Source organism: Sander lucioperca, chromosome 3, assembly GCF_008315115.2.
Source record: "Sander lucioperca isolate FBNREF2018 chromosome 3, SLUC_FBN_1.2, whole genome shotgun sequence".
NCBI classification, from domain to species: domain Eukaryota; kingdom Metazoa; phylum Chordata; class Actinopteri; order Perciformes; family Percidae; genus Sander; species Sander lucioperca.
The window spans coordinates 22,182,243-22,470,600 of record NC_050175.1 but is presented as its reverse complement, the minus strand read 5'-3'; the positions used below and the strand labels follow the sequence as shown (position 1 = coordinate 22,470,600).

At 40.4% G+C, this 288,358-nt stretch overlaps 12 protein-coding genes, 1 long non-coding RNA gene and 1 other non-coding gene across 29 annotated transcripts in view; 7 read left to right on the top strand and 7 right to left on the bottom strand.

Annotated features, from left to right (window-relative positions):
- Positions 1-31,610, bottom strand: part of acsf3 (acyl-CoA synthetase family member 3) — a 38,959-nt gene extending 7,349 nt beyond the window's left edge. The window contains exons 1-8 of one of the 2 annotated variants that reach the window (XM_035999498.1): positions 31,486-31,610; positions 29,534-30,309; positions 26,002-26,157; positions 21,699-21,853; positions 20,758-20,903; positions 12,705-12,802; positions 12,191-12,317; positions 5,026-5,151 (exon numbers count right to left, since the gene is read on the bottom strand). In XM_035999498.1, coding sequence (XP_035855391.1) covers positions 5,108-5,151; positions 12,191-12,317; positions 12,705-12,802; positions 20,758-20,903; positions 21,699-21,853; positions 26,002-26,157; positions 29,534-30,292 — 1,485 coding nt within the window. In that variant the 5' untranslated portion in view covers positions 30,293-30,309; positions 31,486-31,610 and the 3' untranslated portion in view covers positions 5,026-5,107. Of the gene's footprint in view, positions 1-5,025; positions 5,152-12,190; positions 12,318-12,704; positions 12,803-20,757; positions 20,904-21,698; positions 21,854-26,001; positions 26,158-29,533; positions 30,310-31,485 lie in introns of those variants that run through there. The other variant, XM_031324334.2, reaches the window with a different exon arrangement.
- Positions 31,611-83,644: 52,034 nt separating this feature from the next.
- cbfa2t3 (CBFA2/RUNX1 partner transcriptional co-repressor 3) lies at positions 83,645-147,698 on the top strand. Of its 6 annotated transcripts, none has more exons than XM_031324165.2 (13): positions 83,645-83,658; positions 103,389-103,748; positions 126,517-126,672; positions 129,178-129,419; positions 129,859-129,948; positions 131,652-131,833; positions 134,902-135,185; positions 135,842-135,924; positions 137,005-137,299; positions 137,771-137,839; positions 138,577-138,630; positions 140,989-141,179; positions 141,791-147,698. In XM_031324165.2, the coding sequence occupies exons 2-13, from the start codon at positions 103,544-103,546 to the stop codon at positions 142,178-142,180; spliced, it is 2,241 nt and encodes a 746-aa protein (XP_031180025.1). In that variant the 5' UTR covers positions 83,645-83,658; positions 103,389-103,543; the 3' UTR covers positions 142,181-147,698. The 6 variants fall into 6 exon arrangements, with proteins under 6 accessions (XP_031180025.1, XP_031180028.1, XP_031180027.1 ...); XM_031324168.2 differs by having other exon boundaries at positions 135,839-135,924; positions 137,005-137,140; XM_031324167.2 differs by having other exon boundaries at positions 135,839-135,924; positions 141,800-147,698.
- A 1,413-nt stretch (positions 147,699-149,111) lies between these two features.
- On the bottom strand, positions 149,112-149,183 carry trnag-ucc. Its single transcript has one exon. It is a non-coding gene; the product is annotated as a tRNA-Gly (tRNA).
- Positions 149,184-149,578: 395 nt separating this feature from the next.
- pabpn1l (PABPN1 like, cytoplasmic) lies at positions 149,579-153,285 on the top strand. The gene is made up of 6 exons (XM_031276620.2): positions 149,579-149,856; positions 150,820-150,946; positions 151,474-151,541; positions 151,625-151,731; positions 151,868-151,955; positions 152,601-153,285. Exons 1-6 carry the CDS (start codon positions 149,785-149,787, stop codon positions 152,928-152,930), a joined length of 792 nt encoding a protein of 263 aa, XP_031132480.1. The 5' UTR covers positions 149,579-149,784; the 3' UTR covers positions 152,931-153,285.
- Positions 153,286-153,318: 33 nt separating this feature from the next.
- Positions 153,319-156,434, bottom strand: trappc2l (trafficking protein particle complex 2-like). The gene is made up of 5 exons (XM_031276625.2): positions 156,321-156,434; positions 155,849-156,021; positions 154,977-155,064; positions 153,588-153,667; positions 153,319-153,495 (listed from the first exon to the last, which is right to left on the bottom strand). Exons 1-5 carry the CDS (start codon positions 156,351-156,353, stop codon positions 153,450-153,452), a joined length of 420 nt encoding a protein of 139 aa, XP_031132485.1. The 5' UTR covers positions 156,354-156,434; the 3' UTR covers positions 153,319-153,449.
- A 379-nt stretch (positions 156,435-156,813) lies between these two features.
- galns (galactosamine (N-acetyl)-6-sulfatase) lies at positions 156,814-178,556 on the top strand. Of its 4 annotated transcripts, XM_031276617.2 has the most exons (15): positions 156,814-156,998; positions 157,264-157,387; positions 157,670-157,744; positions 157,887-157,989; positions 159,183-159,326; positions 160,092-160,158; positions 160,817-160,944; positions 161,039-161,178; positions 161,374-161,477; positions 164,981-165,123; positions 165,632-165,734; positions 171,725-171,846; positions 173,333-173,401; positions 176,174-176,291; positions 178,042-178,556. In XM_031276617.2, exons 1-15 carry the CDS (start codon positions 156,882-156,884, stop codon positions 178,126-178,128), a joined length of 1,644 nt encoding a protein of 547 aa, XP_031132477.1. In that variant the 5' UTR covers positions 156,814-156,881; the 3' UTR covers positions 178,129-178,556. The 4 variants fall into 4 exon arrangements, with proteins under 4 accessions (XP_031132477.1, XP_031132478.1, XP_031132479.1 ...); XM_031276618.2 differs by lacking the exon at positions 173,333-173,401; XM_031276619.2 differs by lacking the exon at positions 178,042-178,556 and having other exon boundaries at positions 173,333-173,406; positions 176,174-176,254.
- An 89-nt stretch (positions 178,557-178,645) lies between these two features.
- On the top strand, positions 178,646-180,580 carry LOC116034036 (proteolipid protein 2). Its single transcript, XM_031276623.1, has 4 exons — positions 178,646-178,909; positions 179,380-179,535; positions 179,632-179,727; positions 180,190-180,580. Exons 1-4 carry the CDS (start codon positions 178,820-178,822, stop codon positions 180,298-180,300), a joined length of 453 nt encoding a protein of 150 aa, XP_031132483.1. The 5' UTR covers positions 178,646-178,819; the 3' UTR covers positions 180,301-180,580.
- Positions 180,581-180,625: 45 nt separating this feature from the next.
- Positions 180,626-188,117, top strand: cmtm3 (CKLF-like MARVEL transmembrane domain containing 3). The gene is made up of 5 exons (XM_031276622.2): positions 180,626-180,967; positions 183,949-184,104; positions 184,220-184,315; positions 184,479-184,599; positions 186,252-188,117. Exons 1-5 carry the CDS (start codon positions 180,851-180,853, stop codon positions 186,278-186,280), a joined length of 519 nt encoding a protein of 172 aa, XP_031132482.1. The 5' UTR covers positions 180,626-180,850; the 3' UTR covers positions 186,281-188,117.
- Positions 188,118-189,366: 1,249 nt separating this feature from the next.
- Positions 189,367-209,964, bottom strand: cmtm4 (CKLF-like MARVEL transmembrane domain containing 4). Its single transcript, XM_031276621.2, has 4 exons — positions 208,991-209,964; positions 201,539-201,715; positions 191,295-191,393; positions 189,367-190,624 (listed from the first exon to the last, which is right to left on the bottom strand). Exons 1-4 carry the CDS (start codon positions 209,174-209,176, stop codon positions 190,460-190,462), a joined length of 627 nt encoding a protein of 208 aa, XP_031132481.1. The 5' UTR covers positions 209,177-209,964; the 3' UTR covers positions 189,367-190,459.
- A 1,103-nt stretch (positions 209,965-211,067) lies between these two features.
- Positions 211,068-227,014, bottom strand: dync1li2 (dynein, cytoplasmic 1, light intermediate chain 2). 3 transcript variants are annotated; one of them, XR_004109289.2, is made up of 14 exons: positions 226,765-226,850; positions 225,664-225,737; positions 224,982-225,098; positions 224,655-224,885; positions 219,671-219,834; positions 218,580-218,673; positions 218,260-218,395; positions 217,927-218,038; positions 217,761-217,820; positions 216,497-216,541; positions 216,228-216,345; positions 215,298-215,435; positions 212,693-214,522; positions 211,068-212,657 (listed from the first exon to the last, which is right to left on the bottom strand). XR_004109289.2 is itself a non-coding variant. In XM_031324155.2 (13 exons), the coding sequence occupies exons 1-13, from the start codon at positions 226,848-226,850 to the stop codon at positions 214,410-214,412; spliced, it is 1,488 nt and encodes a 495-aa protein (XP_031180015.1). In that variant the 5' UTR covers positions 226,851-227,014; the 3' UTR covers positions 211,068-214,409. The 3 variants fall into 3 exon arrangements, 2 of the variants coding, with proteins under 2 accessions (XP_031180015.1, XP_031180016.1); XM_031324155.2 differs by having other exon boundaries at positions 211,068-214,522; positions 226,765-227,014; XM_031324156.2 differs by having other exon boundaries at positions 211,068-214,517.
- Positions 227,015-231,473: 4,459 nt separating this feature from the next.
- Positions 231,474-236,628, top strand: si:dkey-56m19.5 (fibrous sheath CABYR-binding protein). 5 transcript variants are annotated; one of them, XM_031276554.2, is made up of 3 exons: positions 231,474-231,721; positions 233,866-234,167; positions 234,249-236,628. In XM_031276554.2, exons 2-3 carry the CDS (start codon positions 233,874-233,876, stop codon positions 235,995-235,997), a joined length of 2,043 nt encoding a protein of 680 aa, XP_031132414.1. In that variant the 5' UTR covers positions 231,474-231,721; positions 233,866-233,873; the 3' UTR covers positions 235,998-236,628. The 5 variants fall into 5 exon arrangements, with proteins under 5 accessions (XP_031132414.1, XP_035855388.1, XP_031132415.1 ...); XM_035999495.1 differs by having other exon boundaries at positions 233,866-234,410; positions 234,537-236,628; XM_031276555.2 differs by having other exon boundaries at positions 233,866-234,410; positions 234,516-236,628.
- Positions 236,629-246,974: 10,346 nt separating this feature from the next.
- On the bottom strand, positions 246,975-259,658 carry LOC116034008. Its single transcript, XR_004100952.1, has 3 exons — positions 259,648-259,658; positions 257,747-257,756; positions 246,975-247,054 (listed from the first exon to the last, which is right to left on the bottom strand). It is a non-coding gene; the product is annotated as an uncharacterized LOC116034008 (long non-coding RNA).
- An 862-nt stretch (positions 259,659-260,520) lies between these two features.
- On the bottom strand, positions 260,521-267,812 carry nae1 (nedd8 activating enzyme E1 subunit 1). Its single transcript, XM_031276572.2, has 20 exons — positions 267,692-267,812; positions 267,153-267,256; positions 267,007-267,067; positions 266,875-266,905; positions 266,576-266,647; positions 266,324-266,403; positions 265,969-266,078; positions 265,535-265,644; positions 265,364-265,426; positions 265,185-265,248; positions 265,005-265,096; positions 263,839-263,895; positions 263,573-263,706; positions 263,313-263,388; positions 262,740-262,779; positions 262,046-262,132; positions 261,817-261,909; positions 261,487-261,601; positions 261,324-261,373; positions 260,521-261,210 (listed from the first exon to the last, which is right to left on the bottom strand). The coding sequence occupies exons 1-20, from the start codon at positions 267,739-267,741 to the stop codon at positions 261,101-261,103; spliced, it is 1,599 nt and encodes a 532-aa protein (XP_031132432.1). The 5' UTR covers positions 267,742-267,812; the 3' UTR covers positions 260,521-261,100.
- A 1,545-nt stretch (positions 267,813-269,357) lies between these two features.
- ca7 (carbonic anhydrase VII) lies at positions 269,358-278,807 on the top strand. The gene is made up of 7 exons (XM_031276584.2): positions 269,358-269,611; positions 270,236-270,433; positions 272,236-272,354; positions 272,600-272,695; positions 274,412-274,474; positions 274,577-274,732; positions 276,692-278,807. The coding sequence occupies exons 1-7, from the start codon at positions 269,575-269,577 to the stop codon at positions 276,809-276,811; spliced, it is 789 nt and encodes a 262-aa protein (XP_031132444.1). The 5' UTR covers positions 269,358-269,574; the 3' UTR covers positions 276,812-278,807.
- Positions 278,808-288,358: the final 9,551 nt, after the last annotated feature.

The following is a 288,358-nucleotide window of genomic DNA, read 5'->3' as shown; positions in this document are numbered from 1 at the left end:
TTACACACAAGCTTGTACACATATACGCACTGTATGCACACAAATACACACACACACACACACACACACACACACACACACACACACACACACACACACACACACACATCATGCATCAGAGACTCTCTGCCATTATGTGTTATGGCGTCGGAGGCAGATATGGCCGAATGGCTTTCTTAATTAAAACGATAAGAAGCCTAATTGCACTGGGCTTTCATCTCATTCTGAGGCATTAAAGAAAGTGAAGGCAGACAGTGTGAAAAAAAGAAACAGAAACAGATCAAGACTTTAACTGGAGGATGGAGGGCAGAGAAAACTTCCATCATGTTTTTTAGAAAACAAGAAATTGACATGGCTCGGCAGAAAACTTCATTCCGTTACAGAGTAATTTAAATTTCTTAACATTAAATTATTTTTAGGCTATTAATTGTGCAGAGAAGTGTGTTATCAACAGTTTTTTTTCCAGCTACAGCAATCTTTCAGAGTAACATAAAATTGCCTTAAAAGGAATTTCTGCTGCAGTGTGACCATTTAACATTTTAGCAGAACTCTGGTAATTGACCTTCATGCCTGCTGACATCTTTTCGGTTACTCAAAGAAGTCGACATTGGTGTCATTCTTGACATTGATAATGGTAAACCAAGCATATTACATTAACAAACAAACTAGAGGAAAAAAGGAGGAGAATGGTCTGCACTGAGAGGGGACCAGTCACGGTTTAAAGATTTCAAAAGGAGGACCCAAAAGCAGGAGGCCAGTCAGGCCGGTTGGCAGAACAAAAAGTGAGCTTTAATAAACATAAGGCTAAATCCAAAAAAACAAGAACACTAGAAACACTAGAAGATACACTGAGAGCCAGGAACAAACACAGACAATCAGACAGTAGTCATGTTTCAATTGTCAAGCGAATTTAAAGCGAACTTTTAAAATGTCGCAAAAAAAAAGAAAAGAAAATGCGAATTAGAAGCTTTCCATCAACTGCTTTAGAGCGAATAAACTAGACTACACAGCTCATACCTTAGGAATGGTATGACAGAAAATGTTAGTGGTTTTGAAACCTTGACTTTTTCAAACCGCGGTATACCTTGAAACCAGTAACCGGCCCATGCCTAGTGCAGGGCAATACGATTCAAGCTGTTGAAACAATTCGTCAATTTACCCGACATGGCTGAGTCACAGGCTATAGCGCATCGCAACTCCACTACGCACCTTGTGCCACAAGTGTACGGCGCACTGGATGGGACCCATATCCCGATCCTTCCCCCATCCGATGGATACCGGGACTATAGTCATGTGACATGTTCGCTACGTCACAACTTATTCAGCAAAGCTGTTTCCATCTCCTAGCCTAGAAATCTAGACGCACCCTAGCGGCAGCAAATGTAATTTGCAGCCAGGGTCAGTCTAGCAACTTTCCGTTGGCTTGCGAGCTGGAAAAACCAAACTCTAGTCAGGCCAATCACACCGTGTATAGAGTCGGTGGGCGGGCTTAACACGACGGCAGAGTTGCGACGGTTACGTGTGAATTCCCTGCTACTTGAAAACAAAGACGATGGCTGCTGCTGGCGAACAGCGGTCTTTTGAATCGGCTTTGGCCGCGACTCTGGAAGACTTGTAGTTAAGCTTTTCTTTGAGAAAAGAACAAAGAACGGCACTGAAGTCATTCTTAAAAAAGGAAGATGTGTTCGGAGTTTTGCCGACCGGATACGGCAAAAGTTTAATCTATCAACTAGCGTTGCTCTGGTTGGTTGTAGCGCTATCCTATTGCGTACAGAGGGAATTTGAAAGACATCCGTTTATCCCGCCCCTCGGATTGAGCCCTGCCAATGGTGAGTTCCCAGACCCAATATCTTGATGTGGGTCTGGCTTGTCAGGCTAACTCTTTTTCAAAAAAGGCAAAAACCACCTCAAGCGAGCGTAAAAACTTTTTTTGCGAATTTGAGGACGTTTGCAATACGTTTGCGATACTTCAGATTGCGCATAAAAATACGTTGATGGAAACATGACTAGTGAAACAATAGAACACTAATATACTCAAGAAAAGGAGAGTGGCAACGAGGGACAGGTGACATGAGGGCTGAAGAGGAACAGGTGGAACACATCAGGGCGGGGCAGATAATCACAAAGGCGGGAAACATACAAGGCAGGAAGTTAAACAAGACATGACATTAAACAAAACCCAGGATCATGACAGAAAAGGTAACGTGGAAAATGTAAAGGCAAGATGAATTATAAAACATGTTGCCTCTATACTGCATAAAACAGCCGTATAATCTTTTACTATAACGAAAAAGTTATATATAACCACATTTCTAAACACAAAAAAAACAACAATGCCAATATATTAAATACAATTTTCACCGTGTAAAGTCTATTTGATATTTTGTTACATTACATGTGATGCAGGTAAGATCCCTATGGCTGCACCAGGCTGTTGGCCTACCTCTCTCCCTGAGTACCCACTCATCAAACCCTCAGAGCAGGCAGGGAAGCAGCATGGAGGCTCCACAGTGATGGTAACATTTCAGTTGTGAAAATGTGAAATATGATTTGACAAGATTCAAAAGTATCTGTGGTATATTTTCAACGCTTTCCCCAAATCATTCATCGTTGTCACTGATTTATTTATGATTGGGTGCATACATGTGCCTTGGCAAAAAATCAATTGTCGAGGCCTTGGTCCACACAACTATTCCAAACTACACAGGCACAGACACACACTTCACACAGATCTGTTTTTTTTTTTTTGTTTGGCTGTTGACATTATTTGTTGTTGACTACCAGTGTGAACTGGTCACGCTCCTGAACTGACCCATATGCGCAAAAGAACAATAAAATAGACGTCACAACCAGCATGTTGTCGTACAGAAGTAAATATGGAGACCACTGATGCCAGCGTTTATGGTTTCATTTATAAGTTGATGTGCAGTGGAAGCCAGCTAATTTGTGAGCAGATGATAATGAGGACGAGGAGAAAGCTACTTCTGTATGGAGGTGTGTGTGGATGTGGAGTCGGAGCCAGGAATGGTGACGTGAGGGACCCTCGCCAGCACAGAACTATGACAAATGTCGATCCGGAGTGACGTAAAAGTCACATGAATTCTGATATGACTGTTCAGATAGAGGTCGCACTGCAAAAAATCTGACATGTATCAGATTTAAGACCACATATGAAACTGGCCCAAATCAGAATTGAAAAGATCAGATCCATGTTATTTGTGCTTTTCACACTGCTATGAAAAAAACTGATCTGAGTCACATATGACACACATGCCACCTTTGCCTGCAGTCTGAACATAGCCATAGTCTGGACATGTTGCTATGCTTAGACAAAAAGCGTGTGAAAGAAAAGGGCAGAGTGTGACATATGACAAAGGCCAACATCACAAAAACACTCCAGCCTGTCTGCCACTAGCGTCGCTGGAAGTAGAGAGAATCAACTAAAAATGCACAAATATAGTATAGTAGAAATGTAGCGGAGACAGTCCCATAACAGATTTCTGCTGCTAATGAAATAGATAGAAAAAACTGTTATACGAGTGTTTGTAATTGAATGTGATTTGAGTCCGACCTTGATGAAAGTACTGTGTACTTGTATTTTGTGTGCACACCCCCCTCAATCTTTGAGATGTGGCTGGCATGTAGCCTCCTGTAAAGTCCACACTTTGAGTGATAAAATGAAAACATGTCCACATTCACATTATCACCTCATTCTGGCTTTGACTTACTGCACATTTAAACTAAGACTGCAACAGCTTGAAAAAAGGAGGACACAATTATCCATGGGTAGGGTGTGGCTCAGAAATCCAATTCCAGGCACTCAAGTGGGTGGTTAAAAAATTAACAGTATACAGGCTACAAGACTAGAAAAACAAACTGGCACACTTGCTAACTGTTCAGTCATAAATTACACAACATTTTAAATTTAACCAATTTGAATCTCTTCATAACTAAACAAAGCAGATGTGTCCTTTCCTAATACTGAGCATCTTCACAAATTTTCTTTTTGGGATGAATTAAGCTCTAACTTACATTACATGATTACATGTCATTTAGCTGACGCTTTTATCCAAAGCGACTTACAATTGCTACATACGTCAGAGGCAACTATAGGTTAAGTGTCTTGCTCAGGGACACATTGGTTGATGGGAATTGAACCCAGATCTCCCACACCAAAGGCACGTGTCATATCCACTGCACCATCAACACCCACTTGCTACTGTTGTCATGTGAAATCCTAATTAACTCCAGTTTTCCTTTCACAGCATTTGATGGATTACAACATTCTTTGACTGAAAAGCATATTTGTTTAAGCCTGAAGTACACTTCTGTGTTAAGGTGTTGCCATAGCTACAGTAGACACTGTAGAGGTCAAGTTGAGATTTGTTCCATAATGTAATATCACATCCAACATTTTAAGGGTTTTACAGGCCCAAGTTAACAACAATTCCAAACCCAGCCGAATCTCTAAAAACAAACACATCTGATTGAGAAATTAATATCAGCATAGTGAGTGATTTATACTTCTTTAGGCTCTGTCTATCAACTTGTTGTATAACTGCTGTAAAACCAGGTTCAACTGTAATGTTTAAGGTGATCCCAAACCATAAATTCAGAGTCCCCTGGCTGTCCTCATAGTGTGTAGTCAACATGTTGTACATCTTTAGCTAGCCTCTCTTTGATACGCTACTGTATAAACTGTCTTCTGTCACTATCAACAATCACTACTCAATCCAGAAAGGCAAAAAAGTGCTTCGAGCTGACCGGTTACAATCCTTGTGGATGTTGCATGAGCTGTGTAGGCGATAACTGTATTTTAATTGAGTTAATAGGTGCACTGAAGCTACAGTGTAGTCATCTGTATACCATCTCTGCAGACACCTAGGCCTGCGGATACAACCTTTTTAAAACCCATTAAATAGTTTCAAAAATGACCTATCATCTGCCAAAACTCAAAAGTGTTTTTCCTTTGTAGAGATATTTGACAGCCGTGTTGTGTTTATTCATGTCTCTGCACTAGCATCACTGAAGTGTTTAAAGATGATCAGGAGATGCTTCTCCTCTGCAAGAAGGAACAAGTGGAGTCACAGTCTTACACCATGTTCTGCTAAAGCTGAGTGTCCTCCATCACTGTGGAGAGGAGAGCCTTATCTGCACAAAGATGAAAGAGGTCTAGATGTGAGTCATGCCTCTTCTCAGAGTGACTGTAAACACTTAGCATATATGAATATTAATGTTCCACATTAAACCCCCGATGCCTAGATGGAAGAGTTAATGAGGATAAATAACAGACAGCCAAGCAGTGAAATCCCAGCTCTGACATTATTTATCATCCTTAACTTTTGTCACAGCTCTTTTTTTTTAGTAATTAATATCGTACAAGAAAGCACTTTGCACTTGGATGAGTGATCTAATTTGTTTAATATAATGCAATTAAAGGAGCTTGAATTGCTTTATATTCGTGCTGCTGATTATATTCTTTGCTGGGTTGCCTCTCCACCAACAGATAGCAAGCTGAACTTGAGGATTGATGTCTGTTTCAGATCTGCCATGTTCATCAAGCAAACTACTTAACTGCCGTTTACATGCTCCTTCTCTGCACTGAATCACACAAATCTGATAGTCTACCACGACACATCGACTCCAGAAAACAGCTGCCAATTCTAAAGCCTGAACAATGAGCAAACCAGATTCCTAAACTGACATTAGTTTTGCTTTTGAAAGGCTAAATATGTTTTCCCCCCACAAAATTGTCTTTTTTAATGTTTTCTGGAGGAAAATATACAGGAAACAAAGTGGCAGCTGCCTCACCAGTTTGCCAACACTCCAGTGGGTTTAGTGGCTTACATGAAGCAGTGTTTAACTACATGTACCTGCAACTGGTGTTAATAAAACCCAGATCACCGTGTGTTGACACCTTGGCTGTAAATGTTCCTGGGCCGACTGGTTTGAACGAAGTACTTTGGAGCGTAGGGTGTCGGTGAATCCCACAGGGAGCTTTGACATTGGAGTTAGGAGGACATATAGTTACTTGGGGGTAAAATATGACATTGGGAACACAAGAGAGGGATAAAGGCAGGGAAGAGGAGAGCACAGCTGGGAGCAAAATAGCGATGCACAAATGACTAGTGATGGCTCTGCAGGATATGTTTTTTTCTGTCCGTTTGTGGAGAATTTACCCTGCAGACCTGAAGCTCACCTTTACAGCTGCGGTTACATCTCTCTCAGTCGCACACAAGCAGCCAAACAAACAAACAAACACACATGCTTTTACAAGAAGACGCACACACAAATTCTCAATCGAATGCCGTTAAACACTTGTGCTTTGTCTAATTAACCGTCTGTTTGAGACTGAAATCCAGCAACATACAGTATGTTCATAATATAAGCCTGGCAGGTGCATCCTAAAATACTTGTGGAAATGGTTTTAGTTGCAACAACTAAATCAACATGAAACCAAATAATATTTTGCCACTTGTATTGCTAGTTCTGGCTTTTCCAGGATTCAGTTGGTTCACACAAGTAGGGAATAAGCAATTAAGAGAGTGAAACTGAGGAAAAACGACCCCCTTGTTAACTTTGCTGCCTCTGAGCCCGAGTCTCTCTAGTTCATCAAATAAATAATTAAACATCAGATAAGGCAGGGTTAATAGTTAGCCCCCAAACACAGCATGTGCTAAATCACTAATGCCTAGCTTCCCTCTCTTCCCACAAGTCCTTATTAATTTATGTATTCATACATTTAGTTATGGTTTATTTCAGAACATCATAACTCATTCCGGGTGTCGTATCAGGCTCTCTTTGTTGGAAGGCACAGACTGAACCCAAATCTACTGCACTAATTTTAGTCTATCTCTTGCTCTCCTTTCACCTTTGTGGCCTCCGACTTGCTGTATTTACATGTGTACATCAAATCCAACAACAAAAGCTCTTGCAGCTCTTGCAGTGTAGCTCTGGACAGCAGGCACTATACTGTACAACAAGCACAAAAAGAGGGTTAAAAAAGGCGTGATGGGATCAATGTGGACCAAGATGTTTGCGAAGATGAGTGGAAGGAGAGGGCACTCGGGAGAAGGTGACAGCTTCCATATAGAGCTGCCAGTCATGCTACAAATCACCCGCTCGCACTAAAGAAGACACCTCTGGCCAGCTGAGAACCTATTGATCTAAAACTCTCATGCTCCTTCTCCACTTCTTACACTCCCCTTTCCTTCTCTCTCCCTTTGTCTCCTCTTCCTATTGGCCTGTCAGTCTCCCCACTAAGCTTTACTTTCTTCTCTTCATCTTCCACTCTGTCAGCCACACAGCACAAACAGAATGTGTTTTAAGACTGCAATGGATTTTAAACCTTTTTTTTTCAGTTCAATGCAGTTTTAGGTCATGAATTAAGTAGCCTGAATTGCTTGACTTAATCTATTTTTGGATAACAGGGAGGAACATGATTTTCTGCAAAAGTAAGTGCATTTCCATCAACCTGTTCAACACCAACACTGGAAAGATATTACAAAAAAAAAAACTTTGTATACTTGGCTGAAGTGGAAATGTTGATTGCATTTGATAAAAAGAAAATGTGACAAAGTACAAAAGGAAAACAGACTTAGGGAATAAATAAAGATGTACAAGCATGTGACTTACATTTATAATATAAATTACAGATGTAGCTCTTTTTAGGTCCAAACTCAAAACATATCTGTTTAGTCTGGCTTTTAATACGTAGCAGTGGTGTGACCATTTCATTCTTCTGTTTCTTTGTAAGCTTTTCTGATTTTACTGTTTTCTATGTTCATTCTTTCTATTGTATGATATGTGTTTTTACTCTTGGTTTCTGATGTTAAGCACTTTGGATACCTGCTGGTTCTGTAAAGTGCTATATAAATACATTTTGATTGATTGATTGATTGATTAAATGTCCACTAAAGCTTCAGTTCCACAGCGGAGATAGCAAAGCTGGCAGACCAAAACATCAGATCTGTGAGGAGCGATGAGGAGACTGTAACCTTCCGCAAAATGACCCTCCTCCCACTCATTTAATAACGGCATCTTGATATGCCTTCTTCTGTAATGGTTCAATGGTACCGACTGGAAAATTAGTACTACTAGCTCTTTACCTTGATGCGCCTAATTCCTAATATTCGTCAGTGATGGATCGAAACGTACATTCATTTGCATTTTTATGTTGTTGATTTCCCAGATATTTGGTTAAAATGTGCATTACATTTGAACAGAAACTTGACTATTATCTCATCAAAGATTAAAGATTCATTAAAGAAAATTGAAAATTGTATGTTGAAGCTCAATAAGAATATGCTGCAGAAAGCTGGGTTTTAAAAAGTGAAGTTATCAGTAAGGTTGTGACAAATAAATGATTAGAGTTCAAACGATTCTTCGAGTAGCTCAAGTAACTCGATTAGTAAAAATCATTGATGCACAATTGAGGGCAGGGATGTTAAAGGGACTTCCCTTAAACACTTCACTGTGATCAAGTTAGCGAATGCATGAGATGTTGTTTGTATCTTTCTGCATTATCATCTTATTAAATGAAACATTTGCAATTCACTGAAAAAGTTAACATTGATTTTGACAGCCTAAGTTTAAAGAAAGTGCGTCTCAGTCAGATGCCTGAAAAGCAGTCTAGTGCTGAACACCTTTCAATTTCCCTCAATGACCTGAAGGTCAAATCTGGAGGATGTAGAAAAAGTGAAATACAGAAAGCTCCGTGGGAAGTTGACACGAGATCAGCAAGAGTTAGCACGTCAGAGATGGAGTGTGATGATGAGACTGAGAGTAGAGAGAAAGGTGGAGTGTGATACATGGAGCAGGTGTGAGGGTAAAAAGGGTAAGGCTGTGAGAAGGAAGGTAGGAAGCTAGGGAGAGGTTTACGTGCAAGGAGTTTCTATCACCCCCCCCCCCCACCACCTACAACAAAGAAACACAGGGACATTCAACAGTGCTAATAGGTTTACATTATGGTCATCCTCCCCAGTCAGTCTAAATTGTCAGTTTACATTATAACAACTTTATTTCTGAGAAATTATGCTTTTGGTATACGTCTATATATGTCACTTTGGTATAATAGACTGCTCTTAATACTACAAACTCCAATTCCAATGAAGTTGGGACATTGTGTAAAACGTAAATAAAAACAGAATACAATGATTTGCAAATCCTTTTCAACCTATATTCAATTGAATACACGACAAAGACAAGACATCTAATGCTCAAACTGATAAACTTTATTGATTTTTGCAAATATTCACTCATTTTGAATTGGATGCCTGCAACACGATACAAACAAAGCAGGGACAGCGGCAACAAAAGACTGGGAAAGTTGAGGAATGCTCAAAAAACACCTGTTTGTAACATACCACAGGTGAACAGGTTAATTGGAAACCGGTGAGTATCATGATTGGGTATAAAAGGAGCATCCCCAAAAGGCTCAGTAGATCACAAGCAAGGATGGGGCGAGTTTCACCACTTTGTGAACAACTGTGTGAGCAAACAGTTTAAGAACGTTTCTCAACGTACAATTGAAAGGAATTTAGGGATTTCATCATCTACAGTCCATAATATAATCAAAAGATCCAGAGAATCTGGAGAAATCTCTGCACGTAAAGGCCGAAAACCAACATTGAATGCCCGTGACCTTCGATCTCTCAGGCGGCACTGGATTAAAAACTGACATCATTATGTAAAGGATATTAACATGTGAGCTCAGGAACACTTCGGAAAACCATAGTCAGTTAACACAGTTTGTCGCTACATCTACAAGTGCAAGTTAAAACTCTACCATGCAAAGCGAAAGCCATATATCAACAACATCCAGAAACGAACAACACACAGAAACGCTGCCGGCTTCTCTGGGCCCGAGCTCATCTGAGATGATGCAAAGTGGAAAAGTGTGCTGACAAGTCCACATTTCAAATTGTTTTTGGAAATCATGGACGTCAAGTCCTCCGGGCCAAAGAGAAAAAGGAGCATCCAGATTGTTATCAGCGCGAATGTCAAAAGCCAGCTTCTGTGATGGTATGGGGGTATGTTAGTGTGTAACTTGCACATGTGTGAAGGCACCATTAATGCTGAAAGGTACATACAGGTTTTGGAGCAACATATGCTGCCATCCAGGTTTTGGAGCAACATATGCTGCCATCCAGGTTTTGGAGCAACATATGCTGCCATCCAAGCAACGTCATTTTCAGGGACGTCCCTGCTTATTTCAGCAAGACAATGCCAAGCCACATTCTGCACGTGTTACAACAGCGTGGCATCGTAGTAAAAGGTGCAGGTACTAGACTGGCCTGCCTGTAGACCAGACCTGTCTCCCATTGAAAATGTGTGGGCAGTATGAAGCGCTTAATACAACAACAGAGACTGTTGAGCAACTGAAGTCGTACATCAAGCAAGAATGGGAAAGAATTCCACCTACAAAAGCTTCAACAATTAGTGTCCTCAGTGTTGTTAAAAGAAAAGGTGATGTAACACAGTGGTAAACATGCCCCTGTCGCAGCTTTTTTGGAACGTGTTGCAGGCATTAAATTCAAAATGAGTGAATAATTGCAAAAAACTATTTATCAGTTTAAACATTAAATATCTTATCTTTATAGTGTATTCAATTGAATATATGTTGAAAAGAATTTGCAAATCATTGTATTCTGTTTTTATTTACGTTTTACACAACGTCCCAACTTCATTGGAATTAGGGTTTGTACAATACCCATAAGCCTTGGCTCAAGTGCTTTAACTGCCACCTAACACAAGCAAAAATAATCTAAACTTTCACTCCTAGTACCCTGGATGCCCAAAAAAACTCTTCTCACTTCACACCTTTATATACATGTATATATATATATATATATATATATATATATATATATGTGTGTGTGTGTGTGTGTGTGTGTGTGTGTGTGTGTGTGTGTGTTTAAGTTTGCATCAGGGAACACAGTCAGGTGGGTGGGCAAGGAATGTGTGATAGCTTCGTATTGAGTAGTCCATGGTGTGTGTGTGTTTGTGTGTGTGTGTGTGTGTGTGTGTGTGTGTGTGTGTGTGTGTGTGTGTGTGTGTGTGTGTGTGTGTGTGCGTGCCTGCCTGCGTGCATGCGTGCTTGAGGCACTGGTCTGTGGGGAGCTGATTGCGCAGGCTCTCATTATGTGGCCAGTGGCTGTAATGGAGTGTGACAGCAGCGTGCTGTGCTCTGGATCTCTGTCCTTCCAGCCTGCAAAGCCAATTAAACACACTCTGCCCTGCTCTCCCACTGCCTCGCCAGCATCGCTCTCCATCACTCGCTTCGTTCTTGCTTTTTTTTTTTACCCCCCGACCCCTCCTCCACCACCACCACCAGCTCTCCATCCCCACCTTATCCGTCCCCACTCTCTGGGGGCATCCTTTGTAGCAGACTCTCTCTAACCCTACCAACACCACATACTTCTAGCTCTTTCCTTACTCTTTTGCTTCTGGCTCTTATTTCCTGTTGTCTACATAACAATCAAAAGTGCCAATTGCTTCTGCCGTCCCTCCTGCATCCCCCAGCTTCGCCTCTCCTCACTGCCCCCAAGCCAACCTAACGCCTGTCTCCTGGTGGCTTTGCAGTAAAGCAGAGCTCCTTTGGGGGTGCAGCAAAATAATTTCTGGGCCGCAAGGAGAGAGAGCCTCTGATGACAGCTTCCCTGTCTGCTGCCACACACACACTGAAGAGGGAGAGAGAGGGAGAGAGGGATAGAGAGAGCAATACTTGGTTTCTCAAGACCCAGAGCAGTCACAACCACTTAGGAGGAAAAATGCCCTGCAGCACCAAAAACACACATAGTCCATTTATCACTCCCTCATAGTCCCCCAAAATGTGCACACGCACACGCACACGCACACACGCACACACGCGCACACACGCACACACGCACACACGCACACACACACACACACACACACACACACACACACACACACACACACACACACACAGTGTGTGAACACCTGGACTGGGCTCCTGGTTTTTTAAGTGTTTAAAATCGAGCCCTGAAAGTGCAGTCTGCGGCAGAGACGAAAAAATCTTTTGACATCCTCCTCGATTGAATGCCTCTAACAGTACAACTCATGTAGAGGCAATTAGTGGCAGACTTCAGTCGCTCCAAGGGAATGTGAGTGTGTGTGCTGAAGTGTGAGTTAAGAGAACAGGGGAAAGGACAGGATGGTTTGGTACCTGTTTTGAACCAGCCGTCATCAGAGAAAGACTCTCTGGTCTCTTGAGGTTTGTTCCAGTACTCCTGAAAGACGGACGGACCTCGAACCAGGAGCTCCCCTTCTTTCCCCTCCAGACCTTGACGTACCTGCGATACATTTACAGAGAGAAAGGAAGAGACCAAGATAGATAAAATAGACCGTTTAAAAGAGTTTAATGCACTATCCACTTGATGCTGAGTGATATACAAGCCAACAACAGCAAAACAACACATGCTAAACTGAATCTAACCTGCATTCAGAGTTATGAAGGCAAAATACTGTATTTCCATTGGTAATAAATACAGAAAAAAATAGAATAGCCCACATGTTATATTTATTTCTAGAACATATGAAGTTACTATCTGTATCCTGGCTTGTACAGTAGAGTTTAGGGTTTGAAACTCAAAATCAATTACACTACTTTATGACATACTTTTCTTTTTCTGTAGATAGGTAGATAAATCGGCCTCATAACTTGTTCATTCATTGATTACCTGAGTTTCGCGGTGATTGCCCTCCACAATAGTGGTGTTGGTTGTGTTACTCATGACAATCTGGACTTCGACACCGGGAAGAGGCAACCCTACAGCCCCTGTCAACAAATTAAGCAGAAACACACACAAAAAACGCATGAGTACAAAGGGAAGGTAGACTATTAAAAGCAAGATGGGATGATTTGTGTCCTTTTTACAGGAGTTGAACAATAACCAGTGGAGTGATCGTCATCAACCTTCAGTGCAGGATTTCTACCACAGTGGGAAGGCTCTCTTCCAATACGGCATTAACCTCGATGACAGCAGGGCATAACTGGTCACTAAATGGTTTGCTGAGCTTGTAAAACATTAAACTGAAAGCCATTCGTCTCAGTCACCACAAGTCAGCTTACTTGGACAGTAATGGGGATTTCTGTGGCAATGGCTGATGCAGCTGTTTTTTCCAACATTAAGTAAACTCAAAAATAAACTCCTTAAAGAACTCCTAAAATGAGATACCAGGCACAGAATATACTCCAGGACATTGCGATCTATCAAAAGTATTGGCAGTCTTTTTTAAATGACAGCAGCATCCTTGGCATTGGCAAGTCAACCCAAAATTTACAATATCAGTCTCCTCTGACACACACAATGTCAATAATACTCCATACACCTCTATAATCCGCAGTCTCTACTATTTAGTTTTACGGTGTTGCTGACTCAACAGTGGAAGTCAGCCCTTCAGTCCAGACTACTGCTGAGTGAATAAGAAAGGGGGTGGAGTCGCCAGTTTGTTTAATGACTCATAACAATGTACGCAAATATCTTATGGAAATTTAGCTTCTTTTGAATATGTGGCTCTTCAGCTGAGGTTCTCCCCTCGAGCTATATTTCTAAATATCTACAAGCCACCTAAATACTGTGCAACCTTCTTCGATGACTTTACTGAACTGCTGTCAATAATCTGTATTAACTTTGACTGTGGAATCATTGCTGCTATTGTGATTTTAACATGCATGTTGACAACCCCTAAGACAGAGGGACCAAAGAACTGTGTTGTGTTTTTGATAACCATGGACTGAGTCAGCATGTGACGGAGCCTACGCACAATAAGGGGCACACTCTGGACTTGTTCATCTCCAAGGGTCTGAACATTTCCAAGGTTATGGTGACTGATGTTGCTCTCTCTGATCATTCCTGTGTTTACTTTAACGGCACTATCTCTGTGCACACAAGTGTTCGAACAGAGGTAATAATAAAACGGTTTATCACTGGAAAGACCAGTGAAACATTCATTCAGCTTTTCTCCTCCTGGGTCTCAGTCAATGAGCTTGTAGGTAATTTCAATTGTAAAATTACAAATGTTATTGATGTCGTTGCTCCCACTAAGGTCAAAGCTGTCTCTGTTAAGAAAAGATCTCCATGGAGAAATGCCACACTGGTAAGAACAGAAAAAAGAGTGTCGAAAAGCTGAACGCAGGTGGTGAAAAACAAATCTCCAGGTCCATTATGACACCTATAAAGAGAGACTTCGCATTTATAATTTGGAACTGAGGAATGCAATGTGGCCCTTCTCTGACATTATCGCCAGAAACAATAATAATTCACGTGCTTTGTTTGCTATTGTCGATAGGTTAACAAACCCTTCAGTACCAGTAGCATTGGCACTTTTATCCACCAAGGCCTGCAATGAATTTGCCTCCTTCTTCAGTGACAAAATTCTGAAAAATAGTCAAGCAGTCAGTGCCTCCATATCAAGTACATGATATGTGCTGTCACAGTATCCAGGAAAAAGACAATTCAAATATGACGCAATTTTATATGATCAACCACAAAGACCTGGAGGACATTATACAACATCTGAAAACCTCCTACTGTTGCCTTGATATTGCCAAGGGGCTTTTTCAAAAATGTTTCAAATTCTTTGGTTTCAGATCTTCTATAGATTGTAAACATGTCTCTTCTTTCAGGCATTTTCCCACAGGCCCTGAAAACTGCAGTCATCAAGCCACTCTTAAAAAAGAACAATCTAGACACGTCACTAATGAGCAATTATAGGTCGATATCAAACCTTCCATTTTTAAGTAAAATCACTGAAAAAGCGTTTTTTCAACAACTCAATCTTTTCTTGTCACTAAACAACAGTTTTGATGCCTTCCAGTCTGGTTTTCGACCACACCACAGCACTGAGACGGCTAAAGTGAGTGTTCAGCTTCAAATCGACAATGTTAAAAACAATGGACAAAGCCAGAAATCTTAGTGTGGTCATGGACTCAGACCTGAATTTCAGGGTCCCAAAATGTTAACCGAAGCATTGAGAACTTTGTAAGTGTACAGACAGTTTATTGAACGAAGAGCTGCGGGAGCTCCGTGAAAGGGCTACGAGAGAGAGAGAGCTACCGGTAGTCAATGCCGCAACACAGCCTCGTACTTCGGGAAACTGGTGGTGTACCTGCGGACATTGTGAAGCTATGGCCACCGAACAGGAGTGTCTGTGTTGCAAGGAGTGGGACCTGTTGCGTCGCGATGCCCAAGAGACGCAGTGTTTTGTACAGTCTGAAGATTTCCCCTTTCTGATAAACAGGGCTGTACTTGAAACTTTTTCGGCGACCCAGACCGGAGGGACCAGATGGACAGTTATCCACTGAGTAAGTACACTAGACAAATTATGCAGAGTGCGATATTTCAGATATATTGAGCAAATTGCTTTTGATTTTAGTTAGCATCGCCAGCTGTAAGTCATGACTGGTTTCCAAGACGGCGGCGGCATGTAAACATGAACGCAAGTGTCTTTATAATCTATCTTTTCAATAAACTCTCTGTACACTTACAAAGTTCTCAGTGCTTCGGTTAACATTTAGGGACCCTCATTATGCTACCGTTGAAGTTTGGTGATATTTTGAGCCTTTTTAGTGGTATAAATAGCGATTTGTTTTTACGTTCCCTGTGCCCCGAATACTAGCGTTGTAAGCTAATCAGCGGTCCGCGCTAGCATCTTTCAAGCTCCAAACTCATTCGATTAGCATGAAAACATGTCCCAGAGAGCGACAGAGTGGGTACACATCTGTTAATAACCCCTAGGTTCGTTTTGCGCCGGAATTGTCCTTTAAATAATTGTTCATTTCTTATACTGCACTGTAACTTTTATTCTCATATTTTTTATCTGTTTTTATATTTTTAATTGTTTTTAACTGCTCTTAATTGTTTTATGTAAAGCACTTTGAATTGCCCTGTTGCTGAAATGTGCTATACAAATAAAGCTGCCTTGCCTTGAGTGCTTGACAAGGCTTTTTATTGCAGCACAGTTGCATAAGATATAAGTGAGCTGACAAATTATGAAATAACTCAAAACTGTTCCTAACTGTGAGCTGCAGTAATGTTTAAGTGAAACTATTAATAAGAAATGTGAGAAAAAAAAAGTGTTACAAATTGAAAATACACACACATGTATGTACTGACGTCACCTGCAGCCTCCATCTTTGTGTGTGTGCAAGTGTGACCTCCTGAGTTAAGTAATTATAGCAAAGAGTGCACAGGGGATACAGGGAAGGTCTCAGTGGTCTTATCTATGTGTGTGTGTGTGTGTGTGTGTGTGTGTGTGTGTGTGTGTGGGGGCTATTATGCCATTTCACAGACCATTGCTCTCCCAATAAAAAGCAGGTCAGATCCTGATTCAAGAGTGATTCCCTCACTTCATATTGATCTGATCCACTCCAGTCCTCAATGGCAATGTCTATCACACACCATCACTTGCACTCAGTCCAGCAGGCTATCAGCTGACCGCAGAACCAACTGACCGCAGAACTGTTTCTCAGCGGAGAAGCAGGATAACGAACAAGCTTGATGCAGAAGGTTAGACAAGCTGAATCTAGCTAATTTATAATGATAAGTGCATCCTGAACTGCTGTGGACAGTGCGAACAAGGTTAATTTAGATCTAAAGCACACAGTGGCTCTGGTATCTTATTTTCATTAGACTGACAGTATGGAGGATAGAATGGATCAGGATCAGCTACAGCTGGAGGACATTCATTGCTTTGCTCAGACATTTGAGCAGGGTGAAGCTGCCAGTGGTCTTAATCAGAACCTGCTTGTCGGGCAGTCGTATGCCTTTGGAAACCTCCCCCCACCTTTTCGACTGGGATTGGTGGGCTGTGTGACAATCCAACATTCACACCCACTTAACCCTGTGATCGCCCAGCTGTGCAGAAGTGAGAAAGAAAGGCAGGGTTTGAACTATTCTCTCTCTTTTTTCATTCGTTACACAACTATTTTTGTCACTTTTCAACAGCTGAGTGCAACACAACAAATGTCTTCCAGGAGAGATTGTCTAAAAAATGTGCACTGTTTGTTCTAATTTAAACCATATTGTGTCTCCCCTCTCTATGATCGCCGGCTTTTCACTTCAAGTGTGGCTGTTTAGAACAACTATAAACATAATGTGATTTGATTTCCGACGTGGTGGAGCAAGGCGTCGTACAAACTAGCTCTTTTTTTTCCCCCCTCCGCCACGAGCCTTATCAACAAGGCCCGGAAACCACCCTGACTCTCTCCACACTACACCTCTGGCTCTACATTCCACTGTTACTCTGCTGTAGCGTTCCTTTTTACTTTTTACTACTGTTTAACTTATTTTATTATTTACTTTATTAATAGATACTGTGTGTATATGTTTATGCTTATACTGTTTATATTCTTTTTATCCTTCTTATATTTAGAGAATGTGTGACATGCACCAACTACACCATGACAAATTCCTTGTATGTGTAAAAAACGTGCTTGGCAATAAAGCCTTCTGATTCTGATTCTGATTTTCTAGCATAAACCAACCATCAATGCCTCCAATTATGGGCCCACCCCCTTTATATCAAGGCTATCAGGGTCATTCTAATTAATGTGAACGATTAGTAAAGGTGTACGTTACTTAAAAGGTATATTTATTTATTGGATAATGCTGGTTTAACTTGTGTCTTATTTTTTTGTTATTACTCATCAGATGATTGATCTGGGAATGTGGTTATATTGCAACATCCGATGGAGAATGAAACGATCACGCAGGTTGTTTGCAACAGTTTTGCCAGATTATCTAAACCACTCTTTTGGGAGGTAGAACTGAAACACATGAAATAAACAGCAGGTTTGGGAAATAATTCTATCGTTCGCCTTTGTTTTCAATCCAAATAAGTTTGGATGATGTGTTTTGTTTCAAATCCAGTCTCTTCATCGGACAGCTTGTGTTTCTGCACCCTCAGACTTCTCAGTGATTAGCGATGTTAATGTTATTAGCGATCGGAATGATGGGCGAAACTATGAAAAAAATACTGAAAGTCTAAAAGAACTGAATTATCCTTTGAAACAAACTTGGTACAAAAGAGATTACAAAACCCAAACAAAAAAGGTCATTTTCTCAGCCACTCGTCCTCTATTCCTCTGATCGGGGTGATGAGGTGTAGACCGAGTATTCTTTCTTGAGTTTTTGCCATCTATAAAATGACAAAAACAGACTTGTCTCGCTCAATGACAACGTCTTCAAAATCCATTTACGCCTCAACTCAGGGAATCTCTCTCCCCGTCTACGCCCTCCTCTATCATCATTTTTTTTCCCACGTCAGGAGCTGCAGAAATCTTGGAGACTTGTAGCATTCCGGTCTCTATGATTCAACAAGATTGAGTGCCAATTTGAAGAGTACAGGCAAGTTATAAATGCTACATACTGGGTGGGAAAAGGTCTGTGTGGAGTGGAAAATAAATTACAAAGCTCCAGATAGCATTGTTCTACAGTTATTCTTCCAAGACATTAATGAAAGACATAGTGCTTTGGCTGGATGACATCAGGAGGAAGGCAAGACTCAAGGCTCTCTATGTCAGTAAAAAGACAAAAAAGGCTGAAAAGTATCAAGACAAATAATCAATGATGAGATGGGGGAAAAAACTAGGATGAACTAATCTCAAATATTTACATCTCAACAAGGGCAATATGACCTAGAAAGCCACACTGTTGTTAATCTGGAATGCTCCAAAACTGTAAGCTACACAACAAAATCAGGCCAATTAGATGATTTAAATACAGTAGAAAATTATTTATACAATTGCGGTCAATAAGTGTATTAAGAGCTGAGTTGTCTGCTACTAAGTTGGCGGGGGGGCAGAAAAAAAGAAAGTGAGTGAGTGTGTGTGTGTGTGTGTGTGTGTGTGTGTGTGTGTGTGTGTGTGTGTGTAAGAGAGGGGGGAGAGGGTGACTCCACTCTACTACTCTTCTGAGAGTGTTTCCTGTGGTTGCTATTGATCCATTTTAACCTACTTAAAGACAAGAACACAGACTGACTCAAACAGGCTCACACACACACACACACACACACACACACACACACACACACACACACACACACACACACACACACACACCTTCCACTAAAGTCTATGTGCTGCAGTGGAAACATCAATAGAACCAAAGCCATTCGTAATAATCACCAGAGAGGAATCTAACACAGCCTGCTCAGTTTATGCCAAACATTACCTGACAAACAAACAAAACAATACCCCAACAAAACAGCAGAGAGAGGATTACCCAATCCACTTGCAAGCTAATTAGCTTTACCTGTAAGAGGAAGAGTTGGCTGGGGAACAGCAATGGAAAGAGAAGGTGGGGAGAGAGAGGAAGGGGGGACAGGAGAAGACGGGAGAAGAAAGCAACCACCTCGAGTCTGACCTCATTTCCAGACCTTGCCTTTGTTTCTGCATGTGTGAGGAGGTGTCGTTGGGATCATGGGGTTTTACCTGACATCACACCAGAGAAAACTGCCTACGATCAAAACACAACTCATGATACCGAAGTACTAAATCAAACTGGTGAGGGTGGGGAACAATATCAAGAGGAACGTTGCTAAGTGTGTGGTCACACCAACAGTTTGGTGTCTTTGGTCGAAAGTGCAGAATAATCCGGGAAAGGTGGCAGAATTAAACAAGGTGTCATTACTGCAGTGGCATCTCATTTGTAAACCCAGGCAATAATGCTGTAGTGTAAAAGATTGCACATTACTGTTTATGTAAAGAGAAATATGTCCATGGCATCTAAGAATCTGCTACATATTGAAATATATAAAACTTGGTTGAAATAATGATTATACCTAAGATCTAAATGTTTTAATAGACGCTCAGCAGATTTCACCAACAAATCAGCAAAATCACACTTCATGGGATCTACTATTATCAGTTACTCCACAATAACTTTCGACGTTGGGAGAAGAACGGAAGGCAGAACCCCCAATTCTCTGCTCTGTGAAGTCACTTTTGTTTTAAATAGTCTCCATGAAAGCCTCAAGCTCTGTCCAAAACCTTACTCACCGCCCATGTTTCCTGGACACAGATTTAAAAAAAGAAAATATGTTTAATGTGATTATAGTAGAAGAAATCACTAATTGCAAGTGTGTTGATTGATAATCATAAGCTCGTCAAATCTTAAAAGGTAATGCCAGCTACATTAGGACTTAATTACTACACAGCAATAACAGACAAAGGAGGTAAAGTTAATGTAGTTTATTTCACAAATAACAAATTTCAGACTAGCATTTTAAAAGTGAATAACATTTACAGTTGGTTTTGTACTGTAATTTACCTTCATTGGTGTTCATACCAGTTAAGAGCACATAAGGAAATGTTGCCCTTGGTTTGTTTTATCATAATAGGGTTTCTAAGCTGGAGTAACTGCTGATTATCAGATGTCAAACATGTCTTGTCTTGGCTTCACTTCCTGCCGTTGATCCAGCAGTTGGCTTGTAACCTCACCACAGTTTGCCTGGAAGAGGACCAAGACCTGCATCTTCAGCTGTCTTAGTGCTGTTAGTGTGTCGACACCAGCAGTGAAGGAGTTACAATAAACAACTCTGAAACATGTCTAGTTTAGTTTAGTTAAAGTTAGTTTACTTTTATCTTACTTTTTCTGGCTTCCCCCTATATGGGGTTTTACCATAATGAGTACAAGTATAAGTGTGTGTGTGTGTGTGTGTGTGTGTGTGTGTGTGTGTGTGTGTGTGTGGGTTATGTATAAGTGTATCCAGTCAGTCAAACTTGTGTACCTGGGATGCGTGGGCCCTTGAGAGGGTTGGACAGTGCCATGCCGATCTCTGTCATGCCGTAGCGTTCCAGCAGTGTGTGTCCTGTAATCTCCTCCCAGCGCTGCAGAGTGGGAAGAGGGAGAGCAGCCGAGCCTGAAACCATCAGCCTGGAGAGAGGAAGTGAGGGCCAGTCATGAGGGACACACAACATGCTTCTAATAACACATTCCTAGGTTAAGCTATGCTATACGAACGTTGTGAAACATGTCAATTTAAAGTCTATCAGGAATGAAAATTAACAGGGGAGCAGGTTAATAATGGCCTTGGAGGTTTATGAAATGCCTGTGAAATTTGAAAAAGGGGTAAAACATGTTTCAGATAATTAGAAAGACTATTTTTGTACATCCACGGTTCATATTATCTGCTGCGTTGTCAGACATTTGCATGTGATGTGAGTCAATGAGTAGAGGATTTTTTTCCACGGTGTTCGGGGGAGAACATTTTTGCATATTTTGATAAAAAAACATTAAGTTGTGGAAAGAAACATCGGCACAACACAGCCAACAAATTAAAAAAATGCGGACATCACAAATACCAGTGATGACACATAACATCTAACAATGTAAAAATGAGTAAAATATGCAATGTGTTATTACATTATTGCTGTGCATTATCAAAACATAGAGCTCTGCCTATATACACTTTGGACCAAAATCTCCTATAGGTGCTCAATTGTCATCAATAATTCATTAATTTATACGCAGAATTTTCATACTCGTGAAAACCATTCAATGACACTTTCGGCTGTGTAAGGAAGTAACTTGGTTATGTTTCCCCATGTATCTACATTATAAGGGCGTTTCCTTTCATTTGTCACCAGTCTGTATATACACACACATACATTTATCCACAAATACATCAACCCATGAGTAAACACCTGTCATTGATCCCACAGCCAGTACCTGATCCTCTCTTTGCAGACTGCTTTGACAAAGTCCTTGACGTGAGGCTGTGTGAAGTGCTGATCATAGTACTGGATCAGCTTGGAGTAGATAGTTGGCACGGCCATGAACACATTAACCAGGGGAGCCTTCGAGCTCAACAGCATCTCCCACACCTGGGACACAAAGAGAGAGAGAGAGAGACACACAGAGAGATAAGCACATTATATAACTGAACAGGGAGGAAGGAAGAGGAAGATAAGGAAAGGCGAAAAGGAAAGAAGTATATTTGATGGATGGGGCCATGCAAACTAAATTATTACATCCAAATTTATTCTGTGAAATTGCAATTTTTTTCTTTTATTTGATGTAATGCCCAGACAGTAGCCTCATACTAAACCTGTCAACACAACGGCAAAAAAGACAAGAAAAAAAGTCAAGATTTGTAAAGGTCAGAAGGAGGAAAACAGCAGACTGCTGTAGGGCAGACCTGGCATGTTGGGCAGTTAAAAGGCCTTCTGTACAGCTACTTTTGACAAATGTGCTTTTTGACTGTTACAGAAAGAGCTATATCGTCCACTGCATCAAGCATGCTGGTTTAAAGGCGTTGATATACATGAGCATACATTGTGAACTACATGCAAATATAAAAAATAGTGTTTAAATATCACATAAACTCACTTGTTCAAGGACAAAGCTATTTTACACAACCCACCCCACTCACTCCATCACATCACACATGCACGCACACACGCACACACACACAGTCTGGGAACAACGCAGTAGACGATGGGAGGATGGGAAGACAGCATGAATTAAGTCAAGGTGAACGACAGCTTCTCTAAGTCCCGTCTCCCCCCACGCCGGGAGACAAATGCTCCTCCCCAGCTGTCTTCCATTCCCCTCCCCTCTCAGTCTACTTATCCTCAAGTCTTCTTTCATTCTACCTCTGTTCCCCGAGTGCTTCTTTTTCATTCTCTACTTTCATCTCTGACCCCACATCTTCCCTTTATCTTTCTTTCTCCCTTCTCCCCTTCGCTCCCTATCTCACATTCACTTACCTTCTCTCTCCATTTCGTAATTTCCTGCTTCACTGCCTCTGCAGTCTCTCGCTCGCACGCACACGCACACGCACACGCACACGCACACGCACACAAGCCCTCTCATCTAAAGTAGCACCACATCCTTCTTAATGTGCCAGCAATTTCTAGACTCTTCCTTCCACTTCTCCTTTGAGTCATCTTGTCGAAGACTCACCTAATCTATTATCTATTTAACTTCTCTCACCTCCTCTGCCTCTGATAAACTAGCATTACTGAAATATAGACAAATAGAGCTGAGATGATCAAGGTTTGTCAACAGTCTAATCAGATCGGTATCCCATTTCTCACAATATCATTACAACTTGATCAAAACATTGTGGGGCATTCACAGTTCACCTGTACACATACAGAATAAAACTTTGTGCAGCGAGACGGATTATTAACTGAGTGTGTCCTGACAACTCTGGGAGGTGTCTATCAAGTGCAGTGGAGCGCTTCCATCAAGTCCAGTCTGGAGGGGAGAGGAAGGCAATTTATGTCCGTCAAAGAGCTGAACTCCACCTAGGGGACAGGATGTGATGAGAGCCGGGGGCCATGGCCTGCATCCTAAACAACTCTATGATCAGCTCAGGCCTCAACACTCAACTCAATTAGAGATGTTCCGATACCAGTATCGGTATCGGCTCCGATACTGCCTAAAACGCTGGTATCGGTATCGGGAAGTACTGAAGTTTATGCACCGATCCGATACCACGTAATAAAGCCCTAAAGAAAATCTACGTTAAAGTAGTTTATTTATGTTCTTTTTCCGTTATAACTGACTGTCAAACTGCAGAATAAAAGAAAGTTCTGTGGCATTCACTGTTCATGTTTCACAAAGAGTTTAACCTGAGCCAGACTGACAACAAAGATATAATATCACATCCATACAGGGATAGTAGTATACAGTTGTTAAAACATAATAAAATATATGACACACTGGTATCGGATCGGTACTCGGTATCAGCCGATACGCAAGTTCAGGTATCAGAATCGGTATCGGGAAGCAAAAAATGTTATCGGGCCATCTCTAAACTCAATACATTTGCTAATTCTTCCTGAGAAGGGCTGGATGTTGAATGTGAATGTGTCTGTAGCACTGAGTATCAAAAACTGTCAGGGTATCAAAAGTTAGCATTGCAATAAGAGTCTACAGCCATGCTAGTGGCTCTGTGAGGCTGTACTTTGACCCAGTGGTTGAACGCCACCATGCTAACAAGCTCACAATGACAACATGCTGATGTTTAGCAGGTATAATAGTTACATTGATCCCCATCTTAGTTAGCATACTAACATTTGGTAATAAGTGGCTAAATAAGGGTGTCACGATTTCGATTTTAATTCGAAATCGACCGAAATTAAGTCACAATCTCGAACTTCGAATTAAAAAATGGAATCGTCGATGCTGCCACGCCCCCATGTCACGTCCGGTCGGCTTGTCAAGCGGGAAAAAACACACACGTGTTGAAGTGCTGCGAGTCAAACTCCTCTAACAGCTACAGCCAGTCAAAAGATAGCATGGCAACTGCAGATGCAGGAGACCCATTGACAGAACTTGAACCCCCTCCTCTTTCACTGAAGTCGCCAGTGTGGAAGTATTTTGGATTTCAAGTGAGTGACAACGATAGCAGTGACAGCACCGTTTGGCTTAGTTATCAATGCCGTTAGCATCGTGGCTAACACTTTTGTTACTTTATTTTTTTACAAATCGTTTCGGCTCTGCTTTCTAACATGATGTCATTGTGCTAACCGAGCACCGTTAGCCTTTACAACAGAGCTGCTTCACTACACTTGTTAGATAATGTTTCATTACAGAGTTCTCTGTTGATTTGTGTCGCTGTGTGCTCGTGGTGGGAAATGAATGTAAACAGAGAGCGGCGTGTCGGAAATGCAATGCTCTGTGACGTAGGTCCCCTTCAAGGCCAAGCTAATGTTGGAAGTCCCTCTAGTGGACAGAATATGTAACAACAACCACATGCTTACATGTGTAGTGTAGTAGTGTAGTACATATCAATAACAGGCTGCATTTAAGAATTAAATCTTCAAACTGTGACCTTAGAATCGAAAATGTAATCAAATCGAGGATTTGGAGAATCGTGACACCCCTATGGCTAAATGAATGCTTAATGTGTTAATCAAAATATTAGTTGCTGTGATGAACAAAACAATCTGACCAGTGCTGTGAACCCCAGGCAGAGTATCGGCCCCTGTCAGTTTGCAGCAGCACTTGACTTTTGTGTGATTTACTGGATCACAATTGCACTGAAAATTTTTGTCACTATCTACAGGCAAAATCAGAATAAATCAATGCCGGCCTCTGCTGCCCAGGCTACCCTTCAGAGATCTTAGGAGATAGAAGAGACAGACTATCGATTACTTTATCATCAATGCACTGTTACTTCAGCAGGAGGAGAATAAAAGGCTTTTTTTCTGAGGTTGAGAAGAGGGGTTTTGCGGTTTGGTGCACAAGGTCAGGGATAACAGCTGAATACTGATATTACAGTGTAGCAATACCAATGTTGACAGATACATATGTCCTTTAAAGACCTTTCCTTTCCATCTACCTTCACTGCCATTAAGCTGTAGAGGTCCCGACATACAAAAACACACATATATTGGAAAACACACACACACACACACACACACACACACACACACACACACACACACACACACACACACACACACACACACACACACACACACACACACACACACACACACACACACACACACACACCTCCCTTCTAAGGGCCAAACAAGCACTATCATCCTTCAATGTCAGCTCATCGATTGATCCGCTGCTTAAGCCCCTGCCGTGAGTCGGCATTGGTCAGATACAAAGCCACACAAGGCAATTCATCACTGAGCCCCAAACACTTAGTTTGACAGTCAGAGAGGGAGGATGAGGAGAGACTGATAGAAGGAGAGAGGGAGCGGAGATGAAGCGAGGAGAAAGGAGGGAGAATAGAAGAAGGGGAAAGGGAAACCCTGATAAAGAAATAGGGATTGATGTAGAAAAAGCTGACAGTCTTTTTCAACCCAGCAGAACCTTATCCACACAATACCTCTGAAACTGAAATACTTCTTAGCCTTACTCTCAATGATAGCTTGGCTCTCATTGTCACCTCCCGAGCCTTACAGCCGTGCAACAGCCTCTTTTGTTCGGATGTTTTAATGAAAAGGTGTTCTGTACCAAGAGAAAGAGTTAGAACAAGAAAGACACAGAGTGCAGTCGAGACCTTCTGAGGCTGGAATTCAGGCAGCATGACGCAGGTGGCGCCCACCCAGAGTGGGCACAGCAGCTTGTTAACGATGCCATGCACGTGGTGGAGGGGCAAGGTGTGGAGGATGACGTCATCTCTGGACCACGCCCACTCTGAAACCAGACACTGGACCTGAGGGTGAGGGGGGAGACAGGGGAGGGAAGAGAGAAGGGGATCAGCAGCAACCTCAATCAGCTTCCACTGTTGCGTACATTTGTTCTGATAATTTGTGGAGTTGTGCTGCAAATTAGGCCTAGTTGTTTTACTTTTTGTACCTAATTCCCTCCTAAACTGCTGTATTCACACCTCAATTAGTAATTTCCAGCTGCTGCAAGAATGACTTCTGACAACCCTTGCGGACAATGAATTTAGTTGCAGTTGGAGAGCATAATAATAACAACTCAAGATTATTAGAATATAACTGCATTATGGTCTACTGAGACTCTGTTGGTGGAGAAAACTGTATCATTTCTTCAACAATTAATGTATCCCTGCATGATGTGCAAACTGTAAGTATAGAAAGAACACCAAAAATCTAGTGTTTATCATTTATGTTTTGAAATACCATCATTATAGCTGCTTTGAAATTAAATATCCCAGCATGATGTCATGTCATTGTAGTTTTTTGGCAGTTAGCAGGAATATAAGACAAATCACCAACAAAATAGCCTCAGTTCAGTAAAGCCAAATGTTTTGTTGAAGTGTTTAATTTATCACATTTAAGAAGCCAGTTGTTGTTATTACACAATACTACATTTTAAGTGTCATAAAAGGCTGGAATTGTAAATAGTGGATTGCTGGACTATTTCTCACAGAAATTACTTCAGGAATTAAGGATAAGAACATTGAAGTTCTTCTAGTAAAGTCAATTTTATTTATATAGCTAAAAAATCACAAATTTGTACAACCCCCTCTATCCTTAGATCCTTGATTCACATATGGAAAAACTCCACTTGCTCGCCATTAAGGTTCATTTAGTTGCCAAAATTAGATTTGATTATGGAGGGCACGGAGACTGATTGAACTTTATCCTTGTGCTCCTGAAACTACTGCCCGTGTATAATTGTGTCTGTAGAGTTTGTGACTGTGAATATCAAGTCATGGAGGAACATTTGAAATTAAATGTGTTACAATAGGCTTAATCTAAACACTACCTTTGCAAAACTTAATCTGTTCAAATTCTGTTGAGGCTGTGTGAGATTTAGTTCATGCAACTAAAATGGATTATTTGTACCTTAGAGATTGAATTGCATTATATTGCATTATATTGCATATGTGTTTGGTTATTGTGTCCTGTTCACTGTATGTTTGTGTAAGCAGATAATAACGTATCATGTTGCCTTGTTTATAAACAGTGAAACTTCCACCCCATGCTTCTGAATGTAAATGCAAAATAATTGATTTTTTATTTTGCCATTCACTGGGAGAAAGTTGCAGAATAGCTGTCTGTGTAGGCACTATCAGGCATTTCAATACCTAAAATGATGCAAAGAACATTTGGTGTAGGCCTATATATAAACATTGTCAAAGACATCAAAAATGGTGTAAGATTGGGATCAGATCTTACATTTGGAAGTTATATACAGTGGTGCTCATAAGTGTATGAACCCATGCTAAAGTTGACTAAAAAGAGGAATAAAAAAAATTATCTCTTGGAAATTGATCTTAATTCCCTAATTAAAAACGATAGGAAAAATCCAACCTTTAAGGACACCAATTTTCTAAGTGAATGAATAATGTATCGTAAATAAATAAATGTTCTTCCTTAAAATACAGGGGCATAAGTAAGTACACCCCTATGTTAAATTCCCATAGAGGCAGGCAGATTTTTATTTTTAAAGGCCAGTTATTTCATGGATCCAGGATACTATGCATCCTGATAAAGTTCCCTTGGCCTTTGGAATTAAAATAGCCCCACATCATCACATACCCTTCACCATACCTAGAGATTGGCATGGGGTACTTTCCATAAAATCATCTCTCAATGCAAATCAAACCAGCTATTAGTCTAACTGAAATAAAACCATGCCAATCTCTAGGTATGGTGAAGGGTATGTGATGATGTGGGGCAATTTTAATTCCAAAGGCCAAGGGAACTTTATCAGGATGCATAGTATCCTGGATCCATGAAATAACTGGCCTTTAAAAATAAAAATCTGCCTGCCTCTATGGGAATTTTAACGGATGTACTTACTTATGCCCCCTGTATTTTAAGGAAGAACATTTATTTATTCACGATACATTATTCATTCACAAAGAAAATTGGTGTTCTTAAAGGTTGGATTTTTCCTATTTTATTTTAATTAAGGCATTAAGATCAATTTCCAAAAGATAATTTTTGTATTCCCCTTTTTAGTCAACTTTAGCATGGGTTCATAAACTTATGAGCAACACTGTATATAATTTATTTTCCTTCCAAGTTTGCCTCAAGTCTTCATGCACATTAACCTGACAGAAGAGCTTTCCAGTGACTCTGACAACCTGATGTTGTTGCCTTCCAAGACAGACTCACTTAATCATTCACTCACTCACTCACTCACTCACTCACTTCCCGGGGCCAACCAGAGACAAATGAAGCTCTGCCTTCTTTAAGGAGGAATTTAATTTTCCACACTATTGGACATGTAGGTCAATTTCATTTAAAAATATACAGGAAAATCTTCAGGAGATCTCTAATGGCATAAATTAGTGATTATTCAGAAAGCTCGACTGAAACAAAAGAGGAATGATGCTAATCAGGGAGTCAAATGTGGGTGTAGGGATGTCGAAACACTTCTTGCACTCAAAAACATGCATACATTTAATGGGTCTCTATTTGTTGAAGCTCTGGATAGTCCCTTTATAATATCTGCCTGCATTGCATGACATATCAAATACCATGGTTTAAATAATGCAAATTTAGAAGACAAACATGGACAGCATGACAAAGAAAATGTAAATTTCTTGTGTCAGAAAAGTAGATTTCTGACTCTGAGTCACTAATTTCTGAGCTTCCTACAAGCGCCTCAACGCACCAACAACTACAGGTATAGTATGTTACCTAGTTACATAGTATATTTGTAATATTAAATCAGAAAAAAAGGTAAGTTTAATAAAGTCCCCTTGTATAAATTGAATATTAACTAACACAGAAACATTACAAATATTTTAAATATTACAGGGCTGTTAATTAGGTAAATTAATTAAAACAGGATTACATAAAGACTATGGCGAACAAAAAAACAACATCTTTTTGTGTACGTTTTAATTCATGTAAAACAGTGTTATGTTTAGCTGCCATGAAGGTTTTGGATAACCAGACATCCCACACTGCTCGTTATTTTAATTAGCCGTCGCATTTTAGTCCATTAGCAAAAGCTGTACCATCTTTTGCTATATCAAAGCTGTTTACCAACCTATTTGACTGCTGATTAACATGTCCTGAAGCCTATGAATCTATGACAAAAAGAAGTTGAAATGTAATTTGCTTGGTCTCCAATGTAATTATGGTTTAAAAGACAACATTTACCATGGCTTGGATGCTGCTGTGTGTATGTAGAACTCCCTTGGGTCTCCCTGTGGTACCACTGGTGTAGATAATCATAGCTGGTCGATCCGCCCAGTCTGTGATGTCTCCAGGCTCCTTCTCTTGGGTGTCTGCCCCATCTAAAGTGCCCAGGTTAGAAGTAGGGGGCAGTGTCAGGCAGGGCAGCCCCAATCTCTGTGCCAGTGGCTCAAGGGTTTCAGCATAGAGATGGCCGGCCACCAGCAGTGAACTCTGGGAATCAGAGATGATGTATTCCATCTCAGATTCAGGGTGTTTTCGGTAGAGGGGCACTGCCATCGCACCACTCATCCAAGCCGCCCATTGTGCCACTGTATAAGAAGCATCATTAGCACACAGGAAGGAGATTCGTTTTCCTTCTAGACGCCCAAAGTCAGAGTTGAGAGCGGTGCTGATTCTACCTGCAAGTCCTAAGCTGCTGCAATACAGCTGCTTGTAGCTGTAGCTGCCACTGTTGTCTATGATAGCAAGCTTATCTCCAAATGCTGGAGCCCTGGTAAACACTGGCCTGTGGTTTATCCTTGATGATGGTGCTTTAGACCATCTATGAGCCCCTCTTTGAACCACAGTTCCAAGTAGCCATAGCCCTGGCTTTGATGGGCTATACATTCTGTGAAGAGTGGCTTTCCAGTGAGGCCACTTCAGAGAGAGGCAGGCAGCAGAAACAAGTCCTGACAGCATGTTTGAGGTGTTCAGACCTTCCAGAGTCAGAACCTCTTGCATCCGCTAGTATCAGACATCTGTGAGTTGACAGGAAAAAAAAAAAGCTTAGTTTTATCAAGTAGCACACAAAGTTTGGCATCTTCTCCTAAAGGCAAATACCATATGATTCTAAGTATCCTCCTGATCTCCTTTTGTAAAATGTAATCGACCAAATTGGCAATCACTTTTCCCTCAATTTCCATTATCTCTATCACACTCACTGCACATGGCTTAAATGTGTTTCTTCTTCTATCATTTTTAAACATGGTGAGCAGAAAAAGGGGTAGATTGAAAAAAAAATATTAGTTGATTAATTGAAAAATGAAAGGAGCACTCCATCAAATTAGTATTGCACTTTTCTTTTAAAGATGGAGGAATTACAAAAGAATAGATCGTACAAATCGAAGCAGCAGAAGCTGAGAAATTCTGACTATTAGTCTCAAATATGGGTCAATCCCTGGACTATACTGGATCCTACATTTTCCATAATCCATTGCACGCACCCCACAACTCCAGTTTGTAACGCAGGCTTCCTGACATATGTAAATTATATTATATAAAATAGGATAATTATTTTTTTTTTTTTATAATTGACTATAGGACCTACACATGTTCTCACAGGCACAGTATCTCTCGGTGATAATTAAAGTGATTAACAATGTTGATGTTTTGTGTATATCTGTGTGATTGTCACCACTGTTGTATGACTCTTATATTCTAAAATCAATGTTTTTACCTGTTTAATAACGTCTAAAAACATGCGATAATTGGGATAACGTTAGTTTCATTAAAAAGGTCGATTATGTTTAACGATAGACTTTTCACAATTATAACGTTATTCAGCGTAACTCGACTAAAATCAAGTTAAAACAATGTCCAGCTACAACCGGGACTGTTCTTTTTGTAATTGCCACTAGCGTTAACGTTGTCGAACAAGTAACTTAACGTTAACTTAACGTTAACGTTAATGTTAAAGCTAATGCTGACCCGATGATGCTGATCCCGTGACATTTGACATTATTTAACGTTAGCTAGGTAATGGTAACGTTAGGTAAATGAAAGTGACAGATGAAAGACGACCCCCGATACTGACCGGACCTCAGCCCCAAATACGGAAAATAAAAAGCCCTATTCTACAGCGAATAATATACCAATATTCCTACAGTAATAACCGTGCTCCGCTGTTCACATAATGTACTTTAATTCATATTCACCTTGCCCAAAACATAACCAGTACGTCTTGTACATACAGTCTATGGTCTTGTAGTGAAGGACGGCGCAACGGCATTACTCTTCCGGCATGAAACAAATTAAATGGTTCCTGCCCCAGAACTATACACTGCAATATACATCCATGCTGCAAACTCAGCTCTTGTGTGAAGACTGAGACTTAAAAATAAATTTTTTAATCGCCCAACATTGTGTTTTGTTACTTTGATGTCGTTTTACTTAATCTTACTTCACTACACGAATTGATCAAATGCACAATAACACAGAAAATAATGAAATTGTATTGTTTTTAGGATTTATTATTTTTTTTTTTTTTTTTTTTTTTTTAGCTCATTCAGCCTTTTTGATGTTTTTAAATGTTACACATGATCTGATGCAGTACTTTGCACAAGGGGCAACACAGTAATTTCAAACCTCCTTACAAGTTTCATGCCCACAGACAGCTAGTTTCAGATTGATTACAGAGCTACTAGCATGACTTGTTGTCTGTCATCCTGTGGTTCTTAACTTTCTTAAGCTTATTGGTTGGCAAGACCCAACCCCCTTTTTGAGGACCCGCAGATCCAGTGGAGAGGCTGGGGAAGGGAGAGTGCAGCATATACAACTACCCACACAGAGCTGTGTTTGGCTTTAGATCACATGCCAGTCCTACCACTCAGTGTGCCAACTAGCTTGTCTGGCTTCATCATCACGGTGCAAGTGGGCACATTCAGCCGCCAGCTGGCAGTCGCGTGCCTCAGATAAGAGAATGGCACAGACATGGCACACGTTCAAAAAGTTTTCACTTCCCTCCCCAAACCCCCTACACTGCAAACGAGGATGGCATGTTCCTAACGAAATTGGAGCCTTTGTTTCAGAAAACTCCCCTCCACTCTCAGGAATAGTATCGTCAAAGACCACTCGTTCCCATTCGTGGGGAAAACGCTATTCAAGGGGATGCTATGCTACCCCAGCAGCTATGTAATTTCCAGAGACTCCTTTTTTTGTAAGGCATTTGTACAGTCTTTAGTCTTGTTTGATGCAGATTGCGCTGCCACATTTTTTTGAGGATTTAACCTAAAAATGGCCGAATGTCGTCTCCGATGAAACGAAGTAATGCACAGCTGACCCATGTTTGTGGATTTGTTTCCTGGAAGTTGGCCATATTTTTTGACATGCGTTATACAGGGACTGGAATCTGAGCCATTGAGGGTGTTATCTACAGCTAGTGGAGACGTGCCAGGATGGACGAAGAGTGGAGGATGATAAAGGGCATCACGTATGTTTGTCAGGGATGAGGGGACAAGAAATGGCTACTATAAGGAGTAATGGTTACGGTTATGGCGAAAACATGATTAGACAGAGTATCTAGCAGAAGCCAGAATTCTGTTGCAATGGCCTGATGCCAACACACCATTCAGCAACGACCACCTGAAAGGATCTTGCCACTGATGGGCAGAATGGCCACGAGCAGGCGCCAACTCGCATCTTGGCAAAGGATTGCATTTGAGGGAAAGAGAAAGAGAGAAAGAGGGCACCCCCCACAGATCTGTGAGAGAGCTGAGATGGTAACACAAACCGTGGGGAGTACCCAAGCATGTGTCAGGTTGGCATCAATGTGGGAATCTCTTGGCAAGCGTTTCGTTCTCTCCCCTCCCACCCCAGCTCACACACAAACACACTGTTGCCCTGCTTGGAACACATGGTACATCAGCAGCGGCATCTGGCCGCGCTGACTCCTGGCAGCTGCGCTTCGTCTTCGCCAGTTGGGAGTCTTGGCACTGCCACTTCATCAACTACCTGTGGCTCCTCCTGGGTAAAAAGGCAAGGGATGAATTATTCCAAGGCTGCAGCTGCAAACTTGACTTTCATCCAAGAGATTCACTGTAAACATATGACTGCCTCACAGAGCACATGCCACCCACATACCAATGCATGGTTGACAACATGGCTTGTATTCTGCGCAGACTCTTGTGTGTCCTTGTATGATGGCATGGTTTATTTGAGGTGAAAGACGAAGGATGCTCTGTGATGATTCTCTACGTGTATCTATGTCAAACACAAGTGCTTTTAAAGAGGCTTGGGGAGAAACAACCCACGGACAACTGGAATATTTTGGTTGACAAAAAGTGATTTAAAAAAAGCATCACATCAATAGAAGCACATTTAGCAAAAGACAAACATAAGTAGTGGCAGTAACATAACATTCAGAAAGGCAATGTGCTTTGGGTTCAGTGCTCTTCACCAGACGGCATTGGCCCGTCTCTTTGTGTTGGGAAATGGTGTTGAAAGATCAAATCAATAGGCAGCCAAGGATTACACTGAAAGGAATTTCCCTCCGATTTTCATAATGAACAAATGTAGGAGTGACCTTTTATCTCTGCAATTGTTGCCTCACATTCCATTTCTAATGGAGGTTTTGACAACCAAGGGCATTTGCCTGAAGTGCTCTGAATGCATTTTAGCTGTGACTACAGTAGTAGGACAGCTTTGCCTGAAGATTACCTCATTATTTCAGTGAGATTATATATATTTTTTAACTTTTGTCTCGGAATATACCTTCTACTGGTCTGGATGATTCCATTTCATCACTGATGTGCATTAAACTCCAATTCCATGTGTTTGGGTTCTCTTGAACTCTTAATTGATTTTTTGTATGTAGAGAAGAACCCGCGTTCCCAAGGCCAAACACCAAAGCTTTCAATTCATCCCAAATGTCAGCTCTCATGGTATCCAAGTTTGGTAGCAGCACTATGTAAAATAAAATGTACAGTGTGTTTATTGTGATTACAGTTGCAGTAGTAAATAGCAACATGAGCAGTGACTCAAGTTATTGATCATATAGTTTTGGCTTGCATGAAGTAAAGTCAAGGGAAGCAGGGAACAGAAGTTACAAAAGCAGAAATTTAATGTCAGGAATTTTTGACATCCACTAGATTTCTTTAGAGTTCGTTGTTTGCTGTCGGCTACTCAAACACAGCATGACCCAATTGGAATTCAAAACTTGTTGTGTTTGTATTTATTTCTAGCCTTGTTTCAAGAAAAATGTTGGCAAGCTGTTCAAATCTGTCAACATTTGACTACATCTCTCCCTTACACACATACACACACAAATATTCTCTCACATTTTTCTGTGGGTGTTAGTCATCTGACAGTGACCCAGTGGGAGTTTTTTCACCATCTGTGTCGGTCTGACCCATTTTAGCCCTCGGCCACGTCCAACTGTTCCATTTCCCAAACATATGTGCGGTGGCAAGGGGATAAGCAAACGCCGCGCGGGACCTGCAGACACACACTGCTGATATGACACTGGACCCTGCTTTCCTGTCTGTCTGCTTCCCACAGTATATGTCATCATCAATACTGGCCCCAAGGATTCACACCTTGGTGATTTGAAAACACACTACTACTTACTGCTTCTCCTTCTCCTGCTCGGTGTCTGTTATACATTTGATTATCAGATAAAGTGAATTTGTAAAGATTTTTGAATTATTTAGATTATGTGTTTTATTTTTGTTTTTCTTTCTTTTTGTTAAAGCACTGTACCTCCACTGGTTTTCAGATGGAATCATGACTCTGCATCTCAGTCATTGCTTAATTTCATTCACCTGTATTTCTTATGTTTCTACTGGCCAGCCCTTGATTGGGCACTTGACTTGGTGGACAGACTGGCTGCACTATCTATGCAGATCATAACACGAGCCAATGAGGGCAGAATAGGCCAACCAGAAGAGGGATTGTTTTTTTTCCAAGTGGTCCATGTTGGCAGATGAGATGGTATCACTGCACAGAGCCAGGACCCACTGGAGACTGTGGGGTGTGAGGCACATATGGGCAAACAGGCTGCTGTTGAGCTGCTAACATGAGCCTCTCATCAAGGCCTCATGTCAACACTGGAGGATTTGAAGTGGCTTTGTGCTGTGGGTCTGCATTGTTTGGGATAGCACAGGACCTTGGATTCAAGATACTTAATGTGGAGGGTAGACATGTTTGTTTGCAGAGATGGTCTCCTTTTATATATATTTTTTATAAAATGTCCTTCAAATTCATTGGGGACAAACACAAAGCTTTTATGAAAATGCCTGCAACTTGTTATTGTAATTTACACGTTCTCTGAATAACTGAGGCAGACGGCGTGGTCAAATGGATGGAATAAAGTTGATTTAACTGTAGTCTTAAGGTAACTCACCCTAAATAAATGATATCCAACTTCCTGACCTACTGGCTGTAATAAGCTTCAGATGGCTGCAGAATTGTTTGATGGCTTTCTACTAATGCCTTATTGATTCTCCTCTTTCCCTTTTAACTCACACACATGAAAATGGAAACTATTCTGCTAGACGATCAGGACTTCCGCCCCCCCCCCCGTCTAATTCAGCTCACTAATTCTGTCCTGTATCCTGAACAATATGCTGCCTCTGAACATTAAAAGGGTTATAGCATCTCATCCCAACAAGCATGCCAAAGGTGCATATGGTTGCTCCATATGTGAAATATTTAGTTGTCCGTCTTCTATCATAATTTTAAAGCATGTTCATGATACAGCTTCAATTAAAAAAAGAGTTCACATCAGGAAATAGTTGTTTCTAATCTCTCTGAAAGCCTTTTAAATGTTTGATATGATTAATGTCTGTTTTTTCTCCATACATCATCAATTTATTTTCTTCTGTCATGCAAAGAAACTTGGCAAGGATCTTTCTTATTCTATCCTCTGCACACATGCACATACAGTACTACAGGCAGGCACACGCACCATCACTTGCCCCTACGCACATATACACACACACACACACACACACACACACACACACACACACACACACACACACACAAACACACTGAGGCTGCCAGGCTGCTTGGGTGGTGTGTTGTTCTCTGGGAGACAATGCCATATGTTGTCTAGCCTCCCTAGAGCCTACCGCTGCACTGTTGTCCTGACACTAAGGGAAACCCACTGCAGTACAACACCGCACCTACTGGTAGTCCTAAAACTCAACTTATTTCTGTACATTTTATGTAATTTTCTTTTTCAACTTGCTAAGCTTTGAGACAGTCCTTGCATAGATGCACTCAGTGTGATATTGAATAAATGTTTAACTAAAACAGAAATTCTGATACTTTACAGATAATAAACTATCCAGATTTTATTCAAAACTGAACATGTATTTTCATTCATGTATTCATTTAACCTTTATTTACACTTGGGAAGACGCATTGAGGAACACAAGCTCTCTTTTATAAGTGTGATAACACTTTCTGTGTTTTTTATTTTCTTGTAATTTTGTCAAAGAAAGAAGGAACACATACAAATATACTGTAAATGTATGTGTGGCGGGTGCATCCATTTCTTGTTAGAGGATAGGAAGTGTACAAGCAGTACAGCATGAAAACTTCTGGCGAACTGTAAACAAGTAAAGAGCTGTTGAGATGGATTCTAGACAAAGGCCTTCTTTGCAGTAAGAGGACTTGTCAATGCCTCTGCAGATGAGAAGTCTTGAAAAATTCATTATAGCCAGGCAAAGTGAAAAAAAAAGCTTTTGTTCAGTGCCATCTTAGGTCTTTTAGAATGTGTTTGGATATCTTTGGTCAGTGTTTGTTGAGAAGGAGATGAAGGAAAGAGTGGGTGTAAAGAGTATGTTTTTTGCATTGACTCGAGGTGTAGGGGATGCATGTTCAGAATTGATCTTATCTGTGTGTTCATTACTACTTTGCATTTCAGGCAGAGAGCTTGGGTGCTCCACTAAATCGTAGGAAGGATTGTTAGACACGCGTGTTATTAATTTTTTCAGGGTCCCTGTGGCGTCTGTATGAATCTTAATGCTGCTGACTGGGCTGCAGCTCTATCGACTTTCTTTAAAATATGAAGAAGCTTTGCTGGAAGCGCCTGGGGTCATTAGCTGAAGAGTAGGCGCAAATCCCTCACCAAGGCTGCTCTGGCTTCGCCATGTTAAATGTGCTCTTAAAATATTCATAATCATACTCTTGCCTACACACACACACACACACACACACACACACACACACACACACACACACACACACACACACACACACACACACAGACAATGCACCAGGGACATAAGTGGATCAATATTAAAATGTATTCCTGTTTTGGTGTGCGGTTAATTAGCTGCGGTTTTTTTAAACCATGAAGTTTGAGAACAGATTAACCATATCTTTTTGTACACAAGCTAATATTTACTTCTGCACCATCCGAGCGGACATAGATGAAATGCACATCAGTGGATGTTGACATATGGAAACCACAGAAAACAATTTAATTTTGCACTGTTGCTTCTTTAATATTTTACAAAAGCATGTCAGTTTCTTATTATGATTGGTGAAATATGCATTGGCTTCTGTTTCACAGACACACTGTGTCTTCTTCTACACTGCTATAATTTGTATATTTTCACATTTTTATAATTCAGTGTGGATTTGCATTAAATTTGCATGAAATGTTTACAAAGTGGGATTTTATCCACTGTAATGAAATGGTGAAATCATGTCAGTTTACTATATTGTCTACTTCTTTAACAAATCTGTTGTTTTTATTATCTATACAAGTTTTTTTTATTATCTTTATAAATAAAGGTTTGAAATAAAAAACACTGAGCAATATATAAAAATTCAAATAAAGTCATGATGTGGACAACTGTATTTTTATGACGGGGTGGTCGTTTATAGTGTAGCTGGTGTGATTTGAGCCAAAATAATGGGCCTTTTTGAAGCCTTTTTGGAGCACTGTGACCCTTTGGAATGAGTAACAACTCTGCAGGTCAGAGACTGGTGTAGATACTAGCTTGTATCAGCTGTTGTGTATTTCTGATTGTTACAAATGTATATGAGTTGTACACGTGTTGTGAGTGAACCGTCTGGTTCCTCACTCGCTCCTTACAGCACTCGGCTCTGGCTTTCATTATCCAATCACTCACTCCACTTCCTGCAGTCTTTCTTGGGAGAAAACAAACTAGACTGTATAAAAAATGGACGTAGTCTTCGGGATGTCCCTATAGGTTGCTGATGCTCAAAGTGGGCAGCTCCCAGTGGCTCTGGCCATCGTCATTTGGCAATGGGCTAAAAATGGGTAAAGAGGTGGAGTGTGGATGGAGCTGAGGCAGGCTGATTGAAGCCTTCAGGCTCTGCTCGCCTCCTGTGACGCCTGAATATAATTTAAACATCTTTTTGTACCAGGCTGTAAACATATTGGGCATTTTAAAATGGGGGTCTATGAGGATTGACCATAGACTGTATAAAACTAGCGATTGACTTCCTTTTGGAACCAGCCTCAAGTGGCCACATAATGAACTGCAGTTTCTGGCACTTCCTCATTGGCTTCATTTTTCAGCTACAGAGGTTGCTGCTTTAGGTAAAGTAATTATGTTACATTATGGTACTATTCAGGCCTTTTATTTTACAGATAGTACAATAAAAAAGAAAGCATCTGCAACGTTTGTATCAAGACATTTTCAGGGTTTAGAGACAATACATTTATGTCAGAGATCCATATGCAGGACGGCATCTTTAACTGTGGTAGTTTTATCAGCAAAGATATGTAGTTTGACTGATTTTTGTTATTGGAGGCCGGTGCTGACATTTCTGCCAATACTCAGTTTCTCATATAGATTTAAACTTTGCCATGTCAACGAAAGCAAAACAAGATTTTAGCAGTTAGCAATACTGTTTATATTCTTGGCAGTGTAGAAAATCCCATGAAACAGTATTTAGACTGTGGAGAATTATAGTGAATCCCATTATAACGATGTGCTTTTAGGAAGTGGTTGAGGCAGTTCTACAATATCTACTGGAGTATAGGTATTTCAACTTAACTGACTTTTTACTCAATTACAAGTGAATCTAATGAGCAAAACTAAACTGCAAACTAAAATTTGTTAAAGTCTATAGAGAGATGAGGTGCCCCGGTAGGGGTTGAAGACACTGACCATGGATTGCAAGTCCTAGGTTGGGAAGGATAGAGTCTGGCTGGGAACTTTTATTGCATGTCATTCCCTATATCCCCTCTCATTTACCATATATCTGTCTACTTGACTCTAACAAAGGCATAGAAAGCCCATCAAAAACGTACTGAGAAGTAACTATAATTTGAAGAAAGGAGAACAAATTTCAAAATGGTTCATAGAGGGGAGGGACATCCAGCGTGTGAGAGACGCGCCCAGAGATGTCAGGCTTTATCACAGCAATGTACATCCGTGATGCCAGAATAATATAACTTAAAAAAACAAACATTAAATAAAGAAGTGAATAGATGATGTGTGACAATGGAATACAATTTTAGCATTAACAGATTAATTTTTGAAGCTATATGTCTGATATTTATCTAATATATTAGTAAATAGTGACCCTATGATTACTATCATGATTGAGCACTCTGTCATCAACTAATCTCCTCAATTTCAATTTAACTGAGCTCTGCCAGTACTGACCTTACTAATCTAAAAGCCCTTAAGAACAACAGTATCAGTCGAGTGTGATCACTGAAATATAGAAACATTTTAACAATATGCCTTTTATATGTGTTAATACCCATGATGCCCCTTAACTGGGCTTAAATGAAAAATAGCATACACGCTGTCCTATGGTTGGTTGTAATAATTTGTAAAGTAAAGAAATTTTAACTGAACTAATCATTATCTGACCGTGCTATTTTTACCCCTGGGTAATTTGAACAGGGATTAAGTTACGGCCCATCAAAGGACTCCAACATGTGTGAGACAGGTGCTGCGATGGAGACCAGGCCAAAACAATCACATCGCTACAGAAAGGGACGGCCTGTCTAATTGATGCCTGTTTGTGTGGCACGCTGCTGGACAATGGAGCAGGGCTGGCAGATGTATCGGGGGGGCTGAATGATACGCACAAATCCACTGAGAACAATACCACAAGAACAATGGGAGCAGGCGAGCGCACGTGTCGGTTTGTGTGTGTGTGTGTGTGTGTGTGTCCCCGTCCAAAAAGAGGCAATAAAAACGGGGCGGGTGCAGAGGAGAAAGTGAGGGGGATTCATGAGTCTATACGTTACTCACACTTAATATTCTTTACTGTAAATAAGAATTTCCGCATTAGCATAGAAGTACATATATTAAAACTGAGCATTTTCTTTTTGTGAGACTCTCATGCCACTATGTTCAGAAAGAAATAGGATACTTTATTTTTTCTAATCATTAATTTACATTATTAATCATGCCATGACTGGGTTCTTAAATTCATCATGTTTTAACAGTTTTAGGTAAAGTAGTGCAAACTCTAAATCATAAAGTGAAAGCAACAATAATAGAGTAGAACAAGCAAAAAGTCAGAAGAAAAAATAAGAAATAGTGTAATTTGTACTGCAGCATATAAAGGCTGTAGTTACCTGCTACCTTCAATAGTTTCAAACAACACGACAACCTAGCAGTATATGAGTGCAGTGCAACAATAAGATCTAGCAGCACATGGACCAGCTACACCATTACAATGCTTCTAACAAATTAAGACATTAATATTTAACAACTTGGAATGAACCAGTCTTTTGAATGAGTCATATTTTTTTAATTGATAGAATAGTTTGAAGACAGCAAAGGGGAGAGCGAGGGGGGGGACAACATGCTGCAAAGGGCCGCAGGTCGGATTTGAATCCGGGCCGCTGCCAAGGACTCAGCCTACATGGGGCCCACACTCTGGGTGAGCTAGAGGTCGCCCCATGAGTTATTTTGATACATTCAATTACAGTTGAATTTACAGCTGATACTTATTTACTTTTTAAATCAAATTTGAATGAATTTGAATGGACTGTTTGTACATTTTGGTGCTTCTTTTTTTCTTGAAGGATATGAATATTAATATTTTGGCTATATGAAGTTGCTGTGATTCAAAGTCTACTCCTGACTAGTCAATATCCTTCGCGTTCCAGTGCTGCAGGAAATTCCGTCAGATGCATGTATTTTCTGTTTCCTTCCGCTTTCTTTGTGTTGGAATTTTAAATTCTGTGGATTTATGAGGACTATTGTTGACTGCTCCTCAGATCTCTGCATGGTAAATTGAGACAGCTAGCTAGACTATCTGTCCAATCTGAGTTTTCTCTCGCACGACTATTTTGCAGCTGCTCTGTGCGGAGTTTAGCACCACCCATGACGATTCTGATTGGTTTAAAGAAATGCCATTAAACCAGAGCACGTTTTCCTCCCATCCCCGAATGCTATGTGGAGTTGCCAGACTCTCCTTCAGCACGCCTTGGAGGAGGGTCTGGCAAAGTGAGACATATTACTCCTGACTTCTCGTCAAGGGTTGCATACAGTGGGCTATGTTTATAATTTGTGAGAAGTTTAATCAAAGTGATTCTCAACGTTATCTTCTCGGATTGTTTAATCACAATAGTTTTTAGAGACCTGAAGAGATAAAACTATCAGTATTTTACATTTTTTCGTTTACATTACATACACATATTACATTTTACAATTACAGACAGAAAATAAACACAATTTGTGTATCAGTATTTTTATTTGTAATAAATAATTATGAATTATCTTCTGACCCATTCAAATTAATGGTGAGACCCATTGGGGGATCATGACCCCAGGGTTAGAAACCACTGCTGTAGTTAACCTCAGATTCAAATAAGTGTAATGTTTGTAGAACATGTTAATGTTTTATATCTTTTAACATTTAACTTTCACTAAGGAAAAGGCTTCATCATGATATTACTCAAGATATTTTCCACCAACCCCCTTTCCAGTGGTATGTATTGATCTGTGTCGCTTAATGTTGGTCTTTATGGCTACACTGCGGTTAGACAAGCCAATAGGAAAACTACTTACTCCAGCCCACCGTTATAACTGAATCAATCCATTAGGTGAGTATTGAAACTGTGGTTACTCTCCGCAATATGCAGTGATTATATATGGCTGCAAATTGAATTATTCAATATGCAATTCAGTTATGAGCAGCATGTAAAAACCCAGATAGAGATGGATGTTTTCCTTGGGCCACAATGCATTACATCTATACATTAAATTGAAAATGGGATCCATGACATTAGGGCTATGGGATGTGATTACAGGTCGTTCAAAAACAGTAGGGGCATGAAAATAACAGTGTGTGTGTGTGTGTGTGTGTGTGTGTGTGTGTGTGTGTGTGTGTGTGAAAAACAGAGAGCGAGGGAGAGAGAGGGAGAGAGAAGCAGTGTCTGTGTGTCCCTGGGAAAGTGACTGCTGTTTGGCTTGGCCCCCTGTCCCCTCTTCCAAAAGACTGTGAAATCCGAAATTAAACGCTTCACCATCGTGAAAAAATATAAAATTTAAACTTAAAAATTCAATTTTTGATTCAGTTTGATTATTGAGTTCAAAGTTTTTTATCCTGATTATTGTTAACTCCAGAAAAATATAATTTGATTATTTCTTTAAGCATGAAGAATGCACTCAACTGGCATAATTTGCAATTGATGCATCAATGTAAGGAATGAAACATTAAACCCCTAATAAAATGACAGATAGATATAGATAGACAGACATGAGCTTAGTGACAGCTGCAGAGTCTGAGAGCAGGTGGGATGGATAGAGAAGACTAATTTAGCCATACACTTGTGGTGCTAACAAGATCTCTACAAACACACACACACACACACACACACACACACACACACACACACACACACACACAAAACATAGTACCAATCACCTGTTCTCACTCCCTAACACCTCCCACCCTTCCCGGTTGTGTGTGTGTTGTGTGTGTGTGTGTGTGTGTGTGTGTGTGTGTGTGTGTGTGTGTGTGTGTGTGTGTGTATCCAGGCCCACGTGCCATATGGACTCACCTAGACACCTACAGTATCATATAAAGGAAGAGAAAATGGCATGGCATGGTGTGCAGTGTGATGAATAATTCAACTTCAGCACCAACTTCTCGTGAACCTTCACAGAGAGCTCACTTCTGTCACTTCTTTCTTGGACAACACAACACATTTGTCTGACTATTGACAATAACTTTCTGCAGACCTGGTGACCAACATTGATTTTTCTTTTCAAGCGATATACAAAGGGTTAATTTGCAAAATGAGATATATCCATTCGTATTTAAAAAAAAAAATTTTTTTTGTGTATGCAATACAGGGAATGTGAAATTGGCGTTGGGTTGTTTTGATAAAAATAACAATTACTTTTGTTACATTTTCATAAATCATGTTTTTTTGTGCACTCAAGGGACTGTCAATAAAACTGTTGTTAATTTATTTATTTTAAGAATGGCTTTATCTATTTTTGCAAATGAACTCATGTATAAAACATTACATTTGAAAGTCACTTCAATGTTGACCAAGAAATATTATGTGCCTCTCACTAAAACAAAGAATGAATTCAGTAAAAGGGAATCAACATTAATTAATTGTCTAATAACGAATGGATCAACATGTTTATTCAAGTAACAATTTATTCACAAACATTTTGATGCAACTAAAAGTAATTATTCAAATAGTCTTATACAGCACAGCCTACAAAGTTTTCAGTATGATTCATTTTATTCAACTTCCCCCGGATGTCTGGCAAAGCGAGACTAGGTTAAACTTGATCAACAAAAAGAAGGTGGGTGAAGAAGTAGTTCCCACTGTTGGCCAAGATGCCTACTGTATTAATGTCTTCCTGTTTCTTTTTTGTTTGCTTACCACATTTAACAATGTTAGGCTGTAGGTGATTCTGCCAACATCTGATTTAATTAATTTTTAAAGTTGGAAATCTGATACATTTCATTTTGATGTGAAATATCCATAATAGTTATTTTAGCATATACGTTAGCATTACAGTACAGTGGTAAATCACTCTCTGTAAGACAGATGGTCATCAATATCATTTATGCAATAATGCACTAGCATACAAACAATTATCAAGCATATTTGCAAAACACAAAGCTACTCTACCAGACTGTTGTCAATATGCCAGGAATAATTAACATTCTCTTTGCTTTGTTTTCTCTCCTTCAGCCAAATCTGTCCCCTAATGACAGGCGAGAGAGTTGGAACAAAATGTGCATTGACAAACTGAGTATCTTACTTTACATACTGCTTTTAGTTATCCTGGGAGAAAGCAATGTCTCTTGATGTCCCATAGTGTTTAGGTTAGTCACGCCTCCTGTGTAGCATCACTCTTATATATGCAATTAAATAAAAATCAGTAGCACTAACAAGTGCAAGGCTGCACACACAATATAGCTTTGTGGTAGAGCGCAAACAGCTACAACAAACTCATAATGAGTAAATGAAAATAAAATAAAACCAAAGGCCCGCAAAAGGAATCTGTTTTTATTTTCTGCCAGTACTCGACAATCCAGGGCCATACAATACGTGCTAATGAGTTGTCATTGTTTGAAGCCTGAGCCATGGAAATGAGCACACACTGAGCGGCGATGTGTGAGATGAGTGTGAACTCTGATAGAGGAAACAGACAGACAGTAGGAGACTGAGCCCCAGGGCACCGAGATCTCACCACAGCAGAGATGTAGAACAGGGAGGAAAAGGTGTTGCTGCAAACTCTTCTGTGCTACTGTGTGCACAATGTGTGTGTATGTGTGTGTGTGTGTGTGAGGGGTTAGCTGTGGATAGCAGATGTCAGACTTCTCAGTCTCACCCCCACTATGGGACCACCTGTTGGACCGGGGCCATCTGGAGGGTGGGCCATCTCTCCGGACTGATACTGCGAGGATCTGACCCAGCAGGCTGACCAATGATACATGATCAGATCATGACACGAAACGGCCCGCTTGTGTAGTGCTCGTTCTTCTGTCTGTCTGTTTTATTTTCTGTATTTAGTATGTCTTTATTTTTTATCTATTTTAGTGTCTTTCCCTCTGGCTGTTTGGTATAAAATGCACTAAAGCCAAAAAAAAATAAAAAATGAAAAAAAATACCCCCAGAAAGTATACTGTAAAAATAGATAGATGGATAAATATATAGATAGATAGATAGATAGATAGATAGATAGATAGATAGATAGATAGATAGATAGATAGATAGATAGATAATTTATTCATCACAAGGGAAATTTAGAGCTGTCACTATAATAAGCATGTACTAATGGAGGTAGTGCAAATGTAAGGTGATTAAAAAGTAATTAAAAAGTAAAAACAGTGCAAGAATAGTGATTACTAATAATATAAAGTACACATTGAAGATTACAGTAATATGAATATGTTAACAATGTGTTAGAAAATAAAATAAAAATTACCAGTAATCTAAGTGGTGGATGTGCATCATATCAAAAGCTTGTGTTTTTTTTTAATGCACCTGCACCACTCCTCATTGGCGGACAAATGGCTTTTCTCTTTATTACAATTAACACTTTGAAAGTTCTCTTACTTTGAAATGATTTAACTACCTAAACAATTAAAATATTAAATAACACCCAGATGTAATGCCCCACATTAATGTAGAAAAAGAGCAGACATCCAATTGTTGTTTTAGTCAGTTCAATTACTGTAATTCTCTGCTAATCTGACTTTTTTCTCAATAGGCTGCTTTCGGCAAAGACATTTTGTTATGTCACAGTAGGAAAGGCACAGGTGTAAATCATCCAATTAATTGTAGCCTATTATTCATGCTGGCACACTGCCACATTGCCATTGTTTACTGGACACATGGATAGAACTTAAGCCTTGTAATATAATTATTAGTAGCACATTTGCTTTTTCAGCCATTACAAGTCAAAATGTTGCTTGGAAAAAGACCTATGTGGTATGCAATAAGTGCCTCCACCTTACTACTGTATTATGTTTTACACAATGTTTAACATGTCCAATTTGTAAGTTAGTCCCTTGCTTTTGTCCTAAAAATAAATATTTTTCCTTAAATGACAATCAAGCTCACCATCAGCCATAGCCCCTTTATATTAATATCCTAACGTTAATGAAAGTTTGTGTTTCAAAGTTTACTGTTTCTTTCGCCTTGCCATTTAAAGGGAAGACTCAAGCCAATAAGTTGAAGCACATTAATAATTATCTTTACACCGTGTTTTTTTCCACTTTTGTAGGATGGTTTTCTGGCACTAAACCTTCACACTCCCAATCGCAGAGAGGGAATACTGACAGGTTGTGAAGATGACAGAGACATCACCCAGACAGAAGGATCTACTGTGATTCTGCAACAGCTTGCCTTAATGCGTGAAAGAGAAGTGTTAAAAATGGAGGTGTGCATATTCCAAACAACTGTGCTATATACCATATTGGTAACTCAGGTGGAAAGGTGATGTGTGTGTAGGTGATTGCGTTGACTTTGAGAACTCCACCTGTTCAACATCAAACCTCTGTGCCCCACTGCACGCTTTTGCAGTAACTGAGAAAGTCATTGTAGGAAACATTGGATTTGGATACTTTGTTGAAGAAACAGATGTAATTACTATTGAGCATAATTTTCTAACCTTTGTGGCTGAACAGAATTTTTATTTAAGTGTTGTGAGAGCAACAATTTAACATTAACATTATACATACATTAAATATATACTATATTATATTATATATACTTGCTGACTGTGCTGCTATCACACTTCTGTCACTTTACCTTTACTAAGTTTTCTCTCCATATGTTCTTGTATATTTTTTTCTATTTTTTATTTGTCTTGTGGTGCTGTACACAAGTGTTTTTTTATTTTTTTTTTATCTTATCTTACCTTACCATCATGCACATTTTCTTTTGACACTTACCTGTAAAGTAAAGAATTGTTCTAAGTTTAAAGTCTGGAACCTTAAAGTAATAGTTCAACATTTTGGGAAATTAATAGCTTTTGTGTCAAGAGTTAGATGAGAAAATCGATACCAATCTCTTATCTTTGAATAAGAAGCTATCACCAGCAAATGGTAAGCTTAAGACAGAAAAGAGGGGGAAACAGCTAGCCTGGCTATTTCTGATGGCAAAATCCACCTACCAGCACCGTTCTAAAGCTCACTGACTTAGTCGTTATATGTCTCTTTTCTAATTCGTACAAAAACTGATGTATAAAAAATCTACAATGTGATTTTTACTTTGCTGGCTGTAGCTCCATATTTAGCATACAAATATAATCTATCTTTCTGTAAGAAAACGAGAAAGCTTATTTTCCAAAATGTTAAACCATTTCATTAAAGAAGCACAAATAAATAAAATAACAAAATCCTTTTCTTTCCTCAGATACCCATTCTTCTCACTGTTACATACTGCCTGCAATAAAAAAAAATTTTTTTTATAGTGCAACAGTATGTTGCATGAGAAACATACAGTACATGAGTTACTCAAACTCACATTTAATGTATGTACTATCAGACGTTTTCCAACCCTTTTCCAACCAGTTAATACGTGTATTTTTGAGAAGAAAAAAAAACCATACAGAACAAGTATATGTACTAAATGTGTCGTTTGTTCTTCAATTCTATTTTAATGATTATAGTCTTCCCTCCTGGAGTTCTTCTTCCTCATGGAGATCACTGAAATTTTAACAGCTTTTACAGCTACTAACATTGCCGGACTGTTGGGGACTCCGTTGAGTCAAAATTCCCTTTTGGTCAAGAGCGCTTTTAATTTGGCATCCCTGCCGAGTAAGTTTGAATACCATTCACATTGCTGTCAAAAATAAAACCAGATGTTAGACTACATGAATACCTTGTGAACAATGGCAAGCGATTTAAATGAATGTGCCAGAAAATTGCCACAGCTCTATTTTCTTTTTTTAAATAGCCAATGTTTTATAAAACAGGTTTCAAGTTAAGTGGTGCGAAAGGATTTACGTGTAAATAGTGCTTTATTATGTGATAGGCTTGCAATTATGTGGAATACATATTTTGATTTATTACAGGAGAGGTGACAAACACAATGTTATTATCTTGTATGCTTTCATTCTGCCCTATTTACCCGCACAATAAATTGTGCCCCCATCAGATGCAAAATAATAGGACTATAATGAGCAATAATACAGCTGAAGATCCTGATCTGGGAGAAAAGGCCTGATATTACACAATTGAAAATGCTGCAAATTATTTTTGGTTACACAATACTATCATGCTCTAGATCTCCCTTGGACACTGAGGCTGAGGAGAAACAATAATTAGGATTTCTATAATAGTACTGCTGAGTTTTTCCATGACTTTGAGGCTTATTTCTGTACCCACTGATTGCTTATGAAGATGCCAGTGTGTCATAATATCCACACACACATACGCTTAAGTGTTAAGAGTGTAAGCAAGCATATGTCTGTGTCTGTGTACCATGCCTGCAAGTGTACTGTACATATTTTTGTGTGTGTGTGTCCAACTCTGCCTGTGTGTGTCTTATCGCTTGTCTATTTCGGGGTCATATTTGATAAGCCCTAGAGTGATGTGGCAAGATGAAGTGACAGTTTGTCAGAAAGCGGGTCATGGGGCAGTCACTGTGTAGGAGGCCCTCTGCGCCCATGTACCGGGTATAATTACGCATTCATTACCATATCAGTCAATTACCAACAAGCACTCTGGGTGCTTTCTCTCAGGAATCTGCCCTTCTGGACACCAGTTCCAAAGGACAGAATTTCCCTGGCTGCAGAAGTAATTATTTTTCCTGTCTCTCTCCCTCTTTCGCCTTACTATGATTGCTGCTGGTAAAACAATGGCTAAGGTTTTGTTGTGTTGAGTTGCTGCGGGCACCATCTGTGGTGGTGAGGGGGAGGCACAACAATACCCGTCCATATGGTCAGGGCATCAGCAGCGGGCTATATCAGCTCATCAAGTCCTGTCATTGTCATCAGCCACTCTGCTCATACACTAGTCCATGTTCATCTGTCACACTTGCGCGCGCACGCACGCGCACACACACACACACACACACACACACACACACACACACACACACACACACACACACAGGACTGACACAGCAAGATATGCTCGTATACTTATTTATGAGTGGAAGATGAGGTTGGATGAGCAGCTGTCTTGTTGAAGCATACATAAATGTTCTCCTCAAACACTTAATTTTAAGAAACATTGCACAGAATTTCTCATTAGAGTCAAATCTTTTGACTGATTATGAGCCATTTTGCTTTTCACTGTAAATCACATATAAATGTTATGAGAGGATGAATGAGTCTTGTTATAATTTCTGTTAATATTTTTTTTCACTTGTCTGAAACTGACACTAATGTGGCATGATTTGGATATCTAATAATCAGTTTTCATCTGCACCAATGAAATAATTTGCCACCTCAACATCAATCCCACCCCGCATAATCGTTGATTGGTGTTGGGAGCTTGGGGCTTTTTTAGACATACCCATCTGCTGTCTCGCACCTCATAATCTGCAACACACACACACACACACACACACACACACACACACACACACACACACACACACACACACACACACACACACACACACACACACACACACACACACACACACACACACACACACACACACACACACACACACACACACACACACACACACACACACACACACACACACACACACACACACACACACACACACACACAAAGCCATTACTGGTGCCACCGTTCTGTCCCACATATAAATATTACTCCAGCAATATGCTTTTTTACCTTTAACTTGCATTTGTATATTTATCCATCAAGGATCAGTAGACAACAAATATGAATATAAATTGCATTAGATCTGTCTTCATTTTTCATTCATTTGCATGGATGACCTGCCTTACTGTAATGGACCAAATCTGTGTAATTCTTCCAGGTGAGAGGCAGGGCGCTGGCTGTGCTCATCAAGATAACGAGAAGAAGAAGAAGAAGAATAAGAAGAAGAAGAAGAAGAAGAAGAAGAAGACGAGGGCAGGGAAAGAAAAGAAAAGCTACATTATGCATACGCTGTATAGAAAGGAGGTGTGAGGAGGTGGTGATATATGGGTATTAGATGCAACATACCAAAATAAGCATGTTATATTGAAAGAGGACATGAGGACATGTGCTTGAGGAAAAACAGATTACTTGTGAGAGATCTAAAAGCAATAGAAAGGCAGAGATAGAGAGAGCAGGAAAGAGAGGGTAAGGGAAGGACAAAGCTGAAGGCATGTGAAAGCTGAGATAACCGGTTATCCCTGCGTCATCACGGTCTACGTTTATCTTCGTCTGCCTTGCACCCTATCTTTCCCCATCTTCTAGTCTCACCAAATAATAGAAACCTTGAAACAAAGCCCAGTGTGACTGTGGTTTTTAATTGGTCTTCAGAATCCATAATTAACACAGCGCCTTAACGTGCAGACAGCACACTGGCTGCCATTACTTGTAGCTCGCTCTAACATTTTTTCCTTCTAACACTCTGCATTGAGGAAAATGTTGCATTTATTCCACTCCCCAACTGGATTTTTAAGCATGATTCATTTGGTGCGTTGTCTAATTAGTGGACTGGCTTAGAATCCATTTTCTACAAAGAAAATAAATAAATCAAAGTAAAGTAAGTATAAAAAATGAATGCAGTAGTGTCAGGAAATGAAGGGAAGCCTAATAGATGGTGGAAAAACAAAAGGCCCAGAAGCTGAATATCAATGGGTTTTATAAATCTGGCCTGTTTACTTTGGCTGGTTTGTCTTGCTGTTAAGCAGGGAGGCCCGTATGGACAGGCTAATACTCAGCAGATCTCAGGGATTGGGATATTGTTTAAAGGATCAGCAGAACAATAGGAAGGGGAGCACTGTATCTCTGTTTTGCCTGAGGTGGTGTAGAAGACTGCCCTACCACTTCTCTCCCTCTATTCCTTTAAAAACCAACACTTCTCATCATCTTGACCTCTCCCTTCCTGCCTTTCACCCACTGTTCCTGTCCTCTTGCGTCCCCTCCAACGTCCCTTCTCCTTTGCATTTCGGGGGCTTCTTGTCCTGATTGTGGTTGTAGACCAATCATCCTCCAGTGCTGTTTGCCCTCTGGTCACCTGGCCCCACACCACAGCAGACGGGATTTCAGGCTGACAGTTGCCCCTGGCGAAGCAAATACAGGCTGAGGGACAAAGTGGGTGATGGGACGGGGGGGGGGGGGGGGGGGGGGGCTCAGCCAGTTGCAGCCCTGGGAGACAGCTGTACTCCCTCTAACCTCCCGGCTTGTGGGGGTCAGCAGCCATGAGGACAAAATCCTTGGCCTGGAACATGACCAACGTCTATGGGATTTGGCCAGGAGAAAGGCCTACTACCAAAGCCCAAATAATGTAGATCAGAAAACAGCCTGGGACTACAACTCTATAGGTCACTATTTTATCTACACAGAGTAGCATATTGTTGTTTGAAATGGCGAGAAATGGCAGAAAAGTGAAGAGTGAAGAAAGAAGAAAAAGAACTCTTAAGGAACACAAACCACATCATCAATAACCCATAAAACTTCCCTTTCTTATAGTACCTAACTTTCTAAGAAAGTAGCACAAGCTTGGCGTCTGTGTTTTGCATTTCTGATTGTCTTACACATATTTCCTTTTTATCAAATTTTATGAAAGGTGTAATTATGTCGGCCCCCTTGAAATATCCCTGGCGTGTTCGTGTGGTGCTCAGCACATATAATTTAATTTGAATTCATTACTCCCCCTCCTGTCAGTTAATATATTCATGACTTCCAATTCCCTCATAGCTGTCCCACCACCTGGAGTGTCCTCCCTCATCTGTGTCACTCCTCCCCCCACCTCCTCCCCCATCCTTCCTACGCCTCACCCCTCCTGGCCCTGCCGGATCCCTGGGGGCCCATGAAGGGGTGTTAGGGCCAGGGTCACAGAGGCTGGGGGGCCCGCTGTCATTAGGGTGCAGTGGAATGTGTTAGCAGGGACCAGCTGGGACCAGCCAGCTCTGTCCTGGCCCTTTCTCTGCTGGTGCTGCTGGTGTTGGTGTGTGCATGTGTGTCTACTTTATGTGTGTGGTGTTAGGGAGTTGGTGACGCCTGCAAATGACAGTGATGCGATGGCAGAGGTGGGTATTTACACTGTTGAACTCAACATTCTTCTGCAACAACTTCTGTATTTGTTCAGTCTTTGAAAAGGTTCAACTGAGAATTGCAGAGTAGTGATTCGCGAGTTTGTGGATGGATATAAACTTAGTTTTTTTTCTGAGTCACAACTTTGACAGATGCAGGGTTGGAGTCTCCAGATTAAGATTCATATCTAATATTTACATCCATATTTGATGCTTGAATTTAACAACAAACGAAGCACTATTGGTAATCTGTGTGTTGTTTCACTAAGTAAATATTGTAGTTTTGAATAGCGTGAAATATATTTGAATAGAAAACAGGCAAAATCCCACAGTCTTTATGGGTCTTATTTGGATGACAGTGAGAACGCTTTTATGTTTGACTTCTACTTCCTCTTTGGGAATAGGATGCATTATTTATCCTCTACAAAAATATTACATCATTCAATAAAATGCCAACTGAGTAGTCATGTTTCTTTGCAGTTTCATGGTAGAAATTACTGAGTGTCAGCTTCAAAATGCTCCTTTCCTCCTTTCGTATTCTCTCTGTCTTTCATGTTGCACCTTTGTACCAGCTTCTCGACCGACACTGACTGAATATGTCCCTACTGTGTGGTAAATATTTCATGGCGGGGAGCAGCTCGAAGTTTGATCGTTGCAGGGTGTCGGTGTAGGAGTTCAAAGGAGATGGTGGGTCCTCTGACAGACAGCCAGAACAGAGTGGAGGAGGAGTAGAGACTGGGGGTAAGACAGGAGGTGGGGGTAGAGAAGAGAAGGCAAGTGGGGAGGGGGAGCAAGGGAGGGAGGCCTCTGCTGTGTGCTCAGTTTAAATTCAGCACCACCAATTTCCTGGACAGCTCCCTTGGTCTTCAACACAGGGGAAAACATGAAGTTGTGCAGTTTTATGTTGGAATATTTGAAACCAACTTCTATATTGGGACAGACATTTTTTTTTGTTTATCCATATGTACAAATAATTATCTAATTGAGGGAGCGAAAGCAACAGACTTCATCATTGCTAGTCATTAGCATTAAATGAGCACGTGTATGCGTGCGTGTGATACATGTTCATACTCATCTTGCTGTGTGTGTGTGTGTGTGTGTGTGTGTGTGTGTGTGTGTGTCTATGTGCAGATCTGTGTGTGTGTATTAGAGGGAGGAGGGTGGGGTGAGGGGCTTCATTATTAATCAGGGCTCTTCCCTTAGTGTGAGAGCTGCTCACACTCCATGGCTTAATGACTGAAAATGAGCCGTAATTATGGGCTGTCAGTCCAGCCCCTGGAACCCCCTCTGCTCCTCCATCTCATGGGTCCATTTTCTCCCCTTTGCTGCACCACACCCAGACTGCCATCACGTACCACCATCACTTATCACATACAATATATCTGAGTTACCTACCCCTACACAAACCCTATTCCACTACTAGACCAATCTAAAGTATTTGTCACAGAGTCACAGAAACAACGTTTTAGGCAAGATTAAGAAAAAATGCAGATGTCTGATACAATTCCTTTATTCAAATTGTGCTGCCTATAAGGCCCTATCACTTCATACACGCCTTACATTATAAGACATAAGTATATTGCTAATTAGAATTCCTCTTTCCATCATTCAAAGCTGAACACATGATCTGGAAACCACTTTATTCAGAAACCAACACACTTGAACCCAAAATCCGACAATAATACCAACAAATTAAAGATGGATGCATGATGGTTACCACTGCTTAGTATATATATATATATATATATATATATATATATACTTCCTGTTTTCCTGCTATCTGCCCCTTGTCTCTTTCTCGCTCTAACTCTCCTTTCCTCTTGCTCTGTGCACTTAAGCTCATCGTTATGCGGCGTGTGGTTTGCCAGAGCTGATGATGAATTTGTTTATGAGTGGAGAGAGCTGATTTCCCCTGAGTGGTCTTTCTCCCGGCCTTTCTCTCTCTCTCTCTCTCTCTCTCTCTCTCTCTCTCTCTCTCTTAATCTTACTCTTTCTCTCCTTCTCTTTGCATCAGTCCATCCAATCAAAAGCAAACTCTCTCCCCTCACTTCCCGCTGGCCTTTCCACCCCTGCAGTGTGCTTTACCAGTCTGAAATCAGGAGGGGTTACTGACCATTGAAATATATACAGAGACACGCGGATACAATTGAGGTCCTGGTTTTCTTTTAACAATGTTTAGAGTGTGGGTAATTGTTTGCACAACCCTGCCAGTTGAAACCCTTTAATATTGCTCAGTAGTTGTGTGAATTTAATCTTTTCCCTCCTGCAGCAGCAACTGTGACAGAAAGCACCAGGCTGTACAATTAATGGATTATAAGCAACACACAAATGCAAACGAGGACAGCCATAGTCAAAGAAACCCACATTTTAACAATATAATCCAACAGCCCTGGAAGCTCTCATGCATGAGTAATGTGTTGCTTGTTTAAGTCTTCAGCATATCTTACAATATGGCAAGTTTAAAAATGTAGGCATGTTGATGCTACAGACAATACAAACCATTTTGTCTGACAGGTCCCCCTCCTGGGCCTTTCAATATAAGCATGCTGTTTGAAATCTGCCTGCATACACACATGTACTGCATGCATGTACACAGGCGCCTTAACACACACACACACACACACACACACACACACACACACACACACACACACACACACACACACACACACACTTATATCCCTGTTGGAGGTGGTGGAAGTGCCAGCTATTATCAATTAATCTTTGCTGTGTTTTTTCTCTTGCAGAGAGTGGTACCATATGGTTCTCTGTCAGCCACTGCTTTTAATTTACTCCTTGCGTCTGCTGTGAAAACAGACCAACATCCTATGTAAATTGTTAATTTGATAGAGGGACTATAGGGAGACATGAAGGAGAGCACTGTATGTACACACAATACATATTGTGGATGCAGTAAGTTGCATGAGTTTCTAAATCCTGTAGTACCTCTCCTACACGGCATAGTGATGTGCTGATGCCTTATATTGTACACACAAAATTAGAGGAAAGACATTGGGAAATGAAACAAATATTAGGAAAAGATTAGTTTGGTAAATTTGGATTTTTATGTATGTCTCAGCCATCCATTTTTTAAGGTGTTAAGGTGTTTTGAAGGCTGCTATGTTGTGATAACAAAAAACAACAACATTACAGTAAAATTACACAATACATGATTTTTAAAAATGTATTATATTATGTCCCACAAAGCATTGCACAAAGGTAAATGGAGAAACATTTCGCAGGTGTAAAACATTTTTGCAGATTGTGGACAGTGATAAATATGGAAACCCAGACTGGCCTTTCTTGCATTTATTTTTTTAATGCTGTTATCTCGTGATAAGGAGTTAATCTTGAGAAACGTTATCTTGAGAAAACAAGCTTTGTTTTTTTCCTGAGGTCAAATGTTTAATATATGCTTCCCTGTGTGTCAATATGTTAAAATCACCCAAAGCTCACTGTATAATCTACTGATGCAGGCTGTTCTCATGAACCATTCGTACATATAGCTACGAAAAGTAATGCACTGTAACTGTAATATATTCCACGTATTTATTGCGGTATGCACCACATTGACTGCTGCTGTATAAGACTGCTCTGGTCCACGTAGGGAGGAGATTGGGGTGGATGGGTCATAAAGCATAGGGCTGTCAAGCGGGGGAGCAGAGTTTGTGTACCGGAAGAAGTTAAGGGAAAAACACAAGACTTTCAATAGGAAACGCGTGTTTGTGTCCCGGGAGGACTACTTAAGGGGACCGGTGTTTTAATCTAAACCACGATCTTTTTTCTAATCTTAACTACTCATTTTGGTGCCTAAATTTAACTGTAGTCGGCGCATGACAGTCACCTTTTGTCGGCTAAACTCAACTGCAACGGCCCCTGAAAGGACTGCTCACAGTCACGTTTTGCATGTCAGCTAACTGCAACAGCCTCTGAAATGACCGGCACCTCATGGTGACCAGTCCCGGCACCTCATGGTTACCCAGCTCACAGCCAAATTTAACAGGACACAGCTAAACGTAACTGTGACTGGTCGTCAAGTGACCAGCCGGTACCATATCATACAAACCCGTCCATAACAATGCGTTGACTGATGTTATACTTCTCAATACGCCCTCAAATTTTTACCGTTCAAACTGCATTTGAAAAATGCAATCCCTTCGTTCTTTTGCAATGTGAACTGCAAAGATAGCCCTTACCAGTCACGTTCAATGTTAGTTTATGTCAAAAGACACATGCCCTGGAAAACATAGAACCCCTGGAACATAGGGATGATCGCCCTGGTAAGTCTTCATGTGTGAATATTTCTACCTAGCACAGCCCAGCAGCTAATGCTAGCTGTAACAAAACAACACTGCAAGCTGCATGTGTCACAGTTCATAGTGCTGGATGAACTGAAAACAAAATGGAGATAGCTACAGTATAAGCTATCAAGACTCATTTTATCTTCTCAGATTCCAGCAAACATGAACCATTTTCTTTGTGTCTTAAATCAGCTGGTCTCTCACAACAAGACTTACTGGACCTCATTCACCAAATGTTCTTAAGAACAAATGTGTTCTTAAACCCCACTTACGCAGTTTTCACAAAGATTCTGGCATTCACCAATGTTTTCTTATTTGGAATTTGTTCTTAGGTAAGAACAGAATTTATGCACACTCAAGAGCACTCTTACGCACAATTTAGAGTTGACATGTTTGCACAAAACAAATAGCTATACCGTTTTCGTCCGTTCTAATTTAAAATTTAAAATTTCTCTCCATTTTGTAACTAATTATTTTCGTTATTTTACACATAATTACACGTTTGTTTGTTTTAATAAATACACACTACTTCTCATTTGTAAAGCACTTTGAATTGCCATTGTGTATTCTTTGTTCTAGGCCTATATAAATAAACTTGCCTTGCTTTGCCTTCAATTCACATCAATTATGTTAACGGAGAACCCTGCCATCCAATATAAGTGATTGATCATGCTATTCATACGCCAAGAGTATCTTCTATGTTTTGAAGTAATTTTTTTTGCTTCAGATTTCAGATCAAACCATTTCTTTTCTGCTTCATCGGTTCTGCGCCCTTCTACGGATACAGCATTCTTAATGAATACTGCTTATTCATACACACCTACTTTATTGTAAGCAGAACATGAGTGGATCAACCAATGCTGATATGTTTAGATGAGTTTAGCTTCTATAAACTGTAACATTCAACTTTAACATCCACAATAAAAGCAGCGCAGAATGTCTTACAAATTTCCAGACCCAATTCAATTTAACTTTGTGGCCTTTCTGTTCTAATTCACAGTTTTCCTCACTATCACAGCTTGTAATAACTGGTACAGCTAGATGTGAACAGCTCAAGGTTACATACTTTCAACTGCACTGTAGTGCCATACACTGCTTAGATATTTTTTTAAGCACTGGCAAAGCCATGGGAGGCTGGAAGCAGGGCTATTCTCCCTGCCCTGCTGTGTGTAGGTGTAAAAAGGGCAGAGGTGAAGATGGAGAGGTCTCTGTTGTGGAGGAGGGGTTAAGGACAGATGTGTGTGTTTTTTTTTCTGGATGTGAAGGTCTCAGGTGTAAAAGGAAATATGTGGGTTGGAGTGATGGTAAGATGAATTTGAGTATGTGTGTGTATATGTGTGTGTATATGTGTGTGTGTGTGTGTGTGTGTGCGTGTGTGTGTGTGTGTGTGTGCGTGTGTGTGTGTGTGTGTGTGTGTGTGTGTGTGTGTGTGTGTGTGTGCGTGTGTGTGTGTGTGTGTGTGTGTGTGTGTGTGTGTGTGTGTGTGTGTGCGCGTGTGTGTGTGTGTGTGTGTGTGTGTGTGTGTGTGTGTGTGTGTGTGTGTGTGTGTGTGTGTGCCTCTGTGTGTGTGCCTCTGTGTGATGGATGAGGTGTGCTAATGTGGTCTCTCACCACAGATATTATGGTCAAACAGACAATCCATCAGAGCATATTGGACCAGAGGATTCCTCTACTCCCATCAGTCCTTCGCACAGCAGAGCAGACGTGAAGTGTGCTCCCTATACTGTACAACCTCTAAGAATGTGTGAAATGTCTTTAGTGTTTCTACAAGACACAGAACATACAAGCATGCAACCATTCATTTGAAATGCCCCTAGACATTTAGCTAATGTTCTTACAGTAAAGGTGCAATAAATTACAAATAAGACCATCAACATTGTCATCAAACAATGATGGGCATTACCATGCTGAAAGCCGTAAAACCTCAACAAAAGATGCAACAAAATATTATTGTGTCTCCTGAATAATCGTGTGTCAGGGAGAGATGAAAAAGAAGACGTACCTTAAGCCATAATTATCAAGACATTTTAAAGGTAAAAAGATTTAGGGCAATTCTTCAGCATTATTTAATACTTTCAAAGTACTTTTTTCTTTTTTAAACCAATTTAAACAATTGACGTAGAGACACAATATTCAATTTTTTTTTTCATATCTCAGTTTCTACATTAACACATACAGTATAAGAATAATGTATTTTGATGGAAGCTACTTGATATTACAACCATGTGCACACAGTCAACACTGAGGGACACAATGGCGGACCGTGGCTAACCTTGCAGGCTGTGGATCGTCACACTTCACTACCTCAGTAAGATTATTAGGCTACAAAATATGGACTCACAAAATGTTTTTTGTGAAATAGGTTGACTTTGCTTCCATTTTTAACATTTTGGTCGGTCACAAATACACTCATTGTGAATACAGCAACAGTACTTCTATCTCCTGTCAATTCACCAACATGGACTGATTCCCTCATTAATCAATCACTGTGAGCATAGTAGGTAAGCTCATTCGTGAGTCACAACATGTCCAAAGCCTCTAGGGTCGTTCCATTCCTTAGTAAAAGTTGCTCTCAGCAGCTTTCTGAAACTAAACTGACACTTCAGTGTCTTTTACATTAACCTGGAGATCCTGGGAGGTTTACATGAATGAGCTAAGCTACAATTTGACAGCAAGATGAAAAACAAAATATGCATATGAAAGCTAGAATGACTAAGGGCACCTTAAATTGCACCATAACTCAGAGGGTCAAGCCCTCCCTTCACAGACACAACATGTGTTTTATGTGAGTTTGTGTGTGAACCAGCAGATATAGAGACATCAAAGTGAATTAAAACATTAAAAACTAAACAATATGTACTCAACAAGCAAACAATGTCTGTCACAACAATCTGGTTTTAGATTAATTTAGATAATCTGGAGACATGGCCACTATAAAATAATATTTTCTATGCTTATGGCTTTATCATGTTAGGATTTTTCTGTTGAAATATTTGTGAGAAGTTATATATACCAATCTTAATATTGTAGGTCATATAAAATGCTATCTATTTTAATGATTTTATGTGAGGCAGGTCTCAAGAGATAGTATCTCCAGAGACAACCCTTTGAAAGAAAAGACAAATACATGAATAATATAATACCTGCATTTTCATTTCTTTTGCTTTGGTTTCTTAGTTATATATTTTAAAAGAAATATTCCTCAAAAAATATTCAAATCACATCTAATATATTGATTAAGAGATTAATATAAGAGATTAAGTAGAGATTTGAAGCTTACTCTGTAATAATTATCCCTAACAGACTTTAATCCTTGCCGTAGTTTTGTTAGATGTAGTGTATAGTTGTTTTTCAAATAGGGCAAGGTATTTGGAAGTATTAGTTTTATGCTGTATAACCATATATGTTTTGTTTCAGAGTAACCTTGCTGAAACCAACAAGCATGTGAGTACTGCACAACTGCCATGACAATGAAGTCCTCTAAAAGAGCATAGCAGCAGCAGCAGCAGTGTTGTTAGGAGCGAGCCTGGCCAGTGTAGTGCTCAGGTGCTCAGTGGTGAAGGCCAATCATCACAGGGTTGGCTCTGTCTAATGAGGGGATCTCCATGATCCAGTATCCAGGACAGGGTACCCTGACCCTCATCAGCCAGTCCTCTCAGCTCCGGGCTCCAGCTGCTGCTGTACCTGGCTGGTACAGAATGAAAATTAAGGAGGAGACACACATAGGTAACATCATGTTGACCTTACTTCATATTATTTCTTAAAAGCTATGAATATATATTTTAATAGGGATTTTGATGCAAGAGTTTTTTTTTTTTTTATTCAAAGTAGCTGGCTTTCTGAGTCCTCACCTAATTATTCTAAAAACAACTTCCTCATCATGTATCATATATATACTGTGTTTATTTATTTTATTTTTTTTTTTTTTTTCAATTTATTTTGTATGTGTCCAAGTGGATTGTTTTCCTATCAAAGTGTACATTGCTTGAAAAAACCAAATACACTGGTGTGTACTGTCAGTTGCTACCCAAAAAAGGAATTGCTGCCAGTGAGTGAAAACAGTCACAGTTATGTCTGTCAAAGTCTGTTGCACTGGACAGTTGAAAAACAAAACACTGAAATGTACAAAAATGTTGATGAATATGTGTTGTCCTTTAGCCTGGGAAAACCCTGATAAACTTCCAGCAAATTTGAGATTTGCTCTGCAAGTCAGTCTGGCATAGAGCCCATTCAAGCCCATTTCCAATTTTTCCAAATGGAGGCACCAATCAACGATGACGATAGCGAAGCGACGGCAAGCAGCTTTTTGTCATAGACAGTAACATCAATGGACCAACAGATCCCGTTGATCTGGACGGAGACCAGTGAAGGCTATTAGAATCACTTTTCCGGTGATGGCTAAGCGTTACTCCAACTGAGCTTGAAGACGTAGATGTGACATGAGCAACCTGTCTGAAAGTTGTAAGTCTTCTGGTAGCTGCGCCAAGAGAAATCTCAATCATTCCCAATCTTGCAGCGACAGAGAGTATAGGTATATGTAAGGAGATAACATAGTCACAGGCTAATTATTACTAACTAAAATGCTAGTTAACATTAGTAATTAAACTTAAACAGCTAATGTAAGTCGAAACTGCCTGCAAGCTTCTCCTGTACTATACGATAATTCCTCTACTATGCGGCAGTAAGTCACGTGGTTATGACACAATTGTTAGCCTATTTTTACAAAAACAGCTGCTACGGAGCCATTACGTGAGGTACAAGGTAATGGAGCCTTTTATACATTGTCGTGTTTCTTTAGAAATAAACAATGGACAAATAGAGTCTTTAAACGCTTCAGATGTAAAGTTATTCGCTGTCAAAGTGGCGTCAAAATGAATGGCAGTCAATGGAATGCTAACGGCAGGTGATGGCTTGTTAGCATCAAAATGGCGCCATAGGAGATACGCGTTGTGGAGAGAGGCTTACCCCCTTGCTTTTTGTTTGCATTCAACATAACGGCCACCAAAGCGCAGCAACCCTTTGATGCCGCTGTAGTTGCTACGTCACCCGGATCGTTGGTCTGATTGGTTGAAGAACTATCCAATTGCGCCCAGAGGCATTTGAGCGGCGTCCGTTGGTGACTCCCCTTTCGAAATGAGCTATGACTGAAGCTTGCCCAGACCCACTCTCAGTTACAACTGAGAAGGGTCTGGTGTCAACCAGGCTAGTTGTCCTTATGAATAAAACCAAATTCAGTCAGGAACACTCTCGTCATAGATTTAACCATTTATTGCAAAAAATGGAAATACAGTTATACTTGGCGATGAAGGCTCTGTTATGATGATGCTCCCTGGATCAGCCAAGCTGCATGCCAAGATGACACAGGGAACATGCTGCTGAGACCCCCTGTACATAAGAGTAGGCACAATCCAAGACTTAGTTCAGACATAGTTATGATGACACCCAAAACTGAGAAGGTGGAGGCTGAGGTGGTGGAGGCAAGCTTTGCCAGCAGTAGCGGTGTGAGGCAGCATTGGAGTAGCAGGAAGCAGAGAGGACTAGGGAGACAATTAAATGGACCGCCTGATGTAAAAATGGCTGTGATTGGTTGTGACTGACTGGAATGATAATTCAATTAGTGGATCTATGACTTCCGTGTCCTGCGTGAACTAACATTGTAGTTAGCTTAATTAAATGAAATAAATGAAAAATGTTTACACTAAGACTGCTGCAGATCTCATTGTTTGCTTTTAAAAAAATAAAGAATGCAGGTGACAAACTTAGCCTAATAAATAGCCTACATCCAGCATTCAGTAGGTCTTATGCTCCCTGATAACTATATAAATAAAACAAAAATCTAGTAAACTGAAGAGTGATTAAAAACAAAACAAGAATACATTCAGATGTACAAGACTTAAAATGAACAAACATTTTTTTACTTTCATCAAAAGTCACAGGAGGAATCAAAATAAGTCAGACAATTTAATTAATTTTAACGTGCTAGCTCTGGCTTCTTAGACAGTTGCTTTCAGCACACCGACGCTCTGTAGGGTTTTCTAACTAACCTTGCAACTACTGTATTGCAAAAAGGCTTGGCGTTTTTTGTTCTTCAATAGGAATGTCAGATGCTTTCTAAAGCACAAAACCTTGAGGTGTTTCAATGTAGGGAACTTCATTATACCATTCAGAGCATTCTCCTCCACTCAGAAAGTTAGGATTTATTCACCATGCAGAGTAATCTCTTTTAATAAAAAAAAGACTGGAATTGCTGCTGAAAACAAGAACTTTTTTACCACGCACACATACAGTATGTGCATACAGTGTGAGTGGCTGTGTTCATGTGTTGATGTGAGTCCACACATTCTTGTCGGTATCAGTGTGTGTGACTGATCTTGATCGTTCACATTCCAACAAGTCCTCATATAACAGAATGACAAAATAGGTTGCTTTGTTCCAAAAAAAATTCTGAACTGCCTCTATGGTTAAGGTCTCTTTAGGATTCAGAAAATTAAACTAAGGTTTACAAAAGATTGTGGTTATGCTAACCAGAAAAGTTCACCTTCATAGTTAAACGAATCCAAAGTTGGCTGTTGGTAGGAGATGGGACGCACACTTTAGTGTCCAGTGTCAAAGTCACACACTTTGTATGTAACAATCTACACCGACCTCATCCCTCCCTGAGACTTTTTGCATGATCTTTCTCTAACCTTACCCAAGTATTTTAGTTGCATGACCTTTAACCATACAGTACCTTAAACCACAGTTAATTTGGCATTAACACAATCTTTCCTTGATCTTAACCATACTATACTTGTCATGCACAGATTATACGTAAAAAAATTTAACTGGACGTATTCAGTATTCTTTGCAGAAACGTCATCAATGATGTCGCCGGTGAGGCCAGTCTCTCACGTTCATTATCTAGGCAAAGTGATTGGACCGCTCCCACAATACAGATGCAGAGACAAGGCCAAAGTCATTGTGCAACTTTGCTTTGCATTTGCCATATGCATTATACTCTTGACAGTCCCTCGCTGCCTCGCTCCGCTCTACACCATTTTCACATTTCCATCCTAACAGGTTTTCTCATATTGAGCCCTGTTGAGTCACAGCTTTGCATGTTCAACTCCCAACTCCCCCCTTGCATACACACTAATATAATATAGAGATGGACAACTCAGTGAGTGCCAACATAATCACACATGATGCAGTACACTCATTCAGAGTGTTTTCTAAATAAGAGCAGCATACAACTCAACAGCTCTTTCACAACGGACATCTACTGTATTTGCCAACTTGAATGCTAATTTATCAGCATGCAAGCATGTGCCTCACATACAAATGCTGTGTGAAATACATGTTTGATCACACACAAAGCTAAAACTGATAAAAAAAGATGGCCCTGATGATATGGTGCAGGATTTATTTTGCTTACTAAATTCATTCATTCAGTTTGTTTTGTACTGGCTGGTGCCGCTGGTCTTAAAATCAAATTAGCAAAACAAATCAACAATATGATGTGCAGGCTTGCTGATTGTTGCTGTTTTTCTCCCTTCATTTTATTGGCATTTTTTCCCCTCCTTTCCTCCATTCTTCCTGAAGTTGCAGCTTTCTCGCCACGAGGGTCCCTGTGGACCGGACCAGATGTTCCAGGCAGCACACTTCCCCACTCTCTGCTTCATGGAATATTCATGGGCAACCAGGCACCGCAGCACAGCACCGCGCCGCACAGACCAGAGACCACTTATTTATTTATTTCATCACCCTGCTGCCTGGCTGTCTAATGCACAACAACAGTTCAACATGAAAGAGCATCTTCTCACCTTCCTGTTTTCTCTCAGAGTCACACACACACACACACACACACACACACACACACACACACACACACACACACACACACACACACACACACACACACACACACACACACACACACACTTCCTTGTTCCTTTATCGTGTTTCTTTTCATTGGCACGGTTCCCCTGGATACATAAACATGCCTTACTTGATATCAATGGGTATTTTGATGGATCATTCCGTGCCCCTCCTTTCTACCTTTCTTTTACCCTGTTCTTGTTTTCTCTCTCTCTCCCTCACTTTTATTAGGCAGATGGGTGAGGAGTGAATGGAGTGTTGAATAACTGATGTTTGTCTGGGAAGCCTAATGGTAGTGCTTAAATACAATACCATTATTTACAACCCTGCCTAATGCATTGGGACACTTAAATTCTTTGTTTGGTGGTGATAATTGGGCTAAATGCTCCACAGTAATGCATCCTGTTGGGTGGTTAGTGGCATGTTTTCCGTGATGGATTGGTTTGTTGTTTGGACAGAGGTTTGAAGGCCATTACTTATCAGCAGACGCCCAAGTAACATTTATGATTAGCCTCACTGGCCAAGTAGTCACTCCAAATCCTGGCAGGAGGAACCTGGAATGGACATTTAGTGTTTCTTAACCTAAAACAATAGAAACATCTGTTTTTGAGGATGTCAGTGTCAAGAGCAAAAAGTGAGAGGAGGGCTGAAGGAAGGAGCTCATTTTCAAAGCTGTGGAAAGACAAACCAGCTTTCTGGGCACAAAAGGAGGCAGGGAGGCAGAGAGCCAGGCGGTACCTCTGCTCCACTTGACTGCGGTCCAAAATGACAGCTGACGGCTGTTGCGCAGACATCATGGACCAGCAGATGTGGCGGCAGCTTTCCAAGTACAGAAACACTTCATTTGTCCTTTCTTACTCTCTTCTTCTTCTTCTTCTTCTTCTTCTTCTTCTTCTTCTTCTTCTTCTCCTTCTTCTTCTTCTTCTTCTTCTTCTTCTTCTTCTTCTTCTTCTTCTTCTAGGTTTGCTACTCGTTTGCTTATTACTTCTTACTTACTGCCCTTTCCAGTAAAAACTGTAAAAAGAGGCAACAAGAGAAGGTTTGTGTTCTGATGTCAAGCAGTTGTTTAGTTTCAGAGACTGATCCCCCTGCAGTCTCCCAGCATGCACCTGTGGTGAAGAGTTTATTCAGCTCTCTACCAGCTGAGGCACAGCTGACTACTCTCTGGCCCACATCCGGCGCTATTTCCACTCCAGCTAATCAAATTGCTTTTACATCATCAGCAGCTAATATAATTCTTCAATTATATTATACAATTACACTAAACATTTCATGTTTATCTAACTGTAAATACTACCCTGAATTTCCCTCATTTCTTACTTTTTTGTCAGTGTCTCTCCTTGTCTGCAACTGTGGATAGCTGTATCTACCATCTCTTTCCGGGCAGAATTTATTCTGATCACTCAATGTTTATGGCGTCCTCTGGTCCAAAAGACAATAATCCCCACGCAGCAGCAGGGAAAGAAAAGCAGGGATCCTCAGTGGGATGAGTTTATCAGGAGTGTAGGTCAACTAGGCCAGTTAATAATGCTGTTATCTTGGAGGCAAGGAGGAGGATGGAGGGGGGAGGAGGGAGCAAAGGAAAGAGGAGATGTGGGGTAAGAGAGAGGGTGGGAGGGAGGGGTGCAAAGAGAAAATAAAAGTAAATAAAAGACAATGGAGAAGGAGTGGGAGGGAGAGAGGTACAGTGGAAGGAGTTCCAGAAGTGCAAAGGGAATTAGCCCATGGTTCAAAAGGAGCTGTGCCCACAGAGAGAGAACCCTGCTGGGTCTATGCAGGGGGGGGGGGTGCAGGTGGCAGTCTGGAGGGGTGTGTATCAGTGCATGTGGCTGTGTTCCTTTGTGTGCAGTATGCAAAGGCAGGTCTGCCATATTCAATATTCCTGTCAGCCAGGACTTAGAATACCAAAACAACCTGTCTGGGAGTATACAGATGCTCCTGCCTCTCCACATCTTCCTCCCCCCACCTTTCCTCCTCCTTCTCCACCTCCTCTGCTCTGTTTTCTCCCTTTGCTCTCCTCACACATATGGTCCACCATTTCAACTGCTATTCCTCTGACAAAACTGATATTTGTTTCTAATGGGGTTTAAGTTTGAATAAAACATTTGTTTTGAGAGATCATTGATGTGTGCTAATAGATAAATAGCACGGCTGCATAATTTTGTCTAAGACGACCTAGACCTCAGTCTATGTCAAGTCAAAGTGCTGGTAAGTAGAGGCAAGCTGAAGGCACAACTTTGCAGGGATAAGAAAAAAGCAAGGTTTGTGTAAGGATTGTGTAAAAGCTGAAAAAAGTAATTTTGAGTTGTGTTTTGGGCTTGTATCTGCTGTGGATTTGAATAGGGGGAAAACCACATTGTAACATGTCTGTGATTTCTCTTTCCTGTTCCCTCTCACATTTAGACAAACCTCATAAGATATGCTTGTAGTGTTGAGAAGAAGGCATGCTCCGCAGAACAAATGGTGTTAATTTGCCGCGCCTCTCTGAAGCTGCACATTAGAGAGAAGCCTTCAGGGAGAGAGGGAGGGAGGAGGAGACGTGGGGTTGAGGGGGTGGGTGGGGGCAGCGGAGGGAGGTTGGGAGAGGGTGGAAGGAGGAGGAGGAGGAAGAGGCAGCAGCTGTGCTGGAATTAATGTCTGCATGCCAAATTAGAAACACCATGCATCTCCGTCAGAGATTCACAGAAAAAAAGGGAGGGCTGGGATGGAGGACAGAAAAGAAACAGAAATACAGTGAGATAAACATAAAAGACGAATAGATAGATAGATAGATAGATAGATAGATAGATAGATAGATAGATAGATAGATAGATAGATAGATAGATCGATACTGTACATGCATGCATACAATACAAAAATTGATAGATCACATAAGCAACCTTTAATCCTCTTTCATCACTTTGTCTCTCCAAAATGTAACACTGTACCTGCAGAATATCCATCATGCCACAGTTACACCTATGCGTTGTTTAGGTATACATATCACATGCCTCTTTACTGGCTGGTTGGAAAGTATATATATGTGTGTGTGTGTGTGTGTGTGTGTGTGTGTGTGTGTGTGTGTGTGTGTGTGTGTGTGCATGTGTGTACTGATGTGTCATTGATAGAACACCCTTACAGCAGCGGTGCAAGGCTGGTGGGGGCCACCGGTCCCAGTGGTGCCCCCTAGGGACAGAGCATGCATTGCATTATCAGGCAGGGGATCAATAATGAGAGTACAAGCTCTTTCTAATGATAGCTGCAGGCCACAGGGCCAGGGGCCTCAGGGTACCGAGCTGGCAGGACAGCCCTCATGAATACAGTATAAGACTGGAGGAAACCGTGTTTGTGTGTGTGTGTGTGTTGTGTACAGGTTGAGTGTGTCTCTGTGCATATGCATGCGCCTGTATAGGCCAATATGGGTGAGAAGTATGTCAAATGAAGGACACAGAGAGCAGATGGCTGGTTGGAGCTGTATGGACACCTCACCTCATCTCTTCCTGCCTCTGTGCATCATTCAGCCTGGACTTTTTCCTCTGCAGCATGACTCAATGTACCTCACTGCTCACTCACTTACAATATCACAATATCACACAACCCTGAATCCTATAATAAACACACACAGAGCATATTCTGTGTTATACACAACCATTTTGGAACCCTGAGGTTGTCTGTGAGGTTCAATATTTACACCTTTTCACTCAGTGATAGCCCTGAGATATATGCACAGATGCATGCCTGGTTAACAATTTTCTGTAGTGTTGTGCGGTGTGTAGTCATAACTGAATTAGACAAAATGAGCCTCATTGTCGTCCTGTTCGTGCGATTCCTTACAGACACAAGCTGCAGCAGGTCACACAGCAGAGCGACCATATAGAGCGACAACAAGAACAACAACAACATGCTCATTAGCTCATTTCTGTTTTTTTCCCTCTCTTTCTCTGCTGAGCTAAATTAACCATCCCATTTCTCTTCTTTGTGTGTCCTCTGCAGAAACAAAGTCATGTGCCCCCCCCCAAACACACACACCCCTCCTCCACATCACCCCTTCCACCCTCCCTGCCTCGCTTCCCCTCCCTACTCCCCACCCATCCTGTCATTGTAAAGTGTGCGTCTCCTGTCTGACCGTACTCCCCCACCTCACACCTCCCTTCAACCCCCCCCTTCCCTTTCAACCATTGCCATCCTACCTTACCCCAACCCCCTTCCTCCCTGAGCACATACCCACTGTCTCTCTCCCACCCTGCCTTCCAATCACCCCCCGGGAGGTGACATCTGCCGGGATGTGCTCGGCTGGTTCCAGATGCACCACCGCCTCTCCCACCACTGCCACCCGAGCGAGTGAGCGAGCGAACGACACCCCAGCACTCATTTCAATTCCATCACCCTCTCCCAATCATCTTGCCTCTCCCCAGTGCAACATTAACGAGCCTCTTTCATTTGAATACATAATTAGCCGCCCGAGCACTCTGCTTCACTAATTTTGAGACAAAAGGATGGAGGAGACGAGGGGGTGGGGGGGTGGAGGGTGAAAGGGTGGGGGTGCATGTGGGATGAAGAGGATGAGGCAAATGATAACAAAAAAAAAGAAGAGGAAAAAAAAAAACATTTGCATTTTAATTTGGAAGCAGAGGGGGGATTCACTTTTTTTTCAATCAGGATATTTTTCTTTGTCTTTGTCTCCTTTCTCTTGCCGTTGCTCTTTCCATCATATCTAAATTTGGGATTGTATAGTTTTTTTGGTTCTGTGTACCAGTTCACAGTATTTCAATGTGACTACATCTGCCTTAAAGTTGTTTTTTGTGTGTGTGCGTATCTCTAAATGACAATGCATGCATGTGTGTGAGTGAATCCATCATCAGCCCTTAGGGCATGCAGTGCTCCCAAGCCAAAATAAACCCCACTTACTCCTGCACAATAAATCATTCTTCTCAATGAGCTGAAGCCAGCTGAGACGCTCCTTAGTGCATTACAATTTCATCTACATTCAATAAACATCTCTGCTGTTGCCCTCACTGTGGGTGATTTTAGTTTGCTAGAGGCTTTTTCAGCTGCTTGGCGGAACATTTAAACATAAATGAACATGCATCAGGCCTATATTATATTCCTTGGTACATTCCCATAATTAACTGGAGCTCCATTAGCTCTTTGGTATGTTGTGTGTGAATATATTTGTCTGTAAGAAAAGAAGGAAGGACTGAGAGATAGAAAAGGAAGAGATCAAAAGCAACAAAGTAAGGAGACACTGTGCCAAAGAGGGAACAAGCGAGACACAGCGAAAAGAAAAGTGGCTGTGTTTGACTATGTGTACTTATGTAGCCTGTGAAAGTGATGTTGCCTCTCTTCCTTCTTGGTGGTGTGCCAGGCCTGGCCTCCTGGCAGCCATCGGGGGAGCCAAATGACAGCTTTGATCCTATTAGGATCCGCGCCAAATCAACACTTTGCTCATTAAGGGCCTGCACACGCCAGCTAACAACGCGCCCGCCTTCAATGCCGACCCTCTGTGCCAACCAGCCATGCCCTGTGAGTGCCAGACTCACCTGTCGTCACTGGGTGAACACAGCAGCATGGAGAAAACACTTTGCAGCGTCAGTGCTCACTCAACAGATTTTAAATTACACAATCTTGAAACGTAACTAAAATTTCCGGTGTTGTGTAGAAAATCATTTACAATAGACAAGGTTGGTGTCATTAAGTTTGTACAACATTTACTAACGTACACATCCAGGTTACTTTTTTTTAACCATCAGCATACACCACCAGAAAAAATGCAGAGGGGCAGCTCATAGTACTTTATGATAATACGAGACCTTAACATTCTGCTGTGAATTAGACAAATGCTCACATTGACTATTGTATTGTAAAGAAAACTGTAGCAAAATGTTGCAAGACAAATTTGTTTTACCCTTACTAAAGTCTTTGAATCCCACATACCAGTGCGCACAGATGCTTACACACAACCCACTGTGACCCATCCACCAATCCCCCCTTCCTCTAATGGAACGCTCCAGGTGACTGTGTCATTTTAATGACACGTTATTGGCTATTGACAGGCTGGTGGCTGGTTCAAGAAGGTCACAGGGTTCAGGTTGAGCTGACACACTCTTGGGAGACAAACACAAACACACATACACACAGTGGAGATAAAAGCTCAGTTCCATCTTATTTACTGATCGACCCCAATCTTTGTCTCTCACCTCTGACCTCTTCCTGGGGAATCTCCTTATGGATCTTCACTGCTTCGCTGACTTATTGAGCTGAAAACACTCCTGCCAAATTCTGGACACTAACATATGCACACGTAAACCCATACACTCACACACAAGTCTATGATATACAGACTTCTACTTGTAAATCATCAGATTTACAAGAGACTCCTGTAATATGCTATATTCTTTTAGGATTTAGCATACACTTGATACACGACGGATTGCAGAGCTCATCAAGGTGTATTACAGGCCAATGTGTCAATGTAGCCAATGATGCTACAGTTCAACACTTGCTTTCATGTGTCCTAACAAAGAAATACACATATTATCTCTATCGTACATTGTAATGTATCGTCTTTTCTTTGTTTATAATTTTGACTTAAGGATTCCCCGTATTGTTACGAAAGGGTTAAGTCCATTTTCAGTGTGTTGTCTGCTCCGCATCGATGTACATTATGTACTCCTAATTTGCATACTGCAGCGCGAGCTCAATTAAAATGAACTTTTAATTTCTTACAAGTAAATTAGTTTTGCATGCGATGCGTGCAAATGTCGGGATAATGGGTGCTTTTTAATGAGCTCACAAGCTGAGTGCATCTGATCAACTCTTGGGGTGGAGGAGAATGACGCAAGGGACACAGCACCCAACCACCTTACCTCGCTGTCGCCACCCACCCTTCAAATCTCCACCACCCACTCTAACTATGTTTTAAACCAAAGTTTTGTTTCCCACCGCACCCTAAACCTGTTCTTAGAAACTTTTGTCTCCCCTAATTCATCTTTATTTTCTGACCTTCTCCCACCCTGCATCCCTCTGACTCCACATGACTCACATCCAGCCTTTCAACATCCCTCTGCTGTCTCTTACTCATTCTTACCTCTCTCTCTTACCATTGCACTTTCCCTCCCTCCAGTCTGCTCCTCCCAAAGCCCTATTTCATTCTCCCCTCCTGCTGCTCCCCTCTGGGGTGCAGAGGTGGTCTTTGTGCGCTGAGTGCTGCTGATGTCAGGGCTACTGAACAGGTGCGCAGACAGAAAGAGCCCCGTTGTTGTGGCAGGACGGCTAGGTAAACAAGCGCACCAGAGGTCCATGCCACATTGTCACACACACACCCACCCACCCACCCACACACAAACACACACAGATTCACCAAACATATGCACACCCACGGATATCTAACATCTCAGTTCAGAGGAGTAGGAGTGCAGAATGGAGTTTAACATGGCTTGGGGGACACACAAAGCTGGATTACAATGAGGAAGTCGTACACACACACACACACACACACACACACACACACACACACACACACACACACACACACACACACACACACACACACACACTCACAGAAATAAACACACACCTATTAGAGCAGAAAGTGTGTCACCACAGTGTGACCCTCGCTGTGCTGCAGGTGCTCACTGTGTGAAATGCTATAGGCCAAGAAGCCGCTGAGGGGTTATCTGAAAGCCACTGCCCTCACCACACACACACACACACACACACACACACACACACACACACACACACACACACACACACACACACACACACACACACACACACACACTCTCTGTGCTCTTAGTATTTCTGGCTGAAAGGTTTTGGTCGACCACAACTCTTTCATTCATTTTTTTATTTTCACTTTCTCTACCTCTCCTTTGTTTCCCTCTCTTTTGCCCTCTTCCCTATGCCAGCATCTGTTTTTCTCCAGTCTTCTCTTTGTCTCAGCAACATCCTCTCTCCAGGCTGCCCTCTGGCTCTCCGTCTCACCCACCTTCCCTCCATCTCCCCTTTGCATCTCTTTCTTCATCCCTCCCAGCCCTTCTCCATTTTCTATTCTGCCCTTGCTCTATTGCTTTTTTTTTAACTCTGCTCCCTCCTCCACCACGCTGCACAGCTGTGCAGAAGCAGATTAGTGTGTTAGTACCTGTGAGGCAGAGGCACGGCAAGCTGCATGCTAAAACCCAATCAGCTAATGCTGATAAAGGAGGCGGGGTACGGACATCTGTTCACACAAAACACCAAACTCATTTGAATCACAAGATGAAATGACTCACATCTGCTGAATTGAAAAATATCTTTTTGCCCTCCTTGTTTTAATTTGGGTGGAGGTGGGTATACTCCAGATGTCAGGGCGATATTCTGAGTGACAGGTGTCGAGAATTGCAAAGGAATATATTTGAGTGCATTTGTGTTATTTTTATGAACATACTTATTGTAGGTACTCTCTAAATTTATAGATGCAGATGTTACTACACATTTGATAAACATATTTCCATGTTGAGGAGTGTTTCGTTTTGTAAATGTGCGGTAATGATCAGCTTATGTGTGTGTGTGTGTGTGTGTGTGTGTGTGTGTGTGTGTGTGTTTGTGTCACTGTTGAGCATAACCTGAGTCGTAAAGCAGACTGAAGCAGGATTAAAAGATTACTCCACCAATTTACCATTGCACTCCTATAACACTGTCAGATTCACAATGGACAGTTAAAGATCCCCTCCAATAAAAATCAAGTTTTTCACCTTGTTAACATGTCCATATGGTGTTTTTATATGCTACAAGACATATCATGAGCGTAATAAGCAGTCAACGCCATGGCTGAGCATTTCCGCCTTGGAACTGCAGTGTACTTATGACCAGGGTTTCAAACGTCACATACTTAAGGAACCAATCCCATCAACCCACGGGGTAGGGCTGTCCATATCATTGGCATAACGCTTTGGCGAAACGAGGGGTATCAGAGGAGAAACCAGGGGTAGTTACGTGTCTGTATTTTCCAAGCTAAGTTTCACTATTTTTAAAACAATGGCAGTTATATGTATAATTACGTCATAACAATGTGACATAAGGTACACACTGTAGCAGAAAAAACTAAAGCTGTGTCACCACTGATAATGTTAAGCTAACAAACAACATAAACAAAACAAACTAACTACACTTACCATTCCGATAAATCTGCTAGTCATCGATTTTGGTGCACAACAGACTCCTCATCTGAGTCTGGGTCTGACTGAGGCTCAAAAAGTATGGCGGAATCTCTCCAGTGTTTCCTCTCATGCTAGCCATCTCGATGCACACTGCTCCTTCACCAGTTAACTTGGCGCAAGCAGCGGCGGTTGGTAGGGCGTGAAGCCAGATCCAGAATCTCTCAGTGAGGGAGAAAGAGTAGATATGCTTCCTGCCCCTTTTTTATGTGGAAAAAACTTTGTTAAACTAAATATCAATCATAGACTTTGCGCAGCTCCCGCAACAACATACAAGCATGTTAATAAATGCATGCATAAGCATGTATAAGAGATTCATACACCAAACGAACAGTCACAACTCAGGAAGAAGAAAAACAACACCCTTTACTACTCTTACTCTCTCTCTCACCATCTTCTCTCTTCTTTCCTTCTTTCTAAGAAAACACACTCACGCACAACTGTCTCTGGCCACTTACCAATTGACCTGATCACCACTCACAGGCACTAAACACTCAGCACAAGTGTTTATGGGCCAAACACTGAGGGAACAGTGGAAAAAGAGATGCTGTTAGAGTTTATGGATGTGGCTGAAGGACAGGAATGAAACCAGGCTACTGCTAATGAATTCAAAATGTCAGTGATTCTATATTTTTATTTATTTATATAAGTTTATTTCATCCACTAAACAAACAAGCAACTTAATGCAAAGACCAAATTTCAAGTCCTGAATGAAAAGAAGCAGAAAGAAGTTTCATCTTACATAATCTGCCCCTCTTTCAAAAAACATACATTAACAAAACATATAATTAAATAATACCCCCCCCCCCCCCCTTTTTACCAGTCACAAAAGAACAGAACAAAAACTGAATTAACACATTTTATATGGACTCAACATATTTGCTTTAATTGTTTTTTGTTTTTAAATAAAATGTTTATTTTAGATTCTTTGGTGTCCCTGTTGAGATTGTTCCATAAATTGATTATTTTTACTGTGATGCAATACAAACAGTTGCACTCAGATTTTCAGAGACTATGTATTGAGTTTCTAGGGTATAATTAAAACATGAAAGTACCCCACCTATTTAAGTTTGATAGGGGATGATCTCAGCGCTGACTGGCCTGCATTATTCACAGGGCTTATGTATTGATACATATTGACTTGGTTTACAAATCCCACTCGTTTGTTGTAGGGGTGTGGTGCTGTAAATGCTACATACTGTAGGCATAATGTTAAACATATTACACAATACACAATACAATACAATAAGCAACAAAACCAAAGATGACCCTTTGAATTTTATGCATGGATTGGTTTTTCGTCCTTGATTGATCAGACTGTAACATAACATTTATGACAGTTTCTTCCACATTTCAAGACCATTTTGCGAATGTGTTCCCAACAGAAGATGATCAACAGTTGTCATAACAGTTGTGAGACATGCTTTTTTAATATTATCATCTAAACAGGATGATTTTGTTTGATGTGTGCAATGAGTCGGACCTGCTCAAGAAGGCAGAATCTGTGGGTTGGTGACTGTTTCACTGCAGTTGTAGCAGATGTTAGCATCAAATGTGCCTGCAGATGTTTAAAAAATATTTCAAAGCTCATTGTTCAGTAGACGTTTTTATTGACACTGAATCGAACTGGATTTGTCATTCAAATCAAACAAACTATAGAACACACACACACACACACACACACACACACACACACACACACACACACACACACACAGAGTGCGTCTCACTATCTTTGTGGGGACCCGTCATTGACATAATGCATTCCCTAGGACCTACCCTAACCTTAACCATCACAACTAAATGCCTAACCTTAACCCTTACCTTAACCCTAACCATAACCTAATTCTAACACTAATCCTAAAACCAAGTCTTAACCTTCAAACAGCCCTTTAAAGTTGTGGGGTCCAGCATTTTGGTCCCACAAAGCTGTCCGGACCCCACAAGTATACTGTATTCCCGGATTTTGGACCCCACGAATGTAGTTAAACAAGAACAGACACACACACACACACACACACACACACACACACACAAAGGCTGTGACTTACCTCTTTTGAAATTAAACTTTAGTTAATTATTTTATGTATTTCACTAGTAGGACATCTTTAGTGTCACTTTTTTTCTTAAATAAGCAAATTGTTCGCTTCTGGGAATGAATGGAATAATAATTCAATACATCAAACAAACAAACTCTGCTGTACTACAAAAATAGACTTACTGCATTGCACAGCCAGTAAGAACCAAAGATATTACTGTCAATTCTCAAACTAAATAAATTAGTGCTGACAATCACAAAATTGTAAAATAATTTAAAATATTGAATCATGAGATAAGTTATAGTTGTTGAAAATACTGTACATTAATTAACACTTACTAAGATGCCCTTATATCTGATTATACATACATTATAATGTTGTAAACAATGTATTGTTTAATGTTCATATTCACTAATACTATAATACACTTATATAGGTGATTACAGTAATAGGGGAGGTAAAAGAAAGTAAGGAGTATAAGAAATCTAAAATTATATGGGAGAATAGGTAAATGTTATATAGTTTGTGGTGGTTTAGGATTTAATAAGACATGGCATTGTAATTATATGAATATTAATTACAGTAAAAAATGTAATTCAATCAAACAAATAAATGATACATTTGATGGCACATGAAAAGCCAAAAAATGTGTGTAGCATGGGCTGCATGCAACGATAACATGAAAGTGTTATAATGAACGTAATGTTATTTTAAGCCATCTTATTGTTAGAATTATCAGTGCTAAACTCATTACAGTATGTTTAGCGTAGCCTAATTTTTTTTTCTGTTGCTTGAGGACTTGTGTGTTTGTTCATGCATTTTACATTCGTCTTTGTGCACTTCTGTATCTGGTCCGTTTTCTGATGGTCTGTTAATCTGAGCTGCTCCCTGTGCACTCGCACAAGCTCGAGGCATGCATATTTTCTCTGTACATGAATGGCGATTAGCGCAGCTCTGCCAATCACTATAATTTACATTAAATTTGAAATTAATTTCACACTTTTTTCTCTCTGTAATTATGTCAACAGCTGCTGTGAAACCAAGCTGCACACATGAATTTTAATGCCCATTTCTTTTAAATCCCTCTGAACTTTGGAGAGAAAAACACAACATTGTGGCAATATTTCTGTTATAAGCTTGCAAGGATTTAGTGTTAGGGAGGGAAAATTAAATTGATCATTAAGTATCCCGTGCTTCAGTCTCACAGAACTACAAGACTGCCCCATCGATCCATCTGTTCATCCATCTGTCTGTCAACCACTGACCATCAAAACTTTAGAGTGAATTTGTCTTTTTTGAAGGCCTTCATGACGTACAACTAAATTGACAATTTATACAATGACAACAAAGACTATATTTTAGTTTAAGTCATAATATGTCATAGTGTTTACTGAAAGTGCTGTTTTTCTCGGTTATTACTAAAAAGATCTTAATTTATTTTCATAATAGGGCTTAAAAATGACTATGAAAGAACAAATGTATAAATTAAAATGATCTCTTCATCATATGTTTCTATGATCTCTACAGAGGGCTATTGAATCATTCACAATACCCGGTGCCCTGCATGAGATGATGGAGGAGCCCCATGCAGTGCCAATGGATTCAGTCTGCTTCGCTCTTTATCTCCATGTCACTGTTAAGGCTTTAAAGATTTCACCTGCTAGGCCCCCACACTCCTTGTGCATTAACAAACCTTGCCCAGCCCTGCATGTGTCCACCTCCCTGCTGGGCCCGACATTAGACTATTTACCAATGATAGAAATGTATCTGTGAGGTCAGTATATATGTCTCACTGTGTTTGTGTGTGAGAGAGATACAGAAAACGAGAAAGGGATAGAAATTAAGAGGGAGATAGACCGAAAAAGAAGGAGAGAGAGTGAAAAAGGCAGAATGAAATGTGAGATCAAGGGGTCAGGATGAAGCATTCAAGCTCCCATCTCCCCACAGCAGGAGCCCACAACCAGCAGCCCTGCAATTACATAGCCATTTAGGACAGACGCAGAGGGAGGGAGGCCCAGACCCCTTAAAGCTCTCCAACTAGGACCTTTATGGAGCCAAATGTTTTGTCAATTTCAAAGAGAAAATTGTAAATGAAAAGCTACGACACTGATTTGAATACTGATAAAGATAACATAACCAAACTATAAATAAGTGTATGGTTTCTCTTTTTCTATTTTTCTTCTTCAAGTGTCATTTTCATTCATTCATTTCTTTGCATAAATAATGTATTTAATTTTTCTTTATCTGATTATATTTTAAAGTGTCAGATCTTATGTTAACTTTAGCCCATTGCTTGTCCCAAATCTCAACACTGAGATGACATCATGCACATAAAAATACATTTACTAGACTCTGGGAAAGTTCTACAAATATTAATTCTTAATGTTTTAAACTTCGTAACACCAATTGACCAGTTTGCAGTTGGAGGTGTCCTGTCAGCATGTTTACAGACATCTCTTTAGTAAGAAATAGCAGTCTTTGGGGGAAATGCTTCCTGGGCCACTGGGTATTTTTTTTTTCACTAAGCGGTAGTTGGTCAAGGGATAAACTGGCATCAAGGACTTGAGCTCTTTTACAATAAGACATTCCCCTTCTGTTCTCAGACTTATTTTTCCGCTTAAATATAGATGATTTTACAGATCAAGTATAGTCATTCACATGTTTTTCCATTTCTGTTGTCGGATAACTACACAAGTATAAATTATTCACTTGATCAAAGGTTTATTCAGCATGACCGAAATTACTGTTACAGTAGCTTTGGTGAACTGGCACTATTTATGACTCTCAATCACAGATGTGTCTCATAGTGTCGGGATTTGGTGATATGGGATCTGTTACTATTGAGAAAAACACATTATCATTGATTACAACAAAGTCAAAAGACAATTAAAGAGAGGAGTTAAAGATTAACAGATTGGCTTTGGCATCTCAAACTATCTAAATCATGTCTCTCTGCCTAACACACATACTCACTCAACCCCTTTTCCGTCATAAATGTGAGTGTAAAGGCAGAGGTGGAGGGATATTGATGTGAGGTCGAACTGATGAGACGAGCAGGTCATCAACTTCTTCACAGCTGCCTGCTTCTCTTCAAGACTCAATGGTAACCAATCAGAGCAAATATCTATTGATTAGTGAGGTAGGAAAATGAGGTGCTGGTGGTGAGTCGCATGCAGAGGGGCGCCTCGCGGGAGCAAAGCCCAGGTGATAATGACTGCGGCCTGCTCTGCCCTCCCTCCTTGTCTTGCTTCATCACACTTAAACATCTTCTCCAGGCCTCTTGCTGCTTTCTCACTCCGTGTTTCTCTCCACCTCAGATAAACACACACTCACGCACGCACGCATGCACGCGCGCGCGCGCACACACACACACACACACACACACACACACACACACACACACACAAACATGCACACATACCCTCTTCATGTCTCTCAAAATTAGTCACACTTACTTTCACAGACATAAAGCACCAAGAACAATGGCGTTTTCCTCCTCTGTACTAAGATTGCTGTATTTTCAGATCACATCATGATCTCCACCAAGATACACATTAACAGCCACAGACCAAAATAACACAGGCTTTCATGTCTCTGAAATGTTACAAGGAATTGATGTACAAACTCTCGTGTTTTATATGTAACACAACAAGTAGTGTATTAAACATTAACCCACATCCAGAGGTGTTCTTAATATTAAATGACACTTTGGCTGTTGTTCATTACATCAGACATTACCTACACTACCCTTCTCTTGCTGGAAAAAAGCATTTGCTTGTATCTGTCACTCCATGCCACATGAGTTTGCATGAAAAAAGCCACAAGAGATAAGTTCAAACAATTCTCTTGTATTGTAGAGAATCTTTACATTTTGATGTGAGCAAGCATAACGCGATGACACAATAACAACCCATGTATTAAGTCTAATGGAATGAATGAAAAGATGAAGAGGAACGTGAGAATAAAAAATGAAACAGTCAGACTGTGTTCCTACTGTCACCAACAAGATCAGAGTTCAGTGTATAATGTCAGAGATAAAAAAAGTAAATAAGTAAAGATGCAACTAATGTTTTAATTGCTTTTTAATGTTTTATGTAAAGCACTTTAAATTGCCTCGTCGCTGAAATATGCTATATAAATAAACTTGCCTTGCTTTGCCTAATGATAATTTTTCTTATCAATTAATCTGTCAATTATTTTGTCTTTTAATTGGTTGATCGTTTTGTCAGTATAACATGTCAGTAAAAACAAACCCACTACACTTTCCTGTTCAAATTACTTTCCAACAGCAAACCCCAAAGATACTCAATTTACTATCACATAACACAAAAAAGCTGAAAATCTTCACAAGTGAATAGCTGGAATTAGGGAATATTTGTCATTGTTTTTGCATGAGAAAAACCGATTAATCAATTAGCAAAAGAGTTGCCAATTCATTTCCTGTTGATTTTCTAATCGATTACTAGACTTGGTTCATATAAGTCAAAATTAGAGCTGAAACAATTCGTTGATTAATCAAGTAGCTGATCGACAGAAAAATAATCCACAATGTTTTCTGGTTTTGAACTGTTGTTGTGGACAAAAGAAGCAATCTGAAGACCTCACCTTGGGCTTTATGGGTGTTTTTTTATATTTTTTAAGTAATTTTACGACATTTTATAGACCAGACCTAGTTAAGTTGGTTGTCTGGGCTCACCCTTCAGGACAGGATGAAGAGGCTATCTGGAGGAGGCTAAGTTCAAAGCTTTGGTCGCTCCATCAATTAAATACTGCAGAGTTGAGTTCCTTTTGGCATCTGGACAGGGTGCCTCATGGAAGTCTCCATTTAGAGATATTCTGGGCCCCTCCAATTTGGTCCGTCCCAGAGCACACTGGAGGGATTGCACATTATTCCTGGCCTAGACATGTGTATCCTGCAGGAGAAGCTGGATGATGTGGTTGGAAAAAGGACATGTAGGATACTCTGAGGAAAATGGACGGATGAATGGGAAGTCTTTCCTTTTTTATTTGGGATCATCAACTCCAGGAAGAGAGGGGGCAGTGGTTTCTCTTGAGTTTATTCGGCTGAATCCTCTAGCCTTTTCACTACCTGTCCCTATGTGATCATTGTCATTTTGTCCTTAAGTGTCTGTGTGCGTAATTCACAGCTCTCCTCTTTTACTCCCTGACACTATACCTCCCCAATGAACACAATCTTGGAAACAAGCCCTTTGTGCTGCTGAACTGTCTGTCTGTCTGTGTGTGTGTGTGTGTGTGTGTGTGTGTGTGTGTGTGTGTGTGTGTGTGTGTGTGTGTGTGTGTTCTATTGTGGTCTGCCAAATGATGTTCAGCACAGCAATGGATCCTAAAGGAGTCAGCTCTTTGTTACAGGCAATTAAACTCAGCTTTGGTCTGTGAGCCCCCTTCCAGACAAACACACACACAATCCACCTACACACACGCACAACACACACATACACACACCACGACAGTGAAAAGGCATTGTAACCACAGAAGTGAGGTTCAAATACCACTCAACCTCACAGGGGAGGCTGGTGACCTTTACCACAATTGCGTAGCCTGTCCCTTTCCTCCTGTCACTCTACAGCTCTGTCCTTCTTTCCCCCTTCCCTTTTCACTTCTTCCTCCATCCCTCCTCTCATCCACGTACACCTTCACAGACTTCCTCATCCCTCTTTCTCCCCAGGGAGTTCCTGCTCCTCCCTCAATTCCCTTTCCCCTTCACATCTCCCTTTTATACCTTGAACCTTCTTGACAGCAAGGGCAAGTTTTCATCCATCCATCCGTCATATCTGTCAGAGTCACTTTACACCCACTACCCCCCATGTCGAGAAAGGAGAAACGGAACAAACCATAACTATGTAAGCAACCAGCAACAACAAAGCAATAAAGACAATATTACAAGACTTAGGTTTTGAAATTGAACATGGCTCGGATGGAAACAGCAATTTGGTGCAGGACATAACGTGGTTGGGTCCTCACATAATAAAACAAGATATATTCAAGCTAGCTGCTCATCTGGCTCAAGGAGTTTTCAAGTCTGTGTGATTTTAACACTGAAATGAAGGGGAATCAATCACAGCATATGAAATAAGAAAAATATTTTCTACAATGTACCAAACAATACGTTGTTTTAAAAAAAAATAGTTACAAAGTACATATACAGAATACTGTATGTGTAAAACAGGCAAGGGAGTTTCAGTGGTGAATGGATTAAACAAGATCTATCCAGCCTAACGTATTACAGTGTATAAGTGTACAGTTAGTTTAATTCAATAAAACATTTACAAAATAAATTTGCACAATAAACAATGTAGATAAATTATTTTTTTACTCACAAAATTATAATATGCACAGATATATCAGTTATCTAGTAGTGGTGTTTCAATGTCTACAAGCCAGTATAGCTTGGTATTAATAGACTGATGTACAGACAGTGGTTATGTGTGCATCTGTGTTTCATATCAAACACTGGGACTAAGCCTTCTTGATTGTATGACAATAAACTTCTCAATCTTCAACCTGGAATTTTTCAAATTTATTTGAACAGATAGTCGACTGAGTCAGTTGGGACAATGAACACCCCTGGGAGCTGCTGAGACTGGATGAGAAGAAGTGGGCTAAATCCTCGCAGGCATTTCTCCCATGTGAATTCTCCTCAGAGCTCTTGGAAGACTATCCTCTCTCGGGTCTGCTTTTGTCCTCTCTCTCTTTCTCTGTTTAGACCTGTAACACAGCCTACTCATGAGCTAAAAAGAGGGGAAGTCAGTGCAGGAGACAAGGGAAGAGGCATGAGAGACACTGAAAAACAGACTGAGAGCGGATGACAAGGACTCAGACGGAGAGGGAAAACGAGGGACAGGGTGCATGGAGGAGGAAATAGGAGGGAGGTAGGAGGAGGAGTTGATAGTTTGAGGGGTCGAGCACCACCTGGTATTCCTTTACAACCAAGGAAAATGCCTAGAGAAATGATAATAAAATAGAGAGAAGTCGCAGAGCCTTCTGTTGCTGACAGGAGCTGTGTATGTGCCCTGTGAGAGGCGTGTGTGCAAGTGTGTGTGATGAATAATTCATGGCTGTTCATTAAGAAGAGAAAGTGTAAGTGAGTGATTGTGTATGGGTGTGTGTGTGTATGTGTGCAGCCTTCATCGCTCTGCGCCACGTCGCCTGCCTTGTGGCTGCCATCTGGCTTCACGCCATCAGAGTGCCACCCTCCAAAGCCCTCGCTCTCGCAAACATGGCAGGAGAGGAGAGAAGAAAGGGGGTGGTGGTGGTGTATGGGGTGTTGGGTGAGGGTGGAGAGATAGGGGGGTTGGAGGGGCAGCAGCATATATGGAGAGGAGGGAAGGGGACAGAGCCTCAAGTTAACTTCTCCATTTCACTGATATCATGCGACGTCCACAGTCTGGTAAAGAGAGATGTGCAGTTGGATGTGAGGCGTAATGACAGTCCGTCACATATGATGCAATGTGATGCACTGTCATGTCAGTTAGCATAGACCTCCTCCTCTCTTTCTCTCCTCGACTCCATTTTACATAGGCCCTGGCCCTTTTAATTATTTTGTGCCCAAAGCCTGTTTCTACCACTGTCACAAGCAAGCGGCATAGAGTTGGTTGAAATGTCTGACCTTCCATCTTTTGTGTTGTGAATGTAGCTACATTTTAATGACTATAATAACATCTCCTTATAGCTAAACGCATCCAAATAGACAATAACTGACATTTTTGATAAGATGTTTTGCCCCTCTGTGTCACATTCTATATATGGTGGAATAATCTCGGACTCTGAGGAGAGCCACAGAGCTGAAGATGTTTTGTCATGAGTGGTATTCAAAGAAGTGTTACTTCAAAAGGTTTTTGAACCCAAATGTATTCATTGATTAATTGATTTATTAGCATTTTAGTTGTAGCTTTGGTCATAACTTTGTACTCACCGCATGAATTGCTGATATATCACAGCAGTAAAAACACAGATGGAAACAATGAAAGTAACAATAGCTGAATTCCATCTTGCTGAGTCAGTTTCAGGTTCCTGGTATTGCGCATGCTGGCTCACTGCCATAAAGTCACTTCTTCTTCTTCTTCTTCTTCTTCTTTAGGGTTTTACGGCAGTTGGCTTCCTATGCGTTGCATTACTGCCTCCTACTGGTAATTACTCGTTATCTATTTATTTAATTTCATTATACTATAATCTTCAAAGTAATCCCGTGCCTTTCAAAAATGTAAATATATGTTTCTGTCCATTGCCAGAAAGTCACGGCTTCCAGGGACACTTAAATAGAATAGAGCCATTGTTAATGGTATTAGCAACACCTGTGATTTTCCGAAAAGTCAAAATGTACGCAGCATTATAAAACAAGGAGAAAAAGTCATGGCAAGGAAGACAAGCAGTCACACAATCAGGTCAGCTTAACCTGCTTAGAGAAGAAAACAAATGTGAATGGTAAAATAATTAACTAAAGTTACCACTGTACATCCAACACAGTTCTTGCTTTAACTTTGACCCACAGTTGTCATGGTTGTGGTTTTCAGTTGTAGTTTTTCCTGTTTTTTGTGTTAATTAATTAATTCCCTGTTTCCTTGTTGTTTACTGTCTCATGTGTTTCTGTGTTCTCTGTGTTTTACCATGTTCCATCCGTGTGTATGTTTTATGCTTCAGTTTCCTGTTTTACTTTGTAGTGTCTGTTTCTCTGTGTCTGTCTTGTTTAACTTCCTGCCTTGTGTTTTCTCACCTCTGTGATGTGTTCCACCTGTTCAGCAGCCCTCATGTCACCTGTCCCTCGTTACTACCCTCGTTACCTTGTGTATTTAGTCTCTGTGCTTACTTTGTCTCTTGTCTGTGCATCGTCGTTTCTCCTGTAGTCATGCCCTGCGTCTCTTCGTCCTAGTGCTTTTGTTTTCCTAGTCTTTAGATTTTTCAAGTGTTTTTGGGATTTTTGTTGGGCTTCCTTTTGCCTGCCTGCCTGCCTCAGGACACCTTTCATTGTAAGCCTTTTTTTATTTGAATAAACCTTATAAACTGCTCACTGCCTCCGTTCCTCCACACTCTGCACTTTTGGGTCCAAGCCTGCTATTCCTCAGACGTGACAACTGTACTTGTTGTAGTTGTGCGCACAGTTTCTGTGTGGAATCAGGGAATATTAAAAACATTTCAGACACTCTCCCTTCATTTGGTCTCTCCAAATAAGGAGTTAAACAGTTGGCTTGTTTACAGTAAAACCTGTACGATCATCTTGACAGCTTGTGTTTTTCCCCATCAGACTTTCTACATTTCCAGATCTCACCAGTTACTTTGAACACAAAAATACTGATGACAAAAAACTGTAAAAAAAAAAAAAAAATGTGGCTATATCACTACTCTTGCATCACACCAGCATTAGTTCCTGCAGGGCAGCCTACTGCTGACACATTGCCCTTAGCTCATGCACATGGCGAGGGGCCATGACAGATGATTGAGTATTTGTAGTATGTACTGTATGCAATGTGAGTGTAATCAACACAAGCAGCTATGGTTGTAAGATAGTGTCCTAAAATGGAATGCCAGGTGTGTGTGTGTGTGTGTGTGTGTGTGTGTGTGTGTGTGTGTGTGTGTGTGTGTGTGTGTGTGTGTCCATCTGGAGGGGTCATCGGGGTCACAGCAATCTGGCACAGCAATCTCGCACTGTAATCATCTCAGTGCTCAGCAGGTGGTCCGGCAGAAGGCTGGGAAGAAAAGTTTTTGCACATTTTCTCTCTGGCAGCTAAGACCATCCTGCTATATATAGTTGAAATGGGCTTATACGCTAACCATTACAGATGTAAGTATGCATGATAGGGCTCCTTATGAAACCAAACTGGACGTAGATGTGTGTAATGAGAAAATAAGTAAATCAAAATCTTAATCAGGTTAAACAGGATAGAATCATGCATATCTAAAGATGTTCATATCATATTACTATCTGCAGCAGTGAGATGGCTGTGTTGACAGTGCTGTCCCCTGCTTTGGTGCACTTTACACATTCCCCACGGCTGGGCTACATGTGGAAGGTGCCTACATTGGGATAAAAGGAGTAGCTCAGCTGGCTCAGGAAGTGCATGTAAGCAGGGACAACAGCATCATAATGGCATGAAGCACAACGGTGTGTCCTCACTACATCAGAAAACATATTTCCCGATAGCTGTTTACCTCTGGGACGAAAGCACCCTATTCTCCTGTAATGGAAGGTGACCGATAAGAGAGCAGAGAGGATAATAATATATATTCTACCTTGGGTTCTTTTTTTTCTTCTATTTAGCAGTGGAAGGTCTTAGCTCAATACCATAGCTATTTCAGGAGATCTAAGCCTTATCATGCCACCACACACAGGGATAATGAACTTGTCCTATCCTGGTACATTATATACATGTCAGTGTGTGTGTGGGTGTATGTGTGTGCTCTGTTTTAACTCAAGAGGACAGCCCGTGTGTTGTTACATAGTGATGAAGGGCGCTTGGTTATCTCTACCTGGCACCCTTATCACATCTGCACATGTGACATCTTTCAATAACCCTCAGTCCACACCTTTCGTTCCTCTGCTCTCTAAAAATGGGGGCCAGAGAGATAAGGAGTGTGTGTTTTCATGTGTGTGTGAGTGTGTGTATGTATGTGCGTGGCAGTTAGTTGGAGAGAACGAAAAGTTATGACCCTGAAAGAGAGAGGAGAGAGAAAGTGATATCAAGAAAGAAGAAAGTCAGATGCAACATTATATGAAAGACAGAGATAGCATGAGCAGCGGTGGAAAGTAACAAAGTATATATATCCAAGTACTGTGTATGTGTAGAGTCTTGAGGTTATTTTACTGTACTTATGGTTATATATACATTTTAGAGAGATAAATTGTACAAGGATGAATGGAATCTCCGCATGTCAGCCGGTGCTCAACAGACACAACACTGAGACAGTATCTGGAGGGATGAACATACAGTACCGTACTGTTGTAGCATTTAATAGGGCGCAGCAGCACCCATTTGATTAACAGCATAACTTCATCAGAGTAAGAAGAGGTATACATTAGGGACAGGATTTAGTCATTTCTTATATCTAGCAATCTAGGAGTTGGCTGAACTGGTTACCACCTGTCTGATTGTCCTATCCTGTTGAGCTTTGTTGTAAAGATGTCGCAATGTTCCCAAATCTTAGCAAAAACTTTGCATATAGTGTTACCTTAATCAATAGGAATGATGGTCAAAACGACAAGAAGAAGACCCATTATGATCTGGAAGTATCCTTAAAATAAAATCTAAATGCAGGAATTACTTTCTTTTACTTGTTTGAGTTTATACAGTGGTTTTACTTTTACTCACAGTAGGTCAATGATCTGATTACTTCTTCCGTCACTGCAGTAGAGGAAAAAAGCAAGAGAGATGGAGCAGAGAGAGAGAGTAATGTCAGAGCAGGAAGTCGGATGGCTATCACAAGTGTGAATGGGCAGAGTTTTGAGCAGAGAGCTAGGCCTGTTGGCCTGTCTCCAGTGGGGATAGTGGGTGTCCCTGTGCCAGCTGGCAGCCTGTCTCTCCCATCTGTGGAGCCTAAGAGAGTGTGCAGTAATCTCCTGGAGACAGCGCCTCAACCCAGGCCAGATTTAAAGGGATATAGCCAGCTGGCCAGGCATGGACATGTCTGTACCAGGGAGAGAAAGGAAGGGCAGAAGAAGGCCACAGAGAAGGGAGGGCATGAGTGAGCGAGCTGTGATGAAGCAGGTCAGGTGTAATGGCGAGTATGATAGGGGAGTTGAAGATTGGTGGTCAGGGAGCAGTAAAGAGCACTGATAAGAATGATTATAGTCCAGCTGCCAGCAAGTAATGGAACAGGCTAAATGTAATGTTTCTGCCTTTAACTGTGAAAACTACTGTACAATGGGCCTGTGCTGGCTGAGGTAATGTGAAGAACGTGTACCTGTGTGAATCCAGGCTTATAAGGCTATATCTTACTGCTCTGTTGCCTATTCTCACCGCTCTGTGTCACAAAACTAATGAAGCTAATTGAAGATAGTGTTCTGTGCTTAATTCAGAAAAATAAATAAAACAAGCTGTAGCTCTGCTTAGCTCTTGGTTTACTCCTCTCTGTGATTGTTGCAGATGGTATTCAGAGCCCAGCCGTCGGCTGCAGTTTAAGGCCTGCATTTCAAAATAATATCATCTAATCCAGTATTTTACTTTATTTTTAGTGGGAACATTTCCAAAGGAAAAAGATAATATCAATAATCCCAAACTCAGTTCAATTAGTTTTTAAAAATTTCTTAAAATATTTTTTAGCCCTGTTCTTCTTACTATTATTTATTGTTAAAATAATGCTTTCTTAAGGCAGGGTTGGTAATGTTGAAAAGCTAGCAAGATTTGAAAGAAGAATCTCCTTGGGGCTCCATCCAACCCCCTCCCTCTCCCCTCGGGGCTCCGACCCACACACAGACGTGCACAAGCACCGCTGCGTTGCTGCTCCAGAGCAGAGCAGAGAAAGGACCGCAATTTTACTTCATGTCTCATTTACCGGTAAGCAAACACCTAATATTATCATTCTGAATGTTTTAAACATGACTACTGTTAGCAATGCAGAGACGACGCACATTAAGCTCAGGCTCGTACACGGGAGAGGTAGAGTACACGCAGCGGGGCAAGGAAGCATTTCATTGGTTCTTTCCAAGCGAACCGCGGGGCAGTGATTGGTGGGTGTTTTTACAGGATTACAGCAGCTACAGATGACAGATTTTTTTCGCTCCTTTTTCAGAGCCCATAAGTTATTTATAATGCTGTAAAGACCATTTAAAACAATATATACAAAAAACAGTTGGAACTGCTCACCTTTTTCTTAAAGAAAAAGACGATTTTGTGATTGAATACCAGCGTCAATGAAATGGCTTTTTCTTGCAGTGTGGGTGCCAGGTGAGGGAAGGAGAATGTTAACAGGGAGACAGAAGTTTACAGCTAGGGCCTGACTCAATATGTTAAAATGCAAGAACAAAAATGTTGCATGAGAAGATGCTTAAACACAAACACACTTATTGCAGCTAGCAAAGAAAGATGGCACACATGCACATTTGGCGCTTGGGAGCAATATGTACACATGCATGCACAGGTGTGCTCAACTCACGCAGACTCACACACAAATGCAGAGACACACAGGCCTGTGGCAATCGCAGAAGAATAAGTGAAGCCATGCAAATCCCCAGATGTGCAGGAAGACATGGAAAAGATGAGGACAAGAGGATTGGGAGGAGTGGAGTGCCTGGAAGAAGGGGAAGGAGGTTTTAATAGAGGGAGGAGGGAAAGAGGGGGTGTGGTGGGGCGGGCTGGGTGTTTACTACTGTTTAAAAGGCAGTGGGTGCTGTGTGCAGATTAATAAACAGGAGGTAATAGCAGAAGGACTCTATATTTATTTTTTATCTTAAATGTTGCTTGTTTGTTGGGCTGGATGAATATTGACTGTGAAATTGGGATCAGGGGCGACACATGCCAGTGCTCGGCCTTATCTCTGGGATGCAGGCAGGCCTGGGGCCGTTATCGCAGTGCCACAGTGGCGTGCCGGCACTCCAGCGCTCTCAAAGCCACCACATTCCCTTTGTATCTGCCTGGAGAAGCCTGTTTACCTTTCACTGGCTTGATATTCCTATTAGAGCCGCTGACTATTTACTCACTGCCTCCTCCTCCTCTCCCTCCACCGGGCACTGTGCTGTCTCTCATCTCTTCCTCTTTCTGTTTCCCTTTCTGTTTGGCTATGCCTATCTAGCTCCTTTTTTACTGCCTGTCTCTTTACTGTATATCTTTTTGTCCTGCTTCTGCTTCTGACCTTCACCATGACATAAAGTTCTGGACATGGCTTTGCCTACCAAGAAGTACATAGCTAAGAGCTATAGGGAGTACTTTAATACAGATATTACATACATAATGAGGGAGATTGCAGAATGCACGGTAGGAGGCTGTCCTCCCCGAAAAAAATAAAAACATTGGTCATGCGTTCAAACACTTCCTAAACTATGAAAAGTGTGTGACTTTAATATTGGAGTTCAAGCTTTATGTCTCATCTTAACAACGGTAAACATTTGTTTCAAAATGCAACCAAACCTCAACCATAGATGTGGCAGATTAGAAAACACTCAGATAAGTACTTTTTGGAATGATCATATGAAAAGTTATATTGCCGCCGTGTACAGGTATGTGAATATAATAGGATGTTACTAGTCAGCTTTAGCGGAGCAGTTAATGAATGAGCCACTGATGGTATGAATCAAGGAGCTGAAAATCACTCGAACTGGTACTGGTACAGAAAAGTAGGCTTCTGAACACAAGAATCTCATACAGGATGGGCACACATGTATGATAATGTGTGAAGATAACATTAGATAAACCTTTGTTGATCCCCAGAGGTTTTTCTTATCTTATTCTATGTGCACTAATACTAACATTGATATATGTGAACTTTGCATAAGAAGCTAGATAAATTAATGGTTTAAAAATAATTAAGTAATTTAGGTGGAATAATTTAGGTGAATCCAATTATTTTTTCACTTTTTCACAATTGGTGTACAACTTAGGGAGGTTTTGCTTAGCGCTTAGTGTGACATGCACAGCAGTTTGACAACAACTGTTTTAGAGCTTTTAGAGATATAAAGTCTCTCCAATCATCACGCATTAAAGAATTTAAGAGAAATTCTATTGGAGAAATGTTACCAGCCAAAAGGCACCAGATGTGGTGCAAGCCCCAAAGGGATGATTCCCATGAACAATATACGCTCTCCCACTGCCGTACCTTACTATTACCAGGCAGCTGTGTACACCAGCTTTAAACTGCATCCCACCTGCAGGCAAATACAACTAAAACAGAAAGCAACTGGGTTTGGCAGCCAATCAGTGAGTTAAAGCTTTCAAACAATTAACTGGCACACCTGTGACAAGAATATCAGTGACAAACTGTAGCTAAACAAAACTTTTTTTGTATGACATTCAAATGTCTCCTCTCCTCTCCTCTCCTCTCCTCTCCTCTCCTCTCCTCTCCTCTCCTCTCCTCTCCTCTCCTCCGGGAAGGGCACTCAGATTCCTCCAGTGATGACGGCCTCTTCTGCAATCTTCATGGCAGTTTTTTTGTTTTATCTTTCTCCTCCATGCAGGGTACACTGAGGGGCTTGGGGCATGCCATGCCACAAGGTGGGATAAGGAGCAAACAAACATACAGGCAGCGCTTAGCAACCCTGATCAGAGTGTCTGCCAGGGTCCTGATAAGCTGACAGGCAGGAGAGGACAGTGAGAGGTGGGGATGTAAGGCTGTTGACATTGAAGGGCGCTTTCCCTCTCTGAGCACTAATGGCCATGAATATTATGACAGTCCCCAAGGATTATTTTTTTTTAAACTTGTAGGTCCTGAAGAACACAGATGCAGTCTTTGAGTCTTTGACACACAATCTCTAAGGAAAGTCCTATTTTAAGTTGCATTCAGAATGAATAATAAGCAAATTTTACCTCGCTTTACTTGCAGTTAACCATGGAAGTGTTTTTGCACTCCGCAATGACACACAATGTACATCAGCTGCCACTAGCTGTAGCTAGCAAACAATTTGCACCGACTTGCACCGTGTGTTTTACATGTTTGTGAGACAGCTAAAATATGGCCTGATCTTAAAACCTATGCTTTTACTGTTGTTTACCTCTAGACTTTCCCTTTACTGCTTGTCTCTTTATGTTCATAAAGTGGTTGGGTGAATCAAGTTGCAGGTGAATCTTCACTTAGATTTGCTCCACGTGGACTGAATCCTTTATCAACTCGCACCTTTTGTCACAGCACAGGGAGTAGTCTGAGAAATAATTTGTTGTTGAGGGTAGGAAATTAATCAAGATTTAGCCTTGCAGTTATACCAACAACTTACTCTACAGTCCCCAACATATAGTCAGTGCCATCAGTTGCCGACACCAAAGAAAGGATGCAGGCATTATCTGCACCCTGGTGAGCTTGACTCATCTCCTGCAGTGTTGCCTCCCTTGACTGAGTGGTAAGGCCAGCCTGGCATCCTCTTGCATCGCCAACCACCCACTGGTGGCTCACAGCTCAGTGTTGGTTTCAGTTAATTTGGGTTAACATATAAACACAGACAGACACTAAACCAAAATACTTCAGGGACGAGGTTTACTATTGATTGTGTATTTTCTTTGTATTCAATCGGGCCACCTTTGCATTCAGTCTGAACACACCTTGACTTATTAACATGTGAAGGAAATAATCTAAAAAGGAAGATTTTTGTGTTAATCCTCTTATTACTTCACATGTTGAGTTGATCAAAGTCAATTTCCTAAATATCTGGTGAATTAAAATGAACATTAAGTTACTCAATCAGGTTAGGATTCACCTTAACCCATTAACCTAATCTTTGTTCATTAAAGATTTTGCAAGACGCTTGACATCATTTCATGACAAGGTGAAACCAGGTGAGATTATTCCTTCCTCTGTTTACCTAGATTTAGCATCAATGCAGTACTGTACACACCCAATAGCCCCAACGTAATAAACATCATGTGCTGTACCCCTCTGGGATATTACAAGATATGTTTTATGCTTTGGTCCTACATGACCGCAAAGTGTATTTCCATCTCACTGTCTAACTATCTTAACATCTGCCTGTCTTTTGATGGTTGGTCAATCCATCTGTCTGCTGATTAGTACGCATGTCTGTCAATCCATCTGCTAGCCTTCTGAGCCAACGTGTGGGGGAAATGAGCAACATTACTGTCCTGTTGTACAGCAGTGGGGAAAGAGGACAGAGAAGGATGAAGTGAGTCAGAAAGAAAGCAAATAAAAACAATGATATGACACCTGAACAGTATGTTTAACGGACTTAATCAAAGAGGACAGACTGCTCACACATATGCATACACATACATACACAGCTAGCCTCTGCCAAAAGAGGACTATGCCTTCCAGTAGCTCCAAAGTTGTTTTGCGTGTGTGTCTACACTGGGAGGCCTACAATCAGAAATGACCTAGCTTTTATTCAAAGGGTGTGTGAATCATGCAGCTTCACTGTGAGAGAAAAAAACTCCTGGAGGGCTGCCTGCAGTCACCAGGGCTAATTAAGCTCGCTGTGGATGATCAGTAAATTACATTCAGACTGTAGGCTGGCTGCTTGCCAAACCACAATGTCTCATTTTCTATTTATTCACATGTCAAATACAGGAAATTATGTACGTGGAACCTGTGGTTGTAGTGACTCTAAAGGTAGAGGAACCTTTGATTGAGCTGGGTAGAGAAGCAAACAACTTAATGGATAAACAAAGTGATTACAATTCATTTTGAGGGGAACATGAATGTCTGAAGAAAATTGAATGGCAATCCATGTAATAGTTGTTAAGAAATTTTACTTACTGTAAAACCACAAATGTGAACCTTGTGGTGGCGCCATGAATATGTGTGCAATAGGCTAACCGATTGACATTGGCATCCCTCGAGCCATACAAGTAAAACTAATATAGCAAGTTACAACTAATGAATTCTGCTGTTGAGTAATTCTTAAGATACTGTAATGACTTTTTCAAGTATTAGATAGTTGCCATTTTTCATCTGACTTGCCCTACACAGCAAATGAGTTTCCCAGAAGTGACTATAGAATGGTTGTAGAGTATTTGAATGTCAGAACATGTATCTGTATGTTGTCCGACTACGCAAACCTCAACCATATGGTTCTCAAGAGGAATAAACAAAGCATAGAAAGTATTTGCAACTACGGTTGACCTAGGTCTGTTTACAGATCAGTGAACCTTAATTGGCGCTGTCAGCCCATGCTCACTTCAAGCCTATCCATTTCAATACTGAGACAATAACAACATTATGGAGCTCAATAGCTCATATTCCTATGTGGCAATAATATCTAGATCCCTCCTCTTCTCATGGCAAATCAATGGAGTGAGATGGCCTTTGGCTTCATTTTTCATCTTTAATATTGATTGCTGTTCTACTTTGGAGTGCACTGTCAGTCCAATTAAGGATAATTTAATTGATTTTTCTTCACAAGCTGTGTTAGATTGGATTGGTTTATGCAAAGCAGATCAAAGAGAAGTACTCCCTGGACTCCCTTCTATGTGTAAAATACAGCTCTAATGAGCAGGAGCACCCTAACACTTTCTACATCTCACCCCATTCCCCCCTGTTTCTCTCTCTCAGCACAAAGTGACACACACGTTAACACACACACACACACACACACACACACACACACACACACACACACACACACACTAACACAAAACAATTCAATGTAATAGTAACCACTCTGAGGATTCCAACAATTTTATGCGAATAATCATTTTCAGTACATTGTAATTGCAAAAAATGATTGTGTTCAATAGAGTGGATGGCTCCAAACCATCCACTATTGTATTTCCCCCGCAGAGAGAGTTGAAACTTAGGCAAAGAGTTGATAATTCATACAATCTCAGTGTTTGAATTAAGCAGGTGTCTCTTCATTTGAAAATTCCACAATGACCTTTAACGGAAGTCTCCTCTCATGAAATATACATGACCCTGAACACAATATGTCAGACTGCGAGACAAGGCCAATTAGCTGCAGGTAAATTTTGAAAGCCTCACTCTCTCTTTTGCTCTCTCTCTCTCTCTCTCTCTCTCTCTCTCTCACACACACACACACACACACACACACACACACACACACACACACACAAATAGTGCGTGGCACTATCTTTGTGGGGAATCGTCATTGACATAATGCATTCCCTAGCCCCTTACCCTAACCTTAACCATCACAACTAAATGCCTAACCTTAACCGTTACCCCACCCTTACCATAACCTAATTCTAACCCTAATCCTAAAACCAAGTCTTAACCCTCAAACAGCCCTTTAAAGTTGTGGGGTCCAGCATTTTGGCCCCACAAAGCAGACCCACAAGTATATTGTATTCACGGTTTTTGGACCCCACGAATATAGTTAAACAAGAACACACACACACACACACACACACACACACACACACACACACACACGCGCACACACACACACACACACACACACACACACACACACACACACACACACACACACACACACACACACACACACCTTGATCAAAGCGCATGGTTCTGTCTCACAGATCTGGGAGTGTTGACTTCACCACATTTTACAATTGTTTGTTTACTGGCTAGTAGCATGACTAGTAGTTATATGACTTAGAGTTTTAATGAGGGATTTAAGAGGTGCTGGTAGGCAGATTTTGTTCCCTTTAGACAGAGACAGGTTAGCTGTCGTCCGCTGTTTTTAATCTTTATGCTAAGGTAACCAGCTGCTGGTTGTAGTTTCATACTTACCAGACAGTTAAGACATTTGTATCAATCGGCTCATATACTGTAACTATTGGCAACAAAGCGTATTTATAAGACTAATCATATTTCCTAAAAAATGTCCATAATTGTTAGAAACTATTACTAATGCCACTAATACTAATCACAAGTAGTACTAGTCACAATGTGAGACTCCTACAATGGCCAGCACTGTACACCTCACTTCATTTCTCATTTAATTAGTATTAAAGTTTTTTTTTTTCAATTGCTAAACGACACTGGTCACAACTGAAGCCACATGTGCAAAACTCAAACCACAGTCTGCATTACCAACAGTCACCTGAGCTAAACAGTTTATCATTAATCATACAACACCAATACAGAAATCTTTTAATCTTTACAGTTTGAAAAATGTAAGTGACTTTACACTTACTGATATTTTCTTTAAAGAAAAGAGTGAAATTCTTTCACATATATTTTATTTTATAACATACCAGTCTTTTATGTAAACAAGAAGGAATGAAAATCGAGTTTGCTTCAATAGATATATATTTTTTATTTTATCTGTAGTAAATTATGTAATTACTGGGGGAAAAAAAGTTACAAACTAAAGGTACATAATAATAACAAAGAATTGTGGGGCTAATCCTGCCTCTCTCCAGCATCATGTGACAAGTTTTCATCATCACATTGGGTGTCCGCTCTTGCCATGCACCTGCATCATCTATAAATACAAATTAATGTGGTGTTTCCATTGTTTTCACCTCCATTACTTTCTAAAAAAAAACAGTAAGTGCGCAGTTTTATTGTAGTAAATGTAGTGCTTTCCACGTTTTTTATAGCTATGTAACCTCAGACATCTTACCTGGACATGTTGGTATCTTTGCTCTTTTACCTGTTCACTGTTTTTAGAGCTTTCCTTATATATACAGTATGTGTTCACTAACAAGTCTAAAACAAGACACCTGCTTAGGCTTTCAGCTGAAATCAGCAGTGTTTGAAATGCACCAGACTGAAATCCATTCTGTTTTGAATGTGTGGTTAACAGTTTTGACAGCAGTGTGTTGAACAAAGTGCTGTACATTTACAGTGCTGTGCAGATTGTGGTTAAAGCCATGGGATAAGTGTGTAGACTTTTGAAAACTGTGTTTAAGTAATGAAAAACAAACTAGAGTTTGGTCCACATGAACTGCTGCTGTGCAGTTAGAGTTTTGCACATGTGGCTCCAGTTGTGCCCACTGTTGTTAAGCAATCGAAAAAAACTGTAGTAGGCTTATTAGTAGTAGGGCAGTGGGCTAATGTTTAATGTATCAGTCTTTAGGCATGTTCTAGTGTGTCTGTTTGATTAGTTGCCATGGAGCAGTGGAAATGTGTTATAGCAGTCTATCGCTTGTCTCCTCACTTAAATCTCTACTTTCACATTCCTGGAGGCTGGTATTGGAGCTAACACCCCTCCTCTTTGCACCTTTGCACAGCCTGTGTGTGTGTGTGTGTGTGTGTGTGTGTGTGTGTGTGTGTGTGTGTGTGTGTGTGTGTGTGTGTGTGTGTGTGTGAGTATGTGAGGAAGTGAGACAGAGATGGTGATGTCTTCGATGTCTCTGGGTGCCCCCTTGCTGAGCTGTCATCACTCCCTGGCACCGGGTACACAGCACAGCTGCAGGGGAACCACTCTGCAGGGAACCTTCGTTTCCATCTGTCTCCAATTCACAGTGGCACCTATTTAGAGCAGCTCAGCGGCTGTGCATGCCACGGGCCACAAGAGAGGGGCCAGGCTGGGTTTAAGGGGGTCAAGAGAGGTGGGCATCAATAGATCAGAGTTTAGGGCAGTAAAATGGGGTTAATTTTGACAGAGGCATATTAAACCTGCCGTATATCATTTTATAATATAAATACATCAGCTTCAATGTAACACATTGCATTTTTCATTTAATTTCTGATCTAATAAGTCCATCATAAACCGTCAAATATCCTTTTCCAGAGAGGCATGAAAGAAATACGTTCATACATTTCTGTAGTCAAGCAGCCAGAAGAGTAAAAAAAAACACAAAAACAGTAACAGTTTTAAACATGGTTTGTGATTGAATTATAACATCAGTCTTATCTTTGCTGTAAATTGCACATTTGTATATTATTTTTGCCAATATGGTTTAGAAAAATGAATTAATGTTTTTAGTACTGTAATATCACTGTGAGCATATACCAGTGTGTGTGTGTGTGTGTGTGTGTGTGTGTGTGTGTGTGTGTGTGTGTGTGTGTGTGTGTGTGTGTGTGTGTGTGTGTGTGTGTATGGTCATGTGTGTCAATTTGTGCATGTGTTTATACACTGCGTACTCCTGAACTTGTGTCTGTGTGTGTGTGTGTGTGTGTGTGTGTGTGTGTGTGTGTGTGTGTGTGTGTGTGTTTGTGTGCAAGTATGAGAACAGGCTTAATTTAGCAGGTGTGCTTTGACAGTTCTTGAATGAGTGCCAAGTCTGCTGTATGAAGGATAAGAGAGAGGAGGCGTTCAGTGTGCATCTGTGTGGAGCTCAACTGTGACAGATGGGGACGGTTTAACTTATAGAGTTCTGTTAAGATCTGGAGGTTTTTCTGATGCTGTCTGTGCCAAACAGGTGTGTATTATAAAAACTCTAGAGAGAGAGAAGGTGAACAAGCCTCAACTGACTTATCCGGTTTATAGTGAAAGAAGGAGGTTGCCAGAGGATACTGTGTTTTCTCTTCTTTATGTTGGTCCAAATTCATTGCAGTAACTCCCTCTGGAAGAGACACTTGAGGGTTATCATTGATCCTGTCTCACTGTGGGCAAATGGAAACAAATGCAAACTCTAGCCACCTAAATATTCTATGGTGAACTATCCCATGAAATGTTGTTGAAGCTTACAATGAAACTAGTTAAGTGAGGCCTTAGTATAAAAAGTTATCATTGAAACTATCAGTTCTGTGGACTGCATCATCATCTTATTTTGCACCATCCAAAGAGAAACGTAATGTTTGAGTATTGTGAAAGCTCTTATGACAATGTCCTTTCTTCATAGTATTATTCTAGTGTACAAAATAATCATTCAAAATCTTTCTGAGATAATTCAAATAATTCAGAGGTGAATTTATTTGGTTTATTTAGCCAAAGTATTGTCTCGCATTGCCAGACCTTCTTCCACAGCGCTGCGAAGGAAGGTAGTGTGGCTAGTCCACACAGCACTCCGGGATAGGAGAAAAATGTGCAATGGTTTATTGGCATTTCTTGAAACCAATCACAATCCGCAATAATGGTGCCTCTGCAAAATAGCCTCTGGAAAGAACTTGTTTTGGTGGAACGTTCAAAAGTTGATTTAGTCATGCAACAGAAAACTCAGATTGGACAGATAGTCTAGCTAGCTGTTTTGATTTACCCTGCAGAGATCTGAGAGCAGTTAACCATAGTACTCATAAATCGACCAGAGTTTAGAATGCCAACACGAAGAAAGCAAAAGGTAACCGAAAATGAGGGACATCCGGCGGATCTTCCGGCGGCACTGGAGCAATCCCCTAAATGAATCATCGTCGATATAGAGTATGCAAAGTAGGTTAACATTTGTGAGGTTTCAACTGTTATGAAAAGAAAATCACCCTCACAGTTATAGCACTGTTAGTTTTACGTTTCATGTTATTCCATAGCTGTGTTTTCTGACGTTTCTGCAGCTTGTAAATGTGTATAAACAATTTGCAAGCGATCACTTGCAATTAGATGTATTAGAAGCAAAACCTTTCAGAACCTTTACATTTTGTACAACAGTGGAGTATGTGTTGGCTCAAAGTGCTATAAGGACAGCTGTGGAGTTGAAGAGTTCAGCTGGTTAGTGGTGACCAGGTGTGTCGCAGGCAGGCAAGACGCTTCACCATATGGCTGCTTTGGGCCACCAGCCGGCAGACGCCAGCCATCCCGACCACTGACTTTCACATGCTTTGCTTTCGCTGTACAAGGTGAAAAGTTGCATCTGGTCTACCCTCTGACCAACATGCTGAAAGAACTCTGTAGGTGTTTACATTCATAATGGAAAAAAACTTGTTCTCCATCAACGTTAGGAAATTGTGTTGGTATGACAATTAATAACCTAGCTAGAAAGCAAGAAAGACAGATTTGATGCTTTTCTGATATACAAACAAAGTTGCTGATTATTTAGCTTCTCTTCTGCGTGCTGATTGAAGTTTTAAAGAGGTAATGAAGTCCTGGTGTGTCCTCCTGCTGGTTTGTATTTTGCGAGGGGTGCCTGTTTGTCGCTGATAGAGGGATCTCTCTGACACGGCTGCTCTGGCCCGCCGCATCTGGGAGCCAGTAGCGGCAGCCGCTGGGGGGAGATAAGCCAAGGCTAGCCGCCCGCCTGCAACACACGTTTTGCCCCCCTCTGCCCTGTTCTCTCCTCCCCTGCTCCTCCCTCCACCAATCCTCCCTCTCGTCATCCCCCTGACCTTATCTCAGGGGAGAAGGCACCACTGGGTCGCCACTGTGATAGCACCTGCCAGAACCAGAGCTGGCCTCTGGTGATTATGGGGGAATCATTATCTCTCTCTCTCCAAAAACTCATTTTATACCTGCCAACATCTGAGGGGAGGGGGGCAAAGGAGCAAGGCTTCTATAACAGGTAAATTGTGTGTGTGTGTGTGTGTGTGTGTGTGTGTGTGTGTGTGTGTGTGTGTGTATATGTGTGTATATGTGTGTGTTTGTGTTTGTGTGTTTATCAGGCGAGCAGGTTGGGATACACAGGCAAAAAATACATCCATCTAAAATCTTGTCTTTTTGCAATGAAGGATTTAAATTTGATATAATAAAGATTAGTTTAAAAAAATATCTGGGGTGCCTGGGTATCTCACCTGGTGGAGCAAGCGCCCATATATATAGGTTTATTCCTCGACACAGCGGGCCAGGGTTCGACTCCGACCTGTGGCCCTTTGCTGTCTTCAGCTGTCCTAAAATAGTCTTTAAAAAAAAAATCTGTTTCCAGCCTTTTATTCCATTATGCTTATGTACATATAACCTCCCATATGGGCAAAAGGGTGGTGAGTTATGGAGGGGTTACATCATCATCACAAACTACATTCACAAGTAAGTACAGGCATAAGATTTGGAGAAAATATGTTCTTCTACCCGATGCCATGTTGAAAGTAAGTGAAATAACTTTTGAGTTTTTAATTTGTAGCTCATATGGGGCTTAGCGTGCATTCAATCACTTTATTCCCAAATCTGTTTCTTTTACTCTGCCATTCTTTGCTCCCTTTAATTAGTTTAACTACGCCTCTGTGCTCTTTCCGTTCATATCCTTGTCCTCCTCCCACAATTATCTCATCAGTTCAAAACTGTCTAGATAAATCCCTCTTGGTTCACATCATCCAATCAAGTGAGGTTAAAACTATCCGTCCTCGAGTCAGTATGCCCTTGATTTTGCCATTTTTCTGACTTACCCCATTATCTGCACCTGTATCTTGTCGTCTGTTCCCAAACCTGTAATGAACATCCACTCTCCCCCTGCCCTACCACCTGATGTGTTCTCACGCGGTTCATATACTGCAAAAGGTGTATGTTTCATTCTCATTTTGCTGACTACTACTGTAGTTACAGGGCTCGCCTACTTAACCCAAAAAGAGCCCATGCCTAAATTTAATCAGTTGCTCTGGTGATTCAAATAAAATATAATTTGCACTTTGATTTCACTATTATTGGCATTTATATTGACAACATGTGAATGTCTTATGCATGAACACTTGTACATTTGGGAAATCTTATTGGTTTGTTGAAAATAAAAAAGCACCTACATTTTCTTTGCTGTATCGACTGTGGGTTTATAGAGAAATCAGCTCCCCCCCCCTCTCTCTTTCTCTCCGTCCCCCACGCCCAAAGACAGCAACATGAGTTTCTCTCACTTCCTCTCTGCTGATGACCATATGTGTTGATTTCCACCAGGCTCTTGGCACATCTGTGTACTCACATCCCCTCTCACTTCTCTCATCAGCCCACTACTTGCTCCAAAAAATGTGGTAATGTGCGTATGTGTGAATGCACAGACCACTCCGTCTGGGTTAGGAGTTAATGAGTCCTGTGGGGTCAGAGGTCAAGAGGGTGATGTCTACAATGTTACTAGAGTTTCACATGAAACACCCTTTCAGCTGTTCAAGCTTGTGTAGTTTACTTTAGCATCTTTGATTCTAAATGTAAAATAGCAGTGTTTCAGCATATGTCTTTTCCCAGAACAGGCGTGCTTTTAGTCTATTTAGAGCTGACTGCTTACTGTCACCCACATGGTGTAGTGTGCTGGGGGGTTGAATAAAAAAGTTAAAATTATATGATCAAAGAAACTACCTTGGCCCCTAATTCTTGTCTATTTCATTGGAATGACTTTGAAGGGAAAAGTCTCTGTTTATCTGGAATGTGTGAAATGAGAAGTAAACATGGAGTGGGTGGGATGAGCTGTCCACATCAAACTCAAAAACGAAATTGTGATGGGAATTTCTGTTGAAATGTTCAATCGAAATTATGTTTGAATGGAAAGTTTCAATGTAACTGCTTTTGCAGTGTTTTGTTGAACATTCATTTTGATTTTTTTTCTTTGCTAGCTACTTTACTGTAAAAGTTTCACTTTTCCTTACCTTTTTTTCTTTTAATATTGAAAATGTGTGAATTATTATTAATTTTAACAATATGGTCATTAATAACATACAACCCAGGAAAAAGGAATGGCCAGCTTTGCAGTTTTATGCAGCTTTTGGGCTCTTTTAGCTAGTTGTTTTGAATTTCTAGCTTGAATATCTGAAAGGTTAAGTCTCACGGCTCTGTCCAACACAAAATGACTGAGAGCCAAAGTATAGCTTGTGAAGGAAGTCAATCATATAACAAGCTCAGCCCAGATATTTTTCTCTGTAGTTGGTTGATCAAACCAGGGCTAAAAGTCCAATGAATATTGGACTTACATTTGCCAGGAAAACCAATGGAAACAGTGCAATGGAGACTTGTTCAATCCTCCTCCCGCCAGCTTTTAGGATTAGGGGAAGCACAGGAACATTTTAAATTCCACTTTAAACTGACAACTTTAGTGCATGCAGTTATTTGCAAACTATCTCCTATAGAAATACAGTGTGTCTATTAGAAGTTAATGTGAGATGTATGGTGTATGATGACTATACCTAGATAAAAGATGTGGATGTTAAAATTATATGCAAAATATTGGGGTTCCAAGTAGCCTACAGTATGTGATCACATCAGCATTTATGATGCAAAATTGTATACCAAAAAAAATTTACATGGAATTGCTGCAATCATCCTTCACGTAGTTCAACTTTGGTGAACTGTAAGTTGCAAATATCATGTATTATCATCATTCATTATCATTTAACCACAAAACCATTGGCTGTACTTTCTGTTGCACTTTACTGTGAACTATCATGCATACAATAAATGCCAAAGATGGATGCTAGCGAAGAAGAGCCTAACAATAACACTAAAGATGAGCAGATGGATGGACAAGAAGGATGAGTTTTTGAAGATGGGACAACAGAAAGTGTTATAATGGTCATTAAGCAAGGTGCACAGAAGCAAATGAAGAGGGGTTAGAACAGGTGATGCAAGGAGGGAAGGATGCAAGGAGGGGAGGAGTGGCTGCTGGCCACAGACACAGCTGGTTCCTGACAGAGGAAGCCCAGATGGAGACCCAGGCCCTTCTGCTGTCTGCTGCTATCACCGCAACCAGTTCTGCTGCCTGGCCTCCCCAGGGGCTGCAGTCCTGCAACACGCAAAAACACACACAAACTGACTAACACACACTTCTCTTTTGAGCGTCAGTGGCAGGCAGGGGAGGAGGAGGGTTCCGATTAGAGCACAGCCCCTCAGCCAGAGCCGCGAGACTAGCTGACCTGCCACTGACAAACACACACTCTCTCACGCACACTCTGCTGGAAAGGTACGAAGAGAGATCGAGGGAACCAGATGAATGGAAAACAAGAAAGAAAGGTAGATGTGAACACGAGACGTGGCAATTACATCTAAAGGGGACAGCAAAAGAGACTTGGAGCTGAGGACAGCAGGCAGTTACTCGTGGCTATCAACACACAACTATCATTTTTTCACAGTTGTATGCAGACATGAAGCAAAGAAAAAATACCAGAGGAATCAAGGAATAATACAACACAGATCACAGTTTTTAATGAAGAGGTGAAAGGAAGAAGAGGAAGCAACCTCTTGTTTTTCTCAGTTTGGAGCTTTGACAACAGATAGTTCCTTGCATGGCTGTTCAGTGGTTCATACAATGATCTACATGGGCAACAACGTCAAACTGGCTGAATATTATGAGGAACAACATGCAAAGCCTTAAAGACATATGAAAGAGTTTTAACACTGATTGTCTTCGCTACACTGCTTGGACCTATAGATATGCCAATGTGCATATAGTGCTTTACACGAACAGTGTGTCACCTAAGCTTGAATCCCTTCACCTCACAAAGAAATTGGAGATCTTAGCAGTGGAGATTTGAAGGTCCGAACATGTCTTCCAAAGTCCATTTGGAGCGCCAGAAGAAGGCCAACCTGAGAGCTGGGGCTTCCTCTACTCCAGCTTGTGCTCCACGTGTCCCCACGGTCACACTGATCAGCCACAGAGAGCTGAGGGATAAACACACTGCCCACAGACCCCAGCATGGAAGCCTTGATCTAAACCTGGCAACTAGCAGCTACTACAGATGTAGTGAAGGTAGGAGCTTGTCATCTAAAGGACCTGTTTCATGAAATCTTTTGGCAGTGTGTTACTATGATGAGGGATGGAGCGTCCCACAGCTGTCAGGTCTGCTCATTAAGTAGGAGTGATTGACAGATAATCAGTTTGTGTTAACTTAGTGCCGCATGCTATAAGGGCAATGTGAGGTTTCTTCATCTTGTGAGTAGACCTGTTATTTGATGATTGAAGCTGGGGTTTCAAGGTTAGAATGACATCAAACATTGCCATCTAAATGAGTTTTCTTCTCCAAAGCAATTAAGTGTAAAATGATCTAAGGTTTGTTTCCCAGTGCATTTAGCTATTTACTGTATTTTATTTATCATATTTATTTTATATTAAACACAGTCACTTTAGCGATCAAATTGAATCCTGAATCAGGATTCAATTGGCCACCATGAAGTGCAATTTCTCTCAACAGCGTTCTCTTGTTGTCAAGGAATATGGTCCTCATATAAGCTGTCAAGCACAAATACATTTGTCATTATTGTTAACAAGCCCAGTGGAGCTCATTTGTCCCATGGCACTGGAAAGTAAAGGGAAAGAGGTTTTTAGAGCATTGAGTGGTTGGGGGCCTTCCTCTGGGCATCCCCATACAGCTGCAAGGAACAGAATTAGATTCTTGAGTTTCACAGTTCAGCTTCAATGGCTTCATAATACACATGCAGGTCATGAGGGTGCATCACAGTGAATGACAGAGCAAAAACTTTAAGGGGGTATTTTGCAGACGGATGAGGGATATGTGAAAGACATCCAGGAAAAAGGGAAGAGAATATAATGTGTAATTGATTCTTAAAGCACTGAAAACACTGAAGTAGTGCCTTTAGGTAAAAATGAAAACCTTCACTTGATTCAGCAAAGAGTTCGAGGAGAGAGAGATGCATTAAGAATCAGACATTAAAGGCTCAATTTTAGAGACTCTAAATATGTAGAAACTGTAAGCCACTAATACCCAACGTAGTGAATTACCTGCAGCGCCTGCCGTCTCTTGGCAGTAATGAGCTTTGTGAACGTTGCAGCGATAGGGCCTCTATAATTAGGCTTAGTCATAAGCATCCCCCCTGTAATTCTGTGATAAAAACCCAGTAGAACTCTGGTAGAGTATCAGTGCTCCAACCCATGCATCTGTCTTTCACACACACGCACAAATGCACACACTGAGGAAATCAAAATGTGTCAATGTGAACCGTAAACACAGCTCTTTCTCTCAAGTAGTTTACCTGCTATAACTGTGTGTGTGTGTGTGTGTGTGTGTGTGTGTGTGTGTGTGTGTGTGTGTGTGTGTGTGTGTGTGTGTGTGTGTGTGTATCCAGCGATATGTTCACACTGTATGGAAAAGAAGCAATAGTAATGTGTTTTCGTGCATGTGCATGTGTGTGTGAGGTGTTGTGAGCTGCAGCATAGGCTTCCTGTGAGGGAGCAGATGTCGCAGAGCTCAGGCACAGCTGCGACGGGCGATAACCGTGGTGGCAAGAATATGTCGGCACGCTGGCTCTTCTCCCTGGGTCTTATCAGCCACACACACACACACACACACATACACACACACACACACACACACACACACACACACACACACACACAAAACACATACACTCATATAGACACCCTACAATAAGGAACTGCCATCTAGCACTAGCACATCCTTACAGCGGGCCCAGATAGAGGGAGGAAGGCAATGAAAGAGATGGAGAGAGGAAGAAAAGGAGAAAGGACTAAATCAAGGGACTTTGAGGGAAAAGGTGCAGTGAATCCCTAACAAAGCCTTGGCTCATGCCTGCTGTATCATAGACGTCATAATTTTGTGCCAATCCTAATCCTCTATACTATGAATAGGCTATTCTTTACAGTTTTCTCTCACAAGAAGAGATAACTTTTATATAAGTACACAACTTTGTCCCCTTTGTGATATATCATCGACATTATTATCCAGGTCTCTGAAGACCTGTTTGTGCGTTAGTCATATAAAATGACTTTTTCATGTCAACACTTAATTCTTCTATTTTTTTAAATTCAAGCGAATTGCAATCTCACAAAATTGTAAAATCTGATGTATTTTGTGAATTTGGGATTGGAATACTTACCATAGTTTGATTACACATGAGTTTTAAAAGATTTCACCTTGTTTCGCCTTCTGAATAAGTGGTTTTACTTGCAGTTTTGCATTGTCACTATATCTCAGCAGTTAAACTGATGAACCATGTTATCACAACCAAAGTGACTTGACTGAAAATTAGACACATTTTGTCATGTTACTGTACATCTGAAAACTTTTTCATGACTCTGTTGCTTAATGATTGCTGCACTGTATCTCTGGCACAGAAACAAGCAAATAAATGTGGCAGAGATCATCAGAAATGTGGGAAAAGATGGATGTTGATGATGATGCAAGAGGAGTGAGAAAAACAGAGTAAATAAATAAGGAATGGAAAAAAGTGAGAGGTATGTGTGGGAGGAGAGGCAAGGGGGTGATGAAAGGTGTGTGTGTGTGTGTGTGTGTGTGTGTGTGTGTGTGTGTGTGTGTGTGTGTGTGTGTGTGTGTGTGTGTGTGTGTGTGAGTGAGTGTGAGAGAGAGAGAGAGAGAAGTTATCCCCTCTGTTTCCTCAGCACCAGCTTTGTGGTTTCTATGAGGAACAGATGTTCACAACTTGATACAGTGCCTCATCCCCCTCTAGTCACTATCTCCAGTGCCAGCACCACCAACTGTCTGAACACACACACAAACACACATTCACACAAGCACACACACATATTGTCTCTTGGGAAACACAGTCATATATAGCAGTGACGTTTTCATGTGAGTGTATGAGGGCGTATTCACCTGCATACTGAGGACTTTTTACTGTCTGTTTCCCTCTCAGGCTCAGGCTGCATATCCTGTTCTTGAGTCAACACTTGATGTAATCAGGTGTCAGTTCCTCCTTTGTCAGTATGCACTTCTGGTGGTCAGCTGTGACCCTGCGTTTTAACTCAGCCTGGCAGTCTGGCCAAAGAAAACACATAGATGCATGCACTTACTTTACCTGCATGTAGAAGATCCTAAAATCCTTCTGCAGTTATATATAACCAGTCTGGTCAAAGCGTCCCACACTTTTTGCTTTTTTATTAGTTGTTGGTAATAGGACTATGAATATCTGTGTATAATAATGGAATTTAGGTAAAATATCTGCAATTTAACCTCATTTTCTATATTCTGCTGTTTTGCTTAGCTCAGAAATTTTAGCTCTGTACGCATATGAAATATTTAAAACAAGTGAAATATGATTTAGGTATTGCAACGCTTTTGCAATACTTCAGCATTTGCAAAAAAAAAGAAAAAAAGAATTGAATAAAAAATCTGAAAAATAGTCTGACTAGCTACAGTAATGCATTGTGTAGTGCTCTTATAAGAGTTCTGTGGCAGAAAACAACCCTGGAAGTCAAGTATTTCAAAGGGCATTATTGTTTCCAAAGACCATGGATTGAATTTTAAATTCACATCATGTCTGGATGACTCAAACAACTGACACTTTGCTGCTCAATTGCAAACAAAAAGTAAGGGGTCTATGGGTGCAATTTGTAAAAGCTGCATTCCAGCGTACGTGCTTGAGTGGGTGGGTCAATGATCCGTTACACTACGCCGTATCACAGACTCTCTCTGTCTCTCTCTGTCTCATCCTCTTTAATAACATTACGGAGCAGCTTGAGGATATGCACTCATTAGATGTTAACATACAAAGTGAGAGAACAACATCCTCTTAAGCACACTATCAGAGAAACAGTGTTTAAATTACAAAACCCATATTCAGGGAGGATGCATGAGACTCAAACGGAGATTTCTCAACTCAAACCCAATCATTTTTATCAGCTTTTCAAGCAGCATAACAGTTATTTGTTTTCCCTTTTTTGATCAAGTGAGATGTACTCTTTCCCCCTTCATGACTGCCTGGAATATACAATGGTGACTTTAATGGCAGCTCCACAAGAGTGTGGTCTGTTGAATGTGCATGAGAGAGGAGAGGATAGGAGAAGAGAGAAGAGGGCAGGAACACAATGGGTCTAGCGTTCCTTTCAGTCGGCTCAGGGCCTTATCTCCTGTCAACACACTAGCCTGTGACTGCCACTATAGGAAAGGATTTACAATGTGTGAGTGGAGGAAATGCTGCAAACTTCTCTCTTGCCTTTACTCTGACACACACACACACACACACACACAGACACACACACACACACACACACACACACACACACACACACACACACACACAGAAATAGTCATTTCCATACCAGCACAATGACCAACCCTAGTTGTTGTATCTCAGTGAGAGCTCAACCATCAAGGAGATGCCGTCAACATAACAGAGTCCACAGCAGTTTGGGGGTGTGTTTGTGAGGTGACAGAGAGATAGAGGAGTGAATGAAAGGGGAGACAAAGCTGTTTTTGTTATTACAGTAATGTCATCGAAGGGACTTCCAGTCTCTGTATTATGGCACAGAGAGTTCATCGAAGCGAGTTCCCTACCTTGTGTGAGTGTGTTTCATTGTGCAGTTTATCAGGCCGGCCACATGGAGTGTGAGAGCTAACCCAGTGACCGCTCAACAAAAGGCCAAATTAAGAGGAGTGAGAGGCTGTCGTACAGGAAGGCTGACAAATTGACTGACGCCGTTCCCCAGGAGAATAGCATCCTGTCAATCTTGGAGCTGTCACCTTGACAGGAATCCTTTCTTTGGATGCAACCCCCATTGCCAACCTTTCTGTCACTCAAGGCCACACACACACACACACACACACACACACACACACACACACGGATATATACAGTACCTCTTCCCTTTTCAGTATTCTGGACGAGAAACAAATGAGCCACTTATAGTAACATACTGACACACACACACACACACACACACACACACACACACACAATAGTGCATGTGTACAGAGCCACCTAGGGCCATAACTCTGAAAGAGAGAAATATAGAGAGTGAGTTTCATAAACACTCCATCCATCTCCTTGACAACCATGCTTCCACCGTGGTACAGTACACACACTGCCTCCGACAGAGCCAGATTGTAATGGCCTATGCATCTGTTTGTGAGTGTAATCTTAGTGTATTTCACTGTGTGTGTGTGTGTGTGTGTGTGTGTGTGTGTGTGTGTGTGTGTGTGTGTGTGTGTGTGTGTGTGTGTGTGTGTGTGTGTGTGTGTGTGTTGATTGACCATGTTTTCAGCAGCTGCTTTGGCAACATTGACCTTAGGTTACCTGAAGTTATTCCTTCACATAGGCCGTGGGGGAAACTGTTTCGTTCCAATCAAAGAGCACTGGGGCTTCCCCCTGCACACTTGTTCACATTATTTAATCAGGACTGGAACATTTTTTTTAAAGTCCTCCTGGCTCCAAGTGAAAGCAGCGTTTGTGTTCGAGGCTGGCGAGGCTGGTGGGACTGGAGTCGGGCAGAGCACCTGTCTGTGTGTACTTTACTGCTGTTTGTTCTGTAGACACAGGAGGGGTCAGGAAGGTGTCAGCTTTGTCTTCTGTCCCCTCTATGGCTATTTGTGTGTGTGTGTGTGTGTGTGTGTGTGTGTGTGTGTGTGTGTGTGTGTGTGTGTGTGTGTGTGTGTGTGTGTGAGTGTGGTAGAGTGAGGGCAGGTGGGTGGGGCAAAGGGAGCAACAGACCAGTGTGGACAGGTGGAGGATTCTCACTATAGGAACCAGATGTACCTGCCTTTTTCTCCGTCTCTCTCTGTTTTATTCGGTCTGATTATCTAATATGTTGTTTTTTTATTTAGTGATTGTGTACATTCATAAACATTACTGCAAATGCACCAAAGTCAGCCAAAAGTCTTTTTTAATCTATAGAGAAGCTGAAATGATTAATCATTAATAAATAAGTTGAGTGGCAGAAAATTAATCTGCAACCATTTTAATAATGAATTAATTTTTGAGATCTTTAATGACGAAAGCAGTCAGTGGTTCCAGCCTTTTAAAAGTGAGAGTTCGCTGCTTTTCTCTGTTTTATAACATCAATTGAATATCTTTCGGTTTTGAGCAGTTGGTCAGGCAAACTAAACAATTTGAAGACATCCCTCTTCCCTGCCGAAACTTGATGTAATGGGCATTTTTCAGTATTTTCAGACTAAATGATCGATTAATCCAAAATATAGCTAATTGACAGATAAATAAAATAATTTGCAGCCTAATTGGACAGATGTTACATACACATACATTAAAAGGAATAAAAGGTTGAAACAGCCAATTAAATAGGATATAAACATGCAGCGATAGTAAAATGGGATATTGATGTTGGTGAAAATAATATGAACAATACAGAGTAGGTGTGCCTCATTATCAGGTACTAATTAAAACAACCAACACAAAAGCATACATGCAGAGCAATAAAAAAGTAACATTAATGACAGTGATAATAGTAATATTTAGTCTCTCCATCTTCACAGCAGTCCACCCACCTGACTATTTATGACAACACAAAGAAAACAATACATTATACTAGCTATGCAGTATTTGCTGTTGTGTGTTCACATGCAGTCAAATATATTCTCCTGCATTCATTCAGCTCTCAGAAATATGTTCTATTATTTGTGTTGAATAAAGTCTGCAGTCTCGTGGACTCCATGCTGCTCTCCTTGTTGTCCTTGTAGTCCTGATATGAGGAAACAGCGGCCCCCACGGGCAGACAGCGGGACAGTAAAACAGTTGTATTTCACTCGTTGCTTTTTGATTTGACCTTCTTTGGGATCTGAAATAATTTTTAGTTAGTTTAGCTGCACTCTGCAAGCCATACATTCACGTAATCCATAGTATTTACTTGTTTACAATGCATTGTATTGTAAAAAAATATATATATATTTTATATTTTTAGCCAATTGTAAACCATAATCACTGATTAAGTTCCATAGGCGTTCGTGATATAACGCAGTATGTTTAGCCTCCAATGGCATACTTTTGTACCCAATATGGGGTTTTTGTACTCTACAATTTGGATATTCTTCAATTTAGAAAGGATTCCTGTACATAGCTGCCAGCTCTCGCCTCTGATGGTACCCGAGAGAGGGAGAGGGAGAGAGAGAGAGAGAGAGAGAGAGAGAGAGAGAGAGAGAGAGAGAGAGAGAGAGAGAGAGAGAGAGAGAGAGAGGTTAGGAGCTCCAGATGGTGTTTAAACGCAGACAGAAGGCTACAGCGAGGACAGAGAGGAGGAGGAGGAGAGAGCCGCGGTTACTGCGTACAGTGAGCTCGTGAGCTCCGCTCATCATTGAAGACAAAACAAGTCTGAAAACCTGACATTGTGAATTGACGGCGGGAAAAGAAACGTTAAAATTTGCATGCTCAGCTGACTGTGATTTTCTGTAGGACAAGTGGATTTCTTTCCAACACCATCTGAAGACAGGTCGGCGGGGGATCGGCGCGTCGGCGGAGGAAAAGGACCGTACAGAGAAACGTGGTAGAGTAACCTGTTCACACAGGCTGGAAAGAAACTGTGTTTTTAAAACAAGAAAAAACAAGGAACAGAATTAATCTCGCCGGATGTATAAGGACTTGTTCCTGACACCACGGACTGTAGCTGAACTGTGAACTAAAGAAGAGGGGTTAAAAGTTGTCACAGGAGGAATAATAGACGCACCCTGCAGACAAGAGGATCCGCATCTTGATAATTTGCGTTTTTACATGGGAGACGCGAGGATTTGTGGCAAAGTAGAAACCTATTAGTTGTGTCTGCTTAAAAACGATCAGAAAGGACGTTTTGTTTTCCAGTTGAAACTATATATATTTTTTTAATTTTATTTCTTCTATCTGGGATGGTTAAAATGAGCAAGACAGCGGATTTACATGACTGGGACAAGTTGTGATTTTTTTTTCATTTCACTATCAACACAACAAGCTGTTTGCTTTAAAACAAACAAACAAAAAAAAAAAAAACAGACTGCAAAACCAAAGACATCAATGTGCTTAAGGATGCAAGAGCCCTCGCTTTGATTTTGATTTCTGCCTTTCGATATAACTGAGAAGAGAAATACCTCATAATTTATTATAGCTGGAAAGTCAAAGCCCCTTTTGAACTCACAAAGGAAAGTTCAACATTTTCTTTTGTCTGACTGTGGCTTCTGCCTCTCTTTCCTGTCAATATTTCAAAAACAAAGCAAAAAAAAAGGAACAACACCTTTAATAGTTCCCCGCACTATATCTAGCTAAGGCTTTATAATTTTTTCCCAAATAATGAGGATTGAGACGATATCAAACCTGTTTTAGAAACTGTTCGGTGTGGATTATCACCGCTACAATTACCTCAGCTTGACCTCGACCTTCACAAAGTAAGTACAACCTGCAAACTCAACTGTATTGAAGAGAATCATGAAAACATGTATTATGTTACTGGTGTGAATGGTGTTTATATGCACTGATGCACTTGCATGAGCGTAAATTCGTTTTTTTGTTATTTAAGAAAGACATTAGAAGACATGTTTCATATTTAAAGGGTTAGACTTGCTGAAATGTCTCAAGTTTGAACTCATATACTGGTCAACATTATGTTTGCAGCTCTGTTAGCGGTGTTTTAATGTCTATGTGAAGACAAACTGCTGTTCATGCACATGCTTTCCCTACATTCTTATACATGTTTTTTTTTGTTGCTATATTGATCTTTTTCTGTAATTGTATCCACTTTAATTTCATCCTTTTACATATCACGTGTCTTCAGAGGGTTTAGGATAGAATAGGGAAAAACGAAACGAAATGTGGTGAGAGAGCTGTTGTGACGAGAGATAGAGACAGAGAGATGTAGGGGGTTCAGGAGTTGTTTTTCCCCATCAGTCTGTGCTGCACATCAAAGTGATGATGAGACAAAGTGATGACACAAAATCTTTGGTCTCTATGAACTTGGAGTCCACCTGGACTGGGTGGAGGTGAAGGGTGTGAAGGAATACATTTAGACATTTACCCTGAACTGAACTCCAGGTTGCCTCAGAATAGAACCTCCACCTTTTGTAAAGATACTGCAGTGCATCACTAGGGCTCATTTTTGTGTAAAAGGTAACGTGAAGACCAATCCTCTCTGGTGAATGCAAGGAGTATTACTGTGTATTACTGTAGTGATACCAACTTGTGGAACCATTAATGGAGGAGGTAGTGTAATTGTTTAACAAGGAATACTATGGTGACCAAAGGAAATAAACACAACTGCACAGTGACTAAAAAAGCTGAAATCATGGTGGATAATTTATAGCAACGCTTTGTGACAGTGAGGACACTCCCTGTGAAGAAACAAGTCCATTTCCCGACTTGAACAGCCTCAGCAGCGCACTCTTCTGCCTGTGAGAGCAACAGTAAAACACTCAGGCCATTTTCTCTGCAGGACAGAGCCCTGTATAATTGGCCCTGGTAAATATCATCTGAATAATTGAACAGTTGATAATAGTCTCGAACAATGGATGGGAGGTTGCAGGGGTGAAACCGCAGAGCAGACACCCTGCCTCACCGCACATTATACCTCAATCACCACCAAGCGAGCTTCTCAACCTCTCTCCTTCCAACGCTGGCCGCCCCATCGCTCAGCTGGGCCCGGCCAGCCGCCTGCTAAGGCAGATGTCCCCACTTCATCATTAAGTAGCTTTCTTTAAAAGGCAGGCCATTCATTATGACCCCAGCCTGCCGAGTGTTTATTTAGTTCCCATCTACCACTGGTGCATGGATGAGATGATTTGTGTTTTATATGCAAGGAAACATACCACAGGACTTTTAGAGAAAGAACCTGTTTTGTTCTGAAGTAAGAGCAGCAGGCTAAAACCACAGGCCAGAAAGAAGTCGCATAAAGTCTCTGCTGTTTAATGACAGCTAGAAGAAACACATACTTTACTGCCCTTTGCTTCACGAAGGCTTTTTGCTTTCTTGCTTCATTATTCTGTGATATATTGCTGCTATTTCAGGCACATCATGACTAATGTTTTACCATCAAGGTATCAAAGGCACAATATTTTTTGTACTTTTTCGTATTTTCATCATCTCAGTCGAACAGTGTCTGTGTCATCGGCCATAGGCGTAGATTTTTTTGGGGAGGACGCAGGGGACATCTCCCTCTCAATATTTAGAACGCATGCATTTGTCTCCTACCATAAAAAACATGAAAGTATCAGGGGACTTTTATTTCGACAAACTGCTATAACGTGACTAACAATGCCTCCAATAAAGTAGGTGGTGGCAGTATGCAACCTCAAAAGCAGTGGTTGCAATCTGTCATAAAACGGAAAGAAGATGAAGCAACTATGCACAGTTGCATTACCATGCCATTTCCGCAATTCAGGTTGATGCAGAAAAGCCACAAATTGTTACATAAAAATTCACCAGAATGCAGGAAAAAAATATATATAATTATTTTGGCATTTGTAGGCCTTTATACGATAGGACAGCTTAGACATGAAAGGGGAGAGAGAGAGGGAATGACATGCAGCAAAGGGCCGCAGGTCAGAACCAAACCAGCGGCTGCTGCGGCAAGGACTGAGCCTCTGTATACGGGCGCGTGCTCTACCAAGTGAGCTACCCGGATGCTCAAAATTAATAGGGGGAGGACCCCTAGACCCCCTGCTTACTAAGTTACCTATCTACGCCCTTGCATCTGGGGACTGCGAATCTGTGTACAGCTTACTTGTTTACTGTATTAGTGTGTGAGCTTGTTGAGTGTGCTTGTGTGTGTGTGTGTGTGTGTGTGTGTGTGTGTGTGTGTGTGTGTGTGTGTGTGTGTGTGGTAATTATTGTGATCTAAATGCGGCCACAGTGCAGGTGAAACTGGCTCCTAATTAATGAGTGGAGCAGATGGCCTCGAGTGGGCGGGATCTGCGAGCACACAGCGGGTCGGTCAGGTGGTCACCACAACACAGACACCTGGGCCATCACATACAAGACAAGCCAAGCAGTTGACATCTGGCCTGTGTGTATATGTGCTTATGTGTCTGTGTATGTGCTGTCTGTACAGTTCATATTTGTGCCTTTTGACCTTTAAATATGTTTCAGGTATCAATTCTAAGTGTTATTTGTGTTTCTTTTTATTTGTGACACAAGCTTTCGTTCAAGAACCATGCAAGGGCACTATTTTTTCTCAGATTAGTTGATTGTAGGCAGTCGCACAGCTTTGCCTCCAGGGCGAGAACATTAGCCTCTAATAGATCAAGACAATTTCAAAAAAAGAGGCAAGAGTACATCCTCTGTTTAGTTTGTGTCACAGAGAACAAATAGCCACAGTAAGATGAACACTGCAGAAAGTGAGGGAGACATAATTGTTGGTTATAATTATTCTTACCAATGTTTGCCCAGTGAGTGTGTGTGTTCATAATAGAATCAAAAAATTGCAGACCGCTAAATTGGGATGGTTTTTAAAGAGGAGACAGTGACATGTTAAAGAGAGTTATTTGACTTTTGTTAGTTGTTCTTTGGCATGTCTGTGTTAACGGCAGCCTTGTGCAGCACTGATGCTGTACAGTCAAAGTGAGTTTAATGAGATCAGTGTGTAAATGTGTGTGTTTTTGTGTAGATATGGGAGCAAGTGAGTGACTTAAGTGATTGAGTGATGAAGTGACATTCCCGGTGCTGAATCTCTATGGTTTCATTGCTGTTTATCCTAATACACAGTGGGAAAGACCAGTGTGGTTCTGGCTGCCTCCTGCTCTGTTCCTGTATGTGTGTGTGTGTGTGTGTGTGTGTGTGTGTGTGTGTGTGTGTGTGTGTGTGTGTGTGTGTGTGTGTGTGTGTGTGTGTGTGTGTGTGTTGGTTTGCAATGCCCTGGTCTGTTCCACATGTGTTTGACATTACTGTGACAAGGCTGCCCAGCCTCTCTGGGGAGATGGGGAATGTCAGAGACTAGAACGGAGAAGCGAACAGCTTCCCAACATCTGATGGAATGAGAAACACACTCGCTGGATGGCTGGCCTGCTGACGCCACAGCGTGGGAGCAGAGCAGAGGGTGGAGGCCAAGTAAAACCCCAAATGTGTGTGTGAAATATCCCTCTTTCTCACTTTTCCCTGTTTGCTTCCCTACGTGTGCACTCATCCGCTCGGATTCCGAAGAATAACATAACATGTACATTCACAAAGATGTGCGTGCTGACCATTTCTTCTCTGCTAGTTAGTCACAACACTGTTCTGCAGCCACTGGAATGATCAGGCCTCGTTTCTCTATATTTCCATGTGTGCAGAGCAGGTAAAATGCTTAACTGTGACATTCAACGGTGAAAACAATTTCTGGAAATTATTTGTTGAATTGACTCTTCATTTTAAATGACTTCAACATATACGGCACTGACAAATTGCACCCTCAATTATGCTTTTCAAAAGGGAGGCACATTTCCAGTGCACAGAAATGCTCAATCACAAATGCAATAGAAAACAAATGTGACAACATTGATGAATTCACATGCAAAATACTGTATAGCTGAATTGCTGACAGCTACTGCCAAGAAAAAAATATGCTTTCTCCTCCTCCCTTCCTTGTCTTGTGCCTATTTCACCTCCTGCTCTCCATCCTCACCTGTTATTTCCTAACTGGCCCACTGACCTCTAACCTTCTTTTGACCCTCTTCCTTGTCCTATTCTCCCAGCACCACCTTCTCACCTCCCACCCTCTCTGCTTCATTGTAGGAAGTGTGTTCAGATCAGAGTCAGACACAGGAAGCAGCTGGGCTAATCTACAGTAGCGCTGAGCTCTGTTTTAATCAAGGCAAATGGACAGGCCAACAGAGAAAATGGGAACTTCATATCGCCACTGCTACCTGATATAATGAATCCCTCCCTTTCCTTCTGCCCCACGCCAAGGCCTTTATCACAGCCATGGTGTAAACAAGCACAAAGGAACACAGACTGATGTTATTAAGGCCTCCACTCCAAAGCAGTCCTCTCTGGACGTCTGGGGAAGTGCTGCAACACAGGAGCATGCAGGCAGAGATTGGGAAGGAAGGCATGTCTCTCACAGTCGCTGTACAGTATTTGTGAAATTAAAAAAAGCCGTTATCTCCTGGAAACAGATCCTGTGCCACACAGATGGTTCCGTCTCTCTTCAAATGGGTGGCTGAGCCACTGAGTGCCGTTGTGTTACCAGTTAGTTGTGCAGACCTTAATCTCGGCTCCAGCCTTCCTTCCTCTGCCTCCCTGTCTCTCTCCACACACACACACACACACACACACACACACACACACACACACACACACACACACACACACACACACATATTGCATCTGACTATCTTTGTGGGGACCCGTCATTGACATAATGCATTCCCTAGCCCCTTACCCTAACCTTAACCATCACAACTAAATGCCTAACCTTAACCGTTACCCTAACCCTAACCTAATTCTAACCCTAATCCTACAACCAAGTCTTAACCCTCAAACAGCCCTTTAAAGTTGTGGGGTCCAGCATTTTGGCCCCACAAAGCTGTCCGGACCCCACAAGTATACTGTATTCCCGGTTTTTGGACCCCACAAATATAGTTAAACAAGAACACACACACACACACACACACACACACACACACACACACACACACACACACACACACACACACACACACACACACACACACACACAAAGTGAGAGAGGAAGGCCAAAGATTTCCTTGATGTGTCAAAGAGCAGTGGTCACTTTGAGGAGTAAGTTATCGCCTGGCTTTTAAAGTCACAAGGAGCCTTAGCAGGGTGTAGGGCTTTGTTTGATGGTTTCTATCATCAGTGGTTTCCAGTGCTACCTCATCCCATTAATGTCCTCTGACCTCTACATACATTTGTAGACTTTCAGATAAACAGGAGTGCTGTGATTGCATATGGACTTACATTTTACAGGATAACCTTCTGAAAACTCTAGTATTAATCATAGGCTAGTCATGGACCTCCTGTTCACATTGACAGTACGTTTCTAAAGTGCAGTGCTATCATTACCAGCAGATATTTGAAGAGGATGGACACAGGATGGTGGTAAAGTTAGAAAAAACATCCCTATTGCCCTGTGATTAAATCATTTAATCCCTGACAATACAAGATCTCCTCTCACAAACAAATATATATCACGATACTTAAATCAAAATGCTGTCATCAAACACACTGTTAATCTTTTGAACGTTCCACAAAAACAAAAACACACTTTAATCCTCAGAGCCTTCCCTGATATCTCATTCAAGCATATATGGCAAGACTTTAAATCTTAATGTGTAGAGTTAAAAAAAGATGGTGCGTGGTGGGAAAGATGAGTGGTTTTTATTTTTACTTTTAAATTAGCTTTTGTGTTTACATTCAAGGTTATCTAACAGCAGTCTAAGAAGGCCTGACCAGTATTGGATCTAAGGTTGATTCCATTTCTACTTGGTTTAGTTTCTGTCCAAATTATAGAACATAATCAGTAATTGGTCTTTTAATTAATGTTAATGCAATTTAGGAATTAATTAAAATGTTCCTACACTGGCATATTCTAATATAATTTTTCATATCATTCTCAAAAGAAGAGTTCCTTTATAGTGGCACTGTTTGCTGTCCACTTAATTTCACCATGACATGACAGCGGGTCATCCTAATTTGCCAATTAGCTCACCTAATCAGCATGTTATTGGCACCGCAGTCACTCTCTTCCTTCACCCGCTTGCTCTGTTTTTGTGGCGGCATTCCGTAGTCGGCTCTTGTCCCAGAGGAGTAGCTGGTATTTATTTCGGCAGCTTCCGATGAGCTGGCTGTAGGCTAAATGGAGAAACTGTCAAAGCTTCTTTCTAACCTGTCATATGAATGCCCCCCGCTCCTCCTCTGCCACATACTCCCACTGGTTTGTGTGTTTGTCAATGTGTGTGTATGTGTGAAACCTATGGGGTCCTGCATGATAATACAAAACACCCTACCCATGCCTGGCTAATGTCAGGAGCTATTGTTACTGTGCCTGCAGGCCAAATGAAGAGATATGAGAGCTCTGGCAAGCTGGGGAGCAGTGCTGACAGCTCCATAGTGACGGAGCAGACATTTAACACTGAATGAAATGAAATACATGACATCAAGTAGGAGAATGACTAATCTGCTGTTTGTTTTCCTATCTTAGCTGTAAGTGACAGCTCAGTGTCAGGTTTTTAAAGGTGCACAAAGCATAAGAGTGAGACACATTGGGAGAAAAATAGGCAGCCACAATTCACACATCCCGTTTAACACACACAATCACACAATCACACACACACACACACACACACACACACACACACACACACATAAAGAGAGTCAGGGTTTACGAGGAGGACAAAGATGCTGCAGTTGTTGTATATGTGTGTGTGTTGCCAGGGTCAATTCTAAGTCTTTTGTGCTCCATAAATCAGCAGGCAGCAGCAGTGACGTAAGAACAAACAGAGCTGCTCTCTGCTGCAGCTGGCTGGAAAGAGGGAGAAACAGGAGAGAGGAATACAGAGAGGGAAAGAGAGAGCAGGACAGCAGCTGTCAGGCCTCCATCGCACACCTGTCACACAGGAAGAGAGCGCTGGCCACTGTTTCCTGGATACACCTCCTCAAACACTGCTCCTGGAAGAAATGGAGGGAGAACATCTGCTGTAAGGGCGAAACAGACAGGCAGCCGGACTGATACACTAACAGATCATTAGAGACATTTGCCAAGGATGAAGAATAAATGCCAAATAACATGAGTAAACATGCTGTAAAAACAAAAATACAGAATTTCTCATGCCTCTGTTGCCTTTCTCGTATCCTGTGTGTGTGTGTGTGTGTGTGTGTGTGTGTGTGTTTGTCCAGATTACGCACAGTTAAGAGGATGTTTGTGTTATTGCGAGCTCTGTGACAGACAGGTCACTTTGTGGAGACTCTAGCCTAACTCTCCCACAAATACAATAAGCCCACATGCCTTAAACTTAACAGTGGGCCATTCCCACGCTTGCTCCTCTCAACCACCCCTCCAACCCCAACACACCCCTGCTCCCCCTCCCTCCTGTGACCAATATGAACTAATCCAGATGTAGTGTAGGCGCTCACAGATGTACTTTCTTTACATGGCCCTGTTCCTCCTCCTCTATGTCTCTGCTTTCCCCAGCCTCTCTCATCACTCTGTCTCCATGCCGAACTGATCAGAACAGGAAGTGATATCACTCAGTGCTACAGTGCTGCTGATGAGGCAATTGGAGCTATTGTCTGCTGTTTTGCTTCTCCTCCCAGCCTCCAGAGTCGCTCTGTTGTGGCTGCTGTTGGTAGAAAACCTCCTCTTTGTTTGTCAGGCTTGTCAGGCTGGGTCCTCAGAAGGCCTCCCTTGCCCTATTCCCAGGCTGCCCTTCATGCTGCCTGTATGCAATTATCAGAGTAATTAAAGCCTGATGAGCTAATTGGTGTTGGGTGAGGCTGCAGGTGTTTGGATCGGGGAGCTTATTTATGTAAGTGCACTCATTGTGAACGTCCTCTGACAGAGGATGGCAGAGGCAATTTTCAAACATGTTTTCTTTTCATTACTATTTATTGTGTTTATGATTATTTTCAAATGTAATTCATTAAGAAATGTCTCTCTTTCTCTCTCTCTTACTGTGTCAGTCATCTGCGTCCATGCATGCAATGTGTTGCAGGTAGATATGCAATGCTTGGTGGGAAGAAGGGAAGAGGCAAAGTGTAGTCAATGTGTTTCTTTACCTGGTAATCTAACAGTCAGTAATATATGAAATAAAACAAAACAGCAGTTTCAGGTCTCAGGTTCAGATCTCAAATTTGGCAACAGCAGTCAGGAGTTTAGTCAGCTCAGGTCTGAACGACACGGGCAAAGTTATATGCTCGTACAGAACTCTATTTCAACAGTGTCCCGGATATTACATGTAAGATATATTATGTCATGTCTGATGGAGCCCAGTAACTGAGCTCATCTGAAAGAGGAATGACGAAAGAAAGTCTGATCTGATGTTGAAGCGTGGCAGCCTGAGGCTGAGCTCTCAGTTGGCAAAATTAGGCACATGGCTGACAGGATGAGGAAAAGAAGATGTAGATGAGAGGGAACAAAGGACAGTTATCATGCAGAGAAGAGAGTAACATGAAAGAGTGAAGAATATAACAGGAGGCTACATGTATATCCTTCTCTCTGCTGTGTTTTTCTGACCCATTCTCAGATGTACATGCACAGTCACCTCCTCATATAGCTGTGTGTGTGTGTGTGTGTGTGTGTGTGTGTGTGTGTGTGTGTGTGTGTGTGTGTGTGTGTGTGTGTGTGTGTGTGTGTCTCTGTCTTGTCTCCCACTTCCTCCCCCATATCTCTCTCGCTCTGTGGCAGCTGTGCTGGTGATGGCTGTGTGCCCATGGTGCAAGCTGGCTGTGGGGTCCCAGGTGGCCCACATGACAGTTATTGATGTTCAGGTGTTCAACTCCTCTCACACAGAGACCCTGGAGCCACACACACACACACACACACACACACACACACACACACACACATGTGTGCACACAGATACAAATACAAGCACAGAATACAGAATATACACAGAATATAAAAGTAGTCATGTACTTGCATAATCATGCATATAAACTGCATAACTGCGTATCCCACTATTTCTGCTGAGGAAGAGTAACAAGGACAAAGGAGAACTCGTGCAAAGCTTCCGGGCTGTCTGGCTCTGGTTTGAGCAACAAGAATTACAGTTGTAAATTTTAGATGAAAACAACAAGCTAGTCACTGTGAAAATCTATGCAGTCTAGTTTGTATATGATTCCTATGGTTCAGTATTTGTGACTACTTTCTGTGTGGTGGGATAGCCAGTACTGGTACCAATGCCCAGTGCAGTTATAACAAACTCCAGATGTGTCTGGCTAGGCAGGGAGTTGTTCTTGGCATAGCCGCCTCGGCTAAATGTCACAAATACTTTCCTTTATTTAGGAATGGCTCTTGGTTAGTGGCTGAAGAGAAAGAGGGAGGCGAGGATGGATGGATCGTGGGGGGGAGGAGGGAGGGAGTGAAAAGAGGAGAGATAGATTAAAAGAGTAAAATAAATGATTTGCAATGTAGTAGGACAGGAGAGAAGGAGGAGGTGTGGGGGACTAAGAGAAGAGATGTAGAAGGACAGAAGATGGAGACGGAGGAGAGAGCGGCGAGGGAGCGAGGCAGAAACAGCTTCAGTCTAGCATCTGGATTTTATTAGCAGCCGTTGGGAAAATCTGAAAAGGAAGTTTTTTCTCTGCAAGCGCGTCGGCAGCAGTGATATGCTGCACATAACCACTTCACTGCCGACGAGAGGAGCCAGACCCTCCCAAAGGAGAACAGATGGTCGCTAGAACTTCAATACAATTACATCAATAACAGCTTTCACAGATATAAGCACTGTATGACAGGATCCCTGCAGCTCAGAGGGACAGAAGTACAACTAATCTACCCTTAGCACCCCCAGCCCTGGATAAACTGTCTTTAGTCCACCCTCACTCCCAGTGCTCAAGTTATTTCTAGCCAGTTTACCTATTTTAAAGAAAATGTTGAAGCGTTAGAAAAACTGGTGACTTGTGATGATTTGCTCATGGTTATCTGATCAAAGACAGGAGTGCTTTTGTTAGTGCTTATTAAGGAGAACCCTCCACACGCCCCCATTTTTTTGTTCAACATGTTTGTTCAGCCGGCACTGCATGTGTACTATCACAGGGATTCTCAAGTAACATAGGGGAAAATATGTGTTTGTGTCCGCAGCATGAGCATATGCATTCAGCAAACTTGTGAGCATGTGTGCATACATCTGTATGTATATCTATTTGTGTGTGTGTTTGTGTGTGCATGCACTGTACAGGCCTGTCTCCCACCATGTCATTAGTGAGGGCTTTAAAGCCTCTGAACTCTAAATCAGCTCAAGATGAAGTGGAGTCTGGGATCTGTCTGCAGAAGCGACCTGTGTGCTGACACACACACACACACACACACACACACACACACACACACACACACACACACACACACACACACTCCCATCTTACCTGTGACACAGTTCAGACTTTACACTAATAACAAGGCATATATCAAAATATGCTCTCTTTGTAGATTGCTCTAGAAGGAGATGATGTGTCATGTGCTACTGATGTCAGCAGTCTTCTTTTGAATGGCATTTAGGCTGGTAGTACGAGAGTGGAGGGGACTGTGGGTGCTGTATCCCCAAGTTTTAGGTCCAGTGCTACAATCCCCATGTTTTGATACGATGGCCTGGTGGGAGGCTGGGGGCCAGGGGCTCAGTCTCTGTTTGTGTGGACTCCTCAGCGGCCTGATAGGGAACAGATGTGGGAAGGCAGGCGGCCGGGCAGCCAGCCAAAGCAGCTGGGAGAAATTAAAAACAACAGCATTCCTGGAGACATGGGGAATTACAGTGGTAGGGAGGGAGCAAGGGAGGGAGGGAGGGAGGGATGTAAGGAGCGAGAGACAGAGGGAGAGTTTTAGGGCTATGTGGTCACTGGAGAGAGTCTCTGTGGAGTACGAGAGATTGAATAGACAGGGGGGGATTTAAGGGGACTGTTGTGCAGTGGTTAGCTAAAGCTAATAAGTTACAGCTGTATTTCCAGTGGAAGCACAAACACACACACACACACAGATATGCATACATTCAACACTACACACATACACACACTACACACAATACAACACACAAATGAGACGAAAATGTATCTGAATGGCCCTCTAATGGCTTGTCAGGACATGATGGTATGTATTTGTGTGTGTGTATGTGTGTTCTTTTTCAATGGGTTTAATGAAGGCACATCCTTAAATCTATAACGAGACCCCAAAATGGCTTTAGAAAGTTAGACGAACCACTGCTCTGTGTGTGTGCAGTTGTATAGTACATGATCTGTAGTTTTGTGTGTCCCGCAGTGAACTGTTTTTCATCTTGTTTCATCATGGCACAAGGGGAGAGTAGAAGAAAGAGAACATTTTTAGAACTCAGACTGCAGACTGTTTCTTTGGTGAGCAATCTTAGCCCAGATTACGTCAAATGTGCAGACATACAGCTGTTCAGAGAGTCGGAGAGAGAGAGACAGACAGACAGCGGCAGAGAGGTATGTAATGACTGTTATCGTATTGTTTTATTTTCAGCCTAATATTCAATAGTGAGTGTTTGGGACGTATCTGTATCCTGAGCAGATCTATTCTCAGCTGTATTGATCCCAAAGTGGCTCCTCTCAGACAGCCAGATACAAACAAGTGGGGGGAAATAGAGCAGCTTGCAGACAGAAGAATGAGCCTGGTCCAGACGACCTTTAACCACAGGTCTGTTTTACCTGGTATACCAGTCTCTCTGCCTCTCTACTTCTCTCGGTATGAGTGTTTCGTCCTTTAGCACAAAGCACAATGGGTGCACAGATGGCCACAGATGGGGTTGCAGACTGAGCAGACTTCCTAATGTATTAAACGTGAAATCCAGAGCATGGTGCATATGTGTGTGCCCTGTCCCTGTAGCTGGTCAGATTAAACAGCTGTCTATAATCCCACGGTGGGATGAGACAGACAGACAGGACGGTCCCCTTATCCTCCTCTCCTCTCAAAGAAGTGACCAAAATAGCTGTGTTGTAAACAGAGAATTTTATGTCACCCTCCTGATCTTTTGATCACACATTGGCCCACTCTTGTTCATTTGAGTGGAACATCAGATTTGTCTTGGGGGGACTAAACTACAGTCGAGAACAGTATTAGGATTGGTTATTATAATGCATGTTAGAATTCTTGTTAGGATGTAAGTCTTACAGTACACACTGCATACAGTGGCACAGTATAATTTGATCAAAGAGGAGGTTTTTACTGAAACATATGGCTGCCTCCCTACAGTAAGCAGCCCACCAATTCAGCAGCACAGATAGCCTGTTTGTGTGTTTAGGGTTCTTTAAAAGAGAATGGGTGCATCTATTTATACCAGCCCTCCCCATCTGCCTCTATCTACAACCTTGTGTGTTTATGTTCAGTGTGACTGGCATAGGGAAAACAGCGGACGGCTCCTCGTGTTCTTGAGGATCACTGTGTCAATGGCCCTCGTACAGCACACTCCAGAGTGGCACTCTTTAAATACAGACACCAGCTGTTGAACGCGTCTACATGAGCTCTCAGAAATAGGCTAACACCAATGGCTGAGGCCAACTGAGGCAGGGGTTTTGTGGAGGAAAACACTGGGTTCATAGTTGGCTCACAAGAAGTTAAATGAGAAGCACATTACTGTATTTGAAAGTGATTTAATATGTAAGTTGGCGACTACAACACATTTGCAGCTGTAAAAGATGATTCGTGACATTGTTCAGATGTTTTAAAGGCCTTTGGCTATCTGGTTTGAAATTATTTTTATTATCAGTAGTATAACAAGGGGTAATCACTACCTATCAGTAACCCCTTTCCCTTTGTGATTTGCAGAAGCTCATGACCCTGCTACTCGGGTAGTGACCTCTACTCTGTGGTACACATGATGGGAAATGTGAAATAAGGCTAGTGATTGGCTTTTGTTTAGGTTTCACGTTTAAAAGGAACAGACAGGGTTAATTTATTTTTCCTGTAATACAATAAGAGAGAGCTGAAAGAGAGAAAAAGAAAAACAGAGAGAAGAGAGTTATTGAGAATCAATGAATGCCACATACGGTCTACAATGTGGTTTACATCTGCTTTACCAGCGCATAAAAGAGGGCCCTCTGTCCTTAGTCTATTACATTCATTATGAATGCATGTGTTTGCTACCCTTCATGGTGGTGTGTAGTACTAGTGTGGAAATACACACATTTATGTACAAATATATAAACAGTGCTGCATATTGATTTCATTTTTTTGTTTTCATTTAATGCACATGCATTGCGCACCCTGCCAGTTGCACACATGTACACATACTCTAAAGCTATCTTTTCACAGGCTGCAAAGTCATCACACCTCTCAGCTCAGGTTTACATTGCAAAAAGATCTGGTTCCAGCAGCTGCACCGATAGACGGACACATAGACAGAAAGACAGTCAACACTCCATAGATACATCACTAAATAATGTAGGTATGTAGTTTTGTGCATGACAGTGTTTTCGTTGAAGACAGACTGCATGAGGCCCCCAAATACAGTATTTATGTCCTCACACACTTGTGGCCGTGGAACATCCACCCCGTGTCATGGTTTATTCTCTTGTCCCTTGCTGTACCATCCATTCCCTTCAAGCTACAGAGCCTGGCCTTGCCTTGTTTGGTGCTGGCAGGGTGTCTGGCAGAGGACAGTGAAGCTTCTGGTAGCAGGACAGAGTTCTGCTGAAAGCCAGTCCACAGTGATGGACAGCAGCAGATCCAGCTGCACTTGTCACTGGCTGTCAAGCCGGCTGTCTGAACTAGGGGACGAGAGGGGACAGGCGAGAGAAGTGAGGAGTGTGTGCATGTGAATATGTGTGTGTGCGTCTGGGGGTTGGAGGTTACAGTTGAGGGGCACTGATTGGGATGTCAGAGCTACATGGGGTGTGTATGTGTGAAGGAGAGAGAGAGAGCGAGAGAGGGATGGGGGGGGGGCTCTCAGTCAGCAGCAGCTGAGCGAGTGAGCAGGTGTTACTGTATGTCTCCCAGGCCCATGAATCTCCAACAAGAGAGACACAATACAAGTTTGGATTCATCTCCACTCCCTGCATTGATTTGTTTTGGTTCTTTTTATGGGGCTTTTGGTTCAAGGAAACAATCAATGGTTCCCAGGTGAACATGTCAGTGGCCTCCTCCTTAACCATCTGTCTCCACTTTGAAAGTATGATTTTTTTTTTTCATCCTGGAGCTCTATTTTGATGGGTTTTTTTTTCCTCCTTTCAAATTGCAGGTAGCAGAGTGCAGAAGGTTGGAACAATGCCAGATTCACCTGTGGATGTGAAAACCCAGCCCAGGTCCACCCCACCCACCATGCCTCCTCCACCCCCGGCTGTCAGCCAAGCAACCAATCGCAATGCTTCATTCACCCCTGCTACCAGTAAATCAAGTAAGGACCCTTTCTTATCTTTTCTTTTTTTAATTATTTCTATTATTTATATATTCAATATTTTCCAAAATTAATGACATCCAAAATCCAAAATCTTTACCTTAAACTATAGCTGTACAAGCTAAGCTTACGTGCTTTTAGATTGATGTTTTCTTTGACTTGAAAAGGATCCTTTGTGCATTGAGGCATCATGTCAGCAAGCAGTTAACCAGGCAGGTGTGAGAAAAACAGTAAGCTGGTAGGTGTGCTGTACCAACGACCCATCACTGTGACAGCTCTAACTCTTTTTCATAGTAAGCACTGGAGAATATAGCCATAGTTATGTGAGCTGGTACGTACTTCATTCCAAATCATGATAATTTGTAGGTCAAATACCATATAGGCATCCAGGTTAAAACTGTAGTAAATTGGGGCAACCAGTGGCCTAGAGGTTAAGATGCAATGGCATATACTCTGATCAGTTTGATTCTTGTCAGGGGCCTTTGTTCCATGTCATTTCCTGTCTCTCTGTCCTTTTGTTTCCTGTCAATCCTCAACTATCCACTGCCCCCTGAAAGATTCAAGAATTTTTTTTTTTTTGAAATTGAAAGTCTAGTTTGCGTATGACTCTTGTTACAACAGTATTTCACTGACTATGTTTCAGTGTGTTGACCTGATTCACCCATCAATCTGTAATGAATTAATTCACTTCTGCAACTGAAAGGCATCTACAATGGACTACATAGTCATTTGTCCCTCTTATGTCAACTGCCATGGACACTTTATATGCTTGTGTGAAGGGAAAGAGATTCCAAATATGTGTTTCTTCCCTGTTCTAGTGAACAAGTGTTGGAGTCACTTGTGTGTCAGCAGTGTATCTGCAAGCATCTATATGTGTGTGTGTGTGTGTGTGTGTGTGTGTGTGTGTGTGTGTGTGTGTGTGTGTGTGTGTGTGTGTGTGTGTGTGTGTGTGTGTGCGTGCGTGCGTGTGTGTGTGTGTGTGTGTTTGTCTTCTGGTGTGCAGAATGCCCTTGCAAGTGGGACAAGTGTCTTTGAGCGCATGTGCGAGTGTGGCTGTGGCATTGTGTGTGCATGTGTGTTCGTGTTGTTTACCAGCTGGTCGGGCGGTGATGGCCAGGGTAATGTTGCGGTGTGTAGACTACTTTCTTCCCTATATAGCAATGACAGGCCATGTTGTTTCACCTGTTGTGGCGGGTGGTCAGCAGTGTAGCTCTCTCCTTGCACCTCTCTCTAAAACCAGAACACAAGTGCTGCCTGTTTAAATCACATGGGTTAGCCCATATGTGTTCAGGCCCTCGACTCACAGATTAGAGCAACAAGCGTGCCTGAGAGGAACCATAGGAACTAGACTATTGAACAACTAAACTGTCTTTTTTCAAGTAAGAGTACAAGGTGTAGTATTAACGTCCACAATGGCTCACTGCAGAATCCTGTAAAGACATTTTGAAAAGACTAAGTTGCTGCAGAGGTAATAAAATTATAGTTTGGATGCTATGCTTAGTGTAAGTGCTTGCATATGCTGCTATGATGAAATACAATCATTTACAGAAATTTCATACACAGACTACACTATTTGTTTTATCTGAGAGAAAACTATGTAACATTTTAGTAATTCAAACACAGATATCATGCACATAAATGTATATCAAAGAAATATGACACACTGACATGACAGGAGATGGAAAAAGAGCTGAGCATTTCTAACTTTATTTTTAAAAGAAAACAACCCGTAAATCATATCTTTTATAATGACCTATGTATTTTCATCTTGCTCTGATATGATAATATAAAAACAGGGGAAAGGTCAAACGTGTGTGTGTGTGTGTGTGTGTGTGTGTGTGTGTGTGTGTGTGTGTGTGTGTGTGTGTGTGTGAGAGAGAGCTATTTGTGAGTTTGTTTGTGCCAGCATTACAAGGAATATGTGAGTGATTATATATGTGTATGAATGCTGAGTCTATTCTGAACCTTAAAGCTGCTTTCAGCTGGTGGACATGTGTAAGGCCAGATTTAGCAACACACCTGCTATTGGAATAAAAGTAACACAGGCCACAGGCCTATTTTTGGCACCTCTTTAACAAGTTCCTCTTATAGTTGTATCCTAGTGAGTGAGGGGGAGAGGGTGAGGAGTAGGGTGGAATAGACTGATGCAGGGAGAGATGGGGGGGGGGGGGGGCAAATGGTACCACTTGTGAGACAGCTGAAGTTACTGCATACACACACACACACACACACACACACACACACACACACACACACTTACAGCGCTCAGCCAAACTGGCAGAAAATTGCACCACTGAAGTCACGATGTGCATCACATACTGCAGGCGTGGTGTTGAATTTAAGTCTATTGTGTGCTTTACTTATACATATTTAACACTTTTCTGTTAGCAGGATATAGTGTTTCTGCCCTCATCACGGCCCCAGATCTGTCAAATGCCCCTCAGGCCTCTCCAAAACTACTGACCCAATTCACGTTGTCTCTTCCTTCTGTCTGTTTATCTGCAGTGCTGAATGGGAGCAGCCACTCTCCTACATCGCTGAACGGTGCTCCGTCCACTCCTAACGGCTTCAGTAATGGGCCGGCCATGTCGTCGACGGCCTCGCTTTCCAACCAGCAGCTCCCGCCAGCTTGTGGTGCCCGGCAACTCTGCAAACTGAAGCGCTTCCTGACCACACTGCAGCAGTTTGGCAACGACATATCACCTGAGATTGGGGAGAGAGTGCGCAGCCTTGTGCTGGGGCTGGTGGTAAGTTGTGATCATGAATTATTTTGATGAATCTTTCTAACAAAATTACTCTACATCCATTCATCCTTTCAGCAGTTCTCTTTGTATTGTGTGTTTTGCCAAGGTCCCAAAAGTTGATATTTGTTTATCTTGTGCACACAAGATAACTTGTGCACACAACTTTCTCTTGTCATAAATAATAATACTGATACTAATAATACCTTTATTTGTATAGAACTTTAAAAAGTACTAAAAGACACTTTAACAAAGTCAGTAAAATCAATAACAGTATAAAAACAGCTAGAATAGTCTTGATATGGATATCCATAACAAATGGATCTTGTGTGAACAAGATGTAAAAATTATGAACTTTCGGAACTTCTGCGGCTCTGTAAGAGAATGTTATAAAAGTTTGTCTCTTAGCGACTCTTTGTCCTACTCTCCCTGTTGTCTTGGGCAGAACTCCACTCTCACCATTGAAGAGTTTCACTCCAAACTCCATGAGGCCACCAACTTTCCTCTGAGGCCGTTCGTCATTCCCTTTCTGAAGGTAAATATTTGTGCACAGATTTTAAGTAAGATAAATCAACCCTGATGTCTTCAATAGATGTGCTCAGAGCTTTCGACTTCTCTCCATGTGGCCAGTGTTCAGGACTACACCACTGTATGTGTTCCCTCCAAACAGAAAGGGTTCATAGAGAGGTGTAGAGGGAGAGAGGGAATCCTTGTCTTGATTGGAAAACCTATAGGTGTATACTGTGTTCACTGCACACTGTAGTACTATGTAGAAAATGGTGGGATGTGATTGTGAATGTCCGTTAAAAGGGTTGTGTGTGAGTGTGTCAGACCTCCTGGCGTGCGATGATCCTCCACATCTGGGATATTGCAGCAATGGCTGTGTTATATCAACCAGACAGGCCTGAGAGAGCTATTTGACAGCACTGACACACACACACACACAAACACACACACACACACACACACACACACACACACACACACACACACGCCATACACATCAGCACACCCGAGAGCGAGAGAGAGAGAGAGAGAGAGAGAGAGAGAGAGAGAGAGAGAGAGAGAGAGAGAGAGAGAGAGAGAGAGAGAGAGAGAGAGAGAGAGATGGCAGAGGAAGGTGTCAAGGGACCTGTCTTATCTCATCCTGTCTCTTCATCTAATCTAATCTGGCTTTATTTCACTCTCACTCCATCCATCTATTATTCCACCATAAGTTTTTAGCTCACCTCTTGTCCACTTAACACCAGATTAAGGTTACTTTGGAAATGTAACAGGTTACCGATTATAAGTTACCCTATTTAACATGTAATAGTAGAGTAACTATTTCAATTACTTTATCAAAGTAATCTAACTTATTACATTTAATTACTTTTTGATTACTTTTCTAAATTTCTAATGAATGTTTTCAACTGTTAACCATTTTCAAGTGTTTATATCTGGCAGTGTTAACCCTACAGCAGTACTCAACACTGGCTATTGTCAAACAATCCTTCATCACATGAATTAAGATCATAATTATTTAATTTGGAAGAACGGCCACCACAAAGTCAGACTTCAGCACCTCGTTTTAATATGAGATCATTCTGAGGTAAGCTGTAAGCTAACTTAATTTACATACCTGCAGATGTTTCCTGAGTTTGGACATAGACATTTGGACGCCGATAGCATTTTGACAAACATTCTTTGCATTGCACGGTTAGGTTCGAACCCTTCTTAGATCTTTGTATGAAATGTTTTTGTTTTTTTATATTTCCAGCACTGGAACATGTTTTTTATCTGTAGCCATAGTGTGTGTCATAGTGGCAACTCAGACAGCTTGAGAGGCAATTTAACTGACGGGTGGCGCTGCAAATTCAAACAGGAGAACTAATCGAAGGCATCATAATAGCATCAAACTTTACTAAACGTCTGTGGCTGGAAATGGCAAAAGAAGACATTGTGCAGATGAAAAACTTGCAAAGCAACACAATTAATATTATTCAACATACAGCCTAGCTTTTTACAGAAAATATTCAGATGTAACCCCCAATGTAATCGTGAACATTTTCATAGATAACTTTAATTTAACTACACATTTTTTCCTAGTAAATTACACAACGCATGTAACTTTACATGTAACTAGTTACTGCCCAACACTGCTTTACACTCTCCTCTACATTTACATTGGCTCAATGAATCTATATCCTCCTATTCCTAATCCAGAGATGTCTGTCTTGCCTCTCTTTACCACTGAAGGCAAACCTGCCCCTGCTGCAGAGAGAGTTGCTCCACTGTGCCAGGTTGGCCAAGCAGACTCCAGCTCAGTATCTGGCCCAACACGAGCAGCTTCTCCTGGATGCGAATGCCAGCTCGCCCCTCGACTCCTCTGAGATCATGCTGGAGATGAATGAGCACGGCAAGAGAAGGACCCCTGACAGGTAGCATGTCTTCATTAAACACAAGAAAACATCCATGCAGACTTCAGAGCTGCACATACATAGACATGCAGACTTTCACACACACACACACACACACACACACACACACACACACACACACTGTTATATATGAATTATTTCAGGGTATTTCAGAATGCCAAGTGACAAGGGGAGGCTATAAATCCTCTGTGCGGGAGGCGGAAGTCTGGACAACCCCGATGCCAGGCTGGCTCTGCCAGCTGTCTGGGAGGGAGGGGTGAGATAAATGCATTGTAGGAAAAGAAAGAGAGTGTCTGAGAAGCAAAAAAGAGAGCGAGAGAGAGAGAGACAAAGAAGAGGGAGTGAAGTACAGTAAATGTCCTCAGCACAACACAAGCTACTACTTTACCCAGCTAAGAATTAGCTGGCATTTTCCTTTCTTCCTTCTTCTCTTACAGACACTGTCCTTTTCTGATCACTTCTTCACCTCTCTTACTCACTCGCTCTCTCTCTCTCTCTCTCCAGCTCCCACCTTTTCTCTTTCTCTAAATGCCTTACCTGTGGGCTCCCAGCAGCTGTCCATATGTCAGGGATGTGTCCAGATGGTAACACTGAGCACATCCTGAGTGGGGTGTGGGCGGTGGTGGTTTGGATGGGACTAGGGCAGGGGTGGCCAACCAGTTCATCATAAAGAGCCACAAAAAAACCTGCACCATAGCAAAAAGCCACACAACACATGCACGTCCACACTACAACAGCAACAGTGCCTTCCAGATCTGATGACAGTCATAATACATAGCAGTTTTCATAGTTTTTTTTTCTTACTTAGATTGACTCAGTGGGAAATCTGACAGTCTTTGTTATCCACAATCCTTTTCAGGTCTTGCTAGAACTCGGTTGTGCCACTCGAAGCGACTCTTTCACTCGTTTGTCACTAGAGGGGCTTTCAAACAATCTGATTCAGCAGTGAAAGGGTTAACGAGGAAGGTGATCTGTGGCAGCTTTTTTTTCCTCGGGTTGCAGAATTTGTCCTCAAAACTCTGCTGCATTATTTTTTATTTTAAAATAATTGGCAAATGTATTGGCAAGTGCATTCCATTTTTTTTGTACTTATCTGAAATGTTTCAAAAAGTTAAAAAAAGAATAAAAATAAATCCACCAATGACACAGCCCCCAGCCACACAGTAAGAGCCTCAAAGGAGCAGGCAAAGAGCCGCATACGGCTCAAGAGCCACAGGTTCGCCACCCCTGGACTAGGGGTTGGAGCTGAACGTGCAATCCCACTGTAATCCACACACCTCCGCCTCCTGACCTGTGGTTTATACACAGCAGGAGGGGCTCGTGGAGGAAGGGAAGGTTGTTCAGGCTGGGACAGGGACTACATCGTGCCAGCTGTTCCTCTGAGTTGTCAGATACTACAGCCAGGGATGTGTACGAGTATAGCCGACATAGACAAATATACACATGTATAACGTAGCACATCATCTACATGGGGCAGCGTTGCATTTATTCGCCTTTGATCCCCAGGATGATGAAGAGTAATTTGCATCCAAATGCCTGGCTATTGCCATCCAGCTAAACAGATTATTCTCAACACTCCCATGTAAACTGTCCAGATGGCTTGAAAACACAACCACTCATGCACACACACACACACACACACACACACACACACACATACACACACACACACACACTCACTTAAAGTACACGGCCACAAATGAGTGTCACTAAACATCTGCCAAACACACAGCATTCAGCCCATATTGCCCCTTAAGCCCGAGAGCAGGGTGGGAGGGGGAGGGAGAAATACTTGCAATCTAAGAGTTGGCTGAGGGATATTCAGATTAAGAGCTTGAGACGCATGGTGTACAGTTGGACTTGGCTTTGTTTGATACATATGGTGTACAGCTGTGCAAAAGCTTTGGTGGAGCACTGCCTTACTGTAACTGAACAACAAGCACCTCTCAGCAGGGATACTTACGTGTGTGTGTGTGTGTGTGTGTGTGTGTGTGTGTGTGTGTGTGTGTGTGTGTGTGTGTGTGTGTGTGTGTGTGTGTGTCAGTATGTGTGTTTGCATACACCATGTAGGAGTTGTTGAACTTTAAAAAAACAAGTTTGTGTTCCTTGCTAGACACTCTATGTCGAACAGGTATAGTCCACAATAATAAATGCTGTGATCTTTGAAAATAAATTGTTGTGACAGTTTATTGTGAACACAAACACAACCAATCAAACATCATGAAATTAATCATATCTGTCTATTTGTTAGGCATGTTTATACAGCAGGCAATTTTTTGCCCCTTGATCTGATTTTAAGGGCATTCTGGTCTTTGGATGTTTTCCTGAACTATGAAGTAATATTCTGGCATTGCCTATTTAGCCTGGCAAATCCATCCCACAGTTTTCACATTACTCATTGTGGTCTGGCGAGGCAATAGATGGACTAGGAGGCCGTACAATAGTTATTTATCTCCCTTCAGACATTAACACGGTGTCAAAAATCAGTTTCTGAATAAAACTGAAGTGAGAAATGAGTCATTCAGTGGTAGATTATTTGTAAATGAGGTTAGTCACGTTAGCATCAAAACAATTTCTGATTGATCTAGAATTTATCTGAAGCAGCTAAAAATCTATTTTTGGGTGGACTTTTGGGGAATAATGGTAAAAGTGGTAGTGGAAACAGATCTTATGAGATGCAGTCTGGCTGTGCAAGAGCATAACATATTGTTGAATACATTGAATTGTACAAGAAAGATTTGTTTTGTTGTATGTCATAATGTACGACACATCTGGAAAAAGGCTGCATTCCTTAGTCTGTGTCCAACCGTTCAACTTTCATTCTATGTTTTTAAATTCTGGATGTTTCAAGTCTTTGTTGACACAGTAGTTTGCTCAGGGTCTACTTTCTACTAACTGTGTTGGTGACATTATATACTGCATGGCTTAATTTCTTAAAAGAATATCGGAGTCGTAGGTTCCTACAAACTATCTATTATAGTCGCCACATTAAATAGTAATATGGTAAGTCATGCCATATTTATAGTATCACTGAGTGTTTTAACCCACAATCCTGTCCTCCTCTACAGGACCAAAGACAGCTCAGAGAGAGACGGGTTGCATCCGGAGCACCTGGCTAAAAGGCCCTGCACCATCAGCCCCAGTCAACGCTTCAGCCCCGGCACGGGTCTTCCTTCTCACCCGCCTCCCAACGGCCTCCCCACACACCCGCCCAACGGCCTGCCCCACCCACCCAACCCCCAAGTGGGACCCCAACACTATCGCTTAGAAGACATGGCCCTGGCACACCAATACAGGGACGCTTACAGACATAATGAACACCGCGATGTCCGAGACAGGCACCGGCAGACAGGTAGGACTGCTGCATTCACAGTGTTAGTTAAAGCTATAGATCTACAGTCCTCAGTTATATGGTGAAGGCTATTAGCTGGTGTATATGTAAGTGGGGTGCATGTGGAGAACAAAGGCCAGTTGTCAGTGCAGTGTGATAATCCTTGTGGCAGTGCGTCTATATAAAGACCACATCCAAACATGCCTACAGTATATGCTACAACTGTGGCTACCATATATGCCTTCCTTCTGCCTTTCCAAAAGGAAAGATGAATTCTTAGCCAAATTGTCTCACTGATTAGACATGAGGCTGTAGCACAGGCACATTACATGTTATTATGTTTGAAATTAAACTTTTATAATTAACTTGATAGTTGATAAAATACAAGACAATAAAACACTACCCTAAAAATAAACAGACAAGAAAAATCCATCCCACCCATCACAAGGAATGAATTAACTCTCACCCACCCCACAGACACAAACTACAAACATGGATAAACACACAGGAACTTATCGTAAGTGTGTGAAAATAGAAACATTTTCAGTTTACTTCTGTAAATGGAGTTTAAGTTGTGAAAGAACTCAGCTCATCAGGCAGTATTTTGCTGCTCTGGGTCAGTAATACAGTATACTGTATATGTGTTGTATCTGAACCATGTTTTTGTCTTTTAGCAGTACATGGAGCCCGCCAAGAGGAGGTGATTGACCACCGTCTTACAGATCGAGAGTGGGCAGAGGAATGGAAGCACCTAGATAATGTACGTATCAGCATAGTAGCCATGTTTAATGTCAACCAGCTCTTTGTTTCACTCTTAAACATTATGAATCAGTAGGGAAAAATACTAAGAGGTCAGCAGGTGATTAAAGACAGCTGACCATAAGAGGTCTGTGCCAATGTGGTGAATTAACAACAGACAGACACCTATCTGGCTTCCTGGCATTCAACTCCATGGAGACAAAATCATGTTCGCTAGACACACAGACAGACACGCACACACACACAGAAACAGGGCCCCAGATGGAGCTCAGGACCCAGCAGAGCACAGCTCCAGCTGGGGAGAGCAGCTGAGACAAGAGCTGCAGTCATGGAGAGAACCGGCCAGACCTGGACCCCTGCCAAATAAGAAACACTTCACTGAAATAAATATAGCTAACTCAGAAGGGAGGGAGGGAGTGGAGAGACAGAGGAAAGGAGGCAGAGACAGAGAGAGAGGGAAAGATGAATGGGAAAAATTATATGGATTGAATGTCAACCATGCTAAACCCATTTACCAGACTGGGCCGGTCTGGAAACACAGGGCACCGTGGAAAAAAATGACACTGTTTACAACAGTCGGTGGGGAGGAGAGAAAATCTGTTGAGTTGGCAAGGAAGGGAGTAGAAGGGTGGAAGAATTGGCTCAACTTTTTCATCAGCAGCCCAGCTGTTACATTATCGTTGTTGTAGTGCTCTTAGACATTGAAATTCACTGACAAGCACACAATCTATGAACAGATAGGCCGAGACAGAAACACACAGTCACATGCAAACATGCACGTCTGCTCGGTGGAATGTGCTTTGGGACAGATTAAAATAGTGTTTAGATTTACAGCTTCAACAGTAAATCTTTCCTTTTCAAACTGTCTTTGTTTGTTGCTATGATATATAATGTTTTTTAAGGATTTATCAAGTTTGGTTCATTTCACAAACTCTACTACTGTGCTGTATAGATGATGAAGTTTTAGCTGGACATGTTTGGGACGTAGGGATTTACATTTGCAACTAAATGGAGTACTGTCGAACTTCTCCTGTTCATTTATCAATAAGTTTCATCCATCCTAAATCCTGTCCCATTGCAGCTTCTGAACTGCATCATGGACATGGTGGAGAAGACGCGTCGCTCTCTAACGGTGCTGCGCCGCTGCCAGGAGGCAGACCGGGAGGAGATGAACCACTGGATTCGGCGCTACAGCGATGTGGAGGAGATGAAAAAAGGTGGGAGCAACGGACAGCACTGCCTTCCTCCTCCTCCTCCTCCTCCTCTTCCTCCTCCTACTCCTCACCACAACTCTTCCTCCAACACAGCTAGCAGCAGCGAGGCACTGCCCATAGGAACTTCCTCGGCTTCTGAAAGGCAGACAGGCAGACAGACAGGTAGACAAACACACACAAGGTTTGTTTGGCAAAGCAAAACACTCACAGCAAGGTAGGGCTTATGTAGAATGCTGGAAATGCCTACATATATTAATTAAGACACAAAAAGTCAGTTAGATTATCATATTTTTCTGGAAATTTACAAATTTGAGCTCATACTGTGAAGCAATACAAATCGAGTTGCAACATCCTGGATCTTTAATCAACTGATTGCCCCCTTATGCTGCCAGCATGCTCATTCATAATTAAGATTCGCTTCTAACTGCCATATTCTCATTCCTTCCCAGAAATGGTTGAAAAAGTTGATCTTATTTACTGATGTTGCCATAAACATAGTTTTATTGGCCCCAAAAACAGAATTGGAAACTATAGGGGAGACTTGTGGATGTGTGTTTGTGCAGATCAAGAGTCTATCACTGTGTGTATGTTTGTGTAATTGAGACTGAGCGTGTGCCTGCTTGTGTGTTTCAGAGATCCACAGAGACTTCTTACACAGGCCTCCCTCAGGATACCTGCCAGAAGAAATCTGGCGGAAAGCTGGTAAGAGCCAAGCATCCCCTTCTCTCTATTGTCTTCATGATTGACTTCACACGGAGTAACACAACACACACAGTCACCATCATCAGTCTACCCTGGCCACAGAGCAGAGGCCTTACAGCTGTAGGTTCATCAGGGCAGAGGATTGGAGGCCCTCTGTGTCATTAGGGCTAAATGCCCTCCATCTGTCACCACTAAGAAAGGCAACTGCAGTTAAAGCTACAGTGAAAATGCAGTCACCTGGCCCAAGGCAGACCGCAGCAGCGCAGCACAGGTTGGAGCTTAACGTGTCTCCATTGGCTTGAGAAACATACACTCAAATTGTATCTCTTTTTTTAATTCAGAATCAGAATCAGCTTTATTAGCCAGGATTGCGTGATTGCTTCTAGCCTCATGCAAAGTACACAAACGTATTACTAAAGTGAATCAAATACAGACATTTAGATATACAGACAAAATAATATTGTCCATGGTTATAATTTTTTGGCTCAGTTTATGGCCAAAGGGAAGCAGGTGGGAGTGTTGCATTGCATGGGCCTTCTTGTATACTGCATGTTAGATAGAGCCCATCCCAGGAGTCATCTTGCTCACACCTTGTTCCGCCCCAGTCCCAGCACTATTATGTTGCAGTCATTCTCTAATACCCTGCTGAGGAAAGATGCTGCTGCTGTCGGCAAAATACTGTGCTGCATTTTCACCAGCAGAAAAAGCTCTTTTAATTGCAGTTGTTTTTAATACAGGTACTGCAAGCATCCCGCTCTCCCCAGCACTAAAGCACCTCCAAAACAGGCAGGGTGAGTAACATATCTCAATTCGAACATCTCCACCTCTAGTGTCTATATATATACATATATATATATGTAAGTATATGTCACCTCTATCTCAGCAGCCAGGTCTGCCTGATGTAGCTGCATCACCTCATGCTTTTAATTAGCCACATATTCTCTGGTCTGGTTCAGGTTGAGAGACTGCAGTGCTTTTGAAAAATAAGATCTGAAGTGTGAAAAAGCAGACAGAAATAACATGTCTCAGGGACTAGCTAAATCCCTGTGGAATTAAAACGTTAATATTGCTGTCCCTGTGTTTTCCATTAAGTGCTAATTGCCCTAGCATCTGCTATGCAGTCTCCTTGATAATAATTAATTAAATTTGCAAACTAATCTTAGTGGTGCATGCATTAGACCAGATAACTGAGAAGCTTGGGATAATACAGATAGTGTTTTGGAGAGAAAGGAGAGGTATAAGAAGGAGAGAATAAGGAGGGGTGTAAGAAAAATAATAAAGGAGTAGAAATGAAATGAAGGATAAAGGTACAGAGGGAATGATGGGATGAAGGAAAGCATTGAGACATGTGTCTGAGTGTGACTGTATGTTGACAGGATTGACAGAATACTAACTTTTAAGCATAGGAATCAAACTCAGACATGCACACACAGCCGTGCGCATATACACAGCATCGTGTTGGATAAGGCTCTCCCGCTGCCTATCTTTTTGCACAGTAGTTTGGAACAAGTGGAGTGGAGCAGCGAGGAAAAGTGACAGTTATTTATGAGTGCCCTCTCAAACAAACATTGACTGGATGAAATAGGGAGCAGGGGAAAGAACAGTTTCAGTCTCACCTCCATACTTGGTTGGCCTAACACACCTGGATAGCCACTTGTATGTGTAATTTGTGTCTAGGTGTGTCTACTTCTGGAGGAGGTGGAGCAGGAGGGAGGAACATAATTAAATCTTTAAACAAATATGTGAGGCAGACGGACCGTAGTGCGCTAGCTGGCTACCTTAGCATTAGATTAGTCGAATACCCACACAGCTAACATCACGTGGCAAATGTAATCGTGGGGTAGCCTAGTGCTGTTAACCGTGGGCAAAACAATTATACTAAGAATAACTTTATGAGCGTGTTGAATGTTGTTGTACCGTTATAACGTTACTGTACGTTTTTTATACACCAAGCATTAGCATAAGCCACTTGTCAATGTATTATTATTATTATTATTATTATTAGTATTATTACGTGATATATCCATATTGAAATATTATATCAATAAAGTAGGTCTCTACTGTATTACTGTGTTGTAAAGTGGCATGTAATTAATAAAAAAAACGATGCTGTGTGGCAGAAGAAATTTGTTACCTAGTATAATTCTTTGACATTGTATGATTTACAATTGCTCTCGAACATATCATCTGGTGTTAGAGTTAGAGTAACTATGTCATAGGTCATATGACGCCATTGACAGGCGACCAAATGACACGGTCTGTGTCATTGATTAAAATGGTTTGAACATTGTTGGAAACATTTGGGATAATGTAAGCACACAACTAAAAATATATATAACATATTTGTTGCAGAAATATTACATATTATATCTTTAAAAATGCTGCTGTCTTCATAACACAAGCAAATTACATTTTAGAGTAATTCATATCTTGTGATCACAACATCACCACGTTAGCATTTGATTCATAAGTGTATATTTAGAAACCTATTTCTCAGATGCAAAGCCCTACGAGAAAACATGTACTGTACATTTGTTGTGCACCATGAGGCCAATATGAAAGATGGAAAAATGTAATCACTCTTGCGTCTTACTGAGGGGAGACTGCGGGAAGTTTCTATTTTAGACTGCAATCTGGAAAGGAGTCTACACACCTGCCTGTTGTTAAAACACAGTCTTCTCAAACAGTCTTGTGCTTCTGCTGGAAGAACAAAAGGCTGGGTGATAAAATCTACTTTGTAGGAAGCCCTGCAGTGGGGATACGCATGCCCACTGTTGGGGAAATGATCCACTCTTCACTGTTAACTCTGTCTCACAAATTCTATTAAAATTTTTCTTATGACAAGATGACAATCATGCAAACAGGGAATCCCAGGATGTGGTGTGAAAAGCCAAGTTAGTGACAAAACTTAGGACACATCTGCTGTTGTCAGCACTGGAAATTATTGTGGCCAGACGCCTTTTAAATTAATTATTGAAGTCTGGCTGTTTCCCTTTTCTGGCAGAAAGTTTTAAATCTTGGATGATGTACATCTGTTCGCTGAGATACAACAAGATGGCAGCTTAAAGAGCCTCAATAAAGGATGACAGAGCAGGCAGGAGGGGACGATGGTCGCAAGCACTAACACCTCTCTTCTTCCTCTCTCTCAGAGGAGGCAGTGAATGAGGTTAAGCGACAGGCGATGTCAGAGCTGCAGAAGGCGGTGTCAGACGCCGAGAGGAAAGCTCACGAGATGATTTCAGCCGAACGCTCTAAGATGGAGAGGGCGCTGGCTGAGGCCAAGAGGCAAGCCTCCGAAGATGCACTAACAGTCATCAACCAGCAGGAGGACTCCAGTGAAGTGAGCATCACAGACCCCTCACCTACATTCCGCCTCATTCTCCTTTCACCTCTCACCTTTAATTCCTTACTCTGTCACTCACTCTTCAACCATCTTTTGCTCCATCCATTACCCTTCACTTTGTTCCCCTTATCATCTAAGACTTAGATGATAAGGGGAACAAAGAGCAGCCAGCTGTATGAATTACACAATACAGGATAACTTAGATTCTAAGTTATCCTGTATTGTGTAATTCATACAGCTGGCTGCTCTTGGTTTGGTGCTGCACCATGTTGTCATAATTATTGCAGAAGCAGTCCAGTTGTCTGTGTAAATAAAAGCAGACAGTCCCAGATGGTTGGATCAGAGTGCCAGGCTGAGGCCATTACAGAGCAGTTGACCACCACCTGCTGGTAACACAAACCAGTGGCGTTGGACCAGGACGTAAAGCCTTTAAATCAAATCCCTATGCAAAGAGTAACAGCAGAAAATGACGATCAGGCAAAGATCAAAAAGGACTAGTTTACAAAGATGTTAGGTTTTAACATATATGTATGTAAAAAAGATAAGACATTGTGCTTTCCTGGGACAAAAAAGAGACTTATTTTTATCAACCCACTCTCTCCCCACTGTCTCAACAGAGCTGCTGGAACTGCGGGAGGAAAGCCAGTGAGACGTGCAGCGGCTGCAACACGGCTCGCTACTGCGGCTCTTTCTGTCAACACAAAGACTGGGAGAAGCACCACCATGTCTGTGGTCAAGGCCTGCAGGGGATGCCAGGGGGTAGCAGTGTCCCTCTAGGCAACCCCTCCTCCTCCTCAGCATCCTCCAGTGCCCCACCCACCCACACGGAGAGCACTCCTCCAGGAGCCTTGTCCTTGGCAGGCCAGAGCAGTATTGTGGGAGGGGCTGGCAGCGGCAGTGGAAGTCTTTCTGCCAGCCCCAAGGAGAGCAGTTCCAGCAGTGCCTCTCGCTCCACAACTCCAGCTACCCCCGCCCTATTGGATGCCACCTCTCGCTGACGTCTGACCCTTGTCCCTTCCCTGCATATTGATGCGACGGTGCCCACACTCCACACAAAACCAAACTGAGGAATCTTCATCACACACTGCTCCCTTTCCTCCTCCCCTACTTCAGTCCTTTTTATCCTTCTTATCCTAAGCTCTTCTGAAAATCTTCTCACTACCTGATGATATACTGTTTCCCTCAACTGGTCACCTTCTCCCCCAAAAATACTTTTTCTGTCTTTGTCTCTTTCACAACCACAGCCACAAATATAAAGATTCCAGCCTGGGGTTCAATGTAGTGGAGAGCATGAAAAGTGTCTCCTATATATGTGTTCAGTCACAGAAACATATGAGATGTGTTTGCTGAAAACATGAGCTTTGACTTGAAGATGTGACTAAGATGTGCCCTCAGTAATGTAAGCACATTAAATACTGTCCACATAAGGACACAAGACAAGGGCTGTGGTAAGGCAACATTGATGGCGGGATGACCAGGCTGCTTAGCACTTAGATGAACTTCCCTTTAATTTAGCACCAATGAGAAAACTGTACTCAGCCCTAAGATGTGCACTACCAGTGCAAACAGTTCACTGATGTGGCACTTATTCTACAGTGTCCTAATGGAGACAGGCAAGGACAAAATACCCTTTTTTCAAATGGATGAGGGAAGGGGAAAAACCTGTGGTGCGATTAATTCCTCAACACAGCTTAGTATTTATTAAATGTTTCTTTCTGGCTTTAAGGGAAAATAAAGAAAAGTCCAAATATTCTAAATAAAGAATAGTACTGATGATGCTAATGATGATGACGATAATAATGATATGAAAATAAATTAATTTAAACTGCTAACTACCTTGCTAGCAAGCCAAGAAAATCTACACCGGACTCACCTCTCTGCACCATTGTGAACCCAAATGAATTCAAAGATGAAAAACAACATGATCCAAACCTTTGTATGACACTGCCAAAGTGAGTAAGTAAGCGATAAGGAGAAGCACTCATCTTTTAACCAAACGCAAAGCAACATCACCTCCTCAGCAGATAAGCCAGCCCAGAGAGGACCAGGCCGCAGAGAAGTTGCAGAACCGGACCCAGTGATAGTCAGACATTTAAAAAAAAAAACTGTGACCTGCTTTGATCTGCAGCTGCCTCCTGCAGTCTGGACACAACTACAGCGATTCATCAGTGATGGCCCAGACTAGTGAATATGGACAATGCTGTGAATTTGCCTACAAGAAAGACTTAATGTAATGGATGGAAACCCTGCCACAGTGTGATTTTTTGTAAAAGGTAACAGAGAGGAAAGAGAGGAAAAAAGAGGAAAGCAAAAGCTACACAGCCTCAAAGGAGATGAAGATACATACTACATGGCAAAAGAGCTGCCAAAAACCTCAAAACAAGCTTGAAAACATTGTCCAAGAAGGCATTGCATACTACGAAGTATGAGAAGATTGTTTGTAAGTTGTTTTTCTAAGCTCCACAACGAGGAGATATTTCAAGGAATAGCTGTTACCTTTACATTCACTCCCTCCTTTTCCAAAGCATGATAAACAGATGAAAGAGCCTAGTAAAAGGGCGGTGTAGACTTGGTTCTCCTCTCTCTTTCTACCTCCCCTCACCCCACACCTCCCTTCTACGCTCTTCCCCGAATACATGACTCTAGTCTGCCCCTAACCCCAGCCTGCTTTGGACAGAGCCTCAGAGCAGTCATGTGGGAAGGGTTTGAACCTGCTTGTAGATATTGTTCCTCTTTTCAAATTTCAATAATGTCTCTTGTCGCTGATGTCCACATGTGCTGCCCTTGTGTATATCCAGAAAGATGGACTTTGTTTTGATTTTGTTACCTTTCATTTTTCCTCCTTTAAGTTTGGGCTGAGCAGTGAAGTCAGAGTAAGGAGGACACTCACTTATGAGAGGAAGCCCCACATTGTACTTATTGTTTGATTTGATGTATCTATATTAATGAGATGAAAACCCCTCTTGTAGAATATTTTGTATTGCTCGCATTGTAAGACAGTGAGAGGACGGAGGTGCAATATGAAGAGAATTCAGCTACTGAATGGAACCTCAGCAACTGCCCATAGGGTGTCATATAATATAGATACATATAAATATATTTAAAGTAACATCAGTAACTTAATGTGAATGTACATAGTATTTAAAGAGGTCCAAAAATGTGTTTGCCAAATAACAGAAACCTTTAAAGTTTAATGTCCAGAATATGATTTTCTCACAGTACATTTATTTCTCAAATTTCATTTTTTCTCTCTCATACAAGTTAAAATTAAATTAAATTTTCACTCGAATCAAAGTGTGACCCTGAGTGGAGGAGACTGTTGGAGGTAAAGTGGTACCACAATGCGTGTAGCTTAAAATGGATGAAAAACTTTTAAGGGTGGCTGTACACTACAACACTTCCAGAACATATTCTGAACTCATTAATTAATTAAGTAGGCCTTAATTTGCAATATTTGAAAAATCTACATTGTACGACACCAAGAAAACTAACAACTAAATAACGTTTATGTTTCAATTAATGTAATCGTCTTCATTTGTATGCAACGATGGCGCAATTGGGACTAAATGCTGTCATTGTTAAGTGCTCCATTCACCCCATGTCAAGTTACATCATGCAGGAGGGAACTCAACAGTGTGTATTGACAAAAAAGTCCAAATATATTCAATAGTTTGAAGATAAAGTGGTGACTCACTTTGTAATTTAACTCTTCTCTAACTTTCTGCCACTGTAGTGACCCTCTCTCTCTTGGTCCCCATCAACCTCTCTGTGTGTGTGTGTGTGTGTGTGTGTGTGTGTGTGTGTGTGTGTGTGTGTGTGTGTGTGTGTGTGTGTGTGTGCGTGCGTGCGTGCGTGCGTGCGTGTGTGTGTGTGTGTGTGTGTGGTTAGGAGTGTTTGTTTCCCCCAAGGTGCAGGACAAGCCATTACAGTAGGATTAAGTGATATGCCAGTGTTAAGCTACAGCAAAACCTCAAAGTTAATTTTGATACCCAATCTTTGTAATGTTTTTTTTTTTTTTGTTTTGTTTACACATTATTGTTTATTTGTAAAGATGCAGGTTGAGCATAAGCTGATTATCTGGGACATGTCTTTAATTCCAGGCCAAGACCGTAACGTCCCCTCTTTAGGTTTTATATTTATTTTTATTTTTTTGCAGATCTTTCCACATGCTCCATCAATATGATCCCCTCTGGTAAACACGTTTGTTAAACAGTCTCAAGGCCTTTACTCACACAAATGTAATATTGATCCTTGTTAACCCACCAAAGTTGGCCTCATATACACTTGGACCAAACTTGGAAAACAATTGTTTTTGCAGTGAGTGGAATAGGAAACTTGTTCATCAACAGATGGATGAAGTGAATCATTTCATTTGGGTTATCTAAGACACATAATTCAAATAGAATAAGCTGCAAGGTACTCCTGCATTTGTGTGTAGCATTTATGTATGTGTGTTACAATTACCGTGATATGGTGTTGACCTTATTGTGTCATTTTTTCCTTTTCCCAATTATGTCTAATTCCTCCACTACTACCCCAGATCACTCTTCATAACCCCCCTGCACACTAGCTACCTCCTGTGACCATACAGCTAACCAGCAGGAGAGGTTGACCTGGACTTTGAAAAGCTGGGCTGAGAGCAGACATGGAAACGCACATTCAAAAGCGATCATATGAAATCTGTCTAAAATTGATAAAAAAAAAAAAAAAAAAAATATTGAAAGGAATGGCCATTACTCATGTTGTGGAAGAATATTTTTTCCCACCAGACCTCACACATACTGTTACAGTCAAACCTGCATATTACCAAACTGAACACATGCCATTTGTTGTCCAAAACCAATAAAAGCACAGACCAAAGTACTCTATTGCCATTATAGGCTTTGACACAGTGTGTATTGAAAGACCAGAAATAATAAGGTTAGAGCTCTACTACACCAGTTAACCAAAGTGTCTGAAATATACACAATCAGGGCACAAGAGTGAAGAGCATGCTTAATGAATGAGTTTCAAATGTGTAGAATTCTTATTCAAGCAATCAAAGCGCTTGTTGTCTACATATTGAATAGTGCTTCTGTAAAAATAATAGAAGCATCTCCTTTAGAAAAGCCTACTGATTGCGTGTTCTTTACAGTTACAAAGCCTTGCAGAGATAAAATGAATGCATGGTGTGTGTGTTTGTGTGTGACTGGTAATGGTGTGTGTGTGTGTGTGTGTGTTTTGTAAAAAAAAAAAAAAAAAAAATTCTGTACCTTTTTCTTCTTGTCTCTGTACAAACTACTTGAAACTTTCAGAGCTTTAATGAAACATCCCAGACAGACTGTAGTGGCAGATCGATTCATAATATGTAGCAACAGCTTTGAGCAGTAAAATACTGTGTTTGCGTACAATATCCGCATTAAAACAACATTGTAATGACGGTTCCATTCAACTCTTAAATGCTTTGCGTGTGCCTCCTTGTCTGCAAGTAAGCCCTCAGATAAACTAAACCCAGTAGATCACTTTTAAATGACCAAAATACAACCAAAAGCTTACGTTTTCTCTTTAGATTTCACTTTGGTTAAGGTTTTTGTGTTATGTCCCGGCATTAGGGAATGGTCGATTGTTTGGGACATGAGGCTGCAGTCCCACAAAAGTCGCAGCTGAAGAGCAAACTGTCCTTCCCTGAGATTCTCCCTCCTGATTTCATTGGACAGGATATAAAAAGATCAATATTCTGTTCAGCTGTGTGCAAGCTTCATTAAGTCATGAAACAAATGAGATTCCTGCCGAGGTGTCATATACGTTTTCATGTAAAGATATTACAGATGGCAAACGCAAGGGCTCTGCTGTTGTGAATATCATCCCAGGATCTCTGAACACTTTACATCAGCCACTTTTCTGTTTGTTTAACTATGTACATGATATGGGCAAAACGCATGTTTAGAAAAGGCAAATATTAGCAGGTTGGCAATTGTCTCTCCCTACCCCAACCAGTAACTCTACCAATGAAGTTTCAAGGTTCATCTGATGTGATGGTGACACGTCCTTTCTGTGAAACAGGCACTGATGAATAGCTACAGTAGAAAGCTAAAGTGGCAAACAGTGGATACAGCACTTGTTTTCTCCAAAGCCATGGCTCAGGATGGTCCTGTTTTTACCTTTACAGTACATACATTGAAAAAAAGTGTATGGTTTTTTTATGTGTAGGGAAGCATTCTATACTGTTTGTGCAATACATTATTACAGAAAAAACACGTTTCTGTAGGAAAGGTTGGCGCTTTGAAGATGTTTCTCCTTTTGTTTTATTTCCCTCTTCAAAAAGGTCCTGTTGCCGTTTTTAGATGAAGTTAACTGTGCCAGAAGAATTAAATTCTGATTTGTATTTATTTCTTGCATGCTTTCCTCCCTGTTGCTAATACCGCTCTTTAACTGTTCGCTCTGTTGGATGTGTGAAGCTGTAAAACATTCTAATTCAGGTTATTGTCTGTGTTGAACAATGTAACTGTGTAATTAAAACATGAAATGAAATATTCATCCCTTGTTGCTTTCTTCTTTTAAGTGCAGGCATATTCTGAGACAGCATCCTCCGTAGTTATTGAATCATTACTAACAAAAAGTTATTATGTAAACATCAGAAGGCATATGATTGCATTCCCTCATGTCTACAGAAATATGATAGCAGCAGATCTAAATAGCATACCAAAAAAACTATATAATTAAATATACTTTTGAAAATATATTTCAACAAACCTATTCATTTTTATAAATCATATGGGCTATACAAACAAATCACAAACAAGCTCACTCCACTGTCACAAGTATTTTCAATTGGAAAGATGCTTAAAAACATATATTCATACACAGTGTATCTCAAACAAGTTCACACATCTTCTACGCAATCAAATTTTAGTTTGATCTAACATGTATTGACCATTCTGGCCAGGTTCTTTTACCTGCCCGGTGAGTCAGTCATTACAGACTCATGCTGTGCAGCAAAACTTCCTTATTTTAAATTCTAGATCCCAAGGTTTCCATTGATGTCAAATATGTCGGACTGAATTTAGAGAAATGTGTAGAAAATGCACAAGACATCTAGAATATTTCCATTAAATGGAATGGTGCAATCATAAAATGGTTATTATAGGGTTATTATGAGTAATAATTCACTCAGTATAAACATCATATAGCCTCAATGAACAACTAATTATATAGCAGATACTGTCAGACAGAAAGGAATACAACTCTAAAATCTTTAGTGGGTAGAATGCAAAACAAAAAACGCCATAATTTATAGAATAAGACCTCTTCCTGCAGCTCTCCCTCTCCCATCTTAACAGCCAATAGGTACACTCTCTGTCTCTAAAATGACCTGTAATTGACCAAAGTCTCCCTTGATGGCTAGATTTTCTGAAGCCGAACACAGAGCCAAGAGAAGGTGCAGAAGTCTTGAATTACAATATGCTAAAAGGTTATTATGATTTTTTTTGCCCAACAACGCCAAACATAAAGTGCATACCAAAGAAAATAAAAGGGAAAAAATGGATGGATAAATAAACTTTGGGCATTGATTAAGTAGTAGTAAACTCTTTTCCTATTTCCTCTGGTTTCAAATTTTACATTTTGAAAAGCTTGTGGTCAAAACCTGCAATAATTCTCACAGCATGTTTTGGAATTGGGTTATTTATGCTAGTTATTTTTGTTGTTTGCATAGCGGTTGTCATTTTCATTTATTCATTTAATAAACATGTTTTTCCAGTGGTTTAAAGTCAGAAGGTTTTCGGTTTTCTAATGTTCAGGTATAGGTTTCTTAAATACACTGAAAAAGAACATGCAACATCTTGACCTGTCACAGTAGGAAAAGCATTGGAGTAAATAATTAGATTAGATTCAACTGTATTGTCAATGTGCAGAGTACAAATACAAAGACAACGAAAAGGAGTAAACTTTTGCGATGGCCGGGAATCGAACCCGGGTCAACTGCTTGGAAGGCAGCTATGCTTACCACTATACCACCATCGCGTGCTGGTTCACTGTCACGGAAAAAAATGGCATCATTAATGTACGTACTTGCCCTGCTATAACGTATCAAAATGTCATGAAGAATGCAAACTTGATAGTGCAGCATTCCTTAAACCCAAGGATTACTACAACACACCATTTTTAGAAATGCCATGTTATTTTAAATACAACCAAATGTAATGAATAAATGAATGTATTGTGAAGAATTATACCATTTACCGTAAATGAATGTAGATCCTACCATTGTAATTTTCGAGCTGTTAAAATCATGGGGGTGAGGTCATGGATGTATTAAGAGAGGGTGAGGTGGGGAGAGGGATGGCTACTAGGGGCAGAGAAGGGGAGGGCTCCTTGTTGATGCGCCAATGGGGGGGAAGACATCCTCATCCAGCGTTTCTCTCACGTGGGCGCCACTGTCAATCAATCCAGCGCGTCATGAGTCTCATTCACAGGTGATATCTATTAGCTTACCTCATATGCTGTCAGGTGTCGCGTTTGTGGACCATCACACTGTTTCCTTCCAGTGGGAAATAGCCTATTTTTTGTCGCGGTTTGGGCAAGCTGCAGTCCGCTTTGCAGATGCCATGTTTGAGCAGTGAGCATGGCGGAAAATCTACTGGAGTACGGCTACCTGGAGGGCGAGGTTATCGGGGAGCATTTCGCCGAGGACCCGGTGGGTATCGTCGTTTAAAGTGAATGAAAAAGGGTGCTGTCACGTTTGTTACTTTGTATGCACGTACAATAGGACTAACAAATGAGCATTTGTGACGTTGGCCAAACAAGCGCAAACATAAGCTATGCTATGTGGTGTCGTTATATATCACTGATAAACGTTACGTTCATAAAGAACATCAGTGAGCCACCTCCCATGTAACATGCTGAGTGACTTGGAGCCAATCAGGATTATTATGGACACAGTGTGGTTCTTAATTGTGGTTCAGGCACTATAGCTGATGGTAAAACCCTGTTTAATGTATAGACAGGCTAATGTCCTGAAACGTCAGGCCAGCTGCGTTAAACTATGAGTTGTATCTGGGCCGAATCAAATCACACACGGATTAAAATGTTTGATTGAATAAGATATTCACAATATATGTATATTGACAATTTTGTTAAGTAAATTCTGTCCAAGTCCATACCTTCTGATCATTTAATTTTCAGATAGCCTATCAAACCAATACTTTAAGGGAAAAAATGTTTTCATTGTGAAGCAGATCAATAAAAATACTACCAGTCTGCATGTTTTTAAATCACTATCGATAACCAGATGGGTGTGAAATAAAGGAAAAGTCTACAGTACATTAAGATGTTGCGCCACCAGGACAGCGTTATTGCTACACATGGTTTGAGGGAACACCACTCATCTGAAAGATATTCACTTATTTAGTGTTTTGATGATCCCCCCTGACTCTAAAGGCCACAGCATATAATTCACATCATTTTAATTCTTATCATTCAGTGACCCATTATGCCCTGTATGAAAGCATATTTATCCATTGTGTTTCTGCTCTCCATTAAAGTTTTTGAGGTTCTCATTTATTCCTTTTTACTTTATCATCAGTCTGGTTTTCAGTGTTTTATTTTGCTTAAACCCCCAGCGAATTCATGTTCTAATTCCCATGCTTGTGTGTCTCAGGAGCTGGCGGCCATCAAGGCCAGAGTTCAGGAGCTGGAGATGGAAGAAGAGACAGACAGACTGAAGGAGGAGGAGGAGAGGTGTGATGCTGTAGACATGCAGCTTCTGACCAGCAGCTCTCTGCCTGGTGAGACAGCTCGTGCGTCTACTTATCCACCTTGTGGTTTGTTATTGTGTCACATTGGTGTACAGCTAAATACTGATTAGGCATTTGGGAAACCTCAACAGCTTATTTTTAGCCAGGTGTGTGCAGCATTGCAGCCTCCAGGCAGGTCAGGTAGCTGCATCCTTCACCATCTGGCAAACACCTGGGATGCTTCACTGTGGTCACAACAGTGTTCACATGTGCCTCATCACTGCCCAATGAGACGAAGCAGTGAGCTCCAGAGAACCAGAAGGGTCCTCCTGGCTGCCTGTGGCTATTTTCTGCCTGTGTGCGTCTCCTCATCCCTTTCACCTGCCCCTTCCTCCCTTTTGGTTCCTCCTCAGCACAGAGATGCAGTCAGAGGGGGGGCCAGATTATGAGATATGTATTATCAAAGATGATGCAAGAGATAGGATATGTTGGTAAAATAACCCCCTGTGTAGGCAGTATTTTCTTCCTATTGCATGCACAAAAGCAGTGTATACAGTTTGTTTTTGTTTCCTCCACAGGACCTTTCTACAATATGACTCCCGAGGAGAGGATAGACGCAGACAACAGATCAGTCTATGTAGGAAATGTAAGACTTGTGTCTTTTCCTCATACTGAGCAATTTTTGTTTTTCCACACACCTGATCTGACACACTGTTGAACAAATCCCAGGTAGACTACGGAGCTACTGCCGATGAGTTGGAGATCCATTTCAACGGCTGTGGTCCTGTCAACCGGGTTACGATCCTGTGTGACAGGTTCTCCGGCCATCCCAAGGGGTGGGTTCAACTCGTGCATACAGTTTTTATACTTTTTATTCTACCCGACACTGTTTGACCACAGGATGTAACTCTTAAGCATGTTGGCATCAAACGTTTATTTGTTGTGTCTGTCTCTTTTCTTCCCCTTTCACAGCTTTGCTTACATTGAGTTCTCTGATAGAGACTCTGTGCTGAGTGCTATTGGTTTGCATGAGACCTTGTTCAGAGGAAGAGTCCTTAAGGTGAGGAGCATTACACTACATGTTAGTCCTTTAGAGAAAACCCTTAAACTAGTTAGCTACTCACAACTGTCAGTCACATCTCAGTGATTGCACACAGTTTACAGCACCCTGGGTATTACTAACACTAAATGTTAGGCTGGATGGTCAGGTATGTGCATGTGTGGATTTGGTCAGGGGAAGGATATGGATAGGTGTTTTTTTTTTTTTTTTTAAGGTGAGATTTTGATTGGAAGCGCAGTTATGACCATATATATCCTGCAATTTAGCACTTATCTCGTGATTCATCCTTATCCCTCTGTTAAATTGAGAAATACCATTTGGTCCTGTGTACCTCATATACTGTAACCTCAATTTCTGTTTGGAAGTAGAAACAAACAAAAGGTCCTGTAAGTTGGGCTTGACTTAATAGTCCCTCTAGACATAATCTTTTCTAAGCAAACCAGTCACAGCACCCGTTTAGTTTTCATTTCCCTCGTTTTGAGCTGGTCTCATAGATGTGTATAAATTGTACTTGTCTTTCTATGCTTCAAGACATTTAGTTTTTTTCTGTTCTATTACTAAATAAATGCCATGTTTTGCTATTCAACAAACACTAATCAATCATCCTAAACAGTGCAGTAAAAACCAGTGTTCTGTGGCTTGCAGGTAATGCCCAAGAGGACCAACATGCCAGGCATCAGCACCACAGACAGGGGAGGACACCGAGGTGGCCACACCAGAGGCAGAGGCCGTGGTTACCGTCCACCTCGATACCAAAACAGCTCTCGAGGTAGGTTCCGGTACCAGTCGACGAGGCCACAACATCAAACACCGCACCCTTACTACGGAGGCCCCCCAGTGGGGAAGAGACAGTGGGGACACATGGACTTCCAAGAACAGATGCCTAAACGTTACCCATGTCTTCTTCTCATCACCCCACCGTCGGAGGAGTTGGGGGCAGGGTCGAGCGGACAGCACTACCCTCAACAGCGCTAGCACTACCCACAGCATAAATACTAAAGTGGGCGAATAGAACTGATCATTTTAAAAGAAGTGTTTCCAGGCATTACTGAGTTGAGTATCATGAGAGAGCCAGAATGGACAGAAGAGATACCTTTCTAAGTTGCATCAGTGCTTCAAGAGATGTGAAGACTGGGGCCAGAGGGGTTGCATTATAAGCTTATGTTGCTGTGAATGCATGGGACAATCCTCAAATTGGTATGTAGTTGCATCTCTTCCTGTTTTTACAAACTGATGCGACTGTATTGTGTTGCTGCCTGCAATGTCAATGTATAAATCCTCCCTATGTATAACTTGCTATGTAAGTGAATAAATAAAACAATGATCCGGTGATCCATTTGTAGTAAAATAACATGCATGTGCATTTGCATCAACAATCAAAGTTTTATTACTTATGCATTTCAATAATCAAGGCAACATGTAAACAAAAAAAATAGGATTAGGGGTGTTCTGTACAGTGGACACTCAGGGGGGTGGGTGGGGGGGGAAGAGATGTCAGCCAGTTTGTACCATCATTCCAGATACGATGCCATCGAAGGCCCTGAAGAATGATTGATTGATTGGTTAACGATTAAAATTAGGAAAATATCAGTGATGCAAATCTTCTGAGTATCAAGTCAAGGATAAACTCACTTGGACTGAATGGTGTCCCCAGGATTGTGGAATGGGTTGCACATTACATCAGTAAAGGAGTTGTGTAATTTTCTGAACATCTGGAAAAGAACATGTTTAAAAATGAACAAGCACAGTATTGCATTTACAACCCTATTGGAAAGACAGCTAATTCTCTTCAAATGGAAACATGCATCCTCTCCCACACATAGCAGATGGGTGAAAGATGTGATTTATAAAGTATGGTGTTTTTTTTTTTTTTTTTTTTTTTTAAGCCTATTATGAACTACGAATGTCGGTTTGGGACGAGGCATAGGCTGGTAGCTTACAGGACATTGCACGCACATCAGTTTGAGATGGTCTCAAGACACACTTTTTTGCTGTGATTATAATGTAATCCCCCCCTCCCCTTTTTTTTTTTTTCCTTTCCCTTTTCGTGTCTCCATTTCTAACATACCATTACTAATTTATATTTAAATCTATTTTCCTTTCATATTTGATATTACGTACCTTATCTGTAACTAACTCACGTGTACATGGAATATCACCTGTTACTATATTGTGCAGCATAACATCTTGATACCTATACACTCCTGCTATTACTAGTTTTGATAAGCAGACTGTTACCATTCTTTTTTTACTTATTACTCCAGTTATTCTTCCCACAATCATTACTCATGGACTTGATGTTACTTGTATTATCAATGTATTCATTTTAGTATCCTTATTTATTTTGTATTATTTGAAGTTCTTTATTTTTTCTGTTTATATATTACTATGTACTGTCAAGCAGGGAAGGGTGGGTTTGAAATAGTAAAGGGCACGCTGTATTGTAATGTCAATGCACCTGACATTGCCATCCTGTTTTTACACTGCCCAAAAGAATAAAAAGATTTGAAAACAGGACAATCAACAAGCACATCACAAATTGTATTGTGGGGTTGTGTATGTGTGCATGCACACCCTAAATTCAGATTTGCTGATATTTCTTTGTATAAAACATGTGCATGCGTGGTAAGGATTCTGCACTAGGGACAGATTACTAAATCGCCCAGATAACTGCACTTAGCAAATGCAGAAAAGCAAACATGCAAAAAAATCATTGACAACATTGTAGTTCTATTGTTTTCCGGAATTAGCTTACATACATTTAGCCATCAGATCATTACAGTGAAACATTGTGGGTGAGATATCACTTTTCCATTGGTTCATAAAATCTAAGATGAGGCATAGGACAACAACGTATAATTAAGCACTTGCACATATATGCTGTATAACTAAATCAACATCCTCACACAGAGAGCAGCATTTGTAGATGTGTATTAAACAATACAAATATGGCTGTTTGCTTGTTGGGCTGTGTTGGATTATGATTAGATATGCAGTAGGATCAATTTCGGCTGAACTTACACTTCTAATTTCATTGTCCCGTAATGATGTATTTGATGAGTCCACAACAATGACAAATTTCACCTTGGAGTTGGTAACATACCCATATCTAGCTCACCAGTCAAGGATATTTGGTTTCCCCTTTTAGAGACTATTTACAGTATGGCAGGGATTCCAGGTCCACTGACTGAGATACCATTTTATTTTATATCACACATTTTAACAATTCACATACGCTTAACATCCAGACATAAACATTTCTACAACAAGAAAAAGAGAAATGCATTAGTCTACATGTCAAATATGGCCATGTATAAGGACTTCAGCATCTTTACTGGTTAGTAGAGGTGTGTACATGCATTTATGTTCTTCAGATGTAATAAAGATGTGTAGGCAATCTTGTTAAAAAGATAATCACCCTTAGATCACACTCTAAACCCTGTTAAAGAATGATGATGTAATTAAAAGATAAGTAAGGCGCCTGGAGCACTTGTCTTGTGGCAGGGTTCCTACACATTTTGACCAATGGATTTCCATGACTTTTCAATGAATTTAGGCCATATTTTAATAGTCAAACAATCTGCGAAGTTATGGTATAAATGATACAGTAGCCTAATTGTTTTTCTCATTCCAGACATGGATAATGTAACTAATATTTATGCTTACGGGGAAATAATGAGTGAATGTATTGTACATGCAGTGTTTTTCTGTTGTCCCCTTTTGGAAAGAATTGAAGAAGGAAAAAAATGAAACCAATTTCAATGACTTTCAAGTAACCCACTAGGCCTGGAAATAACAATTTTCAAATTCCATTTTCCAATCTTTTCCAGGTTTTTCAATATAAGAACACCGTTGTGAGGTTTTCGTAACCCTTAACTCAAAAACAAGGATACACTTTGTAATCTTCAGTGGGATAGAGCAGCCCCAGGTACAGCTCTCTCTGGTCTCCCAAAGATTTGCCCACTGCGGAAATCTTCTCCTCCACCACATCCAGAGAGGTGTGTACTGTGTAGTGAAACTTCAGCTCATTTTGAGTGGGCACACTGCGGATATACAGCGGGTAGTTCTGGGAATGGACATTCAAGAGTACAGGCACACAACAATGAGCCCTTTAAAAGCACCACATTTAGCTAAACCACTTGCACACAACATAGATGCAGCAAATTGGAACAGCAGCCAAGAATGCTAATGTTGTTAGCTCTAACGTTAGCTCTGTTTGGTTGAATTCAACCTGCTGGGCCTTCTGGCATACGGAAACCGCTGACATTTGCTTAGAGACGATTATAAGGATAGGGGCACTATTTTTAACATTAAAAAAACAGGCTACGGATAAAACCTGGGACGTTTAACAACAGCAGTCATTACCTCTTTTGCGATCACTGCAATACACACCGCCATGTTAGTGTTCCTCCTCTGAGCTGTCAGGTGACACGCTGCATTCAGATACTGTTGGAAAAGTGGCAATAGAGACGAAACATGATTTTAGTACATGCTTTTTATATATTATACATACCGTGTGTCTAAGCCGTGTTATGTATAGCATTGTATGTAAGTTTGTATTTTAATAACTAAAAGTATTTTGTTATATAATCCAATCTTTGATTCTTTCCGTCCGAGTTCCAAAGATATATCGCACGTACAACATTTCTCAGAAGTCACTGAATGCACCAACTATCAACGAACAATTTTACAGTTATTTACAATTTAACGATTTAATATATGACGTTACCACAAGTAGAGTCGCAGGTCAACGAAATCAAAATCAATCAAGTTAAAATGAATGTAAAATCCAAATAATTTAAAGAAAAAAACACCTCAAAACAATTCCTCTAATATGTATGCGCAACCGTTGCGCTGAAGACCCGCACGAAGGCAAACAAACTACTTCCTCGAAGTTGGTGTTGCTCATATGACCACAGCACAGCGATGCGAGTGATGTCTACTGTAACTCTTACTCTCTTTTGTGCAATAATATGTTGTTCCTTGACAGAAAAGCGATCAAATGTTTCATCTCCAAACATTATTATCATGCTCATGGATGACGTAAGTTATTTTCTTATGTTGTGTGTCCTTGTGACTTAAGTTTATCACATCAGCAGCACAGTTCTGTTTGAGCAGTGAATGAGTAACAGTCCAAGATATGTTTCTCTGTCTCTTTACTTCTCAATTTCCCTTTCTGTCTTTGTCTGTGGGTGCTGAGGAGTACCCTGTGTCTCTGTGCCACTGAGCATTGCAGCTGCAGTGATGTTTCTGCTTGGGTTTCACATTTCTGGGTATAAACTCTCCATTCTTTCCCTCTGCTCTTCAGATGGGTTGGGGGGACTTGGGGGTGTTTGGCCAGCCGTCTAAAGAAACTCCCAACCTGGATGCCATGGCTGCTCAAGGCATGCTGCTTCCAAATTTCTACACTGCGAACCCACTCTGTTCCCCATGTGAGTCAGCTGAAAATGTTTGATAAAGAACAGGAACCAGCAGTTCCTGTTTTTCAAGCTGTTTAATTCTCTTCACCTTCTACTTCTCTGTTTTTATTGTCAAATCATTCAAATGTTGAAATAATAAAGCATAATTTAGGAACTTTTTAACCAAAGTATTCGACTCTCTGATGTATGTGACATTGGTGCATGCTTGACTCTATTTGTTTGCCAGTTAAAAAAAGCATTTGCAAGACCAACACATTGAAATCCTAATGACTTTTTCTTTCATTTTAATGACAGCCAGAGCTGCACTTCTCACCGGGAGGCTGCCTGTCAGAAACGGTTTCTACACCACGAATGCCCACGCCAGAAACGGTACACTCTCAGTACATCCTTACTGTGCAAATTATCCAGCTGCAAATGCTTTCTTGCAGGTTTCTCATTACTTAGTCTATAATGTACAGTTTGCAATAAAGTAATGGAATGTTTTGTACACCTTTTGACCTTTTCTTTATAGCATACACACCACAGGAGATAGTGGGAGGAATCTCTAAGGATGAGATTTTGATACCCCAGATGCTGAAGAAAAAGGGCTACGTCAGCAAGATAGTTGGCAAATGGTGAGCTCCTTATGTTTCTGCAATCCAGGTTCCCCTTTTTGAAGAAGTTGATGTTTGTGATGGTGGCTGAATTAATTCCACAAATGAAAGTTATATTTGCATGTTTTAACCAATTTATTACAAATCATGTATACTTAACATTCCTGATGATAATTTTCCACACTATACACTCATTTTGTACTAAATGTTGTCTAGATTGTCGACCAGTACTGGTTTTTCATGGCCGATACCGATACCGATATGCATTTACAGTGAACATGAAAATCTTTAAGTCAAAATTAAGATTTTGGAATGTTACAAGCTCCAACACAAAACTTTGTTTAAATGCTTTAAGCCAGAGGTCTTCAACATTTTTTAAGCCAAGGACTTAAGTTGCATATTAAAACTGAGCCATCAATAAAGTATAACTAAGCTATTAAAATAAGAATTGTTAGCATGATTTTATAAATCATGTTTTAATGTTAAACATACATATGTCACAGTGAATCCTTAGGATTACTGTTATATGTGAATAGTAAGCATATCATCATTGTTTTCTTTTTCACAAATAGGTTGATTTATCTTTGCTAATAATATGTTGGATTCATGTGAAGAATTCAAACAATTACAAAAATTTAGAGGCCCCCCATTAGGAACTGTGAGGACCCCCTAGGGGTCCCGGACCTCATGTTGAAGATCTCTGCTTTCAGCAATGATTTAATAAATTAGAAACTTTCAAAATAATACACAGTAAAAGATAGTCAGATAGTGCTGTGGGGGGGACATTAAGTCAGACTCAGTGTTGAGTGAAACCGAAGCAGAGGAACAGACACAGAGCTGTAGCGGAGTCAAAGTAGCGCACTTTTTAATTCATTGTTATAAAACGCAGAAACAGATAATCTGCAAACTGCCAAAAAACGGCCCGATAATCGGCCAGGGCTTCTGTAGTAATGCACCTACGTATGACTACTTAAAAAAAAATATCTTCACAAAAGTTGATATACATACTGTACTGAAGTAAGTGGAAACCAAGGAGAGCCTAAAGGTAGCAACGGCAAACAAACGTGAATATAAGGATGTTTTGCTTTAGAAAATGGTGTATAGTAGCACAATTATATGCAATTTGTATTAATGGTATAAATTTAAACATGCAGAATGATGCTTCAGTCACATTGATCTTACAGCGTGTGAGTGCACTTTGTTTGTCACTACAGGCATCTGGGCCACAGGCCGCAGTACCTGCCTCTGGAGAAGGGTTTTGATGAATGGTTTGGTGCACCAGACTGCCACTTTGGCCCTTACAACAGCAGCATCAGACCCAACATCCCTGTCTACAACAACTCTGAGATGCTTGGCAGGTTGTCTCACACACAAGCACTAAGATATACATAACAGCAGACAGAAACAGAGGCTGAAAATCTATAAAAATCTCCATTCCCCTGTGACTCAGTGGAATAGTTTGGCTGGCTGCTCCTCTGGATGAGTTGAGTTTCTCCCCTCCTCTTCTTTCACTGTACCAGCTGTGCTTGTGTATTCCATTTTCCGCCCATTTGTTTTCTCCAAAACAGCCATATGTGTATTCAGGGTCATTGGAACTGGCAGCCGGGCGTGTTTTTCGCTTAGCCGTGGGTTTAATCAGCGCTGCATACCTGGGCCCTGGACAGACATACACACACATATAGACACATATACACAGCGACACACGTCCTCAAGAGACGTCAGGTTGCGTTGGCTGTGTGCGAGGACACCTGGAGGAAGTGAAGCGTAAGAAAGAGAGATGCCTGTCACTGCTTCTCTGCTCGTCGAGCCACGCTTCAGCAACACCTCATAACAGTTCCCTCTGCTCAGCTCTGCTGAGACTTCCGAGATATTTCTTTCACCTAAATCTCTTGCAAACACAGTCCGCAAGAGGGAAGTTTGCTTCCGTTGTCTTAATGATATTGCCTGCAGTAGTTTCGGTCAATTTAGAGGGAGATTGAAAGCCCTGACAATACAATCAGGTCATTTTATGCTGTTAAGCAGAGGAGATATGACATGGTGTGGGGTCAGCAGGCATTCAGATGTGATGATGGCTGACTTATAATGATTTCTTTAATGAATCATGTCAACCCACCTGTTTCCAGATACTATGAGGAGTTTAAGATTGACAGGACGTCTGGAGAGTCCAACCTCACGCAAATGTACTTGCTGGTAAGTTTAGGCTCACCTGTCCTTTCTAAGGCTGTCTCTATCTCAGATGATACAACCCTTTCGGTAGAGCAGAGTATGTTAAGTACACCCAATATGTGTTTCACAGTTTCCTTTGTGAAGTAATTATTAGAATAGAATAATATAGCTCACCAAATCATTAAAGCACAACAACATACATCATCTATTTAACAAGTTAAAAGCACAATTAAAGCCTGATTTTGGCCTTTGATCATTACCGTGCTTTTCACCAGCAGAAGTAGATTGTTGACTTTTACACACACTCGTCTTGATTATCTCTGCTGCCTACGTCAGTCCCTCCCATTCAGTCCCTAAAGGGTTTAAAAGCTGCATGCTTGAGAGGTGTACCTTGTCATCACAAGAAGAAGATGGATCTGTCAAAAATGAGCTTAGTAAAGCTCATATTAGCAGGTCTTATGGAACTAGAGTGGTTTCAGTAGCGCGTTATTAATGTGGCTGATTGTTTGGAAAATGAAACGAAGGCAAAACATGTTGAAAATTAGTACGTTGTATGCAAGTGAGAAAGGGGTTATTTACTTTATACTGCCTGACGGTAGCTCTGTGAATCAAGCTACAGTAAGTCATTCAACATCTGCACTGACAGTGTTGTAACACTCTCTCACACCTCCCACCTCTACAGGAAGGTCTTGACTTCATACTCCGTCAGACTGAGGACCAAAGGCCTTTCTTCCTCTACTGGGCTGCCGATGCCACTCACGCCCCTGTCTATGCCTCCAAACGCTTCCTAGGGAAGAGCCAACGAGCCCGGTACATTATGTCCTACATTATTGACTCATGAGGTTATACGTTAATGTATTTATCAGGGGGAGTGATAAAAGCTGTGATTGTGTGTGTTCTGTAGGTATGGTGATGCAGTGATGGAGCTAGACTACAGCGTCGGTCAGATATTGTCATTGCTGCGGAGTCTGGGCATTGAAAATAATACCTTTGTCTTCTTCACCTCAGACAACGGAGCTGCTCTGGTGTCTGGCCCAAAAGAAAGTAGGCACTAAACTCAAATGCACACACACACACACACACACACACACACACACACACACACACACACACACACATTTTTTCTTTGTGAAACCAAGTGGGTGAATTTCTGTCCAAAACACATGTCTGTATGTATGTATGTATGTCTGTTTGATTTGATACATGAATACATGTGTTTTTGTGCTTCTGATTCCTCAGGCGGGAGCAACGGGCCGTTCCTCTGTGGGAAGCAGACGACATTTGAAGGGGGCATGAGGGAGCCTGCCATTGCCTGGTGGCCTGGGCACATTAAAGGAGGCACGGTGAGAATAACCCTGTGATTTAAAGCTTTTACCAAATAAAGCCAATACGATCATTCATTTAAGCCCTACCATCTTCTCTAGAGACTAGACTAGACTTTGACTTAGGATTTCTTTTGTTCAGTTTTTCCTCTAGCATTGTTGCCGGTCCTCAGTGTTCTGCCTATCAACAGGTACCAGGAGCTGATATGTTCTCTGTAAAGCTGCAGGCGATTCACAGGACTGTAAAGCAAGATTGAGAGTAAAGGAATAATTATTTCACTAATCCTCTCTTTTGAATGATTGTTGCTTTTTGTTTCATTTGTTTATCATTTAGCACTTTACATGCGCACACTCTGACCTACTGGTGCTGCAACCAGTTAATCTTCACTATGTTCAACTTCTATCGAGTGATTGAGCTCCAGAAACAGTAAAGATAAACTGTGTGATTGCGGCCACGAAGCGTGTAGGCGCTTTTTTCCACTGTTTCCTCAAATATTTTTTGGCTGGAATTAAATTCCCCAAACTCTCTCTTTCCTCTCTCCCCCTCCCAAATTTAACCCCCCACCCACACCGTGATCCTCTAAGCCTGTGCGTTCTGCAAATGACTTTTAATTGTATTAGGGGCAGCTGTGACACGGGGCTGTGACGCAGAGGGATTTGGTGGAGGAGCGAGCGGAGGCTGCAGTCTGCAGTAAGCCTTGCCCCTGGCTCATCTCACAGGGGTGTGCTGGGGCCTGATAGCACAGTGGAGTAGCGAGGGAGAGGGGGATTGGGAGCGTCTTAAGCGGCTAATCTGTTTGTGTGTTTGCTGAGGTTGGATTGAGCCGTAATGAGGACTTCAGTATCTGAATATGCCAGGCGCTCAGGATAAAGAAACTGTGGGGGGTGGGGGGGTGTACAGGGAGGGAAGCAAGGAATAAGTAAAAGTGGCTGGTGTAGAAAAGAGAAAAGGAGGAGTGCTAAAGACACTGGCACTACCACACTGGAACATTGCCAGGAACATTGTTGTGCTCACAGGGCTTTGCTGCACCTGTGCCATTCTTTGTAATTGACCAGTGTGTCTGTGTATGCATGTGCAAGTATGCAGAACAGAAACATCTGTGTATTTTTTGTTTGATTCTACATGCATATATATATGATTTTGTATGTATGTTGGATTATTTCTATATGTGACAGATAACTTTCTAGACCAGTGAAAGACACACAGATGTAAACAATATTAATAAAAATGAAGAACACCACAAAACACCTGTGTGTGTGTGTGTGTGTGTGTGTGTGTGTGTGTGTGTGTGTGTGTGTGTTTGTATTTGCAGTTGTGGCTTGGCTGTAAGAATGAGAGAAAGAAATAGATCCTCCCTCAAGCTCTCTGGGATTGTGATGACAAAGCTGCTTTGTTGGAGCTACTGTACTGTACAGCTCTGGGAGGGAGGACAGACCAGACACAGGGTTGCCCCCACTCTTGTTTTGCAGACTTCTGAAATCTCTGTTGATCTGTGCATTGAAAATTCTACAGGCTCTTTGAACAAAATGCTGGAGACAACAAACAACCATGCAAACCTTTGTTAAAAGGGGATTTCAGGAGGTTTATTGTACTAACTGAGCACAGATGCGTCTTTACAGTATTAAGACGAGGGGACAAGTGTTTTGGGGGGATTGGTAATAGAAAGATCACTTTGTCTTAAACAGACAAAAATCCCTTTATCTGTGAATGCATCGGAGTGATGAAACTCAAGTAATTGTGTGAATGTTCAGGAAATTGTTGTCAATTAGTCATTCACTCCTATTTAGGAGAATGGAAGGAGGTGTACTGGAATGAAGGAGCGTGGTTGGTTTGAAGCAGGTGCAGATTCAACATTCTCTCAGTGCCTGAGGGGGGCGAGGGGCCAGGGTGATGAGGGGTGGTGGCTGTAGGAACAAAGATGGGGAGGCAAGTGGGGTGTGTCGGCCCCACAACGTTGTTGAGCGTCACAATCCCTTTTGTTGTTTTTTTTTGTCAGGCAGCAGACACACAGGCAGAGTGGCAGAGACTGGGATAGAAGCTCTGCCTTCTCAGTTAGCCACCATCACCACTTAGAACACAGAAAGAAATGAGAGAAAGAGTGTGACATTAATAGAGAGTGATGAGTCGGTCAAAAAAAGAGAAAGAACAAAGGGTTGAGAAAGAATGAAGTTCAGCGTTGACTGCAAAGGAGGGCAGAGCTAATAAATGAAATAAAAGATGGCAACTCCTGAGATAAATTCCTCTGTCAGAGCAGTCTGAGACTGAAAGTTTAGCTTTTTTGGTAACTAAATGTCAGTTTTGCTTCTTCTTCTGTCCTTTTGTCCTGTCTTCTTTAATGGTTTGTGTGTGTCTGTGTTTGAGGGGGACTTTAGAAAAAAAGAAAAATGAAGTGAAGGACTAAATCTGTGTGTGTGAGAGAGAGAGAGAGAGAGAGAGAGAGAGAGAGAGAGAGAGAGAGAGAGAGAGAGAGAGAGAGAGAGAGAGAGAGAGAGAGAGAGAGAGAGAGAGAGAGAGAGAGAGAGAGAGAGAGAGAGAGAGAGAGAGAGAGAGAGAGAGAGAGAGAGTCTGGATGTGCAGATAGATCATGGAATGCATTGCAAAGCCTTTTCTGTGGCTGGTTCTGTGGATACAGAAGAAAGGGGAATTCATTTCAGTGCTAAGGAGCTTGTGTGTGTGTAAGTGTGTCTGTGTCTGTATGTGTGCTGGCAGCCGATAGGAGCACAGCGGCATATGGTGGTGCAGCTGCAGAGGCCTGATAGCGCTATCTGATTGTGAGCATGCCGTCTCCCTCTAAGGCTCGCTCAGGAGAGAATGGAACGGAAGATCAAGGATGACAACGAAAAAATGTCATTTTATCTGAAAATAGTTCAAAGTTTATAAATAAAATAAAGCTTTTCACTGGGACTGGGAGAAGGAGATAAAACTCCAGCTCGCTCCAGCTCCAGCCGCCTGCTTGCCCGGGCCTTGTCCTCTCCCTACTTTCTCTCCTCTTTTTCTCCCCCCCAGCCAGCCCCCCCCACCCCCAAACCTCCCCACCCCCCCAACAAAAAAAACATTTAGAAAGAGAGGCATTTTGGAGGCTCTATAATAAACCTGCAAGCAGAGATTAGAGAGGAGACTGGAGAAATGCAACTCTTTCCTACATGTGTAAACACAGCAACACATATAAACATCCTATCATGACTATGCATTGTTTCCTTGTCTGTGGTCATTAAGAAAATCCAATGTAAAAGAGCAAGCTTGTGGTTTTCCTAGAGCATAAAACAGTTAATTCTTGATTTGCGAGCTTGTAATTATTTGTCACTGATAGCAGAAAAAACAAGCAAAATCGCCAAGGGAGAGATTTGTGTGTGTGTGTGTGTGTGTGCGTGTGTGTGTGCGTGCGTGTGTGTGTGCGTGTGCGTGTGCGTGTACACGTACCAAGTACACTACAAACTCAAAGTACAAACTCGCAGGCTGTGTGAAATGGCTTCTCATACTGGAGATGGTGATTGTGGTTTTTGATTTCTTTGTCCTTTTCTAGGTGAATTTCCAGTTAGCCAATGTGATGGACCTGTTCACCACCAGTCTGGCTGTGGCCGGCATCAGCCCTCCTGATGACAGAGCCCTGGATGGACTGGACCTGACACCAGTCCTGCTAAACTGCCCACACACACTCCAAAACAGGCAAGTACACTACACACACACACACACACTGTTACTGAATTTTTTCCATTTGGCTAGAGATTTGTGGCCTTTTCATTGGGACCAAGATCCCTTAATTTTTTGTAACACTTTATTTTTCATGATCACATCCCTGAGTAGTGAGCAGTGTTATGACTTTTCCTGTAACGTCATCATCAGGTCAAAATTGGGTTTATGACCAAATGCCTGCAAAACTACTGGCATTCCCATCAACCTCAGCTACACTTTGTATTTTAGTGTGCTAATGTGCTACACTAAGTCTGTGGACTCTTAATCTTGTTCTGTCATGCAAGTGAAGAGAACTCAGAATTTCCGATGATTTTAGTGATTTTTAGGGAGTTAGAAAATTAATGGATGGTAAAGTGTCGACTCAAGTGTAAGCATGCCAAGATAAAATATCTTAAAAAAGAAGAAGAATACAATTTGGTCCAAATTCACTTTGGAAGAAACAAATCTGAGCATTACTTCTCACTCTTCTCATTCTCAACAGGCCGATCTTCTATTACCGTGGGAATGAGCTGATGGCTGTGAGGCTTGGACAATACAAGGCACACTACTGGACCTGGAGCAACTCATGGGAAGAGTTTAAAAACGTAAGATTCCCTTTTAAAACAGCATTTCTGTCCCATCTCTGTTTCCTCAGTTCTTGATTTGCACTGCCACATCCTCCTTCTTTGTCTGTCCTAATCTGACTCAAACACACAAACACTTTCACTGTTGGAGTTATCTTGAAAGTGGCTCATCAGTTGACTGCTGTGTACATCAGAGCGTAATGAATATTAATGAAGATCCCCCACATCAGCAAACTTACATCATTCATCAACCAGTTGACTTGTTTGTTCTGACTCCAGTGGAGATTTTCTTCCTCTCCATTTACATCCCGACATTCCCTGCTGTAGACTTGTTCTTTTGGCACCACGGAGCTCAAAAGGAAGAAAGAAAGAGCCAGATGCCAGCAGTATCTCTTGGCCGTAATTACATCAACTCTGTGCTGATTAAATGTATCAGGAGAAATGTGAAATGTGACACTTGAGAAGCAGGATAGTGTGGTCCTGCTTTCTCTCCTCTGTCCATAAAAACATGTCCTGTCCTCCCATCATGGCTCTGCTTTTCCTGTGATCCAGTTGGTTTTATGCCCCATCGGTCGCTTAAATTGCTCTCTCCTTCAGGGCCGCTGAATCAATAGCAGCCTCCTTTATCAACTCATGTGAACTGAAGTGGAACTTCGCAAATAATAGCGTCTGATTGCCTGTGAGTTGCCTATCGATTGGTGTGTGCGTGCGAGAAAGAGAAAGGACGAGAGAAAACATGTACATGTATGTTCGGTTCTACCTAAAGATGTGGATGCCTGTGTGTGTTTTCTGGAGCGACTGTTGAACTCCTTCAAGGGGAAGTTAAATTCCCAATATGCTTCATGCCATTATGGTTGAATACTTAAACTGTCTATCCCATGGAACCCACAGTACATTTTACAAACATGAAAAATGTTAACAAACTGACTTATTGAGCTTATTAACGCATGAAATGTTTTGAAAATGAGCTTGAGGAGGAAAATATGTTTCAAGGTCCTTGTTTAGACCTTCTCTTTCAGGAATAACATGGATTAATGATCATTTCAAAATTATCTGGACCCTTAAAACCCTGATATAGTCTTCAGTTAAATCCGTCTTGCAATAGAAATACACATTCAAACCCCAAAATGTTTTTCTGCTTGCTCTTCAGCTTTGGTAATACTTTAAAATATAATTTGTTTTTTTCTTGGCCAATGCTAAGGAAATAAACAAGGGAAGATGTGGTTACGCAATTACAGGTTAATAGCTAGGAGACATATCGCTCTGTCCTGGCTGTGTTCATGCAGCTCAGCCATGAGGAAAATGAGAAATTTCACAGGCTTAAACGGCTCTCATCAAACTCTCTTGAGGCAGTGTAGTGATGTTTATATTGCGAAATATAGTTTGTCGTGACTGTGGCTCCTTTGTATCTGGATTGCTGAGTAACTTGTAATACGGAGCTCTTTGGCAGCTGGGATAGCTTTTTTTAACCTTGTTGAAAGCTTCACAAAGTGATGAATAAAAACTGAGAAAGTAGTTGTTTCCCAGACACCTGTTAGTCTTACACTAGTTACTTATTTCATAACTTTCAGCATCAATTGTGTTGCAGGAATTTTCATGAGATAGACTGTGTGTGCAGTACCTCCTGCTCTTGACTCTAGATTGGAACTCATGACATTAATGCACCTATGCTTGCTAAACAGCACCTGGTTCACTGACTTTATGGCCGAAAGCAAGAACATACATTACAGCAGTTTGCAGAACATAAAGACAACCTCAACATTTAGCGAATGGTCCATAAATTAACTGCAATTTTTACATGTCTGTCACATTCATGAAGTACAAAGTAGATATGTTTACAGTATATGTGGTTTTAAATATTCAGCCACAATCTACGTAAAGTGATTACTCTCTTTCCAAAGCATACTTTTTCCTTTTTTAATCAAAATAGACATGGAATATTTCTTTTTCCAAAATCAATCCTGCCACTGCTGGATGCTCCTGCACCTTATCTTGTAATAGTGACTGCTCTGCTCCAGTTTGAAAGCAGCCTAGTTGTATCCATAGCATTAATGTCAGGGGAGATATGGAGTTCTCGCTGTTATGTGTTGGGTACAAGAGACCGAGTCAGAGAGACACACAGCAGGCTTTTTGGCTGCTCCTCTTGGATGATATTTTTTTTATTCTTTTCTGCATTTCTAAGCTTTTGGCTTCAAAAGACACAACAAGTCTGGATCAGAGGATTCTCTGCGGGACGGGGGGTATCTCTCTCTTCTCTCTCTTCTATATGTATTTTTGAGGTGCTCTGTTGAGCGATCTCAGAGGGGGGCAGCAACAGTGCCTTACAGATGAATGCTTTTTCAATATTAGTTGTGCTCATCAAAAAGTGTGTGTGTGCGTGTGCGTGTGCGTGTGCGTGTGCGTGTGCGTGTGCGTGAGGGGGCAAATCTCCAGGGGGTTCTGGAGGAGTGAGTGTGGCTCAATCAGGCTGCCATCACTGCCAGGCTCAGGAGAATGGAGTCAGGGAGCAGGAGCGAAGGCGTCGAGAGATGAAGAGGGGGAGGCAGCACGAGGAAAAAAAGTCTTCTATTTTGCCAGTGACTTGAACCCCTTCATGATGTACCAAGAGTAGCTGTATAAACAGCACAACAGATTGGAAGACAACATGCATATACGCCATACCACGTTGAAATTAAACATTGAGCTCAGAGTAGCAGGTGGCTGCAAGCCTTAATGTAATTTAAACATCTAGATCTCTTTAGCTGAATTCAGTTTTTCTTAATTGCACATGATAGAACACACATGTTACAACTAAAACATCTAAAATAATCAAATATAGACCACTGAAAATGACCAAAAGAGTAAACACAAATATCCCGTGGGACTGACCTTAAATATTGTGTTAGGTTGCTCTGTAGAGAAAGGATGAGCTTTGTCGCCAAAACATGCCAGCTCTGCTCTTTCCTTTGGTGGGTTGCACTTTTATTCCAGCATACTGTACATACCAGGGCCACAGGATTTAGGCTGAATGGGGAAATGTTCCCAGTGGTGTGAAAATAACCTATAGCAGGCATGTAGAACATCAGATAATTTAGAAACATGGAGAGAAAAAAAACCTTTGGATCTGAAGGGTTCATTTGTTCCTGCTCATATGTCATATTTTACTCTTGACCGTATAATGTATTAGCAGTCACTAATCTAATCCATACTCTGTTTAAGTTACATTATGATTCATACAAATATCTTACACATCTGTATTGTGCAATCGACGCAAAGTCATCAACTTCATAGTCTCGCTTTGCTAGACCTTCCTCCACAGTGCTTTAGAGGAGGGTCTGGCTAGTCCACACAGCATTCCGGGATGGGAGAAAAACGTGCTGTGGTTTATTGGCATTTCTTTAAACCAATCACAATCATCATGGGCTGCGCTAAGCACCGGACAGATCCACGATGCCGCTGCAAAATAGCCTTGGGAAGGAACTTGTTTTGGTGGAACTTGTACGTTCAAAAGTTGTTTTAGTCGTGCAACAGAAAACTCAGATTGGACAGATAGTCTAGCTAGCTGTCTGGATTTACCCTGCAGAGATCTTAGGAGCAGTTAACCATAGTCCTCATATCGACCAGAGTTTAAAATTCAAAGAAAGCGGAAGGAAATGGACATCCGGCCAAAAGTACGAAGCCCCGGAAGGGTCACAGCGAGATTTTTTGAGGGGACTACTTTTGCGTTCCCTCGCAATGTTTTGCATTCCCACGCAATATGTTTTGCGTTACCTCGCAAAACTTTTCTTCTTCCATTCCTTCTGAGCCATGTGTGAAATGTGACACTTGAGAAGCAGGATAGTGTGGTCCTGCTTTCTCTCCTCTGTCCATAAAAACATGTCCTGTCCTCCCATCATGGCTCTGCTTTTCCTGTGATCCAGTTTGTTTATGCCCCATACCCGTCTATTTCCACTCAGCTGCCCAGCGCAATGAATCAGCTTGTTGCATTTTACTTTGAGCTGGGAATTATGCTGATATAGAGCTACTGCTCAATGGGCACATTCATATCTCATATTGGGTATAATTAATAGCCTGTTTCTTAAATGTATAAAAAAAGAGAATGTCCAATGTCAGAGGTTTGCATGATTTGGCGATGAACAAACACTGAATTATCAGAGAATCTGCAGCTCCCTAGTAGCATTACAAAGAGATAACGTTAGTTCAGGGACAAAAATGTGAAAATACAGCCTTCACTGTGGTTACAATCAACTATGGCTACAACCCTTCCAGTCGCCTATATATTCATTTTCTACCTGTAATAGTCTATATTCCTGTAGGCTGCTGTGTGGGACAAATCCATTTAATCACATCAGATTTACATCAACAATTACATCATGGTCTGGTGTCTGCATATGGGCTGTAAGGGACGTGTGAAGTAGCGACCAGATTAAACCTGATGTGTTTTGACTTAGTTTATGGCAGTTTTCTTCTAATGAGCCATCAAATTTTCACTCAGCTGCCCAGTGCAACGCCACAATATGGATCAGCTTGTTGAATTTTACTTACTTTACTTTAGTTAGCTAGGAATGCTGATATACTGCTCAGGGCACATTCATATCTGTTCTATAATCAATACCTATTTCCTAAATGAATGAAAAGATAAAGTGCGTGTGTGGCATGTGGTGATGAACCAATACTGATCGAATTATCAGAGAATCTGCAGCTCCCCTCGGAGTTTTATAGAGCCTTCGCTCATGTTTTGCTCAACTTGTGGCCATTTTATTTCTATGGTCGTATCAAATTAGACAAATAACTAATATGTTCTTTATCAGACCATAAACAAACACGTAACATATTTAAACACCACCTAAATTAGAAACCACATAATGTGCCGCAATAGACCCAAAATGTAGGGTCTGACACTATAAATTTAAAACCAAATATCCTAATACTTGTAAATTATTATAACACCATTTTATCTAATTTAAAATCAAATACAATTATATTAGATCCCAAATGTGTTACAGTAGATGCCATGCTACCAAATTGTAGACACCACTTTTACCAACCTGGACATATAGCTTAATTAGACAGCAGGCTGTTATTATAAGAATGTAATGCCATATCGGGCATAGCGTTAAGTCAGACAAAACCCTGAGAGCACAGAAGACAATACATTTATTTGGCCTTTATTTAAGTTTCACTTTCTTATGTGTCATTTGCCGGAAACTAAGTCAAATCACATCAGGTCGCATCTGGTCGCTACTTCACACGTCCCTTACAGCCCATATGCAGACACCAGACCATGATGTAATTGTTGATGTAAATCTGATGTGAATAAACAGATTTGTCCCATACAGTAGCCTACAGGAATATAGACTGTTACAGGTAGAAAATGAACATATAGGCGACTGGAAGGGTTGTAGCCATAGTTGATTGTAACCACAGTGAAGGCTGTATTTTCACGTTTTTGTCCCTGAACTAACGTTATCTCTTTGTAACGCTACTAGGGAGCTGCAGATTCTCTGATAATTCAGTGTTTGTTCATTGCCACATCATGCAAACCTCTGACATCACACATTATCTTTGTTATACATATAAGAAAAAAGCTATTAATTATACCCAATATGAGATATGAATGTGCCCACTGAGCAGTAGGTCTGTATCAGCATAATTCCCAGCTCAAAGTAAAATGCAACGAGCTGATTCATTGCGCCTGGCAACTGAGTGGAAATGGACACATGGCTCAGAAGGAATGGAAGAAGAAAAGTGCGAGAGAATGCAAAATGTAGAAAATAGTGACATCCGGCGGAATTTCCATCTGCATCGAAGCAATCCCGGAAGTGGAACGCTGTGGATATAGACTAACAACTTAATGAATGCTCCTAACTGGCCGCTGGATTAGGAGTGTGCTTTTCAGCCTCCTTTTAATGACACAATTATAAGCCGATCTTGAGATTTTCTTCAAATGAGGAAGTACATTAACATCAATATGTATCTGTTCTAGTGAAAAACAAAAAGGTGTGTGTCTTTTTGTGTGATTTCTCTTACAGGGCATCAACTTCTGTCCAGGTCAAGAGGTCCAAGGTGTGACTACTCATGACCAGAAAGAGCACACACTGCAGCCAATCATTTTCCACCTGGGGCGGGATCCTGGGGAAAAGTTCCCCATCAGGTTAGTTCCATTGATGTATTATTAGACCTGGATGCAATGTTAATGGCGGAGCCCCATTCATTCCTATGAGAGTTGCTCAGTGGTGTATCCGCCAAAAAAGTTTACTTCCATAACATGTGACCCACTCGGCCCATAGACTTTACGTTGTGGTGACTTCACAGGCTTTTAAATCGCTTTTCACGGCTTGAGGGGAGTTTTTCAAGTATAAAAAGTCCATGGATTAAAAATTCAGAATAGAAAAAGTCATAACCGACAGTTTTACAGATGTCTTTTTTACCATGGTGGCCTATGGGGAAAATTTTTTGTTGCAATACCACGAGTGGCCACTGGACATATCAGCGGAGGGGCTGAGCGCTCTATGGGGACCTGGTTAGTTCCCTGAAAACTTCCACTCTGCTTACAGCTAATCTCCAGTAGGTAGGTAGGTAGTAGAAGGGAGAGGAAAGGAAAAAAACGAGAGAGGGAGTCAAACAGGAACAAGTGAAGAGATGTTAGAAAATGAACTGTAGAGGGGTGAGAGCAGGAAAGCAGTTTGCCTGTTGGTAGCGCAGAATGTGTATGAGATCAATGCTGATTCAGTGGCATGAAAAAGATGGATTGATCCGCTCAGCCAGAGCGCGCCTGATTACACCCATCTCTTTGTGATTGCAAACAGCTCCTTAAAGATCACTATCTGGCCCTCAAACCCTCCGGTGCACCCCTGCAGATTAAAATTGCAAGATAAATTGTTCAGGTCTAAATTGAGAGGGAGTGCTGTTTAATAGAGTTTTGTGTGTGCTTTCGCTCAGAGGAGAGTTAAGAATTGCCGAGAGAATAGAGTGACGCCAGAGGACACAGACAGCCAAGGCTGAACTAAGACTATTACTAAATAAGGGTGCAAAGATAGATGAGCGTTGTCTTATACTGCGTACTGTCAATGCAGAATATTTATGTGATCTTTTTTTAAATAAAGGACGCAAGCTGATGCCATGACTAATACATTAGATAAAAGCGCTTTTATGAGAGAATATTCCTTTTGTGCTCAGTGTTCGCTTTGGCTCCCTCCTGCCATAAAATCTCTTAGACTGGCCTTTCTTTTTCTGCCTTCTGCAGCTCTTCCTCTCACATTCTGCTCCGGCCTCATCTCCTCTTAGCCTCCTGCTCAAACTCCTTTCAGTTCTGAAGTGAGATTGGATGATAAAACATTAATGTTGTTTTTCAATTGCCCACCTTTTAGCCTCGCTATAAAAAAAAGAAGAAGCTAAAACCAATCAATACGCAGCCATGTGTTGTGCTGAGTGCTAGATGTGCAAACACACCAAAAACGCACTAATTTTTCACCTCTGCCGTTCAATTTGTCTATAAGGTCACTCCGCCTGCGACACCCAGCTGCTTGACCTCTTCACTGTCTATGCACTGTTCTTCCATCTGCAACATTCATTCCCGTTCCTCTCCAAATGTTTTCCCTTGTTACTTCTCTCTCTCCACCTACTGCTGGGCACCTCAGCTCACTTCTCACCACTCAGCCGCTGTCCCTCTGCATCCACATCCACTGGGACTGTTCTCCTCCATCCTAGTTAAGTGTGTGTGTCTGTGTGTACACATGTGTATGTGTGCGTTTTGTCCGTGTACTCCTCGGTCCCCCAGCTGGACTGGCTGCCTGGCCATCATTAATCTCTGTCTGCACCTAAAGAGCCACTTAAGATGATGTAGGGCCTGTCTGCACACATACCTTCACTACTGTCGCAGGATGTGATATAGCAAAGAGCACACACACACACACACATATACACACACACACACACACACACACACACACACAATCTCAAGTCCAGAACAATCACCAATAAAAACAGTATAGATTATAAGAATGTTATTATGCAAACTAGGAAAGCATGTGGGAACAAAAATATGGTAGTTTTTAGTTTCTAGTTGTTTTTATTTTGTTTTACAACTGATAACAAACAGAGGCCTAGCCAAATTTGATTGGAGTTTGTGGTCCATCTGTTCAGGATGAAGCACAAACCCAACCGGGTTTGCATCTACCCAACCCGGCGAGTTTGGATCCCCTTTGGATTCATTCAGAGCCTTCTTGGCCCTCTTCTGTGACCAAAGACCCGGAGGTTAACACATCCTACTTTCACACCACCTACCTCAGCTCACGTCCCCAGAGCCCCGGTCATCCAGAGTGTAGTCCCAGCCTTAACACTGCAGTCAGCCCTGCACAGTCTGGCCTCATCTGCTGCCTGCCACCAAGCTCTTGTGTCCCCAATCAATAGTCCTTACTAAAGTGCTCAATTTCCACCGGGGTGGAGAAGGTGGTGGAGGGGAGGGGTAGGAAGGGCAGATGCATTTGATTGTCTCCTCAATTCCCCCACCTTCTGCTGTGTGGTTGTGTGTGTGTGTGTGTGTGTGTGTGTGTTATGAATCAGTAATCAGAGTGGTGACACACCTGAGCAATGCCCCTATCCCCCTTGGGTGCCATACATTATAAATCAAAAGGCTCCATTTGCATACAGCCTGCTTATTATTCCAGATTTTGCCTCTACTTCAGTAAGCTAAGGGTTATAATCATGATAATGAGCTGTGCTGACTTTGGGCTTTTTATTATTTGTTTGCAATGGGGGGCATAAACAAATGATATTATTAGTTTTTGATTTAGAGGTGTGCAGTGTAAGATTTTCAGTGCATAGACAAAACAATAGAAAAGTTAATGTCTTATGCAAGCTTCTTAGTGCATGGCATGCTTTGCTTGCAGACTTCTATGGCGGAATCAAATACTTATAGCAGTCTGATAAATCTCCCTTACATTTATTTCTATTAAGTTGCTTAATCACTTAACACAAAATGAATCACGGCAATCAGTAGCGGCCACAGATACGAGGGGAATGATATATCCCTCTCGCTGATCCAGATCGGGCGAAAGCAGAATTTGCGATCTTAGATAGCTGAGGCAGTTTAATCTAAATGTCTGTTTTTTAACCAAGGGAGGTAATCCAGTTTTTCCGTATCAGCCGGGGTCACAATGCGTAGATAGTTAGCTTATGACGAATGTGGCACACCAGGAGAGAGACTAATTGTAGCCAGTGCAATACCAGTCGAGTAATTGTAGGGCAAAGTAAAGACTGAGATTATCAAGGAAAGGAGCAGGTGCTGGCTGATGGAGGAAGCCTTGCTGCCCTGTGGGAGATCCAAGAGGGAGGGTAGGTGTGAGCTGGACAGGGCCTGGGGTTATTACTCTAATTGACACTTCACCTCACACACATGCACATGTTCCCCAGGGGCCAATCAGAGGGCTGGGTTTGCAGGGGAGGGAGGATAGAAGGCTGGCACAGGTGCTGCCGGCGAGTGTATCAGGGGTGTAATTGCACTGCTGATATTTGTCTATCTGTGTGTCACGCCACCAGACGCCCACTCCCACAGCACACACACACACACACACACACGTGTGCACGCACAGCCCATTAACCCTACAGGTCCTACTGAGAGCAGCGTTCCTTTGAAAGCCTTCGGGGCCTCTGTGTTTTACACACTGAATATAATAATGCACAGAGGTGCTTGGGCTCACTGGTGTCCAACAACAGTAATTGAGAGACAGGGGATGGGATAGGGGTTACATAGTTCACCCTGCTGAGTGCGCTTTCCCAAAGGGTGCCCGAGTGGACAGCCTGTGTGTGTGTGTGTGTGTGTGTGTGTGTTTTTGTCGTTAAAAGATACAGCATGCCCCCTCTCTGATATAATGAGTAGCTAAGCTTGGAATGGATACATGTGCGCAGTGCATTCACTAAAATACTTTACAAAAAGGCATACATTTAAATATTATGTTCACATGTGTGTATGCGTGTGTTCTTGTGTGTGGTTGTGTGTTAGGCTTTGTAATTCATAGTAAAACGACTGAAACAAATGGACAAAACAGATTAAGAATAAAAACAGATTGTGTGTTTGCGTTGATGTGGGCATGCACTACACATTAACATATAGGGAAACAACAACCGTGTCTCAATATTAGTCAGTTAATCAATTGACAGAAAAATAATCGACTACATATAAAAATTGATTGTCTCTGTAATTTTTCATGCAAAAAATGCTAAACATCCGTTGGTTCTTGCTTCTAAAATGTGTGAGGTCTTTATCACGTATTATTGTACATCTTTGGGTTTTGGACTTTTGGCCAGACAAAACGAGACATCTGAAGACATCATCTTAGGCTTTGGGAAATTGTGATGGACATGTTTTTTTACTATTTTTTGATATTTCATTTTTATTTGTCCAAACAATAATGGATAATAGATAATGAAACTAATTGTTAGTTGCAGCCTTACTGACCATCGGTATTGTGTGTTTGCAGTGTTTTGACTAAGGAGTACCAGGATGTGCTGAGCAGGATCTCTCCAGTTGTGGAGCAGCATAAGAAGACCCTGGTGCCGGGTGTTCCCCAGCTCAACATGTGTGACTTGGCGGTGATGGTGAGTTTTACATAACATAAATATCATGATGCACTTTATTGGTGAAATTGCAAAAATGAATAATTGTGTTGTAAATAGGCGTTGCTGTATGTGTAGCAGGTAACTCTGCTCCCAATAAATCCAAAGCCAGTTCAGTCTGCAAAGCAGATACTGTATGTTTCTGTTGGGCCAGCAGCCCTCACAGCCTTGTCTGTTGTCTGTTCTCTCCATCACACTTGTACATCAGATAAATAAATACAATACAATAAATTGTTAAAGCCTTTATGAAAAAACTGAGAATCAATAAAAGTCTCTAAATAGAGATCTTTTCTCACTTGCTCTCTGTTTACAGTCTGTCTGAGCCTGTCGACAATTATTGTTTCACTTGAACAGATTTAGCTTTTATTTTCATATTTGTTTATCTAACCTGCTCCAGAATGTGTATCATGTTTGATGGAAGCATAGGTTATCACCTTAATCAGGACCCTTTCTCCTTAATTATGTCTGTGTAATACTTTTGTGAAAAAAAAAACAAACAAACAAAAAACCCATCTCCTTTAGGATTATTTAAAGGAGCTAAATTGAGCAGTTGCTTTGTCACCCTAAAGCACCGCAGATTGTGAGTTCCACTGCTCTGGATTCATTTGTGGCATAGCACTGCCCCCTTGTGGTAAAGAAAATAAACCCAATTTTAAGTAGGGTTAGATTAGAATAAATAATGTTGGGCGCTGTCCTATAATGTAATGTCTTATCCTGTGTCATGCTCATATGGAGCTATTTTTAAAAAAAATCTTGTATCTTAAGCATTATCCACATATTGAACTGAAACTGAAATTTGACCAGTTTAATATTTGGTCGTTTAAAGGTCCTATGACATGCTGCTTTTTGGATGCTTCTATATAGACCTTAGTGGTCCCCTAATACTGTATCTGAAGTCTCTTTCCCGAAATTCAGCCTTGTTGCAGAATTACAGTCACTACGAGCCAGTCCCACAATGAGCTTTACTTAGGACGTGCCATTTCTGTGTCTGTAGCTTTAAATGCTATTGAGGAGGAGAGAGGGGGGGCAAGGTGGAGGGTGGGGGTGTGGCCTTGACCAACTGCCATGCCTCACTTGTTTTCAAGCCATGATGTCTCTCTCTTTCTCATGGGCGGGCCAAATTCTCTGGGTGGGCAAAGCAGAGAAAGGGGAGGTAACCTTTCTCCTTATGACCTCATAAGGAGCAGATTCCAGATCGGCCCATCTGAGCTTTCATTTTCTCAAAGGCGGATCCGTTCACTTTATGATGATAAAAAACATCATAAAGTGAAATTTTCATGCCATGAGACCTTTAAGATATTTTTCTGACTAAAGTTCATACTGGAAAGAATTGTGCAGTGTGAAACCTAATCTGTACTATCCCCACTCAATGATGAACTGATGGTTTTATAAATAAATTCTGCTAAATATGATACAATTACATGAACTAGCAATGCATAACACTTTAACTAATGTATCCCTACATTATTGTTCTAATAAGTTAACATTGTCTTGTGCTAAATCTTAAACATAGTGGGACAATATGTATTTAATGACACAGGATACATGTTAGTGCTAAGCTTGGATAAGAATCATAAAGGACACAGGACAGTAAACTGTGGCCACCTCATAGCCCAATACCCTTATGTCACAGGACAGGACACAAAACAGTAATACATCTTCCTGTAAATAACTCAAATCTCTGATAACATCATATTCTTGTGCATACTGTTATGGCCGCTCTCTGTTACAGAATTGGGCCCCTGCAGGCTGTGAGAAGTTAGGAAAGTGTCTCAAAGTGCCCAAGTCTGAGCCCTGGAAGTGTGACTGGCCACACTGAGACGATGAGGAAGCAAAACCTGAAGATGTGCCTTTCAACAGAACAACAGACAGACAACCCTATTATTTAAAAGGATATGTTTCTGAATTCTTTGTAAAATGGTTGATGTACAATGTTAAAGAGAAGGTCATGGGGTAAACCAAGGGAATAATGTTGATATAACAACATTACATTGATTATGCAAATAGCTTTTTACAGCTGTGATTTTAATGAGCCAACACAAGTTCTACCTGTTCTGAAAAAACACTGCATTAAGAGCCACTGGTTTAAGTCAGGACTCCTTAATGTGGAGCAGATAGGGAAATGTATTTATTTTTTAATCTAAGGTAATAAATAATGTGATATCATGCTGGATTATTGGATTAATACTGTATCCTTGTTACATGCATACTGCAAAGCGTGGGTTTTAATAAAAAAGATTTGTATTACTTTGTATCATAATTATTTTTGGGACTGTTAACTAAACTGTTTCTATTCAGTTGGACAGATTACTGGCAGGCCCTGACAGAGCACCCATTACATAGTGTTAAGTCTTGTTTAGCTTTTTCAGTAGTAGTGCCAAGTAGCTGCTGGTGTGAAAATATTATGCATATTCTTACTAACAGTCATTTCCTAAACAGTACAGCTGAAAGGAAATCGCTTGTTTCAGGAAACAGAGTGAGCTGTCTTTCGTAAATGAACTCGTACCATCATGTCAGAGGACCATAATAGAACAACAACCATGGAGGTGGACACTGCTTTTATCAAATCCAAGAGGGGGATCCTGAAAGTAGCAGAGCTGGTGAGACAATCTGCATATCACCAAAAGTCTGAAATTTTTTTAGCAACAGAAGTACATAAAGAGCTAGAATGTGTCCTGTACACATAACAAAGGGTGTAACCCTTTAGATGAGGTAATAACAGTCACAAAGTTGCATATCACACATTTGCTTTATATGTTAGTTAATGTAGAACTAGTTTGTTGAGAAGTGACACAGATTAACAAACAGAGAACATTTTAGAGGCTGAAAGAGCAACAGGATCAGTTTGTATTAAGAAATGTGATGTGAAAACATTAGCGGAGACTCAGTTCCTTTTTTCTACATAAACTGCGATGTGCAACATGTTGTATGAAGGAAAGCAATGAGTGAATCAGAAGAACTGATGTGCTGGTCTCTGCCCGAAGTTTAAATGCACAAGGTTTTAGAATTAGAATTTTCTATTATTGCATTAACTATGTTTCTGTCTGTTGTGTCTCTTTCTCTGCTTTAGGTGACTCTGTTTGTGGCATTTGTATGTTTCGTTGTAGCAGCCACACCAAAGTACATTGCAGCCACAGTGTTGGAGTTTCTGATCACTTCCCTCCTGTTGCTGCTGTACATGTTCAAAGTCAACAAGAAGCTGACTTTCTTTTTTTGGCCTCTCATTGTGGGTGATGTTTTACAGCACATGCAAGTTTTAACCAATACTATACATGTGCATTTTTTAAAGTTCGTAAGTTCTTTGTTCTTTTCTTCTCTTCAGGATGTTTTTAATTCAGTGTTTGCAGCGGTTTATTTTATTGTCTTGAGCCTGGTGGCATTGACTACATACACTGTCACAGGCACACTGGTTGGAGGGGTGAGACATATTTCTTTTTCTTTAATCTATAATGGCAATCTCAGTTATGTGGGCCCATGTTCATATGTGGATTTTAGTTTAACCCTATGCTGTGCTGTAGCTCAACAATATGAAGTGTGAAGATGTAGCTTCTCTCTCTCTTTCTCTATCCCTCTTTTTTCTCTCTCTCTCTTTCTCTCTCTCTCTCTTTCTCTCCACTTACACATACACACACACACACACACACACACACACACACACACACACACACACACACACACACACACACACACACACATACTTACCTTAACCACAACCACAACTTGCCTAACCCTAACCCTAACCTTCACCACTGACCCAAAAATCAACTTTTCCCCAATTGCACACATACATAGTCCTCAATTAACTGATCTTTAATCTGACCCCGGATGTGTTGACATGTATAGTGATCCATTTATTTTTAAACCTGCTCTTCATTTGCAGATAGTTGGTTTAATGTCAACTGGGCTGCTGTGTGTGGACAGCTACATGCTTTTCAAAAACATCACATTCAACAATCGAAGAAGTGAAACCCAGGATCAAGACAACCAATGACTAAATCAGTTACATGAAATGAATACAGTATACTGTATGAGCATTAACATGTTCAAATCCATACCACGGATTCATTTCCTTTAAATGTACTGTTAGGCTGTATTATATTACAATATAGTACAATAATTCAGAGTTCCAGTGTTCAGCATATTTAAGATTCCAACTGTATTCAAATTGGTGCTGCGACTTATTTTTGAAAGATGTTTTTTGATATTTTAAATTGACAGAAATCTAATGTACACAACAAATATCAATAAAGACTTTTTTCTTTGCCTTGTGACATCATGAGTTGGATCGCTCTTTCCACTGAGTGGCTCGGGATTGTGTTGTATGCAGCTGGGGGGCATCGCATTTCACATCTGGAGAAAGCAGATGTTGCGCTTTTGGGAAGCTCGCGCTGCGTTTCCGCGCTGTCATTGTTTCCGTTTCCACCTCCGAGAAGCCTCACGCCTCCACATATCTCTTTTTGTTTTGCCTTGAATCCGTTACGTTACGTGGTAGTTTGAGCTATCTGAAGTTTGAGAAAAGTTGATATTTTTTTTTTCCAGCCATGGGGGACATCGAGGCTCCCAACTCGAATCGGCCGCACCAGAATGTCCTTCTCTCTGTTCTTCCGAGCAAAGAGTTCGCCTCCTCAAGGAAAGGAATGCTGCTTATTGCCGAAGTGGTAAGAAACGACCAGAGGTATCACTTCTGAAACAAATAAAACTCTTACTGTGCCATTGTTTTCGCCAAATGCGAACAAAAGTCAAAGTGCGCTGCGTTTTGGATACTTTTACTTTTCAGTGTTCTAACAGTTATGGCAGCTGTAGGCAGCAATGTGCTGCTTTAATGCACATTTAGAAATAACTCTAACTGTTGAATATGGGTCAGTCAGTTTCCGTCACAAGGTTTCCATTTGTAAAGGGAGGAGCAGTGAGGATTTATAACAACTAGCCTACTATGAGGTAAACATCTAAAACTTGGAGTAAACATTTTTCGGGATTATGGACACACTGCACAAAGACCACTCTAACCATTTTGTTCATTGCAAAGAGTCACCCGTGCTGTCATGTGATCAAGCTAAATAACGGTCTAACCTTATTTCAGTCTCCCAATAATCAATTTAATCAGCCAATGTTAAAGTCTGTAGAGGAGTAGTTACTTTTTTATTGACTGTTCAAGTAGATTTTAACAAAGCAGGACCTGAACAAGTGTGTGTGTGTGTGTGTGTGTGTGTGTGTGGGGGGGGGGGGGGCGTGTCTGTGAGGTGGGGGGGAGCAGTATCATGCATCTTTTACAGGAAGGGTCTTCTTGCAGTAACTGCTATATAAACCCTCACATTTGTGTCATGTGAAAGAGCAGTCTTCTTCCTCACAGTCACATCCTTCACTCTGTTGCCATAACATGTTGCCTGGAGCACAGTCCTGATTGTGTGTGAATGTAGAGCTCAGCCCCCTGCTTCTGCATAATTAAACTAAAAAGCCCATTGGCCTCTACTGACACTAGACAGCAGAAGTGTGTCCCGCTTTGTGCATGTAGGTGAGAGTGCCCCTCTGGTTTAAACTTGCATTGAGTGGTAAGAATATAGGACAGGGATACACTGTGCAGGGTGTCGGACCATACCTCTGGAATGTATTACAAGTTATGGTTTGTATGGTTGAACTCCCTCTATCTTTGACATTTAAAGGGTCAGTTTAAATACAAAATGAGGAAAAAATTCTTGCTTATTTACCTATTATAGTATCTAGCCATGCGAATTTTAGGTTGAGTATGGTAAACTCTGACGGTTGACAAATGTCTCATGTCTCATGGCAGTGTTAAATGAGCCCACAGTCACTGAACTCAACTGTAAGATAGAGTGAACGCAGCCCGTAGCTTTTCCAGTCATGGGAGTATTAGTCAGACACAGATCCTGCTGAGCATGCATTATTATACACAGTGTGTGGTAGAGCACTGTGTATCAGTCTCAGCCAGCAACAGGCCCTATAAGGAATATGAAATCACAGGGTGTAAACTTAATGTGCTGGGGAAAAAAAGATTTTTGTAGCGTTTGAAATATTTTCTAAATGCAAACAAGATGTTAATAAAGGGTACATGGTGTGATAAATGTGTGCAAAGTGTGCCTCCTCTCTAGGTGGTATAGAATGATTGGATTGTAAGAATTCTTAACTCAGTATGTATTGTGTTTGTGGCCTCAGGATTGGTGATGTTTTCAAAGTTTAAAAGCCCACATAGATGCTCAGTAGATTCATCAAACACCTTTTGGGCAAGGCTTTGAAAATATGCTCTCTCCAGTCTGAACCCACTTCAAAATACAGTGTATCTTTACTACAGAGTTTGCAAAACAAACAATTAGGCATTTAACCGATTAGTCATTCGATAGACAATTACCAACAATTTTAACACTTAATCGTTTAATTATCATCAATTATTAAGGAAAAATGCCATACAATCTGTCTAGCTTTCTCATTGTGAGGGTTTGCTGCTTTTCTCTGCTATGTCCTAAAAAAAATAGAATATCTTTGGCTGTTGGTCGGACTAAACAAGATATTTGAAGATGTCACCTTGGTGGGGGCAGTTGTAATGGACGATTTTCACTATATTTACTATTTTTATCAACCAAACGATTAATCGACTAACAAAAGAACAAAACAATTTGTTGGTTGCAGTCCTAGAGCAGTCTCACTCTCCAGACATGAAACAAAATGAGAAATAACTTAGCTTTCTGATGTGGTGTGTGATTTTGTAGACTATGCAAGCTGATCCTGTGCTGTTGTTCAGTGCAACATAGTCATCCCAACATCCCAGACTTTATTCTCCAAAAGCAAACATGCCTGAGGATCTACTGAGGAACTCACAGGAGAGCTTCTATAATTAACCTGGAGCTGTTTTATGTCTTATTACAGAGACATCTTAAAGATCCCTGACAGGATGCTGCTCAGTAGCAGCATTTGTACAGCAGCTGCAGCAGTTTGGGTTCAGTCAGGGGGAGTTCCTAACCTCAGGCCAGTGTACTGTAAGATGACTGACTGAGACAAAGACAAGATGGCCGGGCCTGTCTGAGATTACAGTGTCTGGACATGCTTTAATTTGTACTGATATAACCTGTCCAGCACTTCTAATGGAGAGCGTCAAACACACGGCAGGCTCATGTACTTGCAGTGTAACTATACTTGTTGCAAACACAGTGCACATTTTAACGGCCTCTTTCATTTTAACAGCTTTGTGTTTGTGGGTGCACATGCACAAGCATGTTTGTGTGTGTGAGAAAGAACGAGAGAGATTCAGTGTAACAGTGTACAGGCCTGTGTGGATAAATATTGTCATTTAACTAGCTGTATCTCCTTACAGGAAGTGGGCCCAAAGCTGTAATTCATACAGATTTACAGGTTCGGGACAGTGTAACTTTATCTCAAAGGGAGAAGATCAAAGAAGATTCAGTTTCATTTTATTTATCAGTTGGGTTTAAAATGTGAATTTGCCTTTAGGTTCAAGCAGCTCACTTAGAAATAGATAATACATACATACATACATGCATTCAAGACAGGAGAAACTGATATGTGCTTGTTCAATGTCTTAGTTTACCTTTAGCTCGAGGATTCAGTCTTAACATTGATCTAAACATGTCACTTGTTTTTCTCTCTCCATTTTTAATCGTCTCTTTAGGCACTATCCTTTATATCATTTGTGTGTTTCGCGGCATCCACAGCAGCAGCCTTTGTGACAGTTCCCCTGCTGGAGTTCCTGGCAGCTCTCTTCTTGATGTTCGCTTACTCCACCAAATTCAATGAGAGGTTTAAAGGCTTCCTCTGGCCTCTTATGGTGAGAGCAATTGTAAAACTCGAGAGTCTTCCAGTGCTAAAAGTAGAGAATAGTGCAGTATTACAAAGTTTCATCAAGGTTTTTCCCTCTGAATCATCCTTCTTTTCTCTCAAAGGATTTCTTGAGATGTGTGACCGCCTCCATTATCTTTTTCATCATCTCAATAATTGCAGTGTCCAAATATGTGGACGGTTCCTCTAAGGCTGCTGGGGTAAAGTCGACATTTGCTATCTACTATCTCATAATAGCCTACACCACCATTATTTATGCATCACAAGTACATGCAGCACACTTCGCCTTTGTCCAATAATCTCAGTTCATATTTCACCTGTAGTTTTTCACTGTGTTGATATCAAATGTCTTTCTTTTCACAGATATTTGGGTTCATTGCCACCATCGTTTTCGCTTTAGACTTTTACCTAATTTTTAATGAGCTGGCCACTTTCCTGAAGCAAGGCGGAGGGGAGTCCAATGAAGAGCCATCAAGACAGCAAGGTAATACCCCAAATGAAAATCTGATATGAGACCATATATAACCTGTATATTACTGTAAATAAAATATGATGTATGTTTTTTTATATGGACTTTATTTATTAAAACATATGACTATACATTACATACATACTTTATATAGCCATGTACGATATGATTTACTACATGGCCCAGTTTGTTTTGCAAAAATATTTTTAAATGGCATGCACATACAAGAAAATTATATATTTTTGGGATATTTGTATTCTTTTATTTTAACTTTTAGCATTGCCATCGCCCAGCTGGACAGAGTTTTTTACTACAGTAATTTAAGGGACAATATTTCAAAACCTTATATATGAGCCTTTTTGTTATTAAACTATAGTATATAAGTGTTATTGGTAAAAGTATGTTGGACATAGAACTGGATACGTCATTTTGAGATATATGTATATATGATTTTTTTTATTGTACATGCCCATATTGTAAGATTGTATTTTTTATTTAAGTATTTTCTGGGATTAAAGTGTCGGTTCGTCCAAATTACAAAAAAACCCCCACATTTTTTAATTTACCTCTAGCTGTATGTAGGCTTGAGATAGGTTTGGTTTTGTTTGCCCATGTTTAGAATTATCTGTGTCTGAGATGGGATTCCACTTGGTGTGTCTCTCAAAATCCAAAAAACACAGTACCTTTTATTGCAAACAGAAGTGCATAAGTTACAACATACATAGACAAACCGCTTAAATATTATAGAAACCCCTGTTATGCATGCTACGTTTTGCCTTTTTCACTTTGATTTTAAGATAGATAGATAGATAGATAGATACTTTATTAATCCCCAGGGGGAAATTTACAGTTTGCACTGTTTGTACACAACTTATCTCTGGGCAGTTTCTTTATTTTTAAATTGTTATTTTCTGTGCTATTAGATGTCACAAATGAGATACGTCGACCTCCTTTACATTGCGGTGGTGGCACAAGTTTCAGAGAAGGATATTTTAAGACCTTAGTGAATAAAATTGAAACTATCTGCACTGTTTGATACCGCTAGAGGGAAGTGAGTATGCTTTATGTGATGTGGGTGAACCAACACTTTGAACAACAAAGATTTACTGTATGTGTCAAAGTTTGCACTTTGTGTAGTTTCAAAGAAAAATAGATAGATAATGCCATTTGCACAGGTACAGGGCCGTACCGCATTTTTGTGCGTTGTTCTTAGTAAAGAAATACAATAGAAAAATATAATGAAAATATAAAAGCTATATAAATATATATTAAAATATATATAAATTATAAGAACAATATGAAGACAAAACAGCTGTAAGATAAATAAAGTCAAAATTGTACATACACTGTATAAAAACTACTTGTGAATATGGATATTATTAATATTATTGGTCCTGAGATTTTTCCCGTTGCTATTGCACACAGAAAACATAATATTGCACTGGAAACATACCTTGTACCTTGTAAAATAGACCCCATAAACGTTTTCTGTGATATCATGACTCAACCTCAAATACTTTAATCCATCCTCCCATTGTTTCAAAGATGGAAATGTCTTAAAATGCTCCATTTTATTCAATTACTTGTTACTTTCTCGCATGAAAGTCAGTACGCTTGCCAAAGTCTGACTTATTTATGTATATTCATTTACTTATTTTGTTTTCTAGATGAGTTTTCAGACTCTGATTCAGACTGAGACCACAGACCAGCACCACCATGGGATCTTCACCAGCTGACATGTTTGATCATATAAAACAAACCTTTGCAGGAGAAATTTCCACTGCTGAGCTATCATCTGCAAAGATGCACACATGTTTTATTATGTCACAAGGTTACATGAATACTATGTACAGTAGAAATCACATCAAGGTTGCATTATTGGTTGGTTAAATATGTGCATTCATTGGTAGTTGGGGGACTTTCTCGCTACAGTCTCCTAGAGCCAAAAGGAGGGGGGACCAGACCCTGTTCACTTCTTCTGTTGAGCATCCAAGGGTAGAAATGTATTTCACACATCAATCATGTCAAGACATTCAGGAAACAAGTCTAAACGGATGTGTCAAATATGTTTAAATTACATTACAAGTGTTTTTAAATTAATGCTTTCATGCTCAAACTCATATCCAGTGTCTTAGATGATTTGGGAAAAATATAAATGCCAACCTGATACTTAAATAATTATAAAGCTGTGAAATTGTTCTTAAAAGCTGTTTGTACGATCTACATGTGGGAGCATGTCTCTAAATCTGAAATAATGACTAATATTGACATTTTGGGCATGACCCTATTTACAGACATATTCAACTACAACACTAAATTAATGTCCTTAGTAAATACATGTTTAGGAGTACTAATGAAGTATGTAAGTGGAGCATCATCTTCATCATCATTTATAATGTTACAGTATTACTAAAAAACTTATGTACAGTATACAGAACAGATTGGTTGCAGGTTGGCTGGTTACAACCTCTGTCCAATTGTCTAAACTCTACAAGAGTGTATTTTTTATAATTTGAGGATAATGTTCGTTTATCTGCCTTTAAATTTGACTTTTGGGTCAACAGAGTTCCTGTGGCGTTCTGTAGTGCATGACAACTTCTGGGTCATTACATAGTTTTTATGTCCCAAAATGTTAAAGTAGGTAAACATTTTCAAACATGTTTAATTAACCCCAAATTCGAGACTCTCCTCTTATGTTTCAGTTTGTCTGCTGTAAGTGCTTCATACAACCTGTGTTTGAATAACGGTGCATTGAAGCCACCAAATGCATTATTATTTTGTTAAATGCTAGATATTCTATATGTGAATCTTTTTTTGTGTATTGAAAAGCATCCATGCTTATTGGTTGTGCAGTCACTTGTTTTTGCATGTATGTTTGAGTCTTCAGTTCTTCCACTGCCACTACTGAAGAACTAGATGCACTAGAACGCCACAGTGACTGTTATTTGTATTTACACTGCACTACTAAGTGTTACAACAGCACTGTGAATTGAAAATGGATGAATCAACAGCTGTTCAGAGCAATTGGCATATTAATAGTTAAGAAAAAGAAAATACTACCAAAGTTGCAGTTACATCCAATAATTATTCACCGTTGTGCTTTTTATGGGTTTTGATAGTTTGTTACTTCTGTTGGTTCATCTACTGTATATTAAGATTTAGTTTAAATGTTGCCCAGGCAGGAATATGCAAAAGTCGTTGTTAATAAACTGAGACTAAAATTGAGAAATAGCTCCCAATGTCAGCTGAGAGCTTTATGTGCACACATCTGCCGGGGAAGGAATTCTTTAGTTTATCTGCAAAATTCAACATCACCAAATCTGGAGATGCATGGTTTTCACTGGACAGCTACAAAACTCACCTATACCCCTTCGCCAAACAAAATTAAAAAAAATAATCCTCTGATGAAGATGAACACAGCACCGTTTTATAAATAAGGGCCTCTTGCTGAACTATTGCTGGTAATATATCAAGTTTGTTTTTTACTGTTTTGTGCAAAACAAAATGTTTGAATAAAAAAGAGCTAATTTCAATAATGTCCAAATCATTTTATTTAAATTGTCACTATAAACTGATGTGAAGCCTTTGGGGGATTTAAATACAGAACAGCTAAGTACAGCTCCATGCTGTTCAAGACAGCGCACAGAATCAAAAGGAAAAAGAAGAACATCTCACCTCTAATTTCATACAAACGGTCACTGTTTAAAGCGCCATCTGGAAACTAGTGGAAAGCATTTCTTCTCTTCCCCATGAATAGAGTAGTTCATAACATAATGTAGCAAAAAGTTGTATATAGAGAACTGCAGCTTGATAGTTTTTAACAGATATGATGGTCAATTTATATTATCAAATAGCATAATGCACTTGCATGACTGTGGTGTAAAGTTTGCTGTACAAATGTTTATGTCAACATTTTTACATCATACTCAGAAACAAATCCATCAATGTAAGAAAAAAGGCAGGATAACAAATATGATTGTCTGTTCATAATAGTACTTCGGTCACCAAACCAGGAGAAATAGCAGTTGTACATGATATAAGTTATTAAAAACATGAGAAAAACCTGATCAATCAAGCTTTCTGTATAGTGTGAAAACCTTTGAGGCTGTCTAAGAAGCCATAGTTTTTATTTTTCATTTCAACCCACATTCAAACACATTCATGGCCCAGTCCTCTGAAGGAATATATTTTAGATGACAACCAGGAGATGGAGCAATAGAGTCAGATAGTCAGTTAGACCATGCACAAACTCACCAAAGCTAATATACATAAAGGTCTTAAACAACATAAAAAATATACACGTGTAACTGTAGTGTAAATTCAATACATTAGAGCAATGTAAGACACCAACAATTAAGTTGACATTTCTTCCTTCATCATAAAAAGCAAATATAATGTGATTTTTTAAGCTTAAGCCTAGTTACACTGTCCGAACAGAAAAAACATTGAAGGAATGACAAATCTGTTTTGCGCTATGTATGCATGAGCCTTATAACAGATGCAATGTGGAATGATAGCGATTTCAAAATACATGAAGTGTGATAATATACTGTAGATACATATGGAGACATTTTAATGCAACCAAATAGAGTGAAAGCTGTGACAATAATGCTGAAAGTGCTGTATTTCCATCCCACCACCTTCAGTTGACTCTTCCTTTTTTAAATTAATTTTATCAGTTCATGTCCATTCTTTATGATAGTCCTATCATGTCTAATAATTAGGAAGGCCTTAAGAAATACAACATTTAACCGAGGCACCCTGTGATTTTATTTCAAATGCTTTTTTTTAAGAATCAAAGATGAAAGGAGTGTGTCAATACCTGAGATACAGTCTATGGGCTAAAGGGCATCTACTGAGGTGTGTTTCATAATTAATCTCACTGATGTACCATCAACATTTGCGTAACCTGAAGCCTTGGATACAGTATGTGCAAAGGTAACAAGATACCAATTACGATCATCGCGTGATACAACCTTCTCCTGTCTCACAGTGTTGACCTAACAGACCTCGAAATTAAAATCTTAGGAATGCTAGTGTGAATATCTTTTGAATAGTTTATACACAACTTGGGACAGAAAATACATTTTTACATTGGTCTCATTATTGTGGCAAACCCACTGGATGCATTTGTGTTGCAAAGAAGATCTTTTAGCACTAATTTCAAAATGTTGACCTTTTGTTGTGCTGCCTGTCTTCATTGCAGTTGATGAAGAACGACCCTGTACTGTTACTGTATAACTGTTGGCAGCAGGGAGCTTAATAGCGGCGAAGGGGAAACAAACATGTCAGCATGTGGAATCTTTAGATTCAAATATCTCATGTTTTGCTCACAGGTCACATTTATTACCACAGATTTCACAGACAGCGGCGTGAAATAAGCAAACTGTACAAACCTTCTGTAACTCGACTTCATTCACAGTGAAAAACAAAACTTTCTATTTCTAAAAAAAAAGTCAACACCTACGCCAAAGCAGGAGTTAGTGCACAGTTGGAGTAAGGTCAGCCTTTTTTTGGCTCTTTGTGGAAGTCATCATTCATACTGACTTAGAAAGGTACATGGGTGAAAGGTTTTACAGAGAATACCTTCAATTGTGACTGGAGCTCTTCACTTTAGAGTCTTCATGTGTCTCTGAAGCCAGGATGCCTGATAAACAAAGCCACAGAGCTCATCTGTGGCTATGAAATGAACATTTATTCAGTGGCTGGGCAGGCAGAAAGCACGGCTGAGGTGAGGAGAAGTCAAAAGCATGTGGTGAGCTTGAGATGGCCCTTGCACTCAAGACTTGAATGAAATACTGTTCTGAGGGCAGAGTCTATCTCAGTCAGCTGCCGGTAGTGTGGCTTTCCTTTCAGTCTGACTCTCTGCCAGCACTCATCCAAGTTCAGGTCGTGCCTCCATTTCTCCACGAGATGCCGTGCGTGCTCGCATGTACTCGCTGGTCTGAGCCGCCCCCTGACACCCATTGCCACGGCGCCACCTCCGTACCGCCAGGAAGGTGTTAACTCCATACACACCTGTCACCAGGAAGCCAAAGATCTGCATACAAGTGGAAACACAAACAGGAAGTATAATAACAATGTCTGAAATGGAATGGGAAACAAAGGACTAAACGCTTGCATAGCAACCCAGCTCCTGAAATAAATGTGTCAATGCAATCTTGATTTAGGCACGAAAATCTGTACAGACTAATATTAGGCTTAAAAGCTTACATGTTTTAAGGTGCATGGATAGACACACATATAAATTATTGTCATTGCCACACACGCGCACACACACACACACACACACACACACACACACACACACACACACACACACACACACACACACACACACACAAACGGTCTAGTGTTAAAACATGTGCATTAAGGTTTGGCAGCGTTCTGCTCTCTAATCAGACAGCATGTGACTCAGATCAGATAGCAACTAGAGCAGCAGCAGCAGCAGCAGTCAAATAATTCAGGGATCTGGTCAGAACAAAACAGAACCAGGAACAGCTCCTCAGTCTCCTCTGCTCACCCACACGTATGAGATAAAAAGTAAGGTACCTAAATGAGACCTTTGCTGAGGTTTTAGCCAACACTATTAAAATTAATCAGTATATTTCTGCCTTGATAGGGAAACTTGATGACTGATAGAGGTTTGTAAAGATGTCATGTTTTGTATCTGTATATCTGGGCAAAGGAGGATGGTTCTGACTACTCACCACTGCTGCTATTTCAGCTCCAGTGTTGTGGTTGATGCAGGCCAACACAAGAGACGACAAGAAGAAGAAGAAGGTGCTGGCAGCCGTGTTAACCAGGTCCTACAGGGAAGGCACAAAAACGGTTTGGTTAGTTTGTTTGCTAGTTTTGTTAGTTCTTAACCCTTTTAAAGCACCAAAGTAGGTAGTTAATACAATGAATATGGATAAGTACCTCATACAACCCCACTTTAAAATATTTGAACTATCCCTTTAACACAATACTTTAATTGAATGCACCTAAAGCACTCAAAGTGATACTTTAACAGCTGCCTCCTGCATTTTACATTTCAATCATTTTCAAGACATTTTTTTCTCACAGCAGGAGATGTTTGTTACCCCTAAAGCACATCATTGAAAGTATTAAAGCAATCATGAAATCTGGAATGTATTACAAAATAAATGCTGCACATAAGTGCAGAGGAGCTGCATCAATGCAGATACCAATGCTACAGATAAAAAACATTCGAAGCCATTTTGACACAATTTTAACCCATTTAGTTCTAGGTAGGACATCCTGGATAATGTTGTACCATGTTGAACAAACAAAGATTTAGCTCACACTCTTATAACCAGACAGACTGCAAACTGGCCCTTCACTATGGCTTTAAAACTGCAGGAGGGCAAAGAAGCCTACAGCCTATACTAGCCAACTAGTACCTCATATTACACACAAACACACATAACTCACTCCATCCCCCATGATTTTACACATGAGAAGGAGAATGAAAGACACTTCCCTTTGATGTGTTGCTCTCCTGTTTTCAGCAGTATAGGCAGTTAGGGAAGGGTTTATAATGAAGTGCTCAGCCCTCGTGATCAGATGTGTGATTGGGATCATGGCAGACGGTGGTCTCTCATATGACACACAACGCTCATACAATGGTGATGTCACAAACACTAAAACAGACACACTCGTACATACAAGTCAGTGCGCACACATAACAGGCGAAGCAGCCACTGATCCTGGGGTTAATCAGTATGGAACCAAAACACCTCATGCTAACTGCCACTAAACCACTACACACACTCAGATGCACACACTACATACATTGCTCACAATACACTAACACACACTCTCATCTCACCCAACTGGTTAAACAGGAAATGCTGCCTATTCCCATCTCAGTGTCCCTTTTATCATGGTACAGAATAGCTACCCAAAGCTTCCCAAATTCCACGTTTGAACCAGGCTGGCACTCTGTAAAACCTTAAATAACACAAGCACAGACTGCACCAAACCACTGGCTCTCTGGCTTATAATTGGATAGTGTCATTGTTTTACAATATTCTCTCCATCTAGAGCACTGAACCAAACTAGTATGCTTTACAAATATATATAATAGTTGAGTTTAAAGTTTTTCCCAAGGAAAGTCCCAACGGACTGAGCTACAACTGCTGCCCCCCCCCAAAAAAATGTTCCTCCCCGTCGGGCAATCAAACTAGAGATACTGTCAACTATACTAACGAGAAGAGATGTAATGTGCTTGTAGCAAGCAGTTACATAATATCCTCAGTTAACATAAACCAATAACAAATATACAAAAAAAACCTCTGTAAACAGGGCTCTGTATCACTAATGTCATCTTTTTGATAGAAACTTCTCTTACAGAAGAGACCAGAATCAGGACTGTATATTGGGTTTGTGCACAAAAGGGGGTGCTTGTTTAGGGTTAATCATATTTTAACACATACTGTATGCTGTTCTATGTTTCTGTTGTGCTCTCATGATAGAAGCTAGAAATGCTTATTGGACTGCAACTATGGAAATCCTAGAGGATGCAGCAGAACACTAATTTTGAAATATATTCTCTTAACAGTCTAAGCAAGTCCCACAGAGCCAGAAAGCTTCATGCAAAAATACAACTACCCACACCTTTCACATCTAAACCTGATTCGTTTTGAAAGCCAAACAGAGATAGTACGGAAGTATTTCATGTCTTTTGTCTGCTTGGGTGGCAAACTTCAGCTGTCAAACCAAGCTTTTATTGGATCCAGCTTGTAGGTAAAGTAAATACAACATGAGCAAAGTGGTCTCTGGTCTGAACTGATGATAGATTAATGACTATAGCTAATAATAACCCCAAACCTCAGCTGTGTGATCCGATTCAGCAGAGAGATGTAGATCATTGCCGGCAGAATAACAGAGAAACAAGGCTGGATTGAAACCAATCAGGAATCTTAAGCCTTTGCTTGTAATATTATTCTGTACACAGTGGTCCTAAATGGATGCTTTGATACTGGGGTGTGTGTGTAGTAGGGGTGTAAACAAACACAAATACATTATTTGAATAAGAACAAATAATGCTTTTTGAACAGATACAAAACCAACATGCATTAACTGTGATGAGATAATGTCTGTCCCCAGAACAAAACAACCAGAATATACTGGGTACATTGGCAGTATTTAAACCGTTGCTCTCCTTTTAAAAAGAGAATAACAACACTAGTATCCATCTCTCCCTCTCCCTCCCCTTCAGGCTGTGAAACGTCCGACAGCCGACAGTTATTTGGCTGTGCGAATTAGGAAAACGATGCACCGATTGGTCTGCCTGTATCTGTCTCTCTAGCCGGTTGTGCAAAGCCAGCTCGTCCACACAAACTAAAACCATGAAGTTCAACATAATAACTAAAAGTCACCAAGTGGCTTTACAACAGGATCCCAAGACTGTATTCATTTCCGTGTTTAAGGGGCGGGAAAGGGAGTCAGGACCTGTGTGTTTCCCCCTCTGTGCTGCCAAAGTCATCATAGAGGGTGAATTAGAGGAGATGGGATCACATAGCATATAATTGTACGAACAAAACCCTCCTGAGACTCTCGACCACATTATAAAACAACTTACTCCACAAAGGAGGAATGGCAGTCCATGGTTTAGAGTTAGGAAACAGGGGAAGGCAGCCGAAGGGTTAACAGTTGGTTAACACTCTAAAATGCTTACTCATAGTAAAAATCCCAGGGGCTTAATGTGACTGGAGCAGCTTTGAACTTGATAGACGTAAACAGCAAGGGGTACAGTCTACAACTGTGGAGTGGAACAGAGCATCATGGGCTTGTTGGCTACAACAGTTTGGAGTCAGGGCAGAGACTGTGAAATCAATCTGTAAGTCTTTCTGTGCTACAGTTTACTGAACAAAAGTGAATAGTAAAGGGTTTTTGTGTTGTAAACACAGAATTTGTTGTCCTCCAAATACAATTATTTCTTTACAAAACACGGAAAACTCAATATATCTGTGCATAACAGCATGTTTATAGCAATAACACTGACAATAACAACCTCCTCTGTGAGTCTAATGGCAACCCACAACCAAACTTACTTCTCCACATGCTTGTGCACACAAATAATACAAGTTAATTACATATTTCTAGACTACTAATCACCTGAGAGGAAAAAAAATGTGTAAATGCTGATTCAGCAGCATTCACAGTATAGACCTTTTTCACGGCAGACATGTTGACAGGTGTATTCAAAACCATTAATGATGGCTGCATTCCACTTAGGAGAGACCCTGGTATTGTGCATGTTGACTCACTGAAATAGCTTACTGGGACACTTGATGGAATTGAGCCATCGTTAAGGTTATCAATTTCAGCTGTGCTTTTCCTACTATGACAAGTCAAAATGTCTGCTGTGAAAAAGGTCCATTGTTTTCCGATTCTTAATTCTTCAACTTGTTTTGGTCGCCTTATTATGACTTTTTCGACATACTATAATAGGACTTTTTCATAATTTTTTTCAACAGACATGCACTGTGAAAGTGGTTAGCACTGCTCCAACAATTACCAGTAAGTAGGCACTGCAGACTCTGACATTTGGTTTGATCCCCAGTTCGGGCTGAGCCTTTTTGTGTAGAGTTTGGATGTTCTTCCAGACTTTTTTCAACACACTATACTATGACTTTTTTCGATATACTATACTATGATTTTTTTTCCGACTTGCTATACTATGACTTTTATCTTCATACTATATTATAACTTTTTTATGACTTTTTCCGTCGTACTTGCTATGACCTTTTTGACGTTTTTTGACATACTATACTATGACTTTTTCATCACTTTTTTAACATATTATTGTATGGCTTTTTTATCACTTTTTTCGACATACTAATGGATACTTTTATACTTTTTTCGACAAACCATACTATGACTTTTTAATGGATTTATTCGACATGCTATACTATGACTTTTTTTTTTTAGAAATTCTATTCAGTTACGTTTTTCGACATATGACAATTTTTCAACATACTATACTTACTTTTTTATCACTTTTTTCAACATATGATACTATGACTTTTTTATGACTTTTCTCAACAACATATTCTATGACTTTTTTCAATATACTCTCCTATGACTTTTTTATGACTTTTTCGACATACTATACTATGAATTTTTAATATTTTTTTTTCGACATACTATACTATGACTCTTTTTGATATACCATACTATGAATTTTTTCAACATTCTGTACCATGCCTTTTTTATCCCTTTTTTTGGACATACTATACTATGAGTTTTTTCAACATGCTATACTAGGACTTTTTTTAATCATTTTTTTCGACTTACTTTACTGACTTTTTATCACTTTACTCCACATACTATACTATGACTTCTTTCCACATACTATTCTATGACTATCACTTTTTTCGATTTACTATGACTATTTTCTACATACTATACTATAACTTTATGATTTTTTTCGACATACTATACTAGGACTTTTTAATCACTTTTTCGACATACTATGACTTCTTTCGACATGCTATACTATGACTTTTTTTTAATCAAATTTTCAACATACTATACTATGACTTTTTCGACATTCTATACTATGACTTTTTTAATCACTTTTTCAACATACTATACCTTTGACTTTTATCGACATAGTATTCTGAGTTTTTTCGACATAATATATTATGACTTTTTAAGATGTTTTTGGCATTTTCGACATACTACTGTATACTGACCTTTTTCAACATACATGACTTTTTATCACTTTTTTCGACATACTATTACTTTTTAATGACTTTTTCGACATACTATACTATGACTTTTTATTTAAAAAAAATTATGAATTACTATACTAAATAACAGTGAGTCTTAAGGCCCAGACACACAGAGCTGATGGCCAAACGTTGTCGTTGGGCTGATCAGTCTCCCCAAATTGGTCAAAAAAGTGCCTCGGAACACACCAAAGCGACAAGACGCAATACGTCTCCATAACAGCAGGCGGCGCTAATCTGTATTGTCGCCCAAAAATGAAAACCGGCAGCTGATTGGACGAACGCGTCACGTGGGTCTGGTTTCTCCGGAAATTCAAAGACAGACTGTCATGGCGGCTTGTTCAGAATACAATCTCATATTGTACTAAAATAGTTCACCGAAACGTGTTTCTGAAAACATTTTAAGCGAGAAATAGGCATAGCATAGCCATGCAGTTGCTGAATAGGTCTTCATTTCAGATCAACAAAGGTCAGTTTAAAAGATTTTCATCAGGTTTTGAGAGACTCTAGTCACACTCATTCCGCTCTCCGTTTCTGGGTTAGCACTATACCAATCAGATAGGTCATTTGAGTCCAACTGCCGGCAGTGCCCGCCCCGCCGATTATACATGTCAAATCGGACAAAATGAAGGCCGACAGCCCCTCGGACCGACGACGGCACGGAACACACCGAACAGACTCGAGTCACTGACCTCGCCAGACTGTCCAACGGCTGATTATCGGCTCCAGGGCTTAAAGTGAAAAAAAATCCTGAGCCTGAAACCTTTTTGTTAAATTAAGAGTCAATGTAGATTTACATATTGCAATAATATCATAATCCTACAATGAATCATTGTGAAAACAAAACTTTCTAGATGTTGTGTTGTTACTTTGGCCAGGTCATCATCAAAAAAGCGAATTAGTACATTCATGATTTTGTCCATGTTGACATTAGCTGCTTTACATTTATTAAAAACGTTGCATTGTTTAGCTTTTCATATAGCTAGACGTCTAAACTCTGGGGCAAGGCCGTTATGTTTAAATAACTGCCATGCTAATAACAAACAGACAGCTTTGTCAAGGCAGTTTGGGCTTCAGATAGCTTTTACACAGTGGCCACCGTTCATGACAAATCATGTTCCGCTATGAACGTGCACACACATATTGTTTGTATCACGGTCGGTCAATGAAGGTGCAGTCGCAGCGGTCGTTGCCGGTAACGTACTCGTATGACAGAGTGCACGGACCGAAGCTTTGTGACTAGCATCTAATGACTAGCAAGCACTTTCTTACCGCTGCTGCCGTACAGTATCTTCCTTGAACATGCGCTGCAGAAGCAAGCACCCGGCTCCCTCAATTTGAGGCACCAAGTGCTAAACAGCTTCCCGTCTCCACCCTTTTCCTCTTGTCCTCTATTCATGCCCAGCGCCATTTGTTTTTAACTCCTTTCTCAACTAAAGCTGTATCTACATGCTCCAAGTTTTGATAAACTTTGCCTCTTGCCTTCATTTTTTTAGCCGCGTTACCACGGAGACCACACCGGCACCGCACTCTCACATTTCGGCAAAGACCCGCCCTACTTTGCATCTGATTGGCTAGAACTCATTTCATTGGTAGGTGGTCGATGATTGGTTAAATCCAGCGCATCAAAACAAATCCCACGGTGCAGGAATACTTTAAGCCCTGCGGCTCTGTGTGTCTGGGCCTTCAAGTCAAAAGGCAAAGACACTACAGTCATGTGTGTTGGGTCAGACAGCATAACTCTTAGACTGAAAATTGTGTGTTCAAACCTTATGTGTTGCAGTGAGTTTTGAGGTCAAAAATACTATGAGATATGAGAATGTTTGGAAAACCAAAGGTTGTGCGTTCATAATTATGATGTTTTTGCGAAATGCTATGCTATAACTGTTTTATGACTTTTTCAGACATACTATACTATGACTTTTTTTATTCAACATGCTATGACTTTTTTTAGACATACTATACTATGACTTTTTTTTACCATTTTGTTCGACATATACTATGAAAATTTTCGACATAGGCCTACTATACTGAATATTTTTGACATTACATGTATTATAACTTTTTTTCGATATGTTATACTATTATTTTTTTCAACATGCTATGCTGACCTTTTCATGACTTTTTCCACATACTATACTACAACTTTTTCATGACTTTTTCGACATACTATACTATGACTTTTTATGACTTTTTACAACATACAATACTATGACTTTTTATGACTTTTTCAACATACTATACTATGACTTACTGACATTTTTTATGAATTACTATACTAAATATCACTGAGTCTTAAGTGAAAGTCAAATAGCAAACACACCACGGTAATGTGTGTCGGGTCAGATAGCTCAGGGTGATAGGAGAATGCTTGAAGGTTGTGTGTTCAAACCTTATGTGTTGCAGTGAGTTTTAAGGTCCAATATACAAAGTGAAAAAGATAAATATGCTCAAAACATAAACCTGTGTGTCAGGTTAGATAGCTCAGAGTGATATGAGAATGTCTGGAAAACACAAGGTTGTGTGTCCATACGTTTTCGAAATACTTTACTATGACTTTTTTCCGACATTTTCGACATACTACACTATAATTTTTAATGACTTTTTCGACATACTATAACTTTTTCGATATACTATACTATTACTTTTTTCGACATACTATACTATAACTTTTTTCAACACACTATACTATGACTTTTTCAACATACTATACTATGACTTCTAATGACTCAAGGTGATAGGAGAATGCTTAGAAGACTGAAGGTTGTGTTATGTGTTGCAGTGAGTTTTGAGGTCAAAGTGAAAAAGACTAATATGACCAAAACATAAACCTGTGTGTCAGGTCAGATAGCTCAGGGTGTTAAGATAAATGGAAAGTTGTGTGTTAATATTCATGATGTTGATGCTATACTATGACTATTTATTACTTTTTTCGACATACTATACCATGACTTTTTTTATTACTTTTTTTTTTTTTACATACTATGACTTTTTTGATATACTATGACTTTTTTCGACATACTATGAAAAAATTGTATAGTATATCAAATAAGTCATACTATGACTTCTTTTCAACATACTAGATTTTTCAACATACTATACTACGACTTTTTTCGACATACTATATTGACTTTTTTCGACATACTATACTATGACTTTTTTAGACATACACATATTTCAGCAAGAAAATTAATTTAAACAGTAAAATGTTCTACATCTTTTGGCATTATTAAACTTTTAAATTTTAGTTTACTTTAGTGTTAGCCTTTAAATATTCCACATCTTTTTTAACATGAGTGGTGTTATTCAACTTTTCAATGAAATTCATACTAATTAAAACCATTCCCACTTTTCCAACTATTCTCACTACTTCACCTTCTTCCTATGAAGTTAGCAATCCAGTTTAGCTTCAGCAATTTAGCTTTTTAGCATTCACACGCATTTTCTGCAGGAAATGCATTTTCTAATTAACTTGTCAGAGCTGACATTAAAAATTCCAGTGAGGCTCAGGAGAAAATGAACAGACTGTCTAAGAAAAAGAACGAACAGTAGGATTTTAGATTATATGGACTGCCACTCCGAGACTGTAAAAAGCTTTCATTTGGTGTTGTTCTGGCAAAAGTAGAAGCCAAAGGCACACCCTTTATTCATGTATGAGGTGTAATACTGTACCAAGGATGCCATAAAGCAATCTGATAGCTATGGGTGGATTTGGACATTAACATCCACTGCTTTACTACGATATGTACGCTGTGTGGCCTCTGGAAATACAGTTTAAGACTCTTGTTTTTCCCCTCCCCTCTGTAAAGGATACTTGGCTGCAACTCAGAACACACCAATGTGTGTATATAGGCAAATGCATATTCTGGTGGTAACACTGAAACTGTACACCCTCCCAACCAGTTACATACTCACTGAAGTTTCACAGTTACCTGGTATAATGAGCTTGTGCTAAGCCTGATAATAAATACATGGCTATACACTGACTATAAGCAGTCAATGTACAGGTAGATCAGATTTGCTGTGATACACAACGCAGGGTATATAGTTTAATATTGCCATGACAATTATGTAAATCAAGAACAAAACATCAATTTAATCTTTTAACAGAGTATCAAGACTAAAGGTCTACAGTCATGCTAGCGGCTGTACTCATCGGCTCAGTGGTACTTTGAGCTAAATGCTAACCTCAGCATGTTAACATGCTTACACTGCCACCACTAACATGTTAATGCTGCAGGTATAATGTTTACTATGTTTACCATCGTAGTTTAACATATAAGCATGCTAACATTTGCATAAGTAGCACGAAACACAGAGTACTGCTGAGGTGGATTTTTTTGCGTCTAGTTATTTATCACCCAATCTAGAAATTCCAGCAAAAAGTTAAGTTTAAGGACTTAAATCCATATAATAATTTGCAGAACCACTGCTTATGAATTTGCTATTAAAAGATGAAGCATGTTGCTGGATTTATATATGAGCCAAGGTGATAATCTGTTAGATAGCCTCTCTGACAAAATGTGATTAGGAATCCCCTTGTCAATAGTCTTGTTGCTGTAACCAAATGCTTCCACACACCGTTTTTGCAAATGTATTTTTGTCATAGTCCAACCTGTTGTTGTGTTATGTACAGTTCAGACACAAGGACTCTAATGATCCAAGCTTAAAGCTATAGTGCGTAGTAATGACAACAAAACCATAACACACACACACACACACACACACACACACACACACACACACACACAGTTGCTAGTAGCCTAGGAGGACATGGAGGATTTAAAAAACAGAGGTACAGAGAGGTAATTATCTTCACTCGAGTTTCTGCGCGGGAAAGTCAACAGACGCTACAATCTTGTGAACATAGCCAGACTGACAAATACAGAGAGAGTTGTGTGGAGCTGATAGTTTTAATTAGCTTTGTAGCAACTCATTTGGCAATGGCTTGAATGTAACGGACGTTCATTAATATCAAAAAGTTACGCACTAAAGCTTTAAACTTCCCAGGCTTGCAATCTCTTCAAAGTTCAAGAGTGAACTTTGGTAGCTTGGCTTTGGTAGCCCCAGCAGTTGTGTCAAACAATGTCACCCGCTGCCATTTTGTCTCAAACTCTTGTCACAACCCTCGTCAAGAACCTATTGTTCTTAACTGAGTCAAATATATCATGTGTCTGGTCCTATGGCACCTTGCGTCTGCCTGTACCTACCGTGAGGCTCCAGTTGACATGGGGCACCTTGGTGTGCAGGTTGAGGCTGAAGATAAAGAGGAGGACTCCTGTCACCACGAAGGCACTGCAACTGACAAACTCGAAGAAGTACACCCCCCCACAGGGAGAACACATCATGATGGTCTCAATGCAGATGAATCCAATAAGTGATAGGACCTGAAGTAAAGAAGAACAGTAGAAGGACATATTGAGTGTACCGTATATTTGTACTGTATGTTAACTGTCTTAATGATATCAATCAAACTCTTACACAATTACTCTACACGTTTGATTTGTATGACTGGAATCTGGATGAATCTCAGAGTCATTCAAGTTTGAGCTAGTCTACAAAAATAAAAATATTTACTGTCATATTTTCTTCAATGTGTAATATAAAAATCCCAAAATAAATGTGTACTGAAATACTGCTCTTAAGCATAAAAGAGCATGTAGGTGAAGCCATTTCTGTAACTTTATGCAAGTGTCTGTTAGTGCTGAAATTCCAAGCTTTCCAGATGATGAAGTGATTGTCCTATGAATAGACCAGAGGCCATGAGCCCATCTCAAGAGTCCCACTCCTGGCAGCCTGTGAAGATGCCTCCCTCCAGCCAACATCCATCAACAAACCACAGTATGGGAAGAATTCTGCTATTAAGGTGTTCCTCTTGCCATCTAGACCTCAACAAAACCACACACAGATTACCGATTGGCTCAGAGTGGTCCAAGAACCAGAGACATAACAGAACCAGGAGAATGCCCTGAAGCAGCCGAATTCAAACCAGTTTAGACCAGATCTACTTGGTCTACCAGAGCGAGGCAGTTTTGACATTTTGTATTAAATCTTGATACAATATATTGTATAATGATGGGTTTAAGTTGAGGGATGAATGGAGGTTAAACTGTAACAAAAAAGTCCACGGCAACGTTTTGAGCTTTTCCAAATGACACAACCACTCTGGGCCATTATTCACTAAGCTTTTTACCTTATTGTATCAGTCTTTGTATGTACTTGTGCATGGAAGGACAGTTTTATTGTCAACTAAGGCATGCCTTGTATATTATCTGTGTTGAACTCTACTCTATACACTTAAGATACAACAGCACTGAGATAATGCATTACAATAGTGTTTGATTACATGGATTCATAAATGTTCATGCAAACTGCACAGGCCAGTTTTGCATGAGCAGATGCAACTTTACACAGGTGTGAAGGCTTTCTTTTCCTTTTCTTTTTCCTTTATTTGCAAAAGGTACCTAGACGTAAAGTGTCATGGCTGATTTAGAAACTGCCACAACACTTGACACATGCTTTCTTTAAAGACATAACAGTTTGTGTTACAGTTTGTGTTAAGCTCACCAACTCAGTTACAACACTAACAGTGCAGGAAAGACTTTGACAACAGTAGAAGGCAGTGTAAAGTTTTCATTAAACTGCAGTAGTCGTTTTTGTACAGATGACTGAAGTGCTGCTTCATTAGCTGCTTCTTCTCTATAAGCAGGACACTGAATATCTCACCGCTCCAGGTTGCTTTGATGACTTTTGCTAGTCTCAAAGAGAAATTTGGGGTTGTTTTTATTTTGACATATTAGTTTGGATAAATAAGAATCCCTGGCTGCAGCAAGGGCAAGTTTATATAATGCAAAGTTATTATTCCAGGCAACCTCATGCTTAAATGAGCACCATTTACACTCAAGTTTATGGCAAGTGGGCCTTAAGACACACAAATCATCGTTGGGTGCCAATCTCTTTGAAATCTGCTTCCTCTGTCATCAAGGCAACAAAGTCAAGGGAATTGCACATGCATGAGTTTAGGGATGTGGTCAGATTATCTAAATAATTTGGGCAGTGAGAGAAATACAAACATTAGCAACCAAACATTATATAACCAAAATGGTCAGATAACACAGAAGGGAAGAAGAAAACTGATAATTAAGAAACATCAAGGCCATTGACTAAAACTATGTAATGCACCAACTGTTTATAACCAAAGGTATCAACAGAACACCTAATTCCATAAATCTCTGTACCATTTATACATGACATAATATGTGTTGGAATGCATACCCACATGGAGCCTCTGATGGCTCCAACATAAGCCTCATCTTTAAATCCTTACAAACATTTTGCCACCACAACAAATGACTTGACAAAAATAGATGGATACAGTCAAACAAGCATAAATATGAAGGCACACATATCATTGGCGTGCAAAGCTGTGTTCTGAGCTGAGGAGATGAAATAAGAGCTTTCACCTACTGTTTGTATCTGTGTGTGTGTGTGTGTGTGTGTGTGTGTGTGTGTGTGTGTGTGTGTGTCTGTGTGTATAAAAAATAGGCTTCATTTATAGAAGATGTAAGAAGGACAATGACTTGCAAATCATGTGCCTAGTATGGAGACTGGTCGTAAATCTCAATGTTCATCTTACAGGAAAGGTATATTTGCTTGTTTATATTTTGCCCGTTTTTTGGTGTGCCTATTTGGAATAACATTTGCAAGAAGCTGAATTTCACCAGCTATACAGCAAAGCTTTTTTCCAGAGATAGGACATTTATTCCCTTTCTGTTGCAGAAAAGTCTCTCTAAAGCGGTTTTATCTAAACATTTGAAACTTGTTCATTAAGGAGCTATTTTGACACTAAAGTGTCCATGTAAAAAAGCTTCAAAGTTAAAGGCTTTTTTAAAAATTCAAACACTGCGGTTGTTTGTGAAACCCAATATAGATTTTCTTTTCTTTTTTAGCCATCACAGCTCGTTGCTTCTTATTGCTTTGACACTGCTGAGCAAATGCATTTTAGAACAACCCCAAACAGTCTCATTAGCAGAAGACCCCTCCTTCTCTCCCTGAGCTCTCAGCAGCTCAATTGTCAGCCCTATTCATCCAGTTTAATGAGCAGAGTCTACTGTTTCTGACAAGCAGAGTGTTGTTGTGTGATGAACTCTCCTGTTTGTGACAGACTCTTTGTTCAGTCTTCCAAATCTCAGGCTCTTGCCTCACAGGAAAAACCTAAAGATCTACATATAGTAATGCATGGACACAATATGTCTAGCAGTCACATTGTCGACAAAAACGACAAAACAGAACACAAATTCACCATTATTAAGACAAAGTTTTCATATTTTGTGCAGCTGCTAAAGCCTCATTAAAGCATGTAGTTGGATAGAAATCCATGTGTGACAGTAACACAACCACAAAAAGGTTACACCCAAACAGTGGAGGGCTGCATCGGCCGAGGGCTGATGTCATGTCTCTTGAAGAGAGCATATTGCTTTCCCCGAGTCTTTGTGTAGCAGGTGTCAGGCAGCCACAGGGGAGGAGGCGAGGGATAACAAAGCACTATACTGGATAATCTTGTAAGTAATGATTTTATGTCAACCTTCACCCCTACACAACCTGTTCAATGTGCATGCATAAATGCACCATCATGCACATCAACTCTCTTCCTATTCTCTCTCTCACATGCACACACATCCTTATCTTTGGGATTATGCACATTATTAGTTGCCTTTAAAGGCCTCTTAAACTCAGATCCCCTTCTTATACACCATCTGTTCTGTGCAAAAAACTAATGGGGGAGAAAAGAGGCCTTGCTGGGAAGACTATGCAACACTGTATGCTGCACTCCAAGTGCTATGGGACCTCATGCACAAAGAAATTACCCAAAATGTTGAATATGCTTCAGCAGCAGCCCACAGTCATGTATGTAACGGAAAATGTAGCCTGAATACAAGTTATACTTCACCCCAGAGGATAAAGTAAGTGTGTGTTGGTGTGTGTAGGCAACGCCATGCATGTTTCCCCACATGCATGCACAACGTTCTTGTTGTCCTTATGTCTCCCTTCAAGCATCGAATAAGTAATGTTTCAACCAGAAGAAAATGGAGCATATGGTGTCCCCTTTAGAACAGGAAGTGCTCACTGACATTTGGGAGCATCTGGTAACTTCATTACACAACATCCACAGACTGAAAAAACACCTTACCATAATATTTAATTACCACTTGTTAGAATAGGGAAACGTGGGTTCACATTCCATTATGAGTGAACTGTTAGGCCTATTCATCGTGAAGCTTGTTGGGAAACAAAAAGGGCTTGATTGGTGTACTGTCAGGTGCTACAAGATATCATGTTCCTGTAGAGGGGCATGAGCTGAATTTCAGTTGGTCTTTGTTGACCCAGTCACAGCAGAGTGACAAAGACAAACCTGCTCTCAGTATGGACACACCTTGCTCAGGTTACATCCTACTGGGGGTTGTTCCTGATCAGTACGGGGTCAGTTGAAGCCTGTCTATCCATTCATCCAAGGTATGACAAGTTTACTGGCTCTATAAGAGCCTGTGCAAATGCATTTTAGTGCGCCGGTGTGAAACAACTACACAGTTCTATTCTACTTAGCACCTTGGTCTGTGCATAGGGAAACAAAGAATTTCTCAGTAATCATGGATCAGTGCAAATGTCAGACATGTCTTTCTTAGTGCAAGGCCTGAATGTAATATAATATAATATAATATAATATAAACTTTTTCTTGGCAAAGTCTGAAGGAAATATGGACATTGCCAGAGGGGGTATATGAGGTATTAGGGGCCCACTAACTTTTGGGTGATGATATGCAAAACTGACATCACCACAAAAGCTTTACATTCAACCTTGTATTTTATACAGCAGAACTCCTTATTCCTCAATGTGTGCAAAAAGATGATTTTTAAAGAAGCATGCAGTGCAATGCAGCATGTATTGTACTGTACCAGTCCATTTTGCATGGATGCTAATCATTACTCCATATAACTTATTTATGTACAAAGATGATCCATTAACACATGCTCACACTGCCCTTTCAGCAACTTTCAGAGCAACTTTCTGTAAACACAGTATATGAATAAATAACAGACACAACACCTCCTTCGCAGTGTTTCCAGATTAAGCAGAACCGGTCCTGTACATGTACAGTACATCACATGCAGTCAGCTTTGCATTGTCATCAATCAGTTCTCGAAGGTCATCACACAGCCTCAGCTGGCAAAGAGCTGAACGATTAGAGGACAGAACAGTAAAAATGCAAGCCAGTTAAGCTATTAACGTTTGGCAGACAGTCTTGTAGGCCTCTTCTGAGGTACTGAATGTAAACTTGAATGACTTCAATGGTCCTGTCCTTGTAGGTGAAGGAGAAATGACTAGGTCTATTTGGGAAGTCAGTATCAGCACTGAACAAACCATTCAAGTACATAGGAAGTGTAAACAGAATATTAGTATTAGGAACTAAGGTAATGCTTGTATTTACCTTAGCTGTACCATAGCTGTTATGTTACTGCATTTATATTCGTATCAGTGCCTTTGTAATATTGTGTGCAGGTTTTTTTATTTACCATATAAGTTGGCATTGGTGGTAAATGTTTTGAAACCAAGGCTCACTTGTGGACCTAGTGATTGAACTTAAACAAAATACTTTTCGGCATCTAAAGTGTCGTCAGATTTAGCCTCACTATATTTTATCCAGGCAAAGTTTTTGTATGGCTGCTTGTGTTTGGACTTTACATCTAAGAACTTTGGCTTTTCTTTTGTGAAATAAAAAAAGGGTTTTTTTGATTGTTTTAATGCAAAGTATCAAACATGTTTTGTATCAGTACTGAAATTCTGGTATGGTATCAGCCAAAGTATTTTGAAATGATAGCCAGCCCTACTTGTGCGCCCATATCACTATGGTGTTGCATGAGAGGAATCCCTACTATTCAGATATTTAAATGATATTGTACATTCATGGGCAATCCCAAAACCATAAAGCCAAGCACCAGCACCATTGCACACACATACACATACATACATGCATACATACACATGTATATATGTACACATGTATGTATGTATGTATGTATGTATGTATGTATGTATGTATGTATGTATATATATATATATATATATATATATATATATATATATATATATATATATAAAATATGTGTGAGTTTTACTGTATTGCATTTATTTATCAGTAGGCAGTCTTCTGCAGCTAAAGCAATGTTCAAGAAGAACAAAGATAAAAATTCAGTTTGTGCAGCCATTGAGCAGCCAAGTCAAAGACAATATTCTACCATTTGCTGTGAAACAGATGAAGACTGTGAATGTGAATCCTTTTTTTTTTTTAAGTTACTGTCCGCTCCAAACCTCTCCCACGCTGATGACAGATGGCTTCCTATCCTAACATCCCACGTACACCAAGGTAAACATCACAGGTGTGTGCAATAGCACAGGCTGTGCGCTTCTCTAAGACCAGTGGGACACGCAGACACCCACAAGCTGAAATTTGTTTTCAAACTTTTTCTAGAGCAAAAACAAAAGTTTTAAAAGTGAAGCACAGAAGCCAGAGCTCTGCAATCTTCTCTTCTAACAGTTTGGACTGCTAGCTTGCTTGTGCTATCCACAAACATTGTTAGTTATAATTGCTAGCTTCCTTAACTCCATGGTTTTTCCTGTTGTGGACGCACTACATCACGTGCATGAGTATGCAGGCCTGTGTGTTTTTTTGGCACCAGAAGAAGAGAAATTGTTCTGGCTCGATAGATATTTCCTCCTCTGGTGAATTGTCAGTGCTTTGGGAGCCCTCATTTTGCTTGGTACCTATGTCATAAGACATCTGGTTTAGGTGTATTGATTTAAAATAACAGTAAAACATTGTTTTTTCCAGTAACCACTACATTCTGTCAAAGAAATAATGACGTGGGTTTTTTTTTTCTAAGAGCAATTCAGGAACTAATCAAATACACAGGCATCACTGTGTGCATTAGTGAGTAGGCCCACAGTTGGTAGACACATTTGAGGACTTTGGGAGTAGCAGTGGAATAGCAGCAAGCATTCAAACATTGGAAAGGTAATTTTCTACCTGCTTGCAAACATGCAAAACAAAAGTTATGAAGCCCCTACAGAAATACTAGCTTAGCACAAGATACATAAAATATCACAAAACACAAAATAAGATCACTATAAAGGCACTGTTGGGGACAACATTGAATTACTGTACTAGTTTGTTGGAGTCAATGTGCATCCTTCAAAATAAGAGTCTACTGGAAATACACATTCAGCCTACATGTTTGGCAATAAGGTGTACAAAGCATTACTAAATTAAGAAATGGGATCCTTAGCAACCTCAACCCTGTACCTTCACGTGTCAAGGGGTAAACCTGACTATCATTATTTTAAGGGATGAGGTGCAGGGTAAACCAGGACCTGTAGAGCCACATCTATTTGAATTAACATTATGGGTTTACCACTTCAGGGAGTAAACGGTGAGATGCTCAGAATACAGTAGTTTCAAAATGTTACAGTGTTGCTTTAAAGAAGAATAGTAACCTACTTTCCCTGAAGGTATAGTTATGCTGTGCTATGCCATATGTTAGTGGCTGCTCAGACGTTATCCACCAATCTCTGAACATTGCAATGTATGTTCAATGCTCAAACTTACCACTTCAACCGCCTTTAAAATCCCAAAGTATGACTTAAGGTACTCCATGTCGCACCTAATCCCCCCCAAAACATTCCTTGAATGGACGGGCTCGGTGGTGGGTTGATACGGACTGCTGGCCCCGGAGATCATGGAAGTGTTGGAGGCCTCGCCGTCAAAGCCCTCTGCCTCCTCGGTGGTCCTCATGATGATTGTCGGGAGAAGCTGGACTCTCTCGACTAGCACTGTTACGACATATAAACCCAAGCTGACAAACCGCCTGGATCCACCTCACGGGCGCAGGTTATGCTTCAGAAAGCACACTTTGTTCCATACAGGCTGGAAGTGGATGGAGAAAACAAACCAGACTGTCCACTTTTCACAGCCACCCCACGGGGAAACAGCCGCGGAGGGTGCTCTTTATCACTGCGCGCAGGAAGATCAGGCTGGGATCCGTTTAATGTAACCCTGCGCAATTTCGTCCTGGTTGCAATGTTGGTTCTCTCTAAGCACTTCTAACTATGTTAGGCGGGTCACTTGTTCGAATCCCAGGGTCACTTCACCATGGACGATTCTGGTTAACGTTACAGCAGCACCGGAAAAAAATGCCTACCCGGCTGTGTAACTCGTCTCTGCGGCTGAAAAACATCCACCCATTATGGCCCAGAAGAACCGAGAGAGAACATTATTGTTTCCTATTGTAAACTTATAGGCTAGTCTCTACAGCAGTGAGGCTGCCTGGACGCCGCTTTTACTCGCTATGGATGCGAGGAAAGCTTGTCTCCGCCCCTCTGAAAACTGCACATTCTTGTGTAGGCTCTGCGCCCGTTTTAAGTATTCCCAAACAGCCTGCAAAGCGAATCCAGCCGGAACCACGGCGACAGGACCGGGCTCTGCTACATTTTTCTGCCTCTTCTACTGGTCCTTTCTCATCGTCGGTATGCCTCTGCAGCCTGCAAGTTAGCCTACCTCCAGTCAGGCCTGATGGCATTGTTTCTATTTTCTCTTGATGATTACAGTATTGCAGTATAAGTTTATACAGTACTTTATCTTCCGGTGTAGCATATCACTATAATAATCTAAGAGTTTTTGCTGTATAATCTTTAAAAGTCAACCTTGAATATCACAATATAAAAAAGAAATAGCCTACATATAACGGCTTTGCTACAGCTATTTCTCCAAATTGATTAATACAGGCGTGACAGCAAAATATCCTGGATTTTTTTTTAATCAGATGTCAGGTCAAGTAAACTTTCAGAATTCAGGGATAGGCCTAATTTTCTCCAAATTAAATAAACTGTGCTTCCCTGTACCTTACTGCCCTCTTATGGTAGGTAGTGGTATTAAAAAGTTGTATAGGTGATTGCACAGGGTGGATATGCTGCAAAAGTCTATCTGGTCCTTAAATAATGCATTCAAACAGTAATTATTCTTTAATGTAGTGTTGCTGTTCTCTGGTCAGTATTTTCAGTTCGGGAGAGTTCAATTCTTAAAGTGCCCATGCATCCAGAAGGAATAAAGACTCTGCTCAAATGTGCAGTCAGCCAATAAAATGTGGAGTGTTGCAAACATAGCAGTAGGATGGATAGAGGCAATTAAACTGAATGACTGGCTTAAAAACAAATACTAAACAAGTTCAGTTGAATACATTATGATTTGAGAAATAATCTGTTTAGGACTTAAATTAGAAATAGTATGACATTTAACATTAATAATGTGATTCTGATGGAATACATTAGGACTGTAGTACTTTCATATTTGAGGAGTCCAAATGAAAAGGGAGGCATCTTCTGTCTATCAGCACATTTGTTACTACAATTTTAATATCTATTTCAAATCTTTTCATCTTTAGTGATGCTTGTAATCCATAATTGTTTTACTGCTTTTGTTACAGATGTGTCATTTTTAAAAATGTTCATTTCTATTTTTGATTGAGCAATCAGCATCATAGTTGCCATTAATTAGCAATGTCACTCTTTTATATTGTTTTGTGTTTTAGTGTGGTGGTAGAGTTAGGGGTTGTGGAGCTATTAAAGTTAATATATCAAACAAATCAATACACATAGTAAAAATAGACGCAAGAATGTGAAAGTCAACCAAAGTTTGGATTCTTGGTTTTATTGAAGCCAGGGGTCTGATAAACATTTTCCTTATCTTTGTCGGCGTAAGAAGCGAGAATCCACATTGCAGCTTAAAGGCTACAGAATTGTGTTAAAGTCATACAATCAACTTCTGAATTAATTCAGGACACACAAATGCAGCCAGCCATGTGCTTACAATGTCTTGATATCCTGAATACAAAAGGACTGGAAGCAGAAGCTCAAAGTCTCATATAGATGTAGACAATATAGTCAATAGTGGTTGAAGGCAATTCAGTTAGGATGTGAAGAGGCAGTTGCTTTCAACTGACGTTTGATTACAAAAGTTACAACTGTTCATTATTCAATCTTGGGAGCAACATCCAACATTTACAAAAAGCGAATGCAACTTTGAAAACAAGCAGCATGAGAGCACTTCATTCCACTCAGCTAAATGCCAAATTTAACAATTGTGGCCATGTTTGATGAAGAAATATCAGTGTGGTGGTCCGTCAGATTAGGGTGGCATTTCAAAATTCTTTTAAACAGAAAGTGTCTATGGGCAAAGCCCTATTTGACAACACAAACAAAACATGCCTAGGATGTAAACATAAACAAGGGGAAGTTTCATGGGCAAAAAGGTCAAACCTGAAAATGAATGGACATTTATTTGGTTTATCTACTTCAAGACGTCCCAAAAAACATCCCTAGCAAAGGTGTAATGACATGTGTAGAGGATTGATTCAATTTACAATATCACCAGCAGAAAGTGGTTATTCCATAGTTAACCACCAGGGGCACCTTCCATAACTTAAGCAGCAAATGCAGATAAATAATGCAGTTTTACTGTTTAGACAGATTAACTTCTAGGTTCATTACTAAATCTTCTAACAAAGGCAAGGCAAAAACAAAAAAAATATGCATTCTGTATCGGTAACTGTAGCAACAGGGAATTGATACAAGTGTCCAAGGAAAAGTGCTGATTTCAACATGTGACGATACTGCTCCTGGCTGTTCTTAAATTGTGCTTCATCCACTTCGGCAACAGACCCTCAGGTGCACATTCCACCCAGTCACAAAAAAAGGAAAAGATAAGGAGAAATGAAAAGATCTTCATTTTGATCAAAAGTAAATCCAAAACAGTTGTGTAGCATAATTTTGATAACAAATCAAAGCATGCATAACGTAGACAGTACACCAATATGGTCTTGTGGTTATTCCCTTACAGAGCAAATTTAAAGTTAAACCCTAATTGCATTAAATGTGTAGACCAAGTTAGAGAATTTACCACAATCTACTGTACATAAGTATGGTATTTGTCTTCCTTTGACTCATAAAACCCCATATATGGTTGAGTGGAGTAAGGCATTTCTACCATTAGGGTGTTATAGGGTGTTATTTACAACAGGAGTTCATAGGAAGGTCTGAAGTTTGAATGCGAGGGCTCCATGCAAGAGTGGGACACAACATGACCACTGGTTAATCTTATGGATGATTCTCAACTATAAAAGCAGAAAAGAGTGACTAATATGCATCTTTGGTTCCATATCCCAATTCACTCCAGTTGTCCTTTTTTGCTATTAAATAGCAAATAGCTGCTCTTGTCACACCTGTCATTACTTCTGTGAAAGCTACTGATGTACACTATCCATAAGATTAAGTAGGGCCTTGCATACAGACTTAATGATAATGTACACTTAATTAATTTTGATTAAATTATGGTGTCATGAAACCATAATTATTACAGATTTGATATGGTACAGTATAATGGTTTTAATTTATATAAAAAGAAAAAAAAGAAAGAATTTACATAACACAATTAAGCAACCCCTTAAGGACACACAAATTAATTAGAAGCATTCCTGTAAAGGCAGGGTGCACAGTGTGACAAACTGTTAGCTGTACATTGAAGGCAAAGGCTTACTTTAAATGGGCACTGAAAGAGACTGAACAAAAAGACCTGACAGGACAAACAGGTTTTACTACAGGGCTGTGTTTCTACAGCTACTTCATGTAGAAACTGGGAATGTTTGAACTGACATGTGAAGTACAGTGTGAATAAAACATGTGAAATCAAAAGGACAGTGCTGTGAAACACAATATCTCATTTTGTTCAAACCACAGCAAATCATTGTGTGTCTTTTGGCTGCAAAGTGAGTGGTTTCCACCACAGTAAGTGTTCTTCTGGGGGACCCAAAAGTATCATCATGTGGTTTCTTCTTATATCAGCAGCCCAGTTTGAAGGAAGGCATTCAATCTATTGCTCTATTAAACACTATTAACTAGGCCACAGAAATGTTATTTCTCAAAAATAACAGACCACAGGCTTGTTGTACATTAACAAAAATGTAAAAGCAAAATAAATTATATGGATGACAAGAAATGGACAAAAACCTTTTAACCGATGGTGCTACAGTGCATTTCCTCTTATGTAGACAAGCACCTCTACTATGACACAAACAGCTAACTGTGCGAGGCACTTAGGAGTTATAGTAGGAAAGATGCTGCCCAACCCCATCCCCAAATATACACACCTGTAGCTAAAGAAGCAGTTCCATTGCAACCTTTAAGCCTATCAAATCCCAACCAACCTCATCTATTCTAAGAAGCTATTTTCAGAATTTGGACAGAATTGCATTTTATACTAAATCAAAGTTAACCTGAATAGATTTTTTTTTTAGTATTTATATTTACAGAATCATTTGAGATGAATAGGGCAAATGATATGATATCAGCTATCGGGACGTATTAGTGTCATGACGTCAGTGGCTATTTAACATGTTATGTGATTACAGATGAATGTTTCCTTTAACCGATAAATGGGGCACAAAATAAAATAAAAAGGAGCTTTGTATAAATACATCAGTATCATATCTAACATTTTTTTACATACTACATATGTTTGCAAGTATTTTAATTACGCTTTTCAATGAATATATTTAAGGTTTAAATACCTTTCCAATCGCAACCAAATTCCTTCCACGAGATAAGCTGAACCAGAGTGTGTTTTACCCCAGAAACTGGGGGGCCTGCAGCCCAGCACATCAGGCTGGCTGACAGGGAGTGTGCACACATTTCCATAATCTGACATCCCTCACAAAATAACATTTACAGTGGAGGAGAGGACAGAAATAAAGCCAAGCTTTAGCACTCCTTTATCATCTCATTAACACCCCAATCTCTCTTACCATCTCACCAGAACACCAAAATATCTGATAGCATCTGAAACTCATTTTGGTGAAACCATTGTGTGTGCTGACTGATACTGACATTGGGAATTTGGTCAATTTTTTTACGCTCACATGTACATGTATATTTCCAGAGTATTAACGCAGTGGACGGTGAAGCTGTTTTTGTTGCCTTCACGCTTCGTTTTCAGTCGGCGGCGGTATGTTGTTAGCTGAAACCATGGAGTCTTGTTTGCGAGTCATCCGGTCCAACTCCGCCTGGACATCATTCAAACCCGGCTTCTGCCCTTGGAAAACACAGGAGACAAAGTCCAAAAGTAATCTCCTGTAGCTTCTGTCTGAGTGTATTCAGAAATAGTGGTTTTCTACGGCCAGCAAGCGGATGGAACAGGGTTGGATGCGGTTGCGGTCCCATGCTAGAGTTTGGCGGCTCACTGCCACAGTTAACACACATGCAAAACTAATCATCAGACAAAGGGAACATGCACTCATGCATTATCCTTTCAGCTGGGTCTCAGAGAGATGTTAACGCTGCTCAGCGCTGGAACAAAAAGTACATGTCAGTGGTCCCAGACAGAGAGATGAGTTATGCAATGTTTCCATCCATTTTTCACTAGGTACATTCAGCCATTTCACAGTATCTGACTTTGTTATATTTACCTGATATAACAAAGTAAAAAAAAAAAAAAAAAAAAAAAAGGCTGGAGCTGAACATAAGAACGGTTGACATGCAAAACAGCTGAGGTTACTCAAGTAAAATAAGAGGAAAATAAATTAGTTGTGCAAGAAAGCAGTGGGCTATGACATGGAGTGAGTGACATTAGTTTCATGGTGGCACTTATGTTTGGAGATTTGGTGCATCTTGTCTCGACTTATGTGTGCATGGAGCCCATGCTCTGGGATAGATCTACATTCAAAGGATCCTGTGAACAATAATGCTTTATAACTGCTTCGAAAAAACAAAAAAGAAAATTGCTAACCTGTAAGGAAGAAGGGTTGAAAATAGAGAGGCTGTTGTTTTCACTAACATCAGAGGTGAGAGCGCTAGATGAGAGATTGTACCTGTTTTCTTGGCGGACCCTTGCACTCCAGCTCCAACTGCTCCACTTCCTGGGCTCCCTGGGCTCCCTGGGGCTCCAGTCTTTTTACTCAACAGACTGTTGAAGAAGTTAGCCAGCACTCCCTCATTGGCAGCCCCCGCTGAAGGAGAAACATGAAATGACTCCAGATTAGCAGTCTGGGATATCTTCAGTTACTTAAATATCTTTTGTTCCTGCCACATATAATCACCTTTTTTGCTAAATAAGCCTACGTCGTGTTCTTGTAAAGTCAAGGACAAAAGCGCACCACCCTAAAACCACAGGTTTGTCTCAGAGGGCTTTACAATCTGTTCATCATATGACACTCTATTTTAGGATCCATGATTTGGATAAGGAAAAACTCCACAAAATGTCTTTTATCAGGAAAATGTGTTTGATAAAGTTGCTATAAACACAGAGAACTTAACTTTTTGAGATATGATTTGCTATGATAGAGTAAAAAAAAGTCTAAAGAATCCTTTCTAGTATGCAATTTTAACTCCACTAACAACATCACAAATAGGCGAGGGGTCAACAGACCTCTATTAAACCCAGTTAAACCCACTCTAGTGGAATGCCCTAGCCCCCCACTGCACTTAATGAAGGAGAAAAAGTCAGTATTTTTGCTTAAGGGTGGCCAGCTCAGGAGTTGCACAGGAATATGTTATGTGAATTATTTTTGGTTTTTACCTCTTGGGGGCAGTGTGTTCACATTACAAACGAAAGATCAAAAATGAATGAAAAGACTGTTTTATTGCGAGATCAAACATTGGTTTCAATAAATATGAATGATTAAAGAGAGAATAGAAAGGACTGTGCCAAGCCACTGTGACAAACTAGGGAGCTCTGGAGTGCAAAGGATGATTCTCAATAATCAGGTATGAAAATAAACAAGCATTCATACAGCTCCTACCTTTCATGTTAGGGTCAGGCTTTTTGACAGCAGTCATTGGTGAGCCGCTGGTCACGTTGGGTTGGCCGGCGCGACCCGCGGGCCTGGGAGACCCTGAGGCTGTCCGTCCTGGAGACTCCTGCAACACAGAAACCAGTGCAAGACTGTGGTCAATAACAAATAGCTTGGTTGGTCTATCCAGGAGAAAAAAGGATACATTGCAAAGAAAAAGGAAAACATAAATCCATTACAAAAGATTCCACATTTGAGGACAGTGTTAAGACACTTACTGTTGCTCCTCTTGTTGGCGTGGCTGGCTGCTTTGCTAACAAAGACTGTAGAGAAAAAAAAGTTACACGGTGAATGGCTTAATTCAGTGGTTTACGATTCCAACAATAGGTTCCTATGCACACTCAAATGGAAAGTATTGGGAAAAAATCTATTCATTTTCTAAAATTATATATATATATATATATATATATATATATATATATATATTTCTAATTACAAACATACACTTATACCATTTATCTAATTTTGAAAAAATGCACAGTGTATGCAAGTTAAAAGAAGACTTCAACTTCTGTACAAACTTTTATTTAGAAGTCCATAAATAGAGGAGCGGTCACTTCAGATAAAAGTAGAGCGAATTTGGCAGAAAGAAACCTCAACAAACACTGAATAATTCTCTAACTCGCAAAACTAAAGCATCAGTTGAGTGTTTTTTTATTTTTAGATTGCCCTCCTACAAAATAGGAAGTGAAGGCAATGTTACTTGTCATGTGGAAGTTTCAGATATTCACCAGCACATGAGTACTGTATACTCATTTGTTTAAAAGATGCAGTAGGTAAGAGTTATAAAACTAATGTTCTGTCATTTGCTGAAACTGACCCTATGTTCCAGTAGAACTATATGAAGAAGGTAATTAAAAAAAAAAAATCTGGCTCCTCTGGTACCTCCTACAGCCTGTAGTGCGATTTGCAAAATCCACAGCTCCCTGTTCAGATGCACCAATCAGGGCCGGGGGGTGTCTAACTGCGTGTCAATCACTGCTCATGCACACACATACATTCTCCCTTGTGGGGGGGAGGAGCTTAGGAGACCGTTTTGGGCTTTAGCGGAAAGGGGGGAGGGACTGAGAAGTTGTCGATGTTCAAATTTTTTGGCTAAGTCCTAGATCTTCACAATCCTACCTACGGCACCTTTAATAGTGAAATGCCAGTTCAGAATTTCCACTAAAATCTAAAAAAGGACTGGTTCTTGGGTCCAGCTGTTCACTAAATTAGAGCCAAATTTGTTTGTGTTTATTTTCTTTGAAATGTTTGTAACATGGATGTAAGATATCCTCCTTACAACTTAAATTTCTTATGCTACCAATAACACTCACACCATTACAACTTCCATATCATGTTATCCAGTTTGATCTGTGGATGTTTATTTTAATTTTCAAATTTTGCCTTTAAAATCAACATATTGAATTTTCAGACACACAGTCAATCTCTGCGGCTAGTGACAAAAAAATCATGAAATATGCTAGAAAGACTGACACGTACCTGTTGCTTCATCAGGAATACCTGCTCATCCTCTGCATTTATCTCTTTGTCATGAACCAGCTGTGAAGAAGAGTGAAAGAGAAAGCATGTTGTTATTTAATTGGCACTTTGGGTTGTGATGTCGTCCTCTAAAGTTTACATTTTCTCAGTATTTGCATTGCCTTACCTTTCGTACTGGGGGCTTTGTGATAAAATCTTCAAATGGATCTTCGGGTCTGACTGTTGTTAAGTTTTCATGCAAAATCCCAATTTTCTTCTCATTATCCCATCCAGATGGACTGAAAGGAAGGAAGACTAATTACAGTTGGTGCAATGATGTAAACTCTGTTGTAGATAATTATGTAGAGTACTTCCTTGGAATAAAAATGAGAATTTGTTTTTGGTATGTCACTGATAACAAAAACAAAAGGAAAGATGGCAGTTGGCAACAATATTACCTAAATGTTTCAATTATGAAACCAAAGAAACATGATAAACTAAATAAACTATCTTCGCTTACATGAACACTGCATCCTTCTCCACCACTAAAGCCGGTGTGGTGAACTGGAACTCATAAATCTTATGCACTAAATATTTGTAAAGCAGATCCAGGTTCTTCTCCTCTTTGACTGACGTGTAGATCAGGCCAGCTCCATCTGTTTAATTCAGTTAAGGCAGCAATTGTTGGGGTAATGACATGGATGGTGGATTAATGATTAATTGATTGATTAAAATCAATAAAATATCATGGGCCATATAAACCACATTTCTGCTTGAACAGTCAATGTTATAAATGACCATTGTGACAGAACTACAAACAATTATTTATTAAAAGGATACACTGTAAGCAAAATTGCCTGATGTGGGACTGGATGAAATCGAAGTGCTCCTCTCTGTAGTCATGCTCCTTTTCTAGTACGCCGACTGCGTCACACTGAAGGATAAAACATTGAGGGATGGAAAGAGATTACATATATTTAATGACAGACATTAAAAGGTTACACTGCTCTTTGCATCAGACTATGTTCTACAATGACAGTGTATTCTGTTGTGATTCTAGATTGTATTCCTAAAAAGTATGTCAATCCACACTGAGAGACGCAGGTGTCGCAAATCAATATGCCCCCCCCCCCCAGGGATTTTATGTTCCAAGTATTGTTGTTTTTAAGCACAGAGTAAACAATTCACAATTTTCTAGTCACAGCTAGCATGTGAAGCTCTGCTGATGGCTGCACTGTGTTTCTCAGCAAGAGTCTTTGCCTGGGAGGGTAAAAGTATAATGGCAGCTCTTTATTGGAGGATACTGGCTCAAAGCACAACATCAAAAAGCATACATGAAAGTGCATAGGGTCAGAGTCCAAATGTGCTCATCATGGAGGCAATTAAAAAAAAAAAACATCAGAGGAAAACAGCAGTGAGCACGGCTGTCAATGTGTTAAAGGAGGCTTTCTGTGTCTGTTTATTGCAGGCAACTCAGCCAAGTAGAGAGGGGTTCCTAAAGACTAGAAGGGCTGTGGCTGCAAAAGTAGAGCCGAGGGTGTAAGTGGAGTGTAGAGAAGCTATGGACCACAGCCGTAGGTGGCTCGAGTGAGCTTCTAGAAACCATTCAGCAACTAAGGAGAGAGTGGCAGGACATTACTTAGGGGGTGTACCAAGGGATCTTAAGATAAGTGTCCCTACACTTTTCTGTGGATACTGTTGAAGTACGAGAACTTTGAGGAACTGCTAAACCCATTGGACGCACCCTAGTCTAAACAGAAGGCAAGTATAATTTCAAAAAACAAAATTGTGGAGGCTGTATGTGTAATTTATGGGAAGTTGCACTTTTTAAGTAGTGAGAAAGGTTAACCAATTAAAGTACCTCTGAAAATCTTTGATAGATTGGTAAAGCCTCTTACAGAAAGACTTTTTGGGCTGTAGGAATTATTTACCTTTGTGCAAACTATTAGCACTGGAATGCCCAGGTTGTGTGTGAGTGCGTTGTCCCCAAGTGGTAACACAACGGCCTCGTCTTCCCCTGCTGTTGGGGCCCGTCTCTGTGGGGAGGATGGGGTGGCATCCTCCGGTTCTGTGTACTCTTGGAACGCTTTCACCACTAGTGGAAAGACAAAAGGGAGCAAAAACATAGGAAGACAGGCCATTAGTGAAAATAATAACATAATAAACATGAAGATTAGTTCAGTTTTCAATGTCTTTATCTGCCAAACCCTTTCTCTTTCGTTAATAGACAAATGCTTTTTCACCTTGTTTTCCACTTGACCCCTATTTTACAATAAATCGCAAAAAAAACATGTGTATCTTTATAAGAAAATGTTCTGGCAAAGTGTGTATATTGAAAGGAGATCGCATCATGTAGTAGGCAAAAATAAAACATCTCTGCTCCTCTTATCCAATGTTTTCTTTACCCAACTGACATTCAATTAGTTTGCACTTTAGAATGTTCTCTCTCTCAGCATTATGACCCATACTAACATGCATTAAATAGCGGTGTAGAGATAAGATAACACAGAATGGCAGCATACAATGGACAAATTATGTTTACAAAAAGTCGTAAATGCGTCAGACATTAGCAACAGATTTAGCAAAGTTACTGAGCCTTTCTTAAAGCAGCCATATTATGCTCATTTTCAGGTTCATAATTGTATTTTAAGGTTGTACCAGAATAGGTTTACATGGTTTAATTTTCAAAAAACACCATATTTGTGTTGTACTGCACCGCTCTCTCTCACTGCTGCAGATCCTCTTTTCACCTGGTCTCTGTTTTAGCTACAGAGTGAGACCTCTTTTCTTCTTCTTCTTCTGTACTATCTTTGATTGCACTTCACATGCCCAGTAGCTCAGATGTAGATCATGTCAGCTAGCTAGCTCCATAGACAGTAAAAGAAAGGCTGTTTCTACAACTTTGGTCAGTTACAAGGCAGGATTAGCTGGGAGACTTCTAAATGAGGGCGCACATGTAAGTAGTTCTTTTGTAGATTATGGTGAACTTGTGTGTGTTGTAGCAGTGCTTTGCTATTGAGAACGAGGTAGCATGCTAGCGTTAGCATGCTAGCGTTAGCATGCTAGCGTTAGCATGCTAGCGTTAGCATGCTAGCGTTAGCCATAGTGTTAGCATGCTAACGCTACGAGCTAATGGTTGCGGTTAGCCTGCTCGTTTCGGCTTGTGACGTCACAAGCCGTGCCGATTTTGAACAGCTCACCCAGAGACTGAAGACAGGACACATTCAGAAACTGTATCTCACTCTAAACAGCATGGGTGGATTTTTATCAAAGTTTGTATGTGTGTGGAAGCACCAGAGACACAACATAACACCCCAAATCCCAGAAAGTGATTTTTTCATAATATGGGCACTTTAACTTTGCTCTATGTTGTCTGTGATAAACTCTTCAACACTCAAAAAACACAACATAAGCTGAAAAACCTTAAAGCTCCTTCTTGTGGCCTCCACTTAGTATCTCTGTAGCCCCAACATGTCATTTTATTTTTTTAAGGGTGCACATCATCTTTGGTGGAAGCTTCGGTAAAGTTACCAAACCAGTCACCTCTGCAACACCCTGATGCAGAACTATAAACCTGGTTTTACAGCAGAGTTTTTAGTTTTTGTGCTCAGCCTCAAACTATGTCTCTGAGATTAGGGGGGGGGGGGGGGGGGGGTTAGCAGGTCTGTCCGAACAACAACCCTCAACAATCTCTCCAGCTACAAATCCACACTCTGTACTTTAAGGGGACTTGAACCAGCGACCCTCCGGTTCCTGACCCAACTCCCAACAGATTGAGCTTCTGCCACCCCCACTAGGTGCTGTGTAGTTTAGTATCACTGGATGAAATTTCTACTGTTACATGGTAGGCCTCAGGTGAAAGGTAGAAAAAGATAAATACATGGCATCTTTCACTTTACTGTTGTGCTGCCCCAGCTGTCCAGACATTTACCATACTGTGGTATGAGGTGGAGGTAGTAGTGGTGTGGGGTTATATGCAGTAAAGCTTTGGCCTACTTCCTCAGGAGCTTTGGAAATGCAGCTGGGAAAAGCCAACAAAACCAGATTGACTTGCCACTTTTAGCCAACTTTTACTTTCAAACATGGGTTTTAGTATATGTAGCAAGGGCTGGTGTTACAAGCAATCTAAAAGGGCACAGGATTACACAAATCCAGTGCATATGCACAAATAGGTTGGGATACGTACACTAGGAATTTAACATGCTGACTTTACGCCATCCAAAAGGATTCTAAATGAAAATCTCTGACCTTTTATCCCATGCTTAAGTTTATATACAGATGACAACAGATTTAAACTAAATTTGACAAAAAATTGAATGACTGCTAAAAAGAAGCCAGACTTTCATCTAATCCTTTCCAGTGCATATACAATAAACTACAAAGGGGGTCTGATGGGCCTCAACATAGCACACAAGGAGTTTTAGAAAACATAAAATAGGAGTAGCTATTAGAAAAAGAAAACATCACTCAAACATTATTTTCACTGCCGTCCATTCATTAGGGTGCCCTGTCTCCACCACAACGGTGTCTGAGGAAGTGGAGCAATGGATTATGCTAAAATAATGACTTGAGTATCTTGTATGTTTTGATACTTTGTTTCTGCCATGAAAACGTCCATCTTTGTGAGATAAAACCTACAGGGGTGAGTATTTGATGCTAAAAAGATATTTTGGGTAAAGTATCACTTTAAAAACAAAGTGAAAGAAACAAAGACAGACTTTGTACTCACAAACAAAGGTGGGGTCAAAATACATATAGTATCAAGGACTGCTCAGCCTTAAATAAATTAAATATACTGTACTTTAAGTACTGAAACAGTACCTAAAAGATGATTTTAAAAAGCATGTATATACCTGCATTAATAAGGAGATCCTTACAAAGTGTATTCATTTCTTGAAATCATTATCAGTAAAGTTTAGCTACAAATAAAAAGTGTTTTCTGGCCAACTAAATGTCTACTAACCAAATTTAGTCTAACTGGCTATTGTAAAACAAGCCCAAGTTTTACCAGTCTTAAACTGTTAACTAGTTAATGCTGTTGGCTCATGACTAAAACATTTTGCAGCTGTCAGAATACTTGTTTCCTTTAATTAAAAAGTAAAAACAGACCAAGAGTGAAAACAAAATAAACAAGATGTTTGCCTACACAGCATTCCCAAATACTTATGCTACACTACGCTAAAAGAAAAGTCCCTGTCTCGTCACTACCACAGAAGTCAGTCACGGAGTGAAATATTTCTCATTTCAACGTGTGGTCCAGGCAGCGATAGGTTGATCCTGTAATTAAACATGAGACGACTCCAGCAGCCAGCCTACTTCAGTTACAGCACAGCAGGAGTCTGAACATCCGGCCCACTGACTGAATTCAGACCCACTCAGTTTATGTCCCTTCCTTTCCCTGACGTCGCTGTTGGAGGGGAGGGAACCATGATGCAAGACGCCTGCAAGACTCCCTGGACAAAAGCCACTCACACCCACTTCCAGTCTGTCTGTCTGTCACTCTCTCTCTCACACACACACACACACACAAATATGTAATCTGACTGTCTCACCAATCTGCTATGGACATCACAACTAACATGCAAGATACTTTTTGTGGATGACATGCCTCAGCTAAACTGGAAATCTGACCATGTCAGTGGGTGGGGTCAAAGGGTTTGGCGAAAGAGATCAAGTAGGAGGAACCCAAGAGAAATCTGACAGACAGATTGAAAGTTGAGCCTAAAATAATTACCAAAGCAAAGTGTGAAGACTTTAAGAAAAAATACTTTTATGTTATAATGTTATAATGTATAAATTCCAAGCAGTATTTCCTTTTGTACTGCATTGTAACTATGCATATTTGATACAGCTACGTGAACTTAAATAAGTTAGTAAAGCAAGTTGAAAATGTGGACCTATTAGGAGTCATTATACCCACTTAAAGGGTTTTAATTAAACTGTGTTTTAGTCATAACTTCTTATGACAGATTCCCTTTTTTATGTTTACCAACAGACCGTTACCACTTGTCACTGTATTAGCATGTTATATGTTGAGAACATTTTTATACCTGTTCTGTCAAATTCATCTGAAATCATTAAACAATTTGACTTCACTGTGATAAGTCATTTCAGACTCAGAGAGCAACAGCAGCAAGCAATCTTAGGCAGACAATAACTTTCTGTAAAACCCAGCAGACTGAACTAACTTGCAAAAGCATTTCTCCACACACAAAAGACCTGTTCATAAGCGACAGATGATCAGTTCTAAAATTAACAGGAGAACAACATCTGAGTGCATCACACTCATTGATCTGCAGAACTCGCCTCCAGCCAGAACGCACAGCTGAGGATCATGGGCCTCTCTTGACGATGACCTAGAAACAGCCATGACAATGTGTAATGTTATACAGTGCTTGCCTCCATGCTACGCAGCGACCATTCTCTCTTTTTTCCTTGTAGCCAGTCAGCTATGAGGCTCTTATTATGTAAGACTCTCATTGCTTCTACCCTAGGATGCTTCAGGCACCTTTTCGGAGTGCCTTTTCCTTTAATCCCTCTTCTGACATATACAATTCAACTAAATGTATTCATGTCATATTTTCATTTATGTTTTAGATTTTTGCATGTCGAGACATAAAATCAACACCTTATATCTTAACCAACGGTCTGCTTTAACGTAACAAAAACCCGTTTGGATTTACACTAGTCGCTGCCATTCAAATATAATTCAATCTTCAGTCCTTTTATCTCCCTGTTAGGTTGGCCATATGCTCCACCAAGGAACGGGCTACCTACATGATAAAAATGTACATATTCTAAATTGGGGGTACTATTGGAAAGTAAAACAAAAGCAAAGCTAAGAGCTAAACTTTCATTTCAATACCATCCACAATGCAAGTCACATATAGGTAGATCAAGTCAAAGATGACTTACTCTTCTGCTCCATTTCTCTCATGTCCTCTGGAGGGATCTTGAGCTTGTCCACATGGTCACGTAGCACACTGGCCCACTTCTGCAGTGACTCCATAATGGTCCAGGGCCGTGACATATCTGCAACAAACACAGCTAGACAGTCAGGTAGTGACTGAGCTGAAACAGCAAACTTAAGTAGGCCTTTGTGGTATAGGTCTCCATCCAGGATCCACACATTACAGCGAGTTAGATCTGCAAAGGAAAAACAAAATACTAGTTTAATATTTTATTTTGTAAAGGCTACTGCTGTACAGCAACCACGAGTAAAGCTACAGCAGGTAAACTCACCATCTCTGTCCTCATCATGGACATTTAGGTACAGATACTCCAGTCCCCTCCCTCTCTTGTTGTGATCAGCTCCTTGAAGTTTGGACATAAGTGCTGTTTTTCCTGATCCATCCTCACCTGTAAGATATTTTATTCATTAGCTTGCATATAATATTACTAATTATACATTAGCAGTTGTAATATTGTTTGACACATATCATTATGGATATTTTAAAATAATAATGGATATGATGTACTAAGAAATCATCACTTCAACTTCCAGCCTATACCTAGCCCAGAACCTATCTAGACTTCACAATATTTCCACCTCAAATGTAATGACTACACTTGTGTTCCCAAGACTGTCAGAGGCTGCAGTGTCTCACACAAATCCTTCTGGTCAATAGCAATAGGCTATTTCTCACATTTTGAAAGCCCAACCCAAATAAGTACGCCCCCACCCAAGAAGACCTCTCTGTATTTTTTATGTTTATTATGCTCCCTTTTAAGAGTGTGGGAAGAAACACAGCTGAAAGTGCAGGCTGTTTAGAAAGTCAGAAATGTTTTAATTTGCTATAATTAGCTTATGTGAGTTCAGTGCAGTTTGCGGGCCCTCCACTCCCTTCAGGGTTGACCGTCAAAAACACACTCCAAACGGCGCAGAAGCATAGACTTTCACACATGTAGAATAAGTAATACTTACCAAATATCAGGATATTTTTTCCTGATGGCAACTTTGAACTCGATCTAGTTGAAACTTCACTCAATATTGAGGTCCTACAAGAAACAACAAAACAGATATTGAGAATAACACAGAGATGACCTATAGCCGTTAGATTGACAGTAAAGTAGCACATTGACAGCTCCCTAATATAAAAACATATGTTGCTACCAAAACATAACCTAACTATTGTTACTGCACAGACAACCGCAAAACAAGAGACATAGGGTGAGCAGACATGTGTAGAAGGGGAGATAATAATAAATAAAAAATTGTGGGGCTAAAGGGACTCGGACAGAGAGGGTGGGTATAAAAGTGAGTAGGCCAGTTTGAACAGGTGAGATTTGAATGTTGTTATGCTGTCAGACTGTCAAATGTGTGGAGGTAGGGAGTTCCAGAGCCTGGGAGCAGTGCAGCCCTAGCACCCATGTAACGTTCAAGAAGAGTATTCCACTCTTTCAGTTAGCCCAGTGATGTGTCCACGACAACACAAAGAAAAGCAGGAAATGATAAGTCATTTCCACTGACCGGTACGTTAACGTTAGATATAGCTGGCTAATTAGCTAACGTTACGGAACTGAAACCATAAAACCTGACAAGTTGAAGCCTCATAACAGTTCGCCCTTATGATAAGCGGTTTTTTTTCGGCATACTTGTTGTAACGTTATACGTTACTACATTAAGGAGCTAGCTAACGTTAGTATTTAGGTGTTGCCTTGACATGAACTGTCAAAGCCCTGGATACTATGAATGGCTCTCTCAAACTTGCCTCATTAATTCAACATAATACCTTGTGTTAGTAAAACTCGCGAACATGGACAATCTTGGCTAACTAGCTACAATGTAGCTATAATGTTAGCTAATCAGCAGTATCCCACTTTGCTGACGTTAGCTGAGCTGCTAACACAAGTAACGTTAGCACACTGACCGCCCAGCTTCGGTTGGTGCTAATGTTACTGCTAGCCGGGCCGGTGTCTGGTTGTGAGCACCCGTCAGTGACAAAGCAGAACCACAACGAGTGTGCTTTTTCTAAAAAAAGGGCGCTGTCAGACATGAAGTCGTAAAATGAATAACAGAACTTGCCAAAGGTTTTGTCCTTCTTCCTCTTCGTTGTTATTGTCGCCTGCCCCAGCTGCGCCCGGGAGCTGTTTCTCCAGAACGGGAGCCATCTTCTCTTTCTACAACCACAAAGGCAAGGCCCTGCTGCTGCTTGGGCACAACTAGCACCGCCTTCATCCGAGTAGTCAAGGGTACGTTGCATTCATTGACTGCTATGCCGCGCCGGGACCCTGGGTGCACCTCTGTATCTGTCGATCAGTAAAGTTGTTAAACAGTGATATTTATCGTCTTAATAATTATTCTAAGGGAAGTAAAACTGTATTTGTACAAAATGTGATAATAATATATTAATAAAGATGATTTGACACAAGTAGACTATTCTGTGTGGCTTAAATCTTCAAACGTGGATTCAAGCCCTTCTGGACGCGTGCCAATACTGATGTCATAGCAGGTTTTTTTCCCCCGTGCAACAGCTGATGATAAGAATACAACCAGTATACATTGGAATTCTGAAAAAAGGGAACTACTTTAACTCTCAAAACAATTACTCAATTAGACTGAAAGCCAAGGATGTAATATTATAGTATGAAAACAAAAAACAGACAGTAGGCCTACACAGGATTGTAAATTTAGCCTATTAATTCCACTGGAAAAATTTCACATCCACAAAGCTAAATTCTCAAAGTCTTGGCCGGCATTTCAACCAATTCAATTCAGGAAATATTTTGAGTTTATCTAAATTATAAATAACGTGAAATATAATATATTATAATATTATATAATATATTAATATAGTTGATATGCTAAATGATTTTTTTAGAGTAATGTAATGGTATTGCCTACCTGTTTATTATTATTTATTTACATATATTTTTTTATTTTGACTACCGTTGTTTTTATTTATTTAATTATTCATTTTTCTTGATATGTTACTGTAATAAATGTATCTTATGTCCTGATAATATAAGAATGTATCGCCTTATTGGGAGTGAGGACAGGGCTGTTTAGATATCATCAATTAGTATAATGTCAAATTGTTTCAAGTTGTTTGTGTGAATTTACACACAAAAAATAATGATGAGAATGCTGTGTGATAGCAAGAATTAACTTGTGTATTGCGTGCTCTAGTGTGGCTTTAAAGTCTGTCAATTTCAGCCAATTAATTAAGGTATTATTATGAGCTTTCTTAAAGCACATTTGTACTTTCTCTACTAGTCTTCACCACATGCAAGAAAAGGCAAGACAGTGGGCTTTGAGGGGGTCTAATGGCTGTCCAGCAGTCTTATAAACACATACCATGATGGTATCCATGGATACATTTGAACACAATGTCACTGATTCAAGAACTACTTTTGTCAAAGGATGTTGGTTTGTAAAATGACACTTTCATGGTGCCAAGAATGATAAGAAGAGTATCAAATTCAAACACAGTTTGAAATGTTTATTGTCCCAGTATGGCAGATTGTTAGATGGTTAATAACTTTTAGTCAAAAGGGTTGCAAGGACAAAAACTGAGTGTGCCAACCAACTCAGCTCTAGTGCCACCATCAATCCAAAGGTTAAGTCCTATTTTAAAGTATAGACTTAAGTCACCTCAGGCCTTTAACTCGGAACCTGGTCACGTTATCAATAAACAGCTTATTCTACAGCATTCCTTGGATTAAGATGGGTCTAAGAAATATAAATTGAACCAATTAATTTGGAAGCCATCATAAATTGTGTCATAACTCAAGCCCAATCTTCACCAACCTTCAGCATCCCCAAATAAGGCTTTGTGGCATATCAATTTCCATTCATATTATTTCCCAAGGTCTCCTGTAGAGGGTGCTTTTCACATTTCTCTGAAATTGAATGGGTAGAAATCATAACCAAACCATTAATTGCACCTCTCCTCCCTTTCCTGCAAAGGCTGGTATTTTACACATTTGAACTCTCATCATATTTATGAAGCATACCTATAACTTCACATTAGTTTTGTTTTATGACATTTATTTTCTCTCTCTCTTGAATTGTGACGGATCAAATTATATAAAAATGAAATGCAGAAATCCACAACTTTTATCTAACCATTGGAAGACTGAATCTTCTACTACCTGTGGATTTGATGTGTTGGTGCTGTCATATTTTGATTTTTAATGAACTTCTAGTGCACCTCGTGTTTTGCCTATAACCATGCTCTTGTTGCCACTGCTGACTTTTTTAGTTGGTGAACTACTATGCCTTTCAATGAATAAAGCCCAGACCATCGCAAAAGCACGCAACACAGTTATCAACTTGTCTTGTAAAATGAATAAAAAAGGGCTCTAATGAGGAGCACAGTGACTTTCAACAACTTTCACCATTATATTTTATAGGTGTTGTTTTTGTGTTTGTCACACCCTAGAAGTATGCTCAGAATCATCCATTTCAGGCCACACTTAGGCCATTTCATAAATGTTGATAGTTTTGGTGATAACAGTGTATACATGATCTCTATAGAATGACTTTAGGAAATTGTCTGTAAGTTCCGAAGTAAAAATCAAATTTAAAGCTCAAAAAATGTTTAGATGAAATCAATCAATTATTGTTGTTATTAACCTGTCCAAAGCCTCTACTACACAATCCCAGCAGTTTTTCACATTCCTGCACACACTGAGCTATTGGTTTGTATCGTGCTGTAGCATCCAACTCCTGTTTCTTTTTTTCTCTACTTCTTCAGTGTTTGGTGGGGGATGGGGGGGGGGGGGTGTTCCAAGGCCTCCACATATGTCTGTGAGTCCTCTGTCTATGTGGAGCAGTGTGGTTGGCTGGGATGGTGGTTATACTCTTGGGAATGCATTCCAGAGCTTTTGCATCATGTGAAACTCAGACTTTGCTGCCCCTTGTCACTGTTTAGCTCTGCTGCCAGCAGGGAAAACAAACTAGGTGGATCATATTTTCTTGTTTTCTTTAACAGATAGAAACTAGTGGCATCTGGAAAGCTGATAAAATAGATAACAGAGCATTTTATAAAATGCTATAATGCTATAAAGACCTAGGTCTAGCAAGATCAACTAAATAACAGACATTTGCTTATTTCAATAGTACTGTCACTTTCAGTTTTGTTTGTCTTACACTCTTGTCTGATTTTTTGCTTGTGGTGACGTACACTGTATGAATAAGGGATATTTCATGTGCATAACAGAGAGTCATACACAATTCTAATGGATATCTCACAAATGCTCAATGTAACAATGTATATTTAATTGTAATTTAATTGTAAAAATGTAATTTTTACATTAAAAATGTTTACTGTGTGTCATTATTATCTTAATGCACAACAAGGTTTCATTGATGCTGTGTTGTGCTGAGCTCTTGTAACAGGAGAGGGTGCTATCTCCTCAATAATGGTTGTTGTGGTATTAATTCTATAAAACCTGAGTGATACATTTATTTTATTTTTCTGAGTTTAACATCTGTTGTGTTAAATGAACGCATATAATAATATAAAACATAATTCAAAAAATATATTTTGAAATGTATATTTGTTATATGCACTGAGACACATTTCTTGCATTAATGCCACCTGAGTTTATACTATACCGGTATGTCAAGTAGCCACTATTCTTTAAAATGTCCTTACAAATCACCCTCGACTAGGCCTAAACCAGGACTAAAAATTGGCTGCTTTCCTAAGCACTTTTCTGATTAAATACCATGTTGGTGAGCTTTGAGTGATGTAATCAGATCGTCAGTCACATTGCTATGTGATTGGTAATGCCTTTTTTCCAGTTTCACTGAGAGAAACTGTTAAGAAAAACGTGTTTGTGTGAACTGTCGGCGAAAGAGCCAATCTCATCTTTTTTTCAAGACTCTCCCAGTAGCAACAAGTGGAATGCTGCAGTAAGAGATATGAGATAGGCTTCATATAACATAAAGATTAAGTCTTCAACTTTATTTAGTTAATATATACTATACCTGATAGTGATCAATGGTTATCAGATACCTCAATGTAGCAGTGCGTCAGTGGCATGCTGTGGGTCAAATTGGTGAAGTAGACAATCTGTTCACCTGGAAGAGTCAGTTGTTGAATTTCATTAAGTCTCACCCTGGACCAACCTTGTCCCATTAACACATGGAAGGCAAATAGCAAAGAAGCCCAATGCATCAGAACACTTTGCAACGGAGTGAACGTTTGTCCTCTTTATATCCCTAACAAGAACAGCAATCTTATTTTCATTTACTGTAAAGCCAGTCATGGGGTTGCACATAAATAACAGCCTGTTCCTGTATATATTTATGATGTCAACAGTTTACCACGGCTCAAGAATAATTCACATTTTACATCATTACATTTAGCCTACTTTTAAACCCCCAAAAATCAGTTTTCTTTGTAATTTACATATTTTAAACGTGGTATGTTCTTTTCATGATTACTATGTATGCAAGTAGGGATGAGCATGCATGTAACAACAGAAGAAGAAAAACATCAAGGAGCACTGTGTGTGTGTGTGTGTGTGTGTGTGTGTGTGTGTGTGTGTGTGTGTGTGTGTGTGTGTGTGTGTGTTTGCTGCACAAGTGGTTTTACTGACATAATGCCTCCTATTTATGTTAATACTCCTGTGAACAGAGGACTGTGGCATTATTCTTTGGCAAAGCAAAAGCTTTTGGAGAAATGGACATTTTCCTAAGTGAAATTAGTGGCAGTCCGCTCATAATAATCACATTCAGTCTGCAGATGTAATTACAACTGAGAAATAGTCCATGTACTGAAGTGGATGTGTGCGGGAGAGGAGGGGTTAAAGATTGGGAGGGTATAGATTGCAGAGAGAGCAGTAGTGGGGTAGGCTGGATTGTGATAGCGACAGATGTCTAGAAAACTGTGAGGGGGCAACACAGTCCCACACTGCACCTCGGAGAGCAGGGCGGAATCTGCAGCTGTCACTCCAAAGGTTTACCTCCATTATCACATCCAGCCGGAGCCTGGAAAAGAAGCCTAAGTGATCACTCTCTAGAAATACAGGTCGGTCTCATCTGAGCATTATTTTATTTGTTTAATGTTTTATTTTTCAGTTGCAACGTGTGTAGCATATATGTTCTGTGGGTTAAAAGAAAGAAAAGAAGTGAGTTAGAAAGAAAGATGCCTATGAGGAGCTGTAGTTTAACCATTGTCCTCGCTCTCTGTCTTTCTCCTATTATGCAAATGTGTACATTTCAAGGCTGGCACAATAAAGGCAGGATTTATTCTCTCCCGTCCTCAGCGGTCGAATTTGATTTCGTGCGTCGTCTCAGGCAGCAGCGCTGGGTTTTTTTTTTTTAAGTAGGCCAGGCTGTTAAAAAAAACTTGTGGGATAAAGAAAAGCACAAAACAAAGTTATGAAGTTGTGGTGCTTATTAGGTATTAACGCGTTATTGTGATGAATTTCGTTTTCTTTTTGCATGTTTCTGTGAGTACGACATTTTCAAATGCTTGTGAACAAAACGGGCAGAGCAGCTGAGAGAAGCAGCGGTGGGCGGGTTGAAATGGGGGATGGAGACCTCTTTACAGCCTTTATCACTCAAGTATTCGTGGCCAGTGTAGGCTATAGTGTAATTCCCCTGTATAGTAGCCAATATCCTACACTATTGTACAGATTGGCAAATTGTTTGTTGCCTACTTAGCCTAACCCATTACTTCTGTCAGTGAGATCTGCTGGTGAGGAATCCCCATCCTTTGTTACCGGTCGGCACTTGCATGCTGCCCTACCTTTGTGTCTTCTGTATCTTTCTAAATGTAAACCTTTGTGTCTACTGTACATTTGATTTTCGTATTTACTCGAAAATTGGCTTGAAATAATGTCCACAATGATTTGATCTCAAAATAGCTTGCCAGGGTTTCCCTCAAACTGTTCATTTTTGCTTTGTCTGATGAAGGCCGGAGTCACCAGATGATTTGGCAAAAAATAGGCAAATAAGAAATCAATCACATAAAAATTGCAATAATAATACATTTCAAAAATAATTCATAATGAATTATTAATTCCACTTGTTGAATTAATGTTCATTTTACTGTAAATTGTGTAACGGATGTGCAGTTTATATCCCATTATGGTGTATGGCGCATCCTGTCTTGATTGCTCCATTGCAGCACTATGGACAGTTCCCAGATTGGTCGTACCCTTATTCTGCCCTGCATGGTAAAAGTCCCATTTGTGTTATTAATTAATGGAATTTAATAGAAAAAAGCATCCATCAAACCAAAATAGGCTAATCAAATTACCAGACTATTGCATTTAAAATTAATGTAATTATAAACATGTAATTTCTATTCTAAATAACCATATGGTGCTATCTTATATTCAAACAGGTTGGTTTTCTCAGGGTCAGCTAAAACACAATCAGTAAGATAAAGTTGAACTTCCAGTTCTCTATTCTGATAGGAAGTTACATTCTGTCGCAATCACAAACTCTTCCTTAACAGCCACAACAGTGTTCCCCATTAACATGTTTGCTCTTTTCACAGAATGTGTCAGTTTTGTGTTTACACTAATCTGCAGTTCACACAGAAAATCCACTTATAATTAATTCATATCTTGTATGTGAATGTAACGGCAGGCTCTGAATTGCAATTCTGAACTAGTTTGTAGCTTGTCATGCTGAAAGAAGAATAGTTGTGCATCTACATCATAGTTGTGCATTTCAGAGTTGTGGGCTCATTTGGCACTGAGCCTGACCCAACATTCCTGAAAGGGTAGAGAGTCCGTGGAGTTGTCTCAGCAAGGTTCCCATGCATTTACATTTGTTTTCTAGCCAAACTGTGTTTGGCAAAGAGCAGTTTCCAGTTTAACTTTAGTTTTAGTTCACTTCTAGACAAAAGACTTCTCTCCATTCTCCTTTCTGACACAACACAGTTTTACATTTGAAGAAACCGAGTCGAACCGAAAGTCAAACCCAAGCTGCATTTTAGTAAGTATGACAAAATACATTATTCGTGTTCACATTTGGTGTATACATTTTAAATACCTAAAATAAGTAGCCTACCTCAGTAAAGTAGGATCACCTTTGTGCTTGGGTGGCATATTTGTAGCACTGTTGCCTCACAACATGAAGATCCTGCCAGCTGGGTCCTTTTGGAACAATGTTTTATCTCTCATATTAAACTACACCTTCATCTACTTATTTCTATAGGAGACACCATGGGAGGCAAACTGAGCAAGAAGAGGAAGGGATATGATGTGAGCGATCCCAAAGAGACAAAGGATGAGACCACAGCGACGGCTGCTGGTGCAGATGAGTCTGCTAAAGTGGAGGCTGGATCCCCACCCACAGAAGCTGCTGTGACAGCTGAGACAGGCAGTGTGGTAAAGGAAGCTGTTGGGTCAGCTGCGGCAGCGGTAACTGAAGCAGCAGTAAAAGCTCCAGAAGAGCCCAAATCCGCACCTCCAGAGGAACCAGATCCTGCTGCTCCAGAAGAGGCAGCTCCAGTAGAGGAACCAGCTGTAGCAGCAGAGAAGGCAGCTCCAGTAGCACAAGACCCAGCTGCAGCAGTAAAGAAACTAGCTCCAGTAGAGGAACCAGCTTTAGCAGCAGAGAAAGCAGCTCCAGTAGCACAAGACCCAGCTGCAGCAGTAAAGGAACTAGCTCCAGTAGAGGAACCAGCTATAGCAGCAGAGAAGGCAGCTCCAGTAGCACAAGAACCAGCTGCAGCAGTAAAGGAACCACCTCCAGTGGAGGAACCATCTGCAGCAGTAGAGGAACCAGCTCCAGTAGCTCAAGAACCAGCTGTAGCAGCAGAGAATGCAGCTCCAGTCGTTCAAGAACCAGCTGCAGATGTACAAGAACCAGCTGCAGCAGTAGAAGAACCAGCTGCAGCAGTAGAAGAACCAGCTGCAGACGTACAAGAGCCAGCTGTAGCAATAGAAAAACTAGCTGCAGCAGTAGAAGAACCAGCTGCAGCAGTAGAAGAACCAGCTGCAGACGTACAAGAGCCAGCTGCAGCAATAGAAAAACCAGCTGCAGCAGTAGAAGAACCAGCTGCAGCAGTAGAAGAACTAGCTGCAGCAGTAGAAGAACCAGCTGCAGCAGTAGAAGAACCAGCTGCAGCTGTAGAAAAACCAGCTGCAGCTGTAGAAGAACCAGCTCCAGCAGCAGTGGAGTCGGACCCAGTAGTAGAGGAGCAAGCTCCAGTAGAGCTTCCAGAGGCTAAAGCAGCAGCAGAGGAACCTTCTGCTCTGGCATCAGAAGAACCTGTGCTAAGTGAGGTTAAGTCTGCAGCTGCACCTGAAGAGCCCCCTGTAGAAGAACCTGCTGCAGCTGTAGAATCTGTGCCAGAGGTTGTTCCCATGAGCGCAGAGGAAGCACCCAAGGATCAAGTGCCAGAACCCATCCCAGAGACTGTTTCTGAGCCAGAAGCCACTGTGGAGGAGACAGTGGTTCTTGCTTCTGTCCCTGGACCCGAGCCATTGGCTGAGCCAGCTGCAGAGCCAGTGCTGGAGCAAGCCCCAGAACCAGAACAAACCCCCAAGCCAGAGCAAGCAGCAGAGCTTGAAGCAGAGCCAGAGAAAGCACCAGAGCCAGAGTCAGTGGAAGCACCCGAGCCACAACCTGAACCAGAGCAAGCACCAGAAACAGAGCTTGAACAATCACCAGAGCCAAAACCAGAGCAACTACTAGAGCCAGAGCCTAAGGAAATGGCTGATGCAGTGGAATCTGCAGCAGATGAACAAGTAGAAGAAGTTGAGCCTGAACCAATTGTAGCCACACCTGACATTACTGAACTTGAAACTGCGAAAGCAGAAGCACCTGAGTTGTTGGAGACTGCAACAGAGGATGTCCCCACTGAACATCAGCCTGTAGAAGAGGAATCTGTTGCAACAAAAGCCTACAGCACTGAGGCAACAATTGAGCCAGAAGCACCAGAACCTGTCCCTGAGATTGTCATCTCAGAGTCTGTCTCTGCCAGTGAAATTACTGCTGAGTCTGAAGAGGCAGCTGAAGCTTCTGTGGAAGAGGTGCCTTGCCCAGAGCCTGAGGTAGAAAGCAAGATGGAAAATGGAGCTATAGAGAGCCCTTCTGGTACAGAGGATGTGGCAGAAGTAGATGCACTTCCAACTGTAAATGGAGATTGCACAAATGCTGCTGCCATACAGACAGAGGAATGTGTTAATGGTGATGAAAAGCCAGAGGAGATGCCAATCAAGGAACAGAGTGACTTTGAACTAAAAAAGGAGCTGAACCTGAGCGAGGATGTCCAGGAAGTTCCCGATGCAGTCCCCAAAATGGCAGATGGTCTCAGCACTGAGGTCACCCAAGCAGTCTGAAAAGGAAGCCATCTTTAAAAATCAATGTGAATTCAGATTAATCCTCCGAGGTTTGAGAAAGCTATCAAGGTATCACAAACACAGCTAGGCTTTCTGGAAGGCTGTAACACCGCAATGTCTATAATGGTAACTCAGGCAAAAGGATGTTTTCCTTAGAGTAACCAAAAATGAAATGCAACTACTTGGATAGAGAGAGAGAGAGAGAGACAGACAGACAGAGAGAGAGAGAGACAGACAGACAGACAGAGAGAGGGAGAGAGAGAGGGAGAGAGAGGGAGAGAGAGAGATCAAAGTGCAGAGAGAAGACTTAAGTTTGGAATTGAAGGGTGAGTGCAGACAGAGAGTGAAACTGGACAGCAGGGCAAAAATACTGGACAGTAAATGTAAATGAATGTAAATGAATGGAATGAATAAATCTGTGTGAGCCTGATAATTATTACAAAGTGGTTTATTGGAACAGCATTCATTATTAGTATATTATCTGATTTGGAATGTCATATATCCTTTCTATTCCTATATGCAGAGACATGGCATAAATGTTTTGGCCTTTTATAATAATGGTACCTGTGAGGATTGTTCATTTTAAATTGATTGTTCGGAATAGAGAATAAAAAGAGATTGTTATAGCCTACACTGATCTTCTTTTCTTTCCATACATTCTCTCGGCATCAAGTGTGTTACAATTGTCTGAGGCACTGGGTTATTAGTAAGATTTAGTTTACTTTACTCTAAGCTTTGGATCTGTCTTTCTTATTAATGAATCAGTAAATCCTTGCTCCTTTTGAACCATCAAATCTAAGCAATACGTTTTTTTTTGTTTTTTTTTTACTGTAGTTGCAAAAGAAGCGGAGCAACATTATTTAGGCTATATTAAAACCACTTGTTGACATCCACTAACACTACAGCTCATATTAGCTCTAGTGGGTCAGAGTTTGACTGATCATAGGTATCTACAGAGAGCAATGTCCTTTAGGTGACTGGCCGCATTACACATGTTTTGGATAGTGGAACATGGCTGCCAGTTGTATGCATGGATGTATGCAGGCAGCTTGTCATGATTGCGCAAACAAAAGGATTTCACCGTACCCAGAGAAATCAGTCTAATCTCCCCCTTACCTCTTTCTCATTCACATCACCATGCCTACAGCTGAGGCCAAAGCAGCACACCCTGCCAACATTTCACAGATCCATACAGGCAAGGGGAACTAAATGGGGGAGGGGCAGGAATTCTTGCAGGAGGCAGAGAAAAGGAAGAGGGGGCAGGGGGGTTGGGGGAGGGTGTTCTGGGATGAAAGCAAGTGCTATGATGCTGTACAGAGGACAATAAGATAGATAGATACTCTCTCTTCTGGCTACACACAATTTCAGACTATTTCACAGCTTGAAATTAGACAAGCAATAAGGATGAGTATAAGTTGATGGCAATTAGTTGGGATAAACATGTTTTGACACCTACCTGATGCCTTGTTGTAGAATGCTGCCACGCCTTCTGCTCACACTAATGTCAGAGACTAAAGGGTCTTTGTCATACAGGTGCTAATGCACATACATTAACAAGAGGGAGTAAAATGATATTTGTGTTTTCTGTGCATGTGTGTGGGTACATATATGGACAGTAGACGAGGTGGGTGTATGGGGTGGAGTCTGGGCCTTAGTGGAGTATGATCATCCAACCTTGAAATAACTACTGGGCCATGGGTCAGAATTTTAGAGGCGATCTAATAGTAAAGTAAACTTCCATAGAAGTAGCTCCATAATGGGCTCATCCACATACCAGCTCTCTTCGGTTTCTTACAAAAAATACTCCAGCACTGCACATTTATAAAAGGAATGTTGTGGAGAGGGTTTGGGGGCCGGGAGGATGAACTCGCTGCCATGTTTTCATCTCTCTTGCTGAACAGTTTTGCCAAAATGACTTACTTTGTATGCATATGGGTTGCTACCATAGGTCGCTGGTTTGGAAACTATTTTATTGTAAAAAACAAAACAAACAACAACAACAACAACAACATCAGGTCTACAGAAAGATGGTACCTGAAAGTGCAGTTCATGGTACTCTGCAATTATATTTTCAAACAATGATGACACACAATACTTCAGTTAGACTTTACACAAAATCATTTTTTGTAAGGGGCAAAGTGTTACACTAAAATACTGCAATTATTACTATTGGTGCACACTTTTAAATGGTTTTAGTTTTAAATTGCTAATGGTTAAACTTACAGGCCTTCATTATTTATGAACTGCACTTGCAAAAAAAAGTCTGTTTGGCAGCGACGTGATCTGCTAACCTTCAATGAACAATAGATATCCAGGGGTAGCAAGGTAAAAAGAGAGACCTTTCAAATGAAGCATACCACCAATGAGTGGTGGTAGTAGAAGTAATGATAGAAACCAATTTTTCTTTTATTGCTACAGCTATTTATTCTTGCCAAAATAGACATCTATATAGTCACTACTGAAGTCCTATTGAAGGCTCATCATTTCCTACACTTCCCTGTTTCACTTTCCTTCACTTTCTTCCCCTTTTATGTGTGTGTTCGTCTGGGAGAACTTGTCTTTTGCATCTTGATTTAAACACTGCCTTAAAGTTGCATAGTTGTGAAAGGCCAGCTGCACTGCCTGGTTACCCCAACACTATGTGCTCTATATGCAAGCTCCTGCACAAAGCTCAGACTGTGTTCCAGCTTCTTTTTTCCCTGTGTGAAAACTAGCCTGCAGGCTTTAGCTTTCCGCGATTGATGCCTCTGAGAAGCAAAAGGAAAAAGAAAACGTGAACTAAATCCAAAGGCTATATTATGAGGAAATTCATGAGGTACTGACCTACTAGGTCAAGTTTTCAAGTTTGTTTGTTTTCTTCTTTTGGGCAGAATGTCGAAGACACAGATCTAGAAATCACTGTTTTTAATAAACTCATCCATATGCTATGGGTACAATTATTAATGTGTGTGTGCAGGAATGATAGGTGGAAGGGGGAAAGAGTAGACAAATTAACAAACTACAAATTTACACAATATCTTCAATTAATTAGATACAGCTATTGTTACTATTGATTATTTAAAGCTCATGGAAACTTGGTTTCCAATAAAGTATTTCTTAATTGCTGTGTCTGAAATCTCCATTGACTAGCCTATATATTGCAATATACAGTATTTACCCTCCGCTATTTTATTTGAGTACCAGAATCTAGAGTGCAGATAATGGTGCCCTCAAAATGAAACAGAAACAAAAATAAGTAGAGTCTTGGGCATGTACGCTACTTTCTTCTAATCTCACAATGCTCTACATTTCATAGATGCAGAAAATCTACACCTGTCAGCAATGACACGAAATTATGATGATTAATAAGTGTCCGAAATCTCAATTTACAGCTGGCTATTGAGTAAAATGTTGAGTGTCTGTTATAGGGAGTAGAGAACAAGTGATTAAATGAATGAATGAAGGAGAGATAAAGCAACAATTTAACTTTAGGTTCATGACGAAAACACCCTTAGTTATTAAAAGAGAGTTATTTAGAGACTCACAAACTCACTGCATTATCAGGACAGTTGACAGTGGCCTGGTAAGATAAGCAAAAACAACCCCACAGCTGTCATCAGATTTGGATAAAAAATGTGTTGAATCCTGATTGACTGCCCACTTTAAAATGCAAAAGTCACTCATATGAAATAACCAAAAAGGTTTTAACTTTGGCTGAAAATATTTTTGGTGATGTAAAACTCCATCGCTCATAAGAAGCTGATTGAGAAAATGTGTTTTCAGTATAAAGTGTTATGGTCCATATAGATCTGCTTGCGCTGAACTGGCTCTACCTCATGACAAACTTTCCTAATACAATATTTAACACGACTGTATTTGCACACCTTTCCCTATATAGAGAGCTGTTATATTTAATGACTCCAATTCCCTGTGTGCTTCTTGGAAGGAATGTTTTAGTTTCCTCTTGATTATTACTGAGATAACAGGGAGGATGTGAGTGTGTAAGGGAAGAATGCTCAGACTTCTGAAATGCTTTGTGATATAATTGATACTCTTTCCCTCGTTCCAGCTAGCTGAGGAGATAATAAGAGTCAGGTGGCCAAATTACAGCAACAGCTTATCGCTATTTATTATTCAAGCAAGAGGGTGTCAGAGCTCGAAGTACAGACAGGAAAACACACACAAGACACACATGACCGAAAACAAACAACTCACTCTCCCCTTTTCACCCTCTCTCATCCCAGAGACAAACACACACACACACACACACACACACACACACACACACACACACACGTGCACACACATGCGCACACACATGCGCACACACACACACACACACACACACACACACACTGATGTCAAATGCTTTTGCTACAATAGCTGTACAGCGACTTCCTCTCTTTCCATTTATATTCTATAAAACGGTTAGTCAGGACAAGATGCACTAATAATTGACATTGTGTTTTTTATGCATTAATCTCCTGGTTCAGACTGTGCCTACATAAGCAAACTATGATTTTTCAAATTTTCTGTCTGGTTAAAAGTTTCTCGCTTTTGGTGTCCGTCTTGCACACATTATCAGCCTTACTATCTCCTTTCCTTTCTCCTTTAGACCTGTACATCTTTTTAGCCTCTCTATCCCTCTCTCTCTCTTTCTGGCTGTGGGCCACCTCCAAATCCATCCATCTGGATATGTGCACTAATGCTGTCATTTTATCAGGGTGGGCAGAAGGCTATTAGACAGAGCTCGGTGGTAGTAAGGATCAATATTGATCCATAGGGTTAGTCTAATGGACGCTGAGAGTAGCAGTGATTCCCCTTTGTCTGCTCAAAGATCCCATCGCCTTTGCCATCACCCTCAACTCCTCCCCCCCAACACACACTCACACAAACGGAAAGAAAGACGTTGCTTTATATTCTGTCTCACTCTGCTGATGCAGCTGCTGTGCTGAATGAGCACTTTACAGTTGCCTATTTTGTGTGTGTGTGTGTGTGTGTGTGTGTGTGTGTGTGTGTGTGTGTGTGTGTGTGTGTGTGTGTGTGTGAGGGGTAAATGTGAAGATAAACAAATGCCCTGTGGATTCTCAGCCATACCTATATGTATTTCTCCTTACCAAGCACTTCCGGCTATTGAGAGAAGAACAACCAGAAGATTCAGGGCCACATGCACACAACTAGTAGTCAACTAAAGCTAGCACAAGAACCTGAGAAACCTCTGAAAGCTATTTACTGTAATGTTTTGACATCACAAAATGAAGCAGGTAGCAGTGTGGATGTCATCTCAGTTTTCATTTTGGCTCAACACCTGCTTAGATTTTTAGTGGCTGCTGTATCAGCAAGTATTCAATGTCACGCTGTTTGCTGGGTAGCACCAAAATGAAAGTTGAGACAGCATCCACAACCGCTACATTCATCATCTTTGGATTCAAATCCAGACACAATAGAATTTTTTTACAGCAGACATTTTGACTTGTCATAGCAGGAATAGGGCACAGGTGTTACTAATGACATTAACCATGGCCCAGTTTTATTCAAGTTTCCCAGTAATCCATGACAGTGTGACAGTAAGCCAGTATGCACAGTATCTGGACCCTGGCTGTGTCCGAAATCAGTCATTCACCACTCCCTAAAAAATAAATACTCAGAAGTTTACTCTATTGTGAGCATTAAATTAAGATTTTGGACACTAATGAACCAGTGTCATCTAGCATCAACATTGACAGGTGCAGAGTTGCGGAGCATTATATCATGGGATTGTTAGCAGAAAGTTATAATAATAACTTTATTCATGTAGCACCTTACAAAACAAGTGATTTTACAGTAAAACCAAGTCAAGTCTGGAGGACATAAAATTATGGATGAACTCTGAGTCAAAAATAACATCCAGGATAAGGGCCTCTTTTTTTTAGAATTATTAGATAAGGCACCCTCACTAGACAAGTTAGTATTATTTCCTACTTGGAGTCAATCAACTGCAGGAATTTCTTGGACATCCAATTCCTAATGTCAGCAAGACAGAACGTAATAAAGGACACATCGGTGGTACCTGGCTTTGTCAGGGCATACGGTTATGTATCATCTGCCTAGCATATGATGTCTTGGTGTGATTTGCCACAGGGATAGCATGTACAGTATATAGTAAATAAAAGGGGATCCAGAATAGATCCTTGGGGGACCCCACAAAAGAGAGGAGTGTGAGATCTCCAAGCCTAACAGTGTGTACATGCAAGGTTGACACTTTTTTTGTTCCATTGTGGGATTTTGTGAGAGCAAAACATATAGAGCATAAAATTCAACTAAAATAAAATGGCAGCCAGTAAAGATAATGCACTATATAGTAAATATGGGGTGATTTCAGACACAGACCCTGAAAGCTGCATGATGAAATTCAGCCATCATTAATGTTACTGTTTACACCTGTGCTTTTCCCACATGACACAATGTCCTCTGTGAAAAAGGCCTATACCTCCTTTATTAGTTCATACCCCTCTCTAAACCTACATTATTGTGAGCTTCAACAGTACCATACTTTATATTGTATTCTTAATGTTACTTCCGGCATGTCACTAAATGCTTATTGTATTAGCTCAACACCATAGAGTTATTGATACACACACGTACACACTTGTATACTCACCAAAACTGTAGTTATGTTCAGTCAAGACTTTATTTTTAATATCCAAAATAAAAAAATTAAGAGATACAATCTGTATAGCGTACGACATCCTCTATCCGCAGACCTTCAGTTCCGATTTTTCCAACTAAAGGGTTCACAAAAACCCCAAAATTGTACTAATGACAATCATGTGTTATGAGTGCTCTTTTGAATCCTCACAAAAAAGAAACAAAAGTTGTACACTGAACACACACCTGCTATCTGACTTGAAAGAGAGGTTGCTTACGTGAGCGCATAAGCACAGTGTGTGTTTTAGATTAGACATGGAAACTCATTCTGTGTGCAGTCACCTTGATCAAGCCTCCGGGCCCTGTAAGTCTCAAGGAAACATGCAGTGAGAAGTTCATTCCTCTCTTTGACTTCTTTAGCCTCCTAGGTTTTTCTTGACTCAAGCACTTAGCACTTGTCATTTAATTTTAACTAAGGAACAAACCAAACATTGACAGAACAGAGCACATTGTACTTACTTAAAATGTTCAACTTTTCTTACATGAAGATTAATGGGGACCATTCAGAAAGTTGGCCAAAACATTTGGAGCGGTGTTATGTAAATGGTAAAGTTTATCAAAAAAGTTCCGTTTTAGAGGAGAAACAAAAAGACTAACTGCTTCTCTGTGAACCAATGGAGCACAAATAAGGGAAGGAAAAATTCCTTTATTATCTTACAACAAAAACAATCAGAATGATAATCAATAGATGGTGATAAGAAATAGGTGTCGTTGGCTTTTAGTAGCAGCTGGACCTACAGGAACATATCACACAACCTACTTTTTATCAAAAAGATAAGACAGAAAGCACTTTTGACTGTTCTATTTTTATATAAAATAAATGTACTAATACATTGTTTGTGCCCTTGTAATACAATTGGTGCTGTAAATTGTTTCAGCCTCAGCCACCATGGCTGCAGAGGAGTCCATTGGGGAGAGATGACCTTCACTGTGCCTCTGGTGACAGAGCTAAATCAAAGCTGCTGCTTGTTTAAGACAGCCACTGTACTGCATGGCCCCTGGTGAATTATTTATACATGAAATGAAATGACCTCTGGCACTTTGAAGACAGCAGGGATAGGGCAAGGACAAGACAGACAGACTAAAAGGTAGGGGGTGGGCAGAGACAAAGAAGGGTTTTAGTGTATGTTTGATGTCTTTACAGGAATGTTTGAAAGTCAAAACTTAGTTTTAGGTAAAGGATAAAGTAAGAGACTGGGTCAGGCATGTAGTTGTGATGGTTGATATTAGGGTTAGGGGTGAGGGGAATGCATTGTGTCAGTGAGGGTCTTCACAAGTAAGTACATACCTGTGCGTGTCTGCTTGAAAGAGGCAGTAGCCTACTTACAAGCAGAGTGGTCAACTCTGCTAACATCTGTCTGAAAGCTATTCAATAGGATATTCTGTTATGCAACGCGCACACACACACACACACACACACACACACACACACACACACACACACACACACACACACACACACACACACACACACTCACACACACACAAATACAGACCAGTCCTGCTTCCTGCATATTCCATTCATATGCAATTATGCATTAGTAATACATGTTGAAGGTGAGTGTTCACTAAGCAGCAGTGCAGGAAGTTAGCTCAGTAAAGAGTAAGGTGACAGGTCAGGGCAATGGATGACTGTGTAGGTGTTTGCCTTTGGCTCCAAATTCCTGTGTTTACGTCTCATACTACTAGTCAGTATTGCGATTGTTGTTATTTCACCTTGGCCATGACCACATGGTTAGGGGAACCTAACCATGTGGGATAGTTAAGTTGTTTGAACTATACTGTAATTTCTATTCATAAATATTTTAGGAATAATTGGGGCTACATACATAGGTGACCTAGGAGTACAATAACCGTACTAAAAGGCACTAAAAATGTATTAAATATAAGGGTTCTGCTTGGTACAGCAAAGGAAAACATACAGATATCATTACATTTACCCAGATTTTTTCAGATGAGAAAAAGGTGTATATGAATGTAATTACAATGCACTGTGATGGGCTGGAGCGGATCTGTCTTTGCAGCTACATGTTGGTATCAGCATTGACTGTCACTGTGTGGATTTAAAACTGATAAGGGCATTGACAGGCAGCAGAAAAAAATTATCCCATCTTTGCTTCTATCCATCATTTCCACTACCTGCAAACCTTGTCAATGACTGACAGCTCGGCAGAGCAGCTGGCTCGTCAGCTATATGCTTGACCTGGTTCAATGGCAGGCTGAATATGAACCTTCCCGTCTAGCTGGTGTTACCTGGTAGATTCTTACACTCTAACTAAACTTGACACTGGAATGTGTCACTCCTGTTTGGTACCAAATTGATACCGTGAGATTGTCCATTCAGTCATTATGGGAAGTTTTACAAGTAAAGGGTTTGGCAGGTCAAATTATGTTGAAGACAACAAGCACCAAACACAGCAGGAAGCCAACCATGAAAAGGAGCTGTGTAGGACAAGTATAATAGTATATAAGTATAGGCTAGTTGACAGGGGGGCTAACTGGTATGACAGCTTGAAATGCCACATTCTTCTGCAATGAACTCACACACGCCGCACACATGCACGCACGCACTTACACACAGACAGACACACACACACACACACACACACACACACACACACACACACACACACACACAGTGTTAGTGGGTTTTAGATAAAGTAAAAAAAATGTAAATATTTACCATGCAGAAAGGAATGGGGATGACAGACATTTAGGTATTTTGTAGGTGCAAATGCACCAACCCCAATGCACTCTCTCTTTGTCTCTCTACATACAACCCACTTCATGTTATACTCTAGTAGAGACTATTAGACACTGATGATTGTTCTGTGGCAGGTAGATGAGAAAAGTGCTTTTCTTAGCAGCCAACTAGAAATAGCAGCTTAAAGCATCTGTCACCTACAGTCCAGCTGCAGCAGGCACATGGGCAGCAGTTACAGACATACATGAACATACCAGAGGGCCTTGAATTATGGTTACTTTTATAAAATGATGTGGTTTTGTCTGATTTATTTGACTCATTTTCTCCACACATCCCAAAGGCAGGCCACCTTGGTCTTTAGCTGTACTAACTAAAGGCAAAATAAATTAATAACAGCTGACACAACTGCACAACAGAGTGTTTTACCATAATGGTGGAGAAGCACAAGCACTGCATACAAACCGGAGAGAAGAGCTCCAGAAATGCATTCCAGAAAAGTTAGAGCTTAATTGGCAAACAAGGTGTATGACTCAATATCTCTCAATCTGAATTCATGCATGTCCTAATAAACCCAATTATTGTTTTACATCAGCCGTAGAGTGTTTTTTGTGTTCCTTTTGTCATGGCCTGTCAACATTTGTTTAACTGTAGAGGACTCTAAAGTGTTGTGACAGATCGTCATCCCAGCTTTCACGTCAACAGAGAGGGACAGGAGAAATGGAGAGAGAGAAAGTGGGATTTTTTTCTATTCCAATTAGTAACAAATAAGCATTTACAATTTCGGGGGGGGGGGGGGGATTACATGTTTTACCACCATTACCATAGACAAGAACATTGCAGACATTTTTGTAGAACACAATGATCATTTGTAAAATAACACTAGTTCCTCTATCCAGCAAGGCTCCATATTAGTTATACCACGTTAATACCATGTGATTTCCCACAGATGAGCCAATATATATATATATATATATATATATATATATATATATATATATATATAAATAAAACTTGCGTGCAAATTAATTAATGTAATGTGGAACTAATGTAATGCGGAACTACAGTTAGATACGCAGGTTCTTTAGGGACACCTAATCTGTAGCCCCGCCTTAGCTCTGAAGCTGATTGGCGCGCTGCCTATGTATGTAGCCGATCTCTGCCTATGTATGCAGTTTTAATGAGTCAGAGATAGCAGCACTAAAGGGTCTTATACACTAGACGCAGCCCAGCTGGCGCGTGCAAATGTGACGTCATGGGATCGCCGTGACTATTTATACCCGCGCTGGTGCTCACGACACTAGTTGCAGTCTTCTCCTGAACAGAGGTGGCGCTAATGAGCAAAGGCTACAGACGTTGCTCTTTCTACGGACTGGAAGAAGAAGAAAACGGCAGAACTGGCAGCAGCATTGCCGTCAATGCTTCGATTTGATTCAATGACCTACTTCGTCGGATCAAGCCTTTCATTCACCATAAAAGAACTCATCTTAACCTAGTAAGTTTACAAGAGAGACTTGCAGTCACTGTGAGAGTCCTGGTATCCGGTTGTCGGCGAACCCGTTCAGGCCTTCCGTTTCCGCTTTGTCGCGCGGCGCTGAAAAAAAAAGAGCCGTGCACGACGGCAGGATGTTACGTCATTTTAACGTCACGATGGCGCGCGCCACCTTGGATGCGTCTAGTGTAAAACACGCTTAAGGACGAGTATGGCGAGTGGTGGCATCCCACAAGAGTTAGAGAACCAGTCAGTTACAGTAGTACAGGCAAGAGAGTGGTGGATAAGACTGCTGTTGTAGATTAGTGGTACTTTTCCAGTGTCGCGGCGCTGAACCGTAACGTTAGTTGGGACAGACGCCTTGTTTCTTTAGGCTAACTATATTAGCTTTAGCCAGGCAGGGAGCAGCTTTCTGCGGTGAAAAATGGCCGGGAGACGTTGTGAGAAAGTTGCATTAATTAGGTAATTTAGTTCGTCTTTGCAGAGAACAGAGATGCTGTATTTTTTGTTTTATAGCTGATTGTCTTATTTTGTTTACAAGTTACAGATGGAGTCTGGAGAAGATTTGGGGTACTTATTGTTTACATCATACTTTACACACTTAAGGCTGTTGCAGCTAGCTCAGGGGAGAGACTGTATGACACTAGGTGGTACAGTTGGAGACATCAGTGTTTCCCACTCATAGACTAATGTGTGGCGGTTATAATTTTTTTTTTAAACGCTATTTAAAACACGTTCTTCTGCATTTCCTTTCCCTGCTCTCCTCCGTCTCTCTGTCACTTGTGTCTTGCTCACATACACACACACACAGCTCCTCCCACCGTGCGGTGTTTGGTGTGTTTAGCCTCCAATATGCCTTCCAGGCAGCGCGGCAATGGTTATGTCAAAGAAGTTATGTTAGTGTTAAGGTGAGGGTTAGCTGCCTGTAAGGCGACATTGGAGGCTTAAAACACCATTGAGCCCACCGTGTACACAGCGTATGTCTCCATAAAGGAGAGAAGACGGCTGGCGAAATTCACAAGTTCACTAAAGGTTGGTATCTATCTTGTGAACACCTTTACACAATCACACATTCACAATCACCGACCCGACTCCTAGCAAACAAGCGATTGCGCCTGCTTTAGAAAGTTAACTATTCGCAAGTTTGCGGTAAAACAGTTGGGTTGTCGAGGTCAAAACACTATATAGCAGCTGTGAATCAAATGAACGTATAATAAATAATGTTATGTCATTTTTTACTCTGACACCCCCCCGCCACAAATTGCTTTCGAATCTGTGGCAAACACTGGACGTTGCACAATAAAAAAAAAAAAAAAATTGCCTTCTGCATTTTTGTTTTGCTTGTCTCTCCATTGTACCGAACTCGTACCGAACCGTGATGTCTGAACCGAGGTATGAACCGAACTGTGACTTCTGTGTAACGTTCCACCCCACCCCGTTTCACCCCTACCATTTAACAGTTTTTTTCATGATAAAGATGAGCAGTTGGTGTGCAGCTCATTTTGTATACAAGACAAAATTGCAGCTATTGTTTCAAAATGTGGCAGGCAGGACTCATAAAAAAGGAATCCCGCCAGCTTGGCAACACAGCAGATACACACATAAACACACCCCACCCCCAACACACAATCACGTTCATAGTGTTTTCTGCTTCCATGTGCACTTACACATATTCAATAATATAATAATATGCTTAAGAAAGTATTTTCTGGTGCCTGCATTTGTCCACTAGTGTCCATGAAAGACAAAACTGAAGTGAAGGCGGTGGACAAAAGGACTGAGATGGAAAGTGTGGGTTAGAGGAAGGTTGTGGGGGGGGTCTTATTGTATTAGAGTAACAAGGACTTCAAACTGGCCCCTCCTTTAGATGCACTTACAGAGAATCACTGGGCGAGTGTCAGGGCCTCCTTCAGTCGCTGACCCCCTGCACACCTCATTAAACCCCTAACTTTGTTAACACACACATATGCACACATACATTAATGCCCACATAAACACACACACACACACACACACACACACACACACACACACACATACACACACATCATACACACAGTGCCCTGTGCCTCCACCCCCCATGGTGCCCCTGGCCCACGGCATTGCCATATGTCCACCACGCAGGCCCTGGCAGCTCCTCACTGCTTTGTACTCTCTACACACTTCAACCTACTGCAACATGTGAGAAAGACCCTGCAGAACGACTGGCAGGCAACTACCAAACACCCCAGGCTTATGTGAAAGATGGTGATTCAGCTGATCCCACTGTTGCCTTACAGAAATACTGTTCAATTGGTATAGACATAATTGAGCACAATCTGATGTAACAGTTATCCACTGAAAACCCTGTTTCATTACAGTTTTGGCAGTTTTTTCACTTAATGGATGACACATTCCCTTTTGAGTTGGGACATTTCTGCAAGCTCTTATTTTCTCACTCATTTTGTGTGTGCTGTGGAAAGTATTTATAAAGTTCTTTGATGTATTCTACATAAAAATTTCAAACCCTGAAAATGACCTTGTTTTACTTAGAGAGAAATCAATGCACACAAAGTGGATTATTACCGCTTGAAGCCTTGGTAATGTGTAACCTGCTGCCTCTCACTGAGCCACTTCTATTACTGCCCTCTAATGTTATATGTTACACCTTATGTGCAAGTTGCACTCAGTGAGAATCACCACCGCAGTAGTCTCATACCTCCGCAGCAGGATAATCATTTGACAGTGTTGATTTTCTATCATCTAGGTCATGGCAACCATTGACAAGAGTCCAGTGTATTCTTGTCACTCAGGATCTTGTTTCAAAGTGTAATGAAGTAACTTTTTTAACAGTAACTTCATTCTACTTAAAACCCTGTGATCAGTTCAGGGTTAATGGTTAAAATCCAGGGATCCGTTATCCAAAGAAATGGTGCCAGCATTATATTAATTCATTATTTACCAAATGACCGTAACATTTCAAATTGCAGATACAATATCAATACATGCATGGCTTGCAAAAATGCGGTTTGTTTTGATACGAAAAGTGTTAAAATTAACATGAGAGGAAATGATCTGATGTTGCAAATCATGGCTTGTATGTTACAAAGTTGTAAAGTATCAGAGAAAATTTGGATACCAAGATACCACAGGGTTACACAGGTACCACTTGATTTGGCTACACACAAGGATTTGAGAAAGTAACACTCACTTTGGCTGTTATCTTCTTTTTATGCAATAGGATGGGTATTTTTACATTGGCTTTGTGTGTTGTAGAAACATTTGAGTATTACTCTGAAATAAACCCATCAGATCAGTTAGACAATCTGCCTTGTGGAGTGTTAATCAAAGATGAAAGAGAACAGAAATAAAGTGATGAACAAAGAACCCCTCCAGCTCTATGTTGTTAGACTTTTTCACAGAGATAGGAACTAATACGCTAACTGTAAACATTTTGACAGCAGAGTCAATATGACCATGTCAAAAAAGACATATACAGTACAAGCATGATTTAACAAAAAAAATGTATATACTGACATACATGAATAAATCTGAGATTGAAAACTAATTCCCGCCCATAAATAGTGATAAGAACAACATGCTGACAAAACATAGAGCAGAGTTTTGAGGCAGAAAAGATGTTCAAAAAGAGAGATGATAAGGGGAAAGGCAGGATTAAGTGAACAATGAAGATGGGTCTCCCTCCCTCCCCTTCACAGCGCTGCTCTGTCCTCTTGCAAACCAGCCTGGCGAGTTGCTAGAACAGGTAGAGCCGGCAGAGTGACTCAGCACCAGGCACTGGGACGTGACCCAGATCCACCACTGCTGTGCATTTCTGATTGAGAAGTGTCAGATAAAGCAGGTCAGGACCTGCCATCACTTCAAACTATTACTGACATTCAGAGGGAACAAAGGAACAGCTTCTCTGGCACTACTTAGCAAGACAGCCAACTCAGCTGATGCTCAGGGGAGAGCAGAGAGGGAGTGAGGTAGGAGGAGAGCAGCACTGTGTATGTGTGTGTGTGTGTGTGTGTGTGTGTGTGTGTGTGTGTGTGTGTGTGTGTGTAACACAGTTAACCTCCCAGAAAGGTTCCCAATAAGTTTCTTTCCAAAAAATAACAATGAGTTATCCTTAATAATTTTGCTGTACAACTACAAGATCAAGCTGCTGACTTTCTCCTGACCCTTACAGAATTGCTTATTGAGGCTTAAGGAGAAGGATAGGATTACACGAGTGCATGTGCAAAAGAAAAGAAGTGGGAATGCAGCATTACACACAGCGTGCCGTGCATACATTGCATGTATGTACTTTGTAAATTCACACTAATATGATATTACAGCTAATTAACCTTCTTAAATGTTAACAAGATCTTACTGTATTGTGGAAAACTCTACAAAGTTCTTTTATTCAGAGCAGTAGACGCAGCCTGCTGCAGAACATGGAATGTAAAACACTCTTTTGAGATGAGACGTCCTGTGTTTTTCTTCAAAGTGTGCCTGTAAGAGGGGAAGGGGGAGGCTTGTTGAGGGAGACTGAGGGCAGGCATAGATTGCAGAGAGCAGAGGTGGATAGACAACTCAAGTTACTGTTACTTGAGGGTTTCTCATGTTGAAATCAACTCACAAAAGAACAAAAGTGTCTCTTTTGAAGACAACTGTGAGATGGCCACATATGCTCACTATGAAAGGGCCAATGTGGCATCCTGATCATAATATTTTGTAAGGAATAGTTCCACATTTTGAGAAATAAACTGCTTTCTTTTCACAAGTTAGATGAGAAATCGATGCCACTTTCATGTCTGCATGGTAATTATGAAGCCATATCAAGCAGCCGGTTAGCTTAGCTTAGCATAAAGACTGGAAACAAGGAGAAACTGCTAGCGTGGCTCTGTCTGACAGTAACAAAATCTGCCTACCAGCACCAGTAAAATACAGCAAGTACGGCATGCCAAAATTGTAGTAGGAAGTCTGTAAACTTTGATGGTTGTTTACAACTAGTCAAAGTATGTTTCCCCATCAATTATTGCTTCCCCTTAACGGACCTGATGGGATTACATTTGACTGAAATTGTACCTTGTACTATTAATGTGACAAAAAAATGGATTGATTGGTTGATTAATTGATTGACAGTTTGTGTAATAGTTTTATTGTTTGTTTTATTCCAAATACGTTTGACTGATCTGTGGGTTTGTTTACAACATGATCATTTGATTTATTTTTAGCGTTGTTGCTGCGTTTCAAGATCTCAGCAATTAATCTGTTGGGACAAAGGATGGACAAACCAAAAAAAAAAAAAGATCCAAATTAATATAAACCAGAATTATCCTTAAAAGAAATAGTTTGACATTTTTGGGAAATACACTTATTTGCTTTCTTGCAGAGGGTTAGATGAGAAGATTGATACCACTCTTATAATTGTACAGTAAATATAAAGGTACAGCCAGCAGCCGGTTAGCTTAGCTTAACATAAGGGGAAACAGCTAGCCTGGCTCTGTTTAGTAAGTAGTAAAACCCGCCCAACTAGATATATCTAGCTCACTAGTTGACACATTTTATCATTTTATCTATTCATACAAATTACAAATGCAACAAGTTATGTTTTTTTCAGGGACAATATATGCTGGACTATTTCTTGGCCAGGAACAGTAACATCCCAAAATAGATTCCAAAATGTCAAACTATTACTTAAACTCTGTAATATCCATCTTTTCCAGAAGTTGCTGAATACAACACCTCATAACACATCAACATATGTTAAAATACATGACTGATTTAAGCCGTTTGTAAGATGATATTTCTTAAACAGCTGAATAAAACTGAATGTGTGTGTGTGTGTGTGTGTGTGCGTGCGTGCGTGTGTGTCTGTCTGTCTGTATTAGATAATATTCTTACAGCCACAGATATCTTCCCCAAGAGCTCTGCCAGGCCTCAGTCTCCTAACATGGCAGTGCAATCCTCCACTTGAATCTGATTGCACCACACACCCCCTGCTGTCTAATGAGAGGATTAGACACTAAATATTTGTTACGATCCCCTGTCTCCTCCTCCTCCACTCTGTCAGGCACACTGCTGTGTTTATCGGTCTCTGTGGTTCAATAGAGTATCTACTGGCCTGCTGACACATGCAAAGCACAAACATTCACGCACGCGCAAATACAACCTTGAAATGTCTACATACATACACACACACACACACACACACACACACACACACACACACACACACACACACACACACACACACACACACACACACACACACACACACACATACACACACACACATAAACTCATGTACACACTAACACAAACCCAGGCTACCCACAGCAGAGAAGATTTTAGGCTCCAAATGTTTTGGTTTTGAACATGCTGTAAATAGAGGTGCCTCTGTTTTCCCCTCACTAGCTGGTGGTTCTCCATGGTGTGTTGTGAGTGTGTATGAACCTAGCAGGATATGAGGATGATCAGCACCATCCTTCCAGTTTGTCGATAAAAGACATAAAGCTGAATCAAACCTGCCAGTATAATTACAGGCAGGAATCTGAAGAATGCTGTGATCTGAACTGAGCCTGACACCAAGTACAGGGCCCCATGCAGCTGATTTACCCACTCCCAGAGTGTGTGGGTGTATGTGGGAGATTTTGACCTTGGTGTTAGTGGGTGCCATTTGTTATAAATGACACCTTTTCCACAGTTTTCCGGGCATCATGTATCATACCAATCGATCACTAACTTTGCCTGATATTTAAGCAGATTTTTGGAGACTGCTCCTGCAGTAGTGGAGTTGCATCACTCTAAAAGAAAATGTACAACCCACTTTCTCACTGTACACTCCGAGCCAACGAGCTCCAGTTTGTGTACGCATGTGTTCCTGAGGTTTACCATATAGAGCCTGCGGTGTGCTGTTCTCTCTCCTTCATCCAGAACAGAAAGAGGCCATGTCACTTATCTGAGGAATTCACCCTGAACATCTCCTCTTCATAAACACTCCCCTGTGGAGCTCATCCCTCGCTCACAGTCTCTTTCTTTCACACACATATACACACCCCTCTGGATCTGTGCTTTATGAATAGCAGAAAGTAAAAGCTATACAAGAGGGTGTATTAACTCAAACAATATCCATCATGCAAACCCTACACAACCACAATCACCACCTGGAACTTCCATAGTACTGCCCACATTGCTGACATAGTTCTCTGTCTCTGTTTTCAGTGTCGTGGCTTCACCGAACAGGTGGTCCTCATTAATGCATGTCTTGAAAAATGAGTCGAGACAAAGAGTAACACGTGCAAGCGTCTCTCGTGATGGTGTTCGTGATGTTCATGTTGGTGGAGTTTGGTGGCATATCTGCAGAAATTCCTTACCGACCAGTATAAACATCACACACATTTACAGGAAGTGACAATAGTTTGTTGAGGTAAGGGCATTGTTAGTTAGTCTCTACCTCACAAGGGCAGATGAGTATCTGACAAAAGCATAAACACACACATAGACATGGTGGCACAAAGGAAGGTTGTGTTTTACTCCAAAATGGAATTCCGACCGCCTCGTTTCCGACTGATCTCAGCGATGATGAGAATGTCAGAGTACGACGACAGAGATAAGAATGGCACCTGGAGAATGTACTCTGAAGCACATTCATGTACTTCTGAAGGAAATGATATGCTAGAAATGAGCAAACATACTGACATACAAGACTGTTGTAGACCTTTCTACACAGCTATGTTAAAGATAGGAAGATATGAGAATCATGCTGAATGTCTGAAATGTAAACACTTGTATATTGCTAAATTCGGACCAAGAAGTTAGGAAGATTGCAGACTAATCATATGAATATTCTGCATACTGTATATCAGAGTGGCTGCCTGTGTCCTGCGAGTATATGTGTACTGTGCTCCATTCTGTGCATACACTGATGTGTGTGCTTGTAAGTGAGCATTTTAGTAATGTAACGTGATACTCATAGGTCTCGCAGGGACTGAATCTCTGACCCCATCTGGAGATGTTGACTTCCAGACTCTCTAAAGGCCCGGCTGCTAATGGAACATGAATCCAGATGAATGGATGGTAGATGTGTACAGACAATAAACCCATTAATCCCCCAAGCCTCCACCAATGTCATCCCATATAAAATACTAAACAATAAGAGAAGATGGTTAATCAAAGAGTTTGAAGGAGGTGTATGACACCGAAAGATATTCCTGAATCAATGTCAAAGGTTTAGGGCATAATGTGGATTAGATTTGATGTGATTAGACCTTTTCAAAGCAGATATTTTGACTTTTCATAGCAGGAAACAGGTGATAGTAATAATACTAACAATGGCTCTGTTCCAGTGTCCCAGTAAGCCATGACAGTAAGCCATAATGCACATTACCAGGGACACTAAAACTGAAGCAGCTAAATGGAATTCAGCCATCCTTAACTTTATTACCTGTGATTTTCTTACTGTGTACATTCAGAAAGTGTCAAAGGCCTATAATCCCACAATGTTTTAATCCTCAACTGGTCAAAGAAATGTTGGCAGGAGCCTCAAAAACATTGTTTTTTTCTGCCTCCGTCCTGTTTTGACTCATTCATAATATCAGCGCACTCTATCATAATCATGCAGTCACATTACATCATTGTTACCTTGTGTGGCCCGCATGTCCGATACATTGTGCAGTTGCCCATTTTACACGCACAGATGCACATTGCACAAACACACACACGTTTGGGTTAGTTATGCGGAAGTATAGTTGTTAGGATGTTTACCTTTTGTCACAGCATTGCCTGTGAATAAATCTATGACAAGTTTAGCACAGACACATATGTTATCTGACAATTCTTATATTAACAATCATTAGTATCTGTTTTATACTGTATTTAGATGGCCGTCAGTAAAGGAAAAGTATGAGTTGTTTTCTCACCTCAGCTCCAGAAACGTTTGTCTTCAAATAGCAGATTATTTAGATGACGACAACAAGCTGAGAAAATTAATCATACAGTGTACAGATAAACAACTTTCTGTGTCGTTACTGACGGCTGAGACGACTGAGTCCCACTGTAAACTGTTTGTTTTGCTAAACTTGAAAAGCAGCACAGCACTCTCTTCCTTGCTTGCTTGTATGCATGCATGTGTTGTGTATACTGTATATTGCATTGCATTCCGTATTTCTAATGAATATAACAAGGAGAGAGGTGGATTGGTCTTCAAATACCTTCCAGTTTTGGCAGAGGTCATAGTCATATCTCCTCCTCAATCAGTAGATTGGATACCAACTGTCCTATGTGTCTGTGTGTTATACATGAACTCATTAACAATGCAAGCATACTATAACCATTAAGGTCTGGCAGCTGGGACAGCTCCACCCTCACAGACTCTTGCTGGCTTAAACTGCACCGCTGTTAACTGCATATTTCATAAAGCATATAGACCACTTCTATAAGCTGTAATGTGCAGTACAGTGTAACATGCACAGTGTTACTAATTTATTACTAATGTACTTTAATTCTCACTCACTCAGGCAAATTATTTGTATGGTTTTAATGTAAATGGTTTTACAGTCCTCTACATCTTGGTAATAAGGAAACACAACTGTTGCTATTGCATTGTTCGTGTCTTTCCTTCATTTCCACAAGGATCTGTATGTATTGTACATATACATTCCTCAGTCACAGCTCCATCTGTTTGTAGGAAGAATAGAGAGGCCCTCAGCAGACCCCTGAGAGGTTTAAAGTATGCCGGCCTCCTGCAGTCTCCAAGCAAGCACTGAATACTCCACTCTGCTCTGGCAGGCCGGTTTTAATTCAGCCTGGGCCTCATGAAGAGGTGAACTAGTTGGACCCCAGCCAGGTAAATGGCTCAAACTAACAGCCATGAGCCATCAGAAAACATCACTCTCAACCTCCTCATGCCTTTGCCTCTCGCTGCCTTCAGTGTAAAATGCAACCTTTTATCCAATGACAGGGTGTGACAAGGGGACATACAGCCCTCGTCCGTGAGGGAGATATGAGCAGCAGTCTGCCACCTTTACTGTGCAATTTCCATCATTTCCCTAAGATGACTCATCCAGTTCCCTCCCTCTTTTTCTCTCCTGTTATTGCTTAAAGCTTCCAGTGAGAATAATCGTTGGCAGTGTGGCCCTTCTGCAGGCCGTGCTTCTTGATTTACTGATTGATTTTAGCAATAGAGATCAATAAGACCAGCCCCTCCTCCCAAATAACCCCAAACACACACACACACACACACACACACACACACACACACACACACACACACACACACACACACACACACACACACACACACACACACACACACACACACACACACACACACACACACACACACACACACACACACATTCTATTGTTGGACCTCTCCTGTGGCTTTAAGATAAAGCAGTTGATAATGCATGGATGCAACAGAGAAGTTCCAAGAGTCCATATACAGTATGTGCATTGAAGTGTGGAAAAGGTGAATTTCCATCTTGTTTCTATTAGCTGTATTTTCACTCTTGTTTCATAGTAAAACAGATTTTGAAGTAAATCTAGAAATCATATGTATTGTTAGTTGTCACCTGTTTCTTACAATGGCATATTTGGTTGACGAATCAGTGAGTTGGTTTGGTTGTAGTGTGATTGGCATTATCTGAAGTAAAAGATTACAGAGCAGTGGATAATAATCTCTCCTGAAAGCAGCTACAATCATATGTTTTATCATTACAATGTATCAAATGATACATCGATTCTCCTACAGAGAATTGTCATCTGAATCTACAGTTTTATAGTGAGTTTCAACTTATTGTTTTTTTGCAGCTACAGTCCTATTTGGTCTGGTATGACCAGTAGGATGTGGTTAATATTAGCAAATCTGCCATGTAATAGACAAGTGACAAGTAATTGACATTACTGAGTCAGTTTGTGGACTTTATAACTCCTCTCTACTTCTGTTGCACTATATCTTAGCATTTTACCATTATGCCATGCTTCTGCTGTTCAGCAAGAGACATACATAGGCTCACTTTAACACAAAAATGGGTTTGGCCATAAGGCCCTAATTCACATTATTGGTTTGAATCAACCGTTTGCTGCAGACTGTGTTGCTTGTTCAGGAGATCTTGTGACCCCCAAGAGAAACATGGTAATTTATGAACTGAAGGTACTGTGTAGTGGTTGTGTGCTTTATAAGCCCTGAAATTATGACCTGCAGGCATGCGATAGCCATGGGGCTAACTAAGAAAATATCACTTTTGGTGCATGTTCCGATCAAGCAAAATAATACACAATAAAACATGTCAGGTCGGCACAGCAGGAACTGAGATAGGAAAGAAAAGCCATAATCAAAGGATATAGACCTGATCAATTTGAAATGAATAAATCAATTCAGTATTCAGGTTTCGTCTATGTTTTATTAGAAAAGCAAGGCCACTCTTTTTAAAGTTCAAATGTGTGATTAAGTGTTTAATTTGTCAATTAGTTCTAAGAGGAAAATAGTAACCGCATGCTAACATACCATGAACCTGCTGCTTACTAAACCATTATCACTTGCCTAATTATTACATTATACAGACACATTTTCTGTTTTTGTGGAATGTATTTAAGCATGACTAATCCACCGAAAGGTATTTAAAAAATACAATTCCAGTTCTTTTTAAAACCATCAAGACAAAAGGAACAATCAGATGGTGACTAAAAAACAAATATGTCAGTTTGCTTTGTTAGCCCTACTGCAACAAAGGACCGTTTGTTGTACCTACTGTACTGATTTTGGTGTATGTGACGGTGCATGTGACGGTGGAAAAAGCAGGTATTTTACTTATTTGGGAACAGTCTGTGAGAGCCGTGTGGAGACAATCCCAGCCTGCTGTTTTTAATCAGAGAACAGCCCTTTTAACCTTTTTAGAACTAATCATGTTTGGGTGTCCTCTCTCTTTATGTCCTCTATCAAAATATACCATTTGCTTTAGTACTTGACTTTGTTTACCATATAAACACTTGAGGAGAAATAGGCCCAAATATGTTTGGATAAGACCTCCTTGGCCTGTTTGTTTCTGTTATCTCGTCAGTAACCATTCTTACAAGAGTGGGGGTTAGAGAGACACACCCGTCACTGTAAGGACTGTGATAGTGAAGCAGATACAGTGCAATGGCTGAAGCCATCCTGGTGTGTTTAAAATGGTCAGCACTGAATGTTATATGTTAGGATGTTGACACAGCTGTATACAAATTGGTGGATGCACAATAATCAAAGTTTGACCTTGTGCCCCTTCTGCACTCTGCAGTGTCTTTGAGGCACAGAGGTAGTAGATGTTGAATAGGATAAAAAGGGAACCAAATGAGATTCAGGATTTAGGAGTATGAAGGGGGGCTTAAAAGCAATTCAGAAGTTTGCTTCAACACACCCAAAGAAAAAACGCTATAGAAAGAACAGCTGATTACTGACACACAATATTAGAACAATTAAACTCAACTTAAGAGACAGAAAGAGCTTCCTTCATAGATGTCTCATGCATCTACGGGATAAAATGACCAATAACACACTTTGTTCAAATAATGTAAAGGTTTAGTTTGTTTTAAGGGAAACCCTATTCCCTCTGTGTTGTCTTTATTTAGGAGATACACAGACAGAACTGTGAGAAAGAAAAAAAAAAAAAAAAACCTGGCCGGATTGGAACTGTACAACAGAGGTAATGGCTACAGAGGCAAATGAACACTTATTCTACATCTGATACTCATTATTTACAGTATTTGACTAAATTAAAGTTATTTAGTAGGTTGCATCTCTAACTTTGTTTGGTTTGGCTTATTAAACCTGGCACTGCGACTACACGATAATCTTAAGAGGCAGTGGGTGGATGGATGGCAACATGTTATTCTTTTAGGCAGTGGACAACACTCTTCATTTAGGAAATGGCCAGAGTACTTCTTGGCAACCTGCTCTATCCTTTCTCAGACGAAGGGTGGGAGTGTGAGTGTGTTTATGAGAATATGAGAAAGATCGCTGCATGGGGAAAGCTGGGAGGGATGAAAGGAAAAGATCTGCTGAGGGCAAATTTTCATTCTGCCAAAGTCTGGGGGAAAAAACGTCACCCTGCGCAACAGTTACATCACAATGACCCCCTCGTAACATAATTCTCTCTTTCTCAGGAGTCTGTGCTGCCTCATACTCATTAAAAAGACTAACGTACTCTACACTTTAAGGCATCTCAAGACAGCGATTGTAAAACAACCTATTGGTTAATAAGTAACATTGCAAGTGTTTTGTTAACATACCACAGCTGAATACGTCAAATGCAGTCTGTATCCAATGGTCAGTGTTCAGGAATTGGTCAATGAACAGGTATGTTAAATAAACTTGGGACTACATGTTGATCTATGAATAGTAAAACATGCCAGGGTGCCCTCTGGTGTTGGATAGAATAATACCATCAACTCCAGACAAAACTCATCATGGGGACAAATCACATTACAAGCTTCCCAAGAAGCTCTAAATAACTGTGTAATCCTTGTTTCAACATTTGTACAAGTCAACATGTGACGGCCGCTTAACTCAAAGTGTTTACTAGACTCTAGTTGAACAGAGATGAAACCGTGCAAGCCCAAAAGTGGACGGATGAGCAGAAGAGACAAATCATTTTTGCACACCGCAAGACACGTGTGCTGAACAACTTAACCTTTGTCATAAAATAAACACGTTCAGGTTAAATATTCAATGTCTTTATAGCAATGCATGAGAGTTAAACACTACATACAGCATGTTCATTTTTTTCATTTTAACCCAAAATCTTCCACCTTGTTTCAAACACAATACAATAAGAGACAGTTGTGATTAACGTATACACAGTGCTGCTACATTGTAATATGCCATACATAAATGTGAAGTTTCACAGATGAAATTATACATTAAGGTTTTGAATTTGTTAGAGTTCCAACTTTGTTTAATGTTGTCTGCCACACAAAGAAATGTTTGAAGAAAACCTCCGTGGGTGCTATCCTGATTTCTCCCCCTTCAAGAACTTTAAGGAAGAAGACAAGGCTGTATGGTCGATAGTCTAAAGAGTTCTGACCTTTGATCTTCTGCATGAGAAGCATTTTTGGGTTTAAGTGCACACATTTGGGCAGTGATCTCATTCAAATGTGATAAAAAAAAAAAAAAATCTTTCTTCATACTTTCAGTTTACAGTATAGATTTAATAAAGCAAGTTGGTAAATGCCTATTTTTTATCTTGCTCTGTTTTCTCTGATAATATCTGGAAGCAAACTCAGGATCAGTAACTGTATTCACAACTGTAAGGTAGCGGAGGTCTGTGACATTGCGTTGTAAATGAAAGTGTTGTTGAAGGGCACAAACTGGTGGCTGATGATCTTGATGGCCTCTTGAGCAGCAGATCCTAAAGAAACCCCATTGAAAAATGATAAATAAACATCTTGGAGTTATTAGCACTGTATAGGTGAGATATGCTGTCTTAGGTTCTTACATTCATGTAGAAAGCTAAAATATTACCTCCCAAAAAAGCAGCAACTGTGTGTGGCTCTGCTGCACCATATCGACAGCTGCAGATTATGAAAAGGGTAAAAAAAAAAAAAAGGAAAAAAAGATCATAATTATTTGGCACAGTCTTCAACAACCAGTCCAATCAGTAAACCCAGCAGTGGCCATGACTTACAACTCATGGATGTAATCGTCTTTGATGTTGACGTTGAGGCTGTACTCCTGCAGTAGGCTGTTCACACAGAGCTTCAGTTTGCTGATGTCGTCCTCCACTTGGTAGTTATAAACCCCTGGTAAGAGAGGACATAAAAGATGGGGATAAATAAAATCCTTTTATTTCTGTATACTGGCATGAGGAGGAAAAATTTACATTATTCTGCAGAATAAAATCAGACTATGATGTGTTTGATTTTGTGAAGCTGTAAGGTTTCAAGTCAGTTATATGGAGGAGTTTCACATCTTGTTCAAGTCTTTCAAGAACGATCAGTATAATCCTTGGCCGTACCTGGGTAGCGGGAGTGCTGCTGATAGAAACGATCAACAGCGCGAAACATGAGGTAGAACACCATCTCGCTATCTGGATTGTCCATGCTTGAGGCTGAGGACACACAGCTATCGTTAATAGGTGAATATGCTTTATGCTTACCAGGACGAGAAATGAGTACTAGCTCAAACAAATACCAATAAACAAGACTGAACAGTTCAATCAGAAAGGACATTCATCTCCAACTTACTGATTTCATCTTTGTTTACTGAATCCACACTATATTCTTCAGCCAGAGATCTGCAGCGCACCACCCTAAGAAAGAATGCGTTTTTACCTAGACGCCAACACAAATGCTTACAGTTAGCAATACACTTATTGCAGGTGCAGCAATAGTCATCAATAGAGCACATTATGCTCCACTTGTATGCAGAGTGAGTTCTCGAGACCAGCAGGAGCATACAGCGACAGCATTACAAATCTTAATCTGTCTGTGCTCAGAGAAATTAAAACCTTTGAAGTCAGAGAAGGCAACCCATGACAGACATGGAGCAAGACAAGTGCTGCTACATTAGTAACTAAATGGAACTGATGAAAATATAGCGTGAGGCAGTTTCAGTTCACATACACGTTTGTCTAAAAAGGTCCTCAGTAGGTTTATATGGATAAGAAGACACTAACTTCCATGAATAATCAGATCAGCCAGTGTAATTAATTAATGCATTATTTGAAGTAGATATTTTTACCAATTTCCAGGCGTAACATAACATTTGAGAATGTGTATGATTAGAAGTGTGACATAACGAAACCCCAACTCTGCATCATAATATAAAATAAATGCCTCCAAAAACAATCTATATAGTATATATTTGGACAGCATGTTGTATTAATCAGGTTGAAATCAGATTTGTATGCATGTTAACTGTATACTTCATAATACTTACAGAACAGTTTGATGTCCTTTTCAGAGATGCTCTCTGGTGGCTGGTGGAAAGGAAAAGGTAATTTCAATGGAAATCCATTTTAGTCAAATGCATTGTAAGTAACACAATATTCACCCATACATTGAGTATTTCAGGGCAAAACCTATCAAAAGTTACCAACCGCCAATTCTGTTGTAGATCTGAACAGTTTATCACAGATTTGGCTTCCAGAGTTAGTTAAACTTGTTTGGATGCAGTTGTAGGATGTATTTTGATGAATGCATATCCTTCAGTTATTTTTTTGTAGGAGCTTTTTTTTGTAGGGGCGCATCACATATTTTCTTTTGACCAGCGTTTGCTGAATAGATGTCCCTATAGTAACCATCTAAGTAGCTAATTGTTAGCCTGTGATTGTTGCCACAACAGTAATATTGTCCCTGTTTCTGGTGGGATACATCAAATCGAGTGCTTCCTAGTCACACCTTGTTAATCTGACCTATCAAACATTTATTTTAGATAGAAATGAACTGATTTAATTAAGCCCTAAATACAAACCCAGACTTCTTATTCAGTGACTACATGGCTACAACATACCTTTCCAACAGACTGCAATAGACGTTCTACATGCTTAGAAACAGCTGCTGCATCCTGCATGGCCTTTTCTCTGTAACTGAAATAAAACACAAAAATGAACAGCAACACAAACTAACATTATTAAATCATGCACTGTTAGAAAGAAAGATATAGAACCGAATGTACTGTTGGATAAGATAACGTTTAAAGTACTTTTCTGTTGCTCTCATGCCCGCTACAAATCTATCTACGCAGCTAGCACCCACATATTCCCCACTTACACATTTTGGAGGTTGATGAATTTCTGAGAGTCTGCGATCATATCTGGGATGGTTCCCCGTACAGGTAGACTTCCATTGCCTTCCTTGAGAGCAAACTCCTTGACAGCTTGCAGCATCACCCAGAAGGACGGGCTCTGGTGAACACGCACCAACAGAACGCACTTCACACTTTAAAAAATCATCTCAAAAACGACTTATCTGAAACTGTGATTATAACTATGTGTGTACTTTTTTAAAAGCATTCTCAGAAAAAAAAAAGTTGAAACCTGTGATGTGATGTTACACTGCTCACAATTGAAGAGGTCTTCAACAGCACTAGGAATCTGCAGAAACAAGAGACGTTACTAGAGGAGTCTCACTAGACTTGACTGTTAACTGTGACACTATAGAAAACAGACAGATTGCAAAAGGACTCACTTCCCGACTCAAGTAGAAGTACAGATACTTGTGTTAAAAAATACTCTGGTGAAAGTAGAAGTACTGATTTAACTTCTTTACTCAAGTAAAAGTAACAAAATACAGGCTTGGAAATTTACTTAAAGTATAAAAGTAAAAGTAGCCTTGCGAATGACAACCATTTTTGATGCAAAGCTACCTGGACCACACAAATGTTACTAGAGTGCAAGCTGAGAAACTTCAGTGGACATGGAAAAAAGGCTCTTTATATGCCATTGCCTACATTTTAAATGGATGTCTGCCAATAGGCCTAAAACATCACATATACAGTATGATTATTGTGACAGAGACTGGGACTCCAGGTTAATAAGATTCTGACTGAGTAGCAAGATAAGAATTAAATTGTGATTCTGTGAGAATTCACAGATCCACTTTCTCTTTTTTAATCTTCCCCTTAACATTGAAAGGAATGTACATATATGCGTGTGTGCTCAAATATGGCTTCTGGAAAGAAAATAAAGGATAAAATATGTCAAATCTCTGGGATCTCCGTTTTCTTCATTTTCAATCATGTTGCCGTCCATACTACTACGTGCTAACGTTACCGCCATCAAGCCGCAATGATTTGCTGCAAATGAATGCCGCCGAAACTGTCGAGTCGTCTTGTAGTGGTGCATCAAGTGCAATGTATATATTCCCATCCAATTAGATTGAATTTGGTATTGATGACGCGAAAAATAATAACGGTAACTTCACTGAAATTATTTGAAACTAAAGTAACGAGCCAATTTTGTAAAATGTAAGGAGTAGAAAGTACCGATATTCATGTAAAAAATGTAAGGTGTACAAGTAAAAAGTCGGCACAAAAATAAATAGTAAAGTAAAAATATCTGAAAGATCTACTTGAGTACAGTAACAAAGTATTTGTACTTCGTTACTTCCCATCTCTGAAAACAGACAGGGTTTAAAAGGTGACATATGTTCAATGGGACACACAATAACTCTTAAAAACCTAAGAGTATTTGAGATCCGGCACCTTGGTTGGATTTAAAGCAGTATTGACATTCTTAATAGCTTCCTCAAAGTTTTCTTCATCCTCTGGGACACCATTTTCATTCTTCAGGATCCCTGAAGGAAATAAAAATCACAGATAGGTTTGCATTATACAGCCAAGTCACTGAATTTAGGCAAATGCAATCCACAGGTCCACAAATACCTTCTCGAATGAACTGTCTAAAGGCCTCTTTCTCCTTGTAATTTTTCGGTGGCTGACAGTTGTGCTACAACGACAAAAGTATAGTGACATTTTATTGTACAGAAACACCAACAAAACAGTCAAGCATTAATATCAGCGATGGTGAATTTGTCAGTCTTGGCACAGAAAATGTACGGTACCTCACTGAGCCATTTCTCCAGGTGTTTAGCAACAATAATAATCCACGGCGTGTGACTGTGGTCCTGCAGATTAAATAAAGAATGCAGAGAAGAACTATCAGCTGTGTAAACCTGACATAGTTTAAACTGACTAATGACCACAGACAAATGTGCTGACCCCAAAGTACAAACCTTTTTGTCCATGCTGTCAAGGTCGTAGGACTGAATGTGGTTCTTGAATTCAGCAAAAGGCTGGTATAACCTCAGGTCCTCCAAGGCATTGTCTGGGTGGGATTCAATCACTGAAGAGAAGTGGTAAAATGTCAATATTCCTTTTTAAAAATTCAAATTTTAGATATAAACTACGAGCCACAGTAAAATGACGATGTACTAAAAAGAATAATCTCATGTAAATACTCATGACTATAGAGGGTCATTTATGAAATGTTATTTATCACAGTACTGCATTGGCAATTTCATGGGTTCATGCTCCACTGTGAACAGAAAGCATGACACATGTATAAATATGACATATATTAAAAGTCAAAATTAAAGGTTGTTATTTAAATGTGTAACAGTGTCATAATATGAGAAGTAGAATCAAAGTGAAATGCTGTTGAACTAACCTGTATGCTCCTGTACCGCTAGTCTCATGTAGCCAATCAGGCCGTAGCTTTTACAGACTAGGAAAGGGACAGAGGCACTCCACAGAACTGAGCCTAGCCTCAGACATGTGCTGTTGGATTTGAGAGAAGATTTTCCAAATTCATTTGGCAGAAAATATTCTTAATAAAAAAGGCAATTAAAAAATAAGGTTTCTACAAAAGAAGTAAATAAGTGTCAATCTTTATTATATTGCACAGATATTTTCTTTGAAATTACAGTAAAAATACTAGTCTAGCATACTTTATGTTGCTAAGTAATTGATCAATAACTCATTTGTTACAATGAAATTTGGAAGTAAAGAACTATATTGTATACCTTTCTGGCAATTGGACACCGATCACTATGGTAAACCTGTGGAAAAACTCTGGATCGTTGTCTAGAAGCTTGTCTGGACTCTGCAGGTGTAACAGAAAATAAAAGAGGGATCTCTGTCACTATCAGAGCGATGATACTGATCAATACATTTACGTATTTACACAGCGCATAATCAATTCCTTCCTACTGAAACATCACTGGTTACTGTTGTGAACATCTGTGGCACCATGTCAAAACATAAACAATACCAACCTCCTCGACAAAGTTTCCAGAGACATCACTGTTAAGTTCTTGTAGCAGCTCAGTGGCAGCCTGTGCTCTGTTCTGCAACGTACATAAAAACTAAGGTCAGGGCTAATACAAATGTGCAAATACAATGCACTTATATGATATATTATTCTAAAAAGAATATTAAAAATTAATTTATGAATTACCAAGGGGGGAGAGCTGCAGATGCAGGTAGCCAAAATAGGATAGGAAATAGTGTGTCTGTGTGTGCGCACTTGCAAATGTTCATAAAACATAAATTAATTTATTTGAGCAAAACATACCTTTCCAATGCTGTTGTTGCTAAGGAAAAAGCTGCAAAACAAGATCAAGAGGTCAACCTTGAACACACAAGTAAAACTAACACATATTCGTTATAGCTTAGATCAACTTTTTGAAAATAACTGCTGATTTACTTGTTTCCAACATCTTCCCCGGAGACTGTGTGCCCATCCACTATGGTGAATGCTCCAATGCCTGACAAAGAGATCAATGAATTCAATAAGAAAGATGCTTTCAATCAGCACCTGCTGCACCGACACAGAGCCACATCTGGTTTTACCTGGAAGCACGAGGTTCTTCAGTATCTCTGTTCCAGTTGCTGTGGCGTTGATGAGACAAACATGTGCATTCTCCAGGGATTCTTGACCATGGTCACCCCACAGTCTGAAACATACAGTAACATGGACATGTGTTGCCACCTAGTGATACAATCCATCCTCCACCGCTGTAAAAACACAGCAAGCCACTTTGCAGGAATGACTTAGCTAGCTAGCTAGTGCTGTGACAGCTTCAATAGCTTTGACTTACGTTACCATGTATTGTTACTTGCTTAACCATCAAACACAGTGAATATGAATGAGTTCAGTGACGGCTGTCATTAGAAAAACTGGTGGTTCTGATGGACGATCAAAAAACAATCATACTACCATATTAACCGTATAGCTAATAGCTGATGTTTTTAACATAGCTAACGCTAACTAACGTTGGCACTGCTGCCCCAACAATGTTTCTGCTGTGTCCTTTCAAATGAAATGCGCTCAACATTTATCTAAAATACCATAGATTCTCTGTGAGATCTACGATCTAGTTTAAATTTACCTGAGTTGTCTGTCGTATTTCTGTTCTTTGGAGGCTTTAGTGGCTGCCATAATATATTTGTATATTTCCAATGTCTATGGACCCGGTGACTGTAAAAATAAGACGACGCTGAAGTTGGCTTCCGATTCGCAGCTTCCGATTCGGCGGTTAAGAGGAAATTTAAAGGAAACTTAAAACCCCTACACCTAAGACTTGTCAAATCTGGACCAAATTATCCCAGAGAGGCTAAAGATTCTTAAAAACACAGTTTCAAATTTGTGAAAACGTTATTCTATTTGTGAAAATGCAATAAAGGGGGATTTCCCTGTTCTTTTTCATATGTAGACCACATAAGACCAGGTCCAGATCCAAAACCACTATACCTACACTTGTCAAATCTGGACCAAATTATCCCATATATATATATATATATATATATATATATATATATATATATATATATATATATATATATATATATATATATATATATTTGTGAAAATGCAATAAAGGAAGAATTCACGTATTCTAATGTGTCTGATGTGGTCTACATATGAAAACAACTGTGAAATCCCCCTCTATGGCACTTTCACAAATAGAATAAAGATTTCACAAATCTGAAACTGTGTTTGTAAGAATCTTTAGCCTCTCTGGGATAATTTGGTCCAGATTTGACAAGTCTAGGCGTAGTGGTTTTGGATCTGGACCTGGTCTAATGTGGTCTACATATGAAAAGAAACAGGGAAATCTCCCTTTATTGCATTTTCACAAATAGAATCAAGCTTTCACAAATCTGAAACTGGATTTTTAAGAAGCTTTAGCCACTCTAGGATAATTTGGTCCAGATTTGACAAGTCTTAGGTGTAGGGGTTTTGGATCTGGACCTGGAAAAAAACAGTGAAAGCTAACTTCAGCTTTAAGTTTTCCTTAAATTTCCCCTTAACCGCCGAATCGGAAGCTGCGAATCGGAAGCCAACTTCAGCGTTGTATATCCTCAATGACAGATTCGACACAAACATTCGCCTGTGAAAATTCAGCTGCGTACTTTCGACACAAATTCTGACTCATGTAATGGAGACCTGAACTGGCATTAGGTTGTTAAATTGTGAAAGCCTATAAATAATGTGTCAGTACGACAAGCTTCATGGAACTTTCCTGCAAATTTACTGAATATATACAGTAAAAAATAAAACGTGTTGGAGACTGTAGCGTGCGTAGACCTCCCGGAGGAAGGGGCAACAACAAAGGAGCAGCATCCATGGATGATAATTATATTAACAACATCTCGCATCTCACCGATCTCCCCAGAAATGGTGAGATAAATCTGACAAGTGGGAACTTTGTGGACATTTGTGGCAACCAGAGCAGCAATTATGATTATATATATATATATATATATATATATATATATATATATATATATATATATATATATATATATATATATATATATATATATATATTGTTTTAAAGTTACACTTTAATATCCAGAAGTGGATGTATTCATGGGTGACATAATAAGTAACGTTAGGCTAGCTTATAATAATAATAATAATAATAATAATAATAATAATAATAATAATAATAATAATATCAAACATGCTCTAGCCTAACATTAATATTTTTTTAATTATTACACTACATGCAAAATGTCATTACATTTTCATAGATTTTATCTTATTGTGTGTGTGTGTGTGTGTGTGTGTGTGTGTGTGTGAGGGGCGTGTCACGAAAGGGGCGGGTCATCAAGAGAGGGATAATTGACAATCCCCTTCAGCCACTACATAAACTTCATCAATAGCTCCCCGTGTGATATTCTGACTTTGTCAACGTGCGCACCGGAGTGCAGGAGTCAAACACTGAGAGCTTGGCCTGACTTGAATCCACTAAACGTTACGGGGACAATGACAGGGAATCCCTGGGGATATGGAAAACAGGACGGTAAGATCTCACAGCATCCAGGCTCCCCATCCATAGTGGAGGCATTTTAACCTTCTATCCTACAATGCATGTTTAGGCTACTGTTGTTTCGTTTTGCTGGGGGGGCATTGCGTGTTTATCCAGAGGAGCAACGCTGTTAATGCGAGATTAGCTACATGCTTAAAGAGATGCCTGCTGTCACCTTTATTGCCTTTCCACCCGATTTGTCCTGGACTATTGACTGAGAGACATTGCATTGCCAAGTTGCTCTTTTTACTGTGCTACATTGTTTAGTGTGGATGAGACCGTATTGAATGAATTTCACTGATTTGTTTTTGACACTTGGGGTCTTTATTTACCCTGATGATGGTCCCACCTGTGAGTTGTTACTTTGGAAACAGCCCTTGATCAGTCAGTGGTTTACAGTAGCTTTAACTAAGTGGCTGTATTAAATTAGAAACTATTACTGTGCTTTGGAAAGAATGTAATATTTTTCTTTACAGTGAAATCTTTTAATCTTTTTTTTTTTTTACATACATTTGATCATCACCCCATGAATTAGAGCTGAAGGCATATGTGCAGTACTGTGTGTATTAAAGCTGTAGAACATTTTCTGTTGATTGCTTATGGTCTTTTTATGCTAAGGTCCTTCTGTATGGCACAAAAACTACCCTGTTGCCGAGGGGGACCGGCAGTCTCCCATTGACATCGTCCCTCATCAGGCTTCACATGACCCCAGTCTGGGTCCGATTGTCCTGAACTACGATAAGTGTACCTCCATCAAAATTGCCAACAATGGACACTCTGTTGTTGTGGAGTTTGAGGACTCTGATGACCGTTCAGGTGAGAAAAAAATTGGTTTATTTATCAATTAAAGTTTAGTCTCTTTTTTCTTTCTTTTTATTTATTTATTTTTTAAATTTTTTTTAAAGAAAGCAAAAAATCCCACCTACAAACAAGCAACCAATCCATTCAAGTATGATCTGCTGCTTTAAGAGCTGCACAATCTACTTTGGTGGTGAAAATAAAATAAACAGAAATGTGAAGGGATAGTAACGGCTAGGCAAGGAACAATGTGCATTGATATGACATGACCTACTATTAAAAGGTTATTGACTGATTTGTAATTATTGACAGAGATCACAGTTCAGGGATAATCTGTCTGTACTATAAACGTTTACATTCAATAAACATATGTTTTGAAAGGTGGGATTACCTTTTTATTTTTTGAAAAGTGCAAACCTTGCACATAACTGACCATAATCAAAGGTTATACATAAACCCCTGATTATGCTGCAGGGAAGTTCAGCCAGCAGTTAACTGTATGAGTATCTGTCTGCTGGACAAGAGATGTTATAACCTCATGTGATCTCAATGGTTATTATGACCCTATTTGCTTTTATCACTGGGTGGGTCCATGTTAACCACCCTGTCATTATCATGAATGATATGCTCAGAAATGTGGGGCTGTTTGTTGTTTCCACAGAGCATGCAAGTAGCTATCACCAAAAGTAATTAATGAAAGAGGAGACCTGTAGGAAAACTAATGCACTTCCTCAGCACTTTTCTGCAGTTTAAATGAGGTGCACAAATCCCCTAAACCTGCTGTTGTCAGTTTGGTCTGGGTGTACACATGCATATATTCACAATATGAAAGTGTTCTGTGTCACTGTTGTTTGTGTAAGAAAAGGAAGATAGAATAAAATAGATAAAAGCTTATATTAAGACACATATGTATAACATGTACAATAATTCAAACTTTTAACAATATATCATATTACAGTCTCAAAGATCTGGCGTTGAATGGGTTAAGTTAATTATAATGAATGCATTTCTTTCATCAGGAAGTCATTAACGTTAGCATTCCCAATGTCAGGATTTACAACATTATATCACCTTTTAACTACCTGATTTAGCACATCAGTTATTTATAAGTGGCTATCCACTAATCACATTGTATTCTTTATACCTGATACTATCACAATTTTGCTGTTAACAGATTTCCTTTTAATAAATCACATTGTTCTTGTGGTTATCCTACATCTATATTGTAAGATGGACCAGATAAATGTTTTTCTTTCTGTGCCATTTATGCCTCACTAATCTGACCTGGACTGGTGTGACATGTTTGTCAGAAGGATGTCAGCAGCATCACAATGAATAACAGTCAGATTAGACTGGTGTTCATACCCAGCAGTGCAAGCCATAGGCTCTGAAAACAGTTTATTCTGACATATATATTTTTCTATTCATCCTTGTTGGCCAAAGGACTTGAATGGAAAGCTAAACCCAGCCAAATCTAGCTTTAATGTTGCTTTATTTAGGATAGGATTGGCTATTTGTGTCTCCGACTAAAGCTTTTGCCACAAAGCTCTAATGATCGATTTGTTCGTGAAGAAGGCGGCCTTTCTGTTGGTGCTCATGTCTCAGCTTTGAGTTAGCAATTGAATAAAGTATGCTGGGTGTTACCAGGTTGACTCATTCTGCAGTGGTACCAAACTGTTTAGATGATGCTGCACACAGGATGCCCTCTGCAGCGTTCTGCTGGAAAGCAGTTTGTCTAACACCAACAGAGTGGTTTGGGTGTGGGTGAACATTTCTATAATTTTTCTTTATTTTTTTTTTTTACATCTCATCTTCTACAGTGATCCAGGGAGGCCCGCTTGGTAACCCCTACAGGCTGAAACAGTTTCACTTCCACTGGGGTGGAAAGGACTGCCATGGGTCTGAGCACACTGTTGCAGGGAATAGCTATGCATCTGAGGTCAGTGTCTGAATACTTCAGTGTGTCTGTGTCTAATTACCTAAACAAAGAATAACACATTTTTGTCTAAGGTGTGTAGTAAGGTATATGTGGTAACATCATTTTGTATGAAATAAAATCAACAGCTTTGGATGCTAATAATTACCTTAATTTTCCATCTGCGTATCAATATCGTATGTGACTTAATTTAACTAAAAAAGCCAGTTTTGTTTCTTTCTTTCTTTCTTCCTATTTGCCCCCTCCAGCTTCATTTAGTACACTGGAATGCTGTCAAGTACAAGACGTTTGGGGAGGCGGCAACAGCTCCTGACGGCCTCGCTGTCCTCGGCATCTTCTTAGAAGTAAGATGTTTCTTTTCAGTGCAGTCACATTTTCTATCCCTGTGCCCCCTTTCTTCTCCGTTTCATATCGGTGTAACAGTTTCGCAGTTGTTTTTTAGGTCATGGCAACTTGAGCAGAAACAAAGGCAGAATGATGTGTTGCAGTCCAGCAATACTGCACGCATTCAGAATTTTATCTTTACTTAAAGTGACTATATGAAACTTTTTTTTTTTTAATGTTTCTGAAGCTCTTTCATTTTTCATACAATGATCTTAAATGACCTGTAACAGCAAACGAGACTAACAGTGAAAAGAATGCTATTTTTTATATAGTTTTCAGTAAGGCCTTTGCCCGGGTCCGATTTTTCCCGCAAAGTCACAGAATGATTTGCGGCAGGTAGACGCCGCTACAGTAACACATTCTGAAGGGTCACAGATTTGTTGTAACACCGGGAAAAGCCTGTGTCCAGCCAGGTAAAAGGAAGCAGGATATTTCTTTATATAGGCCTAATTGTATTTACATTTTTATTTTTTTAAGTTATCTGTTGTAGTCATGGCTGATACTGGGGCAGGGCCATCACAGAAAAGAAGGAAATTAAACAAAGAACAACTAAAAGCTAAACAGGAAAGTGAAAGAAGACGGGCGATAACGCGAGTCAACTTCGGTCGGGCTTTTAACAGATGGAGACAATTACGGGATTGTAAATGATTCAAAACGGACCCCAAATTGGTCCTCAGGTAAGTAATATGTCTATTTCATTCATAGAATAACTTTACAATGTGCGATGTGGTTGTACGCCAGTAGCCTAGATTAAATGACACCCCCCTTCCATTTAGCGCAGACGTTTTACTCTGTGTTTGTGTTGGCCTACTATTTCCTTTAACTTTGTCCCCCTATAATGTTACTTGTGTAAAGCGTCCTTGGGTTTCATGAAATGCGCTATATAAATCTAAATTATTATTATTATGTTGGTTGCTACAACAAACTCTTAATACTTTGGCTCGTGACACAGTGACAGTGATACCCGGTTTAGCTCACGAGACATCCAAAGTAGGCTAAGTTACCGTATGCAACACTTGAAATGCAACGATGCATGTGTAACGTATTCTCCTATTATAAATGAATTAATTTTTGTCTGAGCAAAACATTCATTGCGACTATGTGACCTCCCCGTAATGCTAACTCAGTAATCTACAGTGGGCAATAAAGCACTGTAAAGAAAAGACCTTTACGACAGGAGTGGTAAAAACACTACTGCTTTTGTCCAAAGTGGCCGCTAGAATGAAACACATAGCCACTTTAATTATTTGCATTCTTTTTGTGTACATAAACCATTGCTGCATAGCATGGTAATCAGACTGAATTAATATTTCGTTTTACCTCACATTTTAAATCGCTCACACAAATCTAAGATGTGGGCGCTTATTTCAAAAGGTTTTACAAGTTGTACGAGAAAAGGATTAGTCACAAAGCTGCATACGTGACATCAGTTGCGTGTAGCTGAAAACCTACTGCTGTTATGTGTTGTGAGGAGAGTATTTGCTCCCTTCACCAGTGTTGTGTTGCTGCAACCTATGTGTTTTGTGTAAGCTTCAACAAAAATGTAATAATTTGTAGTAATAATAATAATAATAATAATAATAATAATAATAATAACAATAATAATAATGTATAAAGATTTGTTATGGATTCCCTCAAAGACACAAATCAAATTCAAATCTTGCCTATTACGTAAGACAGGTGACGACCACAGATGGCTCCACGCGATAACAGACGTTCTGTACACGGTCAAGTTTAAGGTGAGTACTATGGTTGTCGCTGGATTTTATTACATTTAGTAATCATGTGGTTTATGAACTGCTTTCAGTATAAAAGCTGTTGTCTTTGTATTTCCGTTACAGGGCAGTGTCACAGATTTCAAAGGTTTCAACCCCAAGTGCCTTCTGCCCAGCAGCCTCCACTACTGGACCTACCTGGGATCACTGACCACACCCCCCCTGCACGAGAGCGTCACCTGGATCGTCGTAAAGGATCCAATCATAGTGTCTGAAAAACAGGTGTATGTTGCAAACATGTTTCTCTGACCACAATACATGCAGGTTTCCAACACGTAAAACACTGTAGTAGTTATTCCTTGTTCCAGGTCATTCGTGCACAGCATTAACCCCAATCCATTAGTGGGCAACCCCTCTGGCGTTAGATAGATAGATAGATAGATAGATAGATAGATAGATAGATAGATAGATAGATAGATAGATATTTGAGTTAAATAGATATTTGAGTTAAATAACACTGTGGCACACAGTTACCTGGAAACAGAACTTGTATGTTTCATCTGTACAGTAAGTCAGTGGAGCTCAAGGCATTGATGCTGCAGTTGATCAGTCAGTTGTGACATCCATGTTTCCTGGCCTGTATAGTTTTAGGCTATGCTCCGCTAGGCTCCTAAGTTCCACTGCCTCCTTGTTGTCAAACCACAGTTGAGCATCACTGCATCAGTATGCCAGTAGTTGTTGGGGTGGGTGTGAGGTGCTGGGGTTTACCTATTTGCTGTAGCATGTCCAGAAATGTACTGTTTGAGTATGGTGCTATATTTACAGGCCAGAACAGAAGGCATCATTCATGGGGATGCCGTGTTTAGGGTTGACGTGTTTTTATCCACCCCTCTTAGCACTGACTCTTAACCCCCCTTGCACAGTCAGTACACATTACATTAACACACATCCTATTACCATTGCCCATATTACAGTACCAGTCAAACGTTTGGACACACTTTCTCATTCAAGTGAATGGGAAAGTGTACCCAAACCTTTGAATTGTACTGTATATTAATTGTGAACTTTTGTACATCCAGATTAATATTTAGCACAACTTGAACAAAACCGTAAAGCCTTAAAACAGTTATATTGTTGTATTGTTTTTTATATATTTTTATTGTAAAATTTCTGTTTTATATTTTTTCTTTAACTGTTGCAGTACTCTGCTCAAGTCAACTGGGGCACCAAAGCAAATTTCATTACTTACTATGGCAATACATTTTTTTTCTGATTCTGAAATTAATCAGAAAATGTAGGTCTGGTATGTTGTTGACAAGTTAAGCTGAGTAACCAGATGCCTGCAGCACATATGCCTTCCAGGTCCACCTGTGAGTTGGCCCTGGGGCGACTGCTGCCAGCCTCTGGATTATACTCGCACACTGTGTTGATCTTTTCTAGTCTAGTTCTCCATGTTTAACTCCAGGACTGTACATGAGGAATCAGGTTTTAATGACAGTGGCACCTCGAGTGTAGCCGTGAACGGTCCGCCTGTAAACCCATGTGTGTAGCATAGCTGGGGGTGAGGGCAACTGGCCTCACAACCTATGACTCCAGGCCTCAAGCCTTTGATCCCTTCCAGCCGATTATCCTGACGGATGGGTGACTGGATGGGTGCAGGGCTTTAATTGAGAAATGCTTGCATGGAGATCCAGCAGGGAAAAGCCCTTATATAACGGTATTATTTTGTTTTTAATTTCCCCTCATAATGGACATGGAGCTAAAAGAAATACTAAAAAGAGGGTGGGATGTGAGGGTAGGTTTACATATTGGAAGTGGAATTAATTAAAGAATAAGTCAGGTAATATTCAATATATTTCTTATTATCAAATGTGTTTTAAAAGAACCTAACAACAATAAATTGATCCTACTTAAAAGTATTGTATGTTTAGCCAAAGCTTGACATATCTTATCCCTCTGTGCCATAGAGCTCCATTGTTGTCCAAAACCAACTCAACAAATCACAAACAAATCAGTGAGTCACACAGCTGCACACACAGGATAGGAAAGTCAAAAAAGTATTCAGAGACTAAATAATGTCCTGTTGGCTTTGGTCTTCTAATGGGATTTGTTGATAATAGCATACAGAAAAAAAGTCTTATCCTTTAACATGCTTATACCAGTGTCTAGTGTGGAGAAAAGGTGAACAAATCAATTTATTTGCAAAAATATCATTCTGTCTTTCTGTCTCTTCCAATGCAGCTGGGCAAGTTTAGAATGCTTGTGTTCACTGGAGAGGAAGAGGATCAGAGGATACGCATGGAAAACAACTTCAGGCCTCCCCAGCCTCTCAAAGGCAGGAAAGTGCGTTCCTCCAATTAATGTGACCCCAAGACATCTAAAGATGTCAAGATAACAAAGGCTCTTTCAGATCACAATAAATGCATTCATTTGATTGTACTTTTTAACCTCATGGTAGCTTCTCCTGGGGATTTCTGATATACTGTGGACAGAAGAGTAATTCTCATCACTGCCAGCACATTGAGATGTTTGTGTCCCTCTACTAGTCAGAAGCGAATGACAGACAGAGGAATCATTTTTTGAATGATTTAGGAAAAAAACAAAAGGAATGTTTTGAAGCAATATAATAATATTAAGACTTTGCAGGTTTGCTATTTGACTACTATGTGGTATTTGGAGATATTATTATAACTATATGTTAGCGAAGATTCAAAGGCTGGATGTGTCAATAGCTGTTTAAGGAAAATGAGTTTTGCTGAGACGAGCTCTTGCAAGGTGCTATTACTGTATATGTAACTATTCTATGCAACTAGTAAGTCTGTATACCCGCACAGTCTGTTTGTTTGCAGACTGGTATCACACCACTCTGACGTCTGCAGATTCAAGGCCTCAGCCTCCTTACTGATCCCAAATGATCCCCCGTTGATCCAGCCTGTTGCTGGTGGATTCCCAGTCCTTGTGCCATAGATCCCTTCCAGTCCAACAATCCCAACTGGAGGTGGGATTGGATTAGCGCTGTGTTTGCTTAAACTTCTCTGTTTGGCCATGACTTCGTAGGGCATCAAAGTCTCAGGTCTTTTAGAGCTCAAGAGACTGAGCTATTTACCACCAGCAGGTATTATTTTTAGCATGCTCTCTAGATTTATCAAAAGCCTGTGTTCACAACTATTTCTCATTTAGGATTCATTAAACTCCAGCAGCCCTAACAAGGGGACAATGAATTCAATATTTCAATCAAACTCAGGATCTTTATCTTCAAAGTGTCGCATTTCCTGGTCACGTGTTTCTACTATGCAGGAGGTGACGCACACTGCTATTAAGAGCTCACCTCTGTAAGAGAAACACATGCACAGTCCAGTATGCAAATGCCTGACAGAGGCCCTGTTGTCTCACTTGGGAGAGTTATGGCAGCTTTTTGTAATGCTGGTCCTTTTTTAGATGGACTTGTATTTTACTAATACAGCGGTATGGCCGGGAAAAATGTATTTTGTTCACATATAACGAAACGCACACATTAAGAATGGCACCTCAGTTATGATTGTTTTATGTTGTTGATGTGAAAGAACATTAAAATTGTAATTTCTGGGTAGTTTGAATATGTTTGTAATGCATTCAAAGTCTTGCCATGTGTGCTAAATGAAATAAATTTCAAAGTCCTTTTGTTTTACAGAGTTTTCTTCTCACATTTGAAGCCAATTTTTTTAGACCGACATTTACAGAAACAAGAGCCTTACTTGATCATTTGGGATATTCTAACTATGGTTCTGCTATCAACCAAAAAACTGCTACTTTATTGTGTTGCTATTTTGGTGTTTGAAAAAACAATGGCAAACAGAAGAGTACAAGCAGACATTTACATTCATGAAATACCGTTGGCAATTTCTCTTCTAACTAAAAAGCATTATTCACCTCTGTTTAAGGTGCTGAGTCTTGTACCTGGTATCTACAATATATTTTTGGACATTGAAGCAAATGTTCAAACTCTCTCACTGATCGGAAGTAGTACTGGTTTCAAGCTAATTAGTAGCCAGGTTTTAGCCTAGAGGAGGTGAGGGACGGAGAGAAGGATGGGCTGTGATCATGGTCAATTATTTACCAACTGTGTTCATTGAGCCGCTTTATTTGGCCCTTAAATTCAGCATGGCAAAGCGTTTGTAGTTAATATTAACAGACCAATATTGTTATAAATACTGATTGGTTGTGGCTGTAATGTGGAGGGAGGCCATTACATCTGTTTGCTCCTGTACGTGTGTTTCTGTCTTGGTTTTCTAAATGGGACAAATAAATAAAGAATGTCCTTGTATCAATGATGTAGGCTGTATCCAATAATGAAATAAAGTAGGTATATTTATTGTCATGTACCTCTGACCCTTTTACTGTAAATAAGATACTGTACATAGAGGGAAAAACCCTCCCTGTCATTAAAGTATGTGGCTACAATATTAGTCCAGTAGATGGCATGATGGAGGTCTATATTGTGTATTCTTATATTCCGTATACTTTTCCTACTTCTATATTTGGATTGGGTTTACCAGATGATAATTGTTACAAAACATTTTAATTGAAATGGAGTTTAGTTTAGGCTATTTAATTTAACAGATTTAAGATCAGCAAGATCTGTGTAAGGTTGGATTGTGATGAAAAAAAGGTACTAATAGTATCTCCCCGAACTGGACTGAGTTTTTAAAACGATGTAACACAAGGAATTATCTACATGAAACAGAAAAAAAGAGACAAGTTATTCAATTACAGTTCAAACGCATTGTATTAGAAGAAAATGAAGTCTATTAAACTGGATTTTGTGTTTTCTGTGCTGCTATTTTCCTTTACAGACACTTTTTAATGTCATTTGTTCGTCTTATTTACACAATGAATTCAGCTTGTGTGGGTCTTCCTATAGGTGGCAGCAGTGACTGTTTGTTGTATCACATGCAGTGACCTCTGGTTTGCCTTTTACCAGACACAAGGATTGAATATGAATAAGTAAAAATAAACCACAGACAACTGTACAGCATCTTGGTTACATGGAAATGGCTTCATTTGAAAATGATGTATTTCATAGACAATGGCTGACTACAGCAGAAACACATGTCTCACATCCAAAGAGACAGCATATTTTTTTGCTATCAGTAACACTTGACCTTGCCTTTGTCCGTCCTCCATGCCACTATGTATAAGTATTGTTTGAATCAAGAGGTTGCATTACCCCGTCTGGTTTCATGTCCATCTAATTGCTGATGGCTGTGGAAAAATTCAGTATCAGGTTAATAAATAAAGACTGAAAGTGGGTGTGTGTGAAGTATATTTAACACATATTCTCAAATAATCCTTCCAAAATAGCATTGGGGAGCTTTATTGAGACTGAGAATACCTGAGTGGGCACATCATCCTCAGCCACAATCGATGTGCCATGTAATATGATATTATAGTCAGGCCTCAGAAATAGAGCCAGTCACGCGTATTTTTAGCATTGGGATATCTACCTGCTTGTTGTAGTGATTTTTCCCAGACACAGCAACATCTGAGAAACTTGTGTAATACAAACCCACGGGACAAACGAGTAGCAGAAAAAGTTGCTAGTCAGACAGAATAATGAAGTTTTTTGAGAGAATGGCTGAATGATTTTAAATTATGAGAAACATATGAATTACTATTCGGGGTGCCCTTCACTTTCCTCCTGTCGCCCTACACCATCATTGTTTTATCTATGCCAAACATGTATGTCCATGTCTACAACCCAAACGTCATGTAGAGTAATAGTCAACCTGTGGCTCTGAAGGAGCTTTGTTAAGGCTGAGAAAATTGCCCACAAATACTGATCTTACATTACAAGTAAACCAAACTGTTGTGTCTAACCTTCTAATCTCACAGTTTTCATGACGCCACTTCTTCTGTTTCAGCAGTAAAGCTGACGCTCCACTCCTAAATCCTTTAAAGTTTTCAAATATTGTCAAGGACAGTGACTCTCTATCTGGCAATCAGGGGACACAGCCAACAGTGCAGTTGCCATGGATACAAACAGCACATGTAGCACAACACAATTGTTGGCCAGCTCATATCTCTCCTACTTGTCTATGAGCCCGTGATCCATCGCCATCACCCTGTCAGAAAATAAAACCATACTACAAAAGTATCTGACGCTTCTTTCCCCTAAACACCCCTCTGGTTACACGTGTGTGTTTCTGCATTCATTATGGAGCTTTATTTAGCAGCATGTTATCTATTTTTCAGTGAACAGGCCTGTGATCTCCAACTTATTCCATCCAAACCAACCACACACACAACCTGGCCTTCACAGAGGTTCAGGGTCAGGGTTTTAAGGTTCAACTGTAACAACCTGTCAAACAATATAACCCCTTTTATGGGTTGTGTATATACACCAGGTTGTCAGGCAGTGGCCTTGGTTCACATAGTGGATTATAAATCACAGCAGAGGAGAAGAGATGATGTTCCCTCTCCTGGGCACTCTGACGGTGGTCTGTTATGATAATTAAAGAAAACAGAGCTTCGCTGTCATGGGAGAGAGGTCATGATCTGTAATTCTATCCTTGGCTGTCAACTCATATACCATAAAGGTTTTGATCTATGGACTGTTTTTCAGAAAATATCTGTTAGCTTCCTCCAGCCTTGGTGTTTGATTTTTTGCCTAATCTTCAGCAAATGTTGATTGAGACGCTGCTAGTGACAGTAACACTCTGACCCATGACATCTGATCTTGACAGTGTGGGGTTACCCTGCATTGAGTCATGACATATTCTGAGTGGGCAACAGATACCGACATGGTCTTCAGGGAACTCGTCTGACTTTATTTGGTGACCCTAGAGCGCCTTGAGTCAATCCAAGATCTCACTGTTTGCGCCAGGTGTCTATAGCAACACATACAGTCTGCATCACAGCTCAGTCAACCCCTATTTATTTCATACACATCTGTTTAAAATCAATGTCTGAAACATTTGGCTTACTGAGGAAATACAGTATGTAAAGAGAGCCATGGTGCTAGCTTGGCTAATATTGAATGTTTGTATGTGCAGACACTGCTACAATATTACAAATAAAGTAGAAAAAGAAACAGCACATACTCGAACACGAACACATTGGTTGGTTATGAGAGCTAGTATGTATATGGTGAAATGTACTAGATGGTAAAGACTGAAGAATGATATCAGGCATATGCTTCACATTTAATTTCAAATCAATTGAACCAGTGCAAGTGAACTCGCTCAAAGCTTTATTTGAATTCCATCCCCAGACGGACTAATTAAAGAAAGATCTGATAACTTAATGGGTCTGACTGGGATAGACCAATGTGATCACCTCTCTCTGTCTGTCTCTCTGGATTGACTCCAAAAACATCACAGACCTTTGGCCAGTTTGATCCATCTGCTATCTGCTACAACTCCCACAACCAACCACCAGCGACACATTCAAGTCAGAGGGGTCAGTCACAAGTTTCCAAGATCCCTATCCCCCAAGCCCACTGGGTCAAAAATAGTGCCCGTTAGCCTTTTATAAATCAGAGTGTTTCTATAAAAAGCCTTTGACTGACCAGAAACCTGGGCTGAAGCCACATCACCCTATCTTTAGCTTTATTTATGTCCTGTTGTTGACAGCGCCACTTGCAAAGCTTTCCAGTCACCGTTCAATAGGTCACGTGTGCCGAGCCCTCTGCCCAATGTTGGAAAGCCCGGTCGTGTAAAAAACGGTAATCCGTGGGCCTACAGTGCCGGTCAGCCTGCATCCCTTACAGAAACAAACCGCCTAACAGCTGCTGAGTTAATGGCTTGATGATTCTTGCCCTCAGATTCTTTCCATCCACTTAGTGTTTATGGAGCTCTCATCTGATGACAGATAAGCATGTCCACTATTGTGAAATGATGATTAACATAATGACAAGAACTATTGTTACATGAGTGATGTAAAAATAGAAAGCCCCATAACTGTGGCTTTATGTGACTAATGTCACTGTCTTTTGCTTATCTTTTTTATTCATGGCGTATAAAAGCTGATCCCCAGCTTTTCCATTGAGAACCTCAGTTCTTCATACTTGTATTGTTACAGCACGCAGCCTCGTTGTGGGGATAATGTGTTATTCAGGAGGCTTCAAAAAAGCAGACAGCATTATCAGAAAACTTGGTTTATATCACAGAATAAGTGCTTTTATTGTAGCCTTGAGTTTGTGTATGTCCCCTCTCACCCAATGCATGCTGGGATTGGCTCAACGTTCCTGTGACCCTGAACAATGACCAACAACAACTGCAATGGATGAAAGGCATCAAAACACACTGCCACAATGTCACAATATAACGCACAAGCAGTTGTAATAAACATGCCACACTAAACTTGCATTTTCAAGCTGAAAACTGCAAACAGTGGAGGAGTTGTCTTTGCAGTCTGCTTTTTTGGGGTGGCAGTAGCTCAGTCAGTAGGGAGTTGAGTTGGGAACCGGAGGGTTGCTTCAAATCCCCATACGGACCAAAGTATGGTGGTGGACTGGTAGCTGGAGAGGTGCCAGTTCACCTCCTGGGCACTGCCAAGATGCTCTTGAGCAAGGCACTGAACCTCCAACTGCTCAGGGCTCCCTCACTCTGACCATTAGTGCATGTATAGGTACTGAGCATGTGTGTGTAATTCAGGCCTGTGTGTAATAATAACAACAGAGTGAAAACATTGTAATTTCCCTTGCGGGATTAATAAAGTATAAATTATTTATTATTATTATTTATTTATTTTAGAGATCTGACCTGGACAACCTGACACTTTCATTTAATGTGCACGTCAGTTGATTGAAAATAGAGACAAATGTCATAACATTAAAAAAATAGAACAGGACAACACAATGTACATCACAAAAAAGTATTGGTGCTAGCTCTTAAAAATGCTTAGTTTTATCTTCTTTTATCTGCCTTATGTATTTTAATTATGTATGTTTATTTATTTATGTTTGTATTAATGTGGTATGATAAGCTACTATTACAGTTTCCTTATACAAGAAATTATCCCACTGCAAGAAACTTTACAATAGTTTGAGCTTTTTTTTTTGTGAATGGCCACCAACAAATTTGAATGGACTAGACTGGGTTTAATGAGCCTAATAAGCATATTATGTTTGCCATAGGCTCCCTCCTGTTTCAGGTGACTGATCAAACAGCAATGCTTAAAACTGCTAAAAGCCTAACTCTTTTGGGAGTCAGGGATCAGTTGGCCCTGTGCACTTCACATTCAAGGGAACTCTGAAGAAAACTGAGTGTGTTACTACTCCTTCACCACCTTTCCTAATCTTTGTCTCTCCTTCTAACCTTTCTCTCATGTTTTTTGTGAAGAATATTTCAAAGCAGAGTTTGCCCACACAAGGACAGCGAGGTCTCATCCCACACAAGCTTCAGTTCATGACTGATGGCAGAGGCCACATTCACAGTGAACAGACTAGAGATGGTGTAGGTGGACTGTGTGTATACATGTCTGTCTGTGTGCGTGGGCTTGTTACTCTCTTCTCAAGACCACAGCATTGTTACACTAAAAGCCTTAGAGCTTCCAAATGTGGGGGTGGCCATGTCTTATTAATGTACTGTCTTTCAGCGTCTCCATGAAATGATTATATTAACCCATGTGACAAAACGGTGGCCATCATTTCTATTTATAATCCCCTATTGAACCTTGTATCTTGTACCATTGTATCTGTGTTGAGTCTGAGGGGCGCGATCATGCAAATGCGTGCGCCAAGATGGAGATGTGTCAGCGCTTGTAGATGATGTGTGTGGGATGAGTGAGTCTGAGAGAAATGAATGATTGGAACATTTTCTTGTAATTGTTTTGATGCTAATTTGCAGTTTCTCCTGCTGTCACTTAACAGGAAATATAACGTATGTGGGTGCTCTACAGAGGCTGTCCTCTTTATTACAAATTAATAAGTATTTCGATGCGATGATGACCATTACCTCCTAAGTGTAAAACGATTGAGAACAGAACTAAATGGATATTGAGATTGGTTTGTCAACAGTTTCCAGTACCAAGAATGACATTTAAATCTTACATTTTAAGACATGGAAGAGAAAGTGCTCAGAAAGAAAATGAAAACAATTTCATGGCAGCTGATGAAGATTATGTGATCAGCTAGAAAGCTCCAGAAAAGCTAATGACTGGATTGCATATGACATTAAAATCATATACAGTGGAAGCCTTTTTTGTTACCATAGAAACAGCTTGCTGAGTTCTAAAAGCGAGGAAAATAAATAAATAAAGATGGCGATAAGAAAGCTAATTTTCATCTTAGTTTTTTATGTCAGACTCATTAACTGTTCTTACTGTGCCCTGATTGTAGATTGTAATGTCACAGAATTGTTTTTTTAAATGATGCTTTTATCAGTACCTTCTGGATATTGCATCATCAGCACCCTTTGTCCTGATCCATGATATAAACCTTTTGTGATCCTCTCTTTCATATTCCTCTCCAGTTGTAGAGCACACTTCGCTCAGTGCCTCGGCCACTCTCACATGGCTTTTTCACAACTGCTGCGTGGAATAATTAAAGTAATAATCACACATAATGTGTTTTTTCTGTTGTTCTGTAGTTTGATGAATTGTGTTGTATTAGTGTACAGTGAATGGATAAGCCTGGTGATATTTCACATTTGTTGTATTGTCAACAAATCAGATAAAAAGACAAAAACAATGAATTGATCCAACTTACAAGTATTATCCAAATCTCTACATATTGTAGCCAAAGTCTGATATTTCTTTCACCTTTATTTATTCAGGGGGGAGAACACATAGGAATGCCCTGATTACATTCACACAGTTACACATTCACACCTGGAAGCTGCCCAGTACAACCACAGTCTGATCTGCTGGGCACTGAACAATGTTACTAAGCAACACATGAATAACGATTTTACCACTGAGTACTTTTGAAACCCCACATATTATAGAGTGAGGGCAGCATTTCCACCGTGCAGTGCCGTAGAGTCAGGTTTGCTTTTATGTGTGTATATTCCAGCTGCTTCTCGAATCAAATTGTTGATTTCCAGCTTCCTGTCTTGGTAGCCTGAAATGTTCGAGCGATTACAGTCTCTGAAATGCCATAAATAGCATGAGTGACGCACATACTCTGTCAAATGTCCATTTCATGTGACAAGCAGTTTAAACTGTTTTCCTATCCAGGATATCAAATTAACGTATTGAACGAATAAAAGAAAATAAAAGACAGAACTGTGACCCTGTCTCCTTTAGTACTTTATCTCTTAACATTTCAATTCTCATGTGTCTCAACGAGCTCTTCTGCTGCACACACAGCCCCTCTTTGTTATGTGGTTGTAATGCTGTAAACAGTGTTATTATGCTTTTTACAAGATACTAATTGATACTGTTTCAATTGAGCATGCAAGAGTTTAACATGTAAATGAGTTAATAATCAGATTTCGTATTAAGAAATAGATACATATCCTTTACTTAAGTAAAGCAGCAAGTAAAGTACTGCAATATAAAATACTCCATTGCAAGTGAAAGCCCTGTATTACAAATGTAACTTAATGTACTTAATGTGAATGTACTTCAAGTATCAAAAGTAAAAGTTCTCATTAACCGCTGTGGGTTTAAACATTATATATCTACTAGTAGGCCTAACTATAAACTGTCAAATAAATGTAGTGGAGTAAAAAGTACAATATTTTACCCTAACGTGTAGTGGCGTAGAAATATAAAGTAGCAATGAAAAGGAAAATACACAAGCACAAGTACCTGAAATTTGTACTTGAGTTTTACTTGAGTACAAGCACAGTACTTGAGTAGAAGTACTTATTTATACTCCGTCACTGCTAGAGCAGAGCCATAGCAAACAGGATTAACAGCTTCTCATGCTGACAGTGACAACCATAGAAATACAATTTTATTTCTATGGTGACAACCTTCTAAAATCACAGGTCAACTCCACTCAACCCAATTTTAAAGTTGAAGGAAGGATTATTTGGTACCAATAGTTTATTTTTCTGTATTTTCATTCACGATTCCTTTTGCAATGACGAGCATCGTTTGTTAAGTGAAGCTCAGAGTTTCTGCCAGATCGACTGCTAAAGTGATGTTACGGTAAAAGTGGACAGCTGGAGCACATCAGTCACAATGATGCAACATAACGCACAAGTGACTTGTGCCGCTGTTATGCAGTACCATTCCTGTCAGTGAATCCATTTATCATGCAAATGGAAAACCCTAACCTTTTTCATGGTCAGTAATTGCAGGCAATTTATATTAGTCAAACATAATTTACTTACAGGAGATGCTGAAACAACTAAGAGCCAGTTTATTCCCACACTACTGGTCATTTAATGTAGCATTTCTTGAGGTCATTTCAAAGTAAGAGTGTTCATGATTTTAACCTTTGATAGTAACTATATGTAACTTTTAAATGTTTCTGAAACTGTGTAATTTTTCATCTGATGATCATAAATGACCTGTACCAGCAAACAAGACTAACGCTATTTTTATATAGTTTTTATTAATGCCTTTGTCCCGGTCAGATTTTTACAGCGAAGTCACAAAATGATTTACGGCAGGTAGACGGCGTTACTGAGCACACATTCTGATCGGTCACAGATTTCGGCGTAACACCGGAAAAGCCCGTAGTGAGTACCCAGCCAGGTAAAAGGTTGCAGGAGATTTTTTATATAGGCCTAATTCTATTTTATTATTATTTTATTTTTATTTTAGAAGTTATATGTTGTAGTTATGGCTGATACTGGGGCAGGGCCATCACAGAAAAAAATAGGAAATTAAACGAAGATCAACTAAAATCTGAAAGGGAGTGTAATGGACAACGGGCGAAAACCTGAGTCAATCTGGAATCAACACAAACTGAAAGATACAAATAGCCACTTTAAGTTTTAGGTACAATATTAACAGGACACAGACATCCTATGTGCTCCTCCACTTTCACTGGTGGGAGTTTGTATTGCACAGATATTAAAATGAGAGCATGTATGCTCTGAATGCAATTAGTGGTAGTAAATGAGATGGTAAAAATGAGTTTGCTTCCAGATAAAATGTAATCACAGATATTGCAATCAAAATGCAAATGAGCACTGTATATGAATCTGTACCTACTCTCCACACCTCTGTAATGTATGGAGATACGACAAATCACTCAAATGACAAACAATGAACTGGTCTCTCACAGAGAGCCTATGAGTAGATCTGTGTCACAACAAATATAAATTGGATTTTGTGCCTAAACTCTCTCAAACCAACAAGAGATGGAGATGATTAAACATGCATCAGATCAGGACCGTTTCTAACACTGGAAAATACGAATACTAATACCAATATACTCTTTTCTTGTTTTTTAACCTTAAGTTGACCTCCGCCTGATGAAAACAGGGAAAAAACAGGGGTTAAATTATTGCTTATAATTGCAATATATTCATACAGGTAGCGAGTTGCTGGGCTTAGGAGATTATGGATGGTGATCATGGCAGTTAAGTCCTTCCAAGGAGGCAAATGTCTACTCTATCTTCAAAGTAACATTGGAGCAGGAGATACATTTTTCATTGAGCCACAAACAAAATGCTGTGACCCACTTTTGGGACGAACAATTAATAAATCTGGTGGTGTTAGAGGAACAGTTCTACATTTGAGTAATTACGCCTATATGCTTTCCTGCCGAGAGTTTGATGCGAAGATCAACACATCTGTAGAGTAAATAAACTGGAGACAGCAGCTGGTTAGCTTAGCTTAGCATTAAGATCCATACAAATACAGAGGGTGCCCACCTGCATGTGTATGTATGTTTATGAAGCTGACTTCTAAGCAAACAATTGTCTTTAGCAGCTAAATGCTCCGGTATGTTCACCAGCTATTTTCTAACTTTGTCCATCGTTTAGTGCTGGGCAGGTATAGTGTACAGTGGGTTTTAGAGCTGCA

Coding starts and splice junctions, on each gene's coding strand:
- cmtm4 (XM_031276621.2), bottom strand. CDS start 209,176: ATGAGGACCACCGAGGAGGCAGAGGGCTTTGACGGCGAGGCCTCCAAC. Junction 201,716..208,990: donor TTTTAAAGGCGGTTGAAGTG/GTAAGTTTGAGC, acceptor TCTTTACTTCAG/GTCCTATCACTTATTGGATT. Junction 190,625..191,294: donor GAGCTGAAATAGCAGCAGTG/GTGAGTAGTCAG, acceptor ACTTGTATGCAG/ATCTTTGGCTTCCTGGTGAC.
- dync1li2 (XM_031324155.2), bottom strand. CDS start 226,850: ATGGCTCCCGTTCTGGAGAAACAGCTCCCGGGCGCAGCTGGGGCAGGC. Junction 218,039..218,259: donor GAGAAGGATGCAGTGTTCAT/GTAAGCGAAGAT, acceptor CCTTCCTTTCAG/TCCATCTGGATGGGATAATG. Junction 215,436..216,227: donor GCCTGACCCTAACATGAAAG/GTAGGAGCTGTA, acceptor TTTCTCCTTCAG/CGGGGGCTGCCAATGAGGGA.
- cbfa2t3 (XM_031324164.2), top strand. CDS start 103,544: ATGTCTTCCAAAGTCCATTTGGAGCGCCAGAAGAAGGCCAACCTGAGA. Junction 131,834..134,901: donor AAGAGAAGGACCCCTGACAG/GTAGCATGTCTT, acceptor CCTCCTCTACAG/GACCAAAGACAGCTCAGAGA. Junction 135,925..137,004: donor AATGGAAGCACCTAGATAAT/GTACGTATCAGC, acceptor GTCCCATTGCAG/CTTCTGAACTGCATCATGGA.
- cmtm3 (XM_031276622.2), top strand. CDS start 180,851: ATGGGGGACATCGAGGCTCCCAACTCGAATCGGCCGCACCAGAATGTC. Junction 184,316..184,478: donor GTTCCTCTAAGGCTGCTGGG/GTAAAGTCGACA, acceptor TTCTTTTCACAG/ATATTTGGGTTCATTGCCAC. Junction 184,600..186,251: donor AGAGCCATCAAGACAGCAAG/GTAATACCCCAA, acceptor TTTGTTTTCTAG/ATGAGTTTTCAGACTCTGAT.
- si:dkey-56m19.5 (XM_031324396.2), top strand. CDS start 233,874: ATGGGAGGCAAACTGAGCAAGAAGAGGAAGGGATATGATGTGAGCGAT.
- pabpn1l (XM_031276620.2), top strand. CDS start 149,785: ATGGCGGAAAATCTACTGGAGTACGGCTACCTGGAGGGCGAGGTTATC. Junction 150,947..151,473: donor GACCAGCAGCTCTCTGCCTG/GTGAGACAGCTC, acceptor TTTCCTCCACAG/GACCTTTCTACAATATGACT. Junction 151,542..151,624: donor GATCAGTCTATGTAGGAAAT/GTAAGACTTGTG, acceptor AACAAATCCCAG/GTAGACTACGGAGCTACTGC.
- LOC116034036 (XM_031276623.1), top strand. CDS start 178,820: ATGTCAGAGGACCATAATAGAACAACAACCATGGAGGTGGACACTGCT. Junction 178,910..179,379: donor TCCTGAAAGTAGCAGAGCTG/GTGAGACAATCT, acceptor TCTCTGCTTTAG/GTGACTCTGTTTGTGGCATT. Junction 179,728..180,189: donor CAGGCACACTGGTTGGAGGG/GTGAGACATATT, acceptor CTTCATTTGCAG/ATAGTTGGTTTAATGTCAAC.
- ca7 (XM_031276584.2), top strand. CDS start 269,575: ATGACAGGGAATCCCTGGGGATATGGAAAACAGGACG. Junction 272,355..272,599: donor GGAATAGCTATGCATCTGAG/GTCAGTGTCTGA, acceptor TGCCCCCTCCAG/CTTCATTTAGTACACTGGAA. Junction 272,696..274,411: donor TCCTCGGCATCTTCTTAGAA/GTAAGATGTTTC, acceptor CTATTACGTAAG/ACAGGTGACGACCACAGATG.
- galns (XM_031276617.2), top strand. CDS start 156,882: ATGCGAGTGATGTCTACTGTAACTCTTACTCTCTTTTGTGCAATAATA. Junction 159,327..160,091: donor AACTCTGAGATGCTTGGCAG/GTTGTCTCACAC, acceptor ACCTGTTTCCAG/ATACTATGAGGAGTTTAAGA. Junction 165,124..165,631: donor CCACACACACTCCAAAACAG/GCAAGTACACTA, acceptor CATTCTCAACAG/GCCGATCTTCTATTACCGTG.
- trappc2l (XM_031276625.2), bottom strand. CDS start 156,353: ATGGCGGTGTGTATTGCAGTGATCGCAAAAGAG. Junction 155,065..155,848: donor CCCACTGAAGATTACAAAGT/GTATCCTTGTTT, acceptor CTGGTGAGCTAG/ATATGGGTATGTTACCAACT. Junction 153,668..154,976: donor GGGACAATGAAATTAGAAGT/GTAAGTTCAGCC, acceptor GTTCTTTTCCAG/ATGTTCAGAAAATTACACAA.
- nae1 (XM_031276572.2), bottom strand. CDS start 267,741: ATGGCAGCCACTAAAGCCTCCAAAGAACAGAAATACGACAGACAACTC. Junction 261,910..262,045: donor AGTAAACAAAGATGAAATCA/GTAAGTTGGAGA, acceptor GTGTGTCCTCAG/CCTCAAGCATGGACAATCCA. Junction 261,602..261,816: donor GCAGCACTCCCGCTACCCAG/GTACGGCCAAGG, acceptor CTCTCTTACCAG/GGGTTTATAACTACCAAGTG.